General features: G+C 42.4%; 1 protein-coding gene across 1 annotated transcript; it reads right to left on the bottom strand.

Moving 5' to 3' along the window:
* Positions 1 to 47,850: 47,850 nt before the first annotated feature.
* Positions 47,851 to 219,530, bottom strand: LOC124616491. Its single transcript, XM_047144803.1, has 4 exons — positions 219,083 to 219,530; positions 209,271 to 209,534; positions 51,962 to 52,041; positions 47,851 to 48,933 (listed from the first exon to the last, which is right to left on the bottom strand). Exons 1-4 carry the CDS (start codon positions 219,528 to 219,530, stop codon positions 47,851 to 47,853), a joined length of 1,875 nt encoding a protein of 624 aa, XP_047000759.1.
* Between the last annotated feature and the right edge of the window lie 68,828 nt (positions 219,531 to 288,358).

The raw sequence follows: 288,358 nt of genomic DNA, 5'->3' as shown, positions 1-288,358 counted from the left end.
GACACACCGGTGTCAATGTGTTCTTTTTTCCATTTCCAGAAGTGTATTTTACTACCAATGACAACAAACGTATGAGATCAGTAATCTGTTCGTCTGTTTCATCTTTTTTACAGGTACGAAGGTTATTCTCCACAATTTCTACTGTATACAGGACCGGTACGTTAGTGTAAAGGTTAGTAATGTCCAACGATATAGAGGTGACGAAACCTGGTCTAGTTATATAGAAAACCTATGCAACCGGTTGGATGATTTTTCACATATTTTTCAAATTTGTGTATACTGTTACTGCAAACGTCAGCCATGTTCAAAGTTGTTTTTCCTAGTATGTTTTTTCCTGTTTTTATGGACAAAGGTTTTACAGTGGGTATAAAAGGTTATCACTATACATGCGATTCAGTGTTTGCTGGAACAAGTAGGTCAAATGAAGGCTTACAACAGAGAATTTCATAGATAGTTAGATGCTTTAAAGGTTCATACTTACCCATCCTAGTTACTAGTGCCGCTATCTCAGCATTTCCTTTTTTGGGTAAAGTAATTCAACACGTCTCACTATTTGTGTTCAACCTGTTGGCAGCCGTGAAGCTGAATTCTTGGTCAGGACCATATTTGTTACACATTGCTAAGGCGTGATTACTGGAAGATGCGAAAATTTTTGTAATAAATCAAGAGGAATTAATATATGATCAATGTGCTGAGGAAAGGCTTACTGCAGCATTATAGGAGGCAAAATAGTTGTAGCTATTATTGGAAGCATTTAATTAGTGCGTCATAAAGACAGGGCGAATCAATCCAAAGACACATGGATAAAATAAGGAATCTCAATGTCAACAAGGGTAAGTATTGGGAGAATCATCACATGAATGAAGTCCTTCTGCAAAAAGCATAGCAAAGGGTGCTTGACGCATTTTTGCTGGGGTTGTCACCCAATGCGTCCAGGAAGGTGTGGACAGAATTCCCTATTGATTTCACTGGATCCATAGGAACGAAGGAACGACAGCAATTTCAAGAGATATAGGCGCAGTGACTCGACTCCATGATGAAAAGTGTATTTTATATTGAAGCATAGGATTTGGATGGAGCAGAATTTCGGCTGGGGTTTGTGGACGCGTGGGTTCAGTTTTACAAATACATCATTAAACATGAACTATCCTTCTTTAAAAGTGGCTACAAGAAACACTTGAAATAAAGGCATAACAAATAAAATTCTTTAGCACAATGTCACAAAGGAAATTAGACTTCGCCCCAGTAAGGAAAATTGGTCCAACACCAACAATGGTTCACAATATGTGGCCCTTTACCCACAGGCATCAAAGTGTAAACTGAAAATAACTTCCACAAATAAACAGAACAAGCAAAAACAGAAAACAACATTCTGACTTAAATTGGTTTACTCTCATTTGCACTCAACTAAATTTATATCTACTATCACTCCGAACTACTCGCCAAAACAACACTGCTATTCTAACTACAATGCCACCTGAGCAGATTTGACATTCACTATTTTCTGTTCAATGGCACATACAGCCTTAGGGAAATGGCAGCAAGAGAGGGGAAGAAAACCAATGTGCACTCCGTGTGCATACTGGGGGGAGTCATTCCAGATGTGGAAAGGGTCCTTCCGGATGCCATGAAGGGTACAGGGTGCACCCATCTGCAGGTGGTCGCTCATGTCGGCACCAATGATGTGTGTCGCTATGGATCGGAGGAAATCCTCTCTGGCTTCCGGCGGCTATCTGATTTGGTGAAGACTGCCAGTCTCGCTAGCGGGATGAAAGCAGAGCTCACCATCTGCAGCATCGTCGACAGGACTGACTGCGGACCTTTGGTACAGAGCCGAGTGGAGGGTCTGAATCAGAGGCTGAGATGGTTCTGCGACCGTGTGGGCTGCAGATTCCTCGACTTGCGCCATAGGGTGGTGGGGTTTCGGGTTCCGCTGGATAGGTCAGGAGTCCACTACACGCAACAAGCGGCTACACGGGTAACAGGGGTTGTGTGGCGTGGGCTGGGCGGTTTTTTAGGTTAGATGGCCTTGGGCAAGTACAGAAAGGGCAACAGCCTCAACGGGTGCGGGGCAAAGTCAGGACATGCGGGGACCAAGCAGCAATCGGTATTGTAATTGTCAACTGTCGAAGCTGCGTTGGTAAAGTACCAGAACTTCAAGCGCTGATAGAAAGCACCGAAGCTGAAATCGTTATAGGTACAGAAAGCTAGCTTAAGCCAGAGATAAATTCTGCCGAAATTTTTACAAAGGTACAGACGGTGTTTAGAAAGGATAGATTGCATGCAACCGGTGGTGGAGTGTTCGTCGCTGTTAGTAGTAGTTTATCCTGTAGTGAAGTAGAAGTGGATAGTTCCTGTGAATTATTATGGGTGGAGGTTACACTCAACAACCGAACTAGGTTAATAATTGGCTCCTTTTACCGACCTCCCGACTCAGCAGCATTAGTGGCAGAACAACTGAGAGAAAATTTGGAATACATTCCACATAAATTTTCTCAGCATGTCATAGTCTTAGGTGGAGATTTCAATTTACCAGATATAGACTGGGACACTCAGATGTTTAGGACGGGTGGTAGGGACAGAGCATCGAGTGACGTTATACTGAGTGCACTATCCGAAAATTACCTCGAGCAATTAAACAGAGAACCGACTCGTTGAGATAACATTTTGGACCTACTGATAACAAACAGACCCGAATTTTTCGACTCTGTATGTACAGAACAGGGAATCAGTGATCATAAGGCCGTTGCAGCATCCCTGAATATGGAAGTTAATAGGAATATAAAAAAAGGGAGGAAGGTTTATCTGTTTAGCAAGAGTAATAGAAGGCAGATTTCAGACTACCTAACAGATCAAAACGAAAATTTCTGTTCCGACACGGACAATGTTGAGTGTTTATGGAAAAAGTTCAAGGCAATCGTAAAATGCGTTTTAGACAGGTACGTGCCGAGTAAAACTGTGAGGGACGGGAAAAACTCACTGTGGTACGACAACAAAGTTAGGAAACTACTGCGAAAGCAAAGAGAGCTCCACTCCAAGTTTAAACGCAGCCAAAACCTCTCAGACAAACAGAAGCTAAACGATGTCAAAGTTAGCGTAAGGAGGGCTATGCGTGAAGCGTTCAGTGAATTCGAAAGTAAAATTCTATGTACCGACTTGACAGAAAATCCTAGGAAGTTCTGGTCTTACGTTAAATCAGTAAGTGGCTCGAATCAGCATATCCAGACACTACGGGATGATGATGGCATTGAAACAGAGGATGACACGCGTAAAGCTGAAATACTAAACACCTTTTTCCAAAGCTGTTTCACAGAGGAAGACCGCACTGCAGTTCCTTCGCTAAATCCTCGCACAAACGAAAAAATGGCTGACATCGAAATAAGTGTCCAAGGAATAGAAAAGCAACTGGAATCACTCAATAGAGGAAAGTCCACTGGACCTGACGGGATACCAATTCGATTCTACACAGAGTACGCGAAAGAACTTGCCCCCCTTCTAACAGCCGAGTACCGCAAGTCTCTAGAGGAACGGAGGGTTCCAAATGATTGGAAAAGAGCACAGATAGTCCCAGTCTTCAAGAAGGGTCGTCGTGCAGATGCGCAAAACTATAGATCTATATCTCTGACGTCGATCTGTTGTAGAATTTTAGAACATGTTTTTTGCTCGAGTATCATGTCGTTTTTGGAAACCCAGAATCTACTATGTAGGAATCAACATGGATTCCGGAAACAGCGATCGTGTGAGACCCAACTCGCTTTATTTGTTCATGAGACCCAGAAAATATTAGATACAGGCTCCCAGGTAGATGCTGTTTAACTTGACTTCCGGAAGGCGTTCGATACAGTTCCGCACTGTCGCCTGATAAACAAAGTAAGAGCCTACGGAATGTCGGACCAGCTGTGTGGCTGTATTGAAGAGTTTTTAGCAAACAGAACACAGCATGTTGTTATCAATGGAGAGACGTCTACAGACGTTAAAGTAACCTCTGGTGTGCCACAGGGGAGTGTTGTGGGACCATTGCTTTTCACAATATATATAAATGACCTAGTAGATAGTGTCGGAAGTTCCATGCGGCTTTTCGCGGATGATGCTGTAGTATACAGAGAAGTTGCAGCATTAGAAAATTGCAGCGAAATGCAGGAAGATCTGCAGTGGATAGGCACTTGGTGCAGGGAGTGGCAACTGACCCTTAACATAGACAAATCTAATGTATTGCGAATATATAGAAAGAAGGATCCTTTATTGTATGATTATATTATAGCGGAACAAACACTGGTAGCAGTTACTTCTGTAAAATATCTGGGAGTATGCGTGCGGAACGATTTGAAGTGGAATGATCATATAAAATTAATTGTTGGTAAGGCGGGTACCAGGTTGAGATTCATTGGGAGAGTGCTTAGAAAATGTAGTCCATCAACAAAGGAGGTGGCTTACAAAACACTCGTTCGACCTGTACTTGAGTATTGCTCATCAGTGTGGGATCCGTACCAGATCGGTCTGACGGAGGAGATAGAGAAGATCCAAAGAAGAGCGGCGCGTTTCGTCACAGGGTTATTTGGTAACCGTGATAGCGTTACGGAGATGTTTAATAAACTCAAGTGGCAGACTCTGCAAGAGAGGCGCTCTGCATCGCGGTGTAGCTTGCTCGCCAGGTTTCGAGAGGGTGCGTTTCTGGATGAGGTATCGAATATATTGCTTCCCCCTACTTATACCCCCCGAGGAGATCACGAATGTAAAATTAGAGAGATTAGAGCGCGCACGGAGGCTTTCAGACAGTCGTTCTTCCCGCGAACCATACGCGACTGGAACAGGAAAGTGCACTCCGCCACACACCGTTGGGTGGCTTGCGGAGTATAAATGTAGATGTAGATCAATCACTTTCACAATGTATTACCAACATACTATTTCTTTGCAAAGTGGAGTATACACAATCGATAATGCTCGCTGTGTAACAATGTAAATCACTTCCAGTATGACAAACACAAAGTCAGTCATGCATACAGCATGACATTAATATCATCAGTGGTGTTCTCTCAGATAACCATACGCTCAGTGCCTTGACCCCAGGGTGCTTGTGTCTATTTGGGGTGCAGGAATCCCGCCATCTGTTGGTGTGCTACCATTACAAGCCGTCGAGCTTAACTATGGCCTTGAGTGAAAAAAACATGCCATCCAACACGGTACTCTCTGCTGTGGATGATTAGCCACATCCTGAAGGCTGCCATTAGCTGCAACAGAATAACGAGCAAGATAGGAAGCATAGAAACAACCTTCCATTAAATGACAATGAGGGGGGGGGGGGGGGGGGGGGAGAGGGGCAAGACTGCTAAGCAATGCTCCCAATAAACTTCAGCACAAGTGAAACATGTGCAGAGGTGGTATTCTGCTTATATGTCTTGGTGGATGGAGGAGAAGTGTTTATTAGACACAAGTCTGCGACTATTTTTAACCTCATGGGAAGGAGAAGGTTTAAGTTTCCAGATTGCATTTCCTAGAAATTGTGGACATGTTTCCTAGTACAGGCGATGATTATTTCTTAGTCTTAGAGCTAATTTTTCTATATTGGCATCATGTTAAAATTTACCTTTGACAACAAAATCAGTGGGACATCTTTTCATCTGGAAAAAACTGTTGTCAGTGACACTACACTGAAATGTTCATCTTTCCATAAAGATTACCAATTACCCCGTGTGAAAGGCTACTAAGAAGCAATTCACACGATGAAGTGTCACAAGAAAGAAGGAGATCTTGCTGAGCGTATGACAGTTTTGCCCTTGAATGTCTTAGGTGGGCATGAACCACATGGAAACATTTTATGAATTAAGTAAAGCACGTTGTTCTGTCTGCGGGAGTATTGTATGCATATAAAAGACAGACAGTGAGCAGGTTGTCCTGTTGTAATAAATAATATTGGAATCAAAGTCATGGATATGCCTAAGAGTTCGTTGGTCTCCAGTTTTGATAATATTTAAGAAGATGATCTCGACAGGGTAAATCAGATCCTAAGGTTAATAATGTTTCCAGTATAATCACGTTATGGCAGAAAGTTAAATATTTAGAAGGAATGGAAAAATTAGCGATTGAGGAGTTATTGTTAGATCTTTAGGATTTGTTAAATGAGGTGGATTTTCCCCAAGGACCACAATGATGCAATACAGATTACCAAGTGTGAATGAGCCACATGTAATACCTCATCACCTACTATCAGTGACAGAGGACTTTATTAACCAACAGTATCATGACAGAATTGTTGAGGAAATTACTAGTCTACAGGGAGAGCCACTGGTGATTTTACCAAAAATATCGTGGACTGGACCAAAGCTTATAATTTTTTTCTGTAACTACAGATATCTTATTAGTTATACGATCATGGATGTATATCAGATCCCCAAATTTAAGAGAGACGTTAAACCGTTATGAGGAGTGTAAGTATTTTTTCACCATGGTTCTGCAGACTGACTACGATCAGCTGAAAATGACACTGGTGGGCCGGCCAAAAATTGTATTTATGGTTCCTTCAACACACTAATTGTATCATTGGATTACATTTGGGCAGAAAAATGCTGCAGTCACATTTCACCATATGTTGGAAGTTTGTGAGTGTCAAAACCAACAACTGTATAGTGTGTGGTGTATGGTGTATGATTGTTCTAGCAAACGATTTTGGGGGATGACTGCTACATTTACGGGAAATATTTAAGAAATTGCATACAGCCCACTTGTGTCTAAGTATAGAGAAGTTACAAGAAGTGCAATGTTTAGGACATACTATCAGTCACCACTCAGTATGGATGGATCCTAGGTTGGTGAAGGTCATATGAGATTTTAAAACATCACACATGGAGATCAGATTACTGAAGAAAATTCATCCAGAAATTTGTACAAATCACTCATTATCTCAGTCACTTAACGAAAAAAGGAGAAGAGGTACAATGGACATCAGAAAGTGAAGGTGTGTTTGGAAAACTGAAAGAGTTGACAGCTAGATCAGTGTGGATTTTCCAAATTATGAGAAAGACTTTATATTGTATTATGATGGTAGTAATCACGCACTTTGTTACCTGTTAAGTCAAGAAGTAGCTGGTGTGAAACATCTGGTTGCAAATGCCTCAAATATAGAAGAGAGAAATTATTTCACTTAAGAGAAGGAAATGCTAAGCCTCATTCTGGTGTGACGTACTTCTGATGTTATTTGTATAATCATAAATTTAAAGTAATAATAAATCACATGTTATATCAGAGGTTATTGAGATTAAAGGATCCATTTAGACTTGTGTGTTGGGCACTGAAGCTAAGCTAATTAGAATTTTAATGTATTAGAGAGAGTGGTTCACACTATTCCGGAGTACATGGCACTAGAATGCGCTGATACTGACTAAACTATTTGCGATGCAAACACTGTTCATTACGTGCAACAATATCTAATGCATGAAGACGAAACATGGATTTCATGTTGTGGTTGCACTGTTGATGTGTTATCAGGGCACGAGGATCAAAGAACCATCGAATGGTTTGCAGCTGAACATTACTTGTGGCATACACATAAACAAGATGTGGGACACTATGTAAAGAATTGTATACTTTGTGCACGGTGGGCTGAATTGAGCCATGAGCATATTGCAACGCCAAAGTTATGGGGGGTTATTTGAAATGATTGCTTTCAATATCCTAGATCCTTGCAGTAAAACCAGCACACAGTCACTGTGTGCTGACAACAAAATACCATTTTTCGTGGAATGTAAGAATGGTAGCTATCTCAAATCAGCAACCCCACACAGTGCCTCAGACAATGGTAAATAACTGGTTGCTATTACCTCAGTTACATGTTGGGGCACAAAACCTGTTGAAACGGCTTCTCCATCTACTGCATATTCTTAAGTTAAGGGTGCGTGCCTCGCATCCACCGACAAATGGAAAACAGTTTAGTGTATCAAACAATAGGAAAGATTTCAAGCCACTACATAAAAACTCATTGTCATGATTGATGCCCTGTTACTATACTTGGTCACAGTATATAATTTAAGGTTAATGACAGGAAACGCATGTCCTTGTACGAATTAGTACATGGCCAAAAAATGCTATCACCATTCAAATTACTTAACTAAAAGTGGGGAAAAATGGGTAGCCCATGCGAAATCTCACAAGAACATTGAGAAAGGCATGGAAACAGGTACAGAAATCCAGAACAGAGGTTCTCAAACCTGAGGAACTGATGGGGCAGTACAATGATTACCGAGTATGATAGTCAATAATAACGAGACCATACACCCGACATGGGAAGACGAAGAAATTCTTCACCAAGTATGGGGGTCTGCATCAAATAATTTAAATGCCCTCACTGGTAAATGTACAGCTACAGCTTCTGGCCACATTGTGATCGTCCATGACAGCCACATTCATCTCTTTCAAGACGCTGTCTCTGGTTCCAGAAAACATGGTACAAAATGGCAAGGGAAAGACAACACAGTAGGTCAAGCAGACTGCAGTTACACAACCTATATGCACACTGTTATACACATTAATCCTGAGTCTTACGCTGATGTAAAAGGGATATATATATATATATATATATATATATATATATATATATATATATATATATATATATGGGGTGTTACAAAAAGGTACGGCCAAACTTTCAGGAAACATTCCTCACACAAAGAAAGAAAATATTTTACGTGGACATGTGTCCGGAAACGCTTACTTTCCATGTTAGAGCTCATTTTATTACTTCTGTTCAAATCACATTAATCATGGAATGGAAACACACAGCAACAGAACGTACCAGCGTGACTTCAAACCCTTTGTTACAAGATATGTTCAAAATGTCCTCCGTTAGCGAGGATATATGCATCCACCCTCCGTCGCATGGAATACCTGATGCGCTGGTGCAGCCCTGGAGAATGGCGTATTGTATCACAGCCGTCCACAACACGAGCACCAAGAGTCTCTACATTAGGTACCGTGGTTGCGTAGACAAGAGCATTCAAATGCCCCCATAAATGAAAGTCAAGAGGGTTGAGGACAGGAGAGCGTGGAGGCCATGGAATTGGTCCGCCTCTACCAATCTATCGGTCACCGAATCTGTTGTTGAGAAGCGTAAGAACACTTCGACTGAAATGTGCAGGAGCTCCATCGTGCATGATCCTCATGTTGTGTCGTACTTGTAAAGGCACATGTTCTAGCAGCACAAGCAGAGTATACCGTATGAAATCATGATAACGTGCTCCATTGAGTATAGGAGGAAGAACATGGGGCTCAATCAAGACATCACCAACAATGTCTGCCCAAACGTTCGCAGAAAATCTGTATTGATGACGTGATTGTACAATTGCGTGCGGATTCTCGTCAGCCCACACATGTTAATTGTGAAAATTTACAATTTGATCATCAGAATCGAGGAAGTACAGTACATACTGACGAAATTAAAATGAGCTCTAACTTGGAAATTAAGCATTTCCAGAGACATGTCCACGTAACATCTTATCTTTATTTGTGTGTGAGGAATGTTTCCTGAAAGTTTGGCCGTACCTTTTTGTAACACCCTATATATATATATATATATATATATATATATATATATATATATGATCTTTTATGGGAGCATACTGACAAGGGAACTTCCCCATCGCACCCCCCCCCCCTCCCCAGATTTTGTTATAAGTTGGCACAGTGGATAGGCCTTGAAAAACTGAGCACAGGTCTGTCAAGAAAACAGAAAGAAGTTGTGTGGAACTGTGAAAAAATAAGCAAAATATACAAACTGAGTAGTCTATGTGCAAGATAGGCAACATCAAGGACAGTGTGAGATCCGGAGTGCCGTGGTCCCATGGTTAGCGTGAGCAGCTGTGGTACGAAAGGTCCTTGGATCAAGTCCTCCCTCGAGTGAAAAGTTAAGTTTCTTTATTTTCGCAGTTATGATCTGTCCGTTCGTTCATTGACGTCACTGTAATAAGTTTAGTGTCTGTGTTTTGCGACCGCACCGCAAAACCGTGCGATTAGTAGACGAAAGGACGTGCCTCTCCAATGGGAACTGAAGGTCATAGGTCAACCGATTCCTCCACAGGAAAACACGTCTGATACATTATATACGACGGCATGTGCGTCACATGACAGGAATATGTTGTCGACCCACCTAACTTGTACACAAGCGAATGGGTAAAAAGATTCTTCTACCTTACCCGATTTAGGTTTTCTTGTGGATGTGATAATCACTCCCAAAAAAGTGATGAAAACATAAGAGTTTGTCACATAAACTGCAACAAATGAATGCAACAGTTTCACAGTCGCACAGTTTTCCCTGTGCTCTGTCAAAACATGTGTTTTAACGTTTTCAAATTTTTCCGTGTGTAGACCGTCAAATCCTGCATATGTCCAATCAAATCTGAACATGTCCTGGAATTTTGGAGAGCGAAGTTGATTGTGTGTGTGTGCCTGAACTTTGATAATTCTCTGAAAATAAAAAATTAAAATTTTCATATGAGGGAAGACTTGAACCAAGCATCTCTCGTACTACAGCTGCTCACACTAACCACAGGACCACGGCGCTACTGGGCTAGTACTTTCCTTTATGTTGCCTATGTTAAGCATGGACTACTCAGTTTGTATATTTTGCTTATTTTTTCGTAGTTCCACACAACTTCTTCCTGTTTTCTCGATTGATCTGTGTTCAGTTTTTCTAGGCCTATCCACTGTGTCAACTTATAACTAAATCTGAGGGGGATGCGATGGGGAGGTTCCCTTGTGAGTGTTGGAGCATGGAATGCTGGGTGTTCACCAATCTGGCAACTTGAATCGGCGTCTTTGGGAAGTATGGTATCGTTTCGTTGGTGCAGCAGTCGTGCAGCAACCTCCTGTGTTGTCGTCTCGTAAGCGCTACTGGCTGAGAAGGCGCGCTCGGTGAGCATTGAGTCTATTTTCGTTGCGTAGTGTCAGAGAGTGTGCGACCCCGGCAGGACAGTGAGAGCTGGTTGTAGTGAGTACAGAGGCGGCTTCGATGGACCAGTAGGTCCAGGTTTCAGTTTGTATGTTGTTTTGGCTGTTGGATTCCTGAGTTTATGGAACAAGGTGGACAATGGATCCTTACAGGGATTTCAATGATTAATAGAACTGGAATAGTCAGTGCTGTATTACGTTGCTTGTCTTTAAACCTGGTTGTTACCAGTGTAGATTGCTACTATTCTTATCACAGTTTCTAATTTGTACCTGATTCGACACTTTGGTTATGTAGGTTATACTCCCTCAGATTCATGCAACACGTGTGTTCAGATAAAATTGTAGACGTCATGCTCAGGAGATTCCTGCAATTGGGCAGTTGCTGATTTAACTCCTAATTTAGTTTCTTGCTTTGTCAGGTTGTGCCAGTACCTGCCTGCCACAAGGTTGTATAGTCTTGTGGTCAACGTCAAGTGTTTTAACCTGTTGCGTTCTTGTTTAAAGATTGAAGTTAAGATTGCTTGTCTGCGGCTGAAATTTGTTATCTGAGAGCCGAACATCGGGCTGGCAACTATTGTGGAGAGATTACCCCGTGGGTGTGCCTGAAGAATGGTTTATGTTTTCTGTGCTGGTTATTCTTAACAGCCTTAGTAGCTGCAATTACGGTTGTTGACTTGTTTACATGTTATGAAGAGCCAGCTCCCTGGGTCTGTAACGTAAGCTACGAGTAGTGTGGCCATATTCAAACCCACTGTCTGAGCTCTATAGTTCTAGGATCAGGTTAACAACCAGTGTACTATCTGAGTAGAAAATAGGATTAGCCCCAGCTGAACCATTAAGGAATTGATTTTGTTCTACAACATTACTTTTATTGTGTTATCAGGTTTTCGGCTTAGAAGGCCATCTTCAGACATTTGTCTGTAGATGGCCTTGTAAGCCGAAAACCTGATAACACAATAAAAGTAATGTAGAGCAAAAGTAAACTGGTCCTTCTCATTTATTATAATGTCGTTCTACCAAGAACCGACTTATGTTTCTGTTAACATAATTAAGGAATTATATATACGGTGGTCAGGAACAATCTAAACGCTTGTAAGGGTATTGTAGGGTAGGTTGTGCTACCCCGCGCGGCTGCTGTGAGAAATAATTGTTAAGAAAAAATTTATATACATTGTGACATTTATGAGCTAATTAACACAGAAGTTAGCCAACCGGGCCGTAGTACACACAGATTCTAGCTGCCCGACAGAACATACCAAACGTGTTCTTCTGTTGGTTTTCTAAAACTGAACAGGATAACGATACAACACATGAAACGGCTAACTTCTTTGCTAATTAACTCGAAAACGACGAAATGTATAGAAATTTCCCTTAAAAACTCTTTCTTAGCAGATCCTATCATGCAACATCCTTACCAGCTTTTCAGACTGTTTCTGACCACCCCATATATTATTGTTTGTTTGCAGAGCCAAATTTGTGGCTAAGTATACCAGCGGCCCACAGTCGTAAATGTCGTAAATGTAGTAGCTTCACTCGGTGTCGTTTGAGTGGCTGGTATAATTTGTCCTCTGTGTGTATCCACGTGTGTGTTACGTCGATGTGGTGTCTTGAATGTGTCTTTGTGGTCGAGGTTGATTAGTAACATATATAAACATCCGTTTTAAGTGTGATCTATGTCAATTGCACTGGATTTTCACATTTCAAGGCTTGAGAAATTTAAAGTAATTAAAACTGTTAGTGATTTAATTGTATGTTTTCTGGCCATTGATTTCCTTTTTTAAGTTGCTGAAGCATTTTAAGACTTGCAGTCTGTTTTGAAGTAATACATTTTTCAGAATTCAAATTTAAATATCGCAATCAGTTCATTGTTTTTAAGTGCATAATTTTAATAGCTGTAGAGATTCGTTGCTAAATAATGTAAAGTTTGGTGAATCACAGTTTTTGGTAAATGAGTGTAAGCTACCCCCTTCTCCTGTGGCAGACGGCAGGAAATAAGCTGTTGTTGGCGCTGCCAGTTAAAAGCCTGACACGTAAACGGATCTCTGTTTCAGAATAATCTGCTGACCCTTGTCGCAAGAGTCTACTATGCTGCAGTTAGCCCCTCGCTGTTAAGAAGAGGAGTCACCGATAGCTCCTGCAGATTCTACCAAATTTTAATAAAGACTGTTAACCTTAACTCTTTCAGTCATGTAAACGCAGCGCTCCACTCCTTAAACATACCGGGTGGCTATAATTAAAGTTTCCCTATTTAACACAAAAAAAACACAGAAACGAATTACCGTACAAGTAACAAACTTGGTAGCATTAATGTCTAGAATATGGGGTGCTCGATTTCCATGCGTCTCAGCGTCACTGACACAGTTCCAAATATTGTCAGCAGGTGCCGTGATCAGTGACCGTGATTCACTGTCTCACACACTTGATCAGTCGCAGTACACTTGTTGACGTGTCATCATGAGCTTGGACAAAAGGAGTAGGGCATTACAGTGAAGCTCTATTATCACAACAAATGCCGAAGCTGCACCTAGAGAATATCGCCAACTGAAAGGATTACGGAAGAGTTCTCTTTCTCCACCTGCCGTGCGGAGCATGATGAAGTAGTGACGTGTCAGCATGAGCGTGGACAAAAGGGGTAGGGTATTACGGTGATGCTCTATTATCACAACAAATGCCGAAGCTGCACCTAGAGAATATCGCCGACTGAAAGGATTACGGAAGAGTTCTCTTTCTCCACCTGCCGTGCGGAGCATGATGAAGTAGTGACGTGTCAACATGAGCGTGGACAAAAGGGGTAGGGCATTACGGTGAAGCTCTATTATCACAACAATAATAATGCCGAAGCTGCACCTAGAGAATATCGCTGACTGAAAGGATTACGGAAGAGTTCTCTTTCTCCACCTGCTGTGCGGAGCATGATGAAGTAGTTCGAATCAATTGGAGAACTAGACGTCACTCCGGGAAGAGGCCAATCACCGGTTGCACCACAGATGGTTGGTGATATCGCTGTATCTATGGTAGACAACGCTGCGCCCAATAGCCGATCGTGAGGCAGTGCGCTTACTGTGTCACGGCAGTTTTGAACACTTCCGTTGTCCACTGTACGGAAGGTGCTGCGAACCATTCTCAAATGGTATCCGTACAAGATCCATATCGTACTGCAGCTTGCACCGCAGGATGCACAACGACGTGTTGACTTCATTCTCTACTTTCTCGCAAGGATTGCAGTTGACGAGGGCTGACGCTAGACCGTCCTACGAAAAGATGGTCATTTTTCTCTGATTGGTGAGGTAATAATAATGGCATGTGACGAGGGCCTCCCATCGGGTAGACCGCTCGCCTGGTGCAAGTCTTTCGATTTGACGCCACTTCGGTGACTTGCGCGTCGATGGGGATGAAATGATGATGATTAGGACAACACAACACCCAGTCCCTGAGTGGAGAAAATCTCCGACCCAGCTGGGAATGGAAGCTGGGCCCTTAGGATTGACAGTCTGTCGCGCTGACCACTCAGCTACCGGGGGCGGACATTGGTGAGGTGAATACACAGAATTACCGTGTGTGGGGATCTTCTCTTCCAGTCACTGTTCCTCGGTTTGGTGAACGTATGGTGTGGCCCCACGGCTACGTTCTTTTTCTACAGGTTGGCGCTCAAGGACCAAAGACGTGCAGTGTGACTGGCCAGCGTTATTGTGTTGTGCTTCGCCAGCATGTCATACACGCCATACAGGAGAGAGACGCACTGTACTTAATAGCTTTCTTGCAAGATCGGTCCCACTGCAGATCGCTGGTGAAGTTCACCTGCTTCCCCGAAACAAAGCATTTGGAAATTATCGAATTATCAACCGGTCGTTTCCAAAGGCTTGGCTGGCACGATCATCTGATCTCACTACTTCTGATTTCTGGTGGTGGGGCTACCTGGAGGACAGGGTTTACCAGGGGAACAATCACACATGAGGTGATCTCAAGCGCAGCATGTCAAGAGAGATTGCTAGCGCACCTACGGACATGCTTCGTTATGCTGTGCAGAATTCAGTCTTGCGCTTTCGGACTCTTCTGGACAGTGTTGGGTGCCATATTGAACCTCTTTTGTAGCAGTAATGGTACTGGTACGTAATGATATCATGTACCGCAGCAGCATATTGAATTGATTCTTCATTATTTCTCTTCGCCATGTCCTTGACATTAATGCTACCAAGTTTAGTAGTCGTAGAGTAATTAGTTTTTGTGTTATAACGTGTTAAACAGGTAAACCACACGTTGCATCGCCATTATACTGGAACTGTAGAGGTTTTGTGAAGTATGTAATGTATGTATGATGATGGCGTTTTTCTGTACATTTGTTTGGAATATTAGTCTTCAGGTTATGATGTGTCAATGATTTTCGTACTGGTGCTACGAAAATAGTTAATTAGTGGTATCATGTGGTCATGCGGATTTTTCTTTTTTTTTTTTGTGCAGGTTAGGTATAGTGTAATGCGGGTATTTTCATATGGCGGAATTTGGGGGTATTTTTGGAAGTTAGGACAAACAGAAGGTTGTTAGTTACCCTGGGTGGAAAGAATCATATATTAGTGCGGCTGGTCCCGGCGGAGGTTCGAGTCCCTCCTCTGGCATGGGTGTGTGTGTTTGTCCTTAGGATAATTTAGGTTAAGTAGTGTGTCAGCTTAGGGACTGACGACCTTGGCAGTTAAGTCCCATAAGATTTCACACACATACATACAATCATATATCAGTGTCAACAAACGAAATGGAGCGGTGTAAGACAGTGCAAATTACCATATGCCCGTCCAGTGTGATCCAAATGGTTTCAGAGACGTGTGAGATCGAGCTGTGTCTAGGAAGCACAGGTCCTCACAACAAATCTTTATTTTCTGGAGGCATGACCTCAAGGGATATATTCCGAATATGATCCAGTTACAGTTATCGCAAATAGCTACAAGTAGAGATGAGCGAAGGGAACAGAACGATTACAGCTGTTGGAAAACTGTCTGAAGGCAGGCTTTTCGGCTTCCCGCACCTGTAAAGGGACTGCAGTTCTGGAGCAAACATAACCGGTACTGTATCCACCCGACAAACGTTGTGAAGTACTACTCGTTGGAAACCTCCCCTTTCTGAACAATACTTGCACCCCGCTTTATTCAGCTCTCTGGACGAGCTTGTAGCTGCATAGAAGGTCGTAATAACGCAGAACAAAAGTTCCAGCATATTCAGTAATATTGCAAAAGAAACCAGAATCAGGCAATGGTGGTCGGAATCTCGTCTTCGGCTATCATCTGGGTCCTGGTCCTTACTTGTTCAGACTTCCTCTTTTGCGGTGGAGAACCCACTATCCTCACAAACCCCCAGTGCCCCCCATGCCGACCGTATGGAGTGCCCCTAGGAAGGTTGCTGATGTGGGTAAGTGACTCCATATTATATGAGCTGGATTGAAATAGGACGAAAAACAGTTCCAGTAAAAAGAGTAAATAAGTTTGAACAAAATGTTAAATGTAAGTAATTCGGAGATTTATTTGCAGCCTGTGAATCGGTGGACCATATCCTCTAAAGCGGAGCAAGAGCTTTCTTGCGCCGACAACCCTCTAACGACCATAAAACCTATGGCCAAGAGCTTCCAGTGCCGGAATACCACTGAGATGGCATAGTGCAAGAATTCTAACTGCCGAAGTATGGAGCTAAATCACCTCATGCTTTGGCCTGGAATCAGTTAGCTACACAAATCAAAGTTCATTTGAACGATTCTTTTATCGAAATGACATGGGACTAGTCAGTTTACAGGATCCGTATAATCCGTATACATGGTTGGTCTTAACATGAATGAATCAATTATTCTTTAGGTCTACTCATGCAGCTACATTTATGAAAAACAAGGTATCTTTTTACTACCTAAAAGTGTTAAAAAAGGATTCGTAAACGGAATAGAAGGAGATGTGCAGGAGAAATACTATGCTACCTATCTGGCATTTCATGTAATGGGGTAAATGATTAAAATTTTTTGTTGCCTCATATTGAACTCCTTTCTCAGCCACTGACAGCTTTAATTATGAGAAATGAAGATCGTTTTTTCCTCTAGTGTTGTATAGACACCAGTGATTTTCTCAAGTTATGATGGATTATTAACGATAAATTTCATTAGCGAATAAATGTATAGTGGTGGCGCAGTTAATATGCCTAGTTACTTGAAGAGGTGCCTACATGACGTCCTTCGGGAAATATCACATGTTATTCTTACTACTGGATTTTGTGTAATCATTATTTTCTTTCTAAGTGATGGGTTGTCGGAGAAAATTGCTCCACAAGATATTAATGAGTGTAAATATTTAAAATACATCAGGAGGCTGATTGTGTTTTCCCAAGATCAGCAATTATACGAAGAGCTAAAGCACTTGAACTCGTTTGGAAAGCTCGGTAATTTGCTTCTATCAGTCCAGATTTTCATCAGTATATACATCCATAAATTTGCAGCATTCTGCCCTATTTAGTGACGCCTGTTCGTGTGCTGCTTCTGTTGCTGGTTTGATTTTCTTTGTTGTACAGAGCTGAGTACTGTGCGTTTTCGTTCAAAATTTAGGAAGAGTCCATTTTTTGAGAAGCATTTTATAATTTGTTGAAAAATATCATTTACCATCTCTTTTGTTGCTTTTTGCCTAATGGGAATTATTATAACACTAATACCGTCCGCCACCGGTAGCTGAGTAGTCAGCGCGACAGACTGTCAATCCTAAGGGCCCTGGTTCGATTCCCGGCTGAGTCGGAGATTTTCTTCGCTCAGGGTCTGGGTCTTGTTTTGTTCTAACCATCACTATTTCATCCCCATCGACGCACAAGTCGCCGAAGAGGCGTCAAATCGAAAGACTTGCATCCGGCGAACGGTCTACCCGGTGGGAGGCCCCAGTCACACGGCATTTATTTATTTATTTACATTAATACCGTCTGCAAAACCTACCAGTCTGCTTGTTGAATGTTAAGTGGAAGATCATTCACATATATACTGGCGGGAAAAATTACAGCACCACAAAATAATGTAGAGTAATGAAATTAAGGGAATACATTTCTCTAGATAACATTTTTAAGTCATTAGCATTGCAAGACCACAGGTTAACGTAAGGGCGAGGTAAGCCATTGCAAATATTGCATTAGGTCATTCAATAGAGGGACGGTTCGTGCTGTTTGTGGATGACGCTGGAGTTTCGTCCTATGACGTCCCATATGTGCTCGAAGGAAGACATATCTGGTGATTTTGCAGGCCGAGGCAACATATTGGCACTCTGTAAAGCATGTTAGATTACTACAGCGTCGTGTGGGAGAGAGTTATCCTTTCGGAAAACACCCACTGGAGTTCTACTCATGAATGGCAACAACGAAGGTCGAATCACCAGCCTGACGAACATATTTGCAGTCAGAGTGGCTGAAATAACCACGAGAGTGCTCCTGTTGTCATACGAAATCGAACCCCAGACCATAACTCCAGATGTAGATCCAGGATGTCTAGCATGCAAAAAGGTTGGTTGCAGGTATTCAAATGACCCCCGTTTAAACAACAGAAGGCCATCACTGGCACAGAGGCAGGACCAATTTCCATCAGAAAACACAAAAGACCACACCACGCTCTCCTATTAGCTCTCGGCTGACACCACTGAAGCCGCAGATAGCACGCTACTGGGCGTCTGGCTCGGAGCTGTCCTTGACGTAACCGATTTCGATTTTAACAGTTCGTTGTGTCAGTCTGATGCCAACTGCTGCTCAGACTGCTTTTGCAGATGTAGACCGATCTCCCAGAGCCGTACGTCGAAGAAGATGTTCTTCGTTGTCAGTAGTGCACGTGGTCGTCTGGTGCCCGGTGTTCTTGCAGCTGTACATTCTCGTGGCCACCGCTACCAGCATTCATGTACTGTGGCTACATTCCTGTAAGGCCTTTCCGCAATATCGCAGATGTAACATCCAGCTTCTCTTAGTCCTATCGCACGGCCTCGTTAAAACTCAGTGAGCTGTCTATAATGACCACTTTGTCGCCTTGAAGACATTCTTGACTAAAATCACCTCACCACAACCAACGGTAACAAACGCAGACGACCGTTACAGCATGTATTTAAAGCAAATCTGATTTGTGTCTGCATAGTGACACTACTAGCGCTAGTCATAGGCGACTGGCGTGAAAGTGTATGAGAAATATAGACATCATATTTCAGATGTAGGAACACCTCTACAAACTACCGTTCATGTTGCACAACTCCTTCTTACACCAAGAAGGCGTTTTTGGTCACTGTCTAAGTCAGCCGTGCTGGACCCGGCTTTTGCGTTGGTTTAAACCTTCACTGTTACTCTGAGTCTGGTTTCCCGCGGTTATTGCGGTTATGCCGTGGTTCTTCCTCTTTCAACGTGTGGCAGCAGCGGTGTGTATCGATATCTTTGGTCTGGTGCTTATACACTACTGCCCATTAAAATTGCTACACCAAGAAGAAATGCAGATGATAAACGGGTATTCATTGGACAAGTATGTTATACTAGAACTGACATGTGATTACAAATGGCTCTGAGCACTATGGGACTCAACTGCTGTGGTTATAAGTCCCCTAGAACTTAGAACTACTTAAACCTAACTAACCTAAGGACAGCACACAACACCCAGCCATCACGAGGCAGAGAAAATCCCTGACCCCGCCGGGAATCGAACCCGGGAATGTGATTACATTTTCACGCAATTTGGGTGCATAGATCCTAAGAAATCAGTATCCAGAAGAACCATCTCTGGACGTAATAACGGCCTTGATACGTCTGGGCAGTGAGTCAAACAGAGCTTGGATGGCGTGTACAGGTACAGCTGCCCATGCAGCTTCAACACGATACCACAGTTCATCAAGAGTAGTGACTGGCGTATTGTGACGAGCCAGTTGCTCGGCCACCATTGACCAGACGTTTTCAATTGGAGAATGTGCTGGCCAGGGCAGCAGTCGAACATTTTCTGTATCCAGAGAGGCCCGTACAGGACCTGCAACATGCGGTCGTGCATTATCCTACTGAAATGTAGGGTTTCGCAGGGATCGAATGAAGGGTAGAGCCACGGCTCTTAACACATCTGAAACGTAGCGTGCACTGTTCAGACTGCCGTCACGTCGGGTGATACGCCAGTATGGCGATGAGGAATACACACTTCCAATGTGCGTTCACCGCGATGTCGCCAAACATGAATGCGACCATCATGATGCTGTAAACAGAACCTGGATTCATCCGAAAAAATGACGTTTTGCCATTCGTGCACCCAGTTTCGTCATTGAGTACACCATCGCAGGCGCTCCTGTCTATGATGCAGCGTCAAGAGTAACCGCGGCCTCGCTCTCCGAGCTGATAGCCCGTGCTGCTGCAAACGTCGTCGAACTGTTCGTGCAGATAGTTGTTGTCTCGCAAACGTCTCCATCTGTTGACTCAGGGATCGAGACGTGTTTGCACTATCCGTTACAGCCATGCGGACAAGATGCCAGTCATCTCGACTGTTAGTGATACGAGGCCGTTGTGATCCAGCGCGGCGTTCCGTATTACGCTCCTGAACCCACCGATTCCATATTCTGCTAACAGTCATTGAATCTCGACCAACGCAAGCAGCAATGTCGCGATACCATAATTCGCAATCGCGATAGTGTACAATCCGACCTTTATCAAAGTCGGAAACGTGATGGTACGCATTTCTCCTCCATACACGAGGCATCACAAGAACGTTTCACCAGGCAACGCCGGTCAACTGCTGGTTGTGTATGAGAAATCTGTTGGAAACTTTCCTCATGTCAGCACTTTGTAGGGTTCGCCACCGGCGCCAACCTTGTGTGAATGCTCCGAAAAGCTAATCATTTGCATAACACAGCATCGTCTTCCTGTCGGTTAAATTTCGCATCTGTAGCACGTCATCTTCGTGGTGTAGCAATTTTAATGCCCAGTAGTGTAGTTTCCGGTTAGCCGGTGTGCGACAGTCGTTTGGTTGGTGTGCATCAGGCAGGAAGTCTCCATGCGGCGCAGCGGACCGGGCCCGCTGGCGGTCTCTAAGCAGTGTCGGAGTTCATGGGAGCTGTTCCGATTGCTACGAGGTTCGTGGCTCACTGACCAGGACATCAAAGTTAAGTGGTGATTTACCTACCGAAGCCAGTCTGTTCACATTGTTCCGTTGGTTTTCATCGTTGGCTGTTGGGCGTATTCCCGTGAGCAACAGCGAGTATTCGAATTGGCGAAAGTTTGGCCACCATCCGGTGGAGTTTAGCTGTATTTTGGTTATTTGAAGTCAAAGCGCACCCGCGGAATTTTCTAACTTGTGGCCGTTAGCGTTCCGGTTACCTGCCCTGGCCGCTGACTTAAAACTCAGGCAGTGTCCTTTCCTCACTGTGTTGTCGCTGTCCAACACTTGTATGTAGTTTTGACAGCTTATGCATAGTTGGTTGTGGGCGGCTACACCTTTTACATTTTGGCGTTGGAGTTCCTTGTGTACTGGTCGGGTGGAAAGTAAGTCGCCTTGTCGGTGGATCCGTTGACTGTCTCTTGGTTCGGTTGCCGGCGGATCGGATATAGTGGGGCAGACTACCTGTCTCCCCTAAGCGAACATTATTATTTCAAGTGCAGACGGACCCCCGGAAACTTCTGAGCGCCGTTGGCTGTACTGCCTTTCCTTATTGGTGTTTGATTGTGTATTTTAATGGCTCACAGCCGATGGTTTGAATTTGTATGCTTTTAGTTGGGTTTTAAATGATACGCCTTCAGCCGTTGTAAAATTGAAAGTTCCTTACTTGTCAAGTCTTGCATTCTTTGGGCCTTCAGCCTCATTTAAAATATCTTTGGATAAAGCTTTGGGCCTTCTGCCTTTTGAAAATTTATTGTAGTTGTGTTTTCCAATCATGGACCTTCAGCCGTCTTAATATTTAAATTCCTTACTTGTTAAATCTTAGGTTGTTTGGGCCTTCAGCGTTATTTAAAAAAATTATTTAAGGATAAAACCTTGGGCTTTTCCCCGTAAAAATTTATTGTAGTTGTGTTTTGAATCATGGGCTTTCAGCCGTTTTAAAAGTAAAATTCCTTATTGTTAAGTTTTAGATTGTTTGGGCCTTCTGCCTTTGAAAATTTTTTGTAGTTGTGTTTTTAAATAATGGCCTTCAGCCGTGTTAAAATTAAAATTCCTTACTTGTCAAGTCTTAGATTGTTTGGGCCTTCAGCCTCATTTGAAATATTATTCAAGGATAAAACCTAGCGCTTTCTGCCTTTTGAAAATTTATTGTAGTTGTGTTTTAAATCATGGGCCTTCAGCCGTTTTAAAAATTGAAAAGGATGTGCCCTTAATCCATAAGATTATGTGACATATTCAGTCGACAGTTAACCTCAGAATTTGCACTGTAATGCTTGGGCAACTAAATAAAGTTATAGATGTTCGAGTGTAACTGACAGCGGCTCATTTTTGGCCCCTTTCCACGATTCCAACTACCTGTTCTGTCCTGCGGATTTAACTGGGCGTTTCACTAAGGAATATGAGTAGACCCAAAATTGAACATTTTTCTACCTCTGCCCCTACGTAACCAGAAGTGGGGCATGGGGGCTGGTCATAACGAAGCCGAACTAATGTACTATACACACCCTCCACCCAGACCCATCAGACCTATGTCGAAATGTGTGTCTTGGCTTTACAGTGCGTTTTCTAAAATTAGGGCAATATAACATTGAAATAATTCCTGTTGCTAGTTTGGCTATACAGGGTTATACTATTTTGTATTTAATTGTTTTAACTAAGAATGTTTTTGAAAAATAGTAATTTCTAATGACAATGTAACAAGGAATAGTTCCTAAAACAGGCGCACTATGAACACTACGTCTACTTCTCCTGTCATAGATAGCGTCAGTTCGGTCCACCTAAACACACGTTGCTCGTAATAGCGACCCATCAGAATAGTTTATGCTGGCACCGTATGTGCTTTTGCTGTCTGTGGATTTGTACGACTTTCAAGCTCTATTATTTCGTCTGTCGAAGTTAAGACTTACCATGCTATCTGTGTTTCTGTCTTGATGACGAACGGTGAGACTTGGCTCAGGTGAATCACTCTGCTGCGCGACGGCTGTGAGCACACACTTCTCACAGAATATATTGCGCTCTAAGATAGTACACATCTATTCTCAAGCCATTTTAATTCTGTAATGTCATAATTTGATGTACAGATCAGCTGGAGATCCATCTCTATTGAAGTGAAACCGCTAGTGACTTTAAAAAATAATAATAATATTTATATCTAATAGGCAGTGCGGATGACTTCAGTCACCGCGCTAGTGGAGCATTTCTGTTTCCACGGTCGCCAAGAAACTGCTGGTACACACTCAGTGTCCTGCACGCCAACTTGAACCGACCAGCTGCCTATGAGACTACTTCATAGGTTTCCTTATCACAATGCTGCATTTGCAACTTTTAAATATGTTTTTCATTATCATATACAGCATTAGCGATTACACAATTCATCACTCAAGAAGAGAAGCGTTTATTAGGATTAGAAACTAAATTATAAGGAAATGGTACAAGCAACATAACTTTTTATATTTGTTATAGACAACTGCTCATCATTAATAACTAAATAACAATATTGTACATGCTAGCTTACCAAACAGTCTCTTTATGCCCCATAAATTTGACCAGTTTTATTATTTACTTGTTCCTAGATTTATGAGAAAGTCTCGTAAATACCGCCGCCCACCAGAAGTTAAGAATTCTGAGGAGCAAGAGCTCTTCCTCACTTGGAGGAAGAGCAGCCGGCGAACATCGGGTAGTCGCACACTTTGTTCTCCGCGTCGAACTCGAGACCGGCGGGGCAGCGCCTAAGCGCCGCTACCCCCTTACTTATGCACTGCAGGAAGCTGGCGCAGTTTCCAGGCACGCGGAACGGCTCTCCCGCCTCGGTGCACTCCGAAATCAGTATCAGCACCTTAAAACGGAAAATCACCATTTGGAATCTGGTATCCGTCAACCAACGATAATAAAATAATTATTTTTACCAGTGCGAAGTTCTTATTTTCTAGGACGGAAATGGCAATCATGCGTTAGATTAACTGGGTGACAGTATGAAATTCTCCTAGATCTTACACACGAGGTGCGACAATAAAGTAATGAGACTGATTTTCTTTGCAAGATGTGGCAACCCTGCAGGCTTGCGTAGGCACAGTATCTTTGACCTTGTCTTTAAGCTGCTTCTAGTCCAAGTGGCACATCGATGCAACTGCTCAGTCGTGAGTTGTGTTGTAATAAGTTGACACGTGTTTGTGTCTCTCGTTACGGAAATGGAACTGCATAATATTGCGCAACGGTATGCCATTTTTTTAGGTTAAATTGGGTGAAAACGCGACGACAACTTACAGTAAGCTTCAGAAGGCTTTTGGAGAGGAGGTTTTGTCAAGAGCTCAAGTTTTTCGTTGGCATAAAATGTTTAGTGAAGGTAGAACGAATGTTGAAGATGAAGTCCGCAGTAGACGACCATCCTTAGGGATGGATGTCAACTTTGCCAGGGTGCGTGAACTCGTCCAACCTGATCGAAGATCATCCTTAAAAATGATTGCAGAAGAACTAAACATCAATCGAGCAACGGTTCGTCTAATAATAACTGAAGATATTGGTATGAGAAAGATTTGTGCAAAAATGGTCCCCAAAAATCTCACACCACAACAGCGAGAACAAGGAAAAATGTGGCAGCCGACCTGTTAGAGCAAACGGAAATCAATCCAGAATTGTTGAGCCGTGTTATCACTGGTGATGAAAGTTGGTTTTTTCGGTACGATCCATAGACAAAACGCCAAAGTTCGCGATGGTGCTCAAAGGGATCACCCAGACCAAAATATGCCTCATGTCAATGTCAAAAGTGAAATGCATGCTTGTGTGCTTCTTTGATTCCAAGGGAATTGTTCATAAAGCGTGGGTGCCTCCTGGACAAACAGTTAACCATTATTACTACAAAGAAAATTTAGAAAGACTTCGTAAAAGAGTTCTTCGTGTCCGTGCCAACATTGCTGATAATTGGCTTCTGCATTACAATAATGCTCCATCCCATTCTGCTCTGTCAGTACAGCAATTTTTAACCTCAAAACAAATTATAGTACTACCACAGCCACATTATTCACCAGATATCGCCCCGTGCGACTTTTTTCTATTACCAAGAGTCAAAAGGCGGTCAAGGAACACCGTTTTCAAACAACACAAGATGTCCAAAAAGCTGTGAATAGGCTATGGAGGATATTACAGAAGTAGAGTTCCAGAAATGTTACCATCAATCGCAGAAGCGCTGGAAAAAGTGTGTGCAATCAGAAGGAAACTACTTTGAAGGAGATAACACTAAACTTGACTAAAACGGTAAGCAACATTTTTTTCACATCAATCTCATTACTTTACTGTCGCACCTCGTATGAAGCGAAAAAAACCATGAAATAAGTCCATGACTTCGAAAGAAAAAGAACGTCCTACGTACATTTCAGAATATGCGCTGACGGTTACGTTGCTTTGGCCCAGACACTTTAAATGATAATGGAAATGGCTTTATGCCATGGAATTTGAGAAATTTAGAACACAGTCCACAACGGTCACCACCTGTTGTCCCTTCCAACCCTCATGGCATCTTAAGATATTTGTGGCAAGGATGCGTTTTGAGCTCCAAAAAGCTGTTATGGTAACCATAGATTACTATCTTCATGGTCGCTAGCTGTATCGCTCTTCTGGCCGTAGTCTACTTGCGGTGTAGGCGTTACACTCATGATGTACCAGTACACAAATGTACTCTCTTATCCTGGGAGACACGATCCAGCGTATAACCGAACATTGTCATTCATTAACTTAGATGAATTCACAAGTACTGTTTGTAATATGGAAGCGTATCGGAGACTGCACTTGGACTGAACTTCGTGAATCGATTGTCCTATCTCGGAGTCAGGTTTGGTTTCAAGCGAAAGCAATATTTTAGCTGCACAAAAAGGTTACTTCCGAATTAGGGCTAACAGAAACTGTGTGAAAGAATTCGACAATTCAGTAAGAGTACACACAAATTCTATTGCGGTATAGCTTTCTAAGAACACAACCGACACTGGTGCATCGACAAATGTAGGGTGTCCCAGCAGATATGTCAATAATCAGGGATATGACAGGAGGAATTACTCGAAGTAGAAATGTCTAACAATCCTCAGGAGGTACGAGCACTTCTTCATCTTCAATTTTGTGAAACAAATCTCTTCTATTGCTAGATCTCTGCTTTCCATGCTTTGAAACGTGGTATAATGGACCACACAAGGAATAAAGCTCTAGGAAACATGAGCTCAAAAGTAAGTACTTCAAAAGCTATGAACACCTGTTCATCTTCGCTAATGTGGAGCACATCTCACAGTTCTTTAGGTATAGATTTTAGAGGCCCATGTTTGCTAGACAAATTTTTCTTGTTTTGGTGCATACTACCTCTTCGCAAAATATGGAAAGCAAAGAGCTTGCCATAGAAGAGTTTTGTTTCACGACATTGAATATGAAGTACTGCTCATACCTCTCCAGTTGTGCATTTTACAGGCCATCTTTAGTGGACATTTTTGGTTCGAATGATCCTTCCTGCTGGATCACTGAATATTGAGCATTGCTTATGGGACACCCTGTGTAAATATCAACTTACCGCAAAATACAAAGCTTTTCCCAGCCGCCTCGATCTTGGTGGTGTGTGAGCTCCCTATTTAATAGGATTTCCGTTGGGAAAATCTCATTTCGAATCTATTCTGTGTCTGTTGAAAGATGTGAGTTGTTTGAAGCACTGGTGACTCATTGCTGGACACGAAAAGTTACAATTACTGATCCGGTCTCACGAAAGATACATATATTTAAAATATAGCAACAGTGTAAGACACCAAGGATTTCTATGGAAGCAGATTTCGTTTCTGGAAGGAATCCCAAATGTCCTTACTCAGTCCGCTTTCAGAAAAGGTGAGACACCTAGGAATATTTTTAATACTCGGAGGGACCAGGAGGAATAACATTCTTCGCTCTAAAACAATTGAAACAATGGATGCAACGAGATAAGGCTGATAACTCAACTGCTGTGGAAAAAATTTCTTACCACATCGTCACGTTTAAGGGGCGCTGCATGGCTAACAACCAACAGCGAAGTGAGCACGCAGCTCAAAGTCAGGAGAACACCTGCAAAGAAAACGTAATTTGCAATAAAATTTCTCACATGTAAACGTAATATTAAAATGTTAATTCCAAATACGCCTCTTTCTAAGTAGATATCTCAGTCGGATAGTCAATCTTTTTATGCTCATGGCAGTCAAATAAGTGAATTATGGAATTATCAACCTGTTTACGAGTGGCATTGGTACTTTGAGAATGACTCAGATATTAAACCCACAATAGCTTGACAAATGTGCATAAATGACAAACGTTTACCTTAATGAAATCTATAAATTACTTTAAAGATATTCAATATTTTATTGATAATTGTAATCGCAGTATACTGCAAACAGAATGGAACTGAACGGAATGTTCTCTCATATTTAGAATAACAGCTGAGACCACTCAAAAAATGGAGTGATCTGCGTTGGCGTCTCTTTCATCTTTAGTCGTTATTTGGTTCACAGACGAACCCTGTTGTCATATCTAACACAGTGTGATAGAAGCCAAGGTATTGCTCATTAATAAAACCCTAAACATCGCTGAAATCTGGCAATCGGCTGCAGATGTACAAACTTAACTGGGTTGGGGAAGTACATGAACTTTATCGTCAATCAGATATCTTGACTGACTGTTTTGTATTAATTGCGTTGGGCTCTGCCTTACAATTTTGCGTTTTCAATGCAATCCCGTTGGTTACTTCACACAGTGAGCTTTATGGTACAGGTTGGATTAGAAGCTGCAATCTGAAATTGTCGTCCAACAACTGAAATCGGTGTGTTTGCTACTTCCTTATGTTGGGATCAAAACAAATAGATTAATAGCAAACTAGTGTTGATATCAAGTCTCCTTAACATACTCTTTACCCGGTGTTACAATATTCCTTTGCCAAAATTTTAAAACCGGCTTGAAGTGTCAATTTTGTGAAACACAAAGATCGTATAGGGAAAATGCTACCGCCACCGTCAATATTCACTAAACTTATCGTTACAATTAATTTTTTTATTCTTTATAATGGATAAGTTTAGAACACGCTACGCTGGCAAGAGTTCTATTGCTTATTATTGTATTACAGCCTCGCTCAGGAGTCTGAGTGTGAGAATCAGTGGCAAGAGAACACAAGGCATATTCCACAGTCTCATGAAAATTTCTAAGAGGCGTTGGAACCCTGCACCAGTAAAGTCTTGGTTATAAAATTTCGAATAACCAAACATGCGTTAAATACTTTACTGGTGTGACGGTTAGGTACAGTTTATTAAGACAGCGGCTTGCAGCTGGCCTGCTCCGAGAACTTACCCATCATGGTGATTGTTTTCTGCATTCCATTTGGTTGACTCTCTCTTTCGATTTTGGCGAGCTTAAATATCCATTTTCTGCATCACGCGTTCTGACCGATTTGAACAGAAGCACAGATACCGAAAGATAAGACTTGCGGTTTTATACCGACCGATACAGTTATCTTTACTGTTAGAATACGTCAAAAGCTACTTAATGCTTCATAACACTTGAATGTGTCTTAACTTGTACCTGAGAGAGCGAAACAGCCCTATCGCGAAAGTGTTGCGCAAAAGGCCATGGCATTGAGTGTATTGGTGATGTATTCTTGGCGACACTGACGCACTCGTTCATTCCTGTATAGTGCTCTGTTCATAGTTGAGCAGTTACACGAAGCGTAAAGAAGTAAAAGTTCCTGCGAAAAGACCTACCGTATTTCAAAAGCCAGTTACATGCAAAAAATGCTCTCGAGAAAATGCTTTTATTTGTGAACTACAAACTCTCTGCCATTATACATTTGTTGGTTGTAAAGTGAAGTCCTCCATTGTTGACTCATTGACGAAGACTTTCCCGGAATAAAAGAAAATGACAAGGTGCTAAATCGGGTGACTTTATTGGCCAGGTGATGTCTCCTCACTACGAGAGAAGACATCCGGAAACAACTCTCTCAAAGTTTCTAACGGACGCCGAGAGGGGTGAGCTGTGGCTCGGTATTGTTGGGTCCAGACCTCTCTGTTTTTATGGTCCTCAACACACTGGTTTAACTTTGGTCTCTATTATGTGACAGAGGCAGGTGGAATTAGCCCTTACTGTTACTCCATCGTCTTCGAAAAAACGTAGACCCCACACACCTAACTCGGCAACGGCACGCCAAACGGTCACACAATGGCTGTCAAGTGATCGTTCTTGAAGTTCCTGAGGGTTTTCTTCAGCCAGCAGATCAAATTTTCCAATGTTGTCCCAATGTCGGCCAGTGAATTCTCTTTCCGGTGCACAGCCTGACGATCTAAACTTTGATACCCAACTGAGCATTATAGTACAGGTTAAAAATACCGCTTCAGATGTAAGGTTCTTTTTATTTAAAACACGACCGGTCATGGTCTCTTATATGCCCATCAGCAAGTGGTATAGCTTTGTGCTGTGACCCCAAGCCTCGCTGTGGAAGAGTACAGGATGCGGTGTGTCACCAGCGAGTGCAGAGCACACAGTCATTTCGAATAGTTTTATATACATTAACAGAATCACGTTGACTAAGTTTCAACCGAATGTGAATCGCTGAATAGTAATCACAGAACCACCATCAAGATTTCTCCTCCACAACAAACTCACGATGCTCACCTAGCCAAACCATTGCAGCTAATGGAAATTGCACGTACACCGCTATCGATTGATACCTCGTCCACATCAGTAATTACACTACAACTCACACAACGGTCTCTCCGAATACAGAAGGTCTTGTTTGCCGAACCCTGCATAACGTGAGTATAATAATACAGAATTTTCTTTGGGACTGAAAACTGCATTAACTTCAAGGACTTAGGAAGATCAATCCTATGAAGCTCACATATTTAAAAAAATTAATGTCTGAATAACGATAAGATCAGTAGAGAAGGATATCCAGATGTGGGTGGACATGTTTGCAAGTTAATATGAATTGCAACCTTGTTCATGAGGGGCTGTAATAGGCCTTTACTTATTACCTCGAAAAAATTACGCTGCAAACTTGGAACTTGGTGACGGCATCAGACTTTCTCTCCATACTCACCCTGCAGTGCGCCACATTCTTACCAACGATGAACGAATTTGACGAAACCTACGTTGTCGGAGGTTTGCTTTTGTTTGTTAAAGAAACGTTCCATTTCTAAAATAATCTAAACCGTCTTTCTCGAACTGCCTACTATGCAATGATTTCTTCATCCGATGGAAGAGGAAGAATAGATTGGAGCTATGTCAGGAGAAAACTGGAGGTGAGTCAAAATTTGACAGCCCTGAGAAGCAACTTGTGTGACTGTGTTCCGTCCGAAATTAACAGAGGTGGTATCCCTGAGTGAAATCACCCCCTGGGACAGCTTTGCCCACCAGCTCACCAGGGCAGCCTTTGGCGTTTTCTTCAGGAGGTTTCGGCAGTGTGTTTCTGTGAAAATATTCTACACCACCACAACATGGCAGCTTCACCTTGTCCGATGTTGGATATGTCTTCACCGCTTTCGCTGGTGGTGAATCATGGTTTCACAGGTTTCTTCCAGCCTTTGTCAATGGGTCAAAGTGATACAAAAATGCAATCGTGGATGGTTACTAGTGGCCCAAATAAATAATCTTTGGCGTGTCACAGCTGCTACATTTTGGCAGTTGCATCGCTTCGGCAGGCCTTGTGAATGGATGTGAGAAGTCGCGGAACCCAGCTGGTAGAGACCTTAGTCATGTTCAGAATGTCGTACAAGAAGTATATATTCCTGACACTGCCAGAATGGTGGCGGTCAGTAACATATTGAACTCTGGAAAGACCCCAGACATCCAAGATCGCTAGTAAAGTATTTATCTAGATGACCGATTTCGGTAAGAATATGACAACACAGTCTTACAGAATACAGTCATGTAGATAAATACTTTACTAGCTATCCTGACTGTTTAGAGTTTATCCGGAGTTCATTGTATAAGATGCTGAAAACTTATTCATGGTTGAGTCGCAGCTTTCCCGCCACTGTCTCGATTGTGACACACCGGTCTTGGAGCAGCAGGGCCTCCACTTTTATTGCTACAACCGATTCGCCACAAAGATTTTCTGCAATCTTGATTTAGAATTGTTTTACCGTTCTGACAACTTCTGCGACATATAATCACTGTGTCACATGATGAATTGTTGCAGAGTTTATCCCTTACAAAGTCAGACACCAAATAATCGCAAGACACTCCATGTTGTCAATGTTCGGCCTCATTTCGTTTTGGCTCCTCTAGCTGTAGGCTAAGGTACTTTGATACAAGGATTTCTGTTTGTATCTGGACTGCAGGTGTGTGGGGAACATTTTTGTGACTCGGAACGCTGTTCAGACTTCCGCAGTCAGTCCTGTAATTAAAGTTTAATATGTCCTCTTACTCCGTTTTTTTTTAAAGATGGCATACAAACGTGTTTGCAAACTTTTTCTGAATTACTCCTGAAAAGCATGGATTTTACAAATATGAAAACAATGTTCGAAGGTACAACATGGTCATATAGGCCAACCTAAGAACGTATGTTCTGTCGAAATTTAGAAGTGTTGCAATTCAAAAAGGTGAATACTGTATTTAACTCTGCTCCCACACTACTACAAACAAACAATCAGTAATTGTCATCAGATTAAGTAGAAGTACTGACTACGTTCAATAAGTAATGCAACACATTTTTCTCGTCCGATTGTGGTTGAAAAATCGTGGAATTTGTTGTGGAACATTGTGAAATGTTCACGCTTCAGCCCCTATACTTTCATGAAGACCTGACGGATGGTGGAGCCATTCGTAGATTTCAAAATGGCGTCTGCATTGGAAGTGCGTTCCAAGCAGAGATGTGTCATTGATTTTCTTTTGGCAAGCAATCAGAGTCTCGCAGACATTCATAGGCCCTTGCAGAATGACTACAGAGACGCGGCAGATGACAAAAGCATGTCGAATCTGTCATCATCATGACAAAGTCACGCAAACCTGTCCGATCTCCTGTGTACCGACGGGCCGGACACAGCTGTGACTCCTGCAATGATGGAACGTGCGGACACTCTCATTCGAGCTAACCGACTGATCACGTTAAACACCTCGCTCCACAACTGGGCGTCTCGGCTGACACACTCGTCCACCTGTCGGGGTATTCAAAGTCGTGTGCCGTATTCCCTCTGCCTAACAGAAGACTCTATAGAGCAACAAACGATCATCTGTGCCGATTTGTGTTAGCGTTACGAGGCTGATCGTGACAACTTTTTGTAGAACTTTGTCACAGATGATGAAAGACGAGTGCATCACACCACCTTCCCTCCGAAGAAAAAGTTCAAAGCTGCACCCTCAGCCGCTAAAATCACGCCGACTGTCTTCTGGGACTCTGAAGGGGTCACTCTCTCAAGGCGCAAAGAACAACTTTGAAGTGTATTGTGCTACTCTCTCGAAACTGATGAAACGAAGTCGACGTGTTCGTCCCCATGAAAATGTAAACGAACTTTTCCTTTTCCGCGACAACGCAAGTCCTCACACAAATCTGCACGCCAGAGACCAGTTCACAAAACTTCATTGGATTGCTCTCATCCACTCTACAACCTGCATCTCACACCTTCCGACTTCCATATTTTTGGCCCAATGAAGAATGCTCTCCGCGGGAAGCTGAACGTGGATAATGGGAAGGTTATTGATTCAGGAAGACGTTGGCTCCAACATCGACAAGTGGGTAGTGAATTATGGACAGTGGAAAGACAGGAAAGGAAGGGAACCGAAGCGTTTGAGATGTGTCGCTGTAGATGGGTAATGAAAATTGCGTCAAGATAAGGACTGAAGATGTTCTAAACAGACTCAGTGAACAACGGAACATACTAATTACACCGACAAGAAGAAGGGACAAGATGATGGGACATATAGTAAAACGTCAGGGACAAACTTCAGTAGTACTAGGGGGAGCTGTCCAGGGTAGAAACTGTAGGAGAAGGCAGGGATTGCAGTATACTTAACACACAATTGAGGGCGTAGTGTCCAAATGCTAACCTGAGATGAAGAGGTGGTCGCAAGGGAACGAACTCATGGCGGTCCGCATGAAACCACTATAGTACTGATGACTAATAAAACAGATATATAGGGTGCCCACCTCACCAAGTGGTGGATAGGGGATAGCCTCGCAGATATGGGTGGTACTGGGGAAATGAAATACCCAGAGTGAACCAAATACTAACATAGGCCGAAACACATCAGTATCTGTTCTGGTGTCCAGGACTAGTGGTCAGCGTCTAGTCACCAAGTTGGTGTGGCTGCTACAAATTTGTCTTGATCTCAACAGTCAAGTCTTTAACAATTGTGATCTCCAACTGAGATCACCAGAACTACCTTTAACTTGAAAAAATCGTGATGGAACTACAGGAAAAATATCCGCTACCCCAGGCCCCAGTAAATATACTGGAATTTCCTGGTCATCGGATTCTGGGCGACCAGGAACATCATGAAATAGACAAGAGTCAGAGTTTCTCGAAACCTCTTCGCGAACACTATACTGGCACATTCAACACAAATACGCTTCTCAAGACAGGCAAATTCAGTTAGATTACGGATATTCTGCAAAAATTTTACAGACAAATCCTCGCAATACAAGAGACGCATTTCACAGACGAAAACCTCGTCGGCACAGAAAACTGATATACAAAGGAAATCCTGCTCTGAGAAGTGCAACATCCACAATGTTTGGCACAGGATTTGCGTTTCACAAATCAATCATAGACCACATCCTACATTTCAACTCAGGATTTGAAAAGATCTCTACAACAACATTCAAATGAGGAAAGAATAGAAGTCGAGGACTTCTCGAGCGACATGGAAGAATTCACAAATAAAATTTTAGAAAGACATGTTAAGATTGTATCAGGGAAGAAGTACAAACAAATCACAGGCCCATACACAACACACACAGGCATCAAGAGGTATGGCAGAGGAAATACGCACCGAAACCGCCAGGATACTGCGCCGAGTTAAACCACCAGCCTGCAACCCGAAGAAAGAAGAGGTACAAGCTATTAAGAATCTTAAGGCCGACAAGAGTATACTGCTACTGCCTGCCGATAAGGGGAATGCGACCGTCGTAATGAAGACCGAAGATTATGAGCAAAATATCCGAGACCTATTAGATCCGACGTACCGAAAACTACGCTCAGATCAGTCGCAACGTATCACACGCAATACGAATCGGTTAATCAAGGCGTCTTCTCTGCCGGCGGACATACAGAGAAACCTGCGCAACACGGAAGCCCTACGACCTCGGCTGTTTGGATTACCTAAGATCCATAAGAACAACGTTCCACTAAGACCGATTGTTAGCGCTCCTGGCTCACCGACGTATAAACTGGCAAAACACTTGGCCTCTCTGCTCCACCCACACGTGGGGAAGACCGACAAACACATAAAGGACTCAGAACATTTAATTGAGAAGCTGAAGAAACTAAAACTTGCACCAAACGACATCGTGGTCAGCTTTGATATTGTTTCTTTGTTTACGAAAGTGCCTCTCAGTGACGCTCTGGAGCACATCGGTTCCATTTTACCGAAAGACATCACAAAGCTCTTCCATGCATGTCTCACCACGAGCTATTTCACGTGGAATGACAATTTCTACGAACAGCTGCAAGGTGTTGCCATGGGTAGTCCAGTGGTGGCCAACTTCTTCATGGAGCATTTCGAAGCACAGGCACTGGACTCGGCGACTTGTAAACCTATGATGTGGTACAGGTACGTCGACGATACTTTCGTTGTGTGGAGTCATGGCGAAGAACAGCTCGGTGACGTCCTAAGACACTTGAACAACCTCCACACCAACACAGGGTTTACCATGGAAGTAGAAAAGGACAATAAACTACCATTTCTAGATGTGCTGGTCACAAGGGACGGCGAAAACCTGGGACATAGCGTGTACCGGAAACAGACACACCCGGACCGATACCTGCAAAAACTATCAAACCATCACCCGAGCCAGAAAAGGAGCATGATTCACACGCTCGTACCGCGAGCAGGGCGAATATGTGAGCCGCAGCACCTCAAACGCGAAATGCAACTTCTAGAAAGTGTTCTGAGGAGAAATGGGTACTCTACAAATTATATGAGAAGTTTAACAGAGCCAAGCACTCGACGAAGTAAGAAATCAGGAAAAGAAATATCGGGTACGGCCTATATGCCATACATTCCCAGAGTGATGGACAGAATCGGCCGTATATTGCACAAACACGGCGTAAAGACAAGTTTCAAACCGACAAGGAAGATCAAAAATAGTCTTAGACCGGCAAAGGATAAAAGGGACTCACTTGCAATGTCGGGAATATACCGCTTAAAATGCAAATGCGGAAGAGATGTCTAGCAAACTCAAGTGGCAGACTCTGCAAGAGAGGCACTCTGCATCGCGGTGTAGCTTGCTGTCCAGGTTTGGAGAGGGTGCGTTTCTGGATGAGGTATCGAATATATTGCTTCCCCCTACTTATACCTCCCGAGGAGATCACGAATGTATAATTAGAGAGATTCGAGCGCGCACGGAGGCTTTCCGGCAGTCGTTCTTCCCGTGAACCATACGCGACTGGAACAGGAAAGGTAGGTAATGACAGTGGCACGTAAAGTGCCTCCCGCCACACACCATTGGATGGCTTGCGGTGTATAAATGTAGATGTAGATGTAGAAACGTTTATGTCGGAATGACCTGACGATCAGTCACCACCAGGATTAGTGAACATAAGTGACATTGCAGGTTGGGGCAAGTGGAGATATCGGCCGTCGCAGAGCACGCGCTGAGACCTACCATGTAATAAAAATCACCGACACGGAAGTTCTAGGTGTAGAGAAGCACTATAGCACTCGCTTGTTTAGAGAAGCTGTAGAAGTATACAAACATGGGAACAGCTTCAACAAGAAAGAGGAAAGCCTTAAGGTAAACGGATCCTGGCTTTCCGTACTGCAGCGAAAGACCGTCGCAGGTAGCAATAGGAGAACCGCGCAGCAAATGACCGCGGAGAAGCCCTCGGACGTTGGCGCGCCAGGTACATATAGTCTGCGGCCGCGAGCTCGGCTCCAGTTCACCACCGGCAATGGAGGGTGAAGCTTTGACAATGCCAGCCACTCGTGCTTGCGAAATGTCAGTAAAATCATAAGACGAACGTCGGCCGAAGAACCCGACGCAGAAGTAAATAGGTACGTAAGGGATTCTTCGAGTCGGACCATCACTTGCTACGAGTAAAAATTAGACCAGTCCCAAGAAATAGAAAGACAACACAGAACAGAATTACAAGCCCGGAAGCAGAATACTTGAAGATAAACAAAGAGAAAATTATTGAAGAAATTAACAAAAGCTCAACAGAAAATTGGACAGACCTCGCGATGCCAATTCAGAATGCCTTGCGTTTTGGTCAGCCTCATAGGTAACTAAGCGTAGATGGTGGAACAGAATTTGTTATCAGGCCATTGAACGTAGAATCCAGGTCTAGAAGATATTTAGCGGTAACAGGACAACAGAGAGATGGAAGGATTTCTACAAAGTCCAGAAACAATCCTCGACAGATATTAGAAGAGTGAAGAGGACATACGACAAAAGTAGGCTGGATTAAATTGAGGAATCTCCTTCAAAAGAAAAAACCGATCTCTGGAAACAAATGATAAACATCTCAATTGCGAGAAGCCAAAAGAAAAACTGCACTTCATGAAAGCAGTACCAAACCCAGATTCCAAACCGCCTGCATTAACAAATGTAGAAGAAATCATAAACCAACTTTGTAACAGAACCCCGGGGGAAGACTGCATTGTCTCCGACATCTGGAAGCTCAAAAGCCAAAACATCACAAAGAAAATCCATAATATTCTACAGAAATATGCAATAAGAAAAAATTCGGAGGAATGGAAATGGGCGTTGATCCATCCGCTGCACAGAAATGACGACAAGACGGACCCTGATAACTATTAACATGTGGATCTACCGCAGTAAAAGGAATAGTGAGGCAGTGGCGTCGTTAGTTAAAGGGAGATGTTTAAATGTTATGAGAAGTAGACAAGTGACAGGCCGACTGTCCGGACTAACGATCTCGATGTTCTTGTGAACACAAATGTGAAACAAATTCAACGCTAACCAATAAATCAATTACCCTCTGGAATCTCGTTGTTAAGATTCGTGACAAACTTTATGCTATCGGGAACTGATTGCGAGATGGATGTCAAAGGTGCTAACACATACCTACACTACTGGCCATTGAAATTGCTACACCACGAAGATGATGTGTTACAGACGCGAAATTTAACATGTAGGAAGAAGATGCTGTGATATGCAAATGATTAGCTTTTCAGAGCATTCACACAATGTTGGCGCCGGTGGCGACACCTACAACGTGCTGACACGAGGAAAGTTTACAACCGATTTCTCACACACAAACAGCAGTTGACCGGCCGGCGTTGCCAGGTGAAACGTTGTTGTGATGCCTCGTGTAAGGAGGATAAATGCGTACCATCACGTTTCCGACTTTGATAAAGGTCGGATTGTATCCAATCGCGATTGCGAATTATCGTATCGCGGCATTGCCGCTCGCGTTGGTCGAGATCCAATGACTGTTAGCAGAATATGGAATCGGTGGGTGCAGGAGGGTAATACGGAACGCCGTGCTGGATCCCAACGGCCTCGTATCACTAGCAGTCGAGATGACAGGGATCTTGTCCGCATGGCTGTAAAGGATCGTGCAGACACGTCTCGATCCCTGAGTCAGCAGATGGGGGCGTTTGCAAGACAACAACCATCTGCACGATCAGTTCGACGACGTTTGAAGCAGCATGGACAATCAGCTCGGAGACCATGGCATTGGTTACCCTTGACGCTACATCACAGACAGGAGCGCCTGCGATGGTGTACCCAACGACGAAGCTAGGTGCACGAATGGAAAAAGTCATTTTTTCGGATGAATCCAGGATCTTTTTACAGCATCATGATGGTCGCATCCGTGTTTGGCGACATCGCGGTGAACGCACATTAGAAGCGTGTATTCGTCATCGCCATACCGGCGTATCACCCAGCGTGATGGTATGGGGTGCCATTGGTTACACGTCTCGGTCACCTCTTGTTCGCATTGACGGCACTTTGAACAGTGGACGTTACATTTAAAATGTGTTACGACCCGTGGCTCTACCCTTCATTCGATCCCTGCGAAACCCTTCATTTCAGCAGGATAATGCACGACCTCATGTTGCAGGTCCTGTACGGGCCTTTCTGTATACAGAAAATGTTCGACTGCTGCCCTAACCAGCTCATTCTCCAATCTCTCACCAATTGAAAACGTCTGGTCAATGGTGGCCGAGCAACTGGCTCGTCACAATACGCATGTCACTATTCTTGATGAACTGTGGTATCGTGTTGAAGCTGCACGCCATCCAAGCTATTTTTGACTAAATGCCCAGGCGTATCAAGGCCGTTATTACGGCCAGAAGTGGTTGTTCTGGCTACTGATTTCTCAGGATCTATGCACCCAAATTGCGTGAAAATGTAATCACATGTCAGTTCTAGTATAATACAGGGCTATTACAAATGATTGAAGCGATTTCATAGATTCACTGTATTTCCACTCATTGACATATGGTCACGACACACTACAGATACGCAGAAAAACTCATAAAGTTTTGTTCGGCTGAAGCCGCATTTCAGGTTTCTGCCGCCAGAGCGCTCGAGAGCGCAGTGAGACAAAATGGCGACAGGAGCCGAGAAAGCGTATATCGCGCTTAAAATGCACTCACATCAGTCAGTCATAACAGTGCAACGACACTTCAGGACGAAGTTCAACAAAGATCCACCAATTGCTAACTCCATTAGGCGATGGTATGCGCAGTTTAGAGCTTCTGGATGCCTCTGTAAGGGGAAATCAACGGATCGGCTTGCAGTGAGCGAAGAAACGGTTGAACGCGTGCGGGCAAGTTTCACACGTAGCCCGTAGAAGTCGACGAATAAAGCAAGCAGGGAGCTAAACGTACCACAGCCGACGGTTTGGAAAATCTTACGGAAAAGGCTAACCAGAAGCCTTACCGTTCACAATTGCTACAAGCCCTGACACCCAATGACAAAGTCAAACGCTTTGAACTTTCGGAGCGGTTGCAACAGCTCACGGAAGAGGATGCGTTCAGTGCGAAACTGGTTTTCAGTGATGAAGCGACATTTTTTCTTAATGGTGAAGTGAGCAGACACAATGTGCGAATCTGGGCGGTAGAGAATCCTAACGTATTTGTGCAGCAAATTCGCAATTCACCAAAAGTTAACGTGTTTTGTGCAGTCTCGCGGTTTATAGTTTAAGGCCCCCTTTTCTTCTGCTAAAAAAACGTTATAGGACACGTGTATCTGGACATGCTGGAAAATTGGCTCATGCCACAACTGGAGACCGACAGCGCCGACTTCATCTTTCAACAGGATGGTGCTCCACCGCACTTCCATCATGATGTTCGGCATTTCTTAAACAGGAGATTGGAAAACCGATGGATCGGTCGTGGTGGAGATCATGATCAGCAATTCATGTCATGGCCTCCACGCTCTCCCAACTTAACCCCATGCGATTTCTTTCTGTAGGGTTATGTGAAAGATTCAGTATTTAAACCTCCTCTACCAAGAAACGTGCCAGAACTGCGAGCTCGCATAAACGATGCTTTCGAACTCATTGATGGGGACATGCTGCGCCGAGTGTGGGAGGAACTTGATTATCGGCTTGATGTCTGCCGAATCACTAAAGGGGCACATATCGAACATTTGTGAATGCCTAAAAAAACTTTTTGAGTTTTTGTACGTGTGTGCAAAGCATTGTGAAAATATCTCAAATAATAAAGTTATTGTAGAGCTGTGAAATCGCTTCAATCATTTGTAATAACCCTGTATATTTGTCCAATGAGTACCCGTTTATCATCTGCATTTCTTCTTGGTGTAGCAATTTTAATGGCCAGTGGTGTACAATTATCACATAATGAAATATTTATTGAGCTTTCCTCAGTCCCTTTTACCATGAGGAAGATATTTATCCTTAGCACAGTTGATGTTAAAACGAGGATAACCTACTGCAATGAGCCAATATGTGTTAAGATATCGAACTGGTGTTTTTATTTCATCAAGTTTTAGGGTTACGTTTCATTCAAATCATTACTTTGTCTACCGGAAAACATATACAAACGTTTTTGGTGCAATATTTACTCTACACTATAGAGCCGCTAAATCGGCAACTGGAGGTTCAAGTATAGTAGGTACCCCCTCAGCCCCCCCCCCCCCCTCCATCTTCCCAAACTCGTGTTCTGCACACAGTCGTCACAAATCGGAAGCCTTAGGAACGAAGGGGCGAGAGCGTCGAGCCTAACCAGGCCAACTACGCCACCAAACCATACTTTTTGACAACTGCATGCACAATGCGTTTCAGTGCGGTCACTTGAAAATAACATGATTACCGAAGTAGGTACATAGCAAAGTGCAACGAAGTTTTCATAGCCAGAGGCGTAGAATGACCGAATTCATTATTGCTGCTAAATAACAGAAAAAGAAAATTTTCATAAAAATACTATGTGGAATTGCATCCTCACGATGTTAATGTGTTCTCGTCTGATTAATCAGATATATTATACATCTCTTGAAAATTCAATAGCTTGCAAATGAGAGTAAGTGAACGAATGGAATTGATTTACTGTTATTAAAACATAGTGAGTGCTTATGAGTAACTGATCAGCGTTGATATTTACGCACGTATCATGGCTGATTTATTATTTAAACACATGGGACTAACGTAGAATATACAAACGCAACGGACTGGTAATCAATGTTCAAATGCAATAGTCTGAAGATCAATAAACAAACGCAAGAGACTATTAACGACTATATATTTGACAGTAATTAAAATGAAACTATATGATCCCACAGACTTCTTCAAGTCTCAAACATCTATTATGTATATATACAAGGTGAATATTAATACAACCTACGAACTGCAGGGACAGATTCCTGACTGAAAATAGAGGAAAAATGTTCTTATGAGCATATGAGCATGTGTCGAGAAATGGACCGTACGTTCACGATAACATATCGTCTCGGAACACAGTACAGAGCTGCATCGCATCATGTCCAAACAGATGTCCATGGAATGCAATGCACGCGATCACATGTCGAATCACGGAGTGCCACGCTCTTTCGCACATTCCGGCCTCTCTCTGAAAAGCGTCACAGACGTCGTGAACACGGTTCAAGCGTGTGCACATCAGGAACTGGTTCATTATACGCGTTTCAGACACCCTCAGTGGTAAAAATCGCGGGGGTTTAAGTCCGGTGATCAATCAGGCCATGTTAGAGGGCCTCCGCGTCGTATCCAACGCCTGGGCAAGAAGTGTCGGCCAACTCTAATGCGGAAGTGAGTTGGTGCTCCGTCATGCAGAAACCACGTAACATGTCGTATTGCCAAAGGCACAGTCTCAAGCATCCCAGGCAGAGTATTCGGCAGGAAAAGTACTTTGCTCTGACGAGGCGCTGTGGAATAACAACCGGTTCAAGTAGTATGTGGTCGCCAAGAATCCCTGCCCACACATTGATGCTGAGCCAATGCCAATGGGAAGCCACGTCCATTCCTCGATGATTCTCTTTAGCCCAAAGATGACGATTCTGCAGATGATAACAGTTCGGTAAAGGTTGCTTCGGTGATAAAGAAGGCAGGTGACAGAAATCCCACAATTGTGATGATCCGTTGCAAGAACCATCGATAAAATCCTTCCCTTAGAGGGAAATCCACTGCTGATAATCCTTGCATTCGCTGCAAGTGATAGGGATAGTATCGGTTGTCATGCAGGATACGGGTAATCGTACTTTCGCTTACACCACACTGGGGTGCCATTTGCTGGACATTGTACTTGGGTTCGTCTCAATATCCCGCCGAATCCGGTCCTCCAGATCTGATGTAAGCACAGCCCGCCTCCTCCCTACGCGTTCGTCTGTCTGAAAAGGACCCTTTATCACACGAACATCCGAAAAGGGCTTGAAACGTTGTGTGATGTGGTTGGTGTCTGTGAGGTACTTGTTTTGGTATAGCCGCCCTGCCTCTAAGCCGTTTGCACCTGCTTCGCAGTACACAAACACCATCTATGTTTGTTCCCGACTTGAATACCGGACCATTCTGATTCTTACAGTACGATCCGTTAATCACACAGCCCGCAACACGAGAGAAACGGACGGGACGTGGGCAGGGTAGCAGTCGTTCGTCAGCGCCATCTACCGTGGCAACGAAGCATCTCCGGACCCATACCTATAGAACCTTTTTTCCTCCATTTTTCAGTCAGTAATCCGTTCCTGCAGTTTGTCGGTTATATTAATGTTTACCCTGTAGACATCATAGATGTTTGGCATTTGAAAAGGAATCCATATAGTTTCATTTGATTGAAATACCTATGCCTGAGTTTTGTTGGATGTTGAGGAGCCTCTGAAATGCTGTTCGAGTGTAGGGGGGAGAGCAAGTGGGCTGAAGAGTAAATGGTAATTAGGATTGAGGAGGGAAGCATGCTAGGGTATTCCGTGCAGGAGTGATATGTGAAACTGACCTAGGGGCTAGCGCACCTGCCTAAGATGCAGGACAACTGGGTTCGAATCCCACCCGTGGTACAAATTTTCATTCGTCGCTTCAGTCTGCATATATGCATCTCATTATAATGAACATTTAAAAACAATAGAATTAATTTATAGATATTTAAGCAAAATGCACACACAGATAACATTTCTAACAACATTATACCACCATACTATCTGATCTATTTGATCTATGTTAATACGTTTTCATTAGTTCACTTTCTTGTCCATTTGTTTGGAACAAATTTTGCAGTTGATTTTAAACTAACTTCCCAATGAGCTAGAGACCTGAAACTTTCAACAAAGAGCTAGACAATGCAATATTAACTCGCTTTCCTGTTTGGAGTGTTGTGGAAAGTACTTTGTTTATCGTTATCATTTCCCGATGAGCTAGAGTCTTCTGACTTTCAACATAGCTCAGAATTATATTATTATACAGCATTAACTCTCTTTCTTGTCTGTTGTGTGGTGGAGGTTACTTTGTTTAGAGGTTACTGTGTTTAGCACCAACATTTCCCAATGAGCTAGAGACTTGAAACTTTCAACATAGGTCCGAACTGTGTGACAGTGCAATATCAACACGCTTTCGTATCTGGTGTGTGACGGAGAGTACTTTGCGTGCCACTGATATTTTCCCCTTTTCCTATTCCATTTGCAGCTGTTTCGTAATAAGTACGGTTGCTGCTATGTCCCCTTGTGAGCTCTATTCTCTCTAATTTTTACCTTCAAGGTCTTTTTGTGAGATAGCTGCGGGAGGAAGCAATGAAGTGGTTGACTCAAGTCTCGGGAAATTTGGGCTCGTGAAACCCAAAATCAACCAATAGATATTTATCCCGAGGAGTTCGGAATTGGCCAAGCAAGTTATGTGGCCACGAACACTGAGAGATCTAGAGTTCCCCAATCGTCTTGGGCTGAAGTATCTCTCGAGCATATCTGTTTGATTAAATATGCTACAGTTCCCCTCATCCCATCATTAAGGAGGAGCAGTGACTTTCGTCTTATAAATATAGCGCAGAGGGTGGTTCAGCAATAACAGTATCGAACATTCTACAGCATTTAACAAAATAAGGACTTAGATCTCTTGCAAAGTGTGCAACGAACCATAGGCTGCCAATTACTCCCAGTCAACCTCGGACGATATTACTGGACTTAAAGCGGGAACGTAGATGAAAAGAAAGCTGGAAGAGAAGTGACATGAAGAGGCCACTAGTGGTACAATCTACAACCTGCTCCTCTCAAAAGGTTCTGGTTTAAGGTCGATACATAACATGAATAATGGGGATCCTGTGGTATTACGTATTGGTACCACCCTGCAGGCTTATAAAGTTGGCCACGGATTAGCAAGTTCCTGTCTGACGCCGACAGAGGTCACGCGTGATCCGGCGAACCCAATTGGAGCACGCTTCCTAGGCCATGCCTCCAGCGGTTCTGGACTACTAGTGCCCTCTGTCGCCAAAATATAGGATCGTGACAAAAAATAAAAACACATCTACAGCCGTCCTTAAGATTTTATTTTATTTTGTCGCTACCAGTTTCAACGCTTAATTGCGTCATCTTCAGGCTGTTTTGATGCGGTACAGGTAGATATGATCCTCATTCATAACCCATCAGTTTCCAGCATTACTTTATACGCAGATAATGTGTCAGCACTGATGCGTTATGCATTGGGATCATATCTACCTGTACCGCATCAAAACAGCCCGAAGACGACGCAATTAAGCGTTGAAACTTGTAGCGACAAAATAAAATAAAATAATAAGGACCGCTTTAGGTGTTTTTATTTTTTGTCACGATAGTAAACGGCTGTCATCTCAGAGACCTCTTGCTAAATGGATGGACATAGGATGGCTGGCTGCGTCGACTCAACCAATTTACGCTCGGAACCACATCACAACACGAAGCTGTGCAGATACGGCCTAGTCATGGCCCCGTTACCACCGTTGTTGCTTTTGTACTAAGTGGACTCTATTCTTTGTTGTATCGTTTCTATTTATTCCTCGTTTCCTTGGAGAAATGCAACGTAAGAAAATCTTATGTTTGCCTTGTTAATTTGTTCACTAATCATTTCTGGTCTTTTCCAGCTTTTCTAAGATAACAGTTGCCGCATTACTCTGTGGGCCACCTCTCCTTACATTTCTGTACGAAGTTGTACACAATAGATGTACTTTCATTAAGGAAATTTTTCCATACTCAACTGGATTGGCGTCGGAGACTGCCTTACCTATCATGCGATTCTACATGATAATTTCATTAAAATTACATTGCCACTCTTAACGTAAGATCTTAAAAAGTAACTTCGTACAAGCGTTGCAGCAATATAGAATACTAATTTTGCACTAATATTACCAATAGCTTCGCATTAGAAAGTGCATTTCCCTGAGGAATAATCATAGACCGAGGATAGCAATGTCGTCAGTGAATCTTATCACTGATTTCCTTTCACGTTCAATTTTAAACCAACTGTTGAATCTTTCTCTTACTTCCGTCATAGCTTCTGCGATGTACAGCCCTTAACTCGCGAGGTGACTTTTATGTAATGTATGCTATGAGGAGTTGCCTGTGTGACACCCACGTTCAAACTGAGATTCAAGCGATAAATCATTTGAAAATTTTGATTTGAGTTACACAACATTTACAATTATTTCAGTACTACTTAAATAGTCCTTGTTGATTTTATTACAGCATTTTACTTCTTATTCCACAAAATCGTGTGCTTTCGAGCGGCTTTATAAACAGTACACATAAAAAAATTACTACAGAATTGAAAACTACATTCTGGAAATTACAGTACCTCCGCACCAGCTAAATATTCACATAAAACTAAATTCCATAGTTTAAGCTTCGCCACGAAATGCACTCGTTAGGACAAAAAGAAAATCTGCAAAATAGACATTCACATCAGGGATCTACACTTTCCCTTAGCATTACCCAGAACATATTTGATGCTAACTAATACTCTAATTATTTTATTGGAAAAACAGGAATGTGTCCAATATTATTGTCCTGAAGTTCTTCGGTATGATCGGTAAAATTGACACATTCCTGCGAACACTATTTGTGCTATACTAAGGGAACAGGTGCGTAGTTCACGAAGGGCGGTCTAGGACATTACAAAACGGTAACAAACAAAAAAAGCGATAATGCACCGACAATAAAACGTTATAGAGTTGGCAATTAGGGAAGACTCGCATTCGGAAAGACGACGGTTCAATCCCGCGTCCGGACATCCTGATTAAGGTTTTGCGTGATTTCCCTAAATCACTCAAGGCAAATGCCGGGATGGTTCCTCTGAAAGGGCACGGCCGACTTAAAAGCCACGCGGAGTGGCCGCGCGGTTTTAGGCGCCTTGCACGAACTGGGTGGCCCCTACCGCCAGAGGTTAGAGTCCTCCCTCGTTCATGGGTGTGTGTCTTGTTCTTAGCATCAGCTAGTTTAAGTTAGTTTAATTAGTGTATAGTGTAGTGTATGGGTAACCCGAGTATAGAAGCAGTCCGCCAGAATTTATCTTGGAGTGCAAGTGTGAAAAGTCTCGCGAAGCCTGAGTGAGCACGCCTATTGAGTTAAGGAACAGACTGAATGGTAAAGGCAAGAGACTACGTTCTGGTCTTACATTCCTTTTAATCCGAGCCCTTCTTAGTCTTGGAGTCATAATATTCCCTCTTGAGTGTTCGACTTACTGCATGTTACCCGTCTTTCCCTATTGCTCATTCCTATTTATCTCAGAATTTCGAACATCTTGCACCACTTTACATTGTAGACCATTTTTCCCAGGTCGACAGTTCCTATGAACGCGTCTTGATTTTTCGTCAGTCCTGCTTCGATTATCAACTGCAAGGTCAGAACCTCCTCTCTCGTGCCCTCACCTTCCCTAAAGTCAAACTGATCGTCATCCAACACATGACCTAAAGGAATAGTGGAACGTAAAAGAATAAGATATTTTTTTATGTTACTATGATACGATGTTAGCAGCTACTGTGTGGTATGTATGACCCTACCGACTGTATGTTAATCATCAATAACCATTTCAGTAATGGTACTCGCAGCATAATATGAACACCGAAAATCAATCAGAAGTCAGCAGCACGTCACATATTCAGTAAGTATTACGCCTAAAATTATTTGGTCGACCATTGCACTTCATTGTATTTTAGAGGTGACGAAATTGCCGGCCGAAGTGGCCGTGCGGTTAAAGGCGCTGCAGTCTGGAACCGCAAGACCGCTACGGTCGCAGGTTCGAATCCTGCCTCGGGCATGGATGTTTGTGATGTCCTTAGGTTAGTTAGGTTTAACTAGTTCTCAGTTCTAGGGGACTAATGACCTCAGAACTTGAGTCCCATAGTGCTCAGAGCCATTTGAACCATTTTTTGGTGACGAAATTCCTGTTTAGTCATCGTTGCCACTGTGACGAAATGGCTATCACTCAGCGGCTGGAGTCAATCGCAACGGGTTGCTGTGACACAGGCATACACACGTGGATTCTGCTGCATTCCAAGTGTTCAAATGATTCAAATAGCTCTAAGCACTACGAGACTTAACATCTGAGGTCATCATTCCTCCAGACTTAGAACTACTTAAACCTAACTAACCTAAGGACATCACATACATCCATGCCCTAGGCAGGATTCAAACGTGCGACCGTAGCAGCCGCATGGTTCCGGACTGAAGCGCCTAGAACCGCTGGACCACAGCGGGCAGCACCAAGTGTTCAAATACTGCAAATCAGCTCAGCAATATCGATGTCTGTTACGACGAATGTTTGTGGCCAGCTGCATCTTCTTGTTGCAGAAGGAAGCAGGAAAGTTAATCTTCCTGATAGTGCTGCTATCAGGAAAGGAATGGAAGTAACAGTTTGATACCACAACATATTTAAATTGCTTCACTTAATTTTTATTTCCATCATTAATTGACATCTAATGTATAGGAGTGCATAATCAGTAGATTTTATTTGCCCTAATACGTACAGCTTTTGAGAAGTATTTTATTTTAACTACAGATCGATAACTTTTAGTTTGAATAAAGAGCCCATCAGGTTTAAATAAAAATCAAAATATCGATGTAGACTGTTAGTTGTTAACTTTACCTTTGATTCCAGGCACTTTGTCTAAAATTATCTCATTTTTAATGGTATTGACACAGAAATGTTTAAATTAAGAAGTCATGTGGTGACGGTACATTCATTTTCGTCATTGCATCTCTTTGTATTTGTTCCGACGATCACGTTTCACGCTGACGAGCAGCCGGCATTCGCAGCGTAGTCGCACACTCTCAGCTCTGCGTTGTAGTGAAGGCCAGCAGGACACTGTATCAGCCAGGCGACTCCGTTCTCGTCGCACTTGTAGAAGCTGCCGCAGTCGCTGGGGTTGACAAGCTGGATAGCTTCCTTGGGATTCGCGATGGCTGGACACTTGGGGGCATCGGCTGCAGGACTCTCTGCTTGATCGGCTTCACCGGCTTCTTCTTCAGCGTTCTCTTCTTCTGCTGGTTCAGCAGCGTCCTCGGCCGGTTCTTCGGCAGGCTCTTCAACGGGGCCTGGCCGAGAGCAACCAGCATTCTCTGGGTAATCGCAAACCCTGAGCCTCGCGTTGTACTCAAGACCAGCAGGGCAGGCATTCAGCCAGGCCACTCCAGCCGCGTCACACTTGTAGAAGCTGCCGCAGTCCTTCGGATTGGGCAACTGAACAGCTTCTTCGGGATTCTCAACGGCTGGACACTCGGGGGCATCGGCCGGAGGATTCGCTGGTTGCTCAATTTCACCGGCTTCGTCTTCAGCGTTGTCTTCTTCTGCTTCCTCAGCCGGTTCTTCGGCAGGCTCTTCAACGGGGCCCGGCCGAGAGCAACCAGCATTCTCTGGGTAATCGCAAACTCTGAGCCTCGCGTTGTACTCAAGACCAGCAGGGCAGGCATTTAGCCAGGCCACTCCAGCCGCGTCACACTTGTAGAAGCTGCCGCAGTCCTTCGGATTGGGCAGCTGAACAGCTTCTTCGGGATTCTCCACGGCTGGACACTCGGGGGCGTCGGCTGGAGGGGTAACTGGTTCCTCTACTGCGGGACTGTCGTCTTCCGCGGGAGTCTGCTCATCCTGTGCAGGTGGTGGTGGTGGTGGTCGTGGACGCCAGCCGCCGGTGGAGCAGCGAGCCCTCTCCGGGTAGTCGCACACACGCCGCCATGCATTGAACTCCAGACCCGCTGGACACTGCCGGGTCACTATCCTGCCTGATGGTTCACACTGCAGGAAGCTGCCACAGTCTTGTGGATTTGGGATCGGGCCGGTTGCGTGCGCGCATGAGACTAGTCCAGGTTTCACCTGAAACATATCATAGAATCTTCATTGCGCCACATTCACTTATTTCACTTCAAGTAGCAGTGGCAAATTGGCAGCGAGTTTATTAGTATGTAATCAATCATCAGACATCATTCTGTAATGAACCGTTATCAAGAAACCGAGTTGTTGTTCTTTGATATTGTCAGTGGCGGTGTGATCTGTTGATTTAAAATATTTGTGGATAAAAAAGATTGCAAATTTTCTTCATTGAGTATCACTTTCTGCTCACTACCGAGCCATCTTCAGAACAATTTAAAATGTTTCAAATTTAAAATGTTGTTCAGTATGTGACACTCATTACATTTCGTCGTATTTTTTTATTTAACCAAGGCGTCTTAGTCCTAAGAAAGACGATATGTAATGAGCGTCACACACTGAACAAGATTTTAGATTGATCTGAAGAGGGCTCGGTAATAAACCGAAACCGGTAATCAGAAAAGAAAATTTTCAATCTCGACTTAGAATTTTTATCCACACGTTTTATATCAGTGTGTGGTGACATTTCATGCAAATTCATGCATGTGAGAAGGAACCACCAGTAGTGTGGGACGCACCACGATGAATGAGTTATGGTCTGCTGCCGTGAGGCGAACTGAGTGAATCTGGAGACGTGTTGTACACCAATGGAGCAACATATCAATACATAACACAAGCATTTCTTTTAAAAAAAGTTATTGAACTGATACAAGTTTGGTGCGGCCCGCCACGAATTCCTCTAAGTGCCCCCCTCTTCGTCAACGAGTAGCATTTGCAACTTACGTCTTCAATTATTTTCTGGATGTATTCCTACCTCTGTCTTCCTCTGCGGTTTTTACCCTACACAGCCTCCTCCATTACCGTGGAAATTTTCCCCTGATGTCTTAACAAATGTCCTATCATCCTGTCCCTCCTCTTTGTCAGTGTTTTCTTTATAATACCTTCTCTTCGATTCTGCGCAGAACTTTCTTATTCCTTACCTTATCAATCCACATAATTTTCAACATTCATCTGTAGCACCACATGTCAACCGAAATTCAGCCAGAAGTTAAATTCAGGATGTCATCAAAAACAGTCGGGAATACGAGTATTACTGGAAGCTGGCTTTAGATTTCGAGTTGCTATGGGATGTTTACCGATGACAACAGAGATTTGCCATTTTTAAAGCCTGAATGGTCGCAGGATCTGGCAAGATTGGTAAGCCCTCTTGTGACATTTCTCATGACGCGGGCAACAAAACGCATATGCTAGCAGGATAATGCATGATCCCACACTTTATTCCATACCAGAAACTCCTTCAGATGTGCATGGATACTTTACTGGCTTGTCCCAACCCCCACCCCTGATTTATCAATCAAAGAATATGTCTGGGAGGACGTGTAATGGCTACTAGCTTGTAGACCGAAACTTTCGCGAACAGACACAGTACGTGCTACAACGAATTAAGTGATGTGTTTGTGTTCGTATTCGGTAGGGTAGAAACTCATACTGATGTTGATGACTGGCATCAGTTCTGTAGGAAAAGATAGGTTAATCGATTAGTACCCGTTATGTGATGTACATGATCTACATCCACGTATATAATCCGCTAACCACCAAGCGGTGTGTGGCGGAGGGTACAATTCGCGCCCAAGTCATATCCCCCCCCCCCCCTCTCTCTCTGTTCCACTGGCGGATCCCGCGAGGGAAAAGCGACTGTCTGAACGCCTCAGTACCATTTCCCTTATCTTTGAATGATGATCATTACGCGATTTGAAAGTTGGTGGTAATAATATATGCTCTACATCCTCGGTGAAGATTGGATTTCGGAATTTAGAGAGAAGCCCATTTCTGTTTAGCGCGTCGTCTATCTGCAAGTGTGTCCCACTTCAAACTTTCTAAGAGATTTGTAACGCTCTCCCGAAGACTAAATGTACCAGTCACTAATCTTGCCGCTCTACTTTGGACCTTGCCAATCTCTTGAATCAGATCCAACTGGCAACGGTCGGATGCAGACGAACAATACTCTAAGACTGGACGAACTAACGTATTGTAAGCTATTTACTTTGTTGAAGGACCGCATCGCTTCAGGATTCTACCAATAAACCGCAATCTAGAGTTCGGCTTACCCGTTGCTTGTGTAATCTGATCATTCCATTTGAGATCATTTCGAATAGTCACACCCAGATACTTGACGGATGTTACCGCTTCCAAAGGTTGATCATTTATTTTGTACTCATACATTAATGGGGATTTTCGCCTTGTTATACGCAGTAGGTTACACTTACTAACACTGAGAGATAACTGCCACCCATTACACCACGAATTTATTTTCTGCAAGTCCTCATTGATTTGTTCACAACTTTCATGTGATACTACTTTCCTGTAGACTACAGCATCATCGGAAAACAGTCTAAGGCCGCTGTCAATACCATCAGCCAGATCATTTATGTAAATCGTAAAAAGCAGATGACCTATAACGCTGCCCTGGGGCACACCTGACGTTAATCTTGTTTCTGTTGAAGTTACCCAGTTCAGGACGACATACTGCTCCCTGTGTGTTAGAAAACATTCTATCCAACCGCATAGACCGTAAGCGCGCACTTTTTGTAGCAAGCGACAGTGCGCAACTGAGTCGACCACCTTTCGAAAGTCGAGAAATATGGCGTTAACCTGGGAGCCGGTATCTAGAGCCTGTTGTAGATCATGCACAAAGAGGGCCATCTGTGTCTCGCATGACCGCTGTTTCCTAAAACCGTGCTGGTTTCTGCAGACAAGCTTCTCAGAGTTTAGAAAGGTCATTATGTCTATACAAAATGTGTTCCATGTTTCTACAACAAATCGATGTCATTTCATAAATATTGCACAGTGCTTCACGATGTAACACTTTTTATTTCCGTCAAGGATGCCCAAAGTGTGAAATATCGCTCACCAAAATCAAAATCGACAAACTGCTGAGCCACGCTGGAACTTTTTACCACATTTGTTTTAGTAACAAGAAAGGGAATGGAACACAAGAACTTGTACAAATGACTTTTCTGCACTAAACACTTACCGCTTCTCTCGTGTGCAGAGTCGCTGCATCTGCGAAAGACGCCAACGCCGCCACCAGAGCCGTCACAATTATCACGAGACCTGCAAAAAGGAAACGGAACCAAACGATTAGATGGTGCCAGTTCGGGTGATTTGAGTTCTGTTTCTATACGCGATATACCGCACGTAAACGTTCGGTGTGACACGTACATGACTCATGGGCTACTGTAACATCGAAATCGATCAAAGAAATAGTGAAAACGATTTGTGACTTGTATCGCCAGGACCAGAATAGTGCATCTGGTCAAATGCCTTCGGGCGTCTCGTCTTGTTCATTTCACATATGAACCTCTTCCAGAGGCATAATTTGCTTTATTTTGTCGAATGTATCTGGCATCGAACCAACGTTCCAGTTGCCGGGTCAGTGCAAAGGAAAGAAGTTTGGGGATTAACCGCCTCGACTTTGAGGCCTTTACAGATGTCGTAGACGGCCGTTCTAGGGTCTACAGTCTGGAACCGCGCAACCGCTACGGTTGCAGGTTCGAATCCTGCCTCGGGCATGGATATGTGAGATGTCCTTAGATTAGTTACGTTTAAGTAGTTCTAAGTTCTAGGGAACTGATGACCTCAGAAGTTAAGTCCCATAGTGCTCGAAGCCATTGGAACAGATGTCGTACAAGCTCACCATTTTCTGGTCAAGTGTCCGGTAACTGCGGATGTACGACTGTTTATGGATGGGCTGCACCACTATTATACATTATGGATTGAGACTTCTGCAATACCTCAACCCTTCGCCGAATACGACAACATTTGAAACTTCTGGCAGATTAAAACTGTGTCTCTGTGACAGAGACTCGAACTTAGAACCTATGCATTTCGCGGGCAAGTGGTAGAGCACTTGCTCGCGAAAGGCATAGGTCCCGAATTGAGTCTCGGTCCGGCACACAGTTTTAAACTGCCAGGAAGTTTCATATCTGTGCACACTCCGCTGCAGAGTGAAAATTTCATGCTGGTAGCATCCTCTAGACTGTGGCTAAGCCATGTCTCCACAGTATCCTTTCTTCCGGGAGTGCTAGTTCCGCAAGGTCTACAGGAGAGCTTCTGTGAAGTTTGGAAGGTAGAAAACGAGTTAGAGGCGGAACTGAAGCTGTGGGGATGGGTCACGAGTCGTGCTTGGGTAGCTCAGATGTTAGAGCACTTGCCCGAGTTCGAGTCTCGGTCCGACACAATGTTTTAATCTGCCAGGAAGTTTCATATCAGCCCATTTTCCGCTGCAGAGTGAAAAATTCATTCTAGGTGATAACGTTTGTCTGAATGTTCCGGTATCTTAATGGTTCCACCAGAGAAATTTCCATCGCCCCCATATTTGCCTTAAGTTACCCGAAGAAAACGTACCTGTCGCCGGCACATGTCGTCTTCCTGAATGGGACTTCAGTTCCCTAGGGTCTGTGCCCCTTCGATCGTTCATATAGGCGTTTCGAGCGGTCCAATCCACAGCCTCCATCAAATCGGAATGAAGGAGAATTATTACGTCGATATAAATCATGCAACCATGTTGCCAGTGAGAAAACTATACAGAAGAAATATAAATATCAGTTAGACCTTAGGGAAGGTAAGAGGAATGCTGAAAATTAGTTGGTCAGATACTACTGAAACGGTATTGATTCGAAATGACGAGAAAAGGAATGTATTGCACACGTTCAGTAAACAAAGGGATCGGAAGTCAGGACACATCCTGGGGTGTCAAGGAATTGCCAGTTTGGTAATGGAGCAACGTATGGGGGTTAAACGCATACAGGTAGCTCAAGGTTTGACAGCAATAAGTAGCTTCCCAATGAATCTAGGTGGCAAATGTGAAGTGGCTTGCGTAAGACAGAATAACGTGGAGAGCTGTATCGAACCAGTCTTTGTGTTCAACCCCAAACAACAACTGTTGCAGAGGTCACCGAGCGTCTGTTCTGCTATTATGCCTGTGAATGGAAACAAAACATAAGAAAAATAAGACGCTGCTATAAGTTTTCTCTATGTAGAGAAAGCATTGAACTGTTCGAAATGGCCCAAAGTATTGGGAAATCTCAGAAAATAATTACATGAAATATGAGGGAAGAATAAGAATAGAAGACTGAAAGAGAAATATTAGGATGAAAATGGGGTAAGGGAGCTAACCAGCATTTCTTCCCTACTATTTAATCTCTTTATGGAAGAAGCAACGAGGGAAATGAATGCAGAGTACAGAAGACCTATTAAAATTCATGGTAGATGGATATAAACGACCAGATTTGCTGATAACATTCCTGTCCCTTGTGAAAATGACGAAAGCCTGTAGGATCTGTTGAATATAATGACCACAAATTACGGAATTTTAATTCAGAGTAATTCAAAGAAAGAAAAAATATTGTGCAACATAAATGAGATTACAGAAAAATTAACCTCAGAATCAGGCAGTCTCTCAGTAGACGAATTGGAGGTATTTTATTACCCTGCAAGTGTACAGGAAGCAGATGAGCGCAGGCAGAGACGCTTGTGTGAAAACCTGTGCCTCACTTTGCGTAAGAAATTTCTCAGAATGTGCGTCGGCTGCACACCAGCATATGGTAGAGATTAGAGGACTTTGGCTTTGGGGAAGCTGGGAAAGAAGAGAACGGCAACTTTGTAGAGGCGTGATGTTACTGAGAAATCGTGAATTGTAAGTGGAGTGATCAGAAATCAGGTTTGCCGCTGAAGTGATTAAAGGACTATATGGGAAAAGAGCAGCACTATAGCAGTAGTGTTTAGGCGCAAGTTAGGTCATGAAACGACTGAACGCCACTGTCACCCCGACACAGATAAATACTAATCGGCAGGCATTTGCCGGATGCTGTTTATTTAAATATATAACTTGTTTAGAGTGGTTAACATGTTACCTTCAAATGCTGGTAAAATGCATTTCTCGGTTGTCTGTCCAAGAACTCTCGCTAATAACCGCTACACTGCGTGAAAATATTGACTAAATGTTAGTTTTCGTGGATTATAGCGAAATACCATCAAAAGGATGATTAAAAAGGTTAACCGTTGTATTTCCGTCTTCCGTATGCACAGTTACATTAAACGACGACATGAACTTGCCTTTCGAAGCTGTCTTTTCGTTAAAATTTACTAATATTTACTTTGAACTTTCACTCCTTGCCGTATGTAGTAGCACAAGCTGTTGCAGAACAACATGAAAAATTGTGGCCGGTCGTTGTGGCCGAGCGGTTCTAGGCGCTTCAGTCCAGAACCGCGCTGCTGCTACGGTCGCAGGTTCGAATCCTGCCTCGGGAATGGATGTTTGTGCTATCCTTAGGTTAGTTAGGTTTAAGTAGTTCTAAGTCTAGGGGACTGATAACCTCAGATGTTAAGTCCCATATTGCTCAGAGCCATTTGATTTTTGAAAAATTGCGAATTCTGTTCAGTAGACAATGGTGGTTACCCAGAAGAAACTAGTTAAGTGTTGTAAATAAACAAAAAAAGCGACAATTATATATGATAGATTTTGGGGAGCGGAAAGGGACTAGTGGCTGGCAGTGCTGAACAATGTATTGTTTGAAGAGTGAAGTATAAGAAAAATCTAACCACTAGTACAAATATGCTGACCGTAGTTCGTTATTACTAACTCTTAAGAATTGTATTCGCCGAATAATAACTGTAGAAGTCTGAGGTACACTTTACACCGTATACTACCAAGTGCCCTCGGTGAAAACAAATAAGTGTTGAAGCAGTGCACGTTCAGGAACTTTAGTCTCCATGACACTGCTCCTCGTCAAAGTAACTATAGATTTCTAGGTTACTTGTAGTCTGAGGCCAGAAACATGTTTCACGAGAGGAGCACTTCTCTTCGTAGCGCGCCCTAAACAAAGAGAGTAAACGAAACGAAACTCATTAATGACTCCGTCCTGATGCCACACTAATACATAGGATGTTGCCTTCATAACGAACAACAGTATCAAAATTCGTCACTTTTACGACACTCTTATTACATTTTGTTCTTTCAGTAAATCTCTGATAGAGAATAGCAAGCACAAACACAGCTTAAACAACGCAGAAAGACTGAGAAACCCCGAAAGCTGTGGCAGTGGTACTCACCTCCCATGTTGTCCGCTGTCGTTCGATGAAGGTGGCTCAGTGTCGCTTCGCGTACGCTTAAATACATGTCTGCTGTACACGTGCTCTCCGCCGGATTCCGAGGTTTGTGTTCTGGGAACGACGGGCTTCGTCGTTACAGATTATACTGTGTTTAATACTATTTAATCCCTTTATCTAAGCAGCTGACGGCGGTGACTGATCTCGCTTTTGTACCGCCCACTGTACGCCGCACCAATAACAAATTTCACATTGCAACCGATAACATAGTTTCACTTGCATTGTTTCTGGATGCGTAAGAACGCTCAAATCATGGCGTAGGAGGCGTCTGACTGTTTTATTACGAGGGCTCAGCCCGATGAGTCCAAAGTTCTAAACCTTTTTGATTGTCAGAACAACAATTCACATAATGCACTTTCCTTTATGCAGCGCATAATGCACTTTCCTTTATGCAGCGTCGATACTTATATATTTACTGTAGTGCACTTCCTCTACCTATTTTTACATATCTTTATACATAGTCGAACGAGCTGCTGTGGTGGTTAAGAAACAGAATTCGTATTCGAGAAGAAAGTCCACACACGTTTTGATTTTACGTGATTTAACTGCATCACTTTAGGCCACAGCCCATTTATTCGCTCATCCTGACCAACTTTACTACCGTTACATCTCTAATTAAATCAGCGAGACACAAAACCCTGTTCTTACCTTCTCTGCAAACACAGGCATCTGAACCAAATCGCGGATCACGTCACAGAGAACGGCTCTGATCAATTCTTCCGTGACATATCCTTTAACTTATATTATTCGTATCTATTAGTTCCTCACATGGCCATAACGTTACTTCAATCTTTTCATCCCCAGCAGTGTATTACGATTCATGAATAGGTATTTTCCCTCCTGCATTCTGTCCATGTAGACCGTACTGTCAGACGCGAAATCGGAACAGAGTTTCATGAGAGCTAACTAGATCTTCACCGTGATGTTCATACAGTGGCACAACATATGAAAGCACCTTAACAACGAGAGGTAAAAATAAACCTATGTTCCAGCGCAGTTCAATAGAGCGCATTATGTCTTCAATCCCCAACTTGACAATGGGTGTTGCGTGCGTTATCCAGTCTGCCGAGATGCCTCGAAGGATCTCTGCAACCTTAGATCGTGCGCACATTACTAGGGCTAGGATTTTTGTGATGATGCATATATTTTTCGTAAAGACCGACATGTTCCTTAAATATGTATACATGTTTGTTTTGCAAAAACTATATGAGTTACTTTAATTTGTTAAGTCATATTCTAAGGTTTTCATATGTTTTCTGCCATTGAAAATAATTCAACTTTACTGCACTAGGACAAAGATGAATGAGCGCGATGACGATTGGTAAATAAAGTCCTTGACTCCATGTTTATCTGTGGATCGCTTGTTCGCCAGTCAGTTGTGCAGCACTGGGGCATCCTTATTTGATGCACAGCATCGAGCAGTTGAGTCTTTAGAGAAGGGTATGTAATATTTGTGAATCTGAGAGAAATAGTGTCGAATACTTTACTATGGAAATGAAAACTTGTTTGTAAACATACGTTATTGATTCTATTGATGGAGAAGATGTTTTGGAGCAATTTTGTTCAAGGTAACCAATGCATGCGCAAGAATGTAACGTTTGTTCATCAGAACTATTAATTGAATGTGATCTTCGTACCTCAAATAACTAATATCATTCATGAGTAGTGTTAATTTGATCTATTGGTTTTCAATATGTCGCAAGTAACGCATGTAACTTTTGATGAAATAAAAAAAAGAAAATATTTATTTATTTATTATGTAAAAATGAAAACGAATGAAAATGGATTTCAAAATGGGGAAGAAATGTTGCTTTAAATATTTTTGTTATTTGCTCTTTCAGTACGAACTTTGTTGCAGAACCCCTTATTTACGTGTGGTAATAAAAATTCATTTAGACAGAATTAAGCACATTTAAAATTACGTGAACCTTAGCAACCCTCTCATGCTGATAAATTCATACTAACTGATTAAGAACATTTAGTTGAAAATTGTATAAATCAAATTTTTTACGTATTTCGGCCTTGGCACACATTTTCTAAATGCGGTGGTTTTTTAAATATTTACTGAATTCTTTCCCGGCGTTAGCTATGGAACACAAGACTGTCTCTGTTAGCATAAAATGGTTAAATATTGCCAAGGCGACTTGAACGTTTAATTATCATTGACAAAACACATTTCACTATACGTTTAAGTTATTTCCTTTAGAAATTTAGAAATTGAAAGAATCAACAGATTAACAACTTCAACGTTAGTTACCCGCCTATGAATGCACAAATGTAAAACCAGTAATAAATTCCGTCAGCCTCAGGATCGCTGTAAAAGAAAAATATTTCGTAATTCACTGCTAATTTTATCTGCTCCCGATTTATGGGTTTGGTTAATTTTTTAGCGGAACAATTTTTTAAATGTGCCGCCGCTGCAAATCGTTCGGTCGCGGCACAGCCCAGCAACACCAACGATAATCGCTAAAAATGCTGAAAATTCTTTAAAGAAATATTATAGATGACATGGTCAAGCTAATTTACATTAGTAATACACAATTTTGATAAATTATAACGTATTTAGACCACCACAATAACTAAACTTACATTACTTTGTATTTTCTCCTCTAATGGCGGCTAAAGATAGATACAGACAAAAGAAGTCTACCCATTCATAAAATGTACGTCACAGGTTCCTCTCTCTCTCAGCTCTCGAGAAAGACGACAAAGAATGCACATTATGTATTCCTATTTATACTATTGCTCATTGTGAATGTCTCTTTGTAATCTTACAACATTATTTTCCTCTGTGGCTGTATTTTACATTTTTTTTTTATCGCAGATATTAACATATTTCGTAATTACATTATGAGTATTGAAATATTACAATCATAAATACATCGAGAATATTATTACAGAAAATATTACAATAATAACGAATGTCCTTTATACAAAATTAAATAATATTGTTTTGTTAAACAATTACAGTACATACAAATTGCTTCATAGTGGCGTACATAGTACAATTAAATGCCATTCAATTTTATTAATAGTGTGTGTGCTGCCAGGGAACGTTACATACTGGAATGTCTGTAATTTTTGTATTTAGAGAATTTCGTAATTTTTAGTGTGTGGTACAGTCTTTTTTTCACAGTAATCAGAGTTTCAACTTTCATGATCTATTTCCTTTATAGTGAAACCCTCTTCCATGCTTTCTTAGTAAAGTTTCGAATGTTTTGTCGTGTGAGAATTGCACCTTACGCCACACGAAACCACACATTGTTTCTGACAAGCAAAAGACAAGTTTTGTAGTGAGTAGTTTATTTTTCTGTTTAGCTGCATCTGCAAATTTTTGTTTGCTTTCGACAACGTCAGTACACCAGATACCAAACAACGAGCTCAGCATGAGGTAAGTCACTTATATTTCAGAGCAGACCTCACTTTGCATTCTTGTGAGGAAACCGTTCGTAGTCAGAATTATCAGATGTTGTGTTAAGCAAGAAGATTAATTTGCAGTGAACAGTGTAGATAATCTGAGACAACTATTTTTCTTCTGAGAAGACCGGTATTATATTTTTCTGGACATTTCAAGTCAGACATTGCACGTCAAGTCACGTAACTTTCATAATGTACTTCAGCATTGAGTTACAGTTAACTAGTTTTCACTGAGTATGCAATTAGTTGCTTTTCGCATTTAATTAGATTAGCTTTCACTATGTCAGATTCAGTATTTCACTAAGTTTAAAGTTTTGTTTCACAACACTGTTATCATGCGCAACAAAGGGACGACCAATAGTCATATTGCTCAGCAGTTGAACACGATGTCCAAGGAGTACGTTACACGAAGAGTGTTTTCGAACAACTATATTCAGTATTTTCATTTACAGAAAATTTTTTATAGAAAGCTTACACGTTCGCCTAGGATAGCCCTCTGGTTTTTCTATGAGTACATAGTTAGACTGCAACACAAGTTCTCCTAAGCAAGCCAGGGCTGCGCATATATGCACAAACTTTTTGCATTTTCTCTTTCAGCTATTGTAATTGCATTGTGATTTTTGTCTATGACTTTGTGTGTTCTTTTCATAAATATTGAATTTGAAGATCTTTGTCACGTAAGCACACAATAGTGCAAACTGTATGAAATATTTGAGTATTAATTAGATGTTATCCCGTGTTAATTATGTGTTTTCACAGATATTGCTACTGCATAAAAGAATCTTTCGCTATCGGATATTTAACTAAGAATTCATTTAGCTAAAATAGAAATTTTGTTTGGTAATTCAGTTTTTCAAATTGAAACACTACGGCTAGCAACGAAGTATTCTCTCATGCTATCTGATGGCAAATCATGTCACAAAGTAATGACTCTATAATTAATGAAAAAGAAGCATAACACACGTTACACAAAAATAAATTATTTAAGATTTCTGAGAATGCAAATAACTTTCCAACAAACATGAGTTTTCTATCAGTTAACGAAACAGAACAGATTTCCAACAGCGAACAAGTAATATCGGAAGACGAATCGGCAGGTGATAAATCGTCTCAGCCATATGAAATTTTACGTTTTACCTCCATTTCATTCAATGAAACCATACGCTAGCCTACATCTGTTATTAACAATACGCACTCAGTAAACATGGATGTGGAAATCTACAATCCATCTTGGTTAGAGTCGGTACTAAAGATGTAGAAAACACTAGAATAAAACACAAAATCACATGAACCAAAAAGTAAATCACGAGAAGAAACTGGTAAAGATATCAAGGAATTTAAGGAAAAACAGCAAAACCTTTCTGTAGGAATCCGACAAGAGACTAGAAACGACTTACAACCTGTTATTACGAGGTTTGAGGCCGAGATACGCAGCCTTGATACTGAGTAAAATAATTTTAAAACCATACAACAGAACGGCAAAGAAGAGCTACTTCGAAAAATTAATTCCCATTGTACCCAGCACAGCACAGTAGCCTCGCAACTCACAGAACGCCACGACCACCTTGATATTACAATTGAAACAATTATTGAAGTGGTACTAGCATTAAAACTGAACACTGACGAACAAAAGAGAAAAAAACTTAGTATGTTAAGAAAGAATGTCGGTCTTAACATTTCTTCTGCAGCCTTCAGTCGCAGTTTAAAACCCCATCTTACCTGAGTACTTGAAGTGACACATTACGTCACATGTTGATGACATCCTCATAGCTGAAAAATCTTCGTCACAACGTAACCATATACTCAATAATTTTTGAGGAATCAGGAAAAATCATCTCGTCTGGAGGCATATGACCTGATTCCGAGAAACTTGAATCAGAGCCATTCCATTTCCTACCACCAAAAATAAGTTTGTAGCTTCCTTGGTTTAATAAACTTTGGTCATCTTTCCTCGAGAATGAAAATTCTCGCCACCCCAAAACTTTGTTCTCTTACTGATAAAAACACAATATGAGATTGGGGTGAACGTGGGAGAGTAGAGTTCCTAAATTTAAAAGATGTACTTCTGAATGCTTCAGTCTCAGCACATGGAGACGTGTCATGCGATTTTTGTTTAGCTACTGATTCTTTAAAGATTTGATTAGATACTTATCTATTCCAGAAATCTGAGGGACCTGCTACAACTTTTACTAGCTTTGTTCTAACGAAATGAGAAAGTGTTAGTCAGTAACTGAACTAGAAGCTATCATTTAGGTATTTTCCAAATTTCGTTTCTCTTGTTTGCTAAACAGATTTAAGCCTGCAGAGACCATCTTGCCCAAAAATTTTTTAGGTCTTCAAAACTGAATCACGACAGATTAAAACTGTATCTTCAAATGTTCCGTTTTACTCTATTTCATATTCCTGGCTCAGAAAATGTTGTCGCTGACACTTTATCTCGTGTATCTACTGGCATAGAAGAAAGTAATATGGAAACGAAACTTGAGAAAAACTTCAGAATACTGTATACATGGAAAGTTGCCTCTGATAACTTTATTCCTTGCTCTTTAAAAGATATTCCCCAGGAAGAGGATAAGGATCCCGTCTGGAGATACCTATAAAATAAGTGACACGTTAAAACAACCACAGAAAAAGGCAGTATAACGTTGTGTGCAAGAACATTCTCTGTAAGTGGTGTACTGTCAGCGACTCACTCTGGATCTCATGTATTCCCGATGTTTCAGAAACAAACTCATTTGGTACACGCATCTCTGTTAGAGCATATAAATGTTACAACGAACTCCACACAACCTATTATTTCAATGACGTAAAAAAGAGAATCAGAAAAGTTTTATCTGTATGCAAATTGTTTCTAAGAGCAACGCCACCGCTGTTACACACTGCGCTCGACTACTTTCCATAGTTCGTACAAAGTTAAAAGAGTTAGCAGCTATAATGCTTCTAGGTCCACTGGTATTAACTGAGAATGGATTTTCATATTTTTTGTTGCCGAAGAACTGACTTCTGAATGAATCTCACTTACCCCATATGGAAAGCTGCTGGAAAAACGGTATCACATGCATTTGTAAAATATTTCCTACCTGAAGTAGGACACTTTGATAAGGTAATTTCGGATAAAGATTCCCAGTTTCAGTCAGACATCTGGGCAAAAACTAAGAAATCACAAAATTAAACCCTTATTCATCTCTCTCTATTGGCCACAAGCTAATACTTCTGAAAGCCTGATGCGCGAATTCGATAAACTTTGCAAGTTATACTGTCGCCGACAACACTGGGATATCGATAGGAACATACACATGTTTCAAAGCATTTTAAACGAATTTCCACATGATTCTACTTCATTGTCTCGCTTACTTGTACTTAAGAACGAACAGCTACCAGACTGAATCAGAGAGCTTGCACGATTTCGTAACTCACGCAAGCTGCGTCACAAAGAGGTATATGTAACGTCAAGAATTGGGTAGAAGGAAGGTAGAAGTCACAACACGCTAAGGTAAATGTCACACAGCTATACATTGATCAGAAAATTCTAGTGAAATCCTATCCTTTATCACATATGCTATTGAAAACTACCTTGAATTGCTACTGTTATGGCATACATTTCTGATATGTTACGTTCTTTATGATGTTTTGTGATTATATGACGTACGAGAGCATTATCCTGTTGAAATATCTACCGTTTTCTTTCGTAACTAACTACACACATTTATGTCCTCAAATCAGATTATGATACATATGATGATATATGTATACATTAAAACGAATTTGGCTGTTATGCATATTCCAGATTTATAGAACATATTTGCACCTGGGAATGCACCGTTGAATTAAAATATTTTTTACTACTATATGATAACACTAGGCAGAGACACTTTTCACATACGCAACAGAAGGCTAACCAATAGCCAGTATAGCCAGTATTGCTCAGCAGTTGAATATGATATCTAGAGAATATGTTACACAAGGAAAAAGTTTTTGAAGAATAGAATATTCAGCATTTTCATTTATAGATGCCTCTTTATAGAAATCTTACAGTATTTATGCCTATTTTGAGCATTGTTCTCTGATAGAGCATGCAGGGTATCCCACTCAAACCTCCCTGAGTTCAAAGACCCAGGAAAAAAAACTACAGTAGATACAACAATGAAAATTGCATTACATTGTAGAGAATCTCAAATAATTTATTCATTTATCATCAATACACCTCTACATGAAAACTATTTGTAGCACAAAGAATATCGAGTATATATTCAATTTCTTACCAAGTTCTTCGTAACATTTCCTCTGTTATTGTTGCAATCGCATTAGTGATACGATGTCGCAACATATGGATATCGTCCACATTGGTCGCATACAAGCGGTCCTTCACGAATCCCCACATGAAGAAATCAAGCTGCGTAATGTCGGGTGAACGTGGTGGCCTGGCAATGGGTCCTCCACGTCCGATCCAACGACTGGAAAATTTCCTCTCCAGGAAATTGCAAACAGCCATTGACCAATGCGGTGGACCTCCATCTTGTCGAAAAATGATGTTGGGTTGCAAGTCTTGTATCTAAGGGTACACAAACTGCTACAACATGTCCAGATACACTGATCGTATTCACTGTTTGTTCCACAAAGACCAATGGTCCAACAATCCTGTCGTGTATTAGCCCGCACCAGACGTTTAGTTTAGTGCTATTACGAACATGTTCCATGGCAATGTGCGGATTTTGAGAACTCCAAACCCGAACGTTACGCCTATTAACCATTCATCTGAGAATAAACATCTTTCGAGAAAGATGGCATCCATATCAATATGCTGCAGTACATCCACAGCAAGTTGTTGGCGGCGTGGTTTGTCGTTCGGGGGCCAGATGTTGTAGAATTTGCACTTGGTAAGCACACATACGAAGACGCTGGTGAACTACACGATTCAATGTTGATCGAGGTACATCACGTTGCCTAGATGCTTGACGAATTCACTTACGTGGGCTTCTGAGAAACGTTTGTCTGATGTCCTCCACTGTCTCTTCTGAAACTCCGTAACGTGCACCACCAGAATGTTTCAGAACACTTCCTATTGCCAGAAACTTGCTGTACCATTCCTTAAGTGTTTCACATCAGGTGGATCACATTCATACACACGACGATAATTTCTTTGCACAGTAATCAGCGATTTTGTTTCCGCAAACCACACTACTGCTTGTGCGCGTTGCTGTGGAGTCGCCATTTTCACTTCAAGCGACCATGCTGCACTCTGGCGACGATACTTGGCACTTCTGACATGGGAATAAAAATTCTTTGAGATGCTCTACAATGTGGTGCATTTTTCATTGTCATATCTACTGTGGTGTTTCTCTCCTGGGTCCTTTAAATCAGGGAGGTTTGAGTGGGACACCCTGTATTTTAGTAAGTGGTCATATTAGTTGCGTTTTCTCTATTTCAAGAAGTAAAGAACTATATGAATGCATTGTGTCTTCTTACGGACATATGGAATCCGCAGCTGTAATGCATATTATGTGAATTGTTGGTGGACAGGGAAAAAGGAAGTGAAGGAACTCTTTATGTCAGCTGCATTGGGAGTTTGTGCGGAAACAAGGGCGCCAAGTAAAAATGTATGCTGCAACAGGATTTGAACCAGGGATCTCCTGCTTACAAGACCACTGCGCCACCCAGACACAGTGTTTATTGCACTTAAGCGAATAATCTCGGTATGCCCATCGTCCGACCCACTTACCCACCTAGCGCCACGTATCCGCAGTCCCCATCCATATCATCCATGCGCGCTACTTTGAGATTCCCGCAGGAAGTCGAACATGACTGTGCATTAACACCGAAGAAAATGGATTCATAGACCGTTGATGCGAATCAATTATCTGAAAGCGTAGTGTCTGTTATTTCAGACAGAAAAACACAAACGTCAAGAGCAACGGATTGGAAAGGGAAAAATACTACAGCAAATGCTCGTAGATTCTCATTCGTCACTCTAACAAGAACTTCGTACAGCTCTCCTATGTGCTGATATTCCCTTAAGTAAATCAAACCAATCAAAATTTCGTGACTTGTCAGAAAAATACCCAGGCAAGTCTCTTGCTGATTCTTCCACACTAAGAAAAAACTGTGTCAGCCGATGCTAAGAAAAAACAATGCAACAATTAGAAAACGGATTGCATATAAAAAGTATGGATATCAATGGACGAAACGACAGACTCTGTCGGACGATACTACAGATGTCATTGCGAGAACTTTGGGAGAAGATGGTCCAGGCGAAAAGTATCAAATAAACCGGGAACATTTAGAAAAATTAAATTTTTCCACCATTAGTGAACCATTCGAATTATCTGTGGCCTGAAGGCATTGAGAATGATAGTGTGTTACTTGTAAAAGCTGCGCCTTGTGTGATGAAAGCTCCCGATTCACTAAAAGTATTATAAAGTAAAATGCTGCACGTGACTTAATTAGCTAACTTCGTACAGCAGAGATTCGCGGTAGACTCAGTGATGTGAAATTTATTGGGTATGTCAAAATGCCCCTTTATGTGTTGCAATATTTGCTAGTTCCAGACACTTCCTTACCATCATCTCTTATTTTGACCAGATTGGGGACCTGGATTGACGGCTGCAAGCATTACTGCCAGATATTAAACGTCGATCATCAATTCGTTCGATAGCAGTGAAGCCATTCCAAATGGACTAGCTGAAGCATCATGCAAACTTTCGTGCATAAAATCAGATTTTGGCACAACTCCTTTGGAAAATCACAAGTGTCATAGGTGAAGCAGATAGAAGAAGTGTTTGTGGTAATGTGGGAAAAGAAATGTCAAATAAATGGGAAAGGTGTTAGAAAAATCGAAAGATATATTACACTGTGCTCCATCAAAGCGATTTCCTCGAGTGAAAAGTTCTCTTTTCATCATTTAGATTTAGATTCAAATGATATTGACCGTTTTTAATATGTTCTTCTTGTGTCAGCTGAAGTGGAAAGATTACTCCAAAATGCAAGTTTCTACGTGGTCGTGCGGTAGCGTTCTCGCTTCCCGTGCGCGGGTTCCCGGGTTCGATTCCCGGCGGGGTCAGGGATTTTGTCTGCTCGTGATAACTGGGTGTTGTGTGATGTCGTTAGGTTTAAGTAGTTCTAAGTTCTAGGGGACTGATGACCATAGATGTTAAGTCCCATAGTGCTCAGAGCCATTTGAACCATTTTTTTTTTTTTTTTTTTGCAAGTTTCTATTGGCTGACAACAGGAAAAGCGTTGTTATTTAAAAAATTGTACTACATGTTCACTGTACGTTATAACTCAAAGCTCATAAATTGAAGTAAATAATGAGGATGTACAAAAAAACATATCAATGGTTAACTATGCTCTAATATGGTTAACTGTGCTCTAATATTGTTAATAAAAACTGTATTAGAACTTCAAATTCCAGAGTTTTGATCGCTTCTCATGTGCATTTTATTCTTAACTAAATAGTTCATTATCATTAATCAGCCTTATAACGTGACAGCGAATCGTGGGTACAGAACGAAAAACCAGAAAACAAATACAAAGAGAAGGAATGAGATTTCTTAGAGTAGAGAGCTAATGTAAAAAAAGAAAATGTATGAAATGAAGACATTCGAAAGGATTTGAAAATATGGATTGTCAAGGAAGAACTGGAGGAAAACAGAAATGGAACGAACATCAGCAAAGAGTGTATCCTGAGAGACTACTGCGTCAGATAAACAGATAGGAACTGTAACAGGCGACAATTCGTTTAATACGGAAAGTGCAGAAGAAGAAGAATATCATCGTAAACTGACTTATTTTTTTCACAACAGAAGTTTTACTTCATTTCAATGTTGCAGTTCAACTTTTTTTCTTTCTTGAGTACATTTATAATTTTTGTTGTTGTACCACCATATCTTTCGTGCGTAATATTGTTATTTTTATATCACAAAATTCCTAACCTTAATTATTACCCTACGGCAAGAAGGGTTGTCAGCTACTGTCATTTTGAGAAGAATTAATAACATGTTCACTATCATGACGGGCGTTACAAAGATTCAATTCTAAACGGAGCTTCTTCTAGGTCTTGAGGCGTGGACTAATATAGGACAGCCCACCTTTCCAGCTGCCTAGGCTGGGCCAGGTTAGGAAACCTCTGGGCCATCTCAATAGCCCAGCAGGCGACAGCTAGCTGCTTGACCACCCAGCAAATTGGCACCAGAACTTTTTCTTCTTTTTTCAGCCACAAGCACACTAGTGTGATGTGTCAGCCAGCTACCAAAACTCCTGAGCACCGCCGCTCCAGGGGCATTCTGCAACATTTTCGTGGAAGCATCACAAGTCGCCGTCCTACCCGCGACCGCGTCTTGTCTATAGGTACACCCTGCCGTGCTGTGATAAAGTCTAACGTTTCGTTACATCGGGTGCTGTCCAGTAATTACGCTCGGATTCGATGGCCCTTTTGGTCGTTTGGCGATCGCCATTATTTCGAGATACTACGGGAGAGCAGCAGCGCCAACCATACGGGAAGGTTCACAGAACTCTGGCAACCCGTTTTTTTTTTTGCCTAAGCCTAGTTCTAATGATGCAGTATTCACTCTCCAAACTGTTCTGATGTTAAACTTGTGCAGTTAAAGGTCAGCGCTGTTTCTGTAAGTCGTTCTAGGAGCGTTTTTATGTCAGTGTGAGGTAGAAGTACCTTGTTCTGTACTGATTTCAGAATACATCCCTCTGTTTATTTTCTAAATCTTTCAGTAATCTGTCTCTAGATTACTACCACCTTTCACTTGTGTCCATTCAAATCCGTGCCTCCCTGCAAGTAAGGTCGTAGTCTATGTCTTCCCCACGCTCTGATACTGGATAGAATATTAACACGAGATCCCGACGGTCCATCACTGTTTGTCTTCCCCGCTATCTGCGCCAAACTCTTTACATTCAGGCAGCCGGGATACGAGAACTGTGGGATCTGAACGAAAATGTTATTTCCCAAAAAAATGTTCGGAAAGGCAAGAAAGATCGTTTGACAATGCTAGTAAATTAATACAGACTGATTGTGACGGTTGCGCGTCTTTGTGTTAATCGCTCGCCAGATGTCGGAGTAGCGAAGTGCATTAGAGTGAAATTTAATTCTGGTAACTCAGAATCCTCAGCACACTATTAATCTACATTTTTTTGGTACCTACTGTTTTCCTCCACCGTTTATCGTCGAGTAGACTCTACTACTAGTTCTCCTAGTGAGTACTGGGTAGCAACTCATAAATACAAACAGTTATGTACCAATTAGAATTTCATGAATCACCAAAGAATGTTTACAACATGTAATACTTATCATACTGGGTAACTTTGTTAACAAATAACAAGCACAATATCAGCACATACCTTAAACTGGTTATCATATCCTGACACAGTTTCGTCTTTTTCCTTCTTTTAATAATTTATATCTGATTTAACAGCCTAGAGTATTTATATTTTGGATAAATTAACGTATATTTCATTATCTCCAGACCTTCATAAATGGGAATGATTATTTACATCTGAGATAACGATAAATTTCATAATTACTGCACTTCTCATGTGTCTGTGGTAGAAATAAAATAACTATGGAGAAACAAATTTGGAATTCCCAAACTTGCTTCTAATTTGCATTAACGAAATGAATATTAACAGTTGTGCAATATTTGCATAAATAAATATAGCTTTGGATAATTTTTATACTTCTTCAAAAGTCCGTATGGTAATTACAACAAGAATAATAACTTTAGTTTTTTTATATACAGGCTTTTGCTACAAAGCTGTTCATCAAATTTGAAATTTTGTATAGAAGTTGTCAAATCTTCGTTTGGTTTCGTAATGAGAAAATTGCAGCTAAATTTGCTTCAGTTTATATTTGATCTCTAAGATTCAACCATTTGAAAGTAACTTTTATTCAGCCCGCCTGGTTAGCCATGTGTTAGACCGCACGGTTTTCTGGACTGGGAAGGACCGCCTGGTCCCCAGCACGAATCCGCCCAGCGGACTTGTGTCGAGGTCCGGTGAGCTGGCCAGTCTGTGGATGGTTTTTAGGATGTTTTCCATCTGCCTCGGCGAATACGGGCTGGTTCCCCTTAGTCCGCCTCAGCTATATTATATCGGCTATTGCTGTGCAAACATGTTCTACCACGCAAACATAGTGGTTACATTCATCTGGTGTGGGACGTTCCCTGGGAGGGAGGGGGAGAGGGCGGGGGTTCCACCGGGGTCCAAACCGCACAATAACCGTGAAGGAGTGGTTCGGTGTGGGGTGGTGGAGGGGTGAAGTGGACGGCGGTAGTCGTCGTGGGGTTGTGGGCCATTGCGGCTGCAGCGGGGACGGAGCCTCTCATTGATTTCTAGGCCCCCAGCTAACATATAATACAATACAATAGAACTTTTAAGGACATTCAGTGATGTTTATAAAAGTTCAGTTTGAAACAACATGCATGTCAGATGTTGTCAAATCATGAAAACAAAACAAAAAAGGTAAATGTATTAGTAGTACTAGCTGTTACCCATGGCTGAGCTCGTATAGAAGTAGTTTTGTTATAATGAGCGGCGGTAATTAAGCTACTGTCCATGTGACAACACCAGCTGCCATCACGTGTCTGCCTGTGTGGGTAAGCACAGCTCATGATGTGCTCCCCACTCCCCCCCGGCCAGGCTATCCCAACGCATCATGCATCAGCATGTATAGCATCGCTACCTGGCACTGTGTACAGGGGGTGGGGGGGGGGGGGGCATGGGCAGGAGTGCGCAACTATACACTGTGCTACTGAAGCAGTGTGGAAGTATGGATTAAACACACTGAACATTATATAAGCCTTCTATTCATTGCTTTGGATCGTATCACGTATCATCCAATAAAAGCATTTTCATGAATGTGATGAAGTTTAAAATTCAAAAAATTAATATTTTCACAAATTCATGTAATAGTCTTTAAATTAATACGTATCTTGTACTACACACTATCTTAATTAGCCTACAGTCATCCTCAGGGTCAAGCTAACCACTTACAAAATTTTAACTAAATTAGTTGAGCGTGTTGGTAACAACAAATTTAAACCTTATGCATCACGTGGCTGTTTCTAACGCATCTCATTGTTTATTGCGTCATATATCCTAAATTACGTGTCGTCTAATAAAATTTTATGGATACAATCAGCGGGATATGTGAAAACTGTCAGCAAAATATGTCTCGAATATAGTCAGTAGTAGTGAGGTAATGTAAATGTAAATGTTGTGAATGAGGCCTCCCGTCGGGTAGGCCGCTCGCCTGGTACAAGTCATTCGATTTGACGCCACTTCGGCGACTTGCGCGTCGATGGGGATGAAATGAGGATGATTAGGACAACACAACACCCAGTCCCTGAGGGGAGAAAATCTCTGACCGAACCGGGAATCAAACCTGGGCCCTTAGGGATTGACATTCTGTCGCGCTGACCACTCACCTACCGGGGGCGGACAATGAAGTAATAAATCACGTCTTGCCTGATAAGAAAATAAACAGCGAAATGTAGTAAGAGATAAACTTTTTATCTTTCATTCTGTGTAGGGAGACAGCGAGAAACAGTTTTGTAAAGGTATGAAATTATATGTTAAATTCATTGCAAGTCACTAAGTGATCTCCTTCTCAAATACTGGATGAATCAGAACTGACTATTCGCGCGTCGTAACATACACTTCTCTTTCATACCCACACCCACCTCTTTCATACATAATTAGTTCTTACCGCGACAGAGATTCTTTGCAGACAGTAAGTGATCTGTGTACCAAGTTCGGTTGAAATCGGCCCAGTGGTTTCGGAGCAGATGTGAAACATGCGTAGATTCATACATAAATTTTTATAATATGTGCGGATACCTTTCTACGTGAGTCGATTTTGATGAAATAAAGTCTATACAGTACCTCAGACTATCATGTTACTTGCGGAAACCCTATGAAAATACGTGTAGCAGTTTTGGAGATTAGTGTGTTCAAAGACTACCAAACAGACATGACTGTTTGCAGAATTACTATTAGTATAGGTGTTATATTGTTCTTGATAATAACTCAGTATGACGAAAACTTAATTAATTAACTGAGTCATCATAAATGTTGCTTTGACTTTTAGATTCATGCCAAAAAGAATTGAAATGTTCAAAAATTATTGATAAGATATTTGCAATCATAATTTTATTGTTGATCTTTGCGTGTACTAATTACAAAAATTACTTACACAGTGAGGCCGGCCGAAGTGGCCGTGCGGTTAAAGGCGCTGCAGTCCGCAACCGCAAGACCGCTACGGTCGCAGGTTCGAATCCTGCCTCGGGCATGGATGTTTGTGATGTCCTTAGGTTAGTTAGATTTAACTAGTTCTAAGTTCTAGGGGACTAATGACCTCGGAACTTGAGTCCCATAGTGCTCAGAGCCACTTGAACCACTTACACAGTGTGAAGAAAAATTGCCGCACTAGGAGGTCGCCATGGAATCCCTCATCGAGATTCAAGACAAAAGTGTATCTAGCAAAATCAGATCGGGTGTATTTTGAAAGCACGTGTACGAAAACGAGGAGCTGGGAACACTGTCTCGCCATGGAGAGCATTGGAATGTACAGAGGAGGATGAACAACGCCGCACTCCTGTACTTGCCCTCGTGCCTACATGAGTATACCACTGGAGGCTCTAATTCACATTCACCATGGAGCTATGGTTCGAGTTCTCATCAGGTTCCTCTTTTATCTTTTTAGATGTCCGTTCCCTAGTTCTCGCCCTTTGTAAACAGGACATCTTTTGTCACATGACAATAGCGCATCACGTGACAGTGGGATCCATTCAACTGTATGCAGGTGTCTACTAATCGCGCAATGTAAAACCGTAACTGGTCCTGTCAGCTTCATGTACGGTAGCTTCCCGATGGAGCACACAAATGATGGGTACGTTGATACACTTTTTGTGCAGAGTGCATCCTACAACCCTAACTGCTGCTGCTTTTACTTATGCGTATGTCAGCAGTTCCAGATACACTCCTGGAAATTGAAATAAGAACACCGTGAATTCATTGTCCCAGGAAGGGGAAACTTTATTGACACATTCCTGGGGTCAGATACATCACATGATCACACTGACAGAACCACAGGCACATAGACACAGGCAACAGAGCATGCACAATGTCGGCACTAGTACAGTGTATATCCACCTTTCACAGCAATGCAGGCTGCTATTCTCCCATGGAGACGATCGTAGAGATGCTGGATGTAGTCCTGTGGAATGGCTTGCCATGCCATTTCCACCTGGCGCCTCAGTTGGACCAGCGTTCGTGCTGGACGTGCAGACCGCGTGAGACGACGCTTCATCCAGTCCCAAACATGCTCAATGGGGGACAGATCCGGAGATCTTGCTGGCCAGGGTAGTTGACTTACACTTTCTAGAGCACGTTGGGTGGCACGGGATACATGCGGACGTGCATTGTCCTGTTGGAACAGCAAGTTCCCTTGCGGGTCTAGGAATGGTAGAACGATGGGTTCGATGACGGTTTGGATGTACCGTGCACTATTCAATGTCCCCTCGACGATCACCAGTGGTGTACGGCCAGTGTAGGAGATCGCTCCCCACACCATGATGCCGGGTGTTGGCCCTGTGTGCCTCGGTCGTATGCAGTCCTGATTGTGGCGCTCACCTGCACGGCGCCAAACACGCATACGACCATCATTGGCACCAAGGCAGAAGCGACTCTCATCGCTGAAGACGACACGTCTCCATTCGTCCCTCCATTCACGCCTGTCGCGACACCACTGGAGGCGGGCTGCACGATGTTGGGGCGTGAGCGGAAGACGACCTAACGGTGTGCGGGACCGTAGCCCAGCTTCATGGAGACGGTTGCGAATGGTCCTCGCCGATACCCCAGGAGCAACAGTGTCCCTAATTTGCTGCGAAGTGGCGGTGCGGTCCCCTACGGCACTGCGTAGGATCCTACGGTCTTGGCGTGCATCCGTGCGTCGCTGCGGTCCGGTCCCAGGTCGACGGGCACGTGCACCTTCCGCTGACCACTGGCGACAACATCGATGTACTGTGGAGACCTCACGCCCCACGTGTTGAGCAATTCGGCGGTACGTCCACCCGGCCTCCCGCATGCCCACTATACGCCCTCGCTCAAAGTCCGTCAACTGCACATACGGTTCACGTCCACGCTGTCGCGGCATGCTACCAGTGTTAAAGACTGCGATGGAGCTCCGTATGCCACGGCAAACTGGCAGACACTGACGGCGGCGGTGCACAAATGCTGCGCAGCTAGCGCCATTCGACGGCCAGCACCGCGGTTCCTGGTGTGTCCGCTGTGCCGTGCGTGTGATCATTGCTTGTACAGCCCTCTCGCAGTGTCCGGAGCAAGTATGGTGGGTCTGACACACCGGTGTCAATGTGTTCTTTTTTCCATATCCAGGAGTGTATATCAAACAATGGTCGTTGAAGTGTAGCGTAATGAAGAACCTGTACCCATGTCATTACACGCTACTTGATACCAGCGGCCAGAAAACTGCATTCGACAAATTCAGCTTTTGTACCAAGTGGAAGGTCACGAACATTTCGTAAATAATGTGATATGGACTGAAAAATTTAGCTTGATTCGTGGAGTTCTTTTCATCTCCACAACAACCATTACTGCTCGGAACACAATCTACATGTTATCCGTGAGCGTGGCTCTCAGGCAAGCTTTGGTTTAAGCGCGTGCGTTGCAATCGTGTGAAGAGTGCGTTCGGGCCCTTACCTATTGCCTAACAAGCTCAATGTGCCCTGTATCGTACTTTTTTTCAATAGTTTGCCTGAAGTAGTATAATACTTTCCATTTGGTACTCGGCGGCAGCTATGAATTCAGCATGATGTTGCACTTTCACACTTTGGAACGTCTGCTCGTTAACTAGTTAAATGAAGCGTTTCGAGGGAAATGGATTTGTAGTGGAGATTCAATGTTCTGGACTCCACGTTGCCCAGACTTTAATCCACCAGATTTCTATTTGTGGGGACACTTATCGTATCGAGTTTATATTACTCCGTCCACGAATTTACACGACCTAAAAGCTCGTATTCATGCCGTTTTAACAACGCTGGATGCAGGTGTGTTGCGCAGTGTCCTGTAAAGCATGCACTAGCGAGTGGCGAAGTGTCTGCAAATGAAACGTGGTCGCTTTGAACATCTTCTCTAGAGTGAAGGTTGCTCGTACGTGTACGTACCGGATCTGTGAAGGTAGCTTGGATGTAAAACCTACAGAAGCGAATTATTGTGCATAGCAAATTATTGTGCGTTTTGTGGCTCATTGCATCCAATATTATTTTCTGTTACCTTTTTCTGTGTTATGGACAGAACAAAGTGGTTGTTTACGTATGTAAGAAGTTCACATTACGTGTTAATGTTTAAATAAAGGTAACAGTAACAGAAAGAAATACACAAGATATTGCATTGTGGAGTTGTACACTGAATACAATTTGATGCTTTAACCTAAGAATTGTTTGGCGCGAACGCTACTGAAGCACTGGCGGGTCAGCATATCCGTTCTCCGCGGCATTGCCTTGCCTCACTGAGCTAATAGGACAGAGTCGATTTCATGTTATCCATTCTTGGCCACGCTGCTCATAGTTCGACCATTGTCAGAGTCTCGTTTTTAAAATCACATGGGGCTAGTTTTGCAGATAACCTTTTGTCCCAGATTGGGATAAGGATTCTAATGCCGACCTCCAAATGCGGAATTTTTTCTTCACCCTGTATAATAATAAACTTCAATTACTTAATGAAAAAATACAGTTACTCAAAGATAGCAACAACAGGGGAAAGAAGAAGAGAAAAAAAAACCGGAATTATGCAAAAATTAAAATCCATTGAGATCGCAGTACTGTTTGAGGCTACTAGTCCCTCATACAGCGTTGATCGCAGAGATTGTGGGAAGGAGGAGGTGACGTTCTGCGTTTATCATTCGCGAATCTAAACGTCTTTACCATGACTCTGCGACCTAATCGTTCAATGATTAACGCTTGTTTACGAATGTATGTACAGAAATGGAAACAGTCATTTTTATAATTGACGGAAAGAGAGATTATTGTAAAACACGATTCATGATTAAAGCAGCTAGAACACGGAGAATCATTTGTTGTTGTTGTGGTCTTCAGTCCTGAGACTGGTTTGATGCAGCTCTCCATGCTACCCTATCCTGTGCAAGTTTCTTCATCTCCCAGTACCTACTGCAACCTACATCCATCTGAATCTGCTTGGTGTATTCATCTCTTGGTCTCCCTCTACGATTTTTACCCTCCACGCTGCCCTCCAATACTAAATTGGTGATCCCTTGATGCCTCAGAATATGTCCTACCAACCGATCCCTTCTTCTAGTCAAGTTGTGCCACAAACGTCTCTTCTCCCCAATCCTATTCAGTACCTCCTCGTTAGTTATGTGATCTACCCATCTAATCTTCAGCATTCTTCTGTAGCACCACATTTCGAAAGCTTCTATTCGCTTCTTGTTCAAGCTAGTTATCGAGCATGTTTCACTTCCATACATGGCTACACTCCATACAAATACTTTCTGAAACGACTTCCTGACACTTAAATCAATACTCGATGTTAATAAATTTCTCTTCTTCAGAAAGGCTTTCCTTGCCTTTGCAAGTCTACATTTTATATCCTCTCTACTTCGACCACCGTCAATTATTTTGCTCCCCAAATAGCAAAATTCCTTTACTACTTTAAGTGTCTCATTTCCTAATCTAATTCCCTCAGCATCACCCGACTTAATTCGACTACATTCCATTATCCTCGTTTTGCTTTTGTTGATGTTCATCTTATACCCTCCTTTCATGACACTGTCCATTCCGTTCAATAGCTCTTCCAAGTCCTTTGCTGTCTGTGACAGAATTACAATGTCATCGGCGAACCTCAAAGTTTTTATTTGTTCTCCATGGATTTTAATACCTACTCCGAATTTTTCTTTTGTTTGCTTCACTGATTGCTCCATATAGAGACTGAATAACATCGGGGAGAGGCTACAACCCTGTCTCACTCCCTTCCCAACCACTGCTTCCCTTTGTGCCCCTCGACTCTTATAACTGCCATCTGACTTCTGTACAAATTGTAAATAGCCTTTCGCCCCCTGTATTTTACCCATGCCACCTTCAGAATTTGAAAGAGACTATTCCAGTCAACATTGTCAAAAGCTTCTCTAAGTCTGCAAATGCTAGAAACGTAGGTTTTCCTTTCCTTAATCTTAATAAGTCGTAGGTTCAAATGGTTCAGATGGCTCTGAGCACTATGGGACTTAACATCTGTGGTCATCAGTCCCCTAGAACTAAGAACTACTTAAACCTAACTAACCTAATGACATCACACACATCCATGCCCGAGGCAGGATTCGAACCTGCGACCGTAGCAGTCGCGCGGTTCCGGACTGCGCGCCTAGAACTACTAGACCTCCGCGGCCGGCGTAGGGTCAGTATTGCCTCACGTGTTCCAACATTTCTACGAAATCCAAACTGATCTTCCCCAAGGTCAGCTTCTACCAGTTTTTCCATTCGTCTGTAGGGAATACGCGTTAGTATTTTGCGTCCGTGACTTACTAAACTGACTGTTCGGTAATTTTCACATCTGTCAGCAACTGCTTTCTTTGGGATCGGAATTCTTGTATTCTTCTTGATGTCTGAGGGTATTTCGCATGTCTCATACATCTTGCTCACCAGATGGTAGAGTTTTGTCAGGACTGGCTCTCCCAAGGCCGTCAGTGGTTCTAATGGAATGTTGTCTACTCCCGGCACCTTGTTTCGACTCAGGTCTTTCAGTGCTCTGTCAAACTCTTCATGCAGTATCGTATCTCCCATTTCATCTTCATCTACATACTCTTCCATTTCCATAATATTGTCCTCAAGTACATTGCCCTTGTATGGGCCCTCTATAGGGGTACTCGCTCCACCTTTTTGCTTTATCTTCTTTGCTTAGAACCGGGTTTCCATCTGAGCTCTTGATATTCATGCAAGTGGTTCTCTGTTCTCCAAAGGTCTCTTTAATTTTCCTGTAGGCAGTATCTACCTTACCCCTAGTGAGATAACCCTCTACACCCTTACATTTGTCCTCTAGCCATCCCTGCTTAGCCATTTTGCACTTCCTGTCGATCTTGTTTTTGAGACGTTTGTATTCCTTTTTGCTTGCTTAATTTACTGAATTTTTATATTTCTCCTTTCATCAATTAAATTCAGTATTTCTCCTGTTACCAAAGGATTTCTACTAGCCCTCGTCTTTTTGCCTACTAGGTCCGCCATCTCTCTCCCCACATCCACTACTGCTGGCAGGTCACCTCCAACTGCGCAACGCTATGCGCTGTTCGCATCCAGCTGCCCAACACTACAATGGCAGACAACAATGCAAACTAGCCACAGACTGCACACAGCACAGCCAGTGATTTTCATACAGAGCGCTACGTGGCGTTACCAATAAGGAAACCTAAACAGCCTACTTACATAGCCCCCATGCTCCCCACAAAAAATTTTACTGATTGTTTTGGGGAGTGGCCAATAATGATTTGATAAAATTTTTCATAATTACAATAACAAAGATATCAAGTGCACACACTTATTGATACAATGTTGGTCAAAAGCTAAAATTTTCGTACAGTCCATAAAGACAGGCCTGATCGTTCATCACAGTAAAACAGCAGTGTTTTTCTCAATGTCTGAGCATTAAAAGAAAATGCACACGGAAGTAGTGGATTTCCATGCAGTCTTGAAGAAGTGGTGTTGTCCTTCCAACGGAAAGACAGTGCTGGCTCTTGACATGCAGACAGGTAATGGGCCACAACAGAGCAAACCCACAGCAGAGTCAGTCGAAGTTTTGAAGAATATTGGTAAGTAGGTGATCACAGAGCAGACCCACTGTAGTCCTGGTAGAGTTTATGGTATTGGTGAGCCATCAGAGGTGCAGACCCACTGCAGTGCTTGTAGAAATTATGGTATTGGTGGGCTATCAAAGATTCAGACCCACTGTAGTCCTTGTAGAGACGGCCAGCAGCCATCTGTTGCGACTGCGCAGGTGCACAATCACCATCGAAGAGTCTTGTGTATAATATAGCAAGTCCATAACCACCACTTGTGAACTTACAAAGTTTCTGGAATTGTCCTTAGAACCAGCAATGCTGTTATCCAGTCCCTTGCTGAATTATTAACACACGTGTAAACACTATCAGTCCCTACTTCTCACATATTGTCCATATACTATGACCAACAGAAACGTGTGCAGTGAAATGTAACTTACAAGTTAATAATATGACGAACTGGTGTCAACTACAATTTTATAACATAAGAATACAATTACAAAGGTACAAAATACATCATTAAAGAACAGAACAATACAGATAACATTTGTAGTACAGGCTTTACAAAAGATTCGCAATAACATATACATCTGTGTTACAGGAATTATGACATGAGTACATACATAAAACATCAGAATAACTTTTGAAACATCAACTTCACACATGAGCATTAATACAAAACAGAATAAATAATGTCTAAACATTCTTTACAAAGTAAATAACATATTATCAGAAAAATTGTACAACATAACTCTCATCAGATAAACACATAAAGACAGGAAGAACACAAATACCCAAGGGTACACAAACACATAGTGGGATAACACAAGGAAAGGATAGGGTTTGTTTTACTGCAGTATTTTGCAAACAAAACTTTCTGTACTTCTCGGAGATCTCCTTTCGTTCTTCATTATTTCCATAAAGTACCCATCTATACCCGCTTTCTATACTTTTTTCGTATAACTTCTCAATGCATTTCTTCCAATGCATCGCAACTCATTCTCTTATATAGTCTACCCCCTCTTCAGCTAACTTAAATCTACTGAGCTCAGATGCTAAACTAAAGGACGAAGCAATGCAGCACCGCAAAACAATTATTACAAACAGCAATAAAAAAATGGAAATTGTCAAAGCAAGCTACAATAAGTCTAAATTACAAAGCAATGCAACATTACAACTAATATGAGCCAATGTGCAGCAACAAGAAAAATAAATCAGTAGTAAAACTAGCTTAACAGTGTAATACAAAGTGAAATTTAGTAGCACAAAGCCTGGCAAACAGCAGCAGCAAATGTAATAACTTATATCTAAACATGACAAAGCTCAGACAGAAAATATATTACAGTAAAAAAGGCCAAGTTTAATACCTATGTCACATCTTAACACTAGGGTGATGCATCACCTTAACTTACACTACTAAATAAGTTACCCAGTCATTGACAAATATTATGTATGCAATTCCTGTGAGCCAGCCGCGGTGGTCTCGCAGTTCTAGGCGTGCAGTCCGGAACTGCGCGACTGCTACAGTCGCAGGTTCGAATCCTGCCTTGGCCATGGATGTGTGTGATGTCCTTAGGTTAGTTGGGTTTAAGTAGTTCTAAGTTCTAGGGGACTGATGACCACAGCTGTTAAGTCCCATAGTGCTCAGAGCCATTTGAACGATTTTTGAACCAACTCCTGTGAAGTGAAAATGTCTTTTTGTGCTCCCTCATTTTTTTGGAGTACATCCATCATAAAGTTATTTTTTACTGGATCTGTAGGCATAGAATATTTATATTAGTACATCTATAAAATTTTATTTTAACCAATGCTGCAGTTCAGCGAGGAACTAGATATTAAACAAAAGAGGCAAAGCAAGGCGTGAAACGTCATTCACTAGCCATATGGCATTTCATAATGCAGTAAACAATCTTTCAACTAGCAAGACAATGGACATGAAATGTTTCTCATCATTTCATTTCAATAAATATCACAAATTAAGAACTCTACACTGTAATCACGTTTTCAAGTTTGAGGGTGTTGTATTTACAATGCTTTCTACAAAGGAATGTCAATAGCGAGGATAATTGCCTCCCTTTTTTTTCTCCACCTGTGCCTCTGAAAGGCACACACTAATGGCTTTTTTCCAGGCGATTGTCGTGCAGCTGGGTGCCCATGACACATTACGTGAAGGTGGTCACTTAACTTTCTTACTGAAATATTTACGACACCAGTTTGCACTACAGTGGCAGTCTCATATAAAAAAATTCACAGGTTGAGAATTATCGTTACAAATGTGTAGAAACAAAATCCTATAAATATAACAGTGTCCAAAAAATATTCGTCGGCATTGTGATACATTCACGCATTTAGACACATTTCATAACTCTTAAAGTACGATTCTTGGTTTCCAACATCCTTTTTCACCAGTCAGAGTCCCTAATCACTACTCATTATTCCTTACCTTATTACACATGTACATATTCGTCGACACTTCAATATATCATCATAATAAATACATAGCATAATCAAATTCCTCATGTAGCATCAGCTTATTGATCATAAACATACCGCAACTATTCATAAGTGTGAAGTTACCCAACTGTGTAATTGCATAAACATGTGTCACTGATGTAGTAAAAAAAATGTTTATCTCTCAGATAGCTGTGTAATTTGTGTGTTAGAGAAATATGGTACCGATGTGTAAAGTTGTATAAGCAAATACCATATTAGCTAGGGCTCCTTGTGCTTGCCAAACACATGGTACACAAAGTAAGCGTGTACCCCCCCTGAGGATTAATGTAATTATACCCTCAGGTGTTACAGATTACAGCAATGGAATGAAATGTATCACTGAAAACCTTTGTATCATTGTATTTCAAATATCTTTAAAAATAAATGTTTTAAGTACAAAATTAATCACTCAAATACGTGTACTGTAGCGCTAAACTGTGCGTCTTGTTGTAAGATTATCTCTGTGGAAGTGTCGTAGTTATCGTCCTCCGAAAGCTAAGCTCTGCAGAAGTCAATGTACTTACCTCGTGATAAACAAAAGTGAAATGCTTTGAGTATAGATATCTTAGTTATTACGCTTATTGCCGTGATGAAGAAACTACTGTGCTGTAATGTATTGTTGTGCTACGGAAAAGGCTGTCTCATTGTAGCTATACCACAAAAGTTACTACTAAAACATGTTTTACTTCCCAGAATAATTCAGAAAAACTGTGCAGATATAAAACAGAAACACCGCAAAAGCAACAATGTAAATTGTGTCACATATTAATAGCGTCGTGATATAATCGTGTAGCTGTCAAAGAAACCAAATGCTAGGTCATCTTTAATCTCACCGAATGTACATCAAATAAAGAGTATCTTTTCAAGTAAACCAAAATGTTGCATTAATATCTCATTAGCAGTATAAGTTCTAAGTATGTAAGCCTGATAGTCGTTACATAATCGTGCAACTTGTTGCAAGAATGTATAACACTGTGTCGTCTGATCACTATAACAATGCATTCGTAATTACTGTCTAAATAAGTTTCCCAGGTTCTTGACTGGATATTTAGCTTCAAACATTGTTGCATGGTAAAAGTTTCTAAGTCTGACAATGCATACTAGAAATGTGAAGTGAAAAGTTTTATGGCAAAGACAAAGTTAAAAAGTAGATTATCTTTCAATAAGCGGTTTTACATGTGAAATGTGGTGTAAACCTTTACTCTTCCTAGTACGCAAAATTTCAACTTCAACGCAATTATCATGTGGTATACGTCGGATTCTGTAAGGTCCATTGTAAACTAGAAAGAATTTGTGACTCAAGTGTTTCTTCTTATGCGACAATGAATGAGCTTTAATGAGAACTTTCTGACCAATATATAATTTCTTTGCATTTGCTTTACCGTGTAGTTTTCTCCTTTTGTCTGCTGCAGATTTTATATTTTTAAGAGCCAAGTCAATTATGTCTTTGTGTCGAAGTTTACGTGTATTCGGGAAAGGTACAAGCTCTCTGATTCTGTTCGGTGGTTCTTCATTCTTCAGTACAAGAGTAGGTGGTAAAGCAGTGGAGTCATGAGGCATTTCATTCAGCACATTTTGAAATAAGTGTAAATATCTGTCCCAATGCTGATGCTTTCTGTGACAATAAAGTCTGCAAAGCTTATTGATTTCTTTCATAATCCGTTCAGACGGTTTACAATGTGGTGAGTACAATGAAATAAAAACAGGTTTGATTTTATGATTCTAAAGCATGCGTGACCAAACAGCAGATCTGAATTGCGGTCCGTTGTCTGAAATGACTTTACTAACGTGTCCAACATCACGTAAGACATTTTTAAGAAAGGCGTTGGATACAGACCGTCCAGTGGCTTTACGTAACGGTGTGAAAGAAATAAATTTTGAAGTAAGTTCAACAGCGACTAGAACGTACGAAAATCCATTAGTTGTTCTGACAAGCGGTCCCAAGAGATCAACAGCAGCAAATTCTTTTAATTTAGAAGGAATGATAGGAAACAGTGGAGCACGATGTGAGATAGTAGATGGTTTCGCCTTTTGACAAAGTTTACAAATAGACAAGACTCTTCGAATTCTCTTTTCCATATTGTTAAAATAACAAGTCGTTCGAAGAATATGATAACATTTTCGTGGACCAAAATGTGCGTAGCTGAAATGAATGTACCAAATGAGCATATTAACAAAATCGTCTGGAATGCAAAGTACCCATAGCTTGTCATCAACAGTGCAGCGTTTGAAGAGTATGTTGTTTCTAACCAGGTAATAATGTCGAATCCGAGTGTGTGTCTTTTCATGCCATTTACTTTTGATGTCTTTCCAAATCAGATCTTTATCTTGTTCATGAGCAATGTCCTTTAAAGATGTGGTGATGAAGTTTTCAAAGGCGACTTTCTGAATGTAAAGAATACTGAAATTTTTCTCAAGGTTGCCTTCTGTGTTACTTTTCTCAAGCCCAGCCGGTGCGCGTGACAGTGCGTCCGCAACAATGTTCTCCTTGCCGGGACTGTAGACTATTGTGAAGTGGAATTCTTGCAGAAACAATGCCCAACGCTTTAACCTGTCATGATTTAATTTTGAAGACATGAGAAATTGTAATGCACGATGATCACTGTATACTTTTACGTGCTTACCAGAAACAAAGAAACGGAATTTGTTAAATGCCCAAACGATAGCTAAAGCTTCTAATTCAGTAACGGAATAATTTTTTTCAGATTTTGTTAGCACTCAGCTGGCAAAAGCAATGGCTTTCTGAACAGCAGTGTCATTTTCTATGGCTTCTTGAAATAAATGGGCACCAAGACCGACTTTAGAAGAATCCGTGCTAAGGCAGAAATCTTGTGACAGATCTGGATGAGCTAGTATTGGCGCGTTAAGTAGCGATTCTTTCAAAGAATTGAATTCCAATTGTGCTTGTTCGTCCCAGTTCCAAATAGTATATTTTCCAGTGAGAGAACAAAGTTTTGGTGTAACTAGAATATGCATATTCAGAAAACGACGGTAAAAATTTACAAGACCTAGAAAACTGCGGACTTGTTTTTTTTTGTGGATGGAACTGGAATGGCTCTGATTGCTTCTAACTTTTCAGGATCCGGCTGAATGCCTTCAGAAGAAATAATATGTCCCAAAAACCTCACTTTTGACCTACCGAATTCAGACTTTTCCAAGTTAACTGTAATTACAGATTCTGCAAAAATACGTAACAAACTGTTGAGGATGCGATTATGTTGTTCCCATGAAGCTTCTGCTATTAGAATATCGTCCACTTATAAGGTGATGTGACGTTTTAAGAACTCAGGTAATATGGAATTTAGCCCGCGAATGAATGCTGCCGAAGAAATGTTCAAACCAAAAGGAAGTTTCCGAAACTGATAACAAACGCCGAAACAAAGGAAAGCTGTGTATTTTCTACATTCTGGATGAAGTTCGATCTGATAAAAGCTTGATGTGAGATCAATGGAAGACAACACTTTTACACCATTAAAATTTTGAAGAAGTTCTTCCAACGTTTGCGGCCTGTCTGTTTCAGGAATAATGATAGTATTCATTTGTCTCGAATCTAAGACAAGCCTGATCGATCCATTTTTCATCTCAACAATATGTAATGGATTCTTGTATGAGCTTACTGCAGGCTCAATAATGCCCTCGTCAAGCATAGATTGTATTTCTGTTCTAACACAGTCCCTATAATGTGCTGGAATTACGTATGGTCTAACACAAAATTTAGTATGCTAACGAACACGAAATTGGTATTGAAATCCCTTGATTGTTCCTGTTTTGTGAGTAAAAACTGTGTAATGTGCTTGTAAAATCTCAAAAAGGTCCTGCCTATCATTGTCATTACAATTGTCAATTGTTTGAATTTTATTCTGAATAAACTCATTAGTTTCAAATATGACGTACATATCATCCTTGTCAGTACTTGCAGAGTGATTGTTAGTGTCTAGTTCCGTAGAAAATTCCGAACTGTTGTCTAACAGAAGGTAAAGCCGATTAATTTCCTCGTCATGGTTTGAGAGCCAATCTTCAAATTTCAAAGCTATTGACTTACCTTCTTTCTCTAAACTTATTTCAGCATCGTGAAAGTTTAAGATTGCTTTGTATTCATTCAAAAAGTCTACTCCCAGTATAATTTCCGTCGACAATAATGGAACAATAAGAAAGTTCATAGAGAAGCTGTGGCTTTGACAAAAGAATTCTAAGTTGGTTTCTTGGCGTACATCTACACTTTTTCCAAAGATTGCACCATGTAATTTAATCTTACGTAACGGAAGTGTGTGTCAATCGTTCGATTTGTTACATTTGCAAACGGCTGTTTCACTAATTACTGAAATGAGACTGCCAGAGTCAAGTACTGCCGTAAATTTTACGTCATTTACTGTAATGTGAATCACAGGATATGCAATGTTGTTCTGTTTTACGTCGTGTTCCTGGAGTAAGATGTCCCTAATGTCTTCCATTTTTACGTAATTACTAGCTACGGCAGCAGCGTCGTCAGTTTCATAAGTACGTTTCGTGGCTGCCAGCGGTATGAGTCATTGCCTATTGTCTCTTTGTTGGCGCGCGTCGTTATTGGGATTTGGAGACCTAACTTCTACAAATTCACCTTGTCGAGAGGGCCCTGCTCTGTTTGAATCCCGCCAGTTCTGATGCAATTCAGGTCTGTCGTTACGATCATATCGTCTGTCGTCATGTCGGTAAATTCCATAGTTTCTTTCTTGTCGGTCACGTGGTGGAGAATGTCTCCCTGAACCGTAACTGCGCGCTGGACCGTTGCGTCTACAGTTATTCTGTCTCCCTTGATAATAATTATTTTGGTTCCCAAATTGTCTGTTTCTCTGATTGTCTCTGTGATAGTCACTACCATGGAGAGGTGATCTTTCCCTGTAATTATTACTACTCTGCCAACGGTTGTCATACGGGTGGTGTCTGTTTGGTCACGGTATGTGTTGTGAGAATAGCCTTGTCGTGTCCAGTTATTATTTCTTTCATCGCGGAATTGTGACGGATGTGACCTGTAATTGTTGTGCTTCTGTTTTCGCGTCCCGCGATTGTCGGTGTCAATTTCTAATTCTTGTAAGAGTCCCTGAAAAGCTTCAATGTCGTCTTTGCAACGTCCTGCCAAAATACGAGGTCGTAAATGTTCAGGTAATTTGATTAAGCAAATGCGGATGAGTTCTGAGGGGCTGTATGGGTTTGACAGGTACTGATTCGTGTGCAACATGTCTTCAAAATATTTCACAAGACTGGAAAATTAAGATTGTTCGAAATGTTTCATCATTATGATGCTATGTTTTACTAGGTCTTGTGTAGCTTGAGACCAATATGCTGAGAGGAAGGCATGGTAAAATTCTCCTTCACTCTAACAATCGTGAATGACCGATCGCATTCTCACAGCTGGTTCATTCTCTAAATAGCCACACATAAATTCTAATCTGTGCTCTAATGACCAGTTGGGAGGAAAACAATGAGAGAATTGATAGAGCCACGCTTGTAGAAGAATGTCGTTGCCGGAATTCTTAAATGTTTTGAATTTACGTGTAGTAATAAACAGCTTATAGTCAAAATCATCATGTCGGCGAGTCTCATATCGGTCATTGTTACGTCGTTTCGGCGGTTCCATTTCAAAATTCGGTGCACCTTTCCAATTTCTTTCATAATTTCCGAAATGTCCTGTGTTATTATTTTGTGGTTGTTCCGTATTTCTATGTCCCTCTTCCCGTGTTGGAGCGCGAGTGTCCTCTGAAATATGTAATTCTTGTATTACTTGTGCCAACTAATCTTGTACTTCCCGGATTTCTCTTTTGTACTGTGTATTGATTTGATTTTGATTTTGTTTGAATTTTCTAATTTGTTCATACTCTTCAGTGTCCGTGAAGGCTACAGGTCTTGTGTCATTCAGATCATCATCTACCTTTGTTGATAAGTTACTGAACTGATCTGAAAGTTCGGCTACTTTATCCGATAGTGAAATTATTTCCTCTGTGTGTTTTTCTGAACCAAGTTTCAGAGTGTCCATTTGTGTTGAAATCGTATCTACTGTGTCCTTTACGTTTTCCTGAGTTTTTGCAAATTGCGTAACCGAATCGGTAGATGCAACTGAGTCAATTTTGGCTTGCAGGGTCTCATGATTTTCATGAACAATAATTTGCAGTTCTTTTATGGCTGCTTCGTGATTCTGTAATGCATTTTCATGACGCGAAAAAATAGGTTGGAAATGCTCACAAATTTGTGTTTTTACGTCATTACAGACTTTTAGGCATTTCGATTCAATGTTATGTAGCTCAGTAGTTAAATCTTCACGTGTTTGTTCAAGTGTGGTGTCTAACTTCCGAAGATTTTGTTCCATTGTATCTAACTTTTGAAGATTTTGTTCCATTGTGTCTAACTGTTGCTGTGTTTGCCTCTGGTGTTGTTCCATTGTGTCTAACTTTTGAAGCTTTTGCTGTGTTTGTCTCTGATTTTCTTCCATTTGTTGCATTAATTGCAATAATAATGTATAAGTGTCTGGAATGTGTTTCTCTATGCTTTTTGGCAGTGCATTTTCACCGGCAACATTCACGTTTTGACAAGCAGAAAATGTGTCTTGACTCATTTGAGAAAACGGTGAGGACCCAAAACCTGAGTCTACAGTATTTGCAATATTGTGTTCTGTCATTTCGGATTCCTGAGGCGAGCTGTTGCCGACCGATCGATCGATAATGCTTCTCTGTTCACTAATTGTTTCACTGCCTACACCATTGTTTGCAGCCCACTCCATTTCCCTATCCACAATTACCAAATTACTACTTTGAACATTAGTTAATTCATTATTCTGCGGCGCTAACACACTGCTTTCGTCTTCACTGTCATTTCTCAGTTTACTTTGAAGCCTAGTATTACGTTTTTCACACGCCATTATTGTCACAATATTTCACACGACAACACAGAAAAGCACAATTTGAAGAGCAAAATAACAAAACACATTAACATAGCATTGAAAATAATATCTAGTTAATTGCAAGCGCAGCTGCGAAATACTTGGTGCAAACCTACATACATGCCACAACTGTGTACGACAATGAAAAACTACAACTACAAAGGAAATTCTCTCTATATTTACACGCTAGCAATAAACAAAAGCTACACTAATTACACAAACTACAAGAAAAAATCAGAAGATTCCAGTGAGGTATCCTCGGCTAAGGGTCGACATATGAAACGTCCCCTTAGAAAAATTATACATGACTGTGCTTAAACTGACACACAATACTTTTAGCGCAACGCAATCTGACTTTCAACAATCCCTACAAAAGAATGGCCCTAACTAACATTAACCTATACGTTTCACAAATCACTTACCTCACCAAAAATCTAAGTTACTCGAACTACTGCAATACAGCGAGCGCCACTAGTGCCAGCTAAATAAAAGATTCAAACTACGGAACGCACTAACTACTTATAGACATAGCTAGCAAATGAAAGATTTTAATGGAGAACAAACAGTGTATTTACCTTAATAGTGTTGAAAAATCATAATATACATAGCAGTTCATGACATCGAGTCTCACAAATTTCAAAACTCCGCCATCTCTCTCCCCACAGCCACTACTGCTGGCGGGTCACCTCCAACTGCGCAACGCTACACGCTTTTCACATCCAGCTGCCCAACACTACAATGGCAGACAACAATGCAAACTAGCCACAGACTGCACACAGCACAGCCAGTGATTTTCATACAGAGCGCTACTTGGCGTTACCAATAACAAAACTTAAACAGCCTACTTACAAACGTTCTTTTATGATTCTTGAACCAAGTGTTAGCTATGATTAAGTTGTGCTCTGTGCAAAATTCTATCAGTTGGCTTCCTCTTTCATTTCTTATCCCCAATCCATATTCACCTACTACGTTTCCTTCTCTCCCTTTTCCTACTACCGAATTCCAGTCACCCATGACTATTAAATTTTCGTCTCCCTTCACTATCTGAATAATTTGTTTTAATTCATCATACATTTCTTCAATTACTTCGTCATCTGCAGAGCTAGTTGGCATATAAACTTGTACTACTGTGGTAGGCATGGGCTTCGTATCTATCTTGGCCACAATAATGCGTTCACTATGCTGTTTGTAGTAGCTTACCCGCACTCCTATTTTTTTTATTCATTATTAAACCGACTCCTGCATTACCCCTATTTGATTTTGTATTTATAACCCTGTATTCACCTGACCAGACGTCTCGTTCCTGCTGCCACCGAACTTCGCTAATTCTCACTATATCTAACTTTAAACTATCCATTTCCCTTTTTAAATTTTGTAACTTACCTGCCCGATTAAGGGATCTGACATTCCACACTCCGATCCGTAGAATGCCAGTTTTCTTTCTCCTGATAACGACGTCCTCTTGAGTAGTCCCCGCCCGGAGATCCGAATGGGGGACTATTTTACCTCTGGAATATTTTACCCAAGAGGACGCCATCATCATTTAATCATACAGCAAAGCTGCATGCCCTCGGGAAAAATTACGGCCGTAGTTTCCCCTTGCTTTCAGCCGTTCGCAGTACCAGCACAGCAAGGCTGTTTTGGTTAGTGTTACAAGGCCAGATCAGTCAATCATCCAGACTGTTGCCCCTGCAACTACTGAAGAGGCTGCTGCCCCTCTTCAGGAACCACACGTTTGTCTGGCCTCTCAACAGATACCCCTCCGTTGTAGTTGCACCTGCGGTACGGCTATCTGTATCGCTGAGGCACGCAAGCCTCCCCATCAAAGGCAAGGTCCATGGTACTTGGGGGGGGGGGGGGGAGAATCATTTATAAACCGGTAAATGTAGTACAAGAGGTTTACAGAGAATTGCTCCCCTCAGATCTGTCTAAAATTACGCTTTGAAAGGATTATATAAAAGTGTATGCAAGTCTCGTACAAAGATTATAAAAACAACTTATGTAAATCTGAAGCAAAAGTAATGCGATCATCGTAGCGAGAACTGGTGAACACGTGACAGTGCTCCACGATGCATAGTCTTATTAGAAGCGAAATGTAGGTGCCTTCGTCTGAACTGTCAATCGATTTAACACCAAAAAGAATCAATAGCTCTTTCACTCTTCCCTATTTCCTTTCATTACCATTAAATGTTAAGACTGGCCAACAAAGAGATTGAACTAGAAATCCTTACAATACACAGATCTTAATTTATTGACAGTACTACTGTAAAGTATTCCATAAGACAAAAATGTTCTGATAGTGTAAAAAACATATCAGAAGCAGATAAAATCATAAACGAGTCAAATTGATAAGTTCACACTCGTTTTGCTAGAATTCTGAATCACATGAAACGTCGTGTCACAACCGGAAACATATGTTTGTGAGAAATGGACATACATGTTATTTTGACATAGAGATAATATTTTATTGAGCACCTGTCTCACTGACATTTTATCAGTGGCGACGCGATTAAGGATCCTCCTGCAGCTGATAGCACGCAACACGATTCATAAGAATCACAGCGCCAGCATATTTTTCAGAATCTCGTGAGAAGACTGACGTCACTGACACGTCATATATCACAGCGTCAAGACCTGCCACTATTCCGGTACAAACAAGGTACGTCATATGAATAGAACTTCCACATAAACATATTCCATGTATCAATATAAGTGCAGCACTATACACTAAGTTTCTCTGGTATCTTGTGGAATAGTAGTATGGACGTCTCAGTTGCACTGAAACTTTAGGCAGTTTTATCTCATCAACCCTCTTCATCAACGCGTTTCCGTCGTAGTGTGAAAAAGGATACGTGTGTTGCTTTGATTCTTAAACGGCCATCTTTAAAATGCTGAGTGCAACGAATAATCACAGTAGTACGAAAGATGTGTGTATGTATTTTTTAAAGATTTCTATAGTTCCATAATGTTTTGTCGACTATTAAACAAATTCAAATGTGTGTTAAATCTTATGGGACTTAACTGCTAAGTTCATCAGTCCCTAAGCTTACACACTACTTAACCTAAATTATCCTAAGGGTAAAAACACATACACTCATGCCCGAGGGAGGACTCGAACCTCCTCCGGGACCAGCCGCACAGTCCATGACTGCAGGGTATTAAACAAATTATACTTTGTGAACGTCCCCATAAAATATGGCTGCAGTTTTCTCCTGTTTTGAGTAATGAATTTAACACTGCCCTGCTCCACGCTTGTAACTGTGACCACGTCTCTTTTATGATGAGCAAGTACAATGAGGTGACATATGTCATGGGATATCTCCTAGTATCACGTTGGACCTTTTTTTCCCGGCTTAGTGCATCATCTCGATGAATTCGTCAAACCAGTCGTGCACAATTGTGGACCTGTGACATGGCGGACTGTAATCCTTAAGAATTCCTTCGTTGTTTGGGAATATGCAGTCCATGAAAAAACATATGCAGTCAATGATCAGATCAGTTGGAGCAGAAGAGCACTTCACTCCATGTCAACAAAGCCCATACCATTATTGATCCACCCCCAGCTTGCACAGAGTCTAGTTGGATACTCGAGTCAATGGCTTCGTGTGGTCTGCACCACAGACAAACCCTATCATCAGATCTTCCCAAGTGAAATCGGGACTGATCTGACAGGGACACGGTTTCCTAGTCGTCTGCAGTCCAACAGATATGGTCACGAACCCAGGAGAGGCGCTGCAGGCGATGTCGTGCTTTTGGCAAATGCACTTGGGTCGGTCGTCTGCTGTCATAGCCCATTAACACCAAATTTCTCCTCATTGTCCCAACGGATATGTTCGTCGTACGTCACACATTGATTTCTGTAGTTATTTCAGCAGCGTTACTTCGACGCGTCCAGTTAAGGTTGGTTGGTTGATTTGGGGGAGTCAACCAGACAGAGAGGTCATCGGTACCATCCAATTATGGAAGGATGGAGAAGGAAGTTGGTCGTGCCCTTTCAAAGGAGCTAACCAAGCATTTGCCTGAAGCGATTTAGGGAAATCACGGAAAACCTAAATCAGGATAACCAGACGCGGATCTCAACCGTAGTCCTCCCGAATGCGAGTCCAGTGTGCTAGCCACGAGCCACCTCGCTCGGTAGCGTTGTTTGTCTGACAACTCCACGCGAACGCCGCTGTCCTCGGTCGTTAAGTGAAGGTAGCCGTCACTTGTCCTTGGTGAGAGCTAATGCCTGAAATTTGGTGTTCTCAGCATATACTTGACACTGTGGATCTCGGAGTACTGAATCCACTAACGGTTCCCGAAATGCACAGTCCTATGCGTCTAACTCCAAATTCCATCGCGTGTTCAAAGTCTGTTGATTCCTGCAGTGCGGTCATAATCACATTGGACGCCTTTTTACATGAAAAACGTGAGTAAAAGTAACAGTTCCGCCAATGCACTGCTCTTTTATATTTCGTGTGCGCGCTACTACCGCCATATGTGTATGTGCATATCGCCATCCCATGTCTTTTATCGCCACAGTGCAGATCTCAAGCCTACCTTGTGAAATTGGCACACCATTGTATCTCCTTCTGCAAATTACACGACAGACACGGGTACAAGAGAGACGAAGTTCACTAGGTGTTGTCGTGTGTGATGTCCTTAGGTTAGTTAGGTTTAAGTAGTTCTAAGTTCTAGGCAACTGATGACCTCAGAAGTTAAGTCGCATAGTGCTCAGACCCATTTGAACCATTTTTTTTTTTAGCACTGTTCCACAATATATTAGTGTCATAGTGTCACTCTACACACTACCTGGAACGTATTAGGCACTTGTAACAGGGATCAGAGGCTTACGATCAGTTACGAGGCAATGTCTCGGTTTTCTAAACGCACGATGGCTCAGTGTCTGGCAGTGTTCCTCCGTGGGATCAGCTGATTTCCCCGCAGACAATAATACTGTTGCGGTATCCAAGTGATCGGTGAAGTCTTAGGTTAACTTTGGCCTCACACTCCAGCGCTTGTAGGTCAACAGAAATACCACTATGCAAAGCGACCGTACGTGGTTTACGACACTAAAGCCTCGAAGCACAGACAGTGGTGGGTACAGGAGGAGAAAAAGACAGAATTTCACATCCGCTGTGATCGACGAGAGGACCTAACCTCAGTCATCGACGAGGAAAAAAAGAAATGCATAGATACAATGCGACCTCCCCCCCCCCCCAAATGCTTCTCTAGAGCACAATAATATCATGTAAAAGATGGCCCTGCTCAAGATCTACAGTAGAACAGGGAATACAGGCTGAGAAATGACGTTGAAGCACAATCCGATACGCCCAGTGGTTTTGAAAGCTGATTCATGTTCATCTATTCTCTTATGCAGGTAATAGTTCTGCGACACCATATACTGCGTTCCTTCGGTAATTGTTCTGTGTCATAAATGGAGCTACATGTGACCTTTCGGCTGATAATGTTCTTAAATACCTTCTTTCCTGTTGTCAGGAAACACATGAGGACAGACGCTATGTTCTCTAGCTTTTTATGGCTGCAAGGTTATTGGAACTAATGTTTCCTACAAGAAGAAATGACTAATAAGTGCTGTATTTCAACGTGCTTACTTCTTAGCACATAAATCGATCACATTGTGACATTTTCATGGACATTTAAAATAACAGCGACGCCTTTAGTGTTGTGACATAGCCTCAGACAAGGTGTGGACATCTCTTTCTCTCTCTCTCTCTCGTTATTTTCCTATTCCTTCTTCTTCTTACTTTCTGGCTCCAGAGAATTATGCCATACATGACACAGTCTGTAATTACAATGTTTTCGAATCGACACTAGCGATTTGTTTTCTAATTTACCACTATTCCAGTGATGTGGAGACAGACCTGGAAAGAGGAGGCGATATTTTTTATGTTGCAGACTATTTCCTATTTCGGCTGTTGTGACTCAATGAGCCAAGGAAAACATGTCGCATGGGGATGGCATTTCGAACTCTACAGCAAACAAATACACGGCATGGAGAGTTCATCGCTTGTTCGTATCTCGTCTTCGGAGAATTCCTTAGAAAAATTCACCAGTTTTCTGGCTATTGAGTCTGAATGCGAACGTTGTTTCAGTTTGTGTTGTTTTTTGGGGTTATTCAAGCTCTTTTAGTCGTTACTCATTTTGTCTCACCTTCCTTACAGTCGTACGAAACATTTGTAACAACACATTAGTAATTAACTCGTTTATGTGCTTTAATAAAACTGTTTCTTTAGAGTAAATACAACAATCTGACTACAGAAGTATTATTTCTGATGAAGAAAAGACACATGTATGTGAAACATGCAGTAATAATGCCTTAAGTACGTAGTAATCAGTTTATAAAATAAGTTATCGTTGTAAAACAATATCCATCTTTTGTCTGACATACTTCACTTGCTACTATGTCTTCATCTATCCTCCTCCTTGCTGCGATCTGTGAAGAAGCATGTATCACTGTAAGTTTCTTTAAGTGAGAAAAAGCAGTCATTTTCATTGAAACAGTGAGTGATATTCTTTTATATTGTATCACTAACACCTTTGGTATATTATTGACAAATTTTACAGTGGAATTGCGGGTGAATCTAACTGTATGAAGACGAATAACCGGCTTCGGCAGTCTGTTTAGACACCAGAACTATCCCACTGAGCTTACTATAAATTGCACTAATTTTTCAGACCTGCTTGCTGTTTAATTTTAAGAACTCCGAATTGCTAGAACAAACAGTATTGCCGCACATGAGAAAGTCGAAGCTGGCACAGTTGCGGGAATAAGAAATCAAGGCAATTATTCCAGAAATGTATAATATTACGTGAAAATTGGAGATTTTTCTATTCATCGTCACTTTAACTCCATAGTGGAGTTAAAATGGAGGCCCCCCTTAGGATTACCTTTACATGTAATTACATATCAAACCATGTATGTTTCATGACTGCCTGATTCTTTTTCCATGTATGGCAATGATTCGTAAGTGTGACGTTAATATCATCTGCGAGATATTAAAGGGTGAAAAAACCATTTTAAAAAACCGAAATTCATTTCAAACCAATTAAATCAAGACAAAAGCCATGAAGTAAGTATACATTGAAACCGATAAACTTTTGTGAGAAGACAGCATTGTTGACAGCTACAACGTAAGTAGACTCGTAGACTGAAAGCGTTAATCATTTGAAAATTTGGTAATTATTTTGTAAGTATTCCGCATATTGTAAAGAAGACGACAAGATTGCGTACATTCGTAACTAAGTGCGCAGCTTGCAGTAGTGTTTAACATTTGTTTCACACGGTGTTCTATGGTGCCTAGCAGCGCGCAAAGACCATTTGTGAACTGTTTAACACTTCGCAGCATTACAGTAAGTAATAAATTCCTCAAACTGTATTGTACGGTAATAAGTAATAACCCGTGAGATGTTTAGAAGGATGGATTCCTCACACACAGAAACAGTCAGATATCATAAGGCTAACTCATCACCGAAAATTGGAATAACATGATAAAATAAAGTCACGTCGTTAGCTACACTGAGAAATGATGCTAAATATGTTGCTACAGATCCACGGTGGAAAGTAATATTACAAAACGTAGAGACTGAGGCTGATGACAAGACTAATATGAAACAAAATTTGGATAGACTGAAAAACGGTATGTTCAGAATGAAAAACAGTATGTCCACTACAAAAGAGCAAACGAATAAGATGATTCAAAACTGCGATAATGGCGTACGAAAAAAAGACAGTATATCTCATTATTATGCTACCTATACTACAGTAGAACAATTTGGTTAACGAATACCATGATTTCACTTGTCAGGACATACACGTTTCCAAACCGAATGACGATCAATCCTAACAGCTCACAGAAACATTCGAACGAAACACTTCTATACCAAAGATCAATAGCTGTATAGCCCATACGCAAGAAATTTCGACAAATATTTACCTAAATGGCAAGTAAATGTCCAAACTCACTCGGATCATAAGGTAGGCAACTAAGAAAAAAGTTAAACGCGGTAAAACAAAAGGTTAGGAGTGACATATCCCAGGCAGTTCAGGTAACTGAGGTATGTGATATTTATCACAGTCCAGTACCAAATGATAATACTTATGTTGATGAAATGTATTGTAGGAACCAGCTGCCACAAAACAAAACGACTAGGAAGATGGGCGTAGAACCAGATTTTCTGTTATTATGGCGAACAAAACTCCACCCAAATACACACAACTCCAAACGTTCACCTTAATGACAAACAGTAAAATTGGCAATGTCGAAAACTACAGTAACAGTTGCAGTACGAGTTATTTCTTGCAGCTGTATGTAAAGTTTTTTTGGCGCTCTGCGTCACAAGGCGGAGGTGGCAATTGGATGACGCGAGCGATGACGCAGCCACTGCGATACACTCGACACGCAAAGCGCGACCTGCCTTGTATCAATAAAAGAAGATTGACGGGAACTCAAACGGTTACCATCCTCCCTTTTATGAGACAAAACACTGAACATGAAATATTATACATGCTATGACGCCTCCGCGAACAACGACCCACCAGAATGGTTGTGGGCAATTTAAGCCTAAATCAGTTATTTGTTGGCATATCCCATTACTAAAAAGATTAAAGGTCTTCGTTATGATATACTTCCATGCAGTACAGAAGCAGAAAGAAGATAATAATGGACTCTGAAATTACAGTTCTTTATTTGAAGTCCATATGTATTACTTGTTCAGTTAGGTACTGCTGAATGATTTCAAATTATAGCTGAACTAACTCAAAACAAAAATGAATAAATATTGACATACACAAATGAAATGAATAACGCCATATGTTGCCTCTGTGATACTTTACTTATGTTTTACTAAATGAATCATAATATTGTTTTCTAAGTAACTAGAATATATTGGTGGGTGGCTGCTGTTATTCAGTAGACACACACTTGCCGTCAGTACGAATAGGTATACAGCCACTGTAATTTTTAAGATGAGTTTGTAAAATGGAATCGGAGTCAAACAAGACGGTCCAAATAGGTATTTTGGTGCACGTTGGTTGAGAGTATAGAATGTTGGGGGAGGGAAGAATGGATCGACCTTCAATAAGGACTTAAATTTAACTAAGGGACGTGTAAACAGGTATGTAAGGATGAGATTTTCGCTCTGCAGCGGAGTGTGCGCTGATATGAAACTTCCTGGCAGATTAAAACTGTGTGCCCGACCGAGACTCGAACTCGGGACCTTTGCCTTTCGCGGGCAAGTGCTCTACCATCTGAGCTACCGAAGCACGACTCACGCCCGGTACTCACAGTGCCTTGGAAGGTAGGAGACGAGATACTAGAAGAAGTAAAGGACTTTTATGAAATGAGTGTGTAATAAAACAGGTGTTGTCTCGTGTAGGATACGTAAGGTTTCATATCTGTCACGGCTAAATGTAAATACTAGTATTTTCAGAAATCTTGAAGAATAAGTAAAACGGTAACAAACATCTGTATGGATTTACAATTAACTGTGTCAACTGATAAAATAAATATGAGTACTTTAGTCCGCAGCTTTGATCATAAAACTTCAAGTGACGTTCATTTACAGGTATTTTCGAAAATAATCCATCTCTACACCATACATTCATGCAAGCCTCTGACCACACAGTGATAAAATATAGAACCAATTAAAATGGGAGTAATTTAATTATGGAATGCGATCTTGTAGTGATATGAGGATCTCTTTCACAAATATATGTAAGTACCTATCTCAAGTTAACAAATGAAAGCTGTAAAAGCATTTGTAGTGAACCACGATAATAAACCACTTGTACTGGTAACATAATTAAGAGCATAAACACACTTTAGTTATTATAAATGGTTCAAATGGCTCTAAGCACTATGAGACTTAACATCTGAGGTCCCCTAGACTTAGAACTACTTAAACCTAACCAACGTAAGGACATCACACACAACCACCCCCGAGGCAAGATTCGAGCCTGCGACAGTAGCGGCAGCGCGGTTGCGGACTGAAGCGCCTAGCACCACTCGGCCACAGCGGCCGGCTTGAGTCATTATGGTTAGTGGGAGTAACCTGTGCTCTGTCTAGCAGATACACTAGTGGTATTATAAGAGGTGATTTTTTTTCAACTGTGTACAAACTCTAGGGATTGATCGATGAAAGGATATCGAACAAGAACGGTCTTATGATCTTAAGTCCGGAAATCCATGGTTTCCCTGTTAGAGACTATTTATTCAATCATACGTTGTTACAGAGACTGCTGTCTAATACGAACTGTATCATGCAACTACAGTTACAGTATGTGTTGAAAATGGTTTCCATGTGCCTCAACGGATGCGTGCACGCACCGTAGTGTGTCCCGTCTCACATGTTCGCATCCGCCAGGCTGCATCCGAACAGTTTGAAACGCAGCTGAATGCGTTGCTCCAGTGTCTCCACATCTGGAATGGGCTCTGCATACACGACACTTTTGAGATGGTCCCATAACTAGAAATCGCGGGGATTGAGATCCGGTGAACGCGCAGGCCATTCAGTGGGACCCCCTCGTCCGATCCAGTGACCAGGGAAGACACGACTGTGATGCGTTCGAATGTTAACGGCGAAGTGGCTCGAGCAGCATAATGTAGCAGCTACATACCCCTTCGCATCATCAATGATATTTCTTCCACCAGTGGAGGCAAAGTCATCCTCAAGAAACACAAATAGTCCCGGCCTGTTAGCCGACTGTCACCATGCCTTAGGGGTTCTGCCTACTATCCCACAGATGACTGTTTTAAAGTTGAAGATTACACTCCGCGAAAGGGTGGCCTCATCTGTGAATAGGATGGATGATACAAATCCCGGGCTGACCGGGGTGGCCGAGCGGTTCTAGGCGCTACAGTCTGGAACCGTGCCACCGCTACGGTCGCAGGTTCGAATCCTGCCTCGGGCATGGATGTGTGTGATGTCCTTAGGTTAGTTAGGTTTAAGTATTTCTAAGTTCTAGGGGACTGATGACCTTAGAAGTTAAGTCCCATAGTGCTCAGAGCCATTTGAACCATTTGAACAAATCCCGGAATCATGGTTGCCTGGTGAAGAAATCAGTGACTAAACTGCTTATGATATGGAAAATCTGTTACTAGTAAGTGATAAGTATGACAGCAGTTGTCATGGGGAATGTTCCACACGGTCGTCTGACTTACCACGGACTGGCAAATCAACTGCCTCGTGCTGATGTGGCGGTCGCGTTCCACACTGTTAATCACATTATCCTCCAGTATGGTGTCCGAACATTTCGAGTACCTCCTTCATCATTTCCTGCTTCCTGAAACGACCCTGTTTCAGATAAACAATGAAACGCTGTTGTAAACATTGAATCCTGAGGTCTTTGTCGGCGGGGATGGATCTCCTGATGGAACCTTTCTGCCCACCGCCTATTGGCATTTGCCTCTCCGTATATAAACACCATGTCGACAAGCTCTCGATTCGAATAAGGAACCATTGAATACAACGCTGTATCACATCCACTACAAGGTGAGACAGCAAGAGAAGCGAATCGGACAGAACATTAGGAATGGCTATGGCAGGAGAGTGTCTAGGGCGTGAAGTATGAGGAACGGTAGCATCCTGTACAACAAAACCATGCATATATAAGGGTGGCTGCCTGTTACAGCGCGTATTACACTGAAGCGCTAAAAAAACTGGTATAGGTAAGCGTATTCAAATACAGAGATATGCTAATAGGCAGCACACGGCGCAGAGGTCGGCAATGACTCTATAAGACAACAAGTGTATGGCGCAGTTGTTACATCGGTTACTGCTGCTACAATGGCAGGTTATCAAGATTTAAGTGCGTTTAAACGTGGTGTTATAGTCGCCGCACCAGCGATGTGACACAGCATATCCGAGGTAGTGATGAAGTGGGGATTTTTCCGTACGACCGTTTCACGACTATACCGTGAATATCAGGAATCCGGTAAAACATCAAATCTCCGACATCGCTACTGCCGGAAAAAGATTCTGCAATAATGAGACCAACGAAGATTGAAGAGAATCGTTCAACGTGACAAAAGTGCAACCCTTCCGCAAATCGCTGCAGATTTCAAAGCTGAGCAGTAAAAAAATGGCTGCGTGCGAACCATTTAACGAAAAGGTCCACACGTGTACCCTTGATGACTAGACGACACAAAGCTTTATGCCTCGCCTGGGCCCATCAACACCGACAATGGACTGTTGATGACCAGAAACAAGTTGCCTGGTCGGACGAGTCTCGTTCCAAATTGTATCGAGGATACAACCTCGTGAATTCATCGACCCTGCATGTCAGCAGGGGGCTGTTCAAGCTAGTGGAGGTTCTGTAGTGGCGTGGGGCGTGTGCAGTTGGAGTGATAGGGGATTCTTGATACGGCTAGAGACGACGGTGACAGGTGACTCGTACGTAAGAATCCTTTCTGATCACCTGCATCCACTCACGTTCATTGTGCATCCCAACGGGCTTGGCCAATTACAGATGGACAATGTGATACATCACACATTCATAATTGTTACAAAGTGGCTCTAGTAGCACTCTTCTGATTTTAAACGCTTCCACTGGCCACCATACTTCCCAGACATGAACATTATTGAGCATATCTGCAATGTCTTGCAACGTGCTGTTCAGAAGAGATCTCCACCCCCTCGTACTCTTACGGTTTTACGGACAGCCCTGTGGTATTTACGGTGTTAGTTCCCTCCAGCGATACTTCAGACATTAGTCGAGTCCATACCACGTCGCGTTGCCGCTCTTCTAAGTGGGTGCGGGGGCCCTATACGATATTAGGCAGGTGGACCAGTTTATTTGGCTCTTCGGTGTAGGACACAGCCTCTGTAACAAAGTATGATAATATAAATGGTCCCTAGCATGTAACCTGCCATTTCTGGACTTCAGTTCATTGGATCTTTTTTGTTCCGTATCCTCTCATCGACCAATCCCTAGAGTTTGTACTTGGCGAAAAAAATCATCCTGTATAGCATAAGCTTAAAATGGTGACCTACTAATGAAAAGCTCTGAGAATATGATGCTCTGCTGAAGTTAGAGGTATACCACCTGGATACTCTTATCTTCAATCCTGTACGTAGAGTAGGTAACAAGGAATTTTTCAGGTGGTTTAAATACACCGTAGTGACAAAATTCATGGGATAGATCCTAACATCGTGTCGGACCTCCTTTTTCCCGGAACAGTACTGCAACTCGGCGTGGCAGGGAGTCAGCAAATCTTTGGAAGTCCCTTGCAGCTGCCTCTACAGCCGTCCATAATTGCGAAAGAGTTACCAGTTCTGGATTTTGTGCAGGAGCTGCCCTCTCGATTATTTCTCATAAATGTTCGATGAGATTCATGTCGAGCAGTCTGGGTGGCGAAAACATTCGCTCGAACTGTTCAGAATGTTCTTCAAACGAAACACAAACAATTACGGCCCGTTGACATGGTGCATTGTCATCCATAAGAATTATGCCGTTGTTTCGGGGCATAAGCCCATGAATAAACATTTCCAGTCAATGATCGGTTCATTTGGATCAAAGGACCCAGTCCATACCATACAGCCTGCATTATTACGGAACAACGACGAGCATTTAGAGTGTCTTGTTGAAAACTTCGGTCGATGGCTTCGTGTGGTCTGAGCCACACTCCAACCCTGTCATCACCTCACACCAACTAAAATCGGCACTCATCTGACCTGGCCACGGTTTTCCAGTAGTCTAGAGTCAAGTCGATACGGTCACGAGCCCCGGAGAGGCGCTGCAGATGTCGTGCTGTTAGGAAAGGTACTCGCGTCAGTCGTTTGCTACCATAGCCTATTAACAACAGATTTCTCCACTTTGTCCCAACAGATACAATCGTCGTACGTCCCACAACATCTTTAAGCGAAGGACGTCGGCCACTGCGTTGTCCGTGGTGAGAGGTGAAATTTTGTATTCTCGGCACGATCTTTACACTGTACATCTCGGAATTATAAATTCTCTAATTTCCGAAATGGAATGTCCATGTGTCTAGCTACAATTACCATTCACTGTTCAAAGTCTGTTAATTCTCGTCACGCGGCGACAACCATCTACATTTAGATCTACACGGATATTCTGTAACCACAGTTAAGCGCCTGACACAGGGTTCATCGAACCACCTTCACAATTCTCTATTATTCCAGTCTCGTATAGAGCGCGGGAATAACTAACACCTGTATCTTTCCGTACGAGTTCTGATGGTGATCGCGTCTCCCTATGTATGTCGGTGTCAACAAAACATTTTTGCATCCGGAGGAGAATGTTGGTGATTGGAATTTCGTGAGAAGATTCCGCAGCAACGAAAAACGCCTATGTTTTAATGATGTCCACCCCAAATCCTGTATCATTCCAGTGACACTCTACCCCATATTTCGCGATAATACAAAATGTGCAGATCTTCTTTCAACTTTTTCTATGTACTCTGTCAATATTATCTGGTAAGGATCCCACACTGCTCACCAGTATTCTAAAAGAGGACGTACAAGAGTAGTGTAGGCAGTCTCCTTAGTAGATCTGTCACATTTCCTAAGTGTGCTATCAATAAAACGCAGTCTTTGGCTAGCCTTCCCCACAACATTTTCTGTACGTTCCTTCCAATTTAAGTTGTTCGTAATAACTATTCCTAGGTATTTAGTTGAATTAACGGCCTTTACATTTGACTAATTTATAGTGTAACCGAAGTTTAACGGATTCCTTTTAGCACTCATGTGGGTGACCACGCACTTTTCGTTATTTAGGGTCAATTGCCAATTTTGCACCGTACAAATATCTGTTCTACATAGTTTTGCAGTTTGTTTTGATCTTCTGATGACTTATTAGTCGATTAACGACAGCTCCATCTGCAAACAACATAAGATGGCTGCTCAGATTGTCTCCCAGATAATTTATATAGACAAGGAACAGCAAAGGGCCTGTAACACTACCTTAGGGAACGCCAGAAATCACTTCTGTTTTTTCTCGATAACTTTCCGTTAATTACTACGAACTGTGACCTCTGATAGAAAATCAAAAATCCAGTCACATACCTGAGACGATATTCCATAAGCACGCAATTTCACTACCAGCCGCTTGTGTGGTATAGTGTCAAAATCCATCCGGAAATGCAGAAATACGGAATCAATCTGGAATCCCTTGTCAATAGCACTCAATACTTCATGCGAGTAAAGAGCTAGTTGTGTTTCACAAGAACGATGTTTTCTAAATCCATGTTAACTGTGTGTCAATAGACCCTTTTCTTCGAGGTAATTTTTAATGTTCGAACACAATATTTATTCCAAAATCCTACTATACATCAACGTTAATGACCTGAGCCTTTAATTTAGTGGATTACTCCTACTATCTTTCTTGAATGTTGGTGTGACCCCCGCAACTTTCCAGTCTTTGGGTATGGATCTTTCGACGAGCGAACGGTTGTATATGATTGTTTAGTATGGAGCTATTGCATCAGCATACTCTGAAAGGAACCTAATCGGTATACAGTCTGGACCAGAAGACTTGCTGTTATTAAGTGATTTAATTTGCTTCACAACTCCGAAGATATTTACTTCTGGGTTACTCATGTTCGCGGGTGTTCTTGATTCGAATTCTGGAATACATACTTCGTATTCTTTTGTGAAGGCATTTCGGAAACCTGTGTTTAGTAACTCTGCTTTGGCAGCACTGTCTTGAATGGTATCTCCATTACTGTCGCACAGAGAAGGCATTGATTGTGTTATGCCGCTAGCATACTTCACATACGACCAGTATCTCTTATGGATTTTCTGCCGGTTTCGAGAAAAACTTTCGTCGTGGAAACCATTATAAGCATCTCACATTAAAGTCCAAGCTAAATTTCGAACTTCTGTAAAACATCGCCAATCTTCGGCATTTGCCGTCTGTTTAAATTTGTTTCGTTGTTTCTGCAACAGTGTTCTGACCCGTTTTTTGTACCAAGCAGGATCAGCTCCGTCGTTGGTTAATTTATTTGGTATAAATCTCACAATTGCTGCCCTACTATTTCCTTGAAATGAAGCTACATCTGGTCTACACTTATATTGTTAATTTGGAAGGAGTGGAGATCGTCTCTCAGAAAGGCGTCAAGTGAATTTTCATCTGATTTTTTGAATAGGTATATTTTTCGTTTATTTCTGGAAGATTTGGGGTTTACAATATTCAGTCTTGCTACGGCAACCCTGTGCTCGCTAATCCCTGTATCGGTTTTGATGCTCGTTATTAACTCACGACTATTTGTTGCTAAGAGGTCAAGTGTATTTTCACAATCGTTTAATATTCGTGTGGGCCCATGCACTAACTGCTCGAGTAATTTTAAGAGAGTGCTTTTAGCATACTTTCTGTTGATGTTTGATGCGTACTTCCGGAATTAAATATGTATTTTCGCCAACATATCGAGGGTAAATTAACATCACCTCCAACTATAATCGTGTGAGTCAGGTACGTGTTTGAAATCAAACTCAAGTTTTCTTTGAACCTTTCAGCAACGGCATCATCTGAATTGAGAGGTCGGTAAAAGGATCCAATTTATTATTTTATTCCGGTTGCCAAAAAAAGACGGAAACCATTTCGCATGTATCAGCTGAGTACGAATGACAGCTCCGCCAGTGTAGTGCCATTTTACACCCTGTGCAAGACCGCCATTTTTATAAGTGCATTCGCTATCCCATGATTTTTGTCACTTCGCTGTAAGTAAGAAAATTTAATATGATTCTTAGTGTACAACATCTCCCCCCCCCCCCTCCCATGAACCATGGACCTTGCCGTTGGTGGGGAGTCTTGCATGCCTCAGAGCTACAGATAGCCGTATAGTAGGTGCAACCACAACGGGGGGTATCTGTTGAGAGGCCAGACAAACGTGTGGTTCCTGAAGAGGGGCAGCATCCTTTTCAGTAGTTGCAGCGCCAACAGTCTGGATGACTGACTGATCTGCCTTGCAACACTAACCAAAACGGCCTTTCTCTGGTGGTACTGTGAACGGCTGAAAGCAAGGGGAAACTAAGCCGTAATTATTCCCGAGGGCATGCAGCTTTACTGTATTGTTAAATTATGATGGCGTCATCTTGGCTAAAATATTCCGCAGGTAAATAAGTCCCCCATTCGGAACTCTGGGCGGGGACTACTCAGGAGGACAGCATTATCAGGAGAAAGAAAACTGGCGTGCTACGGATCGGAGCGTGGAATGTCAGATCCCTTAATCGGACAGGTAGGTTAGAAAATTTAAAAAGGGAAATGGATAGGTTAAAATTAGATACAGTAGAAATTAGAGAAGTTCGGTGGCAGGAGGAACAAGACTTCTGGTCAGGTGAAACAGGATTATAAATACAAAATCAAATAGCGGTAATGCAGGAGTAGGTATAATAATGAATAAAAGCGGGGAAGCTACTACAAACAGCATAGTGAACGCAATATTGTGGCCAAGATAGACATGAAGCCCACGCCTACAACAGTAGTACAAGTTTATATGCCAACTAGCTCTGCAGATGACGAAGAAATTGAAGAAATGTATGATAAAAGAAATTACTCAGATAGTGAAGGGAGACGAAAATTTAATAGTCATGGGTGACTGGAATTCGTCAGTAGGAAAATGGAGAGACGGAAACGAAGTAGGTGAATATGGATTGGGGGTAAGAAACGAAAGAGGAAGCCGCCTGGTAGAATTTTGCACAGAGCATAACTTAATCACAGCTAACATTTGGTTCAAGAATCATAAAAGAGGGTTGTATACATGGACGAAGCCTGAGATACTGGAAGGTCTAAGATAGATTATATAATGGTATGACAGAGATTCAGGAAACTGGTTTTAAATTCTAAGACATTTCTAAGGGTAGATGTGGACTCTGACCACAATCTATTGGTTATGAACTGTAGAATAAAACTGAAGAAACTGCAAAAAGGTGGGAATTTAAGGAGATGGGCCCTGGATAAACTGACTAAACCAGAGGTTGTAGAGAGTTTCAGGGAGAGCATTAGGAAACGATTGACAGGAATGGGAGAGAGAAATACAGTAGAAGAAGAATGAGTAGCTTTGAGGGATGAACTAATGAAGGCGGCAGAGGATCAAGTATTTAAAAAGACGAGCGCTAGTAGAAATCCTTGTGTAACAGAAGATATATTGAATTCAATTGATGAAAGGAGAAAATATAAAAATGCAGTAAATGAAGTAGGCAAAAAGGAATCCAAACGTCTCAAAAATGAGATCGATACGAAGTGCAAAATGGCTAAGCAGGGATGATCAGAGCACAAATGTAAGGGTTTAGAGGCATATCTCACTAGGGGTAAGATAGATACTGCCTACAGGAAAATTAAAGAGACCTTTGGAGATAAGAGAACGACTTGTATGAATATCAAGAGCTCAGATGGAAACCCAGTTCTAAGCAAAGAAGGAAAAGCAGCAAGGTAGAAGGAGTATATAGAGGGCCTGTACAAGGGTGATTGAGGACAATATTATGGAAATTGAAGAGGATGTAGATGAAGATGAAATGGGAGATATGATACTGCGTGAAGAGCTTGACAGAGTACTGAAAGAACTAAGCCGAAACAAGGACCAGGGAGTAGACAAAATTCAATTAGAACTACTGATAGCCTTGGGAGAGCCAGTCATGACAAAACTCTACCATCTGGGGAGCAAGATGTATGACACAAGCGAAATACCCTCAGACTTCAAGAAGAATATAATAATTCCAATCCCAAAGAAAGCTGGTCTTGACAGATGTGAAAATCATCGAACTATAAGTTTAATAAGGGACGGCTGCAAAATACTAACACGAATTCCTTACAGACGAATGGAAAAACTGGTAGAAACCGACCTCGGGGAAGATCAGTTTTCATTCCGTAGAAATATTGGAACACGTGAGGCAATACTGACCCTAAGACTTATCTTAGAAAATAGATTAAGGAAAGGCAAACCAAACATTTCTGGCGTTTGTAGACTTAGAGAAAGCTTTTGACAATGTTGACTGGAATACTCTCTTTCAAATTATGAAGGGGTAAAATACAGGGAGCGAAACGCTGTTTACAATCTGTACAGAAACCAGATGGGAGCTATAAGAGTCGAAGGGCATGAAAGGGAAACAGTGGTTGGGAAGGGAGTGAGACAGATTTGTAGCCTCTCCTCGATGTTATTCAGTCCGTATATTAAGCAAGCAGTAAAGGAATCAACCCAGAAATTCGGAGTAGGAATTAAAATCCATTGAGAAGAATAAAAACTTTGAGGTTCGCCGATGACATCGTAATTCTGTCAGATAAAGCAAAGGACCTGGAAGAGCAGCTGTACGGAATGGACAGCATCTTGAAAGGAGGGTATAAGATGAACATCAACAAAACCAAAACGATTATAGTGTAATGTAGTCGAATTAAACCGGGTGATGCTGAGGGTATCAGAGTAGGAAATTAAAAGAAATTAAAAGCTTAAAGTAGTAAATGAGTTCTTCTATTTGGAGAGCAAAATAATTGATGATGGTCGAAGTAGAGAGGATATAAAATGTAGACTGGCAATTGCAAGGAAAGCGTTTCTGAAGAAGAGAAATTTGTTAACATCGAGTATAGATTTAAGTGTCAGGAAGTCATTTCTGAAAGTATTCGTATGGAGTGTGGCCATGTATGGAAGTGAAACGTGGACGATAAATAGTTTGGACAAGAAGATAACAAAAGTTTTCGAAATGTGGTTCAAATGGTTCAAATGGCTCTGAACACTATGGGACTCAACTGCTGTGGTCATAAGTCCCCTAGAACTTAGAACTACTTAAACCTAACTAACCTAAGGACAGCACACAACACCCAGCCATCACGAGGCAGAGAAAATCTCTGACCCCGCCGGGAATCGAACCCGGGAACCCGGGCGTGGGAAGCGAGAACGCTACCGCACGACCACGAGATGCGGGCTCGAAATGTGGTGCTCCAGAAGAATGCTGAAGATTAGATGGGCAGATAACATAACTAATGAGGAGGTACTGAACAGAATTAGGAAGAAGAGAAATTTGTGGCACACTGTGACTAGAAGAAGGGATCGTTTGGTAGGATATGTTCTCAGGCATCAAGGGATCACCAATTTATTATTGTAGGGCAGCTTGGAGGGTAAAAATCGTAGAGGGAGACCATGAGATGAATACACTAAGCAGATTCAGAAGGATGTAGGTTGCAGTAGGTACTGGGAGATGAAGAATCTTGAACACGATAGAGTAGCATGGAGAGCTGCATCAAACCAGTCTCAGGACTGAAGACCACAACAACAACAACAACAACAACAGTGTACAACGTCAGTACAGTGGTTGATGACTGACGTATCCCTTACTTCCACGAGTTATGTGAATAAGTGTATATATATATATATATATATATATATATATATATATATATATATATATGTGTGTGTGTGTGTGTGTGTGTGTGTGTGTGTGTGTGTGTGTGGTTAATAAGTACATAATAAGGCATTGGAATTGTTATTAGAGTATCACCCAGTACGTGAGTAAGTTATGGTTTTAAAATGCTAAATGGAAATAATCAGATGAAGTAATCTTATTGTAGTTTTCCTACTTATCAAGAAAGACAAATTAGTAAATGATACGTACTACGAAATTCCATGTACAAGTGCCATATAACTAGACTTTTTACTATTTTTCTTTGGGTAGGCTCTTTTGCATGAATTTTCGTTCTTTGCCTCAGTTGATGAGACCGATTTTCGCACACATCAATGCTTGTAATTACTTTGTTCGCGTACTGCCAATTTATTACCTTCATTTTTCTGTAAATGAATGAGTGATGTATTGCCTTACTAAGAATAATTGATGAGTACGATTTTTGTTCTATACTGTGTTCCCATCTGAGCGGAACTGAAGTACGAAATATTAATACTCTGAACACTCGGATGATCTCTCCGCACAGAAAAAGATAATCGTAAATGTGTAAAGTTTTGTAACATAATGTAAAAGCATCAGATGAACCCTTAGCTAAATAGTAGTCAACTACTCGGGTGTGAGGTCTAAAAGCGCATAAATGTTCTATAAGTAAGGTGAGGAGCAGAGAATAAATTCGTTTGATTCGGTCTTTGCAGCTAACGGAGTTACGTGATCAAAGACTGTTTGTGATGCATAAAATGTGAAACTGCGTTATGTGATGGTGTGGAGGAATTGTGTTGCACTCTGAATAAACTATGTCAATTGAAAGCACATTTCACTTACCGATGATGGCACGCTGCAGTGCGAGCAGCAATTGCAATCAAAAAAGGAATCTCCCATTCGTCCATTCAATAATGCAAAATACTGTGAATTGCTGATAATATACACGCGCCGGCCGCGGTGGCCATGCGGTTCTAGGCGCTTCAGTCCGCAACCGCGCGACTGCTACGGTCGCAGGTTCGAATCCTACCCTGGGCATGGATGTGTGTGTTGTCCTTAGGTTAGTTAGGTTTAAGTAGTTCTAAGCCTAGGTGACTGATGACCTCAGATGTTAAGTCCCATAGCGCTCAGAGCCATTTGAACCATTTTTTGATATACACGTCTTGAACGACCACTAAATCAATGGCACTTGTGCATGCGCCAGCGTGGCAGTGTGTGGCAATCCAAACAGTGGGGTGCCCGATGTGGTGAGGTAAGACACAATTGTTGTCCGTGTTCTGATTCAAACGGCAATATTCTTATCGTTCAACGGACCAATAAAAGGTGTTTAAAATTACAAAACGATGCACAAAGACATTGTATGCTACATCTGCGATTAGTTATCCCTAGACTGAATATTCAGTAAAGAAAGTGAACGAAGAACTACCTGCAGTATTCCGTACATAATCTGTGCTAAAGTGAGACTGGTATAGACATGCAAGAGTACAGTGGCCGCAAATTTGTATTCACGAGAATTCCTTACAAATAAATGCTGATCTGTTAACATTGACCATTATCGCATAAGAAGGAAACAAATTAACTGTACCATAAAATAGTTAAAATAAACTTTCCTTGTTGCACACGCAGGTATCTCGTGCTCGCAACTACTCTAATACGCGTCAATTTTTTCGTGTAATCCACCGAATACGGACGTCTTCATAATCTCCTGGAATCCTGTACCGAACAGCCCCTTGGTATACTTCCAACAAAATCTTTCTCTATTGTCGTGGCTTCCGATATTCCATCTTGCGATCGCGTCTGTAGACCTGCGTACCTACTTCGTCGTTTGAAACGCACACGTCACCGGCCCTATCCTGTTGAAATTTTCCTTTAACGTCCTCTCAAATGTTATGACTAATTAATTTTTAATCCCAAACTTCTAGATAAAAGACTAAAACACTAACCAACCACTAAGATTTTGGCGTTGCGCGATGAGTAAGTAAGTGTAGAGTACAGCTGTTACTTGGGATAACTGTGTAACTGATGTGACTCTTGAATATTCAAGAGCTATTGAACGAGTTGGCAACTCTTTATAATGAAGAACAGTATTACCTTTTATGTATATGTATTTGAACAATGAGTGGTTCTGATAAGGAAACTAGTGAAAGACTCTGTTTCTGCCAACAGATAAACGCTTATTTCAACTTTTGGTCTAATTGAGCTACTAAATATTTATCTTTCATGGATATTTGGAATTAGTGAAAGATTCAAAGAGCTACTGAACGAGTTGGCAACTCTTTATAATGAAGAACAGTATTACCTTTTATGTATATGTATTTGAACAATGCGTGGTTCTGATAAGGAAAGTAGTGAAAGACTCTGTTTCTGCCAACAGATAAACACTTATTTCAACTTTTGGTCTAATTGAGCTACTAAATATTTATCTTTCATGGATATTTGGAATTAGTGAAAGACTTCTGAGTTTGATTTCATCAAGTAAATATGATCATTTCCTTACCTCAATCGAACTGGGCTGTATAACAACACATTAATAATTTCTTTTGTGTTTTGATAAAACCATTTTTTTTTTGTGTGTGATGAAGAAAGGACACAATTGAGAAAATAAGCTATCTTTGTTAAGCAACATTGGTCTTTTTTCTCATGTCCTTCACTTGATACGTCCCTCTTCACCTTTTCTCTCCCTGGCCGTGATTTGTTAAGAAGCATGCACAGTGTAAGCTTCTTTAACTAAGCTGCTTGCAATTTAATTTTACGAAGTCGGATTTGCTAGTGCGAACAGCTCTGCCGCACTGATGATATTCTAAGCTAAAACAGTCGTGAAAATAAGACACCAGTCCATTTATCCCCGAAACCTAGAAGATCTTCAATTTGCACGAAATATGTTCTAGGTTTCGGCATCGAATTGCTTTCCACATACTATGCATTTAATCTGCTTATTCTTGGCAGATCGTCGTAAACTAAGGACCTTACTGCCACTACCCCCACCTCACTACACCTAACTGTTTGTTTTACTAAATAGATAATACTGGACTGCATTATGACGAATTCTTCAGAAATTTCACATTTCGCGTCTCCCTTATCGATATGTGTTCGAAGTTAGCATTATCTAAGGAGCTAAGCGACCAGATTGAGAATCCATCATCATCAGAACGTCCGATACGAGATACCTTACTGATGTTACACTGACGTTTGTGGGCTTGAAATAGCTTGAAAAACAGGCCCAACTGAACAAGGAGGCTGCGCAGAGCAACAAACGTAGGGACTTCAAAAAGTAAGTTTCACTTGGCGCCCCACGCCAAGACCACAGCGCAACAAAAGCAGCCCTTTATCACAAGCAATTGTATGTTCCACATTACCTGCGGACAAGCTTATACTTCTGTACGGATAACAGGCGCATATCACGGTGCGATTCAATTAACGCAGATACTGAAAACGTACTTCAAAGTTAAAGTACGCATGATAGAGCGATTCTTGTGGGTATAACTTGTAAACTGTGTAAGTAGCCTGATTATATGTTGACAGCCCGATATTCTGCATTAATAACTCTGACAGCGATGTGCACCCTCTGTAAGAGACTCTCTGTGGCTGGTCGGACTAGCACTTGGGAGTGTATAGCTAACAGTGATGGAGGTTGGCAGTTAGTAGTTAGCAGTGATGGAGGCTAGAGTTTGAAGTGTTAGCGCGAGCGGACGGTCTGGACGTCTGTCCGTCATGGAAATGTAGGAATGCTGATGACTATATTTTACCAAAATACGTTAATATAGGGGTTCCACAAGATAGCATATTTGGAGCAATACTATTCCTGATATACAACAATGACTTTCCCAGAAGTTAAATATCTTCAACATTTCGCGGCTGGAACTGCCTCGGCCCGTTTCGTGAAGTGGGGCCGAGGCAGTTCCAGATAAGTTTTATAGACTGACGATAATTTATGGCTTTGTAGTTTTAGCTTGACGATGTCCACTATGGAAATACGGTAGTTACTGTTATTCTGAAAAAGGTTTGGTTATCCCGACTGAAACCTAGGTAAATTTTAGGCAAACGGTGCAACTGAGGCTGTTAATTAACAAAATTAAAATTTCACAGTAGTGTTACTCATGGTGAAAAAATTATCTTCACTGATGACAGCAGTATCATAGTCAATGAGAAAACAAGAGAACTCCTTGCAGAGAAAGCAAATGAAACTCTCAAGGATGTTTACGAATGGTCAATAAGCAATAAACTGACGCTGAACATAATGGAAACTAATGTCATGAATTTCAGTTTGAAGAGGGAAACTGATAATGTTAAATTAAATGTAGATGGTACCTCTATAGACTGTGTAACAAACGCAAAATTTCTAGGAATGAATATTGGTTCCCAATTAAAGTGGTGTGATCACACAAAAGTACTTGCAACAGAATGTCATCAGCATGTTGTGCCGTTAGAATTCTATCATCAGTGTGTAACATGCAGTGTCTTTTAGTTACGTACTATTCATATGTACACTCAATTCTTAGCTATGGCATTTTTTTTAGAACAAATGCACAAAATATGAACATTATTTTCAAACTCCAGAAAAGAGCAATTAGAATAATAGCCGAAAATAGTAGTCGAACTCCAGAATGAGATTTTCACTCTCCAGCGGAGTGTGCGCTGCTATGAAACTTCCTGGCAGATTAAAACTGTGTGCCCGACCGAGACTCGAGGTTCACAGGAGAACTTCTGTAAAGTTTGGAAGGTAGAAGACGAGATACTGGCAGAAGTAAAGCTGTGAGTACCGGGCGTGAGTCGTGCTTCGGTAGCTCAGATGATAGAGCACTTGCCCGCGTAAGGCAAAGGTCCGAGTTCGAGTCTCGGTCGGGCACACAGATTTAATCCGCCAGGAAGTTTCGTAGTCGAACTCTTTGTAAAGATCTGCTCAAAACACTGAGGATTTTAACTGCTCTGTGTGAATACATTTACCAGTCAGTTGTACACATCAAAAATAACATGGGTAATTACTGCACAAACAGCTCTGTCCATGACCTTGGAACAAGAGCTGGACTCAACTTACATTTACCAAGGAAAAATAAACATAAAACTAAAACAGCGTTTTCCACTAAGGAATTAAACTGTACAATGAATTAAAGCTGGACTCAACTTACATTTACCAAGAAAAAATAAACATAAAACTAAAACAGCGTTTTCCACTAAGGAATTAAACTGTACAATGATTAAAGAAGTTTCAAAAATACAGTAGCTAAAAAGTACCTGTTATGCAATACATTTTTACTTAGACAAAACAGAGAAGGGGTCTGGTTAAAAACAATTATACAAAGAAGTAATAATAATGATTATAAAAATCCAACATTCCACAGAACACCATCACACTAGGTTTTCTTCCTTCTTTTTTTTCCTTTTCTAGAAAAACCTACCCCTAAGGTATGCATAGCACAATACTAACACCTGCTCCTCTTTCTGAGCTCAACATCTCACTCATTATAGAGAGAAGCTGACTCAGTTTTTCAGGATAGCAAATGGGAAGTTGCGGTACAGAAAATGTCCCAGAGATCACCAGTGTGTGTGTATGTGTGTGTGGATGTGTGTGTGTGTTGTGTGTGTATGTGTGTAGTAAGTCAAGTGTTATGAAACAAAGCGTGTATAGTGTGTACAGAGACTGGTAGTGAGATTTGAGGGAATAGTGTGGCATAACGTTATGAAATAATTTATTTGTAAGAAAAAGTATTGTATACCATGAGTAAATCTAATGATAGTTTCTAACTACAACTCTGTAAGTGTACGTGAATACGAATTAGCCTATTTTAAATTGGTCTAAACTTCTAAACACTTTGACATTTCCTATATCCTTGTAAAAAGAGATCTAAGAATGAATAAAGCCACTACTACTATAATATAATTTTTTTTAACTGGATGTCATGGACGATTGCATAATTTTTTTGAACTGGATGTCACATTATTAAGGTAAAATTTGCTGAATACAACAGCCACTTGCCTATTAGTAGTTAGAGACTACAGTAGTTAGAATCTTTTATTTAGCTGGCTGTATTGTTGCTTGCTGTATCACTGAAGTTCGTGTAATGAAGTTTTTTTATGAGGTAAGTGTATTATGAAATGTACAGATTATTGTTACGATTTCTCCTAATTCAGGGCCATTCTTTTGTGTTAATTATTTGAGCAGTCAGATTGTATTTGAGTTATATTTGTCAGGAATAATTCTGTAGGTCAGATATAAAATGATAAAGACAAGTGAAGTGACAGTGCTTCAGCAGTTTAAGAACATTGAGGAAGAATTCAGCAGTTTAAGGAAGATCATATTTAGAAGTTTCACCTTCTCAGTTATTTCAGTCCAAGTAAGAAAAAATTACTAAATTAAGAAGATTCAACTGGACACCGATTCACGGTGATGTTCTAGCAGTACATGAGGCAAACGCAATCTCGCGTCCAGCAGCAGTGAATTGGTGCCAAGACTTTGACCAAGGCTGCACAGATCTGAGTGATGCTGATCGGGTAGTCAAGAACTTGCATGATACGATTTTCACCTTCTCGGCTGAGGGATATAAAAGGAACATGTAATTAAAAGCTCTGATCGCGTGGAATTCACGTCGTTCTTAACTTTTCGGAGCCGAGTATGAAGTACTGTTCTGTAGTATTCATCATTTATGTATTGTCACACTCGTAAAGATTATCTCACGTATCCAAAAGGATATGATCTCTCAATTAAGGCTGTACTCCCATTCAGATGCATTCTTGCTAAGTTACATAAACGAGACGTCGGTAGTCACTTAATGTGGACAATGCGCGACCTCTTCTCTACGTAGCGGTGGCATGTTTCCTAATGTAATGGGTGTTATTTCATCTCATACTTGCTTAAAAATAAACTAGATAGAATTGTTAAATTTAGAATCTCGTGAAGAATATTCAGACTGCAATGTTTCCGAAGGATGTAAAAATTAACATTGATTGTACTGAGCGAAAGTTTTTGGTTGATTGATATGCTTTATCATGTACTTGTGGTGGCGTTTCGTCACAGATAACACCGCCGGTGACGAGATATTTGGCTGTAATCTTCGCTGTCCTCATATTTTTAAATATCATGTAAAATAAGAAAATGTTTCTTATGCCTATTGCATCGGTGTTTAACAGCACCAAGCACCTATAATAATGGATAGTATAACTTGCTGTGGAGATGGGAGAAGTGATTACTACTCAGTGTGGAACACGTAAATGACCTCCGTTTTCCCAGAGTGTGTGTACTGGTGAAATTCACAACTTTCTTTTTCTACTTATAACCGGAGACATCTCACACGTCGCCTTCAGAAGACCATTATGAACGGTGTACCTCTCACACCGCTATATCTGTCGTTACTACTATTTTTGTGTTAAAGCTCTTTTACAAACTGCGTAATACAGCATTTTTATGTCTATAATCTGTTTACCAATTATACATTATTTATTATCAGCAGACTTGCACTGTAAGGATGTAAACATAATCCTCCTTTCTCCTTAATCTCTTACAACAACAGTATAACATCTTGTCACTTCACTTGACTCATTGTTTCTCCTGATAACGAAGCAAGTAATGTGTGTGCATGATGCGAACCTTGCCTCTCACAGATAACACTCTAGTCAAGCCCCTAAACACTACTGCGTGTGCTGAATGAACCCCCCTTTATTTTCCCAGCAGGTCATTAAGGATAATACACAATGTGCAGAGCACAGCTGTGAGGAAAGGCACTTTCAACGACTTATTGTTGTACAGGACATGGAGTTTGTAGGCGTTATGAGAGAGATACAGTCAATACATTACTCTTTGCTGCTCTTAGAAGGGAACATTTTTGTCAAATAAGTGCATTCAACTTATGAAAATGGCATTACTCAAGAACAATAAGGTTTAAGAGAACTTATTCGGTCGGTGCTACAAAGAATCTTAGCTGACCAATCAAGACACGAAACAAGAGCGAATTTTCTAGAACGTCAGAGGTGACGTACAAAGAAAGCACACACCCACACACTACAAAGAAAGTACGCACAATTGCTTATCTTTTGCACAGATGTACAACATTCTTAGTTACAGGAGGTCCCAAGATGAGTGGTCAGTATTCACGGATATAACAGTAGCTATCATTCGAAGCAAGAAAGTCTAGTAAACATGGACTCTAAAATGCATACCATAAGAGATGTGAGCTCTTTTTGGTACTCCATACTCTGAAACAGATCGTTCTACTGTAAACTCTTTGGTTTCGATATTTTGAGAGACGGATTATGCACTAAAGCAAGAAAAAGATCTCCACTAAACATTGACTTTTAACTGCAAACCTTAAGAGCTACGAGCACATATTCATCTTCGCTACTTTGAAACATTTCTCTTCTACTGAACTAGTGCGCATAGCTCTCTATATTGACTCCTCCCAAAACATGAAAACCAAAGACCTTGCAGTAAGAGTGACTTTTTTACAACATCGAAGATACGGACTGTTCATAGCTCTTAATGAATGAGTTTTAGAGGCCATGTTTACTCGACATATTTGCTCCGAATGAACGTTGCTGTCGTATCCCCGAATACTGACCATTCCTCTTGGGATACCTTGTACAACAAAATTTCTTCCAGTACAATGCGCTCCTCAAGCGTTTTCGAAATATCGAAGTTCAAAGTATCACGTATCTCATGAACACCATACGAGAGCGCCAATAGTCGAGCAATAATGTTAGCGCAGCTTACTGAAGTGGCGCACCACAAATCTACTAGTACCGCTTTCGGGTCTCATCATTTATTCTTTTTTACTGTCTAAAAAATAAATTTAAAAATGTTCAGGTCATTCTTTGTAGGTGATGAAGTTTTTATTAGCTAGTGGGTATGTGGCTTCCTTTCACTGCAATTTCGTTTACTATTTCTTAAATATGACGTAAGTATTCTCTGTTTTTGTTAGCAAAAATAAATTTCTCTTGGGCTCTGTAAATGGAATCAGTTACTTTAAGAACATTGTGTGTCAGAGCTGACATTCAAAGAAGTATCTGCCAGTCATGTGATAAGTGTATTATCTTTATACTCCTGCAGAAGTTATCTCTTGCTTTATTACCTCGGTGTGATTTCCCACTGTTATTCAGTGCTAGTTCAAGCCGCTCTCCGACAACGTCCATAAATACCATTCGGTTGCTCCTTAGTGGCTAGGTAGTCCCAATCACTTCCTTCCATCACAAGATGTGTAGTCAGTTCAGTTATCGGGTAAGGCATTTCGCCACATAAGGTACTCCAAAGGAAGAAATTCCACCAAATTTGAGTCAGCGTGACTGCAGTCCTACAATGGGTCTAGATGCGCAAGGGCAATACATTCAGAAGTCGTCATTAAAACTGAATGTACATTCGAACAAAAATTTAAAACGCTTTATGGAGGGTGCTGAAAATAGTACATATGTGGGGATGTACAGATTAATAGATCGTAGAGAGAGATGGATGATAAGATAAACACAATCTGCATAAAAATCGGAAATCTATCTAATCAAAGAATAGTAAAACAGAAAGAACGGAAGTTTTCCATATCTTGGCAACCTAATCCGTAATAATGGAAACGTACATGCAGACATCAACAGTACAACTAGGAAACCATTCATATGTCAATTACACTCTATAAGTATGTCCACAAAACATCGCCTGCACGTCTCTATCATCCTACAGATGGCGACACATGCGTGTGAGACATACTGAAAATTGTCAGTAACATTAGCAAAAACGTTGAATAATGATTTTCACATACAATACAGTACTTGAGCTGAACTTCGTCGACCAGTTATTACACACATCTAACAAAGTTTCGCATAACCCCGGTTCCCAGAATTCCTGAAGAAAGATGAACACTGTGGATACTGTATCACAGACACAGTCTCTTTGACTGTTCAGAGGAGACACTAAACCCGCCCAACGATGTAAACAACCATGCATGAGCAGCGCCTATTATATGGAGGGGGTCCGACAGCCGATCAGTTCCAGTCATTCTACCAGGAAGGAGGTACACGGCCCGTGTTGTCTGCTGTTCAACTATGTCTACTCGGTCATTACTGCGGTTCGATTGCGTCCGCATGGTTACTTAGTACCAGGAAGGGCTCTCAACAAGGGAAGCAGTGTCCAGGCGTCTCGGAGTGAACCAAAGCGATGTTGATCGGACATGGAGGAGATACAGAGAGACAGGAACTGTCTATGAAATGCCACTACTGCCACTACTGCAGTGGATGACTACTACCTACGGATTATGGCTCGGAGGAACCCTGACAGCAACGCCACCATGTTGAACAATGCTTTTCGTGCAGCCACAGTACGTCATGTTACGGCTCATACTGTGTGCAATTGGCTGCATGATGCGCAACTTCACTGCCGACGTCCATGGCGAGGTCCATCTTTGCAAGCACGACACCATGCAGCGCGATACAGATCGGCCCAACAACATGCCGAATGAACTGCTCAGGATTGGCATCACGTTCTCTTAATCGATGAGTGTCGCATATGCCTCCAACCAGACAATCGTCGGAGACATGTTTGGAGGCAACCCGGTCAGGCTGAACGCCTTAGACACACTGTCGAGCAAGTGCAGCAAGGAGACGTTGCCTGCTGTTTTGGGGTGGCATTATGTGGGGCCGATGTACGCCGCTGGCAGTCATGTAAGGTGCCGTAACGGCTGTATGATACGTGAATGCCATCCTCCGACCGACAGTGCAACCACATCGGCAGCAAATTGGCGAGGCATTCGTCTTCATGGACGACAATTCGCACCCCCATCGTGCACATCTTGGCGATGACTTCCTTCAGGATAACGACATCGCTCGACTGAGTGGCCAGCATGTTCTCCAGACATGAACCCTATCGAAAATGCCTGGAATGGATTGAAAGGGGCTGTTTATGGACGACGTGACCCACCAACCACTCTGAGGGATCTACGCCGAAATGCCTTTGAGGAGTGGGACCATATGAACCAACAGTGCCTTGATGAACTTGTGGATAGTATGCCACGACGAATAGAGTCATGCATCAACGCTAGAGGACGTGCTACTGGGTATTGGAGGTACTGGTGTGTACAGCAATCTGGACCTCCACCTCTGAAGGTCTCGCTGTATGGTGGTACAATGTGCGATGTGTGGTTTTCATGAGCAATAAAAAAGGCGGAAATGATGTTTACGTTGATCTCTAGTCCAATTTTTTGTACAGATTCCAGAACTCTCGGAACCGAGGTGAGGCAAAATTTTTTTTGATGTGTGTACTATCGCATTTCAAATTATGGAGTGCTGAGAACAAGTTTTCTACGAGCGCTGCACGAGATCATGGCTGAAAGAAGACTGAAGTTTCATAGGTATGCTCTGCACGTTAAGGAAGGAATATTCTCCAAATCAGCACTTTGGTGGAAATCAAAAAATAAATACGGAAGTAGAGGAAGACCTTGTAAGACCTGGATATGATATTCAGTTCATGGAGATAACTGTGAAGCTGATATCTGACAGCTGATCACTTAATAAGAGAAAGTCGACGTAAATATTCGTGTCAGTGCCAAAGAGGCATTGTATGCTGCGTGCGGCTGGTACCGCCTTCATTTTGTCAGCGTCCTCTGCTCCTATGGCATCGTCTGCTTGTATGTTAAAGGTCTACTTCCCATTTTATATGATATTATGACGGATGGGTTACATATCCACTTACTTTTGCGTCCACAATCCATTTTATATGGCTTTATGACAGATGGGTTTTGTACACTCTCATGATGCCTCAAAAGGGCGAAACGCATTATTGATATTAAATGACTTTCAACCAAGTCTGTTTTCATTCTGTAATCACACAAAGAAACTGGGAAACCGATGAACATTTTACTCTAGATGGTCAGACGAGGATAACAACAACTGTCCTCCCGAGCACAAATCCAACTTTTTAATCCCTGCAGCAACCCACTCTGTCCGTTCCAGTAGTGTAACATCATTGTGTCAGGGTCTATAGATTACAAAGAAACATGAAATATGCACTAGTAAACGAAAACTGAGTACCCAGAAACGGTACCCATATGTACAATTTTCACATAATAGAAGTGATGGTATATTTAATACAAGCTTATAAGAAACCAGGTAAACACCTTGTCCAAAGAAATTTTTTGGAGCCAGTGTCAACGCAGTAAGTTCGTACTGGAGCATTATCGGTATGAAAGACCCACAATCTTGATGTTACACAAATGGCCATGTACAGGTGCCATAATATTGTTTTAAGGTCCGTACGGGCAGTAGTAGATACCAAACTATTTTACGATCAGGAAACAATGATCGGAAATGAATATTAGAGGCATTATAAGACCTGTAATGGACAGTGCACATGAGATATGTGTTTGTGAGCTGGTTATGTTTCATAACAAGCAAATGTCTGCCAGTTCAGCGACTTCGTAAATACATTAAACAATCGTCCGTGATTTGTCCACGATGGAGTTTGTCACTGTTGATATATAACACAGCGCAAGATGGTATATGATGTTTGCATAATTTTCACTATTCCTGAAGTATATTTCCGCATGATTTCAGATTTGTTACTCATTTTTTCTGTTACGCACAGTTTCATGACAAATCAAGAAAACGTACTTTCCATTTAAATCTAATTTCCAAGGAGAGAAATTTTATTGCAAACAAGGGAAATTTTATTTTAATAAAACGTAGTTACCACACCCATGTGGCTGTTAGGGAGGAAATTTCGTACTCAGCTGTTTAGATACTACAGTCTCGTGAAGCTATAAATGGGCTGTTAAATATTGTTTTGCAGTTTGTTAGAAGAGAGTTCCGCAAGTGTTTGAATAACTCTAACGTATTCTGTTACGTTTGAGGTAGCTACGTAGTTGCCAAGCAAAGGCAGAACATTAAATGTTTCGTGAAAAATTACTACTAGACACTTCTTGGTATTAGTCTTGGTGGTCAAGACCAAAACTGGGTACCACACAAGAAATGTACATTCAGACGCCGCAAGGAGACGAAAATCTCAAGCTGTGTTGAGGTACCTAAACCTTAAAGACACTCTTGGAAAAAATGTTGGAATTTTAAAGCAGGTGATATATTATTTGGTTAATAATCCGACTTCTCAAAAATGTCCTGTTGCATATGTGAATTGGACAGTCGAACCAAAGGCAAGCATTGGAAGGTAACCAACTGGTCCAAAAGAATAACCCCACAATCCGATTCACAGAGTATGTTAAATGAATCAATTCTTCAATCGAATTCAGTTCAACCTTGGGTTAACGAAACAGTTCACTAAAGCACCCCCAAAAGATGGTGACTGCTTGTTGTATTTGGTAACAAAACTTTCAAAAGTATCTTATGAGAAACTTAAAGAAGTGATGTTTGTGGCGCCGCAGATCAGAAATTAAATAAAAGACAATTTGTTTGCAAGTGCAATGAATGTAGCATCCAAATTTTCGGCAACATCAAACATCCAAATTTTAAAATCATGTTTAAAACAATGTCGCAAAGTTTCATGAAATTAGAGAGTAATAGGAGCGTGAACCTTCATTCTCTACAGTCACATATTGATTTTTTGTTCCTACAAATATTGGTAATTTCAGTGAAGAACAGTGGGAATGATTCCACGAGGATATCAAGGAGACAGAAAAGAGATATCAGGGAAGGTGGAATACAGACGTAATGGCTGACTACTCTTTTATGATAAAGAGAGATGGCACTGGTGAAGGAGGACAATCAAGGCAGAGAAGTTTCCCCCGATATCAGAAAGAACTAGATGCGGTGAAATCAGAGAAGGGAGATTGAATTGTTATGCATGTCTTGTGTCTTTGTTTATAATTACTAGCTTTTTAAGTTAACATAGAGCATTGTCTGCTCTAATGCAGTGTAAGATTATTCTAGAATGCTTGTTAAAAGAAAATTTGACTTCAGCTAAAACTTTAGACGTATTTGTACAAAAATATTTTAAATCAAAAGAGAAATACTTTAATATCACCTTACAGTCGAAAACGTCATTGCAAAAGTTCGAAGATGCACCGTTGTGTAATGAATGACTGTCGCACATACAGCACTGCTCATTACAGGAACCTGCAAACATACCTTACACACTGTAGCATGTTGTGGCCGACGGAAAGCCGAAGATATGCTGAGAGAAAAGTTTTTCAATAGACTTTGTAGTAATCGGAAGTAGTTCATACCCGTGGACAGAATATTACGATCTAGGAGATGGCCAAGTTTCTCGAGATAGTATTGGTTATATTGTGATGCGTGCATTGAGACGTGCGCTCGTTACATCACATAGTTTCTATGCACTTAATTTATTCCTATAAAGTTTAAGTTGTTTGTGACAACTTACAGTCTCTGTGTTATGATTAAGTTATTTCTCTGCAATATCCATTATTTCAGAAGTACAGGTTCCAAAATGTATGCAAGAGCAAAGAGTTTGTAACTTTAGAGAGAGGAGGGTCTGGTGAGAGCACAGTGGTGAGAACGAGTCGTGAGCCGTGAATGGATAGATCAGTTGGTAGAACATTTGCCGTGAACGTCTGGCTTCCAGAATCGAGTACCGGTCCAGCTCCTAGCTTCAATCCAACGGTAATTTTCAAACCAATTTACACTCAGCTGCAAAGTGAAAATTGATTCACATAGGAAATTCTTACTTCCTTATCTCAAATTATTCAGATTACAATCATCTGTCAACCTTATACTCTTGACCCTTAAAACAGTGACACCTAAATATGTTCGTTAAATTTTTTTATACACTCGTTAGTGTTGCTTGATAAGAAAACGATATCTACGGTTACTACGGCTCGCTACATCATGGTTGCTGGAGCTGTATCTGTATCTCGTATGGCGCAGTGATTAGCACACCAGACACACATTCGTGAGTAGCACCGTTCTAATCTGTGTGCTGCCATTGAGACATAGGTTTTCGTGTCCTTTTCTTTTTTATATTGTTTGAAACAAATGAATGCATTGTTCCTTGGAAATGGGCATGGTCGGTTTCCCTCTCTTATACGAGTTTGAGCTCCGTCTGTAATGACTCGTCTCCGACAGCACGATAAACCCTGTATATAGTTTAATTTATGTTATCTTTTTTAACATTCAGTAATAGAAATACGCTTGTTACTGTCTCGAAGGTCTATTGCTCATTGTTTGGTTCCTACGTTTCCAGAACAAGGCGGTTAACTGTCTCTACTCACCTTTACTAGAGTGAAACTATAACATTTCTATGACACGTCCTTCCAAGCTTCAGCCAATAGGATTTAGAAATCACGAGATGCTCCTAGTTTCCACTTGATTCCGCCATTCTGTTTTCTGTTCTGATGCAGGACAGATTTCTGCTGCATTTAGGAGGAACACTGACTTTTTCTGAATTGTGCGAGCTGCACAGGAGTTTCTGAAGCGGTGAAGAAATCGGGTCAGGTCATTCCAGTTACTTGTGGAATATTAAGTGACTGATGAGACTATTTTGGGAGTGCAGTCTAAATGTCGCCACAGTCTACTCGCGATCACACCACCATCAGGCAACAGCTACGCGAACGGCAACAGAACCTCGTAGGTTGTTTAGTTTTGGTCAAATAGAAGCTGATTCTTTTATTTATTTTTTATTCTAATGTTTGATGCGGCCCGTTACTAATTCCCCTATTACGCTAACAAGAGATGGGACCTGGATAAACTGAAAGAACCAGAGGTTGTACAGAGTTTCAGGGAGAGCATAAGGGAACAATTGACAGGAATGTGGGAAAGAATAACAGGAGAAAAAGAATGGGTAGCTTTGAGGGATGAAGTAGTGAAGGCAGCAGAGGATCAAGTAGGTAAAAAGACGAGGGCTAGTAGAAATCCTTGGGTAACAGAAGAAATATTGAATTTAATTGATGAAAGGCGAAAATATAAAAATGCAGTAAATGAAGCATGCAAAAAGGAATAAAAATGTCTCAAAAATGAGATCGACAGGAAGTGCAAAATGGCTAAGCAGGGATGGCTAGAGGACAAATGTAAGGATGTAGAGGCTTATCTCACTAGGGGTAAGATAGATACTGCCTACAGGAAAATTAAAGAGACCTTTGGAGATAAGAGAACGACTTGTATGAATATCAAGAGCTCAGATGGAAACCCAGTTCCAAGCAAAGAAGGGAAAGCAGAAAGGTGGAAGGAGTATATAGAGGGTCTATACAAGGGCGATGTACTTGAGGACAATATTATGGAAATGGAAGAGGATGTAGATGAAGATGAAATGGGAGATACGATACTGCGTGAAGAGTTTGACAGAGCACTGAAAGACCTGAGTCGAAACAAGGCCCCCGGAATAGACAACATTCCATTGGAACTACTGACGGCCCTGAGAGAGCCAGCCCTGACAAAAATCTACCATCTGGTGAGGAAGATGCATGAAACAGGCGAAATACCCTCAGACTTCAAGAAGAATATAATAATTCCAATCCCAAAGAAAGCAGGTGTTGACAGATGCGAAAATTACCGAACTATCAGTTTAATAAGTCACGGCTGAAAATACTAACACGGATTCTTTACAGACGAATGGAAAAACTGCTAGAAGCCAACCTCGGGGAAGATCAGTTTGGATTCCGTAGAAATATTGGAACACGTGATGCAATACCGACCCTACGGCTTATCTTAGAAGAAAGATTAAGGAAAGGCAAACCTACGTTTCTAGCATTTGTAGACTTAGAGAAAGCTTTTGACAGTGTTGACTGCAATACTCTCTTTAAAATTCTAAAGGTGGCAGGGGTAAAATACAGGGAGCGAAAGGCTATTTACAATTTGTACAGAAACCAGATGGCAGTTAGAAGAGTCGAGGGACATGAAAGGGAAGCAGTGGTTGGGAAGGGAGTAAGACAGGGTTGTAGCCTCTCCCAGATGTTGTTCAATCTGTATATTGAGCAAGCAATATAGGAAACAAAAGAAAAATTCGGAGTAGGTATTAAAATCCACGGAGAACAAATAAAACCTTTGAGGTTCGCCGATGACATAGTAATTCTGTCAGAGACAGCAAAGGACTTGGAAGAGCAGTTGAATGGAATGGACAGTGTCTTGAAAGGAGGATATAAGATGAACATCAACAAAAGCAAAACGAGGATAATGGAATGTAGTCGAATTAAGTCGGATGATGCTGAGGAAATTAGATTAGGAAATGAGACACTTAAAGTAGTAAAGGAGTTTTGCAATTTGGGGAGCAAAATAACTGATGATGGTCGAAGTAGAGAGGATATAAAATGTAGACTGGCAATGGCAAGGAAAGCGTTTCTGAAGAAGAGAAATTTGTTAACATCGAGTATTGATTTAAGTGTCAGGAAGTCATTTATGAAAGTATTTGTATGGAGTGTAGCCATGTATGGAAGTGAAACATGGACGATACATAGTTTGGACAAGAAGAGAATAGAAGCTTTCGAAATGTGGTGCTACAGAAGAATGCTGAAGATTAGATGGGTAGATAACATAACTAATGAGGAAGTATTGGATAGGATTGGGGAGAAGAGAAGTTTGTGACACAACTTGACCAGAAGAAGGGATCGGTTGGTAGGACATGTTCTGAGGCATCAAGGGATCACCAATTTAGTATTGGAGGGCAGCGTGGAGGGTAAAAATCGTAGAGGGAGACCAAGAGATGAATACACTAAGCAGATTCAGAAGATGTAGGTTGCAGTAGGTACTGGGAGATGAAGAAGCTTGCACAGGATAGAGTAGCATGGAGAGCTGCATCAAACCAGTCTCAGGACTGAAGACCACAACAACAACAACAACGCTAACTTCTTCATGTCAAAGCAGGAGTTCAAGCTTACGTCCTCAATTACTTGCTGGATGTATTCTGATCTCTTCCTTCCTCTACAGATTTTATCCACTACAGCTCTCTTTAGTACCATGTAGGTTATTACCTCGTATCTTAACACATGCATCATCCTGTCCCTTATCCTACGCAGTTTTGTCCATATGTTCCTTTCATACCCGCTTCATCCCTTGTCTCATCAGTCCACCTATTTTTCAACTTTCTTCCTTATTACAGAATCTCAAACGCTTCGATTCGCCTCTTTTCTCATTGTCCATGACTCCTTACCATACAATGCTGTGCTCCACAGGCACGTTCTCAAAAACTTCTTGCTGAAATTGAGACCAGGATACCCTCTGTGCCTGTGCTACTCCGGCTTTTCATGTCGTCCTTGCTTTTTCCGCCAAGGGTTAGTTTGCTTCCAAGGTACCAGGTTTCCTTCGCTAAATCGTGACAACCAATTTTGAAGTGAAGATTCTCGTTCTTCTCATTTCTGCTACTTCTCATTACTTTTGCCTGTTTCAGGTTTATTCTCAGTCCTTATTCTGTACTTATGAGACAGTTCATGCTATTCAACAGCCACTGTAATACTTCTTCACATTCGCTCAGGATAGCAATGTCGTCAGAGAATTTTATCATTGACATCCTTTCACCCCTATCCTTTCTTTTATTTCTGTTGTTGTTTCTTCTGTGTATAAATTGAACAGTAGGGATGGAACACTGGATCCCTGTCTTACACCATTTTTAACAGGAGCATCGCGTTCTAGGGCTTCCAGTCTCATTCTTCGCTCTTTGTTCTTGTGCAATTTGTGTACTACCCTATAGCTTACCTCTATTTTTCTCGGGATTTCGAACATCTTGCACCATTTTACATTGCAGAACGCTTTTCCGACATCGACAAATCCTACGAACGTTTCATGATTTTTCTTCATTCTCACCACAATATCTGAATTGCCTCTCTGGTGCCTTTGCCATTCCTAAAGCCACAATGATAGTCATCCAACAGATTGTCCGTTTCCTTTCCATTCTTCTGTATGTTGTTCCTGTCAGCAACATCGATGCATGAGATGTTAGGCTGATTGTGCTATATATCTCCTATTTGTCTGCCCATGCTGTCTTTAGCTTTGTGAATTATGTTTTCCGAAACACCGATGGTATGTCGCAGGTCTCTTACATACCGTACACCAAATTCAATGGTCATTCGGATGCTACTTCCCGTATTGATTTTAGAAAATCCAATGGAATGTTGTCTATCCTGTTTGCCTTACGCTTTATCTGATCACAAGTCTTTCAAAGCCCTTTTTAAATTATGACTCTAAACTTTGATTCCCTATGTCTTCTATATCGACTCTAATTTCCTCTTCTACTCATCATCGGACAAGTCCTCCTTCTCCTAGAGGTCTTCAGTGTTCTCTTTCCTCCTATCCGCTCTCTCTTCTAAGATTAGCAGTGGAAGTTTATTGGAGAACTCAGTTAGTTTTACTCCTCTCTCGTTCCTACTACCAAGCTCATATTTTCCCGTAACCCCTTTTTCTTGTCCTTCCCCTACAGGAGTGTTCCAGTTTCCCATGATCATAGAATTTTCGTCTTCCTTTTCATTCTAGATTACCCGTTCAATATCCTCATATAATTCTTCCTCTTCTGCTTGTCACGTAGGTACGTATTCTTGAACTATCATTGTCGGTGTCGATTCGCTGTCGATTCTCATGAAACAGCTTGATCACTGCACTGTTCACAGTAACCCACTCTCTGTCTTACTATCCGTTTCATAACGAATACCCTCGTTGTACTATTTCCTACTCCTATTGATATTACCCTATATTCTTCTGATCAGAAATCCTTACCTTCTTTCCATTTCACTTCACTGGCCCCCCTCTACATCTAGATCGAGTATTTGCAATTCCCTTTTCAGATTTTCTAGCTTTCCTTACAGAGAGCAGCCAACCCTATGGCCAAACTCGCTGAGCTTCCGTATCAGCAAACAACGAGTTATCACAGGGACGAAAACTCTTCTCTCAGTCCGTGGTGCTGTAAATTCGAAGTTATCGTCCTGTCCTGGATTACAAAAGAGTCGTTGCATTGTTTAAATTCTTTTAATGGTGAAATTCATTTCCGTCCAGACGAAGTATTACTTGTATGTGATACAGCACCACGCTGCCATGTCATTATACATCCATCACTTATGACCACAACTGCAGCACGTTAATTTTCTGATGCATCATAAGCAACTCATTGAATTAAGTTTGCAATTACAAAACTTTAGCTATAAGTATTTTCTCTTTGCATGATTTCAGATTCAACAAGGTTGGTCGACAGCTGCCATTACAGACGATATGTGTTCTCTCAGTTTACTACGGAATGATGTGGCACTTTTCTGATATATTAGGTAGGAATGGTATTCATAACTTGTGTTCAATTCTTCTGTAATGCTTAGAATCAATGATTACATAACTTAGAGGACATCCTTAAATACTAGAAGCTTTAAGCACAAAGCACATTCTTCATTTTTTAATCACTTTTGGCTGAATCGTTTATCATTTAATCTTTGTATAGAAGCTATGCATAAGTTTCTTTGCGTTTAGATTATGTAAGCGTATGTGTGCCGATATTTTTTCTGTTAAAAGTACAGGGTCAAATTGGGTTTCCATATTATCTGGGACATAACGCTCCATTCTTTCCACATAGCCGTCCTTTCTCTATTCAAGGAAGTAATTCAGTTTTCTAGCATGCGTACACACACACACACACACACACACACACACACACAATTTGCCTTTCTTGAAATTTTCTGATAGTAACCAAATTTACTGCACAGTTTCACCGTTTTATATTCAATCCTGTTCGTGTAACAATATTAAATTACCCACAATAATTTTGTTTCATGTGGTGACGTGCAGACTGCTTTACAGTTACGGCTCCTTCAATTAATTTCAGCTTTTATCAGCTTCTTGCAATTCCTTAATTAATTCAGTCATTCATTGTGTAACTATTTGTGGTGAGAACATTTAACTGAATATGTTCATTTATGTTTAGGAAATAACTAACTGGTCATTAATTGTCTACATACGTTATGGGGTTTAGCTGAAACTGAAGGCCATAGTTAGAAAGAAACTTGCATTGATAATATTTTTAAAGATTTTCTGTTGTTTAGCCTCAATTCCTGTGTATATATAGCTTGATGTTGAAGAAAGAATATTGAGAGGAATTTGGTGAAGACGACAGTCGTACATTTTCATTTGTACGGCAGGTGAGGTACTGCGTGGGAGAATTCATGTTCATAAGTGGTATGTGTGATTTAAAGCAGGTGTGCAGATTTTTACTTACTGACTTGTGACAAAAAGGAATACTGTATGAAGAATTAGTGGAACATTTTGGTTTTGTGCTGTAATCAAGATCGTTTTCTTTAATTTTAAATAAGCAATCGAAACTTGTTTTTTTTAATTTGAAAATACATGTACTTTTAGTGCTGAATGAATGGGAGATTCCTATCGGACCATTAAAGAATGAAATAACACAATTTTATTATTGAATCTCTCAGTGCTACTGTGACAGATATTTTGCAGCGTGTAAACGTGGCAGCTTGTACACTGCGAGATGTATTCTCTTGCAGCGTTGACCTTTATTTCTCATTTATGTAGTGCGCCATTTAATTGTGTTACAAGACAGCATTCCAAAGGTGTCATTTTGCTTGGTGATCCAGGTTTGGTATTCTCATGAACAGAGTTGATAAAATCTCTCCCTCTTTCACCCTGTCCTAGACCTTTGCATATTTGGTATCATCAAGCTGCGGAGTCAGGTAGGCCGAGGAGGGATTTTCAGATGATTAAATGCTGTTCTGTAATTATGATTTACTCCATTTGCTCATTTATGTGGGTATGAGAAAGTTGTACAAGGGACAATTTATGAGCGAAATTCATCTGGTGTAATGTGGAGCATACTGAGGGAGATTTAAGATTATTTGAGTTTTTGTAATCAGTGATTCAGGTGATAGTCTTGAAAAAATAGTTAGCTATATTGCTTTAAATATTTTATTTCTACAACGGTACTTTATTCAATTTTTGAATATTTTTGATGTCATATTTGCTTTGAATTAATTTCTGATATTGGAGCTGTTTCATGATGCTGAGAAGAAAGTATGAGCAGTGGTATTCATTCTCTTGGTAATAAGGTATTTTTAGAGAGTTGCTGGAGGTTTAACGGACAGTTTTCATTTTTGTAGTAAAGTTCGAGCTTTTCAAAATTTTTTCTGGGATTTGTGTATGAAGATATCACTCTGGAGTTTAAGAGAATTCCAGAAATTTGGTCATAGGTAAAAATGCTTTCTGTGATTACAAGATAAAGTTCTCTAAATTTTTGCCAATGACACAAAAAAGAAAAATTTCTTGGAGGATACGCTTGTGAATCCATTGTCCTTCCCTTAGCGACAGGGTAGGTTTTAATGTCACTTAAAGCAAAATAAAATAAGTCTACATTGCCTTGTTGAATGTTTGAAGTTAAAGCTAAAACAGTCTACATTTCAAGCTTTCAGTCACATCACTGATGTAATAATCTTCATTCAGATATATCATATCAGTTTTTGTAGAAATCCCTAAATCATATAGTGACTGAAACATTTGTAAAATAGTTTTAGTTAGAAATTTACGATAGTAACAGCTACTGGGAGCTAATTTAGACAAATGGTGTTGCGCCATGTATGTTTTGTGTTACCACAGGCTTAAATCACTTCAGTGCTGCATAATAATTTAAAATAAATAAATAAAATAAGTTGACCCTTATGAATTATGTGAAACATTAAGGTTTTCCCCCCTCCCAATTTGGGTGCGGCTCAAGGGAGAGGGGCGTAAATTGTCATCTGTTATTCGTAGCATAATGGACGCTTCCACACTTAAGTGGCAAGTGAAAGATGCTTACGATTAATGATTTCGTTCTTAGATTCCTAACGATTTAAATTTTTTTATATCCATACACGTATGTGGACCATACGTTTTCAATAATTAATTCTGAGAGGTTTAATAAAGTTAGTTTTAGCAATTACATCTGGTTTCTTTAAGTCGGTTAACCAGATGAAGGTAACTCTGATTCTTAATTTGTTACAAACATATTTTGTTTTATAAGTTAGTTCTTGCGCCTTTTTACATCGAGTAAAATTATATCAATATTGGTCGATCGACGAATGTAGAAGTGCAACCTAACGGCGATAATAAGAGACGAAGGTCCGACATTAACATGAGGTACCAGGTCTATGACCCCATTGTCCTTTCCTGAGCCAACCCAAACTCTGCCATTGTAGTCGCAGGAAGCAGCCGATGGTCTTTTGGCACGTCAGACTGGTATCTCATCTCCAGACGGCTCGTCACAGGATTACATGAAACAGTCGAAGGGGCAATCTCGACGTTAATAAGGGTTAAACATACATTATGCTGCCCTTGTATGGAATCCGATTATTACAATTATTTCCTCAGAACATTTACTTTGCTTATCTATACACATTAGTATTATCCGCATTCTTTGGGGATATGTATTTTCCTTAAACTATTAATTTACAACCTTATTTGTTGGTTCTCTGCTACGTTACTTCAGACCAAACTTTCAGAGTTCTTATTGACATACTTACTGACCTTAGTGTCCACCATAGACAATAGGCAAAGTCTCTGTAGTACAATTGTACGGGTTTCATGCACTTTGAAATTTTTACACGTACACTGACATCCGGCGACAATAGTGGATGCAGCAACCATTATTACTGGCTGCCAGCATGATAGACGTTCAGTTCGTTTGGTGCAGTCTTACAGTTCCCGTGCATGTGAGCCTGTGCTTTGATTCAACAGCACTTGCGGGTTTCACAGGCTATAGGCGACATGTGTGTGTTAACCACACAATTACACCTTAAAAGTATTTGCACCTCTGCTGAGGTGATTGCGTACTCATTGTACATCTTCAAACGTTATTAAAAGTTTGTCCGAGTGCATCATTTTACAATATCACTCGCAGTAGATCCTATACTCTTCACTTTAGTAAACGTAAGCTCTACTTAGAACCACATAATTCAGACATTTTTCCATCCACAATTACTTTTACGCAGAAACATATGATGTCTCTCTCTGTTTTAATCTCCGGGATCATAAAATTTCCTTGTGTGATAGCAAAAAGGAAATAACATTTCCTATACTTACAAAGTTCAGATTATGAACAAAACCTTCCTTTTTGGAATATTTGACCGTATTTCTCTGTACTGAATTCAGTGGTCTCATACTTAATAAAAACCTTTTACTAAACAGCTACATTGGCACACTTCAGAACTCAGGATACTTTGTTCTATTCTCGAATGTTCGGAGGTCTAACATGCCTCAGAAAGAACAGGAAAGAGAAATGGAAATAACCCACCGTGTAACTGAAAGAGAATATGCATCACGATGCACGTAGGAAAAATGCCTGGTCTCAATTACAATCAAACATGCAGTGAACAATTCCTGTCCCATATGACAACTAATACCACGACGTTAGGTTATTTATGCGTAAGGATATTATGAATTATTCTTTTAACTATTACTAATAAAAATTTATCAGTCATTTTACTCAAGTTAAGAATGTGCAAAGCACACTGCGACTTGTACTGGTAAGATAAAAAAGAAAAATGCTTTTGCTTCTATTTGCTTTCCAACTAAGGTGATTAGTCTTGTTTATATATTACACTTTGTCTGAATAATTAAGATCCTTAGCCGACAGTTCTATTTTCTAATTAGAGGATACCATATATTTAATTTGTGCAACACAAAAGTTGGTAACGTTCCTCAGAAACGTCATAATCCATTTCAAATGCGCATCACTCATTAATTTACATTCAAAATATAAGTATGCACGTTGAACACCCAAACTTGAGACTTTTATGTTTCCAGAAATGTTCAAATGACAAAAATATCCTTAATAAAATACAAAGTAAAAGATAACTTGGTATTCATATAGATATGTACAAGAAATTAATGGCTGAAAGTCAGCTAATTATCTCTCTCTGGTAACAGTGTTTCATGCCGCAAAAATTGAAATCCTAAGTTTCATCCATCTTTCAATTACAGACTACTGGCACCAAAAGCACCAGACGCTATTCGGTCCTGAACTAGTAGAGTGGATATGTTTATTGTCTCACTTATTCTTCTAACGAAACTGCCAGCGATCTGATTAAAACTAGCACGTATGTCAAGAATCACTTTGTTTGGGATTCCACCCACTACAGCCATAACTGCTTCCTGTACCAGTTTTGGTGCGAATTCTCCACATGACTCAAACTCTTCACATAGTTCCTGTTGGGGTGTCATTGTCATCATTATATTGTAACACACCAAGCTGTTCACTGGAACTGGTGCCCTTCACACCCCATGATCATCAGCGGGAGCGCGATTTGACTCGGGTAGTTTGATATCTCGTTCGTAGCTGAGGGGCGTTCCTCTGCCACCCCATCAACACGAACAATGTGTTTTTGTTGTGGTCCTCAATTCGGAGGTGGTCCTGTATTTGACACTGGCCTATTTCCGTTGTTATTGTTCTGTTGTGGTGGCTGGTTCCCTATGTTCGGTTGCCACTGCCCACTATCATACGGCTGCCACTGATTGTTGTGGTGCCCATTGCCATATTTACCGTGCGTCGGATTGTGCAAATACCACATGTACGCTAATGAACTCCAGCTATATCTAAGTGCAAAACCAATATACTTGAAGACGGCTATACAGAATCTCAGTACCAATCTGTGTGCATTTTCAAATTGGGCGCAGGTTAACACTCAATCCATGCAAAAAACCAAGCGGTACTGGTTGGTCTTTCTAGGCTTATTAGCCTGAAACATTGGGAATCCCTACCACCTTTAACGCTAAATATGATAAATATCAGCTTCTCTTCCCCAACAAAGAGTCTACCAGGAACAAAAATAGATGAAAATCTAAACTGGACTGAGCAAGTAACTGTAAAGTGCAAGAAGGCATCAGAACCTCTTCATTCCCTACAAAAATACAAAAAGCTCTTCCCTCTTGACTTAAGAAAAAAACGTCTACAATCACTTACAGTTTCAGTTGTTGATTACAGCGCAAGGTCACTCTCAGGACAGATATCGGCGCGTGGAACTGGTTATTAACTCCTGTGCCCGATATGTCTCTGATGTTCGACTCTTTGATCATACACTCTAAGAAAAAAATCGACGCATCGTGAAGGAGTTATGGAAGGTGGTCACTAATTGATATTCATACAGGTATCGACAGGAAATACAAAATTGTAAACTTTGGGGGCCAATGGATGAATGCGTGACACTCCAGAGCAATTTCACTGCGCAACTCGAGAGAATGGTAAGTAGCGGCACGTCGATACCAAAGCATAAGGTCTCTGCAAATTTCGTTCCATGTATTCAATTGAATAGTAACTACGCCTCATAGACAGGCGCGTGAGCGGTACACGCAGGTGTCAGCATGTGAGAGAAGACGTGTAGATGGCCTCAAAGAAGCTGCTTCGAGTAATCGGTGATTCGCTCGACAGTTTAATAGGAGTGATGCCACTATTTGACGATGTTGGCAGAATGGGTGAACCATGGCCGTACACAGCATCAAGAAAGAAGCGGTCGACCTATAGAGGCGACAAAATGTGAGACGGAGCAGTCGTCCCAGAGGCACTCAAAGCCCTGTGTTCAGGGGTTCGTCGACCCGAAAAATACGTTTAGGAATCAATTTTATACATAAAGTGACTGGTTCAACATGGGGAGCGAAACTTTAAGTTCTTCGGTCATCAGCAATGACACTCTGTTTTGGAAATGGAGGACACCAAAATGGAAGGCGTGTAGCCACTCCAAACAAGTAGACATCACTTTAAAGGAAACCTCAACTGGGGAAAGGTCCGCGACCTTGCTGGCCAAGGTAGGGTTTGACAAGCTCGAAGACATGCAATAGAAACTCTCGTCAAGTCTGGGCGGTGATTATCTTGCTGAAATGTAAGCCCAAGATGGCTTATCATGATGGGCAACAAAACGGGCCGCAGAATATCGTCTTTTCAACATACGCCACCCTTATATTTCTCCTCGACCTTAATGCTCTTGCCTTAACAAGTGCAAAATCCTTTCTGTCCCATCCCATAGTTCAGTATCTTGACGTCCTTCTCAGTAGCAAGAATTCGACTGTAGAACAACCAACCGCATTACATTAGAGACTCGAATAACTTCACTAGGCTCAGAAGAAAGTTAATTACATGCCTACTGTAGTAACAGTAATGACAACCGTTGTACCCATACGCTGTCGTTAACATTATACATCCTCCCTTCCAACCAAATTTTCATTATTTCCCAATATTCTTAGCTGGTGTAGTTCCCAATATTCTTAGCTGGTGTAGTCTCCTGTCCTCAGAACTCGCTATATCAGAAACAGGCAGGCATACCTCGGACCTATTCTAACCCCTGGACCCGCGTCATGTTAAATAAATTTATAAATAAATAAAATATGTGTACCACTGCGAAACTTTTAAAACACTCTCCCATCACTTGACTCTATCGGTTTATGCTCGCTATGCAAACCTTTCACTGACAACACAAACTCGCCATGAAAGCTTAATGCTGATTATTAGCTGGAACGTGGTGTCTACTGCCACCCCCTTACAGAAACTTCGCCCATTTGCTCCCCACCAGGACATGCCGCATAGTCACTGGCTGTGCCCAACTGCCGTTACCTAAACACAAAATATCGTCGTCATCACAGTACCCAGCTTGTACAACAGGACTGCAAAGTGTCGTAGTCCTTGTCTGCAGCAGGCTGCTATAACCATGACACGAACTCATGTAGTCGTCTTCAAACTTGCTGCCGAATGCGGTATACTGCTCCACACTCACTCTCTTTTAGCTCGACTGAGTTTCAGCAAATGGTTATTCCAATCTCCTTTTGTCTCTCTGACTACTGTTGCGTGCAGATTTCTCATAAGTCCATGTATCGTTCCCCAAGTACGGGGCTACAGCCCTTGTTCTGGTGTATAAAATTCGGAGAAAGTACCTTCCCAAATTAGTCCCCTTGTTCAGGGTCAGATTACTTCCTACCAGTGCAACACACAGCTAAATCGTGAATTAAAATCAGTCAGTTTCAACGTGTAGGAGATTTTTTCGTCGAGAGGGACTAAGTGGGAGAAGAATTCCTTTCTTTTGATCCCATAAAATGTCTCATTGTGCTAGTGAAAGTCAAAGATGCTACGAGGCGTGTTTCTTAAGTAAGTACCGTTTTAAAATTTAAAAAAAATACGTGCTAAGATATCTCAATAAATTTATTTTTACATGAAAGCCTGTACCTTAATCTACGCACTGACGCCATAACAGTCTGCTTCTTCCTTGTTTACGTTGTGTTCTGAGTGTTTAAGATGCCTCCGATAATCGTGAGTCCCGCCGACTGTGAAGTACGGGTTGTTATAAGGTTTCTTAGTGCTGAATGCCTAAAAGCGAGCGATATTCATCGTGAGATCTGTGCAGTTTACGGAGAAAACATTATGAGTCATGGAAAGGTAAGAAAGTGGGTGAGAGCATTTAAAGATGGCCGCAGAAATGTGCATGATGGACAACGGAGTGGACGCCCTTCGGATGTTAATGAAAGTTTGGTGCACGAAGTGGACAATAAGGTGAGAGAAAACAGACGCTTTACGATTTCCTCCTTGCGGGATGACTTTCCTGATCTTTCTCGTAGTGTTTTGTATGACACTGTGACCGAGCACTTGAATTACCGAAAATTGTGCGCACGTTGGGTACCGAAAATGCTGATGGATGTGCAGAAAACCAAGCGTTTAGACAGTGCATTGACGTTCCTTGAGCGGTATCACAACGACGGTGATGATTTCTTAAGCCAAATTGTTACGGGCAATGAAACATAGATCGCCTAGATCACACCTGAATCAAAGTAACAGTCCATGGAAGTCGAGCAAGGGCATCGTTTTGCTGCAAGACAATGCCCGTCCGCATGTCTCGAATCAGACCAAAGATATAATCACATCTTCTCGATGGGAAATTCTAGATCATCCTCCGTACAGCCCCGATCTTGCGCCCAGTGACTACCATCTGTTCCTGCACCTGAAGAAACACCCGGGCGGTCAGCGTCTTCAAGACTATGACGAAGTCAAAACAGTGGTGATGCAGTGATTAACAAGTCAGGCAGCAGACTTCTACGAGGAGGCTATTCAAAAACTGGTACAACGTTATGAGAAGTCCCTCAATATTGACGAAAATTATGAAGAAAAGTAGATTAAGGTACAGGCTTTCATGTAAAACTAAAATTATTGAGATATCTTCGCACGTCCTTTTTTAATTTCAAAACTGTACTTACTTAAAAAACACGCCTCTTATATATTTCCGCACATTATTTCCATTTAAATGATCTGTCTCGAGTCTCAGTCTTCGATCAAATCCTAACATGAAAAATTATTTTCATTCCGACATTGGTAAAATCTATATAATTCAGCAGATAAACCGCCTTAAATTGCAGCACATACATTAAATACCGGGTGATGCTGAGGGAATTACATTAGGAAATGAGACGCTTAAAGTAGTAAAGGAGTTTTGCTATTTGGAAGGCAGAATAACTGATGATGGTCGAAGTAGAGAGGATATCAAATGTAGACTGACAATGGCAAGGAAAGCGTTTCTGAAGAAGAGAAATTTGTTAACATCGAGTATAGATATAAATGTCAGGAAGTCGTTTCTGAAAGTATTTGTATGGAGCGTAACCATGTATGGAAGTGAAACATGGACGATAACTAGTTTGGACAAGAAGATAATTGAAGCTTTCGAAATGTGGCGCTACAGAAGAATGCTGAAGATTAGATGGATAGATCACATAACAAATGAGGAGGTATTGAATAGGATTGGAGAGAAGAGAAGTTTGTGGCACAACTAGACAAGAAGAAGGGATCGGTTGGTATGACATGTTCTGAGGCATCAAGGGATCGCCAATTTAGTATTGGAGGACAGCGTGGAGGATAAAAATCGTAGAGGGAGACCAAGAGATGAATACACTAAGCAGATTCAGAAGGATGTAGGTTGCAGTAGGTACTGGGAGATGAAGAAGCTTCCACAGGATAGAGTAGCATGGAGAGCTGCACCAAACCAGTCTCAGGACTAAATACCACAACAACAACAACAACATTCAATAATCACTTAACATTTCTCGATTGAATTGGCAGAGAAACAACTTCCGTTTCATAACACTTTCATTGGCTTCGTACCATATACAAATGCAATACGACAGACATTGAGTGAAGCACGTCATAATTTAGATTGTTTCACAATAACGTCACATATACGTTTGTAATTACATTTCTTCATTCATCTTTCATGAAAATACAATTATTGTATGAATTTTATAATGATATCCAGAGGCGGACAAGAGCCGTTGGCAGTATCTTCTTCTCGCCACTGGCTGTCGCTGTGGTTGCAGTAGCGTTCAGCACATCACCTACGGCAGAAACGTCGAAGATGCTGCCGTCGGCATATTGCAGCTCTGCAAGGAGTGTACAAAGAATAATGACTTTGCCAAGCACAGTGGAACTCATCACATACGAAGCACTTGATAGTCTGAATGAGGTGTTAGCTGCATGAGCGACGTAAACAACAGATGCAGTCTTAGATTCCCCCAAAAACTTCAGTAAGTCTGCAGTACTTTTAGTACGTCATGAACTGACCAAAACACACTGGTATGGACACCTGATATTGTGTATCAAGCACACACCTTAAACAAGAACACGCTGTTCTGCTCTGTAGTAGCTAACAATTTAATTGTGGTGAGATATATACAGGGTGGTCCAAAAGTCCGGAAACACGCTGATAAAATCCAAATGGAGTAGCGAACAAAAAACACAGTCCCTACACACCAGGATCGGGAAGGGGGAAACGTTATAGGCTATGCCACCAACATGGCGGCCATCTTGAAAGCCGCCATCTTGGATTCAACTCCAAAATTTAAAATGGAATGTGGTCAGATAGAGAATTCCACCAGAAAAACAATGCCGTTATTATTTTAAACATAGCTTTGTTCATTCTCGGGTTATAGCCAATTACTTGCGGCAGCAGTGGGACGCTCGGCAGCGTGAGTATTACGTACTGAGGAGTCATAAAATGGAGTCTGAAACGGTGCAAAGTGAATATCCCATGCCTGATATGTTACACGTGTTTAACTGTTAGGTATCATTTACTCATGCTAACGTTTTAATCGTTGTTTCCTTATTTACAGGTTATAAAATGTCCTTAACACATGAAGAACGCATTGAAATCATCTTGATATCAGGAGAAAGCAGTAGACGGGTCATTGTTGAGGATTTCAACAGTCGTCACCCAACCAGGCAGCCCATCACTCATAGTTCAGTTGCCAAGCTTCTGACCAAATTCCGAGCAACAGGTTCTGTCGTAGATAAACCTAAGGCTGGAAGAACAAAATCCGCCACCGATGCAGCAACAACAGTGAGCGTGTTGGCATCATTTAGCAAGAATCCGCAACGGAGTACTCGTCGCCTGTCACGAGAATGTGGGTTTAGCCGTACCTCTATACTGCGAATTTTATCGCAGCACAAATGACACCCGTAAAAAATTCAGCTGCTCCAACACCTGAACGAGGATGACCCAGACCGTCGGATACAGTTCGCGGAATGGGTGACACAGCAGCTGCAGATAAACCCACGTTTCCCCTATCAGATGCTGTTCAGTGATGAAGCCAATTTCTTTATCAATGGTGAAGTGAACAAGCAGAATCAGACACAAATCTGCATTGGATTGATGTTTCCAAAACGGCCGACTCACAAAAAGTGATGGTTTGGTGTAGTGTGTGGGGTACCAAAGCCGTTGGACCTTTTTTTTTATTGATGGTACATTAACAGCCAACGGTTATCTGAGGTTATTGGATGAAGAAGTGTTTCCCTCGTTGTTAATGGAGGATGGGACATTTCCGGAATTCTTCCAGCATGATGAAGCCCCACCATATTATGGGCACAATGTGCCATCATACCTGTATGTGCAGTTCCCTCAGAAGAGGATTGGTCGTAGGGGTGCTGTGGAGTGGCCACCACGTTCACCAATTTGACTCCTTTGGATTTTTATCTTTGGAGTCATGTCAAAGCACTGGTTTATTCTGTGAAAATACGGATTTGCATCTTCTAAAGCAGCGCATTGTTGACGCGTAAGGTCAAATTCAGCCAGGTGTGTTGGTCAAAGTTCATCAGGACTGGGTTCGGAGGATAGCATTAACAATCCAACACAATGGACAACATATCGAGCCATTCCTATGACTGTTGGTGGTCTCTCGGGACTATGTAACATCGGCGTAATGTCTCTTCGGCACATAACGCACATGCTGCCGAGCGTCCCACTGCTGCCGCAAGTAATTGGCTATAATCCGAGAATGAATAAAGCTATGTTTAAAAAAATAACGGCATTGTTTTTCTGGTGAAATTCTCTATCTGTTTGATATGTCACATGACCACATTCCCATTTGAAATTTTGGAGATGAATCCAAGATGGCGGCTTTCAAGGTGACCAGCATGTTGGTGGCATAGCCTATAAAGTTTCCCCCTTCCCGTTATAAGTGTATAGGGACTCTGTTTCCTTGTTTGCTACTCCATTTGAATTTTATGGGGGTGTTTCCAGACTTTTGGACCACCCTGTATATATATATATATATATACATTTTCGCATGGTAATGGCTGGCTAACCGTGGCAATTGTACGAGGTGGTACAGGTATACCCAATGTATCAGGACTGGAAAGCTTCGTCGACCGTGACGTCATAGCCTATCGCACATACTATGTTTGTCAAAATGCAAATAAAGACTTTGGAAAATCATCTTATATGTCACCTTCACCCTTCTCCTTGTATACCCGCAATAGACGTAAGATATCTGTTAATGAAACTGTATTTATTTGGATTAAAGGTAAAGGTACATGTGAATATGTAAAATTTGTTGGAGACTGTACTTTGTATTTTCATAAATAAATTGATCTGTAGCGTAACTGAGAACTGGGGAATGTACATCTAGAATCTGTCGACATAGAGTATGCAACAGCATGTTACGTCAGCTCTCTGAGCGCGTGACCTTTGACCCCGCCGATAAGGCTGCTCAAGGCCATCCTGGCAGCGCGCCAACGACTGCCTTCCAACGACATTAACATTTTGTCATCTTAGTCCTGCAGAACAAGATATTTTGCTTAGTAAGAACTTGTCAAGTAGTTCTAGGGAAAACTCACATGTGGAAGTTTCTTACATTATACTTACAGTAATGAATATGAAATAAGTAGGAAAAATATAGTCGAATTTTTTTTAAATGTACAAACTAATTATGAATTTCCCACAGTAAAAATCATATCGGTTGTTTTAGACCATCTTTGACGACTAATGTCTTCTGACAAATTTAGATGTCGTTTTATTATTCTTTCCCCAAGTTGTTTTTTTAATAAGCATTTGTGTTACTGATGTATTATGTGCTAACATTGCATCATTTTATTGTGAAACAATTTCAATTGTTAGTTTAATAAATAATTTAAACCACAGTTGCAGAGGGCTGGTCGTCATTAATAACTTTCATATACACATGTATGTATGTGAAACATTTATACAAATGAAATCAAGTAACAGTAATGTTCAACATAATTTTGATATTTCTACTTAAAATTTGTATGTAGGACATTGTATGAGTACCTATTAATATTTATTTGACACAACAATATTAACTATTTCTATTTCTGTTTTATGGCTTAGACTGACATTTGGTTGAGCAAATGTAGCTTAATGATGTATATTTCTTATTGTTGGATTATTTTGAAGCATATTACTTCTTTGTAGTCTAACGTAATTCAAGCATCATTATCTTTTCTTACTGTGATGTTAGTCATTCTTAAATTCATTGAATTTGTAGATAAAATATGCATATGGCTTTGTTTTTCTATTAACAGTCCTGTAGATCTTGCCATGATGATTATCACTTACCATGTAAGAAACAAGATATTTACATTTGGGAACTTGTTCCTTGTTGTTGTTGTGGTCTTCAGTCATCAGACTGGTTTGAGGCAGCTCTCCATGCTACTCTATCCTGTGCAAGCCTCTTCATCTCCCAGTAAATATTGCAACCGACGTCCTTCTGAATCTGCTTAGTGTATTCATCTCTTGGTCTCCCTCTAAGATTTTTACCCTCCACGCTGCCCTCCAATATTAAACTGGTGATCCCTTGATGCCTCAGAACATGTCCTATCAACCGATCCCTTCTTCTAGTCAAGTTGTGCCACAAACTTCTCTTCTCCCCAATCCTATTCAATACCTCCTCATTTGTTATGTTATCTACCCATCTAATCTTCAGCATTATTCTGTAGCATCACATTTCGAAAGCTTCTATTCTCTTCTCGTTGAACTATTTATTGTCCATGTTTCACTTCCATACATGGCTACACTCCATACAATTACTTTCAGAAACGACTTCCTGACGCTTGTATCTATACTCGATGTTAACAAATTTCTCTTCTTCAGAAACGCTTACCTTGCCATTGCCAGTCTACATTTCATATCCTCTCTACTTCGACCATCATTTTTGCTCCCCAAATAGCAAAACTCCTTTACTACTTTAAGGGTCTCATTTCCTAATCTACATCTACATCTACATGATTACTCTGCAATTCACATTTAAGTGCTTGGCAGAGGGTTCATCGAACCACAATCATACTATCTTTCTACCATTCCACACCCAAACAGACCGCGGGAAAAACGAACACCTAAACCTTTCTGTTTGAGCTCTGATTTCCCTTATTTTATTTTGATGATCATTCCTACCTATGTAGGTTGGGCTCATCAAAATATTTTCGCATTCGGAAGAGAAAAACGTCTTTGCTTTAATGACTTCCATCCCAAGTCGCGTATCATATCTGCCACACTCTCTCCCCTATTACGTGATAATACAAAACGAGCTGCCCTTTTTTGCACCCTTTCGATGTCCTCCGTCAATCCCACCTGGTAAGGATCCCACACCACGCAGCAATATTCTAACAGAGGACGAACGAGTGTAGTGTAAGCTGTCTCTTTAGAGGACTTGTTGCATCTTCTAAGTGTCCTGCCAATGAAACGCGATCTTTGCCTCGCCTTCCCCACAATATTTTCTATGTGGTCTTTCCAACTGAAGTTGTTCGTAATTTTAACACGCAGGTACTTAGTTGAATTGACAGCCTTGAGAATTGTACTATTTATCCAGTAATCGAACTCCAACTGATTTGTTTATGAACTCATGTGGATCACCTCACACGTTTCGTTATTTAGCGTCAACTGCCACTCGCCACACCACACAGCATTCTTTTCTAAATCGCTTTGCAACTGATACTGGTCTTCGGATGACCTTACTAGATGGTAAATTACAGCATCATCTGCGAACAACCTAAGAGAACTGCTCAGATTGTCATCCAGGTCATTTACATAGATCAGGAACAGCAGAGGTCCCAGGACGCTTCCCTGGGGAACACCTGATATCACTTCAGTTTTACTCGATGATTTGCCGTCTATTACTACGAACTGCGACCTTCCTGACAGGAAATCACGAATCCAGTCGCACAACTGAGACGATATCCCGTAGGCCCGCAGCTTGATTAGAAGTCGCTTGTGAGGAACGGTGTCAAAAGCTTTCCGGAACTCTAGAAATACGGAATCAACTTGAGATCCCCTGTCGATAGCGGCCATTACTTCGTGCGAATAAAGAGTTAGCTGCGTTGCACAAGAACGATGTTTTCTGAAACCATGCTGATTACGTATCAATAGATCGTTCCCTTCGAGGTGATTTATAATGGTTCAAATGGTTCAAATGGCTCTGAGCACTATGGGACTTAACATCTTAGGTCATCAGTCCCCTAGAACTTAGAACTACTTAAACCTATCTAACCTAAGGACTTTACACACATCCATGCTCGAGGAAGGATTCGAACCTGCGACCGTAGCAGTCGCGCGGGTCCGGACTGAAGCGCCTAGAACCGCTCGGCCACCGCGGCCGGCCCTTTCATGTCCCTCGACTCTTATAACTGCCATCTGGTTTCTGTACAAATTGTAAATAGCCTTTCGCTCCCTGTATTTTACCCCTGCCACCTTCAGAATTTGAAAGAGAGTATTCCAGTCAACATTGTTAAAAGCTTTCTCTAAGTCTACAAATGTTAGAAACGTAGGTTTGCATTTCCTTAATCTGGCTTCTAAGATAAGTCGCACGGTCAGTATTGCCTCACGTGTTCCAACATTTCTACGGTATCCAAACTGATCTTCCCAGAGGTTGGCTTCTAGCAGTTTTTCCATTCGTCTGTAAAGAATTCGCTTTAGTATTTTGCAGCCGTGACTTATTAAACTGATAGTTCAGTATTATTCACATCTGTCAAAACATGCTTTCTTTGGGATTGGAATTATTATATTCTTCTTGAAGTCTGAGAGTATTTCGCCTGTCTCATACATCTTGCTCACCAGATAGTAGAGTTCTATCAGAACTGGCTCTCCCAAGGCTGTCAGTAGTACTAATAGAATGTTGTCTACTCCCTGGGCCTTGTTTCGACTTAGTGCTCTGTCAAACTCTTCACGCAGTATCATATCTCCCATTTCATCTTCATCCACATCCTCCTCCATTTCGATAATATTGCCCTCAAGTACATCGCCCTTGTATAGACCCTCTATATACTCCTTCTACCTTTCTACTTTCCCTTCTTTGGATACAACTAGGTTTCCATCTGAGATCTTGATATTCATACAAGTGGTTTTCTTTTCTCCAAAGGTCTCTTTAATTTTCCTGTAGGCAGTATCTATCTTACTCCTAGCGAGATAAGCCTCTACATCCTTACATTTGTCCTCTAGCCATCCCTGCTTAGCCGTTTTGCACTTCCTGTCTATCTAATTTTTGAGACGTTTGTATTCATTAATGTCTGCTTGATTTGCTGCATTTTCATATTTCCTCCTTTCATCAATTAAATTCAATACTTCTTCTGTTACCCAAGGATTACTACTATCCCTCGTCTTTTTACGTACTTGATCCTCTGCTGCCTTCACTATTTCATCTCTCAAAGCTACCCATTCTTCTTCCACTGTATTTCTTTCCCCCATTCCTGTAAAGTATTCCATTATGCTCTCCCTGAAACTCTGTACAACCTCTGGTTTAGTTAGTTTATCAGGTCCCATCTCCTTAAATCCCCACCTTTCTGCAGTTTCTTCAGTTTTAATCTACAGTTCATAACCAATAGATTCTGGTCTGAATCCACATCTGGCCCTGGAAATGTCTTACAATTTAAAACCTCGTTCCTAAATCTCTGTCTTACCATTATATAATCTATCTGAAACCTGTCAGTATCTCCAGGCTTCTTCCATGTATACAGGCTTCTTTTATGATTCTTGAACCAAGTGTCAGCTATGATTAAGTTATGCTCTGTGCAAAATTCCACCAGACAACTTCCTCTTTCATTTTTTCCCCTAATCGGTATTCACCTACTACTTTTTCTTCTCTCCCTTTTCCTACTACCGAATTTCTTTTATTTCATCATACATTTCTTCAATTTCCTCGTCATCTGCAGAGCTACTGTAGTAGGGCTTCGTGTCTACCTTGGCCACAATAATGCGTTCACTATGTTGTTTGGAGTAGCTTACCCGCACTCGTATTTTTTTATTCATTATTAAACCTACTCCTGCATTACCCCTATATGATTTTGTATTTACAACCCTGTATTCGCCTCACCAAAAATCTTGTTCCTCCTGCCACCGAACTTCACTAATTCCCACTATATCTAACTTTAACCTATCCATTTCCCTTCTTAAATTTTCTGATCTACTTGCCCGATTAAGGGATCTGACATTCCACGCTCCGATCCGTTGAACGCCAGTTTTCTTTCTCCTGATAACGACGTGCTCTTGAGTAGTCCCCGCTCGCAGATCCGAATGGGGGACTATTTTACCTCCGGAATATTTTACCCAAAAGGACACTTTCATCTTTTAACCATACAGTAAAGCTGCAAGCCCTCTGGAAAAGTTACAACTGTAGTTTCCCCTTGCTTTCAGCCGTTCGCAGTACCAGCACAGCAAGGCCGTTTTGGTTAGTGTTACAAGGCCAGATCAGTCAATCATCCAGACTGTTCCCCCTGCAACTACTGAAAAAGGTGCTGCCCCTCTTCAGGAACCACACGTTTGTCTGGCCTCTCAACAGATACCCCTCCATTGTGGTTGCACCATCGCTGAGGCACGGAAGCCTCCCCACCAACGGGAAGGTCCATGGTTCATGGAGGGGACTTTTACCTGAGCATCATGTAATGTCGGGCATAAAGGCTATGCCATAGGGTTACCCATTTAAAAAGAATCCTTTTAATTAATTTTTCACCAAAAGTAATTTCACCTTTTCAAATGTGTCAGGATGTCAAGTATCAGTTTGTAATATCCTTTCATGGTCTCATCCAATGCACATCCCAGATTTGTTTTCTAAAGTGGGGTAATGAAATTTGCCTGACCATGTGGCAGTTTAATTTTATGTGTTATAGTTTTGATTTTCTACTATCGCTCTTTCAGAAACCTCACTGTATGCCGACTGAGGCGTATTCACACTTATTGGAGATTGGTTTGGGTGTCAGCCAATATGAAGCTTTTGCAGTTTAAAAGACATTAGGTGTTCCTTGTTTGAATATGAACCCACCATTCTGTGTTCTGTCCTCGTTCTGAATAGATTTGGAAGGAAAACTGTCTTTGTGAAATTGATGCAAGCTGTATCAAAGTTCCTATATTTGTGAAAAAATCAGGAGAAGTCATTCCAGTTGTTTGTCTGGTGAATGTTAAGCAAATAGTAATATCCGGAGGCCATTCACAATTTCTTCAAAGTTTATACACATTTATTCCATGCTCAGATTTCCAGCAATATGCAGCCACATGGTAAAATGGAACCTCATATATTGCTCAATATTGGTTAAATGGAAGTTTATTATAGGAATGAATATTAGCTTTCAATTGTTGTGCACTAGATTTATTGTTATCAACCTCTGCTAAGTTACAAAAGAGACGTTGCTTCATTGGAAGTTGTGTATTAGGTAACATGTTCTTCTGATTGCTCGTTGCGAAATTCGCTTTTGTGTTTACAGCTCTGAGGACCCATGTGGACTTATAAAAGAACTGAATTCTTTTGGCAACAATGTATCTGTACAAAGTGATTTCCTGATGATGTTACGACGTTTCAGGGTTGATAGAGAAGGGCAAATGTATGAATTTTAAGTTACAGATCCTGCTCTGTAAATAACCGAGTCGAAAGTTACAAGGGAAAACCGATCTGATACCTCTAACAGTGGATATGTCCTACTGTAAGCCCTTTGCAGCAGTAGGTATGTGAGGATGTTGTATGGAACAAAACAAGAACCAAATGTCCAGTAAATAAGGGCTTTAAATTACATACTTTAAGGGATATGAGCACTAGCTCATCTTTGCTACTGTGATAAACAGCTCTTTTAATATCAGAGGTATCAAGATGATTTTTGCTTATAAATCTCGAATTGATCGTTTCCGAGCAAGGGTCCCTTACCTGCAATTAATATACTTAACGTTCTCCATCATCACTTAACTCCTGCAACACCTGAAAATCACCCTTTACATTTTTGAGTTTGATCTCTGAAAAGTTGGGTCCTTACGTCTGCTCCTCAGCTGAGTACTCCAATTTTCTAACACACACACACGCGCGCGCGCGCGCACACACACACACACACATACACACACCTTGCATGATTTCATGTCGGTACAGGTGACAATGATAGGACGAAGCCTGTAAAATTGTGATAGCAACCTGCATATGTTTGAAACGTGCGATGCTGCAGAAAACAATTACGTTTCGTATCTATCATAACTGCTGTTATCACGCTGTGATTCACATGACATTCATTGCATATTGTGCTTGAGCAATAAGTAGATCGTGCCAATAGCAATTCCCCTAGATGTTCCTATGAGGAGTAGTTACGAGTGCGCACAATTAGTTAGTGACATGCATTGCATTCTTTATTTAACGAGTGAATAAGGTTTTTCTGTCAGTGCGAGAAAAAGATGAATATGTTTGTCTTTAAAAGAGACTGACAAAAAAATAGAGAACCAGGTATTTACATCTTAATTCCACCTACCTTACCAAAAACTTTGGCATATGAGCATATTCACGCTTTTTTAACACAAAATTTCTAAATTCCCTTTGTAGTTAAGCCCACATACTCAGCATCTCTCTCATGCCACTATATATTGTCACGTAAAAGAACTTGTGATTAGATGAATGACGCACACTAACTTCACTTAACGAAGGTTTATTCAGCACTTGCACATACAAGAGCCCAGAGCGAACTGCCTCTGGCCAGAACACATACAGTATATATACAGCTACAGAACATTCCAGTAGAATGATTCTTGACATTTGTGAGTACTTATAGAATGTACTCGAACCGAACATAGAAATTTAAATGGTACAGCCCAGGTGAGTTTTGAACTCAACTGTTTAGTATCACACCCACTAACCACGGTTCTACTCACCTTCTTCTGCGACAACATGCGTACCCCACTCTCCTGTTTTTCCCATTGATTTATAATATACTGTAGTGTCTCCTCTCTCACTAACATTGCGTCCTTTCGTCTTTCTTTCCCACTACCACTATCTCCAGCATGCATATGCAGCTCAAAAGTTCTAGGAGGGGGGCTGAGGACGGGGGGACGGATCCAATTTATTTTTTCCCTATGCCAACGACTTTAAAATTTCAGTCCAAAATGCATCCTTCCTTATATGGCTCTGAGCACTATGGAACTTAACATCTCAGGTCATCAGTCCCCTAGAACTTAGAACTACTTAAACCTAACAAACCTAGTGACATCACACACATCCATGCCCGAGGCAGGATTGGAACCTGCGACCGTATCAGTCGCGCGGTTCCAACTGAAGCGTCTAGAACCGCTCGGCCACACCGGCCGGCCCTTCCTTGTACGTACCTTCTAAACTCCGCTAGCGGGGGAGGATCCAGAACCCTAAGTTATGTATGGCTCACACTCTCTTGTATTTCTCATTTCCCCTGCCTCCTCTACATCTTGCTCCCATTGCATCTACCTCATTCCATAATTGTGTCTCTTTTACTGCCACTGTCTTTCCCTGGCCATCAGTACCAGCTTTCCCTTTGCCTCCTCCGTTATTGTCTTCGTCATCTCTCTCTCTGTTTCATAACTTTCTTTCTGTCACTATATATACACTCCTGGAAATGGAAAAAAGAACACATTGACACCGGTGTGTCAGATCCACCATACTTGCTCCGGACACTGCGAGAGGGCTGTACAAGCAATGATCACACGCACGGCACAGCGGACACACCAGGAACCGCGGTGTTGGCCGTCGAATGGCGCTAGCTGCGCAGCATTTGTGCACCGCCGCCGTCAGTGTCAGCCAGTTTGCCGTGGCATACGGAGCTCCATCGCAGTCTTTAACACTGGTAGCATGCCGTGACAGCGTGGACGTGAACCGTATGTGCAGTTGACGGACTTTGAGCGAGGGCGTATAGTGGGCATGCGGGAGGCCGGGTGGACGTACCGCCGAATTGCTCAACACGTGGGGCGTGAGGTCTCCACAGTACATCGATGTTGTCGCCAGTGGTCGGCGGAAGGTGCACGTGCCCGTCGACCTGGGACCGGACCGCAGCGACGCACGGATGCACGCCAAGACCGTAGGATCCTACGCAGTGCCGTAGGGGACCGCACCACCACATCCCAGCAAATTAGGGACACTGTTGCTCCTGGGGTATCGGCGGGGACCATTCGCAACCGTCTCCATGAAGCTGGGCTACGGTCCCGCACACCGTTAGGCCGTCTTCCGCTCACGCCCCAACATCGTGCAGCCCGCCTCCAGTGGTGTCGCGACAGGCGTGAATGGAGGGACGAATGGAGACGTGTCGTCTTCAGCGATGAGAGTCGCTTCTGCCTTGGTGCCAATGATGGTCGTATGCGTGTTTGGCGCCGTGCAGGTGAGCGCCACAATCAGGACTGCATACGACCGAGGCACACAGGGCCAACACCCGGCATCATGGTGTGAGGAGCGATCTCCTACACTGGCCGTACACCACTGGTGATCGTCGAGGGGACACTGAATAGTGCACGGCACATCCAAACCGTCATCGAACCCATCGTTCTACCATTCCTAGACCGGCAAGGGAACTTGCTGTTCCAACAGGACAATGCACTTCCGCATGTATCCCGTGCCACCCAACGTGCTCTAGAAGGTGTAAGTCAACTACCCTGGCCAGCAAGATCTCCGGATCTCGCCCCCATTGAGCATGTTTGGGACTGGATGAAGCGTCGTCTCACGCGGTCTGCACGTCCAGCACGAACGCTGGTCCAACTGAGGCGCCAGGTGGAAACGGCATGGCAAGCCGTTCCACAGGACTACATCCAGCATCTCTACGATCGTCTCCATGGGAGAATAGCAGCCTGCATTGCTGCGAAAGGTGGATGTACACTGTACTAGTGCCGACATTGTGCATGCTCTGTTGCCTGTGTCTATGTGCCTGTGGTTCTGTCAGTGTGATCATGTGATGTATCTGACCCCAGGAATGTGTCAATAAAGTTTCCCCTTCCTGGGACAATGAATTCACGGTGTTCTTATTTCAATTTCCAGGAATATATATATATATATATATATATATATATATATATATATATATATATATATATATTAGTCAGTTAAAACTACATATACGCCTCTGAACCCGTATTTCCTCCATATTTTACATGCATAAGAATGGTAAATTTTAACCTACATATGTTGGTAACGGATAATGATATCGAAAAATGTGTCAAGGCTCCCGAGAATGTCATCTTAAAACACATGGTAAAACATTTGACGATTTGTCATGAATAGAAATTACAGGAATGGTCATCGTCACAATTGGTATTTCTGGTAGTCAAAAATCATGGCATTTCGGGTGTAAAGGATACAGATTTTCGCAAACGAAAAAAATGATCTTTCTTGATGAATGTCTACAGACTTTACAGCTAAAATTTTAGCCTTTTTTCCTGGTTAGTTATTAAGATAATTGCACCCCACTCGACAAAAGTGGCTAAAAACCGGTTTTCGAATTTTTCTGCGTAAGTACAGCAACTTTGAATCTCTGGGTCTAGCTAACGGACAATGATATCGAAAGAGGTTTCGACGTCCCATGAAAATATCGTCTTCGGAATCTATGGTAAAGATTTCATGACTTGCCATGAATAGAAATTATAGAAATGGCCATCCCCACAATGGCAATCGTACCCAAAAATCACACTTTTTGGTGTTATCTCAGGAACAGCCAGTGAATAATAGTGCTTTTATACGTGGTGTAAGATCCATCCTAGAGCATACCTAATACAAGACAGCTAACTGATTTTCTCAGCTGGTCTGCGCTGGTAGAAGTGTGTAATATTTGAATTTTGACCCTGTGCAGTAAGACAGCTACACCTCATTCTTCCGACAGGTACACAAATAACCGCTACCCCAAAGAGCTCTTCTCTCTGTAATCAATAGGAACCGAGGTACAAACCCCTGGAAAATCGCATTTTTGAGCAGCTTTTTGCAACACATTTCTTCCGCACACTGTTGTGTCTAGCCGCCAAACTGAGACTGGATTTGAATGGGACTGGTTCTCTTAAGCTCAAACCCCAATAGTCTCATCTTATCCAAGTTTTGTACGATCGTATACTTCCTATTATCCTGAGTAACTTATTAACTTCCGCTAAAAAACAAATGAACTTTGGGGAACTATGCAGTTACTAAGGAGAAATACTAAGCAAATCGTGACTTTTCCATGCTGCAGCATTTATGTCTGATTATTGCATTTTTCGGATTAGACACGTGATTTCTGACCAATAAAAATAAGTCAGTTTACGCTCTGCATTCAGCAACTTGCTGGTTTATCCTTTTTAACAACAAACGGAGTAAAGAGGCTATGCCGAACACTGCACAAATGGGGACACTCATAAACGCTAGATAGGAAGACAGTTATGACGATTAACGACTCGCGGATTGCGAGTAATGACGTAGAGAATATTTTGATTTACGTCATAGTTATTTGAGCCGATACTGCGTGTGTGAATGTTGTCTGTTGACAACGCGAACTGAGCTACGAGTCAGTAATCTCTACTGATAATGCATGTTTGTCTTCTCCCATAAATCTGTCATCTGTGGTACCTTGATCTGCGATCTGTCTGTCGAAGGTGATTCGTTGCCTTAGCGGCACACCTGGCAACAACTTCTGCAGCACATCCCACGCCGTTGTAGGTACAAAGTACCGCCGCAGATGACAAGATCTTATTTCGTACATCAGACGTATGTGAATTCGTGGAAGCACTTCGAATTGTTATAATTGGCTGTCCCTGTTAACGAGAACTTGCTGTCCACAGACATGCTTGTAACTGCTAATATCTAACGTTTCCATTTTCCGTGATGTTTTGCACGTACGGCAGAATCATAGATTTCATTTTGTTACGCCTTCTTGAAACCTGTTTACAACAGGAATATAAAGATATATATGGGTAATATTTACGTTTGTGGAATCAACAGGATTACGAAAACTATTCATGCAGTCAACGATACGTTTCCCTGTAGTAAGTATCATCCTTTGAAGAACCGAGAACTTTTTATATAATTTACTGTTTTGGCAGGGCAGAAAATTAAACTCTGGGCTGATGAATTATCTGTTGAGCTCACCTTCACGAACGTGGTTTGAACTAAAAGGCAAGGAACCAGCATTTTCTTTACTTTTAAAACATGTGAGAAGCACTTCTGTGTAGTAAACGATAGTCGTCATACATTTTTGTAAATCTCATTGAATTTTCTCATTATGAGGGTACTGGAGGGCTATCTCCTCTAAATACAAAAACCATTCAAAATCCAAGACCCCACAAAATATTTTTTTTTAAATTGTAGACAACCGTTTCAACAGTCTTAGGTGTTACCTTAAGGTCTTAAACACTTTTTTGTGGTAAACACATGTTCATTTTACGCTAAGCATCATGCACAAAATGTCAAGTCGATAAAACTCAGCACATTATAAACGTTTGTCATCGCTAAAATATTGAAAATATTTGACATTTGTACAATTCTGAAATCTGTTTTTGCAATCATCTTGATACCTTAAAGATGCCATCAGTCACACTATTCGAATGATCAACCTTTCATCTTATTTTATTTCCATTTAGCATTTTCCGGTAAGCAACATGAAAATGATTGGTCTGTTTTGCCCAGTAATAAAACTGATGTTACACACAGTATCCTTAGTTTAAAAATTAAGCAAAAATAAACGTGACAGCAACAAACATTCTTTAGGAAACATCTTAATCAATACAATTGTAAAGTTCATAGTTCTAGCTAGACCAATGAAGGAGTGCGGCCATCTCATGCGCTGATGGCGGCCAAACTCCCAAGCACTTGAGTCAAAATGGTTCGAATGGCTCTGAGCACTATGGGACTTACATCTGAGGTCATCAGTCCCCTATAACTTAGAACTACTTAAACCTAACTAACTTAAGGACATCACACACATCCATGCCAGAGGTAGGATTCGAAGCTGCGACCGTAGCAGTCGCTCAGTTCCGCACTGAAGTGCCTAGTACCTCTCGGTCACCGTGGCCGGCACTTGAGTCATAAAGTCTCGATTTCCGCCATTGGAGCTCATCGGAAACCGATCACGTTGTGTATGTCGTCTGTTATAATTGGACTTAGATGTGTGCCTGTTCGTCTTACGTGCTGTCGATTCACATAGTTTCCTAATTGTTTCATTAGCTTCTCGTTTTCACTGTTCTGCTTCTGTTATTGTCATCATTGGAGAGTTAGTCATAACTGAAGATTTAATTTTTCTTCAGTTTGTTTTTCCCCGACACACTCTTTGGCCTGGGATTGTGGTCACTGTTCTTGGATACCGTGTTACAGAGTAACAGCGTGCCCTGTAAAAAGTTCCACTGCGCATTCCGACAGAGTGCCTAATGAAGTACTACAATACTCAGCAGTGTCTTTAGCACAGAAGCAGGATCAATCGGTGAATCAGCACATACTTTCAGCATATAATGCTTACGTGCAATGGTCTTTTAGATATAGGATTCATAGGATATAGGATTCACAGTAAGACAAAATACCTGGTACGAATTTCATATAGAGGCACAACGAACTGAGAAATGGGGAATTTGGTGGCAGTTACAATCAGCCTTGTACACAAAAGCAACTTCGATGTAATACGCATTTTAACAATACGCTCATGCAAAATCTAGCCATGTCTCCTATTGCGTTTGTTCTGTATGAACATCTATGGATCAACGCAGTCAACGAAACTTACAAATTGTTAGAGACGGCTAGAGGTTTTAGAAGGAACTTAGTAGATTGAGTTTTGATAAGAAACCCACTCTCAGAAATGTATCATTGGGATATACAAAAGTTTTAGGACCGGATTGCTTTCAAATCTCTTCAAACAAGGTATGCACATAAAGTGGGAAGAGGGTGCTGTTTTCAGTTCCTGTTGTAATTGCGGCATCACATACCATTTTCGATCGATTAAAGCTATGGTTGGGAGAAACTAAATGTTCGCAGCTAAGAGAGTTGACCGTGCTGCTCCACAGACACGCTGTGCTCTCAACTTCGACGTGGACATCCTGTGTCATGTAGAGGAGCACTCGAGGACTAGTGTAGTGGGCGCAGAGTGCCGCAGCCAGTAGGTGCACAGACGGCAAGGCATGCGGTGAGGAGAACGGTGATGGTGGGGGCTGTGGGCAGGCGCTGTAGGGGAAATGCCAAGCGCTGGGGGTGACGTGCCGTTCTAATTCACGCCTACACTCACATATTTTGTAAATATTTAGTGGGGCTCTTCACACCCACAATTACGTGGTTAGCACTCAGAAAAAACTGCCACTTCTGCTTTAGTTAGTACCTCAAAAGAATTCTCACCAAAATGCAGTGATTTATTTTGGCATGGCTTGTTAACGATTTGTAACTTTAAGAAAAGCGAATTTTGAGTAATACCTGTACATTTCGCTTGTTTTTGTATTAAAATTTGCTTCTTTTGCCAAAACTCAGTGGAGTTTACACAGTCTCCCCTTACTAACATGTTGTGCAGACGCAATTGTGAGATAATTCTGAAACAGTAGTTTATTAAGTTTATTATGCGAGGAACTGAAGAACAGTAAGATCAGCATCTTATGAAAAGTCACGCCCTCGCAGAAAAAAAAACTATGACTTCATTTATGTTGTTCCAAAACTTATAGCATTTCATGTATTTCCAGCTATTGATGGCCCTTAAAAATTACATTCCTTCATCGAAAAAGTATGTTGTTAGTGGAATATCATGGTAGATAATGAAGTTATGCACAATAACCCAAAGGCAAAATACTCTCGTCTTTGCGTTTTGTCATTTGCCAAAATCTCATTTCGATGTTACAGAGCCACTTATAAAATATGAGGAATGTTGTCAATATTTCACTCTGCCTTTATTGCTGGGGCGGTGCGATCGCAAATGAATGTGCTTCGTCACATCAATTTTCTCGAGATTGTTGAGAGAGCTCTACCCAAGTCTAAAGAAAAATTCGGTATGTTATCTTAATTTCATATAGAGCAACATATGATGTAATATGCACCAAACGCAAAATCATAACGACCCCTACTTTCCATTGCAAACTTTTTAGAATTTCTCATAACGTCTTATTTTCATGTAAATATCAACATAACTATGACCATAAAAGAAATGATGGGTACATCATAATGAACCAGCCTATAAAGCTACAAGTGAAGCAAAAATAAAAGTTTTCTGCCGAATAGTTTCTGTGAAATCATTTGAGAAAGACTGCAGGGCGTGCGTCTCGTTTCAGTCACCGCCGAGCGCCCGGAAGACGGCAAAACGCGTTTCGCTCTGCCCTTTCGAACAAACGAATGAACTCGCCTAGCATTTTGGACAGAAACTGGTCAGCCATGGTATCCTGTGCAGACGTTACTCGGTGGACGAGCAGCTCTAGGCGCTTCAGTCTGTAACCGCGCGACCGCTACGGTCGCAGGTTCGAATCCTGCCTCGGGCATGGATGTGTGTGATGTCCTCAGGTTAGTTAGGTTTAAGTAGTTCTAAGTTCTAGGGGACTGATCACCTCAGATGTTAAGTCCCATAGTGCTCAGAGCCATTTGAACCATTTCCTTTCTGACAGGAAATCACGAATCCAGTCACACAACTGAGGCGATATTCCATATGCATTTGGTTAGAAGATGTTTATGAGGTACGGTGTCGAAATCCTTCTGGAAATCTAAAAATATGGAATCAATTTGACATACCCTGTCGATAGCACTAAACTACTTCATGACTGTAAAGAGCTGGTTGTGTTTCACAAGAACGATATTTTCTGAATCAGTGGGACTACGTTGTTGTTATGATGCGTAACAATTGTAGGACAGGTTGCGCTCTGTTCTATTAACACATAGTTGTCAACAATAGTTTAACGGAGGGAACTAAAGTGACTAGTGCGTCGCTACTCTGCAATATATACAGCTTTCTCCTGACGGGAGGTGAAAACAGGTCGTTCATATCCTCGTTTAAGTCAGTTTAGCGTGAATTAACGAGTCACTCGTTCATTACGCGAACTGTAAAATACATTTTCGTAAAAGATACATGCTAATGTTGTTTATGTGTACTTTTTTCCACTAGCAACATTGCTATCAGCATTTATCTGTTCTCTATACGTTCGAATTTCCACCAACATGGATGTATTCACAAAGTGAGAGCATGTTGTCAGTTGATTACTGGCACCACTGGAGGTCTGCTTGCCACTCGCGTGCGTCGTGAACGTTAACTGCGATGACGCGTGAGGGCCGGCCAGAGTGGCCGAGCGGTTACAGGCGCTACAGTCTGTAACCGCGAGACCGCTATGGTCGCAGGTTCGAATCCTGCCTAGGGCATGGATGTGTGTGATGTCCTTAGGTTAGTTAGGTTTAAGCAGTACTAAGTTCTAGGGGACTGATGACCTCAGAAGTTAAGTCCCATAGTGCTCAGAGCCATTTGAACCATTTGACAAGTTTGGCCGTACCGCCGCACTGGAACATTTTACCATATAAATCGCTGACACTCTTTCGGACAACAAGTGAACTTTCTCAACAGTATTAAAGGGCATAACGTATTACTTTCACGTTAATTTTGCGCTGATAACTGAATTATATTTTGAAACATCATTTAGCCATTTATGAAAGAAAATAGCCAATCAAACGGTGTTATCATCTGGGACTCCTTCCTTGACATTCTCTAGGACCACTAAAGCGGAAGAAACTGGTAACCGATTAGGTTGCAAAACTGTTTGTGGATGTAAGTTTTGGCTGATCATATTGATTCTGTATCCCGAGGAAGAAGAAATACACACGCCAAAAAAAGTTTTGCATCACCCCGGTTCCCAGAACTCCTGAACATAGAAAAGTTGTCTGTGGATATAGTGTCACAGACGCAGTCCCTTTGACTGTTCAGACATTCCACTAAACCCGCTCAAAGATGTAAACAATCATGCATGAGCAGCTCCTATTAAATGGACGGGGTCCGACGGCCGATCAGTTCCAGTCATTCCACCAGGAAAGAGGTACACTGCTCTTGTTGTCTGCCTAGTCGGTCAGTACCACGGATAGATCACGTCCGCATTGTTACTTTGTGCCAGGAAGGGCTCTCAACAAGGGAAGTATATAGGTGTCTCGGAATGAACTAAAGCGATGTTCTTCGGACATGGAGGAGATACAGAGAGACAGGAAGTGTCGATGACATACCTCGATCAGGCCGCCTAAGGGCTACTACTGCAATGGATGACCGCTACCAACGGATTATGGCTCGGAGAAACCCTGACAGCAACGCCACCATGTTGAATAATGCTTTTCGTGCAGCCACAGGACGTCGTGTTACGACTCAAACAGTGTCCAATTGGCTGCATGATGTGCAATTCGCCGGCCGCGGTGGTCTAGCGGTTCTAGGCGCTCAGTCCGGAGCCGCGCGACTGCTACGGTCGCAGGTTCGAATCCTGCCTCGGGCATGGATGTGTGTGATGTCCTTTGGTTAGTTAGGTTTAAGTAGTTCTAAGTCCTAGGGGACTGATGACCATAGATGTTAAGTCCCATAGTGCTCAGAGCCATTTGAACCATTTGATGTGCAACTTCACTCCCGACGTCAATTGCGAGATCCATCTTTGCAACCACGACACCAAGAAGCGCGGTACAAATCGGCCCAACAACATACCGAATGGATCGCTCATGATTGGCATCACGTTCTCTTCATCGATGTGTGTCGCATATGCCTTCAACCAGATAATCGTCAGAGACGCGTTTGGAGGCTACCTAGTCAGGCTGAAGTCCTTATACACACTGTCCAGTGAATGCAAAAACGTGGAGGTTCCCTTATGTTTCGGGGTGGCACTGTGTGGGGCCGACATACGCCGCCGGTGGTCATGGAAGGCGCCATAACGATACGTGTATGCCATCCTCCGATCGATAGTGCAACAACATCGGTAGCAAATTGCGGAGGCATTCGTCTTTATGGACAACAATACGTGCCCCCATCGTGCACATCTTGTGACTGACTTCCTTTAGGAAGCGATAGAGTGGCCAACATGTTCTCGAACATGCCTGTGATAGATTAAAAAGGGCTGTTTATGGACGACGTGACCCACCAACCACTCTGAGGGATCTATGCCGAATCACCGTTGAGAAGTGGGACAATATGAACCAACAGTGCCTTGATGAACTTGTGAATAGTATGCTACGACGAATACAGGTATGCATTAATGCAAGAAGACGTGCTACTGGGCATTAGAGGTACCGGTTAGTACAGCAGTCTGGACCACCATCTTCGAAGGTCTCGCTGTATGGTGGTAAAACGTGCAAAGTGTGGTTTTCATGAGCGATAGGAAGGGTGTAAATGATAGGCTATTTATGTTGATCTCTATCGCAATTTTCTGTCATCATCTCGGAACCGAGGTGATACAAAACTTTTTTGATGTGTGTATTTCAACAGAATAATACGATATGCCCTCAACCTATGAAATATTTCTCTTTGCCAAAAATGCTCAACTTCAGAACCAAATAAACGCTTCTCTCAACATATTATCTTCATCACCCTTTCGCCATTACTAAATATAACACATACAGCAGTCAACATGAATTCAGAGAGTCCTTGAACCTGTTACCATTCGAAAGGCTATTTTCACCTCGTTTAGTTCCTATGGCTGCTGAAATTTACCAGGTCGTTGTAATAATTGCTTTAAGTCATTTTAGCACGATATTACCTCATATTCTATGAAAAAGGCTAATCGAAGGTAAAGGAATATGAAAAACCTTTTTGTGATGCAGTACAGAACAGCACGCGGCGTGGGCCATCATGGCGACAGCTTTTTTATGTGGCGAACAGTTCAGCCATTAGCGCAAAAATCCACGGATCGTTATAGACAAGCCAACTCCACTACTAGAAACTCTTAAATCCGAGAAAAAGATCTGTTTATGTTCGCTCCAAGATACGTTTCTTGACAACCTTCGCTCTTTTTGAATTCCTTGTTACTAAATTAAAGTGTAAAACTACATGTTTCATTAGCCTGGACATAATGCGAGGGATCCACAAGTGATATTTTACGACAGTTAAGAAAACTTTCTGTTAGCTGTCAAGGTACGTTTAGTTGTTCCATACTTCGCATTAGACATTGCTGACTAGGTGTTACACAGCTTAATGTCACATTCCCGTACTCCTTATCAGATATCGCTCTCGATACACTAATTTTGCTGCGCACACTGATATCTGCTGGCATAACGACGGAAGCACGTGTCATATAATGCCTGGTCTTTGAACTTTGAAGCTGAAGCTCCAGCCTATTTCTTGTCGTCAAGTTTTACGCTAAAGTTATAAAGTGAAGATAATTTCAGTATTCAGTTTTGGATGGAATTACACTGCATTTGGACAACTAAATTTTTTTGTAATAAAAACGTTCATTAGAAGCAACTAGCTAAATTAATGGTGAAACTATACATCTCAGTTCATGAGGTAAAGCAGGCCATGTTTGCGCGCAAATCACATCATTGGGCAACACTGATCAAGAAGCTGTGTAGTCCGTTGACTTCCTAGGCCACAACCGATGAAAAAGTTCTTGTTTCATTCCCTTCCTTGTTTAACACCTGGGAATTACACATACATAGGAATGCCGCGGAGCCCATTCAAGCTTGAATTATTTGAATCTTATGATATTCAGAGGATTACCCGTTTTTGTGAAACTTGAAGATAACACGTTAAGGTAAGGATGCAAGCCGCAGACTGCACCGCTAATAACATTGTTATGTGAGCTATTATCACCAATCGAATAAAACTCTATCAGCTCTGGCCAACGAATGTTAAACGATTGGGTAACAATCTACGACACGAAGTGAGGAATGAGAGAAATGTGAATATGGTAGGGAAGACAGAAAATCTGGAAAAGAAAATAAAGAGGCTGCATCTATGTTTGGTCAGTGAAGTGATATGGAAAGAGGGTAAGGACTTCTTGTCAGACGAATGTAGGGTAATATCAACAGCAGCATAGAAAGGTATATTATTAGTAGAATTCGTGAAATTTCTGCGATATGATTCTCATCAGAATTGACACTCCACTATTGGAAAACAGTAACAGGTCAGCCATACATGCCAGCGACAAAAGCAGACGATGATGAAGTAGAGTATATGAAGGAACTGAAGGAATAAGTTAGAGTTTTTTAAATGAATTAAATCCAACGATCAAACACTGTAGAAAGAGGAAGAAACAGAAGAAAGAGTTTTGGGAGAACATGCGTTCGGTAGTAAGAATTAAACTGGTGATATGTTAATAGAGTTCTGCAATAAATTTCAGCTTGTAACAACGAATACACCATTCATAAATTACAAGAGGGGCAGGAGGCACGCTTGGAGACACAGGAAGACACCAGCTGGAGAACTGCATTTGAAATTCTCTGAGACTGCAGATACTGCGATAAAAAATACCACAGTAAACGGTCCATTTGAGGCGGAATGGACATTAGTAAGAAGGCTAACCACCCAAGTCGGACAGCTAATTGTATGTAAGAGCTAAGAAACCTAGGTTAGGAAAGAAATACAGTACTTCCATTGATCGACAAGGGAGAGAAATACAAAAAAGTTCAAGGAAAGGCTGAAATACAGCGATGTAATTCAATGGGAATTAATAGCTGCATGCAGAACGTAAAGATATCAACAAGGAAAATATCCCCGGAAGTTCAAATTTAGCATGTATAAAAGTCAAAATGACTTCCCAGGAAATAAAGGTCAGGCGGCACCAACATTAAGAGCCCAAAAGTAATTCCACTCCTACGGACATGCATTGACGGCCTGTACGAGGATGTGATGGACGAAGAAATGCATGTCGATTTTGAAGACAAAGGTGATTCAGTATTAGAGTTTCCCAGTGCTTTGTTCGACTTGTGATGAAAGGAGTAGATAACACTCCTCCCGAATTACTAAAATCATTGCACGCAACCAGTCCGCATAATCAAAAATACAGTAAGGGCAGATGGTATTATCAGCTTGTTAGCTCAAGCATTCAACTTGTTGACGAAAAGAATGTACAGTAAAAAGGGGAAAGCTTACTTTAGGAAAGGTAAAGGCACCAGAGAGACAGTTAGACGTTGCACTTTCTAATTGAGGCAAGACTTAATAAATATAGAGACTCGTTTTAAGATTTGTCGATATAGGAAAAGGATTCGATGTCATAAAATTATGCGAGATATTTTCAATAAAAAAGCTGTAGGGTAAGGCGGGTAACATACGAAATGTTCGAAAACCAGGAGGGGGCAGCAGGAATGGAACACCAAGAGAAAACTGTTCGGATTATGAAAGGCGTAACGCGGGGATGTTCGATCTGTACATCGGAGAGTTCCGTGTTATGGCCTTAATGGGTCAATCAGGAGCGACCGACCACCATGTCATCCTCCAACAACGGCGTCATTGGATGCGGTATGGAGACGTGTGGGATCAGGGAACCGCTCTCCCTGTCATTGTCGGGTTTCTAGAGCTTGGAACCGCTGCGTATCATTCGTGTAGTTTCTCAGTTGGTTTCACAAGCGTCTGAGATTTGGTGTCACAGGAGGATGCTAAAACTAATTGTTTTCACAACATTAAAAATGGTGACTTTTCTGTCATTGACTGACACTGATTAGAAAGCTCACTGCAGCGTAAATGCTACGTCAATTGCTCAACAAGCCATAGAGAGTGAATGTGACGACTCCAAGTGACGTTAGCGCCAACCAGTACCGCATCGACGGACACAGTCAGAACCGAGGTCTTAAGCTTTCCCGGTGAATCAACAGTTTGTACACTCATGTCTTTAAAAACATAACACATTGAACGACTGGAGATAGGGCATTCATATTCACAGCACACATGCATTAGTATGTTCTGCGGAAATGATTAGCATTTTAGTCACCTAGGTTCAGGACGTGTCCTGTTTCCTAGTAGGCACAGGGTCCGCCATGGGCCGTGGTAACTTGTTGCATGCTTGATGGCATCGACGCGTATTAGGCGCGAATGGCGTCCTATGGTATTGCCAACCCTGCGGTATTCGCCTGGTTCCGAAGTCCATATATGGTGACTGGCACAGAACTGCACCCATTGTTTCACCATATCCCACAAATTTTCGGTTGGCGATAAGTCTGGTGAACTGGCGGCCCAGGGAAAAAGGTTGACATCCTGTGACACCAAGAAGGCACACATTGGTGTAACAACATGTGTTCGTGAAATGTAGAAAAATGGCGTCTGGGGTGTTGTGCAGAAACTTTATGGCTATGGATCGCAAGATGTCATTCTCGCAGGTCATAGTGGCCATAGTGCCATTGAAAGGCACCAACTGTGATTCGTGGCTGTACTCTACAACATACCGCACCTCAAGGCCATGGGTTGGCTTGTACGTCCTGTGCGAACGCAGTCACTCTGATGCCGCTCTCCCTGTCTGCGGTGAACAAAATTAGAACTACCATTTTCAAACAAATGGAATCTAGATTCGTCCGAAAGTACTCTGAAGCCATCCCTGTCTCCATTAACGTTGTTCTATACACCATAGCCGTCTAGAATGCTTCTGCACAGGCGAAGTGAACATTCCGTAATAACTGGCGACGAACTGTCACCAGTGATAACTGTAGGGTACGATGTGTTCCATTGTTGCGTCAGTGCCGAGAATGACGCAGATCTGTCCTGCAATGCCATTCGGATGAGGTGTCGACCCTCTCGTGGAGGGGGGAGGGCGTGGGATGGTCTGGGTGGTGCGACCTGGCCCATCTCGTCGTTCTCTACGACCTTCCGTGAACCGCTCTGCATACACCGGTTGTACTGCCGAAACACTTCGTCCCACATGAGCAGCAATTTCCCGGATGAATGCATCACATTCTCTCAGGCCAATGATGCATCTTCTTATAAACTCGTTACGGTTTGCGAGGAATCCTGCATGTCTCCCCAATCACACTATTCGATTGTCCTTGGTTTGTAACGACGAGAGCCGCAGGCACATTTTACCGGTAAGTGGTGCTGCACCGCAGTATCGATGTTGATCTTGAATCTGCCGGCCTACTTGGTTGAAATGTTAATAAATTCTAATGTACATCTCCCATACCCCTCGCCCCCATGAACCATGGACCTTGCCGTTGATGGAGAGGCTTGCGTACCTCGGCGATACAGATAGCCCTACCGTAGGTGCAACCACAACGGAGGGGTATCTGTTGAGAGGCCAGTCAAACGTGTGGTTCCTGAAGAGGGGCAGCAGCCTTTTCAGTAGTTGCAGGGGCAACAGTCTGGATGATTGACTGATCTGGCCTTGTAACACTAACCATAACGGCCTTGCTGTGCTGGTACTGCGAATGGCTGAAAGCAAGGGGAAACTACAGCCGTAATATTTCCCGAGGGCATGCAGCTTTACTGTATGGTTAAATGATGATGGCACCCTCTTGGGTAAAATACTCCGGAGGTAAAATAGTCCCCCATTCGGATCTCCGGGCGGGGACTATTCAAGAGGACGTCGTTATCAGGAGAAAAAAAAACTGGCATTCTACGGATCGGAGCGTGGAATGCCAAATCTCTTAATCGGGCAGGTAGGTTAGAAAACTTAAAAAGGGAAATGGATAGGTTAAAGTTAGATATAGTGGGAATTAGTAATGTTCGGTGGCAGGAGGTACAGGACTTTTGGTCGGGTGAATACAGGATTTTAAATACAAAATCAAGTAAGGATAATGCGGGAGTAGGTTTAATAATGAATAAAAAATAGGAGAGCAGGTAAGCTACTACAAACTGCATAGCGAACGCATTATTGTGGCCAAGATAGACACGAAGCCCACGCCTACTACAGTAGTACAAGTTTTATGTCAACTAGCTCCGCAGATGACGAAGATATTGAAGAAATGTATGATGAAATAAATGGTTCAAATGGCACTCAGCACTATGGGACTTAACTACTGAGGTCATCAGTCCCCTAGAACGTAGAACTACTTATACCTTACTGACCTAAGGACATCACACACATCCATGCCCGAGGCAGCATTCGAACCTGCGACCGTAGTGGTCGCGCTATTCCAGACAGTAGCGCCTAGAAACGCTCGGCCAGCCCGGCCGGAGATGAAATAAAAGAAATTATTCAGATAGTGAAGGGAGACGAAAATTTAATAGTCATGGGTGACTGGAATTTGGTAGTAGGAAAAGGGAGAAAAAGAAATGTGGGTGAATATGGATTGGGGGTAAGAAATGAAAGAGGAAGCCGCCTGATAGAATTTTGCACAGAGCACAACTTAACCATAACAAACACTCGGTTCAAGAAACATAAAAGAAGGTGACACAGAGATTTAGGAACCAGGCTTTAAATTGCAAGGCATTTCCAGGGGCAGATGTGTTCTCTGACCACAGTCTATTGGTTATGAACTGTAGACTAAAACTGAAGAAACTGCAAAAAGGTGGGAATATAAGAAGATGGGACCTGGATAACTGACTAAACCAGAGGTTGTAGAGTGTTTCAGGTAGAGCATAAGAGAGCAATTGACAGGAATGGGGGAAAGAAATACAGTTGAAGAAGAATGGGTAACTGAGGGATGAAGTAGTGAAGGCAGCAGAGGATCAAGTAGGTAAAAAGACGAGGGCTACTAGAAATCCTTGGGTAACAGAAGATATATTGAATTTAATTGATGAAAGGAGAAAATATAAAAATGCAGTGAATGAAGCATGCAAAAAGGAATAAAAACGTCTCAAAAATGAGATCGACAGGAAGTGCAAATTGGCTAAGCAGGGACGGCTAGAGGACATATGTAAGGATGTAGAGGCTTATCTCACTAGGAGTAAGATAGATACCGCGTACTGGAAAATTAAAGAGACCTTCGGAGGAAAGAGAATCACTTGTATGAATATCAAGAGCTCAGATGGAAACCTAGTTCTAAGCAAAGAAGGGAAAGCAGAAAGGTGGAAAGAGTATATAGAGGGTCTATACAAGGGCGTTGTACTCGAGGACAATATTACGGAAATGGAAGAGGATGTAGATGAAGATGAAATGGGAGATATGATACTGCGTGAAGAGTTTGACAGAGCAATGAAAGACCTGAGTCGAAACAAGGACCCGGGAGTAGACAACATTCCATTAGAACTACTGACAGCCTTGGGAGAGCCGGTCCTGACAATAATCTACCATCTGGTGAGGAAGATGCATGAAACAGGCGAAATACCCTCAGACTTCAAGAAGAATATAATAATTCCAATCCCAAAGAAAGCAGGTGATGACAGATGCGAAAATTACCGAACTATCAGTTTAACAAGTCACGGCTGAAAATACTAACACGAATTCTTTACAGACGAATGGAAAAACTGCTAGAAGCCAACCTCGGGGAAGATCAGTTTGGATTCCGTAGAAATATTGGAACACGTGATGCAATACTGACCCTACGGCTTCTCTTAGAAGCTAGATAAAGGAAAGGCAAACCTATGTTTCTAGCATTTGTAGACTTAGATAAAGCTTTTGACAATGTTGACTGGAATACTCTCTTTCAAATTCTGAAGGTGGCAGGGGTAAAATACAGGGAGCGAAAGGCTATTTACAAGTTGTACAGAAACCAGATCGCAGTTATAAGAGTCGAGGGACACGAAAGGGAAACAGTGATTGGGAAGAGAGTGAGACAGGGCTGTAGCCTCTCCCTGATGTTATTCAGTCTCTATATGGAGCAAGCAGTGAAGCAAACAAAAGAAAAATTCGGAGTAGGTATTAAAATCCATAGAGAAGAAATAAAAACTTTGAGGTTCGCCGATGACATTGTAATTCTGTCAGAGACAGCAAAGGACTTGGAAGAGCAGTTGAAGGGAATGGATAGTGTCTTGAAAGGAGGATATAAGATGAAAATCAACAAAAGCAAAACGAGGATAATGGAATGTAGTCGAATTAAGTCGGGTGATACTGAGGGAATTAGATTAGGAAATGCGAGACTTTAAGTAGTAAAGGAGTTTTGCTATTCGGGGAGCAAAATAAATGATGATTGTCGAAGTAGTCAAGATATAAAATGTAGACTGGCAATGGCAAGCAAAGCGTTCCTGGAGAGAAATTTGTTAACAACGAGAATAGATTTAAGTGTCAGGAAGTCATTTCTGAAAGCATTTGGTTGGAGTGTAGCCATGTATGGAAGTGAAACATGGACAGTAAATAGTTAGGACAAGAAGGATGCTACAGGAGGATGCTGATGATTAGATGGGTAGATCACATAACTAATGAGGAGGTATTGAATAGAATTGGAGAGAAGAGGAGTTTGTGGCACAACTTGACTAGAAGAAGGGATCGGTTGATAGGACATGTTCTGAGGCATCAAGGGATCACCAATTCAGTATTGGAGGGCAGCGTGGAGGGTAAAAATCGTAGAGGGAGACCAAGAGATGAATACACTAAACAGATTCAGGAGGATGTAGGTTGTAGTAGGTACTGGGAGATGAAGAAGCTTGCACAGGATAGAGTAGCATGGAGAGCTGCATCAAACCAGTCTCCGGACTGAAGACCACCACAACAACAACTTTTCCTGTGAATATGAACGTCCTATCTCTTAGTCATTCGAGGTGTTCTTTTTTTCTGAACATGAGTGTAGTTCTCTTGGTTGTCCACCTGGATGCAGTCGTTTACGAAACCACTCTACCCGTCTTGACTTCAGGAGCCACACCGAAACCCGTTCTCTTATACAGGTGCACACAGAATCAAACAAAGTTTCAACTCGATGCAGATAGACTACTTAAATGTTGTTGGGCTACATACAAATTTGTGAGTAACATCGATTCTTATTCCGTCTTTGATTAATGTAAGTTACCAGACGACACTTAGGTAATGAGCTTTTTCGACTGGGTGTCTCAATGTTAACTTTGGTACAGACACTGCAGTATGAAATTCAAAACCCATGTCCACGTCGCTGATGACAAATTAGATCATCAGTTTGAGTAGAGTTTCAGTATTGGCTGATGGGGGTTTCTCCAGTGCAGTTCCGCACATTGGCGAAAGCCGTGGGAGGCTTTGACCAATATTGGCTGTATGTTTGTTACAAGTAAAATACAATACTTGACGATGTGCTGTGGTCAACTCCACCAGCTCTGCATCTAACAGTACTGCAGCTAGAATTTCTATCTACACATCGTCTCATTTTTGGTTGAGCTTACTAGAAGGAATTTCTTACTACCTTCCTAATTGGCTTGCTGGCAACCTTATGTGTTGGGGCCACAGAATCTGCAGGTCACGACATTTTCCTGTCACCTGTTGACTTTAGGGACCGATACTTTCTGAAACACACTTTTGTCACGCCTAATTCGATTTTGGATGCACATTGCGCAGAGTCAACGTCGACTACAAGTCGCACTGCTGATACAATTTCAAATGAGTGAATTAAGTAAAAACCTCGCTTGTATGAGGATCAGGCTTTTTTACGGCTCTAATCCGAACTTAATAGTCAGGAGCTAGAAGGACAACCACAGTCTGCAAAAAAAAAAAAAAAAAAATTGATTAGGTCATGTTACACTGTCAAAGGAGAATATTGCGCTGTCGGCTAAGACACTGTAGTTGTGTCACCAGTATTAATACAATTGGCCTGAACTTCAAAAAAGCTGTCACTAGATACGTTTGCTTCTCAAAGTTAGTGGACAAAAAACAACACAACACGATAAACGATTAACTACTAAGCTGTATGAGTGGTTGTATTTTACGAACCATTTCGTCTCCGTAACTTCTAGAAGACAGTAGGAAAGTAGATATAAGGCAGGTTTCATAAATGATACCAACCTGTCAAAACAGCCGAAATCGATTAGAAGAGTAAAAACGTAGAACGTTCGAAGTGCCATTTTTTCACGAAACGCGTTTTCTGTGGTACTGTGTTCCTGGTACTCCTTTCATTTCTCTAGACTTGTCCCAAGCGCCAAATAACGGAAAAATGAAATGGCAGTAAGTCATTATTGGCGAGGAGAACCCGTCTCATGCTTTTGGACTGCCTGGTGCAAATCTTTCTGTTTGACATCATTTCGACGACTTACGCTTCGATGAAGCTAAGCTGAAATGATAAGAACAACACGAACAACCAGGCCCCCAGCGAAGAAAATTTCCAACCCAAGCAGGAGTCAAACCAGGGTCCCGCAAGATAGAGGCAGCCACGCTAATCACTAGCCCACGATTTGAAGACGTCAAATCGTCCTGAAACTGTCTGAAAAATCCATTACTAGACGGAGCATGGCATTTGCCGAGCACTACTTCCCAATGGAGTTGCAAGCACCAAGCGTCAAGGTCTCCTTCAGTTAGCCTGGGATGGTTTGAGGAGATAACAAACAAGTTTGTCGTAAGTGAATGCGATGTTCTGAGCTGTGACAAAGATTTCGCTATTCTAGAAAAAACGAAGATAGGTACGCAGCACTTCCGCAAGAGTTACACTACATTATTGAGTCGCCCAAAGCTATAAACCAGTTCCATGCCATTCCAATCCATTCAACTGACTTCTTCGATTTTAGGGATTCTGTTGAAACATTGATGTCGTTGCAGGCGTGGAAGATGAAAGTGTCTCGTACTCTCGAATAGCAGTGTATTCAAAAGAGGGCAGTCCATATATGATGTATGCTATGCTGTACTTCATATGAAAGATCAGCTATGTTTATCAGTTGCACAACGGAAATACCTATTCTCGATGTTGCATTTCTTCCACAACAGGACAAAGAGTTTACATTAAACTTAACAACGTATGATCCCAAGAACTGAGATGCGTAAGGAACAGAAGTCCCTGCTGAGAGTTATTATTTTTTTTAATTTAATTTTGTTACTCTATAAGTAGGCTGTTTATGTTTTCTCTATGTAAGTAGGCTGTTTATGTTTTCTCTATGTAAGTAGGCTGTTTATGTTTTCTCTATGTAAGTAGGCTGTTTATGTTTTCTTATTGGCAACGTTACGTAGCACTCAATATGAAAATCACTGGCTGTGCTGTGTGCAGTCTGTGGCTGCTTTGCATTGTTGTAATACTCGCCATTGTAGTGTTAGGCAGCTGGCTGTGAACAGCGCGTAGCGTTGCGCAGTTGGAGGTGAGCCGCCAGCAGTGGTGGATGTGGGGAGAGAGATGGCGGAGTTTTGAAATTTGTCATGAACTGCTATATTTATATATGATGATATCAAGGTAAATACATTGTTTGTTCTCTATTAATATCTTTCATTTGCTAACTATCCCTATCAGTAGTTAATGCCTTCCATAGTTTGAATCTTTTATTTAGCTGGCAGTAGTGGCGCTCGCTGTATTGCAGTAGCTTGAGCAGCGAAGATTTTTGTGAGGTAAGTGATTTGTGAAAGGTATAGTTTAATGTTAGTCAGGGCCATTCTTTTGTAGGGAATTTTGAAAGTCAGATTGCGTTGCGCTAACAAAATATTGTGTGTCAGGTTAAGCACAGTCATGTATAATTGTTCAAAGGGGACGTTTCATATGTCGACCCTTGGCCTAGGATACCTCACTGGAATCTTCTGATTTTTTTTTTCTTGTAGTTTGTGTAATTAGTGTAGATTTTTTTTATTGCTAGCGTGTAATTATAGAGAGAATTTCCTTTGTAGTTGTAGTTTTTCATTGTTGTACAGTAAAACAGTTGTGGCATGCATGTAGATTTGCAGCAAGTTTTTCGCAGCTGCGCTTACAAATAACTAGATATTATTTTCAGTGTTATGTTAATGTGTTCTCTTATTTTTGCTCTTCAAATTGTGCTTTTCTGTGTTGTCGTGTGAAATATTGTGACAATAATGGCGTGTGAAAAACGTAATACTAGGCTCCAAAGTAAACTGAGAAATGACAGTGAAAATGAAAGCAGTGTGTTAGCGCCACCGAGTAATGAATTAACTGATGTTCAAAGTAGTAATTTGGTAATTGTGGATAGGGAAATGGAGCGGGCTGCAAACAATGGTGTAGACAGTGAAACAGGTAGTGAAGAGGGAAGCATTATCGATCGATCGGTCGGCAACAGCTCGCCTCAGGAATCCGAAATGACAGGACACAATTTTGCAAATACTGTAGATTCAGGTTTTGCGTCCTCACCGTTTTCCCAAATGAGTCAAGACACATTTTCCGTTTGTCAAAATGTGAATGTTGCCGGTGCAACTTCACTGCCGAAAAGCACTGAGGAACATGTTTCAGACACCAGTGCATTGTTATTACAGTTAATGCAACAAATGGGACAAAAACTACAAAAGTTAGACACAACACTTGAACAAAATCAGAGACAAATGGGACAAAATCTTAAAAAGTTAGACACAGTGGAACAAAATCTCAAAAAGTTAGACACAATGGAACAAAATCTTCAAAAGTTAGACACTACACTTGAACAAACACGTGAAGATTTAACCACTGAGTTACATAACATCAAATCGAAATGTCAAAAGGTCTGTAATGACGTAAAAACACAAATTTGTGAGCATTTTCAACCTATTTTTTCGCGGCATGAAAATGTATTACAGAATCACGAAGCAGCCATAAAAGAACTGCAAACCATTGTTCATGAAAATCACGACACCTTGCAAGCTAAAATTGACTCAGTTGCATCTACCGATTCGGTTACGCAACTTTCAAAAACTCAGGAAAATTAAAGGACACAGTAGATACTCTGAAACTTGGTTCAGAAAAACATACAGAGGAAATAATTTCACTATCGGATAAAGTAGCTGAACTTTCAGATCAGTTCACTAACTTATCTACAAAGGTAGATGATGATCTGAATAACACAACACCTGTAGCCTTCACTGACACAGAAGAGTATGAACAAATTAGAAAATTCAAACAGAATCAAAATCAAATCAATACACAGTACAAAAGAGAAATCCGGGAAGTACAAGATCAGCTGACACAGGTAATTCAAGAATTACGTATTTCAGAGGATACTCGCGCCCCAATACGGGAAGAGGGACACAGAAATACGGAACAGCCACAAAATAATAACACAGGGCACTTCGGAAATTATGAAAGAAATTGGCAAGGTGCATTGGATTTTGAGATGGAACCGCCGAAACGACGTAACAATGACCGACATGCGACTCGCCGACATGACGATTTTGACTATAAGCTGTTCATTACTACACGTAAATTCAAAACATTTAAGAATTCTGGCAACGACATTCATCCACAAGCATGGCTCCATCAATTCTCTCATTGTTTTCCTCCCAACTGGTCGTTGGAACACAGATTAGAATTTATGTGTGGCTACTTAGAGAATGAACCAGCTGTAAGAATGCGATCGGTCATTCACGATTGTCACAGTGAAGGAGAATTTTACCATGCCTTCCTCTCAGTATATTGGTCTCAAGCTACACAAGACCGAGGAAAACATAGCATCGTGATGATGAAACATTTTGAACAATCTGAATTTTCCAGTCTTGTCAAATATTTTGAAGACATGTTGCATAAGAATCAGTATCTTTCAAACCCATACAGCCCCTCAGAACTCATCCGCATTTGCTTACTCAAATTGCCTGAACATTTACGACATATTATTTTAGCAGGACGTTGCAAAGAAGACATTGAGGCTTTTCAGGGACTGTTACAAGAACTGGAAATTGACACAGACAGTCGCGGGATGCGAAAACAGGAAAACAATCACTACAGGTCACATCCGTCACAATTCCGTGACGACAGAAACAATAACTGGACACGACAGGTCTATTCTTACAACGCAAATCGTGACCAAAATCGACACCACCCGTACGACAACCGTAGGCAGAGTAGTAATAATTACAGGGAAAGATCACCTCTCCGCGGTAGTGACTATCACAGAGACAATCAGAGAAACAGACAATATGGGAACCAAAATAATTATTATTACGGGAGACAGAATAACTTTAGACGCAACGGTCCAGCGCGCAGTTACGATTCAGGGAGAAATTCTCCACCACGTGACCGACACGAAAGAAACTGTGTAAACTACCGACAAAACGACAGACCTGAATTCCATCAGAACTGGCGAGCTTTAAACAGAGCTGGGTCCTCTCGACAAGGCGAATTTGTGGAAGTTAGGCCTCCTAATCCCAGTAACGACGCGCGGCAACAAAGAGACAGACAATGACTCGCACCGCAGGCATACACGTGCGCCGGCTGGCTCCGAGAAAAATAACATTATATCTGGTACTGCTAATGAGATTTTAATGCAACATTTTGGTTTACTTGAAAATATATTCTGGATTTAAAGTACTTTCTGTGAGATACCAGATGACACAGTGGTTAGTTTATGTGACAGCTACACGATTTTATCACGACGCTACTAATGAGTGACAATATACAATGTTGCTTTTGCGGTGTTTCTGTTTTATATCTGCACAGTTTTTTTGTTTTATTCTGGAAAGTAAAACATGTTTTAGTAGTAACAATGAGATTGTCTTTTCCGTAGCACAACAATACGTTACAGCACAGTACTTTCTTCATCACGGCAATAAGCGTAATAACTAAGATATCTATACATAAAGCATTTCACTTTTGTTTATCATGAGGTAAGTACATTGACTTCTGCAGAACTTGGCTTTCGGAGGACGATAAGTACGACACTTCCACAGAATTATCTTACAGCAAGACGCACATTTAGCGCTACAGGACACGCATTTGAGAGATTTTGTACTTAAGCCATTTATTTTTCAAGATTTTTGAATTACAAAGAAAGTTTTCCGTGATATATTTCATTCTATTGCTGTAATCTGTAACACCTGAGGGTATAATTACATTAATCCTCAGGGGGGTATACACCTACTTTGTGTACCATGTGTTTGGCAACCACAAGGAACCCTAGCTAATATGGTATTTGCTTATACAACTTTACACATCGGTACCATATTTCTCTAACACACAAAATACACAGCTATCTGATCATGTAACTGAGAGATAAACTTTTTTTATTACATCAGTGACAGATGTTTACGCAATTACACAGTTGGATAACTTCACATTTATGAAATTGTATTTTGTCTGTACTTTGTGAAATGCTCATATTTTTTCGGAACCATTGTGATACTATGAGAGCTTTGAATGATGTACTTGGTATGGATTCATGATTTTTAAAGTACGTTTGAGGCAGATGACACTTTTGACATGAGCAGAGAATTTTTTAATTCTTGGAGGAAGCTACGACGATTTTGAGATTTGACTGAGGTGTTATGATGTTATTTTTACGACGACGATGTGTATTATGCTGCTGAGGTATGTTTATGATTAATAGGCTGAAACTATATGAGTTATTTGATTATGATACTTATCTGTTATGATGCAATATTGAAGAAGTGTCGACGAATAAGGTAAGGAGTAATGAATAGTGGTTAGGGACGCTGACTTGTGAAAAAGGATGTTGGAAACCGAGAATCGTACTTTAAGAGTTATGAAATGTGCGTGTAAATGCATGAATGTATCACAATGCCGGCGAAAATTTTTTTGGACACTTATATTTATAGGATTTTGTTTCTACAGATTTGCAACGCTAATTCTTGACCTGTGAAATATTTTTATGTGAGACTGTCACTGTAGCGGAAACTGCTGTCGTAAATATTTCCGTAAGAAAATGAAGTGACCACCTGCACGTAATGCGTCGTGGGCACCCAGCTGTGTCAGACGCCTGGAGAAAAAGCCATTAGCGCGTGCCTTTCAGAGCACAGAAAAAAAAAAGGGAGGCCATTATCCTAGCCATTGTCATTCCTTTAGAGAAAGCATCGCAAATCCGACACGCTGATTACTTGGAAACATATTGTACTTTCTGATATTTACTGAAATGCCTAATGAATTGACGAGAAATATTTTTACATCTGCACACCTGATTATGACAAGCGTCTTTCTATGAGAGTTGAGAGAATTTCTACTAACTTATGAAATGTCACATGACTATTGAATGATATTTTTATGCTTTGGTTTGCGTAATTGCTTATTTCATTTGATACCTGTTTTCCAGCTGTGTTACAGCATTAGGTTTCATAAAATAAAATTAAATGCATTTGCTAATGTGAACACTTTCTGTCAACAGATCTATTAAATAATAATTTTGTGATCCACATTCTTCAAAAAAGGAGCACTTGGAAAGGAAAGAACAATAAGAAGGAACTAGTAACAGTAACACATAATTTTCTTTTCAAGTACATGGTAATATTTCTTTTACAATAAGTTGTTGTGGTGCACCACTTTAATTACATAGATATTAAGATGTGAATATACATTTCCCTTATCTGCATTGTTGTTTTTACTGTAATATTTTTTCTGCTTGAGCTATGTCATGTTTAGGTATAAGTTACTGCTGTTTGCCAGGCGTAGTGTTACTGAATTTGACTTTGTGTTACTCTGCTAAGCCAATTTTACTACTCATTTATTTTTCATGTTGCTACACATTGGCTCATATTAGTTGTAATTTTGCATTTTTTTTGTTAATTTAGATTTACTGCTGCTTGCTTTGCAAATTGGCATTCTTTTGTCATTGCTGTTTGTGTTAATTGTTTTGTGCTGCTGTATTGCCTTGTTCCTTAGTTTAGCATCTGAGCTCAGTAGATTTAAGTTAGCTTAAGAGGGGGTATCCTATAAGAGAATGAGTTGCGATTAATTTGAAGAAATGCACTGAGAGGCTATACGAGAAAAGTACAGAAAGCAGGTATAGATAGGACTTTTGAAAATAATGAAGAACGAAGGGAGATCTCCGAGAAGTATAGAAAGTTTTGTTTGCAAAATACTGCAGCAAAACAAACCCTGTCCTTTCCTTGTATTATTCCGCTATATGTTTGTGTACCCTTGTGTAGTTGTTTTCTTCCTGTCTCTGTGTAGTTTCATAGAATTTTTTTCTCTTTTAATATTAAGCTACATTCACTATGATGAGGAATACTGTTATCCTCAAATATAATTGGCATTAATAATATGTTATTTACTTTGTAAAGATGTTAGACATTATTAATTCTGTTTTGTTTTAATGCTCATGTGTAAAGTTGATGTTTCAAAAGTTATTCTGATCTTTTATGTATTTACTTATGTCATAATTCCTGTAACACTGATGTATATGTTTATTTCCATTCTTTTGTAAAGCCCCTATTACTACAAACGTTATCTGTATTATTATGTTTTTAATGATGTGTTTTGTACCTTTGTTATTGTATTCTTATGTTATAAAATTGTAATTGTCACCAGTTCATGATGTTATTAACTTGTTAGTTACATTTCACTGCACACGTTTCTGTTGGTCATAGTATATGGACAATATGTGAGAAGTAGGGACTGATAGTGTTTGCACGTGTGTTAATGATTCAGCAAGGGACTGGATAACAGCATTGCTGGATCTAAGGACAATTCCAGAAACTTTGTGAGTGCACAAGTGGTGGTTTATGGACTTGCTATACTATCCGCAAGACTCTTCAATGGTGATTGTGCACCTGCACAGTCACAACAGATGGCTGTTGGCTATCTCTACAAGGACTACAGTGGGTCTACATCTTTGATGATTTTTTTGTGGGGAGCATGGGGGCTATGTAAGTAGGCTGTTTATGTTTTCTCTATGTAAGTAGGCTGTTTATGTTTTCTCTATGTAAGTAGGCTGTTTATGTTTTCTCTATGTAAGTAGGCTGTTTATGTTTTCTCTATGTAAGTAGGCTGTTTATGTTTTCTCTATGTAAGTAGGCTGTTTATGTTTTCTTATTGGCAACGTTACGTAGCACTCAATATGAAAATCACTGGCTGTGCTGTGTGCAGTCTGTGGCTGCTTTGCATTGTTGTAATACTCGCCATTGTAGTGTTAGGCAGCTGGCTGTGAACAGCGCGTAGCGTTGCGCAGTTGGAGGTGAGCCGCCAGCAGTGGTGGATGTGGGGAGAGAGATGGCGGAGTTTTGAAATTTGTCATGAACTGCTATATTTATATATGATGATATCAAGGTAAATACATTGTTTGTTCTCTATTAATATCTTTCATTTGCTAACTATCCCTATCAGTAGTTAGTGCCTTCCATAGTTTGAATCTTTTATTTAGCTGGCAGTAGTGGCGCTCGCTGTATTGCAGTAGCTTGAGCAGCGAAGATTTTTGTGAGGTAAGTGATTTGTGAAAGGTATAGTTTAATGTTAGTCAGGGCCATTCTTTTGTAGGGAATTTTGAAAGTCAGATTGCGTTGCGCTAACAAAATATTGTGTGTCAGGTTAAGCACAGTCATGTATAATTGTTCAAAGGGGACGTTTCAACTCTCTTCTACAAAATTTAAAAGAAAGGAGAAATAGTTTTCCTTGACTACAGTTCTGCTAATTAAAATATTACTGCTGTATTTCTATACTTTTACGACGTCAAATAAGAACTTGTTCAACAGCATTAACGTATTACGTTATTCGTATTACGTCCAGTCAGTTTATTTATCTGGCACTTACAATGTTCTTAATCAACTATTTATTTTCTGATTTGTCTCGGTATTTTTTGCAGTGATCGGATGGTCAGCATAATCCTGTGGTATTAGAATATCTTCTCATTTTATTGGCTACAAATAAGTTATGTACAAAAAGAGACACATTGTTCCTTAATCAAAATATCCACGGGTGTACTGCCGGTCTACAGTGTCCACCAGGCACAATATTTCGGCGATCATACATGTCGCCATCATCAGGTGAACTGACGGACTGAGCTCCTGTGAACGTGCCGGCACGGAGATCCGTACACTATGGCTGCTCAGGGGGAACTGGGTTCGGTCGCGGCGGCAGCCGATTTAAATACCCTCCGCCCGCGGCGCGCTCACTCCGCCGTCCGCGCCCCGCGCCACGGCCGCGGATTGGAACGGATTGCGACGGCGTCTGAGATGACGTCGGTGTGATGGCTCTGTCCGCCGTGGTCGTCACAACTATACATTTGCTCGATTTACTCTTGATTAACCCAATCGTTGGTTCCCAAGCCTTGCTAAGATTATAGCCACAGTCACGGTTTATGAGGTCGTCATTGGTGCGAATTTCGATGGCCTCTCTAACAACGCTGTCCCAGTATCTCGACGTCTGTATCAGAATCCTCGTGCCTTCATACTCCATAGCGTGATTTTCCGACAAACAATGTTCAGCGACCGCCGACTTGCTCGGATACATCAGTCGAGTGTGCCTCTGGTGTTCACGGCATCGATCCTCGCCGGTACGCATCGTCTGACCAATATACGACTTGCCACATTGACACGGAATCTGGTACACGCCGGCCTTCCTCAAACCGCGGTCATCTTTGGCGCTCCCCACCAGTGCACGAGTTTTATTCGGAGGACAAAACACAGTTCCGACCTGGTGTTTCTTCAAAATTCGTGCGATTTTCCCCGAGAGTGCGCCTGTATATGGGATAAACGCAGTGCCTACCTCCTCCCTCGTGATTTCATCCATCTCCACAGGTTGTGCTGTAGTGGGTTGGCGGAGAGCACGTTGAATCTGCCACTCTGAGTACCCATTTTTTCGAAATACAGTTCTCAGATGTTCCAATTCCTGGGGTAGACTCTCTGCGTCAGAGATAGTGCGCGCCCTATGTACTAGAGTTTTAAGCACCCCATTCCTCTGTGAAGGGTGGTGGCAGCTGTCTGCGTGCAAATACAGATCAGTGTGCGTTGTCTTCCGATACACCCCATGGCCTAGGGTGCCGTCAGGCCTTCTCTTGACCAAGACGTCAAGGAAAGGTAGTTTACCCTCAGTTTCAGTCTCCATAGTGAATTTGATGTTGGGGTGTATGGAGTTTAGATGTGTAAGGAAGTCAAGGAGTTTATCCATACCATGTGGCCAGATGACGAACGTGTCGTCCACGTAACGGAAAAAGCAAGTAGGTTTCCATTCGGATGACGACAGGGCTTTCTCCTCGAAGTTCTCCATGTACAAATTCGCTACCACCGGTGAGAGTGGGCTACCCATGGCGACTCCCTCCGTTTGTTCGTAGTATTCTCCATTAAAAAGAAAATACGTGGAAGTCAAGACATGCCTAAAAAGTTCAGTGGTCTTCTCGTCAAACGTCTGACTAATTAGTTCTAGTGACTCTCGCAGGGGTACCCTCGTGAACAAGGAAACGACGTCAAAACTCACCATGATATCTGACTCACCCAACGTGAAGCTATCAAGGCGTTTAACAACATCCACGGAATTACGGATGTGGTGAGGGCATTTACCCACATAAGGACTTAATATTCCCGTCAGGTATTTGGCCAACAAATATATAGGTGCCCTGATGTTGCTGGCAATGGGGCGTAATGGTATCCCCTCTTTGTGAACCATTGGGAGTCCATATAGTCTAGGCGGTACCGGACCTTGGGGTAACAATTTCTTAGCGTCACCCTCCGGTAAATCTGCGTCCTTGAGAAGAGACCTCGTCTTGTTGTCCACCTTCTTTGTAGGGTCAACGCTGATCTTCCCGTAGGACTCGTCATTTAGCAGGCTGTGCATCTTATCAGTGTAGTCCTTATGGGAGACAACAACTGTAGCATGGCCTTTGTCAGCCGGTAAGACAACAATTTCAGAGCGCTCCCTCAGATCACGAATGGCCGCCCTCTCTTTACTAGTGATATTTGACTTCATCGGCTTGGATTTCGTCAACGCACGACAAGTTTCACGACGTATTTCCTCAGCTGATTCAGGCGGAAGTCGAGCTGCAACCTGTTCAACAGCACTAACAATTTCTGCGACCGGAGTGAACTTGGGGGGTGCGAGCGAAGTTGAGACCTTTCTGCAAAACCGAGACCGCATCATCACTTAACACCATGCCGCTCAAATTGATGACAGTCTTGCCCGGAACCTGCAGAGATGGTTTGTCAAGGAGACGTGAGAACTTAGCTGATTGACGTCCCGTTGCCTTCTTATGGGCGGAATCAGCTGCAACCCAGGTGACACCATCAATCCAATCCCAGGAAAAAGAAGTGAAATTACTAGCCAGTTGCAAATGTAGTTTGAGTAATTCCTGTGAGATAAACTCAAGACTCCGGCGGGTGAATTACACTCTCTCACGTACCAATGCGAGGCTGGCTCGTTTCTTGATTCTCTTAGCTGCTGCAGAATCGATGTGATGTATAACCTTAGCAAAATTTGGAACATTCTCGGAACGACATCTCTTTAGAGAGGCAAGAGTACTTAGCAAATGACATCTACGGTGGCGTAACTTTTCAAATTTCTTCATGCTGCGGTACATCTCCCCCCCCCCCGTAAAGGTGTATGATGTGATTCTTGAGTTTCTCCCGGCGTATTTTATAATCAAAATATCCACGGGTGTACTCCCGGTCTACAGTGTCCAACGGGCACAATATTTCGGCGATCATACATGTCGCCATCATCAGGTGAACTGACGGACTGAGCTCCTGTGAACGTGCCGGCACGGAGATCCGTACACTATGGCTATGTTCCACCGCGCGACGGTGGCGCGGGGCGCGGACGGTGGAGTGAGCGCGCCGCGGGCGGAGGGTATTTAAATCGGCCGCCGCCGCGACCGAACCCAGTTCCCACTGAGCAGCCATAGTGTACGGATCTCCGTGCCGGCACGTTCACAGGAGCTCAGTCCGTCGGTTCACCTGATGATGGCGACATGTATGATCGCCGAAATATTGTGCCCGTTAGACACCGTAGACCGGCAGTACACCCGTGGATATTTTGATTATCAAATACGCCGGGAGAAACTCAAGAATCACACATTGTTCCTTGATTCTCCTGACAAATATTTCCATTCCGAAACGTTGCTGACAACTCTGGCGTGGCTACCGAAGATGTTGGTACTGTTGGTGAAGCATTTTTCTTCTCTGTTAAGCATTTCAAATCGCTCTGCTGTTCCTACAGCACCTTCAACTGTCTCTAAATTTTCTTCGGTCGTTGGAGTATCAGTTGGCGCTCCCGCTTCCACAATACAATCAACTTTATGACCCTCATGCAACAATAATACGCAAGTTTTACCGTTTCTAGTAGTTTTTTTTTTATGCCGCAGAATGACAATAACCAGGTGGGTCACTATCGGTAACCATGTTGTGTGTGGAAACCAAATTCGAGGATGGCTGGAAGTGCTGTAGAGAACAAACCCTATGGTTGCAACTAACGCATGCCCAAAACAGTACAGATGAACAAAGCAGGAATCGTCTTAACCAGACACACACAGGAACCTGTTTCAGGGAAAGCGAGGTTACAGTTATATTCAAGATGTGAGGGGTACAAATTGTCCTTGTGGCCTGTCTGTCCCAATCTCAGCCGCAGCACAACCTGTCGCGATGGTTACCGAAGAATACATGCGTACTGAAATGCAGTGGCTAAGGTGGGACAACTTGGGTTTCCGCAACCTGACAACAGGTTGCGCTATCAATCGAACATGACTATAGGATAGCGGGGTACATATTTTCGTAGGTAGTTTCACTGCAGCTCAGTTATCGTATCGATGAGAGCAGCAACTCAAAGGGAAATTGAGGAAAAATTAAGAATTGGAAAATATACAGAGTGAGTAACTGTTGCCACTTAGAATAACTCCGAATGTATGATACTAGCTGAAAAGTTTGTGGGACAAATGTTGCATGGGGCAACGGGGACCATAACACGACGTTGGTTTTCTGTTGCTAGGTGGGGTCGCGCGTCAGAGATATGAAGGTCAACTTTGTTTTTTTTATATATATATATATGGGATACTATAGTTTGGTACTTATTTTCTGATTGCGACTATCGAGACGAATCCAATGATGTGTAACAGTAATTTCTTCGAAGGCCAACGAAGGTCAAAAAGGTGGCATGAACGTACACTTTCAGAAGGTGTTCGAAATGATGAGCATTGGTATCAATGCAGTGCTGCAATCTTCTTATCATGGATTGAGTGGTATTTCTTATCACTTCGGCACTTATGGAAGAACATGCTCTGACAATTCTCTCTCCAATATCATGCAAATAGTAAATATTCGCCGAATACGGCGTATTCATCTAAAGTGCCGTTGACATGTAAACACCATTCTCAACACAACACTAATAGGAACGGTAAGATTAGTGTCGTCGAATCAAACGAATGTGAATGATGAATTCCTTCGAAGAACAAGTCGATATGCTTCTCATTTACGGAGAATGCCAACGAAATTCAGTGAGAGCTAGAGACATATACACTGAAAGATATCCTCAACGTACTCACTATACACGTCGTATATTTAAATATGTATATGAGTAATTGGGAACATATCCGGCAATGGAAAGTTACTAACGAGGAAGCGGAAACCGGTACTCTTGCCACTGTGGTTCGAGATCCTTGTGTTAGTTCACCTCTAATCACAAGGAAATCTTGCATGAGCCAGAGAAGTGTTGTTCGTGTTCTGCATCGCCATAAATATAATCCTTACCATATCAGTCTCCACCAAGATTTAACTGGTACGGATTGTATGCGTCGCATTGATTTCTGCCGATGGGCTCAACTTCAGATTCAGAGGGATGACACATTTATTAATTTGATTTTATTTACTGACGAGGTTACATTCACAAACCATGAAAATGTTAATTTGCATGACATGAATTATTGGGCAACTGAAAATCCATGTTGGCTGCGGCAAGTTGCACACCAAAAACCGTGGTCGGTGACTGTATTGTGTGGGATTCTGGAGGACAGAATTTAGATGCCTATTTCATCGAAGGAAATCTTAATGTTAGGAAGTACACCACATTCCTACAAGAAACGTTAGGTCTGTTATTGGAAGAAATACCTTTAGGAATAAGGAACAGAATGTGGTATCAACACGATGAGTGTCCGGCACATTTTTCGCTGCTGGCTAGAAATGAGTTGCCGAGACAATTCCCAAATCGTTGGATTGGATGAGGAGTATGTGTGTCGTGGCCGGCTAGTTCGCCAGACTTGCCGACTCTGGATTTTTTCTTGTGGAGATTCGTAAAAGACATTGCTTATAAAGACGTTCCCACTACACCTGAAGATATGCGAGAGAGAATTATCAGAGCATGTGCATCGATAAGTGCCGATGTGATAATGAAATCAACTCAATCCATGATAAGAAGATTCCAGCACTGGAATGATACCAATGGTCATCACTTCAAACACCTTCTGTAAATGGACGTTCATGCCACCTTTTTGGCCTTCGTTGACCTTCAAAGACCTTTCTGTTATCATTATATTCGCTTCTATAGCCGCTATCAGAAAATAATTGCCGAACTACAGTATCCCATTTAAAAAACCGAAGTTGACTTTCGTGTCTCTGCAGCGACCTCAACTAGCAACAAAAAATCAGTGTCATATTATGGCCCCCGTTGTCCAACTCAGCTTTTGTCCGACAAACTTTTCAACTGCTATCATAATTTCGAAGTTATTCTTGGTGGCAATAGTTAGCGACCTACCCTGTATGCTAGTCACGAAAAGGAGCTCAATCCAGCATCAGAAAGTTTCGTATGTTTCTGAGGGAGCTTCAAACAAATCGTGAACAACAAGTTTGAAAATTTTACCAGTAGTTTCCCGCACTCCATAAATATTTTGAAACAGGAAAAAGACAGGAGAGTAGAAGCGTGTGTTAAATACTTATGACCACATAGTGAAAACGTTTCCTAAATTTAGAGCAAACATTGACTGAAGTAGGAAAAATATATGGCTCAGTGGATATTAAAATTTTTACAGCTTCTCGGATGCCAGAAACTAAGGAAGTCCAAACCTTAGCTGATTAAAAGTGTAGCAAAATGCTGTCCCATACAGTGCATGCAATTTACTCTGGACAGACAATTACAAACAGGTGCAAAACGTGTCTGTCACACGCACTAAATAAATTCAGACGCGTTTGCATAAACATGTATTCATGCGCTCGCCGTTTTCCGACTGCCCAAAAAGTGTAACTAATATTCAAGGTGATTTGGAAGTTCGGTTAGAAATTGTAGGAGTTTTTCGGGAGGACACTGCCATAATTTCGGTTTTCACAGACCACGGCAGGCTCTCAACATGCATGGCTCATAGTGTAAACACGGTCTTGATGCATGATCTGAGCGAACAGCTATTGAAAGAAATTGTTCCGGATGTAGTAACCGTTCATAATTCAGTTGAGGCTGTGGTTTCGTACTAGGGATGGGAAGACCGACCGGTTAAAAGTGATACAAGTACCTTAGTTCTAAATAATCGATATTTTCGGTATTTCCTTGGTCTCGGTTATAACAGTTTTTTTCATTTTTTTATTAATAATCGAGTAAGAAACCGGCATATCAATTCCCCATAGAGTCAGTGCTGAACTTTTTGTATTGTAAATAAAGCTTTTTTAAAAAAAAAAAACGACCAACCTTTTCTTCGCAATACTTCCATTGCATTGAAATATTGGTTTATTATAGAAATTGAGAAAAGTTATCAGTACTTTTATTAATTACAATGCCTGCAGCTAGAAACTAGCAACAGACACATGACATAAGAATTGGTACAACACTGCACAGACAGTAATGTACCTGTTGCTGTGTAGCGTGGTCTGTTAGACGGAGCGTTTGTACTTGCAGTGAGCAAGACTTGCCCACACCTGATCTGTACGGTAGTTTCTCGTATCATCCTCCAATACCAGGGTACCATTCTTGCAGATTGACAACATCCTTAGTTTGGAAGTATTTAGCAAGGTGCAGTTGCAGTGAAGACCAAGTCTCCAATTGCTTTAAATGATTAAAAACGGAAGAGGGCACAACATATTTACAACGTCATATAAGGAGAAAACATCCATAATGTTTTTTGGAAGAGAAGGTCTACCTATAATTTCATTGATGTGCTATAAGCTTGGGGCAATAACAGTACCCTTAATTTGTTGGTTGCTTTAGAGCAAAAAATTGATTCCGTCGAGAAGTGATGATGCGGCCAAGTCATCAACTTGTGACCTTTCGCTCTTGCCTATCTCCTTCACCTTCGCCATTTTTGCTATAGACAATGAGATCGATTTCTGCTTCAGTTTCAACCCTATATGTATCTGATCTCCTACTCTTTCACCTTCATTAGAATTTTTCAGCCTTTGTTCGAAGTCTACGAAATTAACAACACTATAACTTCGAAAATCTTTTTTTTTCAGAAACAGGTTATTTCCAGTCGTTTTAACAGTCTGGTTGTACTGGAGGTGAAAATAACCGATGTAATCGAAAACTGGTTTAGTCAGCGATAACCGCTACCCATAATCCCTACTTCAGAAGGAGAGGACTCTCTGTGAGATTGATTCATCCTTAAACCAATGTGTTCCTCCTCTTTAATACAGTTATTCTCGTGGTTTTTCCGCAGTTACCTTCTTTGTACCTGTGCTCTTCTTTCCAACTTCTATGATGGTCCTTTTTAAAGATTTTCATTCCTCTTCAAATGTACTGCCTACTGAGCTATTCCTTACTGCTGTATCTGTAGTCTTAGAGAACTTCAAGCGAATCCCGTCATTCCTAAGCACTTTCGTAACCCACTTCTTTGCGTACTGATTCTTCCTGACTAATCTCTTTAACTTAAGCCAAGTCTTCTTCACTACCACACTATGATCTGAGTCTATATCTGGTCCTGGGTTAGCCTTAGAATCCAGCATCTGATTTTGGAATGTCTGTCTGACCATTAAGTAACCTAACGGAAATCTTCCCGTATCATCCAGCCTGTTCCAAGTATAACTCCTCCTCTTGTGATTCTTGAACAGGGTATTCGCTATTACTAGCTGAAATTTATTGCAGACCTCAATCAGACTTTCTCCTCTCCCATTCCTTGTCCCAAGCACATATTCTCTTGTAGCCGTTTCCTCTACTCCTTCCTCTACAACTGCACTGCAGTCCCCTTGACTATTCAATTTTCATCTTCCTCTACGTATTGTATTACCCTCTCAATATCGTCACATACTTCCTCTACATCTTTATCTTCAGCTTACGGCATCGGCATGTATACCTGAACTATCGTTGTCAGTGTTGGTTTGCTGTCGATTCTCATAAGAACAATCCTATTACTGAACTTTCCACAGTAACACACTCTCTGTCCTACCTTCCTATTCATAACGAATCCTGCTTTCGTTGTACCATTTTCTGCTGCTGTTGATTTTACCCTAAACGCATCTGACCGGGAATCCTTGTCTTCTTTCCATTTCACTCCATTGGCCTCTACAATATTTAAACTGAGCCTTTGCATTTCCCTTTTCAGATTTTTTAGGTTCTCTATCACGTTCAAGCTTCTGACATTCCACGCCCCGACTCGTAGAACATTATGATTCAACCTTTCTCTCATGGTCGCCCCTCATTTGTCAGCCCCTCCAGGAAATCCGAATGGGAGACTATTCCGGAATCTTTTGCCAATGGAGAGATAATCTTGACTCTTTCTCAGTTACAGGCCACATGTCCAGTGGATACAGGTTACGTGATTTTAATGTAGTGGTTTCCACTGCCTTCACCATCCTCATGCCGTTGATCATTTCTGATTCTTCTGCATTTAGGGGCAGTTTACCATTGCAAGGACAAGAAAGTGGCCTGAAACTCTGTCCCCTTTAGACACGGCCGATGCTCCTTACGCTGTTCTCCCACAGAACAAAACGGCTTTCAGCCTTATGAAAGAAGAGGTGAATGTATTGCCGATTGTGTAGTTTGTAGGTCTGCGATCAAAATGAATGCTTGTCACACACCGAAAGATGCCACCTAGAGGTGGGCTGAGGATGTGTGTCGTATTTCACCGAGAGCCCTCTCTATCGAAGAATATTTGCATACCTGTACAATGGTTTCGCAGTACCGTTCTGCAGCCTTCGCATATGGTATGGCGAACTAGTATTCGATCGAGAGAACGCGAGAAGTACACTGTGCTGATTTCTAAAATCGGCTTGTCACCTCATGACGATAAAAGGTCCATTTGTAATGACAGGGCAGAAACTCTCCCGTAGTCACACTATTCACTTGTAGCGAGCAAAGGGATGAGGTAATCCCATTGAGTGAGAGAGAGAGAATGAGGGAGAGAAAATTGTGTGTGTGTGTGTGTGTGTGTGTGTGTGTGTGTGTCTATATGATGTAAATAATTATTTATTTCTTTATGTGTAGTGTGTATCAGTGTATGTATACACACAGCATGTGTGGAAAAAAGCGTAAACAATAAACATAAATTTTTCTTGTTTATGCTTTTTTCGACACATGCTGTGTGTATGTATACACTTGCATGCAGTACACATAAATAAATAAATAAATATTTACACTACATGCATACGATTAGTTTTAAGTGTATATAGTTCACAGTCCATCAGAATTACTGCTCATCCTATTGGGACTTGGAAATTAGGTGTAGTAAAAAATATCTCTCCAGTAGTTTTCAATGTAGATTTATAATTAAAAAAATGTAAATATTCTCATCCACTGGTACTGGAAAAAAATTGTAAAAATATTCTCAACCAGTGTTACCATTGAGAGATTCTTCTATCCTAGTTATTGGTAATAGTGTATAAGTTAAAAGTATCGCTCTATTGAAATATCAGAGTCAAATTGTATCTCAGGAACTGAACTGAATCTCAAAACAATCAAATTGTATCCGTGTAAATAGTATAAATGAAAAAATTCGTTACCATACATCTTTGTTGTTATCTCACGAATTCCAACCCTCACAACTGTATATAAAAACGTGCATGACGCAAATGACATTAGTTTTTCTGAAGATGAGTGCTATTAGGAGGCGAAGTGTAAGACAGAAGATAATAAAACATACAGAATTGTTGTATGGGACTACGCCTAATGTGCAACGCGAATTGGCTTATGGGAGCTAGAGCCACATGACCGTGTCTGCTTCCAAAGACATACACCAAACGTGTCTAAAATTATATCTCCTGTGCTTGAAAAAACCACAGACAGAGTACCTGGGCAAAACTGTATACTACCAAAGCAGGAACAGGGAAACTCACCACAAAAAAGAAGTAAGTACGTTTACTGATCATCCAACTTAAAAGTAATTTTACTTTTTCATAAGCAGACACGGCAACACTATTTTCATATATCTTCTTCTTGAGTCGATGGAGAGCAGGACACACACTGAATCCCATGTCTTGAAGGGCAGAAAATTTGAAGACTCCATGAGATCTTCTCCTTCACGTAGATGATGGTATCTGCGTGGTCGAATAATCAAAGCGACATTACCATATCTGTATAGGATGTGCCGGTATCGTCCCAGTGAACTCCATGTAAGAATTGTGTTAACCAATTTGCACTCTTCCGTGTCTTCACACACTTCATAACCTTGAAAGACCTCGGTCATGCAACGATTGCTGAGAATCTCTCAATTATTCCACCATCTTCTGTGTTCGCTATGAATGCAACATCTTTGAATAAGAAATGTCTATAAACGTCATCATCGAAACCCTGATCGTCTGCAATGATGTTCACACCATGAGATACCATTATGGAATGCTCAGGGTATGGCGCAGGACCTCTTCATTTATTTAGCTCGTTGCACAACACCAGTGAGTCTGCACCAGTTAATCACACAGTCATGTGGAACTAGAGAATAGGCTGCAGTGTGCTCTGGGAAATTTACTGAAGATTTAAATTCAGTTCGTATATCTATAGGTCAGGATTTATTTATCCCGTTCTATTCAGAGAATTCTGTTACGATGCTTGAAGCCAGCTCCTGGAATTTCCCTGAACTGAGTTGACATCCATCCTCTTCACAGTGCAAACATGCCATATGCTAGACTGTATACGTTTTCATCCCACTGCAGGTGTAAATTATACTGGTTGAGGCTCGCCGCAGGCGCTTCCGGTCCGGCAGGTTAAAGGTTGTCGATACTGCCTCCAATAGGTCCCGGATTGTTTAAGGCCACTGTAACGTCTGGAACTTTGCACATTCAAGGTCAATACTGGTTCCGCGTTAGATGTAGCTGTACAATGATTTCCTCGCCACGAAAATCGACAGGTTGATTATCCTCGTCCACAATACGCAGCTCCAGGTAGTCCAAAGCCTGAACTGTTACTGGGAGATAAATAGCGTTGGCAGGGGTCTCAACAATCTTACCCCCTGTTCCCACTCATGGCAATAATACGTAAATTGTATGAATCAATTAGTTGTTGAGATAAATGTTTGTTGCAGTGTTACACTCCACACAGATTGTACTGCCACGGAGTATATCCCCAGATTGGTCGGATCTGTAGAATGTATTAGGATGATTCAAAACTTGTCGTTTTGTGAAACCCAGTAGCCGTTCTATTGATTCTTTCTATTTAAAGATTTAAGCATATTGGTGTTTCCACATAGCGCAATCCCTTTTACAGACTGTTTTAAAACTTTGTTTATAATGTCAATATCGTATGCACCAGGTTCTATTTCCACAATTTCTTTTCAATCATTAATTTCCAGATGAAGTTAATTGTTAGCTTCTGAGGTGTACGGAATGCTTTTGTAAGTCTCCAGTCCAAACAGCACAATACTTCACTCATCGTTACTTAAATCAACTGGTGGGAAGTAATTCACGCGTAATACTGACTATCGTTTTTAAAGGTCAGAGTATACGACATCGCACCTGAACCTTAACTGACGGGTGGAAGCTTAATGCATTTCCTTAAATAGACGCTTGTTTGTAAATATTATGAGTAACATGATGCACAGATGCGTGCACAAGTAGGTATTAAGTCTTGGTAGCGATGAAACTTGTAGAGCACACGTCTTCTGTCGATGAAGCGTCGTTGTAACTCCTCTGGCAATGCTAGTCTTCAAGTGAATCAGAACAATAGCCGTTATATGTATTTTTCATAACATTTGCCACTCAGTGGGTTGAGGGCGCCACAGCAGATCTAAATTCACAATCCCACATTCTCCCGATTTCCACATGGTCTTCCATAAAAACACCGCAGAATCTTGAAATACTGAATTTTATCCCTACAAGCTAGAGCAGATCTGTATTTGAAAGTGGTATGTCCAGTAGAATAGCTAACGAACTTTTCTTTCATTTTATGAAGAGACATAGTTTCTTCTTGTATGGCTTCCGATATAGTCCTTTACCAATGACTCCTGCTTCAGTCACGCGATTATGTCTTCTTGCTTCATCCAGCTGCCCCTGGGAGTTCTGCGCATTCTTCACTGTTCTGGTAATAGCCGCAACACCACCAGTCAGTGAATTCATCGCCGAGAAACTTGCTAGGGCAGGAATGAGGATTCTACCTGATGTCTTGGGTATTGGCATAACTCTGGGTGCTTTAAACGATCCTTTATGCTTCAAGGGTACTTTTTGCTGCGTACATCGACCTCAGGATACGGTTTCTTAAACACCCCTGCCATGGCTTTTTCTTCATCATTGTCTTCCTCTTCTTCTTCGTGCAGCGTTCATAATTTTAAATTCACGCGCAAGCCAATTTTAATTTTACTATGCCTGGTCCTGTCAACTACAAAGACTGACCTCTAGAATGTGCAATCGACGTGTGGTTTGTGAGAATACCTCCTATAATACGTCTCCTATCACGCGTGTTATACTACTGTGCTGGTTGTGCTCGGTGCACCCCATTATATAGCAAATCGCCAGCGGTGTAAAAGCGTCCTGAAATTTAAGAATCATTGCCATCCTTTAAGATGTAAGTGCTGGGATTTGTTCTCTACAATTTAGAAACTATGAATATCACTCAAATGTTTCGAGATACGTACCGAACCACCCACATTAAATTTCTGTTTATGTGCATCCAGTATTTTAATACAGTAGTTCACCGTATGCATGAGTTTGTTATCATGAACATTGATTGGTCTCATTTTTATTGTCCTATGTTTGGTTCGATTGTACTTTGCAATTCTATCCGTTTGTATGAGCCACGAAGAAACACTTCAAACATTTGACCCTTTATCATTCTGTTCAGATGTTTCACAAAACTTGCCCCAGGTGGGTGAATGTTGAATAGTGACGTATTCCAAATTGCTGCATCAAAGTCTTGAAATACCTATTGTAAAACTCTCAACCGTAATCGGTTTGGAGGTTGTCTGGGCATCGATTCGTCTCTATCTGCAGTAAATGCTCAACCACATCCGTGACTTTTCTCTCCAATTTTGTTTTAACAGGTAACGTCCAGGCAAATTTGGAGTATGTATCAAAAACCATTAAAATATATCTGAATCCGTTATTCTTATGTGAATATTGTCTCATATGTACGAGATGAACCTGCCATAATTCATCCACACCTTTAATCATGACATGCCTACAAGGATACGTTTTGCGTGCTGGTTTGTACTGTTCTCAAACCACTGTTTCCATAATCATTCGATTATACATCTCTAAGCTTTCAAATTATTGCGACAGTGTGGCTGAGCGGTTCTAGACGATACAGTCTGGAACAGCGCGACCGCTACGGTCGCAGGTTCGAATCCTGCCTCGGGCATGGATGTGTGTGATGTCCTTAGGTTAGTTAGGTTTAAGTAGTTCAAAGCTCCAGGGGACTGATGACCTCAGACGTTAAGGCCCATAGTGCTCAGAGCCATTTGAACCATTCTTCTATTGCGACAACATCATTACAGTGATCGGTATTGCCCACAGCAGCTGATACCATGAGCACTTATAGCCGATCTGTTACCTCTTTGGGGTCGTCGTAGTGTATATACTGAGGAGGCTCATTGCTGACTCTTTTAAACTGAATGTGAATATCATGACCTCTGCTATACTGACCGTCTAATGACAAAGGTTTTATAATGTCTCTGTATTTCGAACTGCATTGGTTTACAGCTTTCCTGTGCACACAGGTCAATTTTAGTATTTCACCATACATCTCCAGATTACGGGGTGAAAATTTTACTGTTTTTGAGGCATTTATGAAAATGAGGTTCAGTAGACCTCGTGTACTTTGTTCCCTATTGTTTCTTCATTTATAGTTATAGGCTCTGTGCCTAACATATATGTTTTCTCATCATGATACTGAATGTTTTGTCTATCCTAGTGTTGCAGTGATGGTTAATAAAACAGGCAATTGCACCATTGTATTCGTTGTTTAACTTAGCTAAGAGTTCATTGAGAAATTCAGCAACTGGTTTAAATGTTTCTCACAGAGTCTGCTCTCCAACCATATATCCTAACCTCAGCAACCGTAACTTCCCTCGAATGGCTTTCCATGCTGCGATGTCCTTATACTTCGTTGACATCTTGCTATATACTAAGAGGGCTGCTTCACTCAGCCCTTATGGTTAATTCATGTAGTTTCTTTTCAATTCCATTAACTTTTACAGTTAAGTTGTCTACTTCCTTTCTCAGAATGATGGAGGCTGTGCGTCTCTAGTTCCTTAACCCTAGTATCTAACCTATTGATCGGTATCTGAAGGGTCTAGGCATATGTCTCTAGCGCCTTAGATTTACGTTCCAGGGACTGAAATTTTCCATCTATGTACAGATGCATTCTCTGTCTATGTACAACTATTCTCTTGGGCTGAGTGCCTGGCATGCGGACTTGTCCATGGTGTGATGTATACTAACATACTCATCACATTTTTCAGAGTTATATGTATAGAAACTCCTGCAAGTCCCATCTATACCTTCTGTGATTAAGTTTTCTTGATTTATCAATTACAAGAAACCTGTACTGTATGTGATTCCAGCCATCAGCACAAATCTTTTCAAAATCATTGTATGACGTGTCTGTTCTTACATGTGCCCAGTAAATGTGTTCTTGATTCAAATTGTCTTTTCTGAAAGCTATAATGAGATTTGCATTATCCCTCACCGACTGTTTCACGTTTCTGGAATATGTCTGACTCAAATAAAATACGTAAATACCCATATCACGACCCATATGATGACCAAAACATAAATTTGATCTTGGTTTTCCACAGCAACATCGCCAAATACAAACGCTGCACATGGCTTTAAGTTTTCAGGTGGGAGGATTTGACTGCTTTGACTGGATGTCATGTACTTTATACCGCCAACACCCTGCAGTATTCTTTGCAGTAGCTGGTACTTGGATTATTATAGCGTTTTTGAAAATGCACATACATATTCAAAGTGGACTACATCTGGGTGTGTTAGTACTGACATGAGAACATTTGTCATGCCATAGTTGGATGGACCTACAATCATCACTCGTATGTTATTGGGTAGGAGTACTCCATTCTCCTTCTCCTTCCTTTTGTTCCAGTCTTCCCCCACACTATCACAGGACAAGTCACAACGTCCTGATGCTTCATTCACCCAGCCATGATACTGACTATATCAGGTTTTGGTGTGCTATGGACTTTTTTAGAAAAATGAACACTTGTAACAATAATAATGATTATAATAATAAGAATAATAAACCCTGTGGAGGCCCGGGAAAAGAATAGGCCTTCGGTAAAAGGCGACGAAAAGAACAAACCACTAATAGGGCTAACCCCCCTTTTAGTGTGATTAGTTGGTTCAGGACAGAACTAAAGAAGCCTCGGACAAGCGCTGTCATGGTCGGGGAAGACGCTTGAACCCTATGCCTGTCCACAATGGTAACGACACTGCTAGCCACACGGAAAATGCCTTAAATCCAAATAGAGGTGTTTTGCAGGATATGCTTCCTGCAACCACTCTAGAAGTAAAACAAAGACAGAGGATGAGATGATCAGATGAAGTTAACCGACACCTCATGTTCTGTAATTACCAAGCAACAAACTTAGGATCAAACACAACTGGATACAGCTCACAAGTACACACAACATTTATTACAAGATACCCAGAATTAAAATTTTTAACAGAACAACGACTAGCTGATCAGATCCGTGTAATAATCAAAAATAACAGGATACCTCAGTCAGAATTAGAAAACATCAAACAACAAGTACGACAAATACTAGAACAAAATAATGTGCAATCAGAAGAAGAAGAAAATACAGTAATGGACTCAAACATCTCAGAGCAAACAAACAAAGAACAACATGCATCAATTAAACAATCAGAGGAAAACGAAATCTTAAGACAGCCACCAGAACAAGCACAAATAGAACATGAAGTGACACACATGTTAGATATAAATGAAAAAATTCAGCTGACATATATAGAATACAAAGACACAAATACAGAGATTAGACCTTTCTTGCATAGACCACTAAATAACCCACAAGTCGAAACAACAATAACAACTATCACACAATCATACACAACAAAATAAATGAAAATTCAACTATGGAAGAGTTACAACTACTGATTTATATGGGAGCACTCACTACACTACATATACACACTAGGCAGAGATCAGAACCAACCAAGACACAGAAGAAACCCACAAAACCGGCATGGCAACACAGGCTACAGATCAGAATAGAAAAACTGAGAAAAGACATTGGACAGCTAACACATTTTAAGGAAATGAAATATAAGACAAAAAACGAAAAAGGTTACGTAAAATCTCACAACAAGAAGCGATAGAGCAGTTAGATGAAAAGAAGCAGAAATTACAAGCATTGGCCAAACGACTTGGAAGATACAAGAAAAGTGAAAATAGAAGGAAACAAAGCCAAACATTCAACACAAACCAAAAGAAATTTTACCAGACAATAGATAACATACACATTAAAATAGACAATCCACCAAATATAACAGACATGGAACACTTCTGGAGCAACATATGGTCAAACCCGGTACAGCATAACAGGCATGCACGGTGGATACAAGCAGAAACAGACACATACAAGATGCTACCACGAATGCCTGAAGTGATAATTTTGCAACATGAAAACACCCAAGCAATTCATTCTACTCACAATTGGAAAGCCCCTGGAATATATAAAATAACAAATTTCTGGCTAAAGAAGTTCACCTCAACACATTCACATCTAGCTAAATTATTTAACAGTTACATTGCAGACCCATACACATTCCCTGATACACTTACACATGGAATAACTTATCTGAATCCTAAAGATCAAGCAGACACAGCAAACCCAGCTAAATATCGCCCCATAACATGCCTACCAACAATATACAAAATATTAACTTCAGTCATTACACAGAAATTAATGACACATACAACACAGAACAAAATTATAAATGAAGAACAAAAAGGCTGTTGCAAAGGAGCACAAGTATCTGAAGAGCAACTGATAATAGATGCAGAGATGACATATCAAGCTAAAACCAAACAAAGGTCGCTGCACTACGCATACATTGATTACCAAAAAGCTTTTGATAGTGTACCCCACTCATGGTTACTACAAATATTGGAAATATACAAAGTAGATCCTAAATTGATACAGTTCCCAAACATAGTAATGAAAAATTGGGAAACCACACTTAATATCCAAACAAATTCAAATAATATCACATCACAGCCAATACAGATTAAGCGTGGAATATACCAAGGAGACTCATTAAGTCCTTTCTGGTTCTGCCTTGCTCTGAACCCACTATCCAACATGCTAAATAATACAAATTATGGATACAATATTACTGGAAAATACCAACACAAAAATACAGATTTGCTATATATGGATGATCTAAAACTACTGGCAGCAACAAATCAACAACTCAAGCAGTTACTAAAGATAACAGAAGTATTCAGCAATGATATAAATGTGGTTTCTGGAACAGAAAAATGTAAGAAAAATAGCATAGTCAAGGGAAAACACACTAAACAAGAAGATTACATATTGGATAACCACAGCGACTGCATAGAAGCGATGGAAAAAACAGATGCCTATAAATATCTAAGACACAGACAAAAAATAGGAATAGATAATACAAATATTAAAGAAGAACTAAAAGAAAAATATAGACAAAGACTAACAAAAATATGAAAACAGAATTGACAGCAAGAACAAGACAAAAGCTATAAATACTTATGCTATGCCAATATTGACCTACTCATTTGGAGTAGTGAAATGGAGTAACACAGACCTAGAAGCACTCAATACACTTACATGATCACAATGCCACAAATATAGAATACATCACATACATTCAGCAACAGAAAGATTCACATTAAGCAGAAAGGAAGGAGGAAGGGGATTTATCGACATAAAAAACCTACATTATGCACAGGTAGACAATTTAAGAAAATTCCTTATAGAACGAGCAGAAACTAGCAAAATACACAAAGCAGTTACTCATATAAATACATCGGCTACACCACCACAATTTCATAACCACCTCTACAACCCTTTAGATCACATAACATCAACAGATACGAAGAAAGTAAATTGGAAAAATAAAACACTACATGGCAAGCATCTGTATCATCTAACACAGCCACACATAGATCAAGACGCATCCAACACATGGCTAAGAAAAGGGAATATATACAGTGAAACGGAAGGATTCATGATTGCAATACAGGATCAAACAATAAAGACCAGATATTACAGCAAGCATATTATTAAAGATCCAAATACCACAACAGATAAATGCAGACTTTGCAAACAACAAACAGAAACAGTAGATCACATCACAAGCGGATGTACAATACTAGCAAATACAGAATACCCCAGAAGACATGACAATGTAGCAAAAATAATACATCAACAACTTGACATACAATATAAACTAATAAAACAACACGTTCCCACATACAAGTATGCACCACAAAATGTGCTGGAGAACGATGAATACAAATTATACTGGAACAGAACCATTATAACAGATGAAACAACACCACATAACAAACCTGACATCATACTCACCAATAAAAAGAAGAAATTAACACAACTAATCGAAATATCCATACCCAATACAAATATACAGAAGAAAACAGGAGAAAAAATTGAAAAATACCTCCAACTGGCTGAGGAAGTCAAGGACATGTAGCATCACGATAAAGTTGACATTATACCGATTATACTCTCAACTACAGGACACATACCACACAATATCTACCAGTACATCAACGCAATACAGCTACATCCAAAATTATATATACAACTACAGAAATCTGTAATTATTGATACTTATTCAATTACATAAAAGTTCCTAAATGCAATGTAACATATACCGTACAGTTAAAAGGAAGTCACGCTTGATCAAGGTCCGTGTAACCTTCCATTTTTAACCAGACATAACGTCTGAGACAGGAAAAAGAAATAATAATAATAGTAATATGTGTAGCCACTACAGTCCAGTTATTTTACCGATTCAGCTATAACGGCTACACCTACATTATATAATGATGGGGTAGTTAAATAAGAGAAACAACAATGATTTGCGATTATGTACATTTTATTTACTTTTCAACAATGACACATAGGCTGCATTCCATCAGCAACAAACACAACTGCTTCATTTTTTAGTGTTTCCTGAGCAGCTGTTTCTTGTATGCACTAGATTCTGTATGAATAACTGTTTCTTGTATACACTAAACTCCATATGTTTTTTTTTTCTCGAACTGATGGGTGTTCCATCAGCTTCTTCTTTTGACACTGTATTGATACATTGTTCTAAATCATTTGCATGCACACTATGAGTAAAAAGATGATTTCCGACGTATTTATGCACAGTTTGAACACACAGCAGCCCATAGTTCAGACTTTCTGGCACAAGGGATAGCACCATTCATAGGCCAAACAAGTTTAAGATGGTGGAGTCTTGCTAATAAATGAATCGACCTTAAGATCTCACCATGAGTGTCACACCACAGTACAATGATGTTATAGACACCATCAGGCCAGCACAATAAATGTGTAGAAATGGAGCATACTAGGATGTCATTTGTTGGTTGATGTGTTCTGCATGACACAGTTGATCCCATTCCACCTCTCTAAACTGCACTTTAACACTTCTCAGTGCATATTCAATCTCTAATACACCATGCCAGTCACTGTCACTGATGCTTCAATGCCAATATTTAAGAACATTGAGATGCTAGCTGTTAAACTAAAATTTAAGTGAAAAGCTGTAGAGTAATAGTATGAATCAGTAACTTCTAATCCACCACATCAACACTCTGTTCGTGCAGTAACAACAGAATATTCTAGGAAGGTGCATATGTCAGAGACCAGTACTGACTTGCACAGTGCAGGACCCCCAGCACAGTTCTCCTGAGTATTGGGGACATGGTGGCTGTCTTCGTTACATAAATCAATTAGTGGAATGGATGATACCAGCTCATTGTCCTCATCCAACATGCAGGTCAGGTGGGCTACAGGATTCCACGGTGGTGCTACCACTGCTGGTCCTCATAGGCCAGAGTCCACTGCAGGTCCCAACAAGTCGAAGGTCGTTGCTGCTAGTCCAAACCTGCTGGACGTTGCTGCCAGTCTAGACACACGAGGGGCTGCTGAACAAGGGAGATGAAGAAACAACGAAATGGAGTTGAATAAAGAAAGGGAACTTGATGAGGAAGGGAAGGAACAACTAAATGTGGTATTAGTAGCAATGGCATGTTATGAGAACTAACTTTTATGATTCTTCTGCAATGGAGAGACAGATCAGGACCTCAGCTGCTGTTGATGCTTAATGGTTCTTCTCCTTCTGTCAGAGACCTGAATGTAACTGAGATCCTACCATGTCTGCCTTATAACTCTTACATCATGATCATATGATATGATATTTATAGCCAGTCAACTTCAGTAGCATTTTTGGATAGATTCCCAGTCAGGAGCTCTCGCATGCATTGATATCCCACAGGGGAAGGTTTTGGAATTTCCCAGGTAACTCCTGCTTTGTTTGCCGTTCACTCTGACTGTGATCAATAGTGCTTGCGGGCTAACCAGTGACACGTGACAAAAGGTGGACACTTGAGACAGAGAGAGGGACAGAGAATGAGAGAGTATGAGTTTCGACAGGAATCTCTTAGGTATCAGTATCAAAGAGTTGCCACCACCTGATACTTTGTTTGGGGATGAGTGCGACTTCCGGTCTGTGTGCCTCTTTCAAGACCTGTGTGCATGATAATACCATGAGCTGGCTAGCAGTGCAGCAGCCAACAGCAGTTGTGGTGCCCAAGCAGGGGTAGTGTGGTCTTTAGGACACCAGCGCATGGGGCAGCATGGCAAAGCAGTCGGTGCATGTGTGCATAATGTCCGAGCTGGCACATCTGCTCTATGCTCGGAGCAAAGGTGCGATTTTTAATGGTGTAATTATGTGTGGCGAGTTATGTTGACGTCGATTTCATTATGGGCATTCGTTGCACAATCGGCAAAAAAAGGAAGTGATCTATTCAATTACTTGTTTTCGATGTATTTTACGAGACCTGCATCTTCCCAAACAGCAGAGAATGATGATCAAGAGAGATATAAACACTGCAAATTGAATTTTATTAATAAACTATGTATCTTTTGCTATGCATTTGTCATTGATTGGAATTTCCTGTTGAGTAAGATCCTTCTTCTCCAACAGAGACTGAGTCTTTTTCCCACCAATTTCCTAGCTGGGGAGAGGAGGGCTGGGGCTTACCAGACGAGGAGGCGATAATTAATTTAACGATTTAATTAATTAGTCAATTCATATCAAAGGTGTGCTTGTATCAGCGAGAGAATTTTCCAGAGGAGTGGGGGATGAGGAGGGGGAGGGGAGGGATTGGGGTTTCTCAGAAGGACCGATTCTCCACAGGGGGTCATAAATCAACCCCCAAAGGGTAATAAACCACTTGACAGAACAAAAGCTTAAGGGGGTCATAAATCAATCAAATTTTCACCTGAATGTATGCAACCTACACGAACATAATGCACCAGAACGTAATTTGCCCTATTAGTAGAGTCATGCATGGGACAGGCAGGTGCAACCGTCCTTTAATTTGACGCAAACCAGCAGCCTCTGTAATGGTCGTTCTCACACAACAGCTATGCTATCCTCATTCACTACCAATTAAATGCCGTGCACTCACTGTTTATCTATCACACAACTACGCATCTCTCGAACTGATAGGTCGCAACACATTATCCTTAACATGCTTATTTGTCAAACCTTGCCAACACGTAATGATGGGTATCTACACTTTTGGTCATTAATATTGCTACACCAAGAAGAAACGCAAATGATACACGAGTATTCATTGGAAAAATATATTATACCATGAAACGTCCCCTTTGAACAATTATACAAGACTATGCTTAAACTGACACACAATATTTTTTAGTGCAACGCAATCTGACTTTCAAAAATCTCTACAAAAGAATGGACCTGACTAACATTAACCTATACCTTTCACAAATCACTTACCTCACCAAAAACCTTCGTTACTCGAACCACTGCAATACAGTGAGCGCCACTACTGCACCTAAATAAAAGATTCAAACTACAGAAGGCACTAACTACTGATAGGCATAGTTAGCAAATGAAAGATTTTAATACAGAACAAACAATGTATTTACCTTAATAGTGTTGAAAACTCATAATATACATAGCAGTTCATGACATCCAGTCTTACAAATTTCAAAACTCCGCCATCTCTCTCCCCACATCCACCACTGCTGGCGGCTCACCTCCAACTGTGCAACGCTATGCGCTGTTCACATCCAGCTGCCCAACACTACAATGGCAGACAACAATGCAAACTAGCCACAGACTGCACACAGCACAGCCAGTGATTTTCATACAGAGCGCTACGTAACGTTGCCAATAAGAAAACATAAACAGCCTACTTACATAGCCCCCATGCTCCCCACAAAAAATTTTACAAATTGTTTTGGGCAATGGCCAATGCAGATTTGAAAAATTTTTTCATAATTACAATAACAAAGAAATCAAAGGCACACACTTATTGATACAATGTTGGTCAAAAGCTAAAATTTTCTCACAGTCTATAAAGATGGTCCTGATCGTTCATCACAGTAAAATTGCAGTGTTTTTCTCAAAGTCTAAGCAGTAAAAGAAAATGCACATGGAAGTAATGGATTTCCATACAGTCTTGAAGAAGTAGTGTTGTCCTTCAAACGGAAAGACAGTGCTGACTCTTGACATGCAGACAGGTATTGGTCCACAACAGAGCAAACCCACAACAGTCAGTCGAAGTTTTGAAGAATATTGGTAGGTAGGTCATGACAGAGTAGACCCACTGTAGTCCTGGTAGAGAGTATGGCATTGGTGGGCCACCAGAGGTGCAGTCCCACTGCAGTCCTTGTAGAAATAATGGTATTGGTGGGTCATCAAAGATGCAGACCCACTGCAGTCCTTGTACAGATGGCCAGCAGCCATCTGTTGTGACTGTGCAGGTGCACAATCACCATTGAAGAGTCTTGTGGATAATATAGCAAGACCATAACCACCACTTGTGCTCTCACAAAGTTTTTGGAATTGTCCTTAGAACCAGCAATGCTGTTATCCAGTCCCTTGCTGAATTATTAACACACGTGCAAACACTAACATTCTCTACTTCTCACATATTGTCCATATACTATGACCAACAGAAACGTGTGCAGTTACAAGTTAATAATATGATGAACTGGTGACAATTACAATTTTATAACATGAGAATACAATTACAAGGATACAGAAAACATCATTAAAAACATAATAATACAGATAACATTTGTACTAATACAGGCTCTACAAAAGAATAGAAATATACATATACATCAGTGTTACAGGACTTATGACATACATAAAAGATCAGAATAACTTTTGAAACATCAACTTCACACATGAGCATTAAAACAAATTAGAATAAATAATGTCCAAACATCTTTACGAAGTAAATAACATATTATTAATGCAAATTATATTTGAGGATAACAGTATTCCTCATCATAGTGAATGTAGCTTAGTATTAGAAAAATTCTACAACATAAATCTTATTAACTAAACACATAAAGACAGGAAGAACACAAATACACAAGGGTACAAAAACACGTAGAGGGATAACATAAAAGGAAAGGACAGGGTTTGTTTTAGTGCAGTATTTTGCATGGAGATCTCCCTTCGTTCATCATTATTCCCAAAAAGTCCTATCTAAGCCTGCTTTCTGTATTCTATTCATTCTCTTTCAAAATCCTTTTTTGGCCAAAGCATTTTCTTATAGCTTCTCAATGCATTTCTTCCAATTCATCCTAACTCGTTCTCTTATATAGCCTACCCCATCTTAAGCTAACTTAAACCTACTGAGCTCAGATAAATATGCCAAGGGACGAAGCAATGCAGCAGCACATGACAAATTAACGCAAACAGCAATGACAAAAAAATTCAAATTGATGGAGCAAGCAGCATTATAGAAATTAGCAAAGCAATTGCAATATTACAACTAATATAAGGCAATGTTCAGCAAACAATAAAAATAAATCAGTAGTAAAACTGGCTTAACAGAGTAATACAAAGTCAAATTCAGTAACATTATGCCTGGCAAAGAGCAGCAGCAAATGCAATAACTTATATCTAAACATGACAAAGCTCCATCAGAAAAAATATTACACTAAAAATGGCCATGTCTAATACCTATGTCACATCTTAACACTCGAGTGATGCATCACAAAAACTTACTCTGCAAGAAAGTTACCAAGTCATTAAAACAATTATTTATTCAATTCCTGTGAAGGGAAATGTCTATTTGTGCTCTCTTTTCTAAGAAAGTATATGAGAAACGTATTCTTTACTGGGTCTGTAGACAGAAAAAGTGATATTAGTACATCTATTAAATTTTATAATAACCAATGCTGCAGTGCAGCTAGAAACTAGATATTAAAGAAAATGAGCAAATATGTACAAAGGAAGGCATGAAACATCATTCATTATCCATATGGCATTTCATAAGGTAGTAAAAAAAATCTCTCAACTAGAAAGACAGTAGTCATAATCAGGTCTATCGACATAAAAATATTTCTCGTCATTTCATTAGGCATTTCAGTAAATGTCATAAATTAAGAGCTCCACAGTGTTTTCATATGTTTCCAAGTTTGAGCGTGTCGTATTTGTGATGCTTTCTACAAAGGAATGTCATGTGGTTGTTCCGTATTTCTATGTCCCTCTTCCCGTACTGGAGCGTGAGTGTCCTCTGAAATATGTAATTCTTGTATTACCTGTGTCAGCTGATCTTGTACTTCCCGGATTTCTCTTTGGTGTTGCGCATTAATTTGATTCTGATTTTGTTTGAATTTCTTAATTTGTTCGCACTCTTCTGAGTCATTAAAGACTACCGGTTTTGTGTCGTTCAGATTATCATCTACCTTCGTAGATAAATTATTTAGCTGATCCGAAAGTTCAACTCCTTTCTCTGATAATGAACTAATTTCCTCCATGTGTCTATCTGAATCAATTTTCTGAGTATCTACTGTGTCCTTTAAGTTTTCCTGAGTTTTTGCAAGTTGCGTAACCAAATCGGTAGATGCAACTGAGTCAATTTTAGCTTGCAAGGTCTCATCATTTTCATGAACAATAGTTTGCAGTTCTTTTATGGCTGCTTCGTGACTCTGTAATGCATTTTCATGCCGCGAAAAAATAGGTTGAAAATGCTCACAAATTTGTGTTTTTACGTCATTACAGACTTTTTGACATTTCGATTCAATGTTATGTAACTCAGTAGTTAAATCTTCATGTGTTTGTTCAAGCGCGGTGTCTAACTTCCGAAGATTTTGTTCCATTGTGTCTAACTTTTGAAGCTTTTGCTGTGTTTGTCTCTGATTTTGTTCCATTGTGTCTAACGTTTGAAGATTTTGTTCCATTGTGTCTAACTGTTGCTGTGTTTGTCTCTGGTGCTGTTCCATTGCGTCTAACTTTTGAAGCTTTTGACCCATTTGTTGCATTAATTGTAATAACAATGCACTGGTGTCTGAAACATGTTCCTCAGTGCTTTTCGGCAGTGAATTTGCACCGGCAACATTCACATTTTGACAAGCGGAAAATGTGTCTTGACTCATTTGAGAAAACGGTGAGAACCCAAAACCTGAGTCTACAGTATTTGCAATATTGTGTTCTATCATTCCCGATTCCTGAGGCGAGCTGTTGCCCACCGATCGATCGATAATGCTTCCCTGTTCACTACCTGTTTCACTGTCTACACCATTATTTGACGCCCGCTCCATTTCCCTATGTACAGTTACCAAATTATTACTTTGAATATTAGTTAATTCATTACATGGTGGCGCTAACACACTACTTTCGTCTTCACTGTCATTTCTTAGTTTACTTTGGAGCCTAGTATTACGTTTTTCACACGCCATTATTGTCACAATATTTCACACGACAACACAGAAAAACACAATTTGAAGGGGGAAAATAAGAGAACACATTAACATAGCACTGAAAATAATATCTAGTTAATTGCAGCTGCTAAATACTTGGTGCAAATCTACATGCGTGCCACACCTGTTTTACTGTACAACAATGAAAGACTGCAACTACAAAGGAAATTCTCTCTATATTTACGCGCTAGCAATAAACAATAGCTACACTAGTTACACAAACTACAAGAAAAAATCAGAAGATTCCAGTGAGGTATCCTCGGCTAAGGGTCGACATATGAAACATTTTGAACAATTATACAAGACTGTGCTTAAACTGACACACTACATTTTTTAGCGCAACGCAATCTGACTCTCAGAAAATCTCTACAAAAGAATGACCCTGACTAACATTAACCTATACTTTTCACAAGTCACTTACCTGACCAAAAATCCTCGTTACTCGAACTACTGCAATACAGCGAGCGCCACTACTGCAGCTAAATAAAAGATTCAAACTACGGAAGGCACTAACTACTGATAGGCATAGTTAGCAAATGAAAGATTTTAATAGAGAACAAACAATGTATTTACCTTAATAGTGTTGAAAACTCATAATATACATAGCAGTTCATGACATCCAGTCTTACAAATTTCAAAACTCCGCCATCTCTCTCCCCACATCCACCACTGCTGGCGGCTCACCTCAAACTGCGCAACGCTACGCGCTGTTAACATCCAGCTGCCCAACACTACAATGGCAGACAACAATGCAAACTAGCCACAGACTGCACACAGCACAGCCAGTGATTTTCATACAGAGCGCTACGTAACGTTGCCAATAAAACAGCCTACTTACAACCAGAACTGACATGTGATTACATTTCACGCAATTTTGGTGCATAGATCCTGAGAAATCAGTACTCAGAACAACAACCTCTGACAGTAATAACGGCCTTCATACGAATGGGCATTGAGTCAAACAGAGCTTGGATGGCATGTACAGGTACAGCTGCCCATGTAGCTTCAACACGATACCACAGTTCATCAAGAGTAGTGACTGGCGAATTGTGACGAGCCAGTTGCTCGGCCGCCATTGACCAGGTGAGAGATCTGGAGAATGTACTGGCCAGGGCAGCAGTCGAACAATTTCTGTATCCAGAAAGGCCCGTACAGGACCTGCAACATGCGGTCGTGCATTATCCTGCTAAAATGTAGGGTTTCGCAGGATCTAATGAATGGTGAAGGGTAGAGCCACAGGTCGTAACACATCTGAAATGTAACGTCCACTATTCAAAGTGCCGTCAATGCGAACAACGCTGACCGAGACGTGTAACCAATGGCACCCCATACCATCACGCCGGGTGATACGCCAGTATGGAGATGACGAATACAGGATTCATCCGAAAAAATGACGTTTTGCCATTCGTGCACCCAGGTTCGTCGTTAAGTACACCATCGCAGGCGCTCCTGTCTGTCATGAAGCGTCAGGGGTAACCGGAGCCATGGTCTCCGAGCTGATAGTCCATGCTGCTGCAAACGTCGTCGCACTGTTCGTGCAGATAGTTGTTGTCTTGCAAACGTCGTCGAACTGTTCGTGCAGATGGTTGTTGTCTTCCAGACGTCCCCCATCTGTTGACTCAGGGATCGAGACGTGGCTGCATGATTCGTTACAGCCATGCGAATAAGATGCCTGTCATCTCGACTGCTAGTGATACGAGGCCGTTGGGATACAGCACGGCGTTCCGTATTACCCTCCCGAACCCACCGATTCGATCTTCTGCTAACAATCATTAGATCTCGACCAACGCGAGCAGCAATATGGCGATACGATGAACCGCAATCGCTAAAAGCTACAAACCGACCTTTATCTAAGTCGTAAACGTGATGGTACGCATTTCTCCTCCTTACACGAGACATCACAACAACATTTCACCAGGCAACGCCGGTCAACTGTTGTTTGTGCATGAGAAATCGGTTGGAAATGTTCCTCATGTCAGCACGTTGTAAGTGTCGCCACCGGCGCCAGCCTTGTGTGGATGCTCTGAAAAGCTAATCATTTGCATATCACAGCATCTTCTTCCTGTCGGTTAAATTTCGCGTCTGTAGCCTTTAACATGATGTAACGATTAAGTGAAGGATAGAAAATGTAAATATTACACCGCAGTCTGAGAATGTCTCGTTCACAGCTTAGTTCCAGTAAGGCAGTGTGACTAAATTTAGATGACGATCACAAAAAGGACCTGATTCGCATTCCTCTTAACTAACTGTTTCTTCTCAATTTTTTTCTGTTGTAGCTACACCAAGTGACTTTTGTACTGACGTTCTGGTTGTTTCGTGGCTGTAATTTCTCGCCAGATCTGTGAGTTGTTTCGTTACTGATAAGGATTTTAAAACGTTAGGTAACTGCCTTGAGCAACATTCTTGGGCACAGATGAATGTTGGTAATGTTCTCTTTAATTCTCACTTTAATGATAACATTGATAGCATTGATAGGATTTTGATCTTTGTGTCTGTGCCATCTGCATACAGCTTGTTTGGGTGCGTTGTTATCTTCGAACTCGGAGCAGCGTAAAAGTTAATGAGCTGATCCATCTGTCTGTGCAAAATCAGGATTGTACCTTGGGTGCGATATCTCCCGACACAAATTTGATATCATCTCTCATGTTTTCTTGGCGTATAGAGGTGAGAGTTTTCATACTTCAGAATCACAAAATGGTTCAAATGGCTCTAGGCACTATGGCACTTAACATCTGAGGTCATCAGTCCCCTAGACTGAGAACTACGTAAACCTAACTAACCTAAGGACATCACACACATCCATGCCCGAGGCAGGATTCGAACCTGCGATCGTAGCAGCATTGCGGTTCCAGACTGAAGCACCTAGAACCCCTCGACCACAGCGACCGGCTTCAGAATCACACCTTTCGAGTGAGTACCATGATGTTTGGTTCATGGGAAGGGTATTATTTTACCTTGAGGCATGACAGACAGCACTCAGTGTTCACAGTAAGTTTTCCTTGAAAACACTAATACTGAAGTGTTAACAGAACTTTACCATACACACGTTTGTATTAGAATCTTTTCTTAGTGGGCAAATATTCATGCTTCTATTGATGGCTTTGTTCTTGGATTCACATGGACAGTGGTCGATCCACTCTTTATCTCAAAATTATAAGGAAACTGGGAAACTCTAGAATTTATGTAGGAATCCAGTGTCTGAGTTCAGAATAAATGCGAACTCATATATCTTTACGAACTTCATTCACACTTTTCTGAAGTAATCCAATTTTTTTGTTACAGTGAAGGTTGAAATTGAATTTACAATGTTATCAAAGCACTAAACAGCAACTGGAAAACTCCTTTTTATTGCATGTCTTTGTGAACTAGGAATTTATTTGATTTTGTAACTCTTCGTGCGACACTCCAGCCGACCGTCCAGTGCAATGAATGCCGATAATACTTGATGTGACCAAGTGAAGCTATGCCGGCTCGTTTATTGGTCTCCACTGCTTTAAAACACTAAACCATATTCTTCAACATTATGAGTGAATTTCAGCTCGTTTTATACCTTCGGATAATGATAATGATAAAAGTGCTGGTGTGCCCTATAACTATTTCGAGAGAAGCGGACAATTAGAAAGGGCAGAATATATCATGTAACCTTTCTTTCTTTCAAACAAAGGTCAATATTCATCTCCAATTCGTCAGTCTGATCCACAGAATGTATAAATTTATCGGTGATTCCCTCTTACTACAATTTGTTCTGTTAATTACTGAATTACACAGTCTGCATTGCACAGTCATCTATTAAAAATATGAACGGTTTCGGCCTCTAGTAGTAGGCTATCTTCAGAAACGGTGGCTCCACCTGACGATAACGAGGCTTGGAACAACTGTGCTGACCCCAGTCATACAACTGGTCAGTGCATCTGGGGTCAGCTCGGCTGTTCCAAGCCTCATTATCGTCAGCCGGAGGGCGCCTTATCTGAAGATGGCCTACTACTAGAGGCCGAAACTGGTCATATTTTTAATAAATAACTGTGCGATCGAGGCTGTTTCTTATTAATTTTATTAAAAATAGGAAAATGTAATCAAGATCAAAACTGTACTTACGTCCATCTGCACAGTCATACTTTCACACACACTGTAATAGCCTGTAAAACATGTTCACCCAAATACATATTTAAGGGCCGTATCTGAAGAAAGCTGAGAAGATCACCAGAAAACTGTTTTTGCGAAGTCGACATCAGTGCCTACGGAGTGGTTACCTAAAGACACTGCCCCTTAACACTATTTCTTGATGAATCCTTAGTGATACCGTAAGTTAGTTTTTGGCCGGCTTTGCACTTCCTTCGAATTGATTGTGGAACTTCTTTTGCTGCTTTCAGTCTGTCAGTAAGTACATAAAAGAGTCTCTTACTCAACGAAGTTTTCTAAGTCATTTTGTATAATGCATCATTGTACAATGGAAATATTTTAGTATTATGTACACTTCAGTTCCCTGTTATATGTAATCCCATGAGTTCTAGCTAAGATTCAGTGATACGTCTCTTGGATATTTATGAGAATTCATCAGTTACGATCAGTTTTAAAATACTTTTGTGATCTCAAGTGTCTCAGCTAAGATTCAGTGGCAACGTTCCCGAAAAATATGTACTAAGTTATTCTGCCTCCTGTCATCTTGTCTCCCTTCACATTCATTTAAAAGGAATTTACACCTATCTGCATGGTTTAACATATTAATATTTCGTGTGGATGCATCGGTGCTAGGCGAGTAGTATATTCACTCTCTTGGAAATAAATCGTCATCACTTCACCATCGCCGGCCGCGGTGGTCTCGCGGTTCTAGGCGAACAGTCCGGAACCGCGCGACTGCTACGGTCGCAGGTTCGAATCCTGCCTCGGGCATGGATGTGTGTGATATCCTTAGGTTAGTTAGGTTTAAGTAGTTCTAAGTTCCAGGGGACTGATGACCACAGCTGTTAAGTCCCATAGTGCTCAGAGCCATTTGAACCATTTTTGAACTTCACCATTGGAACCCATGAAGCAACAAGATTCTCCATATTTTGTCTGAACCTGAATTTCCACTGCTGCTTTACCAGACTACAGAGTGAAATTTCCTGCTATAGATCAAAGCTTTGCAACACATTAACAATACGATCTCGTCATTTTTGTGCGCGATCTACTCAGACACATGTAATTGAGCACCCGTTTGGGTAGCTTCCTTTTAGACAGTGTAAGACAGGGTTTCTTATGTTGAGAAGGGTCACTGTAGTATGTTCAGTCGGCTACATTGCAGTGAGATATAGTTACAAAGCCTGCAAGTCACTGCGACATGTCAACGGCAATGAACGATTCGTAGCTATGTGGAGATTCTATCTACCTGAGACTCCCGACAGCTTGGCCACTATGAATAAGTGGTGCAGCTCGTGTAAATAAGGTGATCCCAGTGCAAAAACGTACTCTCGCCCTAAGTGCCGGGCTAGTCCATCTCCAGGTTTCGTCGGCATCATCGCTTGATGGGATGCTGTAGGCTGTGTATCCATAAATGTTCGATTGCAGCTCTGGATGGACTTCTTGAAGGAGGGTGATATCCAGGTCCACCGCCCGCAGCATATCATGGAACATGAGCGTTTTGATAACAGAGTGTATGCCGTTAATATTGACTGTACCCACACGATAGGACTGGGATATGTTAATGCGGAATATGTAGATGCAAATGGCGTCCTCTCGGTGCTAATGGGACGCTTGGGGACCCATCCTTGTGGCAAGAATGTTCAACGTAGCGCTTCTGCAGGTTGTTATGCACCCTCCTAGTGGGGCGCCGGACCCATGTGGCGGAGGAGCTTCAAGGGCGTCTGGTGCATCTTCTGCCTCCATTTCAGCCGTCCAGTGTCCGAGCGGGGGAGGGATCCGTGAGAGCGCGTCGTCGCGGGCAATGGCTCCGTCACCTGGTCGGTGTCCTGAGGAGCTTCAGTCATGGGGACGTCTGGCGTGGGTGAGGCCGTCGTTCGGTCCTGGTGTCGGATGCCTGCCGTGGGGCGGTACTGGTAGAGTCCGCTGGCAACGACGCGTCAGAGAGGGCGTCGGAAGTGTGCTCCATGTTTCCCCTCCCAACCCCCCCCCCCCCCCCAAACCTTGGTTTTCGTCCGTCGAGAGGCGGCGTTTCTTACGAAGCTTCAGCGACCGCTGTTTACGCGCCCGTGTGTCCGTCGAAGGGCTGCAGTCAGTACCTCCGAGCATGAGGCCGACCTTCCGAAGTGAGGCCTCTGGTACGACGACGGTGGTGACGGTGGCGAGCGTTGTGTCCTGCAAGGGCGTCTCGTCGTGCGGCGCCGTCGTCACAGCATCGCCGACTGCTGAGCTCGCGGTCGCGTGGCACTGCAGCAGGAGCGCGGCATCTGTGCACACGGGCCGCACCGCTTCCACGCAAGTCAGCCGTAATGCGGTCGGCACGGCTGTCTGTATTGGTTCTGTGCGTGGCACCTGGACTAGGCGACAGTTTGATCAGACGTGGCCTTCTTGTCCGCGGTTTCCGTCATAAATAAAGATGACTCGGCAACCGTCGATGAACAAGTACAACGGCACGTTCTTGCGGTGTTCGATGCGTACCTGTCGGACGCCATTGAGAACGTGATAGGTTTCAAAGGTGTTCCACTTCTCTTCCATGTAGCTCAGAACCGTACCGTATGGCCATGACGCGTCAGTGACGAGCGCGGCAGGGGACTTCGAATGGCAGTTCGAATATGCGCACAGTACGCACTCCCATACCCGGGTTGTCCACGTTTACCGTGCTGACGATACCGTCTGCATGGCGAAAATGATAGTTGTTGGTGGAACGTCTAACTAGATTTGCATATGCCTCTTCGTTCTTCATCTTCAGATCGCCTGAACTGGAAGTGATAGACAGATGGAGGCCTATCAGCTAGTGGGGATCAACTTGCATGTCATCTCTCAAAAACCTTTGAATTTCATAAGCCTTTGGACGCTCGTAGGAATCGTTGAACGTGAGTTGCACCGTCACCTCTCGGTCAGTGGTTCGCCATATTTAGTGAGAGCTCTAAATCACAACAATGAACGCAGTACCTCGCGTAGCGAGTAGACGAACACACGTGCGGAGCGCTGCTCGGCGCGCCGTGCGTCCGAGCCCTGTCGCGACTAATTGCCGGCGTTCACGTGAGGCGCGATCATAAGTGTGTAGTGCAAACATCTTTGTGACATTTCTGAAAATGTTAGTTTCTGTTTATCTACGGAACTAGCTTGAAAATGAGTAATTTTGATAAAAGTGCGGCAGCAGTCTGAATATGAATATGTAAATCGGCTGGAGGTAACCGTGCTTTTTCGGTGAACTAAATCAAAACGGAATTGTGGCTGGTTTTTTGTTCTAGGTTACAAACGTTCTGTACTACTCATGAGCCATGGTTTTCCAATAATATCACTATTTGACAAAGTAGCATTGGTCTTCCTGTTTCGGTTCGGCGACATTACTCTTCCGAATTGAAGATGACATTAGGAAGGGTGTGTGACACAAAAACAAATCCAAAGTGAATTACATACAATCACAATAAAATTTTCACTCTTCAGCGGAGTGTGCGCTGATATCAAACTTCCTGGCAGATTATAACTGTGTGCCGGAATGAGACTCGAATTCGAGACCTTCACCTTTCGCCAAACTTTTTTTTATTGTTATTTCTTTCGTGGAATGACAACAACGAAAATTTGTGCAGGACCACGACTCGGACCCGGATTTCTCGCTTGTCGCAATCGCTCCCCTTACCATTTTTTTTAATGCTCTGACCACCTTTTTTTGTCTTTTTTTCATTCCTTACACCACTTCCACTTCAGGCGTTGGCCCCTATCACCCATAGTACCCCCAAAAACGTGCCTAACCTAAAAACAGAAATATAGCAAGTGCCACCACCACTTTCACCTTAAAGCTAAGTAAGACGGTTGTTTGCCACCACTTCAGGCTCCGCACACGAACAAAAAAAATGGTTCAAATGGCTCTGAGCACTATGGGACTTAACATCTGTGGTCATCAGTCCCCTAGAACTTAGAACTACTTAAACCTAACTAACCTAAAGACATCACACACATCCATGCCCGAGGCAGGATTCGAACCTGCGACCGGAGCGGTCACGCGGTTCCAGACTGAAGCGCCTTTAACCGCACGGCCACAGCGGCCGGCTGCACACGAACAAAAATTACTTACGCCTCTGAACGTTTTATTAAAAAAGAAAAGGATAAAGGAAGGGGTACAATACTTTATTATATTTTATTTGTTTTTCATTTTGTTGTTATGTTTTCATTTGTGATTCTTTTTTTTTCTATCTTTGTTTTACCTTCTTTGGGGGTTGTCTTCTCGTTCAGCGAGGGTGAAACATCCTATAACTGCCACTGATGTCTCTCATCAGCCCATCATGGGTAATATCTTAGTGTCTTTTCACATCCGATACACTCCAATGGTCTGGAGGGCGCGTAAACAACGACAACAAGTTGTTCGCAAAGTGCGTACCATACGACGCCTTTCTCCGTAAAACCGTGTAGTTGCCCGTTAAGTAACGCCAAAAATCTAACAACCCTGCAATGCTCTCACTAAAACAGTATGACAATGCCATACCCGGAACCCATACCGTGGCGTTATGACGAGCAGCAGGAAGTAACCGACGTCGCGATGGATCAGTTCGGTGGGCTCTACAGACTGAGGTGTCCGTCGCAGCAACAATGCCAACATGTGACGTGTGAGGAGCCAGCAGTCGGTAGCCTTAGCACAAACTAAACGGTGCACGTGTCGACAGCGGCGCCTCTGGGGCAGAGAGGATCCTCGGCAAGAAGTACCATGTCTAAGCGTTGTCGGGTGTGGAATGTTTCAGTCATTATCACATACCACAGCGCCCTGACCGTGGTGGGGAGGAAAGGCGAGTGTATGTTACTCCACACCCGCCTCCAGCCAACCGCCGGATGTAGGCGTTCAACCACACTAGCAGGCAGCGTCCGTTGAAAGTAGCGGTAGAAGTACTTGGTTCTAGGATCCCACGTGGTCGGCAAGACATCTAACAGATAACTCATGTCGACTAAATAGGTGCGAACGTGACACTGTACTGGCGTGCTATGTCCAACAGGGATCGGCAGTCAGGGTGATTGAGGTACCACCTCCAGAATCAGTTTACCAGGGATGATGACCGTGTCCGAAGTACAGAGGCGATGCATCGTCCACAGGAAGAGAGCGCAAGCCCTGTTGTGTACGTTTATGATTCCAATGCCGCCTACATCTAGAGCAACGTTAACGTCTCGTCACGGTTCTACCTCGCTTAGGAAATCACCTAGGGCCGCCTGGAACTTCGGCGCTACCGTATTGGCCATTGGGACAACGTGTGTGTAATGATTAAATTTCAGACCGAGGTAGGCGTTGACAAAATGTACCTGCATGATCAAGTCAATATTCGAAAGATATGGAGACGAATTTGCGTGAGGAGCACATTAAGTAGTATGCCATACGTATCTGATGCTGTACGCTGCACTTTCCCACGGAAGATCACTCCCAAATACCTCATCGCCGGGACTTTGGTATTGAGCACTGACATACTCATTTGCAATCCGCTGCCCACATCCGTGTAGTGCGACTTTCGCAGGTTGATACGGCTTCTGGCAGCCTCTCCGTATCGCTGAATCCTCGCTATAGCCGTAAATATGTCTTCTATCTCCTCGTTTAGAAAACTACATCGTCTGCACAGGCACAACACTTAAAATGCACATTGCGGAGGCGAATGCCCTCCAAACGCTGTCGTAGACCTTGAAGTGCAGGCGCGAGGGTGACGGCGAAGAGAAAGGCTGACAAAGGACATCCTTGTCGCACTTAGCGCTAAATAGTGAACGGTGGCGAGCAGTAGCCATTGATCAGGACTGTGGAAGGGGCTCCGTGAATGAGACGGGGAACCACACCTGCCTATATTGCGGACAGTCACATCTTCTCTTAGACAGCCTGCAAGAAATGGTGCGCAACTCTGTCAAATGCGTGGTCTAGGCCAACTGCCACTAGGGTGCATTTTAAGCGACATGTCAACGTGAGCGCCACCACAACTCTATAACAGCCTAACGCCGTTTGTATATTAATGCCACCTCCCAGAAATGTTTGGTCAGCATGAATGACATCTTTGACAAGAGCGAGGAGGCGACCAGGAAGAATACGGGCGAACAGCTTGTAATCCGAATTCAATAACGTCAACGGTCGGTAGTCTTGCTGTCTGCTGCCCCCGTTTGGTTTTGGCACAGGGATGACAATGCCATCCAAAAATTCAGGGGAGGGGGGGGGGGGGAAGCGGGGGAGGGGGGCGGGGCAGGACGCGTAGGTCCGGATCCAGGAGTTCGCTGCACATCTGCTTCCAGAAAAGGTGCTATAAAATTCAAGCGGAAGACCATCAGAGATTTGTTTCTCGCTCCCGCGACACGGCCTTGCGCATTTCTTCCCACGTGACGGCTTCGAAGAATGTGGCGTCTCCTTGCTCAGAATGGTTCAAATGGCTCTGAGCACAATGGGATTTAACATCTGAGTTCATGAGTCCCCTAGAACTTAGAACTACTTAAACCTAACTAACCTAAGGACATCACACACATCCATGACCGACGCACGATTCGAACCTGCGACCGTGGCAGTCACGCGGTTCCGGACTGAAGCGCCCTCATCTCGTGGTCGTGCGGTAGCGTTCTCGCTTCCCACGCCCGGGTTCCCGGGTTCGATTCCCGGCGGGGTCAGGGATTTTCTCTGCCTCGTGATGGCTGGGTGTTGTGTGCTGTCTTTAGGTTAGTTAGGTTTAAGTAGTTCTAAGTTCTAGGGGACTGATGACCATAGATGTTAAGTCCCATAGTGCTCAGAGCCAGCCAACCGGACTGAAGCGCCCAGAACCGCTTCGCCCCAGCGGCCGGCGGGTGGCCTTGCACCCTACCCGAAGGTGGCAGGGGGCGCAGGACATCCTCAATGTCATTGTATGTCATTGCCACGCCGTTGATCTGCTAGATAGAATGTGCGGTAATAATCTGTGAGGGCACAGGAGATGGCTTTGTGTCTCTCAACGTATTGCCCGTCAGCAGAAATAAATGCCGTAATGAGGTGTCTCTTACGATGTCTCTATTCTCAGACGATGTGATAAATAGGAGCACATTCCTCTAGGGTGGAATCTTGCAGTCTCACTCGAACCCGCGTGCCGTCTGTCAGCCATGATCTGCAGAACCCCTGCCTGTGTCGTTGGACGACCATTTGGCGCTCTGGCGAAGGTTGTTGTGACGCTAGTTCTCGCAAGACCTGTGGTAAAATTCAGAGGTGGATCGGTGGCAAAGTGTCCTATCTCGTCCATACGCCTGAGCGTGCGGCGAAGTGCTGATTTGGCGCAGTATGTCCACCATCGTGTTGTGGAATCATAAGTATGACGCCGTGGCTCACATTTGTGTCAGGTACCAGTGACAGCTACAAGGCAAGGCTCTTCCCAGAGAATGTTGACGTTAAGAGTCCAAGGTCCTCTACTACGACGCATCTGTTGTCGTGGCAGAGTCACGGCACAGATGAAGGCCTGATGGTCGGTGAATGCAATGGGCCACAGCTTAGCACCGACAGTTGCTGCCCGAAGACCTCAGGGGACACAAATCTTGTCCAGTCTGCTGGCCGAGAGGCTGATGAAGTGTGTATATCCGCGTCGGTCATCGTGGATTAGTGTCTATGTATCATGCAAAGCCATATCCTTGACCATAGCATGACGGGCTGGACATGGTGAGGAATCTGATCCTCATGGCGTAAGACGCTGTTAAAGTCCCCGCCCACCACCAAGTGCTCTGTAGCGCCTAGAAACAATGGAGCTAGCTGAGTGGAGTAATAGAGTGTTCGTTCTCGACGCTTCTCAGTACCAGACGGGACATACAGATTCACAAGGCGGACTGCGCCGATGGCGAGCGCAATGCCTCTCGCTGATGGCAATTACTAAATATCCGTTAGTTCGATGCCATCGCGTAGAAGTATGGCCGTACCACCACCACCGTCGGAAGTTCGGTTGACGGAAGAAGCGTATCCATAAACATCCAGGAGTAGATCAGGCCGCACCTCTTGAAGAAACACGATATCAATGTCCGCCGCCCGAATCACGTCCTTTAACAACTGGGTTTTGATCGTGGAACTATTGTCGTTGACATTGACTGTACCTATCCGATACACCTGGATCATTTGATAGTACGATGACGTATCCTGCAGTTGCTGAAGCCAGTATGCGCCACGTCATCCGTCAGACCGTCCCTGTCAAAATGGCTCTGAGCACTATGGGACTTAACATCTGAGGTCATCAGTCCCCTAGAACTTCAATATATATATGATACATAACAACCCACCACCTTATGCAATTAGTGGGTCCTAGTTGATACAATTTGGTATTACTACTACAGCTTACTCTATGTTAGTTTTCTTTTGTTCTCACTATGGGCACTACTGTTATGTCTTTCTATATTATTTTATTCTACTTATGCTAATCTACATCTACCTGCAGCGTTACAGATGTGCCAGCGTTATATAAACCTACGTTAGTAGCCCTGTTCACCGAGCTAATCCCGGTGAACGTGCCCCTGGCACCGGGCTGGCCAGAATTGTTGATCGCTGCAGTACTATACTATTTTGTTATCCTAGCTTATCCTACATCTAACCTAAACTTAGCCTAGTGTCGAAATTGGTGAGTGTCTAGATCTGTGGTTGGGCGCACCCTCCCCCTAATCGCAGACGTGGCGGATTCCAGCCGTGAGGCGGCTGGCCAAGTCCACGCCCCGGCGGAACAGGACAGGTGCGCGGAGTCAGATTTGGTGTCATGAGATCTTAATCGTTGTTCCTAAGATATTCCTTTATTACTTTAAGTGATATCTCGATTTGCCAATTTATTTAGGATTGAGAAATGATCCTCATGCCTGAGCAGGTGATACGTGTCGAAAGTGGGTAGGTGATGACGTAATTGCGCTGCTACGTCGTCGAAGAGGTGGCACTCATACACCACGTGTTCTGGGGTGCCTGGTGTGGCTCCACAGTCACACGCTGGTGTAGCCCGCTTCCCGAACGGGCACAAATATGCCGGGTAGGGTCCATGACCTGTGAGGAAGTGCAGCAGTCCTCGTGACGGTGTAAAGTGTTTTAACTGCAGTCTTTCCCTGATGTTGGGCAGCAGTTCGTATGTTCTGCGAGCGGTTTCTTCGTTATCCCATTGTTGTTGCCAAAGTTCTTCCCCCCTGCGTTTAATTTCCATTTTATTTCCCACATGAGTCCCCATTAGGTCGACTATTTTCTCCCTATTTCCCTTCTTAACCCAGTACCATGTCGCTTGTTCTCTGATTTTTATATCAAGCGGACAAAGCCCCATTAACACTGTTAGTGCTCCGCCCGGTGTTGTCCTGTATGCCCCTACTGATCTGAGAAGCATGTTCCGTTGCACTCTTCTCACAGCCATGGCAGGCATAACCCTCGTGAGTCTGTGGGCCCAGACTCCTGACCCATATCCTACAATGGATGTCAGTATACTACCGTGATATAATTTAATTAAATCTGGTGGCAGGTGGAATCGCTTGTGACCAATTGATATTAAGTTGTTTAGTGTTTCTAATGATCTATGTGTGACGGTGTCAATATGTGATGCATAAGTCCACCTCTCATCGACGATTACTCCCAAGTACCGCGCATCGTGGCGTCGAAGAACTGGTGAGCCATCTATTCTTACTGTTGGATTCCTAATTAGTTGCCCTTTCAGGAGTAGGTACGTGGACTTTGTTGGTGAGATCTTCATTTTGGTCGTATGGCACCATGTACTCAAGATGGAGATAGCCCTTTCAATTTTCGGCTCTAAGTCTTCGCGGCTACGGCCGCCAACCAGCAGGAGGAGGTCGTCCGCGTAGGCTATGCCCTCTAGCACATCGTCGCTGTTCTGTAGGTTGTCCAAGAGGGGTTCCATGTTAATATCCCAAAGGAGTGGCCCCAGGACAGATCCCTGTGGACACCCCTTGGTGATCTTCTTACTTATTCTCCCGCTAGGGGACGATAGCCAAACCTCCCTGTTCTCACAATAGCTCTTCAGACAGCCATATAGCGACCTCGAGCACTCCTTCTCTCGCAAGCGGGAGAAGAGCGAGGGCCACCACAGGTTGTCAAAAGAGCCACTGATGTCCACCATGATGCCGACCACGTATTTGTGCCGGGGTAGTGGCACAGACCTCTGCAGCCAGGGCGATGGCGACAGACGCCGATCTTCCAGCCCTGAAGCCGAACTGTCTGTCACTCATCCCGCACAAAACTCTGTGTGCTGCCAGTCTGTCTGCCAGCAACCTCTCAAAAAGTTTCCCCAGTGTGTCTAGTAGACAGATGGGCCTATAAGACTTGGCTTCTTCTGGGTCTTTATCCGGGATTTTCTTGATTATCACTACTGTGGCTCTCTTCCAAATTTGGGGGAATTTCCCGAGCCTCAAGCACACGTTGTATAACTTTGTGAGAGGTGCTACCAGCCGGGGGGCCAGGAATTACACCACCTCCGCGGTGATGCCGTCCGGGCCAGGAGCCTTGCCTCTTTTGAGGGCATTTATCTGAACGGCTACTTCTTCTTCAGAGAAGGGATATACCACATTGTTGTTCTGGTATTCTTCTTGGTCTTGTCTCCGAATTTGTTGCTGTGCCTCAGAGTCATCGTTCTCGTCATCGTCAGGCAGCAGGACACGGAGTAGGACCTCAGCAGTTTCCTGCCAGGTTTCCGTCATCCTGCCCTGATCCCTGACGGTGGACAGCACCATGGGTGACCTAATCTTTTCCCGTACTAACTTGTACGGTACACCCCATGGGTCCGTGGCTAGCTGTGTTGGTACATATTTCTCCCAGCTCTGTAGCCTTACTGCCTTAAGCTCCTGTTGGAAGTGTTCCTTTTCTTCTCTATATCTTTGCAACCAGCGTTGCTTCTCCTCCCAGACGACATTCCGCTGGTAGTACCTCCTCGCCCTCCGTACAGACTGGCGCATCTGTCCGAGTTTGGTAGACCATGGTGACGGGGGGGCCGCTACGGCTCTCCTCCTGGTTGGTACGGCAGCTTTTACCGCCCTGACAACCGCTTGCACCAGTTCTTCAGCATATCCTTCGACATTTTCGTCACCATCTGGCAATATCGGTATTTCACACTCCCTTGACAGGCGGTCCCAGTCAGCTCTGTTGTAAATCAACTGTGTCTCCAACCCCATGTCCCAGCGGCACTCCCCGTTCCCCAATGAAAACGTAATAAGGTTGTGATCACTGGTTGTCACCTGATCCCAGACCATCCAATTGGTTACCCTGGTGGCGAGATTGGGCGTGACCAATGTGACGTCAATGTTTGTGCCCTCGCTCCCACCTCCTACATAGGTGGGTGGATTTCCTTGCTTGTTGGCGACCATTAATTGTAACGCCATGATGGTCTCCTCAGCCTTTTCTCCTCGGTCGTCTCGTGTACCGCTGAACCACAGGGGGGATTTGGCATTTATATCTGCAGTGATGACACATCGACGTCCCCGCAACGCCATGGTTATTTGCGTAAGTTTGTCTAGGAATTCATCTATTCCCCGGCCGTACTGGAAGTACATATTGATGATGTACAGTACTCCGGCTGGTGTTTGTAGTTCCACGACGTTGCAGTGATCGTCGCAGAACTGAGAGAGGACTGTGGCTCTTATCGCTTTATTTATTATCATTATAGCTGCTTTGGGTTTCGCTTCGCTGTGAACAACTTGCCAGTTAGCTGCTGCAAATGGGATTCGCCCAGCCTACAACTTAGAACCACTTAAACCTAACTAACCTAAGGACATCACACATATCTATGCCGGAGGGAGGATTCGAACCTGCGACCGTAGCAGTCGCGCGGTTCCAGACTGAAGCGCCTAGAACCGCGTGGCCACCGCGGTCGGCCGTCCCTGTCAACCGCACCGTATATATTTTGATCAGGTGAGACAAGATGTCCGTCCGACCATCCACCAGCCACGGGTATATCGTTGTCGCTCGAGTCTGATATCATTCTTTCCATCATCTCGGACGCCCAGTCACCAAACTGGAGGTGTGGTACGTTAGGCGACGCATGACGTTCATCTGATGTCTTAGCCGCAAAATCGCCAGGGGCCTCGTCGGTGAGTTGAATATCGTCAACTTGGCTTTGTCCTTGGGCGGACGTTGCCAGCAGCGAACCAGGAACCGATGGTATGAGGTCCACAGCCCGGGCCGCAGCTGGATTTTCCTCATCCTCTTGCAACGTGTCACCATCTAGCGAAGCATTTTCTGCAGACGGCCTCCTCTTCTTTCGTCGCTTGGTCAACTTCTGCTTGCAGGAACGCTTGTCCGTGTCATGTGGATTACGACAAACGGTAGACACCTCCCGCATCTCCGTATCCGAGCTCGAATCGATCTTCTGACGCTCTCCTCTCTCACACTGCTAGGTTGCAGACGTGGTCGCTGCTGTCGAGCACGGCAACGGTTCCGATGGAGTCTGCGTCGTCATGGGCACCTAAACTGAGCCCGCGGGGACGGTAACTGGAACGGAACAACGTCCGCGTCAGTCATGTTCCTCGCTGCCTCAACGTATGTAATAGGTAGCGTTGTCGGTTGCGATGTAGACGTCATGTCTGCGCGTGATATATGGACGAGGCGTCGCTGCAGGCAATCAGAGCATACATGCCCTTCCTGCCCGCAACCTGAACAGGTCCGTGGTTGACCGTCATAAATGACGATCGCTCAACAGCCACCAAGGTCACGTACGATGGGATGTGTTTTCGCAGCTCGATTCGCACCTGACGCACTCCCTTCAGTATAGGATACGTCTCGAACGTATGCCACTTTTCTTCCACGTGAGTTAGTACTTCCCCGTAAGGCCTCAGCGCGTTCACGACAAGCGTGGCCTGAACTTCAAACGGCAGCTCGAAGATTCGTGTGTTCCGAACGCCGAGTCCTGCATGGTCGACAGTCATTACACCCACGTTGCCATCCGAGTGGTGGAAATGATATCCATCGGTGGAACGGCGAACAAGCCGTTCGCACGGTGCTTCATCGACAAGTTTCAGATAAACTGTGCTGGACACGATCGAAAGATGTAAACCGAGAAGTTCCTGTGGATCGACGTGCTTTACTTCACGCAAGAAGCGCTCTACTTCGTATGGCTCAGGTCGTGCGTACTGGGTGTGGTACGTTAGTTTAATCGTGGTCTATCTATAAGAAAGAGTTATCGTCTTTCGAGATGATTTGTGTACACTGCAATGCCACTACCCGCGAGAGTAAACAACGGCTCGCTTGTGGAGCGTCGCACAGAGCCCCGCCCCTGTCCGTTTCGCAACACGGCTGAGAGCCGACTGCCAAGTGACCTACCCAAGCACGACTGACGACCCGTCCTCAGAGCCTTAGTTCCTCCAGTACCTCGTCTCCTACCTTCCAGACCTCACAGAGGCTCTCATGCGCAGGAGAGCTTCTGTGAAGTTTGTAAGGTAGGAGACGAGGTACTGGAGGAACTAAAGCTGTGGGGACGATTGTTCGTGCTTGAGTACCTCAGTTGTAGAACACTTCCAGCGAAGGACAAAGATCCTGAGTTCGAGTCTCGATCCGGCTTAAGGATTTAGTCTGCCAGGAAGTTTTAACGTAATATTAGATACTGTAACTGGGAAGCAGCATGAAATCAACAATTTATAGATCGGAACATCACGTTGTGATTTTACTGTCGATTACGACAACCTGTGTCATAGCAGATAGTGATAATCATGAACAGAAGCATATTATGTGGCACATAATGAACAGATTACGCTGGATTTACGCTTAGAAAACTGGTTTCGTATAAATGGCGAATATTTGTATGGTTTGGCACTGAGATAGCCTTCAATAAATTAAAAGATCCCGGTTTTTGTGCTGCTTCATTTTGTGGAATAAGGTGAGTCAATAGTCTGAAGCTGCTGAGGCGACACACATATCAAAAGAAAGGTAACAAAAATGTTTAAGGATAATTAATGTATCGGGATCGGAGTACACACTGCGGCTGGCGTATTTCTTCAACGCTGACCTAAATCAAACACAAATACGATGTGATCAGAAATGGCTCTGAGCACTATGGGATTTAACTTCGCCGGCCGGTGGGGCCGAGCGGTTCTAGGCGCTTCAGTCCGGAACCGCGCAACCGCTACGGTCGAAGGTTCGAATCCAGCCTCGGGCATGGACGTGTGTGATGTCCTTAGGTTAGTTAACTGTAAGTAGTTGTAAGTTCTAGGGGACTGATGACCTCAGATGTCGAGTCCCATAGTGCTCAGAGCCATTTGGACTTAACTTCTGAGGTGGCTCAGATGGCTCTGAGCACTATAGGACTTAACTTCTAAGGTCATCAGTCTCTTAGAACTTAGAACTACTTAGACCTAACTAACCTAAGGACATCACACACATCAATGCCCGAGGCAGGATTCGAACCTGCGACCGTAGCGGTTGCGCGATTCCTGACTGTAGCGCGTAGAACCGCTCGGCCACACGGTAACGTCTGAGGTCATCAGTCCCCTAGAACTTAGTACTACTTAAAGCTAACTAACTCCTTAACTTCATAATGTATAACTGTAACGATCAAAGTAATTAAGTGATTCTGGTGTGAAAAAAAACTGGAACAGTTGTGACCAGCATGTGAGATCTGAAACTGATTCGTTTTAACTTGTAAAACAGTAACTCATAAATACTGCAGAAGTTTTCCAGAGTATCTAATCGAAAAAAAAATCATTAAAATTTGTGTCAAGAGGCATGGAGTGGCAAAGAAGAGCTATTTCATCAAGAAAATGCACCTTCCTGCATTGAGTTCCGAAAATGAAGGATTTTAAGTACGAAAGTTTAACACATTCATCGTTTCCGAGACTCACCGGACTCAGTCATCTCTCACACTGAAAGAAATTTCTTGTTATAAAACGTTGGGAGTCCAAAGACGAAATTACTGCAGCTAAGATGGATATGTTACACATTCTCGACAATGGAATTGAAGACACTTTCATTATCCGATTCATTCGCCTCGTTTTCCTAGTAGAGTGAGACACGCTGACAGGATGTAATGGATTATTTATCAGCGGATTATATTCGGACTCGTGGAATCCTTTTATCTCAGTGGCTCAAGGTGACGGCCAGTGGATGACGGCTATTTATTACCTCACTTCCGTTGATTCACTCAATCATAAATGGTGTTCGCTGCTGCTCTGAAATCTGTGTTACATCTTATACTTTTCTTAGCAGTCGAGTGAAGGCAGTCTGTGCCCACATCCAGACTCCTCGCGAACAGCAAGCGGCCCTAATTAAGCAATCTCTCGCCGCTAGCAGTAATTAAGACTGCGACCTGCCTCCGTCTCGCCAGCCCTCAACTTCCCGCAATATTTTATTAATGGCGCCAGCAGGCGGTCCGAGGCGGAAGCCGACTGCAGGATACCCGGAAGCAACTTGAGTCACCTGGATACCGTGGCACTGCGGGCAAAACGTCACTCGAATTTCGGAAGCTTTAATTACCGAGTCTGTGTTACCCGTTTTCTCTCTTTCCCCGCGTCCTCCCGCTGTATATGTCAATAGGACGGGGAGGATCGGTAAACGGAATGCGCTACATGACAGCAGGAAAGAGCGCGGAAGTGAAACTTTAAGCAGGTGGCGGCGGCGCGGGACGCGGCCAAGTTGGCCGCAGTCGAGTTGGCGCTCGCCGGGGCGACTCGCAGCCAGGGGGCTGTCCATTATTAAACAGCCGCCACCGAACTCGCGCCGCTGCCAGCCGCCGACGCGGTCGCTGAAAAGTAATTAAAAAGGAAACGAGAGGTCGCTCCGAATGTCAGCCGAGTTCGCCGGGCCCTGGACTGGGATGTGCCTCGACCCCACTGGCTACAAGCCTCCCATGACAGCGAGCCAACTTCTCCGACACTCTGTTGCCCCCCCTCCCGCCCCACTACCCCGTATCCATCCCCAACAAGCGCTGAGGACAGACTAGAGGTGTGATCCCGAACTGCGAACCTGTACAACACCACTTCACAAGGTTTCGATGTGATTTAAAATATTGTAGTTATAGATTAAATCTTTCATTTACCTATGCTTTCTGTCCATAATTGCAATAATACACTACTGGCCATTAAAACTGCTACACCACGAAGATGACGTGCTACAGACGCGAAATTTAACCTACAGGAAGAAGATGCTGTGATATGCAAATGATTAGCTTCTCAGAGCATTCACACAAGCTTGGCGCCGGTGGCGACACCTACAACGTGCTGACATGAGGAAAGCTGCCAACATATTTCTCATACACAAACAGATGTTGACCGGCGTTGCCTGGTGAAACATTGTTGTGATGCCTCGTGTAAGGAGGAGAAATGCGTACCATCACGTTTCCGACTTTGATAAAGGTCGGATTGTAGCCCATCGCGATTGCAGTTTATCGTATCGCGACATTGCTGCTCGCGTTGGTCGAGATCCAATGACTGTTAGCAGAATATGGAATCGGTTAGTTCAGGAGAGTAATACGGAACACCGTGCTGGATCCCAACGGCCTTGTATCACTAGCAGTCAAGATGACAGCCATCTTATCCGCATGGCTGTAACGGATCGTGCAGCTACGTCTCGATCCCTGAGTCAACAGACGGGGACGTTTGCAAGACAACAACCATCTGCACGAACAGTTCGACGATGTTTGTAGCAGCATGGACTATCAGCTCGGAGACCATGGTTGCGGTTACCCTTGACGCTGCATGACAAACAGGAGCGCCTGCGATGGTGTACTCAACGACGAACCTGGCTGCACGAATGGCAAAACGTCAATTTTTCGGGTAAATCCAGGTTCTATTTACAGCATCATGATGGTCGCACCCGTGTTTGGCGACATCGCGGTGAGCTCACATTGGAAGCGTGTATTCGCCATCCCCATACTGGCGTATCACCCGGCGTGATGGTATGGGGTGCCATTGGTTACAAGTCTCGGTCACCTGTTGTTCGCATTGACGGCACTTTGAACAGTGGACGTTACATTTCAGATGTGTTACGACTCGTGGCTCGACCCTTCATTCTAGCCCTGCGAAACCCTACATTTCAGCAGGATAATGCATGACCGCATGTTGCAGATCCTGTATGGGTTTTTCTGGATACTGAAAATGTTCTACTGTTGCCATGGCCAGCACATTCTCCACATATCTCACCGATTGGAAGCGTCTGGTCAATGGTGGCCGAGCAACTGGCTCGTCACAATACGCCAGTCACTACTCTTGATGAACTGTGGTATTGTGTTGAAGCTCCATGGGCAGCTGTACCTGTACATCCCATCCAAGCTCTATTTGACTCAATGCCCAGGCATATTAAGGCCGTTATTACGGCCAGAGGTGGTTGTTCTGGTATATTTGTCCAATCCCCGTTATCATCTGTATTTCTTCATGGTGAAGCAATTTTAATGGCCGGTAGTGTATTATGTAAATTATTTTCGATCCCTCTTTTAACTTCTGAAGCGCGTATTTAAGTAACAGTATTTGAGAGAAGTAAAAGAGCAGAAAAGAGGAATCTTAAAAAAAATGGTTCAAATAGCTCTAAGCCCTATGGGACTTAACATCTGAGGTCATCAGTCCCCTAGGCTTAGAACTACTTAAACCTAACTAACCTGACATCACACACATCCATGCCCGAGGCGGGATTCGAACCTGCGACCGCAGCGGTCGCGTGGTTTCAGACTGTAGCGCCTAGAACCGCTCGGCCACTCCAGCCGGCAGTTGTTATAAATAAACAATTTTAACAGTTGAGGATGACAATGACGTCCCTGATCTCTCTCCCTTATCTACCTCATAAGCATCTCACTCTTCCTTCCCCATGCTCGTAACCATTGTTAAACCCTGTGTACTCGTCTCTTAAGCGCCATACCCACCCCCACCCGTCATCAACTGTCTATCAACAACTCTCACATCATTTTTCCAGCCTACTAACCTTAAACCAAAAACAGGACAGTAAACGCGTAGAAAGCTAAGAGATCACCTTTCGGTTAAATGAACAACGAGCCTAGTAGGTAAGTTGTCAACACTACACACACTATAGTTTACAGCCGTAAGTTCAATAAAAAATGTTAACAAACATATATGGGTGATTCAGTTGCCACTACCGGTAGTTTTCATGCAGCCTGCAAAGCCTCTGAAAACCACACACAAGATTTTCATATTCTCTTATTCGCTACACACAAACTGTTAGTTCTATAAAAAATAAACACGACCTCTTTGTAGGAGGTTTAATGTTGTTAAATTTTGAACCGGAATACTTTTTCGCTGGAGGCCACGGCTTACGAGTTATTCAAGAGAAGCGCGTTTTAAGCTGGCGTTTTTCTTGAATAATTCAATAACTACGACCTCTATTAAAAAAGTAACTCAGCACAAACTACATTAAATTTCCTACAAAAAGATCGCATTCATTTTTTTCTGTAGGACTAATAGTTTGCACTTAGCAAGCGAGAGAACATGAAAATCTTGCACGTGTTCTTTGAAGACGTTCCGAGTTGCATAAAACTGACGGTATGGGCAGCTGATTCGTGAATCACCCTGTACGTGTCACACAGGTGCAATATTTAGTTCTGTATTACACCAGAAATAAATAGTTCTGTAAGTGAAAGTGAAAATAGATCAAAATGAGCAGTGACGAAGAGAGGAATGCTTGCCAAACAGGCGAACAGACAACATTTTAAGGTGTGAAGAGAAGACAGACAAACAGGCAGTAAATCAAAGGACTGCCCTTCATTGCTTATTAAATGAACTGTTTTTATACCCACTACGCAGCCAAAATAGTAAACAACTTCGATTATACACCAGTGATGAAACGGGACAAAACGCATTTGATGAAATAATATGGATCTCCAACTGACACCGCTTTGTGCTGAAGTTGCCAAACAGAGATTTAAATATTTGGCATGTTGCTATCAGTTCCTAATGAGCGAGACCAGTAATTAATCAAACAATACAATGGTAGCCAAAACATTAGAACGACTGCCTCCATGAGACTTCATACACTAACACAATGAGTTAATGAGAGTATACAAGCCGAACAGAGACCAATGGGGAATCACATTAACGATATATGCCACAAACGGGGAAGTTGGAGGCTTGTCGCTCTGTAAAGCAGAATAGGCGGCTATCTGTGGTTGATCAGATGACACACTACAATGCTGGTTCAGGCACAAGTGTTTTCGAGACACTGTTCGGCGCACATTGTTCAACGTGGTACTCTGCAGCAGACAAACCCTTCTTGTTCTTGTGTTGACCCAACGACTGGAGTGGGTATCAGATCATCGAAATCGGACCGTGTGTAATGGAAACATGATGACCGGTACTCTGTTTCTCACTGCTAATCAGTATCAGCCAACGTTGTGTTCATCTAATACCGGCGGCCACGGTCTAAGAAAATCAAACATATAAATGATGACTAGCTGAAAACCCCAGCTTCTGATAGGTGTTGTTGATATACCTCGATGTGCACAGCTGAAAATGTGTGCCCCGAGCGGGACTCGAACGCGGGATCTTCTGCTTACGTGGCAGACGCTCTATCCATCTTTTTTTTTTTTTTTTTTTCACTGCAACGCACAAGGGAACCTCTTTTTTATTTTATTTTATTTTTTTTTTTTTTTTTTACGTCCTGTCACATGATAACTGTTCTGGAAGGATCCTTGCTGCCGTCCTACCATGCAGCATGAAATAACAACAAAATCGAAGTGGGGCCACCTCCGGCACCCTAAAGAAAAGTATTTTGGATATGAAAACAAAATTTAAAATACATCCATTTGATAACTGTTCAAGCGCGAGTTTTTCGCAAGTCGCATACTCGCATAGTGTTCTTAGTCGATCACTTTAACTTGGTCGGTTTCACAAGACAGCACCGCCGCTCATCTTTGCGCACCCGGCACACCCCAGGTATATGGCGGGTCCGCAAAAACCGTTACTAGGAAATTGGCATACCAATCCTTGTACTTTTGTAGCCGTAATAGTTTTGTGTGTCCATCTTGCAAGTATTGCCAGTAATCCAGGACGTTCAGTAAGTTCGTACGTGTGTCTCTATAGATGTAATGGACCGTCATACCTGTGATCCACGCCACCGCGTTCGTCTTATGACGCGGAAAATACGTTTCCTCTGGAAAAAATACTATGTCAGGAGAGACTGCTGTGTAGACAGTGCGTCGCATGAACGCTATTATCTTTCTTGCGAGAGTCCAGACAGCCAATGCCTCGCCGCAGACCAGCCGATGGTCGTCCGTATCCAGCACGCCGCAGTGCTGACACAAGGGCGAATCCGCCAAATGTATTGCGTACTTTTTATCATTTGTAGGGTATTTTCGGTTGACGACAAGGTACCATGTTGAACTGACTGATGTAGGTAGGTGGGGGTGGTGGACCGTGCGCCACACCACGTGCCAATTAACAGCTGGATGTTTGCGTTCCACCCTATTCCGGGCGATCTGTCGAAGGAGCAGATGGTACACGTCCTTCGATGTCGACTGTCGGGTCGTCGGTAAACGCTCTCGAACGTAACTGTGTTCCACGATGAACGTGCGCACATACGTTAAAGGGGGCGATATATGGCCGACACTGACTGGAGGAAGATGCGATGTTGGTACGAGTTCTTCGATGATCGTCCCCGTAAGCGAGTGGTCCCTGTTGCGCCACCGTTTGAGCATAGTATTAATAAACATGGCACGCGCCTTCTCGTGCACGTTCACTAAACCAACGCCCCCCTCTCGCGCTGGGAGGGTAAGCGTGTTGTACTGTACCTTAAAGAGTTGTCCCAGGCACACATAGTACCCAAAAGCCGCCTGAATCCTCATAGCCATCGTACGCGTCAAGGGGAGAAGGTGTGTCAGGTGGCACATCATGGGCGCGAGATAAAGGTTGACGAGTAACACTCGCTGCAACATATCCATCGACCGTAGGGCGTTTAGTCGTACTGCCGTGCGGACTCTGAGTAACAATCTTCGGTAGTTGTCCGCAGCCGTTCCCGCTGTCTCTTTATGAAAGGTGATACCCAAACAGCGAAGGGTTTCCACCGCAGGTAAGGGTCCTTCCGTTCCTGGTTCTAGGCCACGCCCCACATGCATGAATTGTGATTTTCGGTAGTTGACCACACTTCCAGCTGCCATCCCATACGTCTGTAGCCAATCCAGGGCTGTTTGAGTCTCCCTCTCATTCCGTACGAGGAACACAATATCATCCGCATATGCTCTGCATTTGAATGATAAATGCCGTAGGGAGATCCCGGTAAGACGGCGGCGAAGGCCTGCGAGGCACGGTTCTAAGGCAATCGCATAAAGGAGGATCGACGAGGGGCAACCCTGTCTCACTGATCTTAAGATCTTAAAATACTCAGTTCTCCCTCCGTTGACCACCATCGCTGATCTGGCGCCGTGCAACAGCCGCATCACAGCATTGGTCAATAATGGCGAGACACCCATCCTGTTCATCACCGCCGCGAGGTACACATGATCCACGCGATCAAAAGCATGATCGAAATCTACTGCAACCATGGCCCCTCGGAGGCGGCATGCAGCCGCGAGGGCGACGACGTCACGATAGTCTCCCAAGGCTGTGTGGATATTACTGATGCCGCCAAGACAAGTCTGATCGGCATGTATTCGATGCTCCAGCGACTTTTTGATACGACTTCCCAGGATGCGCATGTAGATCTTGTAGTCACTATTAAGGAGAGTCAAGGGGCGATAATCACAAGGCCGTTTGCCACCACGGGGCTTCGGTATCGGTATCATGAGTCCTTCCGTGAACTGAATGTGAACCGGTACTTCTTGCCGCAGAAGCTCATTAAACATACATAGCCACATCGGTGTCATAATGGTCACGAAGGCACGGTAAAATTCCAACGGGAATCCATCTGGACCTGGGGACTTGTTGCAAGCACCTCGTGTAATCGCTTCTTCCAGCTCTTCACACGTAATTTCGGATAACCCGTCTGCTTCCCCGTTCACAGTCGTCGCGTCAGGGATCTCTTCCAGGACGTTCCCCAGCTCCCTCTGACCCTCCCCGTTGCTCGCATAGAATCTGCTAAAATGATCCGTGAACGCCTGTGCTATGCCCCTTTGTGTTGTATAACGACGTCCATCGCCGAGATCGATCTCATGTATTAAATTCCTGCGTCTTCTTCGTCTTTCCTTTATCACGTAATGCATCGAGGGAACCTCGTTGGGCAGGAAATCCTGCGACCTCGCGCGTATCATCGTACCTGCCATCCTCTGCGTCGCAAGTTGTACCAGCTTCGCCTTAACTCGGTGGACGGCCGTCTGGCGTTCTGGTGTAGGTGGTTGAGCTAACAGTTCCCGGAGAGCCGTAAAGTAAAACTCAGTGGTCGTGCGCTGCCATTGAGAAACCTCCTTCCCATAACCTATTAACGTCCTCCGTAAAGCTGGCTTCGCGCACTCGATCCACCACTGCAGGATAGAACCGAAAGAATTTCGTCGACGGAGGCAGCCATGCCACGCGTCCTCCACCATGCGTCGGCATTCTGCATCTCGCAGGTGGGAGACGTTCATCTTCCAATTACCCCTCCGTCTCCACACCTGCTGTCTATCAAGGTTAAGTGTACAAATATATGCCTCGTGGTCTGTAAACGCTGTCGGCCATATTTCTGCGTCCACCGTCGACACTGCTAACGCCCTTGAAACGTAGATTCGATCCAAACGGCCCGCGGAGTGGCTAGTAAAAAATGTATATCCTGGTTGGTTGCGATACTTCAGGTCCCATGTATCGACTAATTCCATCCCGTTGACCAGCTCCCTAAGTTCTTGGCTAGTAGTATAGTTAGGTTGTTGGTCCTTTCTGTCAAGCACACAATTAAAATCTCCGCCGAGTATGCAACCATCGTATCGTCCCTGGAACAACGGTGCAACCTCATGGGCGTAAAAATCTGCTCTGTCCCTTCTCTTATCCGAACCTGACGGTGCGTATATGTTGATCAAACGTATTCCTCCTATGGTCACGGCCGTACCACGGGCAGAAGGCAAATACTCTACTTCGTCTGCACGTATCCCTTCCTTTAATAGTATAGCTGTACCAACGCCTCTCTCGTCACACGGGGAACAGTAAATGTCGTAACCGTAAAAGTCCGAGGGGGGAAGTACCCGAACTTCTTGTAATAGTGCGATGTCTAAATCCGCAGCCTTTATCATGTCACTGAGCATCTTGATTTTCACCGGCGTCCCAATGCGATTGATGTTAACAGACCCTATCCGATAAGCTTGGTGCATGGCGGTCAACGTAGATAGGGTACCGTACGGTCGCTAATTTTGCCGTACATAGGCTGCTGTCGGACTAACGTCCCCCGCCGTCCCCTCATATAGTCTGCCATTATTCCGTGCACCCTGCCGGTCTTACACCGGGAGAGTGCGTGGGAGCAGTTCCTCCGGCATCATCTGTTCCCCAAGGGGGTGGCTCTTCTGACCAGTCCCCTAGTGTCCCATCGTTGTCGTGCGATGCAGGCGCCGTAGCCTCCTCAGTATCCTGTTGCCGTCTATCGAGCTCCTTCGCTGTGTCTGGAGCATCGTCAGCATTAGGTCGTGCCGCCGTCCCGCTGGCCACCGTTGCATCCACGCGAGGTAGTTCTTCTGTATCCATGGTCGTCTGTTCTGTACCCGTAAACTTCTCAGAATTATCTACTAGATCAGAGTGATCGTTCTCCACCGTGAGGCGGCGCTTCTTCCGGCGTTTTGGTGAGCGCTGTTTACGTTGCCGGGCCTCGGAATCAGAGGTCAGCATGGTCTCCAGTTGTTCGTGGGGGACGTCAGAATCGTGCGCCGTCGTATTTTCGACGTCTCCAAGTGCCTTATCTGAAGGGGCCTCAAGCGGAACCGAAGAGAGGGCGTCCTGTGACTGTTGCAGGCGCTCCAGCGCAACGTCGTCTTTCTGTGGCTCGCCACGATCCGCCGCTGTCTGTGTGTTCTGGTACGCGTCTGTCTCGCGGCCCACGTCATCGCGTAATGCGGCGACGTAAGTCATGGGGAGCACAGTCGGATGCGGCGTGAGGGGTGGATCATCCCGTGGCAGCTGTAATAACCTTCGTTGAGCACACTCAGAACGTATGTGTCCCTCCTTCCCACATCCAGAGCACGTCCTTGGTTGTCCGTCGTAAATGACAATCGCCCTACAACCGGCGATGTACAAGTATGACGGGACGTGTTTTCGGAGTTCAATCCGTATTTGTCTGACGCCATTGAGGACAGGATACGTCTTGAAGCTCGCCCATTTTTCAGCCACGTGGGATAGGACCGTTCCGTAAGGACGCAGGGCGTCTGTCACCAATTCTTCTGGCACTTCGAATGGAAGCTCAAAGACGCGGATCGTTCTGAGTCCCATGCCGGCGTGTTCAACTGTTACCGCTCCAACATTCCCGTCTGAATGACAGAAACGAAGTCCTTGTCTGTGTCGAAGTAGTAGTTCGTCACATGCCGCTTCATTTATAAGCTTGACATAAACCACGCTGCTGACTATAGATAAGTGGATTCCAACTAGAACGTCAGGTTCGATTTTCACCTCGTCCCGTAAATAACGTTCGATCTCGTAAGCCTTCGGTCGAGCATATTCGTTAACAAAACTAAATTTCAGTGTCGATTTGCGGAAGGACAAGGCCATGATTCGTTCTATGTATTACCGCGACACACCGCTACACACGTAACGTAAACACCTCTCGCGCAGACGTGCGGCAGGGACGTAAACACCGTCCGAACCGCTGCGCCGCCGAAGGCTGACTGAGAGCCAACGAGGACACAGATGAATAGCGCGACTGCAGGGGCTTATCCCTTGCACGCTTCCCGTGAGACATTCCGAACTGTCCACAATTCTACGTATGTATTGTACCTTATAGACATTTGCCCAATCACTCATTACTCGCGCACGCTTTGGCGATTCCAGTAAGAGTTTGGGCAACCTGTGCGCATTCGCACAGACGAAGGTCAATGGCTGGGAAGCATTTATCTATATATACGAAGACAGTAACTTGTACTCGATAGAACAGTTACTGTTGGTGACCGTGCAGCTTTTCTTTGGAATAAATGATGACTAACTGAAAACCTCAGCTGCCGACAGGTGTTGTTGATATACCTCGATGTGGACAGCTGAAAATGTTTGCCCCGACCGGGACTCGAAACCGGGATCTCCTGCTCACATGGCAGACGCTCTATCCATCTTTTTCTTTTTCACGACGAACAGGGTAAATGAACAAAAGATCTTTATTGGTACAAACTTAAATACAACAGAAATGCCATCCTTCCGGCAAAAATAAACAAGACATTATACTCGTACAAGGCGATCAATTTTTTTTAGGAACAAGGTGTAGGAAAAAGAGAATAATAATGCTGATGTAAGCTAAGAGGTGTGAAGCAATATACAGTGGAGTGAGGGAAAAACCAGTGTTTTCTGGTGTAGTGCATAAAACAAAGGAGGTGCGCGTCCATGCGCCTACTCCACTGTGGGTTACAATGTAGAAAGTAGCGCGGGGGGTCTCAGATGTCAGCAGGGGGGGGGGGGGGGGGCGGGAGTGCTTGTCGGCGTGTGGCACCATCCAACTGAGCGGGGGTGTCGTAAAGATCGCATGTAGGTAATTGGCGAAGAAGGCGCGGTAGCGCGGTCGGTGTTCGACTTCACTGTGGGCGGTTTGTAAGTACTGTCAGAAATCAAGGCGAGATTTGTCGCCATCATTATACATGTTGGTGATCGTCCATCCATTGACCCATACAATCGCATGAGTTTTGGTGGCGGGGTAATAAGTATTCTCAGGATGGATAAAAGTCCATGGGTCAATCCAGTCCGGCGGAACGCGGAGGTAACAGGCAACGAACTGTCGGGCAAGTTTCCAGACGTCACTGGCGGCAGCGCAAGTCAGTGGATGGACATCGTCATCCACGAGGTGGCAAATTCTGAGCCACCGAGGACACAGGTGAATAGCGCGACTGCAAGGACTTATCTCTTTCACGCTTCCCGTGAGACTCACATTCAGAACTGTCCAAAATTTTACGTATGTATTGTACCTTATAGGCATTTGCCCAACCACTCATTACTCGCGCACGCTTTGGCGATTCCCGTAAGAGTTTGGGCAACCTGTGCCGACAGCTGTTGTTGATATACCTCGATGTGGACAGCTGAAAATGTGTGCCCCGACCGGGACTCGAACCCGGGATCTCTTGCTTACATGGCAACGCTCTATGCAGCTGAGGTTTTCAGTTAGTCATCATTTATTCCAAAGAAAAGCTGCACGGTCATCAACAGTAACTGTTCTATCGAGTACAAGATACTGTCTTCGTATGTATAGTTAAAGGCTACCCAGCCATTGACCTTCGTCTGTGCGAATGCGCACAGGTTGCCCAAAACTCTTACGGGAATCGCCAAAGCGTGCGCGAGTAATGAGTGGTTGGGCAAAATGTCTATAAGGTACAATACATATGTAGAATTGTGGACAGTTGGGAATGTGTCTCACGGGAAGCGTGTACGGGATAAGTCCCTGCACTCGCGCTATTCACTTGTATCGTCGGTGGCTCAGATGGATAGAACGTCTGTCTTGTAAGCAGGAGATCCCGGGTTCGAGTCCCGGTCGGGGCACACATTTTCAGCTGTCCACATCGAGTTATATCAGCAACACCTGTCGGCAGCGCAGATTTTCAGTTAATCATTTATTCCAAAGAAAAGCTGCACGGTTATCAACAGTAACTGTTCTTTCAAGTTACTGTCTTCGTATAATCAAACATATGTTCTGCCAATGTATAGGGCAGAATCCGGCATTGTGCACTTCGTATTTCTACAACATTTTGCATTGTGCACGTTTTTTGAGAATAAATAACTCACGGTATCACGATGAAATTCATACCAGTAACATCCCGTTACGAATGTTCGGGTTAATGTTCTAAAGTGAAGTGGAGTGAAAGCACAACACGATACTACGTTTTCTGGGAATCCCAATGTGTAGGCTGTCAATTTCAGGGTCATTTTAATCATTTGTAGGCATGAGACTTCCACAGCGGAGACAACATTAGGCAAAAACACATGAATACACCATACGTTACATCCGGAATGCCAGCTGAAGCCAGTCAGGAGACCACAAATAATGTCCCATAACTGGACTTGCTTTACTGTGGGTAGACTTCTGCCACCACTTGCTTCCGAAAACCTGCCAACGACTTGTCGAATGCATGGCATGCAAAACAGTTGCTGTATTGTGTCCAAGCTGTGAACTAGCACTGTTTTAAGGAGGCGGTCGTAGTGATTGGCTCATAAGTGTAGGGGACAATTAGGTAAAGTCAACCTAATGAAAATGTATTTTTCTGTGAGATTATACCACAGATATGTATATAAAATATGCCTGTCCAAACTGTGTACATTTCGCAACTATAAAACAATTGCAGTATTATTCAGATTTTCCTGTTGTAGTAGAAAAATGAGAAATGAAAGTCCGCAAAATGGCCCGTTTGCTTGGTAGGTAGAGCAAAATGGACAGAGACACAAAAATTGGAAAATAAGACTGAGATAGAAGTAAAAAAACAACAAATTTTCTAAAGTCTTATTTTTGGATGTCTGCTCTTAAAGTGTGTCATCCACTCCTGGCATGTTACACCTTTCTCTTTCTGTTAAGTGGGTATGACTCCGCTCAGCGAGGTGAAATACGAAGTGCAGTTAAATAGTTACTGATATGCCTTAAGAGCTACGTTCCACATCAGAAACATGGTTAAGGAGTTCTTTCCCTTCCTCTTGGTTGAATGGATGTCTGAGGCTCCCAAAAATCTTCTTGCCTTCAGTAGCACCACGGTTTCCTCATGACGTCATATTTCAAGTGAGTTTCTTGAAACACTGAAGATTTTGGCTACTGTAGAAAACTGCACCTAACTTTTCTTACAGCATCCCTGCCTGTTACATAAAATTGGAATTCCATTATTATTCTAGTGATTTTCTTGCCTAATATGATGGCATCTGTAAGAGCTCCACGTCTATCTTCTATATGTAATTTTCAGTATGTATGTCATGAGAAAGGGAAGCAAAGAGTCCTATAGCGATGTTTAATTTATCGTAATGAGATATAAATAAAGAAAGCCGCAGCCTCCACTTACTCTATTAGCAGCTAGTCTTGCGGTTTCCTTCTACCTTTCTTGTTCCAGTTGGTACCGTGTAAGCATCAGTAGATTATTCTTTCATTAACTAGGAACGTACTGAATTCGTTTAACGTTTATCTGGTCTATTTACTGCAAAGCCAGATCATATCCCCGTATATTAATGCTATATAATTATCAGTAATTACTGCTTTTCATTTACAGATATTACGTGAATGGAGACGCAAAATTTCAGACGTGGCACTTGTCCGCCATTCTCATAATGTGAAATGGTAATTTATCAGTTCATTTTCTTTTATTTGTGCACCAGTGAAGCTGAGCTGTCACAGAAAAAAAGGCCGGCCGGAGTGGCCGAGCGGTTAAAGGCGCTACAGTCCGGAACCGCACGACCGCTACGGTCGCAGGTTCGAATCCTGCCTCGGGCATGGATGTGTGTGATGTCCTTAGGTTAGTTAGGTTTAAGTAGTTCTAAGTTCTACGGGACTTATGACCACAGCAGTTGAGTCCCGTAGTGCTCAGAGCCATTTGAACCATTTGAACTTTGAACAGAAACAAAGTGCGACATTTAATTAACCATGCAGCATAACATGATTGACCGATGCCATTATGCACAAAGTTTTCAAAATTACGACAGTCCACGTCTTTACTTATTGAATTGTTCCCCTGTAAGTCTGAAGTAAACTATAATGATCAGTATTAGCATTTTTTATAATATGTTTCATGGAGCGAAGCTTTTCCAAAATTTATGTTTACTGTCTCCTGAGGTAGCGAAAATATTTACAATCTTGATTCTTTACTTCCTATATCTTCCGCCCGTCTTCCTAGGTAGCGATCAACTCACACATCGTAACATAGGCATGAAATCAGAGAACATACAGTAGCATTTCACGAAGTAGTTAAGACACTCAAGTCTTAGTGTACTAGAAATACTACTGTCTTATTGTCAGTTACGTTCTTGAAACAAGGTAAATGCAATATACGCTCGGGCGAAGTGGGCACTCGGTAACTGGCCACTACGCCAGACTGGACACCATCACGCTAAATTTTGCCTGAATAAGAAAATTACAATACCTAGGCAATTCATAAATAGCTAGTTTTTAAGATTGAAGTCATAAAATTTTCGTCAGCAACCTAATAACAAAACCATCACAGTTCATTTCTTGAAAGCATTCATATGTATTTGCCACCTTCCTTACATCGAACGTAACTAAAATCCAAAATACACTACTGGCCATTAAAATAGCTACACCACGAAGATGACGTGCTACAAACGCGAAATTCAACCGACAGGAAGAAGATGCTGTGATATGCAAATGATTAGCTTTTCAGAGCATTCACACAATGATGGCGCCGGTGGCGACACCTACAACGTGCTGACATGAGGAAAGTTTCCAACCGATTCCTCATACACAAGCAGCAGTTGACTTGCGTTGCCTGGTGAAACGTTGTTGTGATGCCTCGGGTAAGGAGGAGATATGCGTTCCGTCACGTTTCCGACTTTGATAAAGGTCGGATTGTAGCCTATCGCGATTGCAGTTTATCGTATCGCGACATTGCTGCTCGCTTTGGTCGAGATCCAATGACTGTTAGCAGAATATGGAATCGGTGGGTTCAGGAGGGTAATACGGAACGCCGTGCTGGATCCTAACGGCCTCGTATCACTAACAGTCGAGATGACAGGCATCTTATCAGCATATCACAGCATCTTCTTCCTGCCGGTTAAATTTCGCGTCAACAGATGGGGACATTTCCATGACAACAACCATCTGCACGAACAGTTCGACGACGTTTGGAGCAGCATGGACTGTCAGCTCGAAGACCATGGCTGCGGTTACCCTTGCCGCTGCATCACAGACAGGAGCGCCTGCCATGGTGTACTCAACGACGAACCTGGGTGCACGAATGGCAAAAGTCATTTTTTCGGATGAATCCAGGTTCTGTTTACAGCATCATGATGGTCGCATCCGTGTTTGGCGACATCACGGTGAATGCACATTGGAAGCGGGTATTCGTCATCGCCATACTGGCGTATCACCCGGCGTGATGGTGTGGGGTGCCATTGGTTACACGTCTCGGTCACCTGTTGTTCGCATTGACGGCACTTTGAACAGTGGACGTTACATTTCAGATGTGTTACGACCCGTGGCTCTACCCTCTATTCGATCCCTGCAAAACCCTACATTTCAGCAGGATAATGCACTACCGCATGTTGCAGGTCCTGTACGGGCCTTTCTGGATACAGAAAATGTTCGACTGCTACCCTGCCCAGCACATTCTCCAGATTTCTGACCAATTGAAAACGTCTGGTCAATGGTGGCCGAGCAACTGGCTCGTCACAATTCGCCAGTCACTACTTTGATGAACTGTGGTTCGTGTTGAAGCTGCATTGGCAGCTGTACCTGTACACGCCATCCAAGCTCTGTTTGACTCAATGCCCAGGCGTATCAAGGCCGTTATTACGGCCAGATGTGGTGGTTCTGGGTACTGATTTCTCAGGATCTATGCATCCAAATTGCGTGAAAATGTAATCACATGTCAGTTCTAGTATATTATATTTGTCCAATGAATACCCGTTTATCATCTGCATTTCTTCTAGGTGTAGCAATTTTAATGGCCAGTAGTGTATTTCATTTTAGAGGAGAACGAGGAAATATCGTACCTAAACTAGTTGGCAAAACCGAGGAAGCCTGTTTCAGTTGCTTTCATTGTCTGCCACTAGGGTGGAGAAATCCCAAGAAGAAAATGGAGTGGCCTGGATACTGTAGTCGTGCCGTCCTCAGCTTTCAAGCTCTATGGTGCTTTTTCTCCTAGCGGTCGCTGTATCCCCTGCAGACGATGCCCAGGTTTGATTTCCGAAGGGTGTTTCCTCTGCTTTCGCCAGTATCTCCTGGGTTGTGCGTCTTTGTGCTGGGGAGTTTTCCTTGCAGCCGGTGTCGGCCCAGTGGTGCTCTGGGAGGTGGCGGCGCTGAAAGCCCGGCCAACGGGGGCGCCGGCGGCGGCAATCTTGCGCTGAGTGCGGCGGGCGCTGATCCTCGCGCCTCGGGCAGCGCAGGGCAGCGCGGGGTGCCCCGGCGCGGCAGAGAACACCACAGGGGCGCTCGCCCTAATTGCGGCCGAGGCCGGCCGGCGCCCCTGGCCAGCTCTGTCTCGGACCACGCCGCGCAGCCGCGGTAATCCTCGTGATCAGCCGGCACCGCCCTGGGCCTCGCCACTGGTCCGCAGTGAGGCTGCCGCGTCCTGCTAGTACACCGGGTAAGCCACCCGTGAGGCGAGACCGGGCTGGCACCTGGCAAGACTCGTGCACGTGTAAGCTCTCTACAAGGCTAGTTTCATGAGTTGTTATGCTACTGTTTGTCTACCCGTCATTCCTTTTTCTCAATAGCTCTACGTACAGTGAAATACACACCTATTCGTATGGACGTTTCGGCGGCACAAGGTGTTTTCAAAAAGTTGCGCAACACATTTTTTCGGTCAGTTTGGGTTTAAAAAAATGTGGAATTGGTTGTGGAACATCGTAGATATTCCGACTTCAGTCCGTATAGTTTCATGGAGTTCCGATAGGTGGTAGCGCTAAATGTGGCCTTCAAAATGGCGTCTGTATAGCCATCGGCACACGGACCTTGCTGTCGAACGTTAACGTTGAGCGTGTAAAGTACAACGTGCTGCTGAACGCTCAGGAGCGATTCGACTCGTGCATACGGTACGTGAACCCCAACATGGTATACGCGATCGCAACGCACTCTTTTTTTTTTAACCTCATTTTGTTCGTTTTCGTTCGTTGTATCTGCTCGGGGCGGACGTCGCAAGACACCCATTTCAGTTCGTCGTTGTTCCATTAACTCAGTTTTTTTTATTTTTTTTATTACAGAGGGCAGCTAACCCTCTGACCGAATTCGCTGAGTTACCGTGCCGGCATTCCAGCGGCAGTTGAGGGATGTTTCTAGTTCGTAAATCACACTGTTTACTCAACGGGTGCGCGTAAAATTCCAACGCTAGCTCTATTAAAACGCACATTTCCTCCATCGTCCACGAAAAGGAAAGTACCATGTCCAATCAATAAGGACACAGGCATATAAAAGTTCCATTACAAACAGTGCGGTACAAATTTGGAATACTTCTCTGCATAAGATAAACATTATTTCGTCATTCCCACATTTTAGTAAAGTCCCAAGGTCAGTCTTACTTGATAACTGTTTCTACCCAGTAGCAGAATATTTGCAACATGTGAATTGCGAAGCGTAAAAGAAAAAGGAGCAACACATCTTTATACAAGTAGTGCCAGCTGTCCTGTGGACTAAGCCAATCGAATAAAGTCACCCCTGAAAAAAAGGTGAACTTATATTTACATAACATCAAATATTATAGCGTACATTTGTATTAAACTAATAATAAAGTATCAGAACCTAAAAAAACGCGAATGTTAGGGAAAAATTTGGTGGTGTTCAGACGCGAACCACCAACCTATCAAAGAATTTCCTACTGGTCAATGACGCTACTCCTTACGCTAACCCAACAACCCAGCTGTTATATATATCATAATATCTTAGCCGGTGCTGAAAGCGTTAATCGTTGATAATTATGTTACTAATTGAAATTTAATTATAACAAATTGTACCAAGAACAAAGCGTTTTGGGTGCATCTTCAGTGTGTCGCTGCCTTCAAATAGCCTACTCTCATAATAAGCAAGTTACAATAATTCTTTTGCCACGAATATGATGTTCCTCATAATTTTATTGGAACGAATCACACAGTTAACAACAGGTTTTCCAGTGATTCTCAATTTGCTGGTGCTCAGAAACGGCACATACACATATAGGCTTGAAATGAATGCCAATATGGCACCTCACAGCTCTCTGCTGAAGGGAGACGGCGTGCATGTAACGAAGGTGGTGTTGTGCCATCTCTTTGGTCAATGCTCAGACGCACGCTCAGAATATCTGACATGCCAGATATTGCTCTGCACGTTCGGAAAGACTCCCGAACGTGCTATTCCACGCTATGACGTCTGACTCGGCACGCTCAACGCTCAACCGTCGTATGCACGGTCCGTGTGCCGATGGCTTAACGGAGGCGCGTTCAAGGCAGAGACCTGTCATTGAGTATCTTTTTGCTGAAAACCAGAGCGTCACAGATATTCGTAGGCACTTGCAGAATGTCTACGGAGTCCTGCCAGTCAACAAAAGCGCGGTGAGTCGTTGGGCGAGACGTTTGTCATCATCGCAACAAGGTCGCACAAGTTGTCCGATCTCCAGCGTGCCGACTGGCCGCACACAGATGTAACCCTTGCAACATTGGAACGCACGGACAGTCACATTCGAGCTGATCGACGGATCACAATCAAACAACCTCGCTGCGCAACTAGACGTCAGTACTGGTAGCGCTGACACACTCGTCTACTGTCTGAGGTACTCCAACATGTATGTCCTCCAGGCTTCTTGCCGCCTGACAGAAGATCACAAAGAGCAACGAAGGACCGCCTGTGCGGAATTGCTTACGTGCTATGAAACTGATAGTGAAGATTTTTTGACGAACATCATCACAGCCTATGAAACACGGCTTCGTCACTTCGAACCGGAAACAAAACGCCTATCTATGTAATGGCGACACACACCTCTCGTACCAAGAAAAAGTTCGTATCTCGCACCTTACGACTTCAAAGTGTTTGGCCCAAAGAAGGATCCACAGAAGTAATACCATGCAGACATGCAGTCCCCTCCCCCCTCCTACCCCATATTAAGATGGCGTAAGGCCGTTGAACTGAAAGAGATTATATTAAAAGATAGGGTTTTGTAGCCAAATGAAGGGGAAATAATATGATGTTTTGGTATAAAACAACCTGCCTTCAGAAAAAATGTTGAATTACCTATTGAGCGCTCCTGGTACGACTACATCAATATCTACATGAATCTTCATGAGAAACCTGCATCTCATACTTAAGTGTCTGGAAGACAGTTAATCGAACTACTTTCATTCTATTGCTCTACCATTCCACTCTCGATCAAGCGCGGGAGAAACGAACAATGACGCCTTTACGTGAGAGCTCTGACGTCTCTAATTGTATGACAATAATCATTTCTCCTGTGTAGTTGTCTATTAAAAAATTATTTCCGCATTCGGAGGAGAAAGTTGGGGATCGAAATTTAGTGAAAAAATGCCACCGTAGCGTAAACTGCCTTTGTTTTAATGATTGCAACCCCAACTCGCGTATCATATCCGTGACGCTCTCTCCCATATTCCAATCTAAGTTATTCATAACTGTAATTCTTACGTTTTTAGATGAACTGTCAGTCTTCAGTTTTGTATGATTTAAAGCGTTGCCGAAATTTAACACATTTCTTGTATTACTCATCGTGATGATCTTCCAATTTTTTCTTATTTAGAGTCCGTTGCCACTTTTCGCACCTTTCAGGTATCGTTTCTAAGTCATTTTGCGATTTGCTCTGATCTTCTGATGACTTTATTAGACGTTAAATGACAGCAACAATTAAAAACAACGTAAGAGGGCTGTTCATATTTTCTCTTAAATCATTTATGTAGATTACGAACAGTGGAAGAGTTACAACACTTCCTTGCGCACTGTGGCCGAGCGGTTCTAGGCGCTTCAGTCCGCAACCGCGCTGTTGCTACGGTCGCAGGTTCGAATCCTGCCTGGGCCGTGGATGTGTGTGATGTCCTTAGGTTAGTTAGGTTTAAGTAGTTCTAAGTCTAGGGGACTGATGGCTTCAGACGTTAAGTCCCATAGTGCTTAGAGCCATTTGAACCAACATCCTGGCGGAACATCGGATATCACTTATTTTTTACTCGATAACTTTCCGTCAATTACTGCGAGCTGCAACCTTCTGAAAGGAAATTTGAATCCAGTCGCACAACTGAGACAATACTCGACAGACACGCAAGGTGATTGGCAGTCTCTTGTGAACAATTGTGTGCTTAGGGTATTTCAGATAAGATACTGTCTCTGTATTTTGTAAAACAGTAAGTGAAAGAAATATTAATTTAGGCAGGCAAAATGGCAGCGTGGTAAGATGCTGCGTCAAAAATTAAAAAAGCCTGTTAGCAATGTTTATTTCCCTCAGTGAAACTCAGGAATCTATTAACAGTTCGCTTGGTTGCGTTAAAATAATCATCAAAGACATTCAGGCAATTAAAACGACATACCGTAACATTTAAGGAAAACTTAAAGATTTTGACCGTACGTATTTTTTTTAATTCCATTAAGAGTAAGAATCTAATCAAAATTCGCAAGCTACGAAACAATAAATCACTACAGAGCCGAAAACAAAAGAATTTGATTACATAAGGCTAAGATCTTGAGATCAGCTATGATACTGTTCGTTCCCTTCATATGTGCAACACACACAGAGTAGACATTTAGTAGACATTAAAACTGTGTAACCATAAATTGCATCCCAGCTGGGTTTGCAAGACCCTTACAATCTTTAACTAAACTATACAAGTTTATATACTTCGGGGGCAGTAATCTTGACTTTAAAACAAAATTTATAGCAGTTTAAAAGCAAACAACCAGAACACATATGAATCTTCAAAATGACATATACAGTTAAAAGCATGATTACTTCATAATTTAAAGAAATTCAGTTTGGGATATTAATAGCTTTTACAAAAGACTTCAGAATCATTCGGGCGTGTTCTGGTAACACAGAACGATCATCCACATAGAGGGCCAAGAAAGATATAACTGTCAGTATCAAAGCTAGGCAGCGAGCCATCAATACGACGAACTCCCAACAAAAAATGAATTTCACAAATGACAGCCACCCTTTTAGTTACATGTAACAGAAAATACCGTGTTTTTCGCAGCTTTATCTTTGGCTGTAAGTAAATACCGACAGCGCAGCATCCACAACGAAAGCAGCAGAAATTACTAACTTGCAGCCTCCGAAGACGCAAACCCAGGGCCATAAAGGCTAAGGGAAGGAACAATTCTTCGGATGTCGTACGCTCACCGTTTCTTTTGCACGCCGTCCACAACACGATGAAGCGTTCCTTAGCTCTGGCTGAGTGACCGCAATTACTATGCAGCCATCAAGAAAACATTGAGGCCTGGAGGTAGCGCGCATGAGGTTCAACCATCTCGGCGAGTAGATATACTCCATCTTGCAAGATGCTGGCCATTCCGTTGCCAGATTACCATAAGCAGAGAGGTGTAATCAGCGGCATAAATCAATTGTAACGCATTTGCCGCTCAAAAGATGGAAGTAAGAAACATCACTCTCTCTGCGTAACTCTGAAAACAGTTTATTTTCCAGACAGTCACAACAACGATTTACGAATTTTTAAACAGAACATTATCTTGCTCGTAGACTTTTACAGACAAATCCACGCTCCAACGGCAGAGGCGAAATGTGTTTGTATTTCTGATCATTGATGATCAGGCACAAGCACATAACAGCGATCTCAGAAAGGTACCAATTAGTTGAATGTAGTCAATTACAGTCATTGGAAAAGGAATGGACAAGGTACAGGGACACAGTACTAGAAGTGGCTAAAGAATGTCTTGGAACAGTAGTGTGTAAAAGTAGGATGAAGCAAACAGCTTGGTGGAATGACACAGTCAAGGCAGCCTGTAAAAGGAAAAAGAAGGCGTATCAAAAATGGCTACATACTAGAACTCAGATAGACTGAGAAAGTTATGTTGAAGAAGGAAACAAAGCCAAACAGATAATTGCAGCATCCAAGAAGAAATCTTGGGAAGACTTTGGAAACAGGTTGGAGACTATGGGTCAAGCTGCTGGAAAACCATTCTGGAGTGTAATTAGCAGTCTTCGAAAGGGAGGTAAGAAGGAAATGACAAGTATTTTGGACAGGTCAGGAAAACTGCTGGTCAATCCTGTGGATGCCTTGGGCAGATGGAGGGAATATTTTGAAGAGTTACTCAATGTAGGTGAAAATGCGATCAGTAATGTTTCAGATTTCGAGGTAGAATAGGATAGGAATGATGATGGAAATAGGATCACATTTGAGGAAGTGGAGAAAATGGTCAATAGATTGCAGTGCAATAAAGCATCTGGGGTGGATGAAATTAAGTCAGAACTCATCAAATACAGTGGAATGTCAGGTCTTAAATGGCTACACAGGATAGTTGAAATGGCCTGGGAGTTGGGACAGGTTCCATCAGACTGGACAAAAGCAGTAATCACACCAATCTTTAAACATGGAAACAGAAAAGATTGTAACAACTACAGACTCTTTAATCAGCGTTGTGGGTAAAATATTCTCAGGTGTTGTTGAAAGGAAAGTGCGAGAATTAGTTGAGGAGCAATTGGATGCAAATCAGTGTGGGTTTAGGCCTCTTAGAGATTGTCAGGACCAGATCTTTAGCTTACGGCAAATAATAGAGAAGTGTTATGAGTGGGACAGGGAATTGTATCTATGCTTTATAGATCTAGAAAAGGCACATGACCGGGTTCCTAGGAGGAAGTTATTGTCTGTTCTACGAGATTATGGAATAGGAGGCAAACTTTTGCAAGCGATTAAAGGTCTTTACATGGATAGTCAGGCAGCAGTTAGAGTTGACGGTAAATTGAGTTCATGGTTCAGAGTAGTTTCAGGGGTAAGACAAGGCTACAACCTGTCTCCACTGTTGTTCATATTATTTATGGATCATATGTTGTAAACAATAGACTGGCTGGGTGAGAGTAAGATATGTGAACACAAAATAAGCAGTCATGCATATGCGGATGACTTAGTTGTGATGGCAGATTCGATTGAAAGTTTGCAAAGTAATATTTCAGAGCTAGATCAGAAATGTAAGGACTATGGTATGTAGATTAGCATCTCCAAAACAAAAGTAATGTCAGTGGGAAAGAAATATAAACGGATTGAGTGCCAAATAGGAGAAACAAAGTTAGAACAGGTGGACGGTTTCAGGTACTTAGGATGCATATTCTCACAGGAAGCGAGGTGTAGCAAACCTATGCAGTGAGCGCTCAGCTACGATCTACTCTCTTCTGCAAGAAGGAAGTCAGTACCAAGACTAAGTTATCTGTGCACCGTTCAATCTTTCGACCAACTTTGTTGTATGGGAGCGAAAGCTGGATGGATTCAGGTTACCTTATCAACAATGTTGAGGTTACGGATATGAAAGTAGCTAGGATGATTACAGGTACTAGTAGATGGGAACAATGGCAGGAGGGTGTCCACAATGAGGAAATCAAAGAAAAACTGGGAATGAACTCTATAGATGCAGCAGTCAGGGTGAACAGGCTTAGATGGTGGGGTCATGTTACACGCATGGGAGAAGCAAGGTTACCCAAGACACTCATGGATTCAGCAGTAGAGGGTAGGAGGAGTCGGGGCAGACCGAGGAGAAGGTACCTGGATTCGGTTAAGAATGATTTTGAAGTAATAGGTTTAACATCAGAAGAGGCACCAATGTTAGCACTGAATAGGGGATCATGGAGGAATTTTATAAGGGGGGCTATGCTCCAGACTGAACGCTGAAAGGCATAATCAGTCTTAAATGATGATGACGATGACGATGATTCCTTTCAAAAAAAGAAAAAAAGAAGGCGAAATGCGTATGGAATGAAAAATTCTGTTTTATCCATCGTACAGATGGTCATAACGTCAGACTGATCAGTAGAAACTAACTATTAGCAGCAAATTTTCGTCCGCAAGATGAAGCTATTGTTACGTTTCCTGGAAAATGAAGCACTAGCTTCGCTTTTAATTTTTCTCTTTATATCGTTAAATTGTGCATTAATTTGCTGCAATCGTTTTCGATGCTTTATGATGCCTTATTTGTGCTGGTCGCCTTACGAAGCCCAACAATCAAGCGGAAGATTTAGAAGTGGCCTAGCTTCACGTTATTGATGTAGTTTTACAATCAAGGTTCTCTCTATAAACTTCTTTATTGTTTACTGGAAAATGGTTTGAACATTCTTCGTGTTATGGTGATATATCCGTGTTTCTGGATTTCTCATTTTAACCCAAAATACACTGTAAGGGAAAGAAAAGAAATAAAACGACGACGTGCCACAAAGGATTTGTGCAGATTGGTCACAAATTGATATTCATACAGGTATGGACTAAAAATGCAAAAGTGTAAACTTTGTGAGGCGATTGATGAATGAGTGACTCTGCATCTCAATTTCACAGTGCAGCTGGTAAGGCTAGGATTCAGAGTACATGTCGATACAACGACGTAAAGTCTTTGCGACTTTTATTCTGTGTATTCATCTGGACAGCATCCATACCTCGCAGACAGGCGCCTAAGCAATACACCCAAATATCAGCATTTGAAAAGAAGTCGGTCGGAGTAATCTGCGAATCGCACAACATTTGAATGAGACCGATGCCACTGATCGACAATGTTGGCTAAAATGGGTGAACCATGGAAGAACAAGAAGCGAGTGGTCGACCGAGAGAAACGACAATCATGACGACCGAGCAATCGTCAGAGAGGCACTCAGGCCCGGATTCATCGTTACCAGCGATCCGACGTGCAACTGGTGCTTCATTCACCACAAGACCATTAATAGGGGGCTAAAAGGAATGGGGTAAGCTTATGGCTCCCTTGCGCTGACTGCTTTTGACCTCTGTACATCAAAAATTCCGTTTGTAGTAGTGTCAGGCACATTAGCTCTGGAATCTCACCGACGCTAGTAAAACTGTCTTCAGTCATGAGCCCCGATTGTGTGGTGTCTCGAGACGCCATGGACGGCAACGGGGTACCAACATGACAGTCCCCCGCCATCCTACATGACAACCAGGAGTGATGGTCCGGCTTGCTATTTCTTTTCATAACACGACCCCTGTGGCGGTACCCTGCAGCACAGCGATGCGTCGACGATATTCTACGTCCCATTTTGTTGTTCGTGTCAAGCCATTCTTAACTAACTTTTCAGCAAGATAATGCCCGCCCGCACATGGCGACAGTCTCTAGTGCCTTTCTTCGTGCTTCCCAACTCCTGCCTTCATCAGGAGTGACGCCGGAACTCTCTGTAACTGAGAACGTCTGGAGCGTTATAAGCAGGGTCACCCGAACCATCTCGGGTTTTTGACGATCTAACGCACCAGTTGTACACAATTTGGCATGATATCCCCCAGTAAGAAATCAAACAATTCTATCAATCAATACCAAGTAGGAAAACAACAGCTTGAATAAGGGTCATAACTGAACCAGCACTTTATTGAAGTGCGCCATTTGTGATACTCTCTCTCTCTTTCCCGCTTTTTTTTTCCTGCCAGTAAATATTGTTTGCGTCACACTTGAGCAATATTCTAAGTGGACAGTGCAGGGATTGTGATGCACCAGTTCTCCAGATGTGTCGTTTATTTAATTTAAGCAGTCTCGGAGAGAAATCAACCGTACAAGTAAAAAAGGGTAGTTAAGAGCAAAACGGCTTGAAGAAGTATTGATTTGTGGTTTTCTTTACAAATTTGGATAATGATATTATGTATTTCCGAACTATCTTGTGTTCTCTACCTAGTCACACATTGTACATTGTAACCGGTGAACGAAAATCTTCGGACTATAGCTTCACCACAAACTTTGTAAGATGGGATACACAAGCGATTTGTAAGCCGTCTCGTTTGTAGACTTGTCTCCTTTATAGACTGCTTGCATTTTCCCACTATCCTGCCAATGAAATAGAGTCTGCCATCTGCCTTACCTAATATCACTACTACTACTAATACTACTACTATTAATCCTATGTTGTTACACTACTGGCCATTAAAATTGTTACACCAAGAAGAAATGCAGATGATAAACGGTTATTCATTGGAAAAATATATTATACTAGAACTGACATGTGATTTCATTTTCACGCAATTTGGGTGCATAGGACCTGGGAAATCAGTACCCAGAACAACTACCTCTGGCCGTAATAACGGCCTTGATACGCCTGGGCATTGAGTCAAACAGAGCTTGGATGGCGTGTACAGGTACAGCTGCCCATGCAGCTTCAACACGAACCACAGTTCATCAAGAGTACATGGTTATTACAAATGATTGAAGCGATTTCACAGCTCTACAATAACTTTATTATTTGAGATATTTTCACAATGCTTTGCACACACATACAAAAACTCAAAAAGTTTTTATAGGCATTCACAAATGTTCAATATGTGCCCCTTTAGTGATTCGGCAGACATCAAGCCGATAATCAAGTTCCTCCCACAATCGGCGCAGCATGTCCCCATCAATGAGTTCGAAAGCATTGTTGATGCGAGCTCGCAGTTCTGGCACGTTTCTTGGTAGAGGAGGTTTAAACACTGAATATTTCACATCACTATGCGTGAAACTTGCCCGCACGCGTTCAACCGTTTCTTCGCTCACTGCAGGCCGCCCCGTTGATTATCCCTTACAGAGGCATCCAGAAGCTTTAAACTGCGCATACCATCGCCGAATGGAGTTAGCAGTTGGTGGATCTTTGTTGAACTTCGTCCTGGAGTGTCGTTGCACTGTTATGACTGACTGATGTGAGTGCATTTCAAGCACGACATACGCTTTCTCGGCTCCTGTCGCCATTTTGTCTCACTGCGCTCTCGAGCGCTCTGGCGGCAGAAACCTGAAGTGCGGCTTCAGCCGAACAAAACTTTATGAGTTTTTCTACGTACCTGTAGTGTGTCGTGACCATATGTCAATGAATGGAGCTACAGTGAATTTATGAAATCGCTTCAATCATTTGTAATAGCCCTATAGTGACTGGCGTGTTGTGACGAGCCTGTTGCTCAGCCACCATTGACCAGACGTTTTCTGTTGGTGAGAGATCTGGAGAATATGCTGGCCAGGGCAGCGCAGCAGTCGAACATTTTCTGTATCCAGCAACGCCCGTACAGGACCTGCAACATGTGGTCGTGCATTATCCTGCTGAAATGTAGGGATTCACAGGGATCGAATGAAGGGTAGAGCCACGGGTCGTAACACATCTGAAATGTAACGTCCACTGTTGAAAGTGCCGTCAGTGCGAACAAGAGGTGACCGAGATGCGTAACTAATGGCACCCCATACCATCACGCCGGTTGATACGCCAGTATAGCGATGACGAATACAGGCTTCCAATGTGAGTTCACCGTGATGACGCCAAACACAGATGCGACCATCATGATGCTGTAAACAGAACCTGGATTCATCCGTAAAAATGACGTTTTGCCATTCGTCCACCCAGGTTCGTCGTTGAGTACACCACGAAGGCGCTCCTGTCTGTGATACAGCTTCAAGGGTAACCGCAGCCATGGTCCGCGAGCTGATAGTCCATGCTGCTGCAAACGTCGTCGAACTGTTCGTGCAGATGGTTGTTGTCTTGCAAACGTCTCCATCTGTTTACTCAGAGGTCTAGACGTGGCTGCACGATCCGTTACAGCCATGCGGATAAGATGCCTGTCATCTCGACTGCTAGTGATACGAGGCCGTTGGGATCCAGCACGGCGTTCCGTATTACCCTCATGAAGCCGCCGATTCCATATTCTGCTAACAGTCATTGGATCTCGACCAACGCGAGCAGCAATGTCGCGATACGATAAACCGCAATCGCGATAGGCTACAATCCGACCTTTATCAAAGTCGGAAACGTGATGGTATGCATTTCTCCTCCTTACACGAGGCATCACAACATTTCACCAGGCAACGCCGGTCAACTGCTGTTCGTGTATGAGAAATCGGTTGGAAACCTTCCTCATGTCGGGGCGCCGTAGGTGTCGCCACCGGCGCCATCCTTGTGTGAATGCTCTGAAAAGCTAATCATTTGCATATCGCAGCATTATTTTCCTGTCGGTTAAATTTCGCATCGGTAGCACGTCATCTCGTGGCGTAGCAATTTTAATGGGCAGTAGTGTATTACACTCCATAGCACTAACAATTGCGAAACTAAACAGTTATTCCAGCATACTGAAACTATGAATCATCTATACTGTAGTCAAAGGATACTACGTGTTTTCATTACGTATGCAATAGATACGACATCATTGTATAGATAGTAGATACTATCCCACTCCGCACACACAGATACACACAAAAACGTTCTAAACTTCGACATCCCTCCGACAGCACCTGCAGTCCCATATCCCTTTTCTTTTCCCATTTGATAGAGGTGAGCGAGAGCGGAACTGGTAGCACGTAACACGCGGTAATAACGGCTTGTTGTTGACGCGAGGAAAGACAAAGGGCACGCGGTAAGGGGGAGGGAACCGCGGGAACGGGCGGTTGTTTTATTCTATTAGCGGAGCAGAGCAAGGCGCCTACAGGCTCATTACGTCACGGGGGGAGGAGCCACCTTATGGGGGAGCAGACGAGATATCTGGAAATTGCTCCGCAATATTGTCCGCGCCGCTACCGCTTTCATTGATCGTCTAGGGAGGCGCAACGCCCCGGGCTGCTAAATGTTTCCAGGGGAGGGTCCGTGATGCACTGCGGGCAGCGTGAAGTAGCGGCAGGTGGATGCTCCGCCACGAAAACCACACGCAGCCATGGCGGGGCACCAGCCGTAATTCCGGGCGCGTCGATATTGAGACAGGTCACTGGAAAGCGTTCATATTTGGTTGATGCTTCAGCGATACATCAGGAAGACAGTCGCATCGGACGAGTTCGTCATGTAATGACGAGATTAACCGACATTATGTTAATATTCGTAATTTTTTTCCAGTAATAAATTGAAGTACGTTGGAATTTAATGGAAGTATACTTTTTGTTAATTTATGAAATGCATTCGCAAATTGCGAGTAATATTTTACAATGGCTGTACCATTTACTAGTAACATATGGCAAGCCGGCCGCGGTGGCCGTGCGGTTCTAGGCGCTCCAGTCCGGAGCCGCGCTGCTGCTACGGTCACAGGTTCGAATCCTGCCTCGGGCATGGGTGTGTGTGATGTCCTTAGTTAGGTTTAAGTAGTTCTAAGTTCTAGGGGACTGATGACCACAGCAGTTGAGTCCCATAGTGCTCAGAGCCATTTGACCCATTTTTAACATATGGCAATTTGTGCAGGACTAGGACACGAACTCGGATATCCCCCTTTACGCTAGCGGTCGCCCTAAGCGCCTCTGCCATCCCACCACTCTTCCAGGGCCGATCCAAACTTCCGTATGCCCTAGTTCCTATGTCCCATAGTGCTCACATACACTCCTGGAAATTGAAATAAGAACACCGTGAATTCATTGTCCCAGGAAGGGGAAACTTTATTGACACATTCCTGGGGTCAGATACATCACATGATCACACTGACAGAACCACAGGCACATAGACACAGGCAACAGAGCATGCACAATGTCGGCACTAGTACAGTGTATATCCACCTTTCGCAGCAATGCAGGCTGCTATTCTCCCATGGAGACGATCGTAGAGATGCTGGATGTAGTCCTGTGGAACGGCTTGCCATGCCATTTCCACCTGGCGCCTCAGTTGGACCAGCGTTCGTGCTGGACGTGCAGACCGCGTGAGACGACGCTTCATCCAGTCCCAAACATGCTCAATGGGGGACAGATCCGGAGATCTTGCTGGCCAGGGTAGTTGACTTACACCTTCTAGAGCACGTTGGGTGGCACGGGATACATGCGGACGTGCATTGTCCTGTTGGAACAGCGAGTTCCCTTGCCGGTCTAGGAATGGTAGAACGATGGGTTCGATGACGGTTTGGATGTACCGTGCACTATTCAGTGTCCCCTCGACGATCACCAGTGGTGTACGGCCAGTGTAGGAGATCGCTCCCCACACCATGATGCCGGGTGTTGGCCCTGTGTGCCTCGGTCGTATGCAGTCCTGATTGTGGCGCTCACCTGCACGGCGCCAAACACGCATACGACCATCATTGGCACCAAGGCAGAAGCGACTCTCATCGCTGAAGACGACACGTCTCCATTCGTCCCTCCATTCACGCATGTCGCGACACCACTGGAGGCGGGCTGCACGATGTTGGGGCGTGAGCGGAAGACGGCCTAACGGTGTGCGGGATCATAGCCCAGCTTCATGGAGACGGTTGCGAATGGTCCTCGCCGATACCCCAGGAGCAACAGTGTCCCTAATTTGCTGGGAAGTGGCGGTGCGGTCCCCTACGGCACTGCGTAGGATCCTACGGTCTTGGCGTGCATCCGTGCGTCGCTGCGGTCCGGTCCCAGGTCGACGGGCACGTGCACCTTCCGCCGACCACTGGCGACAACTTCGATGTACTGTGGAGACCTCACGCCCCACGTGTTGAGCAATTCGGCGGTACGTCCACCCGGCCTCCCGCATGCCCACTATACGCCCTCGCTCAAAGTCCGTCAACTGCACATACGGTTCACGTCCACGCTGTCGCGGCATGCTACCAGTGTTAAAGACTGCGATGGAGCTCCGTATGCCACGGCAAACTGGCTGACACTGACGGCGGCGGTGCACAAATGCTGCTCAGCTAGCGCCATTCGACGGCCAACACCGCGGTTCCTGGTGTGTCCGCTGCGCCGTGCGTGTGATCATTGCTTGTACAGCCCTCTCGCAGTGTCCGGAGCAAGTATGGTGGGTCTGACACACCGGTGTCAATGTGTTCTTTTTTCCATTTCCAGGAGTGTATAAGTCAAACGATTCACGCACAGGGAGAGACATTGTTTTGATCGTAATATTACCAGCCTTTGGTATGAAATACGATAGGGCAGTTTCTGTACTTTACAATGTCTGTATAATTCGATGCAATGTTCCTTTCGACATGCATACACATCCCTAGGAACAGACACTGATGACGATTGACACTAGCATTAAATTATGAAATGCATTCACTAATTGCGAATACGATTCTACAACCGCTGTGCGATTTACTGGTTTCGTCGGTCCTACAGGCGTGCTCGGATGGCCGAGGCGCTTTAAGCGATCGCTCGCCTAAATGGGGATATCCGGGTTTTAGTCCCGGTCCGTTACAAATTTTTATTTGTTATTAGTAAATCACATAGCCGTTGTACAACCGTATTAACTGTTTGCAAACGCATTTCATAATTTTACATGCAGTGTCCGTTTCTTCAAACACACTTGCATGTGTGAAGGAACATTGGATCCAACCATACAGGCACCGTAAAATACACACACTAACCTACTGACTCTTAATTCTTCAGCAAGCGGAAACGGTTAAATGTAAAAGCTACGACTGAAATCTTAGACTGGGCACGAAGCACTAGTCCACAAATTTACAACATTTTCAAGCACTTTCAGTTGTACAGATTGGGCAAGATTGCCCAATTCACGAAGTGAAGGAGAAGACTGTTCATTGCAAATATTAACAAGTGTTTTATGATACTACTTAGCAGCTCTCTAGTGCAAATGTAGACCCGTCCTACGATTTCTTAGACAAAAGGGACTCAGCCATAGCTAAGTGGATAAATATACAGATGGAAATTGAAACATTTATTCCGTGAAACATCAGTACAAGATTGATCATACTTCCTGAAAATGACCAAATTCATCACGTACTGTTTTTTCTTTTGTCATCACTGTTATGACTGGTTTGATGCAGGCCACCACGAATTCCTCTCCTGTGTGAATCTTCTCATTTCAGAGAAGCGCCTGCGACATATATCCTCCATTATTTGTTGAACGTATTCTAATCTCTCTCTTCCTCTAGAGTTTTCATGGTCTACAGTTCTCTCTAATACCATATGTCCCATCACATTGTTCCTTCTTCTTGTCAGTATTTTTCATACATTCCTTTCTCCGCCGATTTTGCGGAGAACCTGCTCGTTCCATACCTTACAAGTAAACAAAATTTTCAACATTTTCCCGTTATACCACTTCTCAAATGATTCGATTCCTTCTGTTCCGGTTTTCCCATGGTGTATGTTTCAATACCATACAATCCTATACTCAAAATGTACATTCTACGAAATTTCAAAGTGAGGCGTATGTTCGACAATAGTGGAATCTTCTTGGCCAAGAATGCACTTTTTACCAGTGCTAGTCTGTTTTTTATGTCCTCATTCATCCGTCCGTCATGTGCTATTTTATTGTCTAGGTAGAATAATTCCTTAGGTTCGTCTTCTTCATGATCCGCCTCACCACACTAAAAATGATTCGATTCTTTCTGTTCCGTTTTCCCACAGTCAGTGTTTCACTACAACACAATGCTTTGCTCAGAACGTACTTTCTCAGAGATTTCTTCCCCACAGTAAGGCCTCTCTTGGGTGCGGTTACCCTTGTCGGAGGTTCGAGTCCTCCCTCGGGCATGGGTGTGTATTGTACTTAGCATAAGTTAATTTAAGTTAGATTAAGCAGTGTGGAAGCTTAGGGACCGACGACGTCAGCAGTTTGCTCCCATAGGAATTCAGACACACACACTTCTCTTTTCCAGAAACGCCCTTTTTGCCAGCGCTAATCTACTTTTTATGTCCTCCAAGTTAACGGCAGAGGTAGTTCACCGTTGGTTTTTGAGAGCGGAATATGTCAGATGCCAGATTCCACAGTTTATCCAAGTTAAAACCACCACTCGTCGGATTTCTATGGCTTTTTTAATCAAAGAATCCCAAATGGGTACTTAAATGGTGATTGTCCGATTGCGTAAAAGCACAAGGAACGTGAATGTTATGCGGTCTGAATGGCTGCATCGTCTCTCTTAACGGCACAGGAGAAGGAGGTTCAAGTGATACCGCTGCATTCCCTTAATTTTAATGAACAGTACAATTTTATGAGTAAAATGACGTTGTTCCAAGGTGAAGAACCGGAAAATATACTCAAGCCATGCTATGAAAAATTTGTGTGGTATGGAACATCGTTGCCAGACTCCTCTACTCTGATGAAGTCTAAAGGGAGCTGTAACAAGGAGATGCTTATACTTCAGTACTCTAACGTAGGTTGAGCTACCTGCCCGTACAGATTTTGGTGAAATTAGAGATAAACTTTCTAAACATGTATGATCCGTAGTTAATACTCATCTAAATGTCCTTTATTTTCGTTAACGACCGACTCGTACGTGGTCTATGGAGTATCTTAGGTATGTAAGGTCAGCTTATTCTTTTGCTTTGTTGAAATCCAATATATTTTCTAGGTATTGTCATAATGTTAGTGAATATCTCATACACTATGGAGAGGAAACAATCTGTTCTGTAGTGTTTTTCGTGAGATCTGCCTCTTTCCCTGTGAGAAGAGCAATTACAACGTTGTCCCGTTTTAATTTTCATCTCATATTAGTTTTTCTCCCGCTTCAAACACCGGTATCGAGATACCACAGTCTGCTGACGACTTTCGTTTGTATGTGCTTCGCGTCGTTTCTGATGAGTATGTATTTGTCATGTTTCATTACGTACTGCAATGTGAAATTTAAAAGGTTTACAAACATTGAAGCTAATGAAGATTCCTTTGATTTCAAACTTGTCTAAATATATACTACATTAGGAAAACGCCAGACGTATTTAAGAATATCGTGTACATAAGCTGTTACCGTGGCATTTACAAATTCGACTATCTGTTTGTAACGTCACCAACATTTTCAGCACTTTTCTCCATAACTGTACTTCGTCGTTCGTTAAATAAAATAATTCTTATCTCTAATTGCCTGTTAACTGTGCATTGCATATCTTGTCAGTGCGACTCTAAGGCTTCCAAGCCCGACGTAGACGAGAGCAGTCAATTAGGTTTCGACGTTTACAAGTTCGTATTTACGTAAATCATATTCTCGGTGACCACCGTATCTCATGTTGACACACATCACCCATCAATAGCAGATGTTCACGTCACCGGGTGACGTACTCGTAGTAATGAGCGCTTGTAACGAGCGTGTTTTTAGATTTACGTACGTGGTCCCACCCAAATAATCATGTAAGTTGTCGATATTTATTTTCGGCTTCTTTGATGAATCTAGGTATCGCGAGATTAAATTTACAAGCCAAACATCAACTAGAAATATACATTCTGTCATTTTCCGGTAAATACTTAAGTTGTAACACACATATATATAATTATCACATTAGCGACCTTGAATCACATATCGCGTTATGGGATCTAAAAGCACCTCAGCTACAGGTTTGCTTGCTTGAGTATGATTTCAAAAAAAATTCTGTTCATTACTGTTAACACTAATCATTTATAAATATACTATAAATTGATTCTTTCCACATCATTTCGATAAAGCAGTCGTCCAAACGGTCTATGGAACATATAACTAACTAGATATGCTGCGATTTTTCGACACACACTTATGTTTTAATTCCCAGATATCAGTCGTAAGAAATCCTCAACCAAATAGGTGTACACTATTTTAGAACAAGGATAATATTAAAGGTGTAGAAGGACGAAGTCGCTGGCATGGGCTAATGGATAGAGCACTAGATTCCATCCTTGATGGTTTCAGCGTCAACCCCTGCAACGTTGGGGAAGGCTTTGCCGACCGTTTTGTGACAGGAGCATCCCTTCAATTTGACCCAGCCTTAGGACTCGTTATGCACAAAGTAGATTGGCTTGTTTAAGCGTTTCTTAATATTTTGACGTATATTTTTTATCTTCGCATTGACCAGCTAGGACCACGTAACATCTTCAGTTCCTCTTCTTACTTTTACATTACCTCCCCCCCCCCCCCTTACCCTCTATGTTGTCTTTTCCTTCTTCTGTCCATGTTGTTCCCGATTTCTTATTTCTTCTACTTAGAAAGTCTCCGAAATTTAGTACTTCTTTCTTAAAATGGTTCATATTTTTATTCCTTTAATTTCACTTTATACCCTTCTACAACATTACTGAAGTAAATGACTAAACTTTGCCTTATTTTATGAATTTTAATTCTATGCCATTTTTATTTGTAAGAAAGCCAGAGATGTTAAACATATTGTTAAATCCCCCTGAGTCATTATATATTCTTATGTAGTCTTTTAACCTTTTGTGAAGATGTATGTATCTTTTTCTTGCTTTTGGAAGAAGTGGCCTAAGGATTCTTTTCTCGAATTGCGAATGTAGCATTTACTCTTTCGTCCTTCAGTTTAGTTCCTAGAACGCGTATTTTCAGATGTTTGTAACTCACTGATGTGTTTACTTTCCGATGCCAACCATCCACACCGAGCGGTTCTAGGCGCTTCAGTCTGTAACCATGCGACCCCTACGGTCGCAGGTTAGAAACCTGCCTCGAGCATGGATGTGTGTGATGTCCTTAGGTTAGTTAGGTTTAAGTAGCTCTAAGTTCTAGGGGACTAATGACCTCATATGTTAAGTCCCATAGTGCTCAGAGCCATTTGAACCATTTTTGAACCAACCTTCCACAGCATTCGTGCTCCTGTACTATTGGTTAACACATCCCACATTTCATTTCGTACACTAGGATATTCCATCCATTAACTGGCTATATAATCTGCGAATCTCATGATCTTTTCTCCAATGGGAATTTCCACCGTTATTACCACCCACGCTTCAACAAAACTGTTTGTGACAACGACGTGGCGTTGCAGTACACGTGTGGCAAAACACTCAGACTTCTCCTCTCTCTATCGCTGTATTCCTTCATTAATTCCATTTCTTGTACTTTCTTCCACGGACAAGGGTTGAAGCGAAAATCGCAAAGTCATGCACTGCAGTTTTCTGTGGCCACCCAGCCATCTTATTTTTGTTATAGAAATGTAGTGAGGTACAAGAAACTTGTTGCAAGATTCGTGTGTTGGTGTCTACAACCAGGTCATGCGACCCAAGAGTCACTGAGAAGCTTTTAGAGAGGTTAGATGAATAATGCATGAAGCTATTCATGTTCCCGCTATTTGGCACAGGTGATGAGAGGTTCATGCACATCGCTAACATGGAAAGTGTACCAATTGCTGTGGAACACAGTCAAAGCTCTTAATAAAATATCAGATAATCATATAGAAACGAGTAGCTTGCTGCTGATGTTTTTCATTGAGTTAATGGGCAGCGAATATGGAATCAGTTGCACATTCTTTAATGAAACTTCATCTTGGGAGGGAATTTGTCGGTGGAGCTACAATGATCCAAGGTTCTTTCAGATAGCTTCATTAGAGTCCAACTCGACAGTAGTCCGGATATTCGGAAGTGTCGGCTTACATGGAGACAGGGATGATTTTCCTTGTTGATCCAGTGATTTTTATGGTGCATGCTATAGCATTAAAGGCATCAGTCAGGGGGGATGCTACGACTGATGTTATTTACTGACCAGAATTCTGAGAATGATCTGTAAGTTCTGCAGACAGTTACTGTCGACGTTAATGGGATGTATTTCGTTTGAAAATAAATATTTATTTCGTAGTTCATGTTGAGTGTTGTTTTACTGTATTCGATTAAAACTATCAAGTTAGTGTAAGTCCGACGTAAGTAACTTTTTATGCATGGTATAAATAGTACGGAAAGATGATTTATAGTAACGTAATTTTTCCCTTTATCATGTCGACGTAAGCGGTCATTGATAACGCTAGAACTAAGATTCGATCTAAGGTATCGAATGGCTAATCTTCCAGCGACGTTAATTTTTCTTTGTGTGTGTGTGTGTGTGTGTGTGTGTGTGTGTGTGTGTGTGTGTGTGCTTTACAGAGGAGGCAATGGAATAGGAAGTGTAAGACACAACCAGCTGAATCAAGGTACGTAACGAGCTCCTGCTTCGACGCCAATAACGTTGTGAAACAATTAACCTCAACAGTCAGTGAAAACTCTATAGCTCAGGAGAACAAGATAAATTCCAGTCTATAGTCAGAAAATGCAGGTGCACCATGATGTTGACTGAATACTTTAAAGTGTATTGTGTCTGCTATAGTTCACGGAACTAACTATTTGGTTTAAATCTACTCAAGACAACACGGATTTGCAGTGCTGGTAAAGAACGAACGTCTCTACATCATTTGTATCAGATATGTCAACAAAGTTTTTCAGTTTTTAGGACATTGCACAGGTGTCTGGTAAATTTAAGAGGCATATCAGTCTCTGAAATTTTTTCCTATCCCTACCTTATGTGGTAAAAATGAATATTGGCACAATCAAATTCTGAATACAATCCTATTTACGTCCCATCCTCCCAAATGGCTCAAATGGCTCTGAGCACTATGGGACTTAACACCTGAGGTCATCAGTCCCCTAGAACATAGAACTACTTAAACCTAACTAACCTAAGGACATCACACACATCCATTCCCGAGGCAGGATTCGAACCTGCGACCGTAGCAGTCGCGCGGTTCCAGACTGAAGCGCCTACAACCGCTCGGCTACGTTGTAAATTTAACGGTTTTTCACCGATGGTCGCACGAATCTATCTATAGGGTACGAGCAGCTTTGTTTATGGGTCGTCAGTCTGAATTTAGTTGATTTATTATCCGAGATATCTCAGCATATTTTTATACTTGTATTTCAAGACCAATATAAAGAGATATCTCGTTTTAATGAATTTATTTCGATTTAGATCACTAAAATTGGTGATTTTCGGTTCTAGTTTCAATCCCTACTCCATATCGTCTTAAAATTCAACTCCTGCAAGTGCAAATAATCAAAAACTGTAGTCAGTCGATGCCACGTAACACTAGCGAGGTGTGGCTATCTATAGATATCTGCCTCTGTCGGCGGACTCTGTCAGTCAACAGGCGTGGTTGGCCTGTACTCTTTTGTGTTGTACGTGTCCCTTCGCGTTTCCACTTCACTATCACATCGAAAACAGCGGACCTAGGGATATTTAGGAGTGTGGAAATCTTGCGTACAGACGTATGACACAAGTGACACACAATCACCTGACCACTTCCGAAGTCCGTGAGTTCCGCGGAGTGCCCCATTTGCTCTCTCATGATGTCTAATGACTACTGACATCGCTGATATGATCAACGGAAACAGGACGGAGAAGGCAATGGATACTACTTCATTAAAGACACATGACGCATGTCCGCCGGAAATGTGGGACATGTGGCCTGTAGTTGTAGAAGTGCCATAATGACCTTTCCATTGGCAGAAGATTCCAAACTAGCTCCCCATTCGGATTTTCCGGAATGGGCTGCCGTGGGGAAGGGGCACATGAGGTAAATATTGAATAACCAACGGAAGGATAACGTTGTATGAGAATGTCAGAAGTGTGATGTGTCGGTTACTGTGGGAGTCAGCATAAACACAAACAAAGAAGGAGAGATGTTGCGATGGCCTGTGGCAGGAATCGAAAATGACCTGAACAGAACAGTTTTAGATTGACAGGACACTTTATTTCCAAAAGGGAAAGAAAAATAGCTTCTCATTATGAAGTGACTTCCTGTGCTGTTATATTTACACTCTATTACTACCAGCAGAAAGCAAGCTAAATATCGTCTTCCTATTACTCAGTACTGATGCTCTCGAAGTCAGCAACCGAGTGGGCCCAGCCAGCGAAGGCGACTGGTTAACTCAGCATTGACAGGGAGCGCTGAACTCTGTCTTCCATGAGGTGTGGCGCTGCCCGCTGTTTCCATTGGCGTGCGGGTCAGCGCCTTCTTGATGCCATTCCGCGGCGCTGCGCTGGTCGGTGTGCAGTCGATGCTTTATCGCTGCATAGCAGGGAAGCTAGAAAATCTGAAAATGGAAATGTTAATGCTCAATCTAGATATAATGTGGGCCAGTGAACTGAAATGGGAAGTAGACAAGGATTTCTGATCAAACGAATATAGGGTAATATCAATAGCAGAAGGAAATGATATAATGGGAGTAGGATTTGTTATTAACAAGAGGATGGGGCAGAGAGTTACTTTGAACAGTTCAGTAATAGGGTTGTTCTCATCAGAATCGACAGCAAACCAACACCGACACCAGTAGTTCAGGTACAGATATTGAAGTCGCAAGCAGAAGAGATAGAAAAAGTGTATGAGGATACTGAAATAGTAATTCAGTGCTTTAAAAGAGATAAAATCTATGGGGGACTGGAAAGCAGTTGCAGAGGAAGGAGTAGAAGGGAGGTTTTTTTTTTCTTTTGAATCACCAGTCTTTTGACTGATTTCATGCGGCCTGCCACGAAATCCTCCTCTGTGGCAACGTTTTCATTTTAGAGTGGCACTTGCAACCCATGTCCTCAATTATTTGTTGGATGTATTCCAGTCTCTGTTTTCATCTACGGTTTTTACCTTCTAAAGCTCCATGTGGTACCATGGAAGCTCTTCACTTATAAGATACCATCCTGTCACTTCTTCTTGTCAGTCGTTTCCTTATATTCCTTTCCTCGCCGATTCTGCAGAGCACGTCATTCCTTACGTTACCAATCCATCTAATTTTCGACTTCTTCTGTAGCACCACATTCCAAATGCTTCTGTTGTCTTCTGTTACTGGTTTCCCATAGTCCATGTCTCACCTCCGTACAATTCTGCCTTCAAAACGTACATTCTCAGAAATTTCTTCCTCAAATGAGACCTATGTTTAAAGATTGTAGAGTTCTCTTTGTCAGGAATACCCTTTTTGCCAGTGTTAGCCTTCTTTTTATGTCTCCCTTGTTCCATTCCTTATGGTTGATTTTGCTGCCTAGGGATAAGAATCATAAACTTATTTAGTGACTACCAATTCTGATTTTAAGGTTTTCGCTGTTCTCTTTTCTGCTCGTTCTCATTACTGTCGTCTTCCTTCGATTTACTCTCAATCCCTATGCTGTACTCATTAGACAGTTCACATCATTCAAAAGAGTCAGTAATTCTTCTTTACTTTCACTGAGGACAGCATTGCCATCAGTGAACCTTATCATTGGTGTCCTTTCACTTCTAATTTTAAATCCACTCTTGAATCTTTCTTTATTTCCGTCATTGCTTCTTCGATGTATGGGCCTAACAGCAGCGGGCAAAGTCTATATCCCTTGAAACTTCCTGGCAGATTAAAACTGTGTGCCCGACCGAGACTCGAACTCGGGACCCTTGCCTTTCGCGGGCAAGGGCTCTACCATCTGAGCTACCGAAGCACGACTCACGCCCGCGAAAGGCAAAGGTCCCGAGTTCGAGTCTCGGTCGGGCACACAGTTTTAATCTGCCAGGAAGTTTCATATCAGCGCACACTCCGCTGCAGAGTGAAAATCTCATTCTATATCCCTTCTTACACCCTTTTTAATCCAAGCACTTTGTTGTTGGTATTCTTCCCTTGTTGTTGGCTCTTGGTCCTTTTAAATGTTGTATATTACCCGACTTTCTCTATAGCTAACCCCCAAATTCTTTAGGATTTCGAACATATTGCACTATTTTAATTGTCGAACCCTTTCTCCAGGTCGACAAATCCTATGAACCTGCCTTGTTATTTCTTCAGTCTTGCTTCCATTATCAGCAGTATTCTGTTTAACACCTCATGCATCAAGGTTCCTGACAAGGATAATATATAGAAGAATGAAATAGGAAATGGAGAATCGGTTAGATGACGATCAGTTTGGCTTCAGGTCAACTAACGGAACTTGAGAGACCGTTTGATGTTGCGGTTGACAATGGAAGCAAGACTAAAGAAAAATCAAACACTCACAGGAGTTGTCGACCTGTCAAATGCGATCGACAATGTTAAATGTTAAATGTTAAATACGTTCGAATTTCTGAGAAAATGGAGGTAAGCTATGGGAGAAGACGCGTAATACACAATACATACAAGAACCAAAAGGGAACAATAAAATTGGAAGACCAAGAGCGAAGTGCATGGATTAAAAATACTGTAAGACGGACTGTTCAGTTTATGTGTCGAAGAAGCAATGACAGAAATAAAACAAACGTTCGACATTGGAATTAAAATTCAAGGTGAAAGGATGTCAATGTCAAGATTCGCTGATGACAAAGATCCCCTCAGTAAAAGTGACGAAGAATGAAAGGATAAATTGAACGGAATAAACATTTTACTGAGTGCAGAATATAGATTGAGAGTAAACCAAAGTACTAAAGTAATGCGAAATAACAGAAATGAAAAACTGAGAAATTTATCATCAGAATTGATGATCGTGAAGTAGCTGAAGATAAGGAACTCTGCTCCCTAAGAAGAAAAATAACCCATCAAGGACGGAGCAAGGAGGACATAAAAAGCAGATTAGCACTGGCAGAAAACGCATTCCTGGCCAAGGGAAGTCTACTGATATCAAACATAGATCTTAATTTCAGAAAGATGTTTCTGAGAATGAACCATGGACCTTGCCGCTGATGGGGAGGCTTGCGCGTCTCAGCGATATAGATAGCGGTCCGGTAGGTACAACCACAATGGAGGGGTATATGTTGAGAGGCCAGACAAACGTGTGGTTCCTGAACACGGGCAGCAGCCTTTCAGTAGTTTCAGGGGCAATAGCTGGATGATTGATTGATCTGACCTTGTAACATTAACCAAAACCGCCTTCCTGTGCTGGAACTGCGAACGGTTGAAAGCAAGGGAAACCTACAGCCGTAATTTTTCGCGAGGGCATGCAGCTTTACTGTATAGTTAAATTATGATGGAGTCCTCTTGGGTAAAATATTCCGGAGACAAAACAGGATCTCCAGGCGGGATTACTCAGGAGGACATCGTTATCAGCAAAAAGGAAACTGGCGTTCTACGGATCGGAGAGTGGAATGTCAGATCCCTTAATCGGTTAATCAGGTTAGAAAATTCAAAATGGGAAATTTATGGATTAAAGTTAGATATGGTAGGAATTAGTGAGTTTGGTGGCAGGAGGAACAAGACTTCTGGTCAGGTGAATACGGGGATTATAAACACAAAATCAAATAGGGGTAATGCAGGAGTGGGTTTAGTAATGAATAAAAAAATAGGAAGGCGGGTAAGCTACTACGAACAGCCTAGTGAACGCATTATTGTAGCCAAGATCGATACGAAGCCCACCCCTACCACAGTAGTACATGTCAATGAAACGCAGATGACGAAGAGATTGAAAAGAGGTATGATGAGATAAAAGAAATTATTCAGACAGTGAATGGAGCCGAAAATTTAATAGTCATGGGGGACTAGAATTCGATAGTAGGAAAAGACAAGGAAAAGTTGTAGGTGAATATGGAATGGGGGTAAGAAATGAAGAGGAAGCCGCCTAGTAGAATTTTCCACAGAGCGTATCTTAATCATAGCTAACACATACTTTTCTAGCATTTTGCTATTTTAACTGGAATACTCTCTTTCAAATTCTGAAGGTACCAGGAGTCAAATACAGGGATCGAAAGGCTATTTACAATTTGTACGGAAACCAGATGGCTGTTATAAAAGTCGAAGGGCATGAAAGGTTCAAAAAAATGGCTCTGACCACTATGGGACTCAACTTCTAAGGTCATTAGCTCCCTAGAACTTAGAACTAGTTAATCCTAACTAACCTAAGGACATCACACACATCAATGCCCGAGGCAGGATTCGAGCCTGCGATCGTAGCGGTCTCGCGGTTCCAGACTGCAGCGCATAGAACCGCACAGGCACTTCGGCCGGCAGGCATGAAAGGGAAACAGTGGCTGGGAAGGGAGGGAGACAGAGTTGTAGCATATCTCCGATGTTATTCAATCTGTATATTGAGCAAGCAGTAAGGGAAACAAAAGAAAAATTTGGACTAGGAGTTAAAATCTATAGAGAAGAACCTAAAACTTTGCAATTTCCCGATGAGATTGTAATTCTGTCAGAGACAGCAAATGGCCCGGAAGAATTTGGAAATCTGTGGTAAGTTCTTATGGGACCAAACTTCCGAGGTCATAGGTCCCTATGCTTACACACTACTGAAACTAACTTAAACCAACTTACGGTAAGAACAACACACACCCCCATGCCCGAGGGAGGATTCGAACCTCAGACGGTGGGAGCCACGCGAATCTTGGGAAGGCGCCTCAAACCGCACAGCTACCCTGCGCGGCGGACCTGGAAGAGCAGTTGAACGGAAGGGTTCAAATGGCTCTGAGCACTATGGGACTTAACTTCTGAGGTCATCAGTCCCCTAGAACTTAGAACTACTTAAACCTAACTAACCTAAGGACAACACACACATCCATGCCCGAGGCAGGATTCGAACCTGCGACCATAGCGGTCGCGCAGTTCCAGACTGTAGCACCTAGAACCGCTCGGCCACCAAGACCGGCTGAACGGAATGGACAGTGTCTTGAAAGGAGGATATAAAATGAACACCAACAAAAGCAGAACTAGGATAATGGAATGTAGTCGCATTGAATCAGGTGATGCTGAAGGAATTAGATTAGGAAATGAGACACTTGAAGTAGTAGATGACTTTTGCTATTTGGGGAGCAAAATAACTCATGATGGTCGAAGTAGAGAGGATTTAAAATTTAGACTGGCAATGGCAAGGAAAGCGTTTCTGAAGAAGAGAAATTTAACATCGAGTATAGATTTTAAGTGTCAGAAAATTTTTCTGAAAGCATTTGTATGGCGTGTAGCCATGTATGGAAATGAAACATGCACGATAACTAGTTTAGACAAGAAAAGAATAGAGGGTTTCGAAATGAGGTGCTGCAGAAGGATGGTGAGGATTAGATGGTAGACCACGTAACTAAAGAGGAGGTACTGAATAGAATTGGGAAGAAGAAAATGTTACTACTTCCTGTTTACTCAGCGGGATCAGGAACTATGACTATAAACAAAGGCTTTTGAGCCTTATGTTATGACTCTCGTCGTCAATTGTTATGCTGACAGGTGGCCAGTGCTAAATAGAAACATATATTGCAGGTTTGGCAGTGAACTTGGTAAGGAGCTGGCTGCATAGTCTGTATCTGCATCTACTGAAATAATTAGTAGTCGTTGGTAAAAAATAATACATATTGTACTTAACTCTACCACTACTGGTACGCTTAACATCAAATTCGGTGACGACGAAGTAGACGAAGATAAGGAATTCAGTTACCTCTTCTTCTTTCTGCATGCCTTAGGCATATGACTGTTACTCTCTCTTGGTTGAAATTATTGATCATACCACCTTTTCCTCGGTCTTCCATAAACTCTGCCCACTGTGTAATAATTCATCATTAATTTTGCTTTCCTGTCGTCTTCCATTCTTCTGACGTGGTCCTTCCAGTTGTTCCTGTATTCCTCAATTTACTCATTCAAGCTTTTCACTTTTAGTTTCTTTCATGTCACTATTGCTCTTTCTGTCGAACAGTGTGCATCTACGCACACTTTTTAGAAATCCCATTTCCGATGCTTGTATCCTTTATTCATTTCTTTTGTTACAACCCACGACTCATTAGGGTCACGGTTGATACTGACTTTATTTTTAGAGTTTCCTTCCTTACTTTAGTTCTGAGGGACCTATAGAGTGTTCCATTAACACAATTAAATCTTTCTACTTTTTTTGTATGTCCATTTTTGTCATGAACGAAATAGCAGAAGTTTAACGAGTATACTCTTTCCTTTTCCTGATCGTTTATTACTAAGAGCGATCAAAAAAGTTTCCTTTCGAAGGCCGTACAGTCTAGAATCGGTGAGTCAACTACGAAAAAACGATCATCCTACTGACGCACGAAGTTAAAGATACCAGTTTGGTAATACATCGTCTCCTGCTGCTTGAAAAAGTTCGTAACTGCTGCATACCTTCGTCCGACAGGCCTTTTTTAAGGATCAGCGTGAAAATCGCGTAGGCAGAGATGTGGACGATGGGGCGGATGCTTGTTTGTCGCTCGCTTGGCCTAATTTCTGCTTTATGACATTTGCGACCTGTAGATGTGCTTTTTCCGTGGAACAGCAGCACCTCCATAACGCTAGTCTTCGACAGACGTGCTTGCCTCAAACACATTATTCATTCTCCGATGGACGTCTACCGGTATTTATCTTTCTGCTGCCAAGAAAAGAATAACAGCACGCTGGTTCTGTTTGGACGCATTTGGTAATAACGTCGTGATAGTTCACTTTTTCGTATGTATCGCACACACCTCGGAGAGACACAAATGCCACACTAATCGAATGCCTACACTTCGGTGCTTAAAAGCCCTCATCGGAGTCGCGCCACGTGGCATATACGCTGCAGCAAACCCCTTATATTGTTTTGCTTATAACTGGCTTTTGGCCCATGACATCCACTACTTTCGTTTTCTTTGAGAAATCTCTGAATACTTTTCTCTGTTGGGTCTTGCCCACTCGTCTCGTATAGGGAGCCTAAGGGATGCTGCGTTCTCTGAATGCTATACAACAGTTCAATCAAATAACATTAGTAATTTTATCTCTATAAAGCAGAATGACAAAACTTGTATTTACAAAGGTGTCGCAAACGAAGGGTGACATGCAACCAAGTCAGAGTTCACGTAAGTTTGTCACACAGTTTGTGGATCGCCACTCTGTCCTAGGCCATGCAATGGTCCGCTAATACGTTCCACTAATGTCCGGCCGGGCTGTTTTTTTTTTTTCTTCTTCTTCTTCTTTATTGTTAGTTCAACACCTTACATTAATAAAGTGGGCCGGCAGCGGCAATAGTACGCCGCTCTTCGGCCACAGGCAGTAGAAGAGGAAACAATGGAGTCACAAAATGAACATAACATAACGGTGGACAAAAAACAGTAAACACAGTAACGAAAAAACACGAAGCCGTTCACACGCGAAGAAAACCAAAGAAACTGTTAGCACTGTAGATGAACACTGATGATGGAGATGACACACGGAAACGATGGAGCGTGGGAGGTGAAAACACTGAAGCACAAACACGATGGCACACACACACGAAACCGATGGCGATGATCCCTGGCGCGCTAATGTCCACTTAACGTGTGCGGGTCCGGGGACCTGCCAAAAGGGGAAGAAGGTGGCGGGGGAGGGAGAGGGAGAGCGGAGATGCCAGTGGCAGAGGAGATGGGGGGAGGAGAGAAGGTATGGGGGGGTAGGGGAAGCCCGTAGGGAGGAGGGGGCAGGAAGGAAGGAGGGAGAGAAGGGAGAGAGGGTGCCCTGAGAAAAAAAAACACAGGAAGTGGGAGGATCAAAGTTGATAGGAGGGGTATATGGAGGGGATGAGGGCATCATCAGGCAGGGGGATCTGGTGGAAGCCACCTTGGGAGAGGGTAAGGAGAGTGGAGAGATGGAGAGCAGGTGGGACGTGGGAATACAGGCGCGGCAGCGGACGGGGGTTGGAGAGGATGGGAGAGACAAGCGGGTGAGGGGAATCTAATTTACGGGAGGTGTAGAGGATCCGTATCCGTTCGAGGAAAAGGAGGAGGTGTGGGAACGGAATAAGGTCATACAGGATCCGCATGGGGGAGGGGAGACGGATGCGACAGGCGAGGCGGAGAACGTGGCGTTCGAGGATTTGAAGAGATTTTTCAAAGGTAGGAGGGGCGGAGATCCAGGCAGGGTGGGCGTAGCAGAGGATAGGGCAGATGAGGGATTTATAGGTGTGGAGGATGGTGGAGGGGTCTAGAACCCATGTATGGCCAGAAAGGAGCTTGAGGAGAAGGAGTCGGGAGCATGCCTTCACTTGGATTGTCCGGAGATGGGGGGGTCCAGAAGAGGCGATGGTCAAGTGTGGGCCAGGTTGGCAGCAGCGGCGCTTATATTCACTTCTTGCAGGTGTCGCTCGTCGTGACGTGGTCTTAATCAGTGCACCATTGGCCGACGTCGTTTCACTGCCTTCTCTGGTCTTCGTCTTCATTCCGGCACTTGTGGCTGCACCAGGACATCCCTCTACTGAACTCTCTGTGTTTCTCAGTATTTTGTTTAACAGCATGATCTACCTTTCCTGCAGCACGTTTGCTCTTCTAGCACAATGTTTATAACAACTGCTGCTAATTTATGTGCACTTACTTTAGAATATATTTTATACGCTGTGCCCATATAACGGGCAAAACGATGAGCAGGCTAGCAAGGGAAAAGAGCATTCCTGACCAACAGACGTCTCCTAAGATCAGACATCAACCTTAACCTGAGGAAGAAATTTCTGAGAATGTACGACTGGAGCAGAACTTTACATTAGTGAATCATGGACTCTGGGAATAGGGGAAACGAAGAGCATCGAAGCGGTTCAGACGTGGTGCTATTGAAGGATGTTGAAAATTAAGTGTATGGAAAAAATGAGTGAGGAGATTCTCCGCAGAACATCGGAGGTAGAAATGCACGGAATACATTGACAAGAAGAAGGGTGAAAGAATGCATGTTAAGATATCAAATAATAACTTCCATGGTACTACAGGAGCTGTAGAGAGTAAAAACTATAGTGGAAGAGAGAGACAGGAAAACATCCAAGAGCTAATTGAGGATGCAGGGTGCAAGTGCTGCTCTGAGGTGAAGAGGTTGACACAGGAATTCGTGGGCCGCATCGAAGCTCTAAGATCGCTTACCTAAAAGAAAGAGAGAGATAGGAAAACGAGATCAAGTCATACTTGAGTAGCTCGAATTGTATACGACAAAGAAGAAGAAACTTGTGGACTCTCTTCGTCGCCAGATTGAAACCATTATTAAGGCTAGAGGCGGTGCTACACGGTACCAGTGTAGCCACCTATGCATGATTAATATGTTGCCAATTCTGATTATTTCCAGCAGATACACAAGAGTCGTAAAGGTATCACTTCACAAAAAGCTAAACATTTTCTTGAAGCAATATACACTGAAGAGCCAAAGAAACTAGTACACCTCCCTAATATTGTGAAGGGCCCCTGCGAGTACGCAGAAGTGCCACAACAAGACGTGACATGGACTCGACTAATATATGACGTACTTCTGGAGGGAACTGACACAATGGATTCTGCGGGGGCCGGCCGCGGTGGCTGTGCGGTTCTAGGCGCTCCAGTCCGGAGCCGCGCTGCTGCTACGGTCGCAGGTTCGAATCCTGCTTCGGGCATGGGTGTATGTGATGTCCTTAGGTTAGTTAGGTTTAAGTAGTTCTAAGTTCTAGGGGACTGATGACCACAGCAGTTGAGTCCCATAGTGCTAAGAGCCATTTGATTCTGCGGGGCTGTCCATAAATCCGTGGGGGTGGAGATCTATACGGGACAGCACCTTCCAAGGCATCCCAGATACGCTCAATAATGTTCACGTCTGGGAAGTTTGGTGGCCACCGGAAGTGTTTAACCTCAGAAGGGCGTTCCTGGAACCATTCTGGACGTGTGAGGTGTCGCATTGTCCTGCTTGAATTACCCAAGTCCGTCGGAATGCACAATCGACGTGAATGGATGCACGTGATCAGATATGAGTAGAATGCTTACATACGTGTTACCTGTCAGAGTCGTATCTAGACGTATCATGGGTACCAATCACTCCAGCTGCATACACCCCACACCATTACAGAGCCTCCACTAGCTTGAACAGTAAACTGCTCACATGCAGATTCATCAAGTTGTCTCCATACCCGTACACGTCCATCCGCTCGATACAATTTGAAAGTCCGACCAGAAAACATGTTTCCAGTCATCAACAGTCCAATGTCAGTGTTGACGGGCCCAGGCTAGGCATAAAGCTTTGTGTCACGCAGTCATCAAGAGTACGCCAGTGGGCCTTCGGCTCCAAAAGCCCATGTCGATGATCTTTCGTTGAATGGTTTGCACGTTGACATTTGATGATGCCCAGCATTGAAATCTGCAGCAATTCGCGGAAGGGTTGCATTTCTGTCACGTTGAACGATACTCTTTAATCGTCGTTGCCCCAGTTATTGCAGGATCTTTTACAGGCTTCATTGATGTCGGAGATATGATGTTTTACCGGACTGCTAATGTTCACGGTATACTCGTGAAATAGTCGTACGGAAAAACCCCCACTTCATCGCTACCTCGGAGGTTCTGTGTCCCATTGCTCGTGCGCCGACTGTAACACCACGTCCAAACTCACTTAAATCTTGATAACCTGTCACTGTATTATCAGTAACCGATCTAACAACTGCGCCAGATACTTGTTGTCTTATATAGGCATTGCCGACGGCAATGCTGTATTATGATTGTTTATATAAATCTGTATTTTAATATGCGTGCCTATACCTGTTTCTTTGGTACATCAGTGTATGTAAACAAATGCAGTACTTCCAGACTCATACTTAACGAAATATACGTTGAGGTGACAAAAGACATGTGACAGCAATATGCACACATACAGACGGCGGTAGTATCATGTACACATTCCTGAAGGAAAAAAAAACCTTCTTTCACAAAGTGCCTAGTATCCAACGTACTTCCGTCTGTCGATTGTTCGATGATTTTGAAACGCATCCCTGTTGGTTTTCGAACATTTTTGAACACATTCTATGTTGATATCTGAACGAATCATAACTTGCTTTTTGAATGCATGCGTAGTGTACGTCATGTCTCTGCCAGGGGAATCCCCGTCACATCTAGAAATAAAAACGCTCCCGCCGACAAAACGGGATGGAGCTGCACGAGCTGAGCCGAATAAATCCGAACGGATGAACGCTAATCGCTATGCAGTTGATTGGGTGTGCGAATGATTAGCGCCGTTATAATTATTAGCGAAATCCATAGAGCCAGACTACCAGAGTGGAAATAAACGACTAACGGGAATAACAGGTTAGAATGATTACATGTTATATTGTCGGTGCATCCAAGTAAATGAAATTCTGACAGAAGATTTTTGTCAGATCGCTACACTGCAAAGGGCCAGTTTTACAGTCTCCGCTGAGCAGCCCCTTAGTTCTGTTCACGGAATAGCGTGGAAAACGCGTTGTACGAACACGTAATAACGCCTAACCGGAGAATAAACGATGAATAATTAGACCGGTGATTCTGGAAGGGGTAGTGAAGTTAACTGGAGAATAAATTCTGACGCAGAAATACACTCCTGGAAATGGAAAAAAGAACACATTGACACCGGTGTGTCAGACCCACCATACTTGCTCCGGACACTGCGAGAGGGCTGTACAAGCAATGATCACACGCACGGCACAGCGGACACACCAGGAACCGCGGTGTTGGCCGTCGAATGGCGCTAGCTGCGCAGCATTTGTGCACCGCCGCCGTCAGTGTCAGCCAGTTTGCCGTGGCATACGGAGCTCCATCGCAGTCTTTAACACTGGTAGCATGCCGCGACAGCGTGGACGTGAACCGTATGTGCAGTTGACGGACTTTGAGCGAGGGCGTATAGTGGGCATGCGGGAGGCCGGGTGGACGTACCGCCGAATTGTTCAACACGTGGGGCGTGAGGTCTCCACAGTACATCGATGTTGTCGCCAGTGGTCGGCGGAAGGTGCACGTGCCCGTCGACCTGGGACCGGACCGCAGCGACGCACGGATGCACGCCAAGACCGTAGGATCCTACGCAGTGCCGTAGGGGACCGCACCGCCACTTCCCAGCAAATTAGGGACACTGTTGCTCCTGGGGTATCGGCGAGGACCATTCGCAACCGTCTCCATGAAGCTGGGCTACGGTCCCGCACACCGTTAGGCCGTCTTCCGCTCACGCCCCAACATCGTGCAGCCCGCCTCCAGTGGTGTCGCGACAGGCGTGAATGGAGGGACGAATGGAGACGTGTCGTCTTCAGCGATTAGAGTCGCTTCTGCCTTGGTGCCAATGATGGTCGTATGCGTGTTTGGCGCCGTGCAGGTGAGCGCCACAATCAGGACTGCATACGACCGAGGCACACAGGGCCAACACCCGGCATCATGGTGTGGGGAGCGATCTCCTACACTGGTCGTACACCACTGGTGATCGTCGAGGGGACACTGAATAGTGCACGGTACATCCAAACCGTCATCGAACCCATCGTTCTACCATTCCTAGACCGGCAAGGAAACTTGCTGTTCCAACAGGACAATGCACGTCCGCATGTATCCCGTGCCACCCAACGTGCTCTAGAAGGTGTAAGTCAACTACCCTGGCCAGCAAGATCTCCGGATCTGTCCCCCATTGAGCATGTTTGGGACTGGATGAAGCGTCGTCTCACGCGGTCTGCACGTCCAGCACGAACGCTGGTCCAACTGAGGCGCCAGGTGAAAATGGCATGGCAAGCCGTTCCACAGGACTACATCCAGCATCTCCACGATCGTCTCCATGGGAGAATAGCAGCCTGCATTGCTGCGAAAGGTGGATATACACTGTACTAGTGCCGACATTGTGCATGCTCTGTTGCCTTTGTCTATGTGCCTGTGGTTCTGTCAGTGTGATCATGTGATGTATCTGACCCCAGGAATGTGTCAATAAAGTTTCCCCTTCCTGGGACAATGAATTCACGGTGTTCTTATTTCAATTTCCAGGAGTGTAGTTACAGAATTAGTGATGACAAGATTGTTTGTTAGAACGAAGAAGGAGAGGAAAGAGCGACACCACACAAATGATATAGAAAAATATGACGATTACCAATTCACCTAAAAATTTCGTACATAGTAGTAGTTTTCTGATCTCATGCTTGAGAAACTGGAGCATATGCATGAAATGTGAAACTATTTCCTAACAGAAAACCATTTGCCTGTAGAAGGCCTAATAGGGATTTGATATGGGTACTTCATGAATTATATTCTGTCGTGTTATTTATGTAAATGAGGTAGGTAATAATGACCATTTGCACCAAAACATTGTCACATATTTGTCGTGTGTTACAACTGTTGGAATATTAGAAGGCCTCGTTTTATCTAGCAGACAGTGACAAAAAAGGTGTAATCAAATCGAGAAACCACACTAGTCTTGGCTCTTTCGTATTAAGAGCCTTTTCACTATTAGACAATGACATTTTTAATCCTTATGCAGCAAAACGTTTGACGAACTTTGATAAAGTAATATATTCTTTCGCAGAAAGGAAAGAACGCTGTGTCAAGCTGCAGTAAGAGTAGAGAAAAAAAAAATGCTGGGACACAAGAATTGAAGAAATGTGTACTGTCTTGTTTGCCTCTTGTCTTTACTGCTTTTCTGTTTCCTGTATTTGATTTTATGTCACATGAAAGAGAAAGTTATTAGCTAATAGGCAATAAAGAGGTCAAATTTTCTGAGGAGTTCTTGTTCTCCCAGTCACAAATGATTTCACCCAGTATTAATTGTGAGTTTCTTCTAAGAGAGGGAGAGGGGAGATGAGGTAGTATGAAAAACCGACCCACTGGGGGCAGAAGAAGTCGGTCTTTCATACTACTGCCCCCAGTGGGTCATCAAGCCGAGGTTCGGGGCGGTGGAGGTTGGGATCTGCCGTGCTTCCTCTGCCCCCAGTGGGTCGGTCTCTCATACTACCCCATCTCCCCCCGCCCCCTCCTAGAAGATAACGTGCGATAGGAGAATGCTGTTTGGGGAGACGTGGTGTTGCACCTTGGCACACTTAAATCCACATAACATGTCTTACATTTCCTCAACATGTATGTTTTATATATGGAACTCTTCAGAAACATGCGTAGTACAAGATGAACCTGTTTTTGAAAAATTGTTTTTGTTTTTAATTTTTGACGTCCTACTCTCAAACGCTCTGGAGGGAGGGTGGGGGCGAAGGAGTGTCATTATCAACTTTTATGTATAAAATTGCAGTGCGTTGGTGGAATCGTCATTTGTGCTCAGGTGATTCATGTGAAATGGTTTCCGACGGGATTATGGCCGCACGACAGGGGTTAACAGACCTTAGAACATGGAATGGTAGTTGGAGCTAGACGCATGGGACATTCCATTTCGTAAATCGTTAGGGAATTCAGTATTCCGAGCTCCAGTGTCAAGAGTGTGCCAGGAACACCAGATTTCGGGCATTACCTCTCACCACGGACAACGCAATGGCCGACGGTTTCACTTAAAATACCGAGAGGAGCGGCCTTCGCCTAGTGTTATCAGTGCTAACAGACTAGCAAATACTGCTTGAAATAACCGCAGAAATCAGTGTGGGACGTATCCGTTAGATTAGTGCGTTGAAATTTGCCGTTTACGCGGCAGTAAACGACCGACGCGGCAGCGACTTCAGCTCCTCTCCTGGGCTCGTGACTGTAATAGTTGTGCTCTAAACGGCTGTAAATCCGTGACCCGATCAGATGTTCCCGATTTCTGTTGGTAAGAGCTGATGGTACGGTTCGAGTGTGGCGCAAACCTCATGCAGCCAGGGATCCCAAATTGTCAACAATACAATGCCCAAGCTGTTGGTGTTTCCGTAATGGTTTCTAAGTTCTAGGAGGGGGGGGGGGGGGACAGATGGGTCCCTTGGTCCAACTGACCCTATCGTTGCCTGGAAATGGTTATGTTCGGCCAACGGCTATTGGAAACCATTTGTGGACTTCATGTTCCCAAACAACTAAGCGCCATGTCACGAGACCAAAATTTTTTGTGACTGGTTTGAAGAATATTCTGAACATTCGAGCGAATGATATGGTCACCGAGATCTCCCGACATTAATCCCACTGAACATTTATAGGACATAACGGAGGGGTCAGTTCTCTCGCAAAACTTTGCACCAGTAACACTTTTGCAATTATGGATGGCTGCAGAGGCAGCAGAGAGCACTTATTGAGTCATTACACGTACAGTTGCTGCACTACTCCGGGCAAAAGGAGGTGCGACACGATATTAGGAAGTATCCCATAGCTTCTGTCATCTCTTTCTAATTTCTGTTTCCATTCTTGACTTATTCGTCGTCGAAGTGCGAATTTGGAGTTTCAGTAGATTAAAAATGAAACAGAACCTTGTGCAAAGAGGGGAATAATTTAGTCACTGTGGCTTTAGATACTGGGCGTACTGCTGTGTGGGGACATTGAAAATAAAGTAATAAGTCCACAAGTTGCCCTATTAAGCATATATGCTGTCCAAGCTCGGTTTCTTTTGCTTGCTTCTTTCTATATTTCTACTGACATATAAGGGAAAACAACGCATCAACATAGATAGATATGACTTTGTAAGTAGTGATGGTTCAAATGGCTCTGAGCACGATGGGACTTAACATCTGAGGTCATCAGTCCCCTAGAACTTAGAACTACTTAAACCTGACTAACCTAAGGACATCACACACAACCATGCCCCACGTATGATTCGAACCTGCGACCGCAGCGGCCGCGCGGTGTAAGTAGTGAATATGCTGACATACACACTGATGAGCCAAAACGTTATGCCCACTGCCCTCAGCGAAACTGAATGCCGACTAGTGGCGCTGCTGACACGTGACACGTAAGGAAGATGATGATGATGATGATGAGTTCCATACTCCGAGGAGAGTAGGGGACGATGCGGGAGACCCGCACCGCTGACTACACAAGGTCCTAGCGGAGGTTGTTTGCTATTGCCTTCCTCCGACCGTAATGGGGATAAATTATGATGATGGAAAAGACACAACACCCAGTCATCTCGAGGCAGGGAAAATCCCTGACCCCGCCGGCAATCGAACCCGAGACACCGTACGCGGGAAGCGAGAACGTTACCGTAAAACCACGAGCTGCGGACTGTAAGGAAGATACACCGCGCAAAATAATTACAGGGTCACTTTTCCAATACCTCGTCTTTTTTACCCCACTGCCTCACAGAAGTTTGAAATTTGGCTCGAAGGAGCCTACAATCTTCGTCTGTAACGGAACAACAGTATGGCACACTGTGACGTCACTCTCGAGCCCTTCGGCGCTTCAGACAGCAAGGTGTCAACACATGGGGAAAATAAGGCCAGAAGGGCAGAAGTTCACGTGAGGTATAACGTGGGAAAACGATGACACATCGGCACAAATTTTACCACAATTCTGCACAACGCCACTGTGGAGGTGTCACACGACGAGAAGGCCGTCACTCCCCCACTAACGCATATTTCACCTCTTTTCTTGACGCCTCCGCAATGGAGGTCTGAACGGCGACGCCCAGCGCTGAAACACGCGTTTTTAGTTGTGAGTGGCCGAGAAAAACATTTCAGGCGCACATCCGCTCGGAATCGACAATAGAAAGCCTCACGAGGTGGCATAAGAGGCATCAATGAAACCACTTTTTTCCCTTGGAACGTTCATTTACACACATTTGGCTGTCGAAAACTACAATTTGCAGTGCGAAGCCCAGCAGAGTGACTTTCTTCTCATCTTTTGACACTGCTGGCTCCGCCGGACGATTCAAACATTCTCTAAACACGTCGTGATGCCGCAAACTCTATCAACGCAATCTGACCCCTGAAGGTTGCACGACCGCATTTTTTTAATTTTATTTTGTTTTATTTTTTATTTTTTTAGCTTTCCCCTAAATTTGGACTACATTGTCTATAGAGTGCGGCGATCTGGTGCTATATTTAGGTTAAAATCAACAGTCGAGATCGCAATAATATTTGCTTATTTACCGGTTTCGACTTATGCTAAAACCATCCTCAGAATTTTTGGCCCCCTATGGCTGGTGCTGGCGGTTCCTCGGTTTTATCGTGATACCACGAGCTGACGAAGGCTTTAATATCAGCCGAAACCGGTAAATAACCAGATACTGTTGCGATCTTGACTGCAGATTTTAGCCTGAATTTTTTGCTTTGGTGTACAGGTTGCAACTAGTTGGGATCAATCAAAAATTATGCATGTCTCCTAGCTTCATGATTGGAAATCGCTGTCCTCTGATAGAGAACCAGAATATGTGATTGTTACTGATTTTAAATTTTTCCATATTGAATGGGAAAGGTTGAGGTTCGCTGCTGTATTAAATTTGCAAAAGGGTATCTTTTTCTTACTACAGGCTTACTATCCATCATCTTTTGGCTTAGCATGTTTCGGCTGCATCATGTGCGTGACTATAACTGACACATCAACATACGGCTGGAGGTCCATTAGAAGTGCAGAAAGATACCCCGCTTAGCCTTCCACTCAGGTTGTATTCCGAAACATTGTTGCTCCTGTCAGGGAACATTAATTTACGCTGTATGTGTCTCTACGTATACAGTAAATGTAAGTAGACTGAAGCGCCAAGGAAACTCGTATAGGCATGCGTATTCAAATACAGAGATATGTAAACAGGCAGAATACGGCGCTGCTGTCGGCAGCGCCTATATAAGTCAACAAGTATCTCGCGCAGTTGTCAGTCGGTTAATGCTGCTACAATGGCTGGTTTTCAAGGCTTAAGTTCGTTTGAATGTGATATTATAGTCACCGCACTAGCGATGGGACACAGCTTCTCTGAGGTAGCGACGAACTGTGGAAAAACTCTTGTTATATGAAATGTATACCACAGATTCACTTTTAACAACAGTGAATAGTGGGACGCCTTACCAGAGATCAAGTTCTTAAAATGATATACTACACGTTTATTGTGGTGGAAAGAAAGCTATCACACATTCCTCGGCTACGAAAGGAGCGGCCAGCGCCGAATCAATCAGGAACAGTGCTTACCGCGGCTGCGGACTGTCTGAAGCGGCTGTTACTCTCTCGCCAGCTATTTGTCTTCGTCAAAGCAGGGAAGGGAAGTCAGCGAGAAGGCAGCCCGCACGCCGATCGAGGAGGGCCACGGAGCTCCTAATCTCCGCGAGAGGCCGACAGCCCATTGTGCCGTCACTTCTGCCGGAGCCACCAGCAGGCCCGAAGGACTGCCTTTCACCGAAGCTCTTTCGGTCGTAAAGAAAAGGGATGCAATGTTTGTGACAAAGGTATTCGCCATCTGTGTCGACGCAGCTGCACCTTGTTCAGAAGAACAGTGGTTAGTTTGGGCTTGCAAAGAAGAAGACTGGCAGGAATTTAATGCCCATGAGGAAAGACTTCGAACACATAACAACTTCTTATTATATAGCGATCTGGAATAGGGTGATGATAAGGTTTCTGCAGTCAGCATAAATAATTACAGGGCCGTTGCTTTTAAACCATAGTAACATGGTTGCTGCAGTGGTAAAATTTACATCTTTCACCTTGCTTATCTCCAGAGCTGAAAGTATAATTCCTGCTATTGTACACATGTGTGTGTGAAATCTTATGGGACTTAACTGCTAAGGTCATCAGTCCCTAAGCTTACACACTACATAATCTAAATTATCCTAAGGACAAACACACACATCCATGCCGGAGGGGGGAGGACTCGATGATGATGATGATGATGATGATGATGATTAGTGTTTTAGGGCGCACAACAGCGAGGTTATCAGCGCCCGTTCCCAAAAGTTCAATTCAGAGCCGAATCGTGAGAGAAGTGGTATTGTTCAAATTGCAAGATTGGACACAGCACATCAAAACAGGGAGATAAAACTAAAAATAAAATAGCAGTACAAACAGGGAAAAATAAGTAACGGTGGCTGAGTGACCACTTAAAAACAATGGGTGACCAAACCACTGGACAGCACATTAAGCCTTCAATCCCAATATTTTGGGAAGAAGGCCAGACATCACACAAAAACGTAAAACTCTAGTGACACTCGCCTCATTATTAGTTAAAAGAGAGGGTAGGTCTGGTGGGAAACTGAAATCTTCCCTCAAACTTGCATATAAAACACAGACTCGAACCTCCGCCGGGACTAGCCGCGCAGTCCATGACTGCAGCGCCCTAGACTTCTCGGCTAATCCCGCGCGGCATAATGGGTGATGGAAATGTCAATTAATGGTTCCTACACAAAAAACAACGTGCTCTTCATAGGTCCACATTTTACTTATATGGTCATATGGTAAATTTTCGATGGAATTGTTGTTATAATGTTCTTAACTTATGATTTCTAGGTCATAATAATGACTACTTGCAGGCACCATTGGCAGAGAAGTTTTATTATGCTCTAGATGAGGCAATGCATAATGATCTCCTTATTTATTCTGGGGCTTGCTGACTATTTCTTCTCCTAAGTAACTTCAACTAAATTGTTGTAAATCAAAATAATGGAAGTAGCTTGCTGAGATCCATAAATAGTGCTTTCGTGAGGCCTTTATTTTTTGAGTACTCAACAGTCGACCTACGATGTTCACAATTTTACCACAAATTACGAAGTAATAACCGGCAAATGTTAGCAGTATATCGGTTCTTATCCACATAGGTCAATCGTGTCTTTGACTCTGTAGCCTACCGATTAGTGCTTTCGCGCCCCTCTAGAGTACACAAGTTGCCCACCTACCTGCTTTCAGAGCGCTGTCCGCACTGTCCTACTCTCTGACACTATTTGAATGTTTTTAGAGTCTTTGTGCTGCAGCTGGCCCCGGTAGGTGCCGAACGCTGAGCTACTGCAGTGCCCCAAGTGATTCACACCAGCCCGCTGGAGGAGACGCACTCGGAAGCGGACGACTGTAAACGATTAATTTGGTGAGAAAACACTTAAGACGCTTTCAGCTGCCCGCACTTCCGTAGCCGGTGAATGGTTTGTTTGTCTGAGAGGAACCTTAGTTAAATTTGTTTAAATGGCCAACCGTCATTGGTTTCTTTAGTGTCATAGCACAGCTGTCTAGGTCAAGTTGCGTTCCTCTCTAAAATTCTGAAGTTCCAAATCACTGCGTTTTGGTCTGATATACGCGGAGTCATACTCATTATTATTTGGTAGTGCTATTAATTATTGCCTGTCCTAACGTTTTGAATAGTTAATAGTTCTTTTGTTTAATATTTTAGATTTTTATATATATTTATTCAGATATGTGAAAATTTTGTTCTTTACAAGCCGTACGTGTAATATGAAGTTGTCTGTTTTCATATTTCGTTAACTGCGTGTCTTTCGTTCGTTGCTATGTTTAACGAGAATTGCCTTTCAATGTTGTAGAAATCATGTATGGCCGGTTAACTGCATAAACTGATTATTTTACCAGCAGGAGGGCGTGCGAAGTTTGGTTACAGAAGCCAGCTCCAAATTCCAAACTGCCTACACTTACACACATTGTTATTAATTCTTTTTAAGTGTCTGTTTGGCACGTGATTAATTACTTGAATTTTTTATTTAGCCTCACGGCTATAAACGTGTCCAGTTGTCTCAAAAATTTGCTCTTTAGCATAAATATTTATTGGTCTGGCAACTTTCACTCCCAGCTCCTCACTCTCAACATTTGAAAATGAAATTTGGATATTTGAAAGTGTCTAGTATTCTTTCCCACTAATTAGCGCTTCATAGATTATTTGACGGCAGTCTGACCAATATAAATCATCATATAAATATCAAATCTCTTATATAAACGTAATAAGTTTTTCCCTCCAGCTACTGAAGGCCCCCATCCTTCTCAGCATCAGGCCTCGAAGATGAGTTATGACTAAAGCCGCAAGTCCCTCGAGATTTAATGCGCAAAGTGCAAATTATTCGAAACATTTTCACATGAAATATATTTCTTTTATCACAAGGCAATGTAAGGTAATTTTACTATTTGCTTAAGTATAATAAGGACTTTAATTATTGATATGTCCTGAATTTCTTTTATTTATTTCATATTTTTGTGTGATTGAAATGTAATGTTTCATATCAGTCTGTTGTCTTACTATATTTAAAGTTAACTGTACACAATTTATGTGTAACTTAAGTAAGGTTTGGTCCGATAACAAAAGTCTATGTGCGCCATATTTTTGTTCAAGTGAAAGGAGTTAGGCTGTGCTGAGACTGGGTCATCAAATGACAGATAGGTAAGAATGTGCTATTAATTAGTCGAAAAAGTAGTAATTTCGCAGTGGTAAAAGCTGATTTCCTTGTAGTGGAAGCCAAAAGTGCTTAAGAGGAAAAGAAAAATATTGTACTAAGATAGCAGATACAATTCAGGTGTACGGTGACATGCGGAACACATAAGTTTCTATAAAACTATTGCATCGTAATCGTTGAAGTAAAACACTAAATTTTAGAGAACGTGTCTGATTTCATAATTTCAACAAAGAAGGAGAGTCACAAGTGGGAAGACTGGAAAGAAGAGAGAACAAGAGACAAAATTATCAAGACAGGAGCTTTGACAGAGAACTAATGCACAAGGCAATGGGTGGTCAAGATTAACAAGACGCCAAGAAGCAGAGAGCCGTAAGCAGTTTTATCAAGAAAATACGAGCATATTGTGGATTCACTGTAGCGTACTGTACAGTTATCATGTTGATTTGGATAGAAGAGAGACGGTAATTAGCTCCAGTTATATGGACAGTACTACGAGGAGTGGCTGTTATCTATTATTTCATGTACGAGAACAGATTTGCCATAATTAATCTATTACGTGACGGGACCAAAGCGTGAATTAATTTTGAAAGTGAATACTAAGAAAGCGACGACTCGCAGGTCAAATACATCGTTACATGGTCGTCCACTGTCTAATGTGCATAAAAGTGTGTTTGCATGTTAACCGTATTCTTTTCAAAATTAACCATCTTTTTTTTATATGTGTCCGCAACATCGATATATTTCTTTAAATAAAACATTCTCCGTTGTAGGCTGTAAAATTTATCGTTTGTTCGCTGTGCTATTGTCTGTCGACTGCTAAGTCATTCTCAAGCACCTGCTGAACATACAGTCTACGGAACAACAAGACACACAGCTTATATGAAAATCTAAAAATCTTTTAAAGGCATTATAAAAAAACAGAGTCGTTGATTAATGTATTGTCTAGTATTTACAAATACTTACTTATATGCTCACCATGCAGTATTTCGCACGAGAGATGACATGTCAATCAATTCGTCAGTCAAACTGTGGAGCCACATATCATTATTGGCATGTGATATTTTTGTTGTGGTCTTCAGTTCCGAGACTGGTTGGATGCAGCTCTCCAGGCTACCCTATCCTGTGCAAGCTTCTTCATCTCCCAGTACGTACTGCAGCCTACATCCTTCTGAATCTGCTTAGTGCATTCATCTCTTGGTCTCCCTCTACGATTTTTACCCTCCACGCTGCCCTCCAATACTAAATTGGTGATCCCTCGATGTCTCAGAACATGTCCTACCAACCGATCCCTTCTAGTCCAGTTGTGCCACATGCTCCTCTTCTCCCCAATTGTATTCAATACCTCCTCATTAGTTATGTGATCTACCCATCTAATCTTCAGCATTCTTCTGTAGCGCCACATTTCGAAAGCTTCTATTCTCTTCTTGTCTAAACTATTTATCGTCCACGTTTCACTTCCATACGTGGCTACACTCCATACAAATACTTTCAGATACTTTCAAATACCTTCCCAACCACTGCTTCCCTTTCATGCCCCTCTGCTCTTATAACTGCCATCTGGTTTCTGTACAAATTGTAAATAGCCTTTCGCTCCCTTTATCTTACCCCTGACACCTTTAGAATTTGAAAGAGAGTATTCCAGCCCACATCGTCAAAGGCTTTCTCTAAGTCTACAAATGCTAGAAACGTAGGTTTGCCTTTCCTTAATCTTTCTTCCAAGATAAGTCGTAAGGTCAGTATTGCCTCCCGTGTTCCTACATTTCTACGGAATCCAAACTGATCTCCCCCGAGGTCGGCTTTAATCAGTATTTCCATTCGTATGTAAAGAATTCGCGTTAGTATTTTGCAGCTGTGACTTATTAAACTGACAGTTCGGTAATTTTCACATCTCTCAACACCTGCTTTCTTTGGGATCGGAATTATTATATTCTTCTTGAAGTCTGAGGGTATTTCGCCTGTCTCATACATCTTGCTCACCAGATGGTAGAGTTTTGTCAGGACTGGCTCTCCCAAGGCTGTCAGTAGTTCTAATGGAATGTTGTCTACTCCGGGGGCCTTGTTTCGACTCAGGTCTTTCAGTGCTCTGTCGAACTCTTCACGCAATATCATATCCCCCCATTCATCTTCATCTACATCCTCTTCCATTTCCATAATATTGTCCTCAAGTACATCGCCCTTGTATAGGCCCTCTATATACTCCTTCCAACTTTCTGCTTTCCCTTCTCTGCTTAGAACTGGGTTTCCATCAAAGCTCTTGATATTCATGCAAGTGGTTCTCCTTTCTCCAAAGATCTCTTTAATTTTCCTGTAGGCAGTACCTATCTTACCCCTAATGAGATAAGCCTCTACATCCTTACATTTGTCCTCTAGCCATCCCTGCTTAGCCATTTTGCACTTCCTGTCGATCTCATTTTTGAGACGTTTGTATTCCTTTTTGCCTGCTTCATTTACTGCATTTTTATATTTTCTCCTTTCATCAATTAAATTCAATATTTCTTCTGTTACCCAAGGGTTTCTACTAGCCCCCGCCTTTTTACCTATTTGATCCTCTGCTGCCTTCACTATTTCATCCCTCAAAGCTACCCATTCTTCTTCTACTGTATTTCTTTCCCCCATTCCTGTCAATTGTTCCCTTATGGTCTCCCTGATACTCTGTACAACCTCTGGTTCTTTCAGTTTATCCAGGTCCCATCTCCTTAAATTCCCATCTTCTTGCAGTTTCTTCAGTTTTATTCTACAGTTCATAATCAATAGAATGTGGTCAGAGTCCACATCTGCCCCTGGAAATGTCTTACAATTTAAAACCTAGTTCCTAAATCTCTGTCTTACCATTATATAATTTATTTGATACCTTTTAGTATCTCCAGGGTTCTTCCATTTATACAACCTTCTTTGGCATGTGTATCACACGTAAATAGAGATGATGTAAAATGTATGGAAGAGGCATTAATAGTACTACTTGATGATAAAGTTAACAGCGATGCACTGAAGAATCACATTATAGCAGGTGGGAAGTCTCACATTATACTGATGTTATACCAACATGCAGACTGAAGTTTAATCAGTTATTTCCATGTATATAAGAGATACACTCAGATACTGTATATAATGCATGATACATAGTTCACTGGCATGCAGAATAATGATAATTACACATTATATTTCTAAAATATACTGAATACAATATAATATACTGAAAGCAATATAAACCTCATGGCAGAAATAACTAAATCATTTTACTGTGAGAAGGGCATAATATATGTGCAAATCTCTTTAGCAACACTGACAATTGGACAATTTCAAGAAATATGTAGTCAGTGCATGTCGGAGTTATAAACTACTAATTCGTATTAAACAAGAAAAGAAAAAAAACTGATAATACAGAAGGGTTGGATATTAGCATAGTTACATATCTCAGCTGCGTTTTAAAATAACGAGAAAATAGATACACATACAAAACTCTTTAGAATTATCAACAATCACATAACACTTTAAACTGAATGTGTATTATACATCTCTCGGTGTTATAAACCTAGAATGTCGTGGATTCAGCTGCAGGTGGTTCATTCAGGAATCAGAAATGAGTAATCTTGTCGTATTTACATTCTCGAAATACAATCAGTGTAAGATTAATTATGAAGTAGTAGGTAAGTCAGCCAAGAACATAAATGTTAATAAGTTCTGACATAGCCAGAAAAAAGTTTTCACCGATCCAGGAAAATATTTGCTTTATTATAATTCCAGTCTTGGATCACAATGTTTATTTACAACTAGGTTATTAATTTCTGTAGGGAACGTCCATCGTCAGACCAGAGTAAAACGTGTTGCCCTATACATGTCACGCCATTGCATGTGATGGAGCAGTCAAAGTCATTAGCCAATTCGGCTTTTTCAAACAAATTAAATTATGGCATGTGAGGAGCACCACTCAAGCGTACGTACTGCACATGAGGAATGACATAACTGTGTCTGCTCTTTATATACCAAATTTTATTTATTTCACGGAGCCGAAATGGTTAATGATTTAGACTGGACCATCACATGTAGCGGTGTGATACGTACAATACAACACGTCTCCCTCAGATCTGAAGACGTTCGTTACCGACCGAAATTAATAACCTGACTACAAAACAACATTGTGATCCAAGACTGGAATAAAAAATAAATATTAATAGTGAAATACATTATGTAGATTCCATACCCTTCATGTGAAATGTCGGTTATGCGTTAATAATGCATTAGCAAACAAACCTGAATCGATAATTCAATCGAAGATAAGGAAAAGGTAAATTTCATCGACGGTACAACTGAGGTCTCAACCGCTCATCTCAGAGTCCGTTCAATGGAAACATAAAGCGGGATCCTGGATCACTGTGGTGGTAACTCGACTGAAATATTTTTTCATGGTCTAGGTAGTTACTCCTTTGCTGGTGTAAATATAATGGTTTGGTGAAATGGCCAGCTTCAGATTTAATTTGATACACAGGTACTGTGCCCATTTTGAAAGATCAGCTTTAATTACTGAGATGTTACAAACAATAAAATTAGCGCTGGCACTTGGGTATATGTTGATATCAAGAAAATGTGAGTGATCAAAACAGAAATGTATCTCATATGATGTGTCACTGAGATACAAGAATAATATCAGCTAATTGAGAAGTGAGCTCTGGCGAGCTATTGCAAGTACATTTTTGCATTGGATTTCTCCATTCCACAACCGAAACCTAACTGTCGAACCAAACGTGTATTCTGTCTAACAAACGCAAATGTTTCGAAACTAATATTTCGAAATCAGTGGTATTAACACTTGCTGAACTCAGGTAGTGTTGAAACGGTTAAATGCGGTTCTGGGCGCTACGGTCTGGAACCGAGCGACCGCTACGGTCGCAGGTTCGAATCCTGCCTCGGGCATGGATGTGTGTGATGTCCTTAGGTTAGTTAGGTTTAATTAGTTCTGAGTTCTAGACGACTGATGACCTCAGAAGATAAGTCGCATAGTGCTCAGAGCCATTTGAACCATTTTGAAACGGTTAATGCTGTGCTTCCAAGTGTTATGCCGCGTTTTTGTTCCCGTTTCATGCAAAATAATCCGACAACCGACCCAGGCGTCTTCTTCAAGTGCTACCCAGACTGATTGGAGTCTAGGCTCCGAGTACACACAGCAGCAAAACTCGAAGCACCTGAAGAAGATGGGTAAGTCGGTTGTCAGAATATCTTATATAAAACGGAAACGATAACTCGGCAGAACACTTGAAAGCACATAATTAATCAGTCACGCCGGAAAAACCTGAGGGATTACAGTGATAAAATGCTCGTAAGGAAATTCGGCAGCTCATAATGGACTATGATGCATTCGGTAATTCAGATGACTCTTACGTCAGCAACAGTGACAAGTTCGTGTGGTATGTTTTGAATGTCGGTTACCCATAATCAAAAAAACGTCTTCGGTCCCGCGATCGATCCCCGCCACTGCCTAAATTTTGATAAATAATCAGCATTGGCGGCCGAAGACTTCCGGCATAAGAAGTCAGCCTCATTCTGCCAACGTCCTTGTCAAAGAGGGCGGAGGAGCGGATAGAAGATCAGGGCGCTCTCTTGTCCTAGGCGTGGAAAATTGCCCCTAAAGGCGGAAGAATCAGCAATGATCAACGACATGAGGATGCAGAGGGCAATGGAAACCACTGCATTAAAGACCCGTAACGTGTATCCACAGGACATGTGGCCTGTAATTGAAGAAGTGTCATGATGATCTCTCCATTGGCAAAAGATTCCGGAATAGTCCCCCACTCGGATCTCCGGGAAGGGACTGCCAAGGGGGAGGTTACCAAGAGAAAAAGATTGAATAATCAACGAAAGGATAACATTCTACGATTCGGGGAGTGGAATGTCAGAAGCTTGAACGTGGTAGGGAAACTAGAAAATCTGAAAAGGGAAATGCAAAGGCTCAATCTAGATATAGTAGGGGTCAGTGAAGTGAAGTGGAAAGAAGACAAGGATTTCTGGTCAGATGAGTATCGAGTAATATCAACAGCAGCAGAAAATGGTATAACAGTTGTAGGATTCGTTATGAATAGGAAGGTAGGGCAGAGGGTGTGTTACTGTGAACAGTTCAGTGACCGGGTTGTTCTAATCAGAATCGACAGCAGACCAACACCGACAACGATAGTTCAGGTATACATGCCGACGTCGCAAGCTGAAGATGAACAGATAGACAAAGTGTATGAGGATATTGAAAGGGTAATGCAGTATGTAAAGGGGGACGAAAATCTAATAGTCATGGGCGATTGGAATGCAGTTGTAGGGGAATGAGTAGAAGAAAAGGTTACAGGAAAATATGGGCTTGGGACAAGGAATGAAAGAGGAGAAAGACTAATTGAGTTCTGTAACAAGTTTCAGCTAGTAATAGCGAATACCCTGTTCAAGAATCACAAGAGGAGGAGGTATACTTGGAAAAGGCCGGGAGATACGGGAAGATTTCAATTAGATTACATCATGGTCAGACAGGGATTCCGAAATCGGATACTGGATTGTAAGGCGTACCCAGGAGCAGATATAGACTCAGATCACAATATAGAAGTGATGAAGAGTAGGCTGAAGTTCAAGACAGTAGTCAGGAGGAATCAATACGCAAAGAAGTGGGATACGGAGGTACTAAGGAATGACAAGATACGTTTGAAGTTCTCTAACGCTATAGATACAGCAATAAGGAATAGCGCAGTAGGCAGTACAGTTGAAGAGGAATGGACATCTCTAAAGAGGGCCTTCACAGAAGTTGGGAAGGAAAACATAGGTACAAAGAAGGTAGCTGCGAAGAAACCATGGGTAACAGAAGAAATACTTCAGTTGATTGATGAAAGGAGGAAGTACAAACATGTTCGGGGAAAATCAGGAATACAGAAATACAAGTCGCTGAGGAATGAAATGAATAGGAAGTGCAGGGAAGCTAAGACGAAATGGCTGCAGGAAAAAAGTGAAGACATCGAAAAAGATATGA

Source organism: Schistocerca americana, chromosome 5 (assembly GCF_021461395.2).
Source record: "Schistocerca americana isolate TAMUIC-IGC-003095 chromosome 5, iqSchAmer2.1, whole genome shotgun sequence".
Taxonomy (NCBI): domain Eukaryota; kingdom Metazoa; phylum Arthropoda; class Insecta; order Orthoptera; family Acrididae; genus Schistocerca; species Schistocerca americana.
This window is presented reverse-complemented; position numbering and strand designations above follow the sequence as displayed.

What these genes read in the sequence shown, in the direction of transcription:
- LOC124616491 (XM_047144803.1), bottom strand. Translation starts at nt 219,530, where the DNA reads ATGCGGGAGGTGTCTACCGTTTGTCGTAATCCACATGACACGGACAAG. An exon ending in ACCTGATCAAAATATATACG is followed by an intron (nt 209,535 to 219,082) that starts GTGCGGTTGACA and finishes CCGTGTGCACAG; the next exon opens with ATGCCGCGCTCCTGCTGCAG. An exon ending in CTCTGCACACGAGAGAAGCG is followed by an intron (nt 48,934 to 51,961) that starts GTAAGTGTTTAG and finishes GATATGTTTCAG; the next exon opens with GTGAAACCTGGACTAGTCTC.